At 44.4% G+C, this 240,195-nt stretch overlaps 4 protein-coding genes across 6 annotated transcripts; 1 reads left to right on the forward strand and 3 right to left on the reverse strand.

Moving 5' to 3' along the window:
- The first annotated feature begins 15,149 nt into the window (after nt 1–15,149).
- Nucleotides 15,150–58,625, forward strand: ALX4 (ALX homeobox 4). 2 transcript variants are annotated; one of them, XM_062577235.1, is made up of 4 exons: nt 15,150–15,543; nt 47,947–48,257; nt 55,961–56,089; nt 58,000–58,625. In XM_062577235.1, the coding sequence occupies exons 1-4, from the start codon at nt 15,150–15,152 to the stop codon at nt 58,321–58,323; spliced, it is 1,158 nt and encodes a 385-aa protein (XP_062433219.1). In that variant the 3' UTR covers nt 58,324–58,625. The 2 variants fall into 2 exon arrangements, with proteins under 2 accessions (XP_062433219.1, XP_062433220.1); XM_062577236.1 differs by lacking the exon at nt 15,150–15,543 and adding an exon at nt 20,144–20,161.
- Nucleotides 58,626–67,538: 8,913 nt separating this feature from the next.
- On the reverse strand, nt 67,539–150,703 carry EXT2 (exostosin glycosyltransferase 2). Its single transcript, XM_062577237.1, has 14 exons — nt 150,633–150,703; nt 148,115–148,674; nt 147,857–147,946; nt 141,788–141,904; nt 138,139–138,334; nt 134,582–134,721; nt 133,630–133,723; nt 112,734–112,865; nt 101,008–101,197; nt 86,543–86,709; nt 78,854–78,997; nt 77,955–78,083; nt 76,657–76,739; nt 67,539–70,521 (listed from the first exon to the last, which is right to left on the reverse strand). Exons 2-14 carry the CDS (start codon nt 148,648–148,650, stop codon nt 70,383–70,385), a joined length of 2,157 nt encoding a protein of 718 aa, XP_062433221.1. The 5' UTR covers nt 148,651–148,674; nt 150,633–150,703; the 3' UTR covers nt 67,539–70,382.
- A 6,495-nt stretch (nt 150,704–157,198) lies between these two features.
- LOC134141365 (1-aminocyclopropane-1-carboxylate synthase-like protein 1) lies at nt 157,199–223,702 on the reverse strand. 2 transcript variants are annotated; one of them, XM_062577563.1, is made up of 15 exons: nt 223,494–223,702; nt 170,702–171,327; nt 169,197–169,256; nt 166,423–166,493; nt 165,801–165,870; nt 164,563–164,629; nt 163,591–163,688; nt 162,922–162,999; nt 161,740–161,840; nt 160,931–161,020; nt 159,894–159,939; nt 159,606–159,747; nt 158,875–159,017; nt 158,345–158,498; nt 157,199–158,126 (listed from the first exon to the last, which is right to left on the reverse strand). In XM_062577563.1, the coding sequence occupies exons 2-15, from the start codon at nt 171,308–171,310 to the stop codon at nt 157,828–157,830; spliced, it is 2,028 nt and encodes a 675-aa protein (XP_062433547.1). In that variant the 5' UTR covers nt 171,311–171,327; nt 223,494–223,702; the 3' UTR covers nt 157,199–157,827. The 2 variants fall into 2 exon arrangements, with proteins under 2 accessions (XP_062433547.1, XP_062433546.1); XM_062577562.1 differs by lacking the exon at nt 223,494–223,702 and adding an exon at nt 172,464–172,957.
- A 9,851-nt stretch (nt 223,703–233,553) lies between these two features.
- On the reverse strand, nt 233,554–234,533 carry C5H11orf96 (chromosome 5 C11orf96 homolog). The gene has a single exon (XM_062576958.1). It carries the CDS (start codon nt 234,294–234,296, stop codon nt 233,934–233,936), a length of 363 nt encoding a protein of 120 aa, XP_062432942.1. The 5' UTR covers nt 234,297–234,533; the 3' UTR covers nt 233,554–233,933.
- Between the last annotated feature and the right edge of the window lie 5,662 nt (nt 234,534–240,195).

Below are 240,195 nucleotides of genomic sequence, written 5' to 3' on the forward strand. Positions count from 1 at the left end.
GGTGTCACACTAGTAGTATCAGCACCAAAGACCACCAACCAATCCACCACTTTTAATGTAAAGTGTTCCATCTTAGCTCCACACAATATAAATTTTTAATCTGGCAGTTAGAGTATTAAAATAAGGATATTCAAGAAAAATATAATTAGCCAAATTTAGTATATGTTGACTTTATCAGATAGGCCTGTATTCTTGCTAGAGAAAGACAAGCAGTTTCTCTTGCAAGATCAATCTCTATGAAGCCATGCTCTGGCATTAGATCTTCGTCCATGCAGTCTGCCATAACTATTGCACTGTTTAACCCATGACTGATACCAGACTACCCTGGTAGTCTACAGCTCCCTGAATCTTCTCTATTGGTCTTACCTTATATCGTTTATTCTTGGAGTCTCACGGATTTATCCTAGATTTACCTCTTTGTAACTGAGAGCCTGGTCTGGGCAACTGTGAGCAGTCCTGTGTAACTGTACATGCTGGAGAAGGGACATAGCAAACATACTTTTACAGTAATATTTTGCAACAATCCAAACCCACAAGAAATTCCTGGGCCTATAGGTCTATTACTTTATTACAGAAAATTAGGTTTTCCTGTCATACTCCTTCATTTTTTTACAAGAGTATTTGTATCAAAGATTTGGGGAGTTCAGATACATTCAGACTCAGGGTCTGGCTGCGATGATTTCCCATGAAGGGAAGTGAGGAAGCTATTAAGAGCCAAGAAGCGATCATTAGACAGTTTGTCTTCCATTCCCAGCAGCACTGGGGTAATTCGATTGCCCCAGCAGGACATAGTGTCCTCACAGTGATTTATGGAGCTCTTGGCAGTGTTGGTCTTCGCCCATGCAGTTCAGAAACGCCACTCACATGACTCCCATTACCAAGCTGCTTTTCAGCCCTTCCCTTCCAAAGAGGCACAGAGAGGATGTTCATTTCCCAACTGGGTAGCAGCACAGAGGGGACAGTGTAACTGTCTGTTTACAAATACTCCGGGCACCAAGAATACACTCTTGGTCTAAAATAGTCTTTGGGTTTACATGCATTGACTAAACAAATCATAAAGCTTTTAACCCCACTTCAGATCTGAATCTCATGAGGATTTCTAATCAGAGAGGGAGAAAGGTACCCTTATGTGTTGGGGAAAGACATTATTTGTTTCTTAGCTATGCAACTAAGTTTTTTGTTTTTACTTCATTTTCTTTTGGTCATTTATGGTTGAATGAGCTCAGATTTTAATATCTGCATGTTTATTCTACTAGCCACTGCTCTTGCTGCTTCTGAAGAATAGAGGATATTGGTTTATGGCCCATATGAGATACAGGGAGAGAGGAAAGAAAGATAGTTGGAACTTTAGACTATTCAATACCCATTTTTCTTAGAACAACTCATGGGCATATTCTTGCCCTTAGCTCTCTTAAAGGGTTTAAATATTATTTGAGGGGCTTAAGATGTAAAAATATCTTTAAGGGGCCTTTTACAGAGCTGAAATACATAATAACTTCACAGAGTTATTCTAATCTGGGAAAGTAGGCATTTGTGTGAAGAACTGTAAGCTTTGAACACAACTCTTAATGTGCTTAAGTGTTCAATGTATAGTCTTTCAAATAAAAGAAATGATCATGTCTCCCTCTCCTCTTGCCTCTCCTATCATCAGTTGACAATAATGGTTTTAAACCTCAGCAGAAAAACTAAATCGCAGATAAAAAAAAATGTATACATGTAAAAGGAAAGCCTAATCCTGCTGCCAATGAGTTGAACAGCAAAACTTTTGCTGACTTTTCAGTGCAAATAAGTCTGGGCTTATATACACAAACTCTGGGACAAGTCGTTATCCATATTCTGTGAGCCAATATCATGTTTTGTTAGGAGTATAGGGAGAATATTTCCCTTGAGAAACAAGTCCACCCAACTGTTTAAACTGTTGGAGTTTCATATGACTAAAGGAAGGACAAAATTCCCCAAATTCAACATTTCTCACAGACCTGGAAATATGTTTCCTGGACAGCTCCAATAAAATATATATATTTCTATTTAACAGGTAGAAAAACAAGTTTTAAGATCCATTTGCTTGTGCTAGTTGCATGTATGTGTTTGTGCACTTTTTGATAGGGAAATGAGTTTTTTGAAACCTTGTACTGAACTGTTGCGTATTCTTGAACCTTTCAGCTCAGATTTCTTTTACAGTTCACTAATCTAATAGCATGAGCAGCCTCTGTGTAGAGAGACCACGCTGCTGTACGTGGTCTTTTACACTCTTGGACCTTTCAAAAGTTTTAAAAATCAATAGAGGGACCTTGAACTATAGTTCCAAGTAGCCAAGTCTATAACGAGGCAACACAGAGAGCTGAACACTAGAGACATATCCTCAAGGGATCTGAATAGCCACACTGCTGCATTTAGCTTTACTGGAGGTTTTTTTGCATCGGATTATTTTCATTTCCAGATAAACTGAGTTACAGTAAACCAAACTAAAAATCACAAGTGTGGAGCTCCTCGAGACCATATTCGCAACTGAAAGGTTGGGGAGGCAATCTTGCAGCCTTAGCCAAAATATATATATATATATTCTTTTCCTTTTACTACTGTAATTATGTAGGGATTTCCAAGGAAGACAGCCTAAGAGCTTAATGAGCTCAGGCTAGCTTCTGTTAACAAAACACAGGGCCACGTAAATGCGATGCACTGATTCTCGCAGTGTCCTGTGCTACCTCAAGCGGTTTTACAGAATTACAGCTTCCGTGCTCATAGGGCCCAGCTTGCCTGTTTTCGGAACGAGCACGTGCCCAGCAGGCAGGCGGGCAGTGGGGACGGGTCCAGCAGCTCTAGCGGCACAGTAGCCTATGGCATCCAGATGAGAAATTTAGGCCAGGGCCAGTGACCAGGAGGACACCGTCAAATTGTTCCCACTGCTTCTGGCAGCGGGTTTCCTTGGCCTTTCTCAAATCCAGGCAGTGACGCAGCATGGCAAGTTTGCAGCCCCAGGTAACACAGAATTGGTGCCCCTGGGGAGGGAGGAGCTGGATGCAAGGCAAAGGATAGAGTTTCAGTTCATCCTCGATCTTGGAAGTAACCAAACTCTTGTTTCTGTGATATCTGTGAAGTCTCTGTTCATCCACGCAGTTCAGTGATCTCATCCTCGCTGTTTGTCCTGAAGTAAAATAAATTTATGGATTTAAGGCAACTGAAAGTTTTTAAAACAAATTTCCTCTTGTCTCTCAAGAAATCTAAGAAAAAAAACATATTTCAGGTTTCTGTTTTGTTTAAATGGCATCACACAATTCCATTGCCCTCCCGGAAATATCATGCAGGAGGTGCTTTGAATATGAGCTGGAAGAGTGCTGATGCAGTAGAAGTAAATCACTCCAGTCATCCACAGTGGACTGTTATTCCCATTCTCCTTATAAAAAGAATATTAACCTAGTAAAAAAAATAATAATAATAATACAGAATAAAATGCTGAGTTTCTTGGAACTGACTATCAGTCCACTGGGTCAATTTAAGGTTCTTAGAGAATATATTTCCTTCATGCTGTTTGAGGCCTTGAAGAGGAATTTCTAAACTTCTTCCAAAATTTTGCGGTGCCTTGTGCTGTATATATATATAAAAAAAATCAGATGGACACATCCCTGAACTCCCTCCCCTTTTCTAGGCTGTCTGGGAGTCTTGCTGATTGTGAATATTGGAACAGGATCAACCTAAACCCATGAAGCCCTGCTTCTGAACAGCATTATCCATTTTAAGCATCATTAGATTTCTTCCTTTTTGAATTGAGACAAATACTGTGGAGTCAAATGCCTTGTATAAATCTCCATGATATCATCCATCTAATTCATAGTATGTTAAAAAACAGCCTGGGTATTCAATATACTAAGTCAGCTGTAGAGAATTCTACTGGGAAGGAAGATGAGAATATATGTAACAGGTAAAAAGATGTGATTTAACCCTTTTAGAAACAGTGGGTTCACATATCAAACCCATGGGATCCTAGGCTGATGCATTTCTTAAAATGAGCCAAAAAGTCCCAAATTCTATTCACTGAGCAGATGTTCCCAGTTAATAACAAAGACATATTTGATTAACACTTTTTTGCCAGTATGTTTAACAGCCCTGCCCTGTAGAGTTATTGTCTGCTCAGTTAAAGTTTCTGTTTAAGAGAAGAGTGAAAAGGAAGTGAAGGACCAGGTTCTTAGTGTAAAACTAGCGCTGAAACTACTCAGCAGCAATGAAGTCAATAGAGCAAACACATCTTGCAGTCAAGAAAAGCCTGATCCATTTTTTAGCCCTTCTCCTCTGGCTGAAAATACAGTTTTGACAATTATTGGCAAGGAGCTATGAGATTTTCCCATTCCTGTGAGCAGAGAGCTCGCTGTTGCACTCACCGTTGCCACGAGCATATGGCTTCCCGTAAAGTGGGCATGAATTCTGCGCACCTGATGTACACCTCCTGTGACACGAATTAACCGGGGTTAATTCAGACAGAAATAATCGCATTAACTCTGAAAGGGAGATCAGAAAGCAATACTGACCCTTACTGGCAGCCACATCTTCACTCTCCTCAGCGCACTTGGGACCAAGTGCTTGTTGCTTGTTTCCTGCTACTACAAAGAAAAGAGGCTTACTGGAAGGCACCACAAGCATAAGTGATATATTTCGGCCTTCTACAATCTGTTTTTTGCTTTTGGTTGCTTGATGTGACTGGATGCAATGCAGAAGTCCATTCAGATGGCATGGAAATTTCAGAGAATCACAGACAACATAACATCCCTTTTAGCAGAAGCAGGCCTCATTCTTAGTAAAGTGCTGTGAACACCTGCTCACAAATATGTCATTTATGTCAAAATTACTACAAGAATTAATACAAGCTGATAGATCTCTCTACTGATGGAAGTCATGACCATAATACCTAATCTGGAAAATCCAGATCTATGTCCAGAAGGCAAGACGTAGACGTACCAACATGGTACTAGATGGAGAACACAAGTATGCCTAGCAGAGAGGACAGTTCAAAAGCTCCTGTAGCATCTGCTTACTCCTTAAGCCCATTAGCTTCTCCTGGTCAGCTGCACAGAAATGAGTTTCACCAGGCCTGGGTACAAAGCTCTCCAGCCCCACTCCAGGTACTCTTTACATGCACTCTGACTGTAAGCCAGCCATCTCTCACTAGCTGGTTACCTGGGCTTGCTGCTGCACTCTACAGTTTTTGGTTTTTTTAACCACATCTGAATCCAGACAAATTCAAGGATTGCTACTTCTGGGTAAGTAATCAAAACTTTAAATCCCATCTGGGTAAATATTCACTATTCTATGAAGGCTTAAGCTACTCTCACCAGAGTAAAGAGTCATCACTTGGAGCATGCATTTGGTTAGAAAATACTATGACTTGTTTTGGTGTATCACAGGAGGGTCTGTCTGCCCGTTTTTTTTTTTTTTTTTTTTTTTTGTTGTTGTTGTTGTTGTTGTTGGTTGGTTGGTTGGTTGGTTGGGTTTTTTTTCCTTTTTCAGTAGCAAGTGTGAATTTAGTGCTGGTGAAGATGAAGAACTGGTGGCTTCATAGATAAGCAGGTGCTCTGAAAGCTTTAAGCAGCCCTACCACATACCTCAAACCTGAAGGCTGTGTCCCTAGTATTCTGGCCCCACACTATTTCACCAAGAAACCTCAATCCTTAATTTTCAGGCTTTGCTATTTCAGCCTCAGGCTCCATATGTCTCAGTCCTTCCCTATAGTGACGGAGCATCCCATCCTTGAGCCTTCCTTAAGACAGGTACAGCTGCCTGGGGTGCTGTTCAAATATGCCAAAGAAGGAGGACATAATGAGAACCCATGGCAGGACATTTGTAATTTAAGCCAGGATTTGAACACAAGCCTTGGCAGATTTCAAGGAGAATTTTGCCCAAGTGCTCTTGTTTTCCTCCTTTCTTTTTCCAAGTGTTTGTTTCCCAGTTTGCACTAACTTTTATTGAAAACATCAGGCTAATAGCAATAGGGAGGGCAATTGAGTAGATTTTGCCTCTTTTTCCCTTTTCTTTCTGGAATGCAGCCATCAAAATAAACATTAAATACAAAATTCTGGGGCTTGAGTTATTACTTGTGAGGGCGCTTGGAGGGAAATTTATAGCAACATTACTGTGTTTTGCTAGAAATCTCTTAATGCACCAAAGTGGAGAGGTGTGTGTGTTTTTTATTAAAATGTTACACTCTATAAATCTGAGCAGCAGGGAGGACACAGGTGGCCCCGGGGCTCAGCTGATTGGACTGTCATTTCTAACTGGGAGAAGGTCTGTCTGACTGTCCTCTCACCCTGTCCCAGCACCAGTGCAGCCACAAGCTGTCTCCATCTCAGACTGCAGTGGCTGTGGAGGGTCTATATTCATTTTGATCGCGTTATTGCTGTAGCCATTGTTTTTGCTGCCTCTCTTTTGTCCTTCTGATCTCTAAGCCACCAAAGATAACAATTCATAACGCATCATTGCTCCTGGCTTGATGGTAGGTTTCTTAATGCTGTTGGGCAGACTCTCCCCCTGTCCAGGCTTTCGTGGTGGCGTTCTCTCATGTCACTCCAGCTGACCTAGAGGTTGTGAAACCTGTTGAGAAGGTTTCATGAGTGGGTGACTCCTTACAAGCTAAGGATGGCTGCTGGGCAGAGGTCTCACTGCAACCAAGTAAGATCATTGGCCATGCAATTTTGCAATCTGGATGCCCAACATCAGTTACTAAATCAGTAGTCTAAATTGGGGGGAGGGCAGATGTTTTGTCTGAGCTGCTGCAGCTTTTACTGGCTACAGGAGAAGCTGAAGAAGCTCAGAACTGGTGGAAATTCCGGTCATTTCTCTCTGTGTTCCTCTCAGTGGATATGGGACTTCTGACTGAAGCTCAGGGGCCCAATGCATGGCTGGCCATGGAGGATGGTGGGGCTGCTGAACTACTCACTAGCAGAGAGAGGTAGAGACCTGCAGGACTCCTAGGCTCTTTCTCCAGCTCTCAATAGATAGTAGATTTTGTGACTTGATGTGATTTTTGAGAAACCACTTCCTCGAGATTCAATTTCACTGTCTTAAAACAAGGGTGCTCCCTTGGGTGTGAGACTACAATAAATGTCATCCACATGGATGTACAGCTAGGCTATCCCTCAGCCTGCTCCACTGCTTGCAAACGTCCCTTGGTGCTTTCTGTGTGAAAGAACAACTCTGGACCCTTCTGCAGACCCCTGAATCCGGATCCCCCTTAATTCAGCATGGCTCTGATACAATTAGGCTTGATCTGATTCTTTTGTGGGGGCTCGAAAAATAAAAATACGGAAGAGCTGCGTTCCTGGAAAGCTTAAAAAAATAAACAAGCAAACGAGTAACAGAAAAGAAAAGGTCACAGCAACGGTCTAGAAGACTCAAAGAGCAGCATTAAGCCCCTGCTAGGAATCACATCTGCTCGGAGATCTAGCGGCAGCGGCCGCGGAGCGCGCTGCCGCCGCGAGGTGCAGCGCGGCGAGGCGCTCCGGCGGGGCCGGGCAGGCTGCGGCCGCGGCGCTGCGCGCCCGCGGAGCGGCGGCGCGGCCCTCCCGGCCCCTCTCGTGACGGGCCGGAGGAGGGGGCGGCCGCCAAGCTGCTGCGTGTGCGGAGCGAAGCCGTGAGAAGAAGCCGAGCACTTTTTTTTGCGAATCCCCCTTGCCCCATGCGTCTCTTTTTCAGGGCATTTCCAGAAGAGGCTTTTGGGCGGCTTGCCTGACATGCCTCCCCACACGTGGAGGCCGGGGGGGTGCCCGGGGCCGGCTCCCAGACACGCGTGGGAGCGCAGCCCGAGCGCTTCCCCGCGCCGTGGCGCGCATAGCGCCGCGCACGCGGCAGCCGTTGCACAGCTGCGGGTGCCTTATTCGGGTGGGTTCATCTGCACAAATCACACGGAAAATAACCTTGCGGACTGTGCAGCGGCCGCCTAGGATGTTGATGTGATTTCTGTGATTTGGAACATAATTATAATCAGAAAAAATAATAACGGTTATTATTGTTAGCGGTGGACCGGGATTGCTTTATTTGGGAGGTCGGTTCTTGTGTGTTTTAGGGATGGTTTGGGAGAGCCGCTTGGAGATTAGAACGGGAAAGCTGGCTTATTTGCTAACGACCCCGTGGAAAAAATCTCTCTCTGAGTGGAAGGCAAGGAGAGAAACAAACGAAATTCAGCAGCCGGGCTCGCCTCCCCCGCGGCGCGCAGCAGGGCGCGCCGAGCCGGCTCGGCCGCGCGCGGCTCGGGGTCGTCCTGCCCGAAGAGCCTCACGCGGGCAATTAAAAATATCCACGCTTCTCTGGGAGGATTTTTTATCCGCTCCCTGCAGCAGGCACCAGCTGCTCTTCGTCGGGGGATGCTGGAGGTGCCTCGCTGGGCCAGGTGGGCCGGGGCTCCCGGGCGGCTCTCGGCGCTGCCCGGGTTGTCCCATCCCTCCGCTGCCTCTTTCCGTCCGTCCCCCCCCCCCCCCCCCCCCCCGCTGCCCCACTGTGTCCTCCCTCGCCGCCCCGGGCTCTCCCGGCTCTGCCCTGCTCGGAAAGGTCGGGGGGAGCCGCTCACGCCGCCGTGACAGGTGCACCAAAAGCCACCGGCTGCCCCGGGCCCCGTCGCCTGCTGCCCGACCTCGCCGTGCGGCGCGCAGGGCGAAGAGGACATTCCCCGGCCGACACTCCCCGCGGGGAAATGCCTCCCCATCGGCCCCGAGAGGGGGCTGCCCTTGCCCTGCCCTCCGGGGCGAGGAGCCCCTCGCTGGGGCTGTTTGGGGCGGTGGGTGCCCGCGGGGAAACGCGCACAGCCGCGCAGAGCTCGCGGCCGGGAGCGGCCGGCCACGCCGAGGTGGTACCCGGGCGGCGGCGCTGCCCGAAGCCGCATCCCTGGCTCCCCCCTCCCTGCGAGGGGCAGCTCGCCTGGCTCGTCCCGCGGTTTTGTGGTGTCCCCGCCAGAGGAGCCGCCGGCAGGCGAGGGGCAGCGCGGCGGCGGGGGGAGGAGGATCCCCGACCCCCGGGGGGGAGGGTGGCGAGACCTTCCCTCCCTCCAGCCCTCCCGCCCTGCGGAGCTGGGAGCAGCTCTGCCCTCCCTTTACTGGGGCTTCTGATTCAGGCAAAAAATAGCCCCTGACTTAAGAGTGAGGTCTGGCAAGGTCACACGCAAATGGAAAGTATCGAGGAAATTAATAGCAAGTGGATTTTTCCCTGCAGGAAGGAATTTATAGATAGCCACTAAAAATTTCAATCGTGTGATGGCATATTAAATATAGACCCCCTCCTAGATCATGTTCAGGGATACTTGGAAGAGGGATGGAGCGTGCGGCAGAGTTTTAAAACCCGCCTGGCCCCGGGAAGGGCCGAGGCCGCCAGCCCGAGCTGCCTCCTGCCCGCGCCGCCGCTGCCGCCGGCGCCTCGCGGGGTCCCGGGGTCCAGGCCGGGGGCGGCTGGGCCTCACCTACTCCACCTCCCCGTTGGCCTGGCATTAACGACGTCACCGGGGCCCCGGGATGAGCTAATTTTCAGTTCCATAATTTTCTGGGGACAATGTGGGCGAGAGGGGAAGTTTTCCCGGGGTGGTTGCTGCAGGCTGCCGGGCTCCGCCGAGGGGGCGGCTCGGGGGTGCTGCATAAGACGAGGCGAGGATGAGTGCCGCGCCGCCACTTGCGTCTTGGAACGAGCGCGCTTGCCTTGGCTACACAGCCTTAAAAATATATATATATATATATATATAAAGAGGTTTGCTAGAATCTCTGAAACGAGCGCAGGCCGCCGTGCAGAGCGGTCTGCCGAGCCTGACTGGCGACAGGGCGCTGGGGTCCCCGTCGGGCTCCACTAGCACAGCAGAGCAGAGCAGGTCGTGTCCGCTCCGGCCCCCTCCTGCCTCCCCGCGCAGAGCGGGAGGAGCGGGTCCCTCCGCGCCGCCTCCTCCCGGCGCGCTGCGCCCGCGCGGAGGCCTCGGCCGCTCTCAGCGCCCGCCGGCAGAGCCGGCCGCTTCCCGGCCCGGAGCCCCGGGCGGCGCAGGATCCGCGGGGCGGCGCGGAGGACAGCGCGGGGCCGGGGCTTGGCCCCACGAGCTCCACAGGCACCAGGCAGGTGCCCGGTTTGGGAGAAAACGCACAAACGCAGAGACACGCAGATCCGCGGACACAGGGCGCTGCAAAGCCGCGTACGCGCACGGCTGTGCGGAGCTGTGTGCCAGCGCGGGGCGAGGCGGGGGGGCGCGCCGGGCCGGGGGCGCCGCGGCCTGCAGGGCGAGAGCAGGGGGCCTGGCTGCCCCCCGGAGCTCGCCGGATTTTATGCCTGGTTGAAGGGACGGTAAAAGGCAGCTGAGAGACTTCAGAGCGAGGGGGGCGAGGGAGCTTGCCTGCATAAGCCCAAAAAAGGGGCTGGGGCCAGCCTGTCCCGACCCAGAGCCTCCTTTTGTGCTTTCCCTGGGGAGGGGGGAGTGGATCAGGTCCGCTTCTCTGTAAGCTCTTTCATGACAGGAGGAATGTGTTTTAATAACAATAGACATTGCATATATGTATATATATATGTATGTATGTATATATATCTCGAAGGAAAGGCCCCGAGGGCAGGAGAGCAAAGCGCCCTCCCTCCCCCCTCCTCGCCATCCCGGCCGGCCCAGCTCCGTCCTCAGCCGCGGGGTGTGCGGGCCGTCGGCAAGAGCCAGAGTGCAAGGCAGAAGGTACCAACGAGACTGTTGCTAGGCAAACTCCATTCCCGAAATAAAGATGCAGCCTTCATCCCGCTGGAAAGGAAAAAAAGAATGTTGGGGGAGCTTAGCACAAATACTTTTTTCCTCCCCCTCTCCCCCAGCAGCGCTGTTATAAATAGGTCGCCTTTAGATCTCGGTCCGGTACGAAAGGAGCCTGCAGCTCTGAAGTGTCCACATTCAAAAAAAAAAAAGGGGGGGGGGGAAAGGGGGTGCAAACTGGAGATAGTTTCCAAGAGCAAGGCGCTGCCGAAGAGCCGAGGAGGGGGTGACCCGCCTCTCCCCTCAGCCTCCCTCCCCGCTGAAGTAGCCCGTGCCCTGACCCGGGGTACTTATTTTCCTCCGTCTTTCCCTGGAAGGGCCGGGGGCACCTGGACCAACGTCCCAGGAGCCCCTGCCAAGCCCGGGCCGCGGCGGCGCCGGGGGAGGCCGGGGCGGCTTGGAGGGGGCACGGGGAGGGGAGGCAGCGCCTTCCCCCGGCGCGACCCCCGCGCGAGCCCGGCGCCCCCCCGGCGCGCCCCGGCTGCGGCCGCACGGCTGTGGGCGACGACGGCCGCCGCCGCCCGCCGCCCTGGCCGCGATGAAATTTGAAATTGCACCGATTTTTTTTTTTTTTTTTTTTTTTTTTTTAAGAGCTCGAGGTATAGGATTCACCCGCTATCGCCTGCTCTGCACGCTCAGTTCTCACCCCAGGAGCTACTTTTGCCCCAGTAAAGAAAAAAGGAAACTGCTGCTGGAAAATAACCCAGGCAGGGCTGCCGTAGGCTGCTCGTTTCCCCTCGGGGCTGCCGGCCAGTGCCGGTACAGGTCGCTGGGAGAGGACACCTGGTTTGCCCGGCGATGCGGGACCCGGGTGATTCCCCCAGCAGTGACGGGCTTAGTGGGAGCTGTCGCCCCTAAATGCAGGACCAGTTTGCTCTCACTCGGGCTTCCCAGACCTTGAAGCCCTGTGTAGGAAGGGACTTTTGGGGGTGACTCTAACAACAACAACAAACAGCGAATGAACCTGAAAACAGTTTCGATTTAAAGTATATATACATACATATTTCTCAACTGGTTTTCTGGTTTTCTACAGAGTGCAGACACATCGGTCACTTTTTCGCTATTCCCTTTTGGATGTATTTGTGGCAAAGACAGGCCAAATTTGGGGTCACTCGGAGGAAAAACGGTGGTTCAAGTTTCAAGTGAATCGTGTCCCTTTTTTGTCCCTGCTCTGCCGCTCCTTGCTCCCGCAGGCGGGGATGCTGCCCTCGTCCCCGGGCGCCGGAGCCTTCTCGTCCCTCCTCCGAAACCTGGCCGGACAGAGAGCCCAGAAACCCCCAGCCTGGAGCGGTCTCTCTTCCCAGGAGGGGTGGGCACAACCGCCCCGGCAGCCTGGGGACGCGGAGCCCGAGCGCCGTGTTCAGCGGCGGGCGAAGAGAGCGCGACTGCAGCCTCCGCGTCTGCTTTTATGTTTACGAAACTCCGCTCCCACGGAGCACACAGGGGCTGGGGGAGTCCCCCGCCAAATTTGATGAAAGGATCTCAGACCAAACCCAACCCAATCAAACGAAAACCGTCAAGAAAAGCGATTCCTCAGCTAGTTTCCCTCCGCCAGATTGCCAGGTATTTGCAAGGACCCTTTCACTCGGTAACGATTCCCGAATTAACCTCTCGCTTCCATTGACACAAATTGGCCATTAGAGAGAGGTTTTTATTGCTATCCTTTCCGCGGGGTTGCGGATTAGCCCTGATTGGGAACTAATCGACTTTTCGTTAAAGTTTAATGCAAGGAGGGACTGGCAGAGGGCTCCGGCCGAGAGAGACCGTGGGCAGCCCCCTCTCGGCACGGCCAGGAGGGACTGCCTCTGTGAGCCCCAGCGGCGCTGTGCTTATGGAAAAAAAAATCATCTTCTGCCCGATCCTGCCATTTTTTCCTCTCTTTTTCTGTCGCTTTTATTTTAGTGGCAAATTTGCCGCATATGATGAGGCCGAGTATAATGTCACAGTCGCTTATCCTAAGCACTTAGAAATACCTGAATATCGTTGCTCTCAGGCTGGTTGTTGGTTCACCAATTTAATTGCGGTGGAAGCTACTGATTAGAAACTTTGTATTTCAGGCGCTCACGCACCGCGTACGCGCACGCCGATACTCTCTGCAAGTCCGCGGGCTGGGGCCGGGGCTGCCCGGGGCCGGGGTCGTCCCGGGCTGGGGCTGCCCGCAGCCGGGTACTCACGCTGCCGGGACCCGGGCAGCGTCCCCGGCTCCCCTGGCTGAGCTTTCTCTGAGGATTCCCCACTGGCAGTGCGGGAATGGTTTTTAGAGAGACTTGAGCGCGTTGAGTTGGTTTGCTTTTTATTAAGTCGCAGAGAGAGAGCGAGAGAGGGCTGTAGTGGTGGTGGGGAACTGGTGGGGGGGGAGAAAAAGAGGGAAAAAAAAGAGGAAAGAATTAAGCAGGTAATAAAGAGAATAAGAAAGGAAAATCCACTGAAAGCTTTCTTGGATCAGAAACCTGAACAAGCCCAGCGCTGCCGCACTGCTCTGGGGGGAGATTTGCAAACGGTTTGAAACCTAGTAAATGAATCCGTCTTTGGCTGTTTTAAAGCCGACCTCGCTAAAAATCCTTCGGCATCTGCGGGGGGAGCGGAGGTGGGGGGAAGCGCGGTGTTGCCAGCGAAGTGCAGCAGGGCAGCTCCGCGCTGCGCGCAGCTCGGGCCCCCGCGGGTGCTGTTCTTGCCCCCGCAGTCCCGGCCGCGCGGTGCAAAGCCCGTGCGAGCGGCGGCGCCCCCCGCACCGCACCTCCCCGCCCCCCCTCCCCGCTCCCCTTCGCCGGCGCCTGCTGCCCCACGCACCCGCGGACACTCGCAATAAGTGACAGCGGCGAGTGTCCCCTGCAGCGGGGCGGCGGCGAGGGGAGCCGGGCCGACGCCGCGGCAAACCCGCCCGCCCGCAGCCCCGGCGGCAGCCCCGGCCCCGGCGGCCCGGCCCGGCCCGCTGCCCGCGCAGGCGGCGCAGAAGGGGTTAAGGGCCTTCTTTTCTTCTCTTCCCTTTCCTTCCTTTCCTTTTCCTTTCTTCCTTTTTTTTTTTTTTTTTTTTTTTATTTTTTTGACTGAAGAACTGTGGATGTAGTTTGCGTAATATCTTTATTACTGAAAACTTCAAGGTAAGCGAGCAATAGAAACCAGATGTGGGGTTGGGAGGAAGGCAGGGTAAGAGTAAGTGTAAGGGGTAGCAGGAGTTAAATGGGGGAGGAGGGGAATCAGGTTGAATGGCGGAGGGGGGGTGACGGAAGGCGAATATTGATTTATTTTTAAGCCCCTTTTGGGTTGCAGCTGACCCTTCAAAATAATAAAATAAATAAATAAATAAAATAATAATAATAAAGAGGCTCTTTCCAGCCCTTATCCCTTTGCAAGTTCACCTCTGATAGCCCCAGAAGCAGGGCTAACTTTGTGTGCCTGGCGAGCCTGCTAAAACAACTCCCTGCTGCCCTCCTGCTTTAGATCCAGTTGTTTCATACCTGGAGAGGAGAAAACACTTCTTTTTTTTTTTGGAGGTAAATAAATGTTGTTGATGATAAACGTGTGCCGAGACGCCAAGCAGAGCTTGCCTAGGGCTGTGTTGGGTGACTGCTGCACTGAAGTGCGAGAGGGCACAGAGAGCTCACAGCAGCCCTGGGAGAGGCTCCCCGAAGAGCTGCCAGCCGTGCGGACGTCCGAAGCAGGGACCGGGTTAATGCTGAGGAGGGGGCTTAAAGGCATATTGCTGCGGGGAAAATCCATATTGCCTTTAAAAGAGAACTTAATAGAGGAGGGGGCTATGGAGTCTGGGGTCTCTGCAGCTGCGCTGCGAAGTGAACGGCGAAGAGGGCCAGAACGAATCGGGTGTGTCATAACCATTAAATTGTTCCTTGTGCTTCCGCCCTGCACAGTTCTCCACACTCATTCCCTAATTACATTAATGTCATATGTTTGATTTTCTATTTTTTAATCACAAAAAAGTTTTTTTTTTTCTAAATGTAAAAGATACGACCTCCACTTCCCTCTGCTTCCACACATCCCGGTACACGTACACACACACACACACACACACACACACACCCCTTCCTGGGCCCCCTCCCCTCCACTGTCATCATCTACATATTAATTGGGGGAGAGGTCTCTTTTTTTCCTATGTGTGTGGGGGGGGAAGTACTGAGAAGAGCCTCTTCAGACTCTAGATAGTTTGGAGGGAGAGACGGAGAGTAAGTGAGTGTGTGTGAGAGAGAGCGGGAGAGGGAGGGAAAGAAAAAGACCCCTTTTACTGTGCGAGATCTTAAGGGGGTTTGGAGATCTGGTCAGCTTTCAAGAACATCTGAATCCTCTTAGAGCTCCCTGGCCCAGCTGTGAGTGTGTGTATGTGAGAGGGAGAGAGAAAGAGAGGTTCCTGGTGCCCCTCCAAGCGCATTAAGGACACTCGGGCCTTTTAATTTTAGGAATGAATGCTGATACTTGTGTTTCTTATTGTGATCCGGCTGCCATGGATTCCTACTACAACGCAGCCTCCCAGGGCACAGAAGGCTCCTCGCCTTTTAGGGCATTTCAAGCAAGTGACAAGTTCAGCCCTACTTTCCTGGCCAGCAAAGGACAAGGCTTTGGTGACAGCAGCGCTAAGTGCCGGAGCCGCTACAGCCAGCAGGAATGTCAGTCGCTGGACGGCAGCGTGCAGGCGCCCAGCTCCGCCGGGGCTCCAGCCTCCTTTAGCAAATACCCACCGCAGCAGCAGCAGCACCTCTACATGCAGCGAGGCCCCTGCAAAACCCCCCCGGAGAGCAACCTCAAGCTGCAGGAGAGCAGCGGCCACAACGGCGCCCTGCAGGTCCCCTGTTACGGTGAGTGCCCGGCGTGCGGCTCGGGCCGCCCGCGGCGCGGGGCTCGGCGCAGAGCCGCGGGCGCGGACACCCGCGCGGCAGCGGGCCGCGGCCGCCGGACCGCGCTCGGCGCGGGGCTGCCTGCGCGCACGCAGCGTCCCCGGCCGCGGCCGCGCACCGCCACCGCCGGCCGCGCTCCGGGGGTCTCTGCCCCCCCACCCCTTGCCCCGCTTCGCGGTGATTTCGTTGTAATTTCTATCCGGAGCCGATGCGCTCCCGAAAAGTGTTAGCCCATTTTTTACAATTCAGGAAAATCTGTAGTGAGGAGCGAAAGAAACAGAAAGAGAAAGAAAGAGCCGATCGCTGGTTTGCGCAAAATATCCTCTAAGGGGACCGTCTTTTTAAAGGAGAATTCCTGGGAATTTTCACCGAAATCATCACTTTCCGTTGTAATGGTCTCTCCCACTTTCCTGTCTCTCACTTTTCCTCCCCCTTAATTGCCACTCCCCTAATTGATTTCTGCCTGGCAGTTGAGCCGTTGCAGATAACCCGCACGCATCCTCTCCTCGAGTCATTAGCGGCAATTAAGACATTTCCTTTTGCTGGCGCTTCGCAGGATAGCGTTTAACGGAGCCTCTTCTCATTTCGTTTCCGAGCATGTGTTTGAAAGGCGAACTTCTTTGGGAAGTTTCCGTCACTCTAGGCCATTAGGGGGGAGGGGGATCTATTTTTCTGGAGAAAGGAAAGTGGAAATAAAATCTCTTCCTTTCACCGTCGGTGATTTCTGCGCACGGAAGCGGGGCTGGCTCTAGCCTGAACTCCGCGCCCGCCTCTAGCGTGGGGGGCGATTCCCGGCATGTGCCCCGGCCACCGCGGCCCGGGCAGGACACGACCGGGACCGGGGTAGCCGGCTGCGCCCTCCAGGCGGGCGGGACACGGCGGGGGACCGGAGAGGCCCAGCTCGGGCAGGTCCGCCCGGCGTCCCCCCTCCCGCAGCCCGGTCTCTCGCCGTCATTCTGGGCATTTACCCGCTATTTTATTGCTCTCTTTTATTCCCCACTTTCTCCCGTTTCTAGACTTAAGCGAGGCAGAGGAAGCTGCCCTCGCGGCGCGGACCCCGGCGTGCTCGGGCCTCGCTGCGGCGCCGGGCCCCCTCCCGCTGTGCCCGGCCGGGGAGTCCGCGCCCCCGCCCCATCGCCGGGCCGGTGCCTGCGCCCCCGCAGGTGCCTCCAGCCCCCGGGAACGGTGACTGACTCCTTCTCCCGGCACCCGAGCCCGGTTCCCCGGCGGCGGCGAACAGCTTCCCTCCCGTCCCCCGTCCCCCGCCCGCACCCGGCGGGCACAGCTCCCCACCGGCGGGATCTTCCGGCCGGGCCGCGGGGACGGGGGCTGCGGAGTGACACGGACGGGTCCGGTTGGACGCTTGTTTTTTTCGCGCGTTGTGGACTGGATTTAGGGTGAGTTTTTTTCCTTTCCTCCTCCCTCTGTCTTTTTCCCCGTGATTGTTCCTGCTAGGTGGAAAACTACACGCCGTGGGCGCACAAGCCGGGGGGAGCCCGCGCGGAGGCCCGCTCCGCACTCGCGGAGGCCCGGGGATCCGCCGGGGCAGGGGCGCAGTGCGGCCTGGCAGCCCCGCGGGACGGCGCGGCCCCGGCCGGGGCTCGCCGTGCCCGGCCCCGCTCCCCGCTCCCGCCGGCGGCGGCTCCTGCCCGGTGCCGTCCCGGGACCCCGCGATTCTCGGCCTCCCAGTCCTGCCGCCCCGTCTCTGCTAACCGGCTCTCTTGTTTTTGTAGGTCGAAAAGCCCAGAGCACCGGCTTAGCCTGTGATGACACATTACAACCCCGGGTAGGGCCGCGCGAAATTATCGCCCGCCCTAACCCCGCTGGGGTCCCCCCGGTTTATTTGCAAGCGGGCTTGACTTCAGCTGGGAGTCCCGCGTCGGGAGTGGATGGCCCGGCCTGGCCCAGACCCCGAGCACGCTGCGAGGCCTGTGTGATGTGGCTAGGGGTGCTGGGGCTGTAATAAGAGACATACGGATGAGTGAATAATTAATAGCAATAATAATAATAATAAGGGCTAATGATTAAAGAGAGAGCTTCACTAATAGTAGCCAGATTCTGGTTTAGGATAGCGACTGCGGCGAAGGCAGCTGTGTGGACGCCTCCGCCTTCTTCCAGACGGCTGGGGCGTCGGGCTAAACCCGGCTAAATGCACCGGGCCGGGCTGAGAGCGAGGGAGGCGAGAGCCATCCTTCGCCTCCGCGGCGGGCACCAGCCCGGGGGCCGCGGGGCCCCCGACTTTCGCTGCCGGGGCGGCAGCGGGGCTGCGCCCGAGCCAAGGCGCTCACGGGCCCCTTGTTCTCGCTGTCGGGGCCACTCAGCAGCCCCGGCCCCCGGCGGGGCTCCGCGGCCGGAGGTGGGAGACAGCGTACGCGGGCGCCCGTCTGCTTTACTCCAAGTCCCTCTATTTAACGCAGAAAACCAAATCAAAAACCATGAAAACCCGAGGCCTCAAAAAAAAAAAAAAAAAAAAAAAAAAAAGGAAAAAAAAAAAGGAAGAAAAAAAGAAAAGAAAGAAAAAGAAAAGCCTTTCCTGCCCGGCTGTGCTTCAGCGGCCTGCTCCTCTCCCTGCACCCAGGGCCGTGCACCCTTTGCTGCGGACCAAATGCCTGTGCAGGTCCCCGTCCCTGCCCGGGTCCCTCCCGCCCCGGCGGCCTCCTTGCACTTTTCCCTTCCTCTCCTCTCCCGTCCCCCAGCTCCGCGAAAGGAGCTGGTGCCCCGCGGCCCGGCCACCTCCGCCGCCAACAGCCCCTCGAGCTCGGCCCTTGGCCGGCCGCGTTTCGCCCTCTCTCATCCTGAGCGGGTCGGGCAGCGTGTGGCGAGGCCTGAGCTGAACGGAGGCTGCCGGGCATGCCATAAGCCAGCAGGCGGGAGCTCTTTTTATTTCATTTTATTATATATATATATATAATTAAAATATTAAACAAGTCGTTTCGAGTTATAAAAAGCCCATGCCTGCTATCTATTGCTCCCGGCTTCTATTTCTAGATCTAAGCTCTTCCATTGCATTGTACAGATAAATATAGGCCAGGGAGGGCTGCGGTTGTAAATATAAGAAGGAAACGATGGGGGATCACTGAAGTGCTTCCAGACCGGTTGCTGGCGGGACCGGCGGCCGATGGCACCGGGAGCCCGGCCGTCCCCGCTCCCCTCGGAGGCGGCCGGCCGGCAGCCTCCCCTCCGCCGGGGCTCCCCGGCGCCCCCTCCACTCGGCCCCCGCTCCTTCTCTGCGGTAAAACTGTGGCTGGCGGATTATCCCGCAAACTAGAACCCTCAATTAAAGTAGAAATCTTAAACAAACCCCCTCAGAACAGGTTGTATATCTTCACTTAGGAGGGGGGAAACCTTCGAGTGATTTATGTGCTGAAGTAATCTGACTTTCTATTTCTTCTGAGTGTAGCTGAAGTTATATTTCTTAAAGCATATGTAGGTGTATACATATGTACACACAAAACATATACATATACTGTTGTCTAAAAATAAAGGAGGAAAAATTCATTTGAGAAGTGAACGCGAATGTGGTGGGGATGTTTGCTCAAGGGGGACAGGAGAAAGGAAACGGGCTTTTTCTTGCAAAGGAAATTCTTTAAGTGCCGGCTTATACAAATAATGACCATTTCTTTTATTTAGTGAGCAGATATAAAGTGCAGTCTACAGTGCGTTATTAGTAAGAGTGCAGAAAGCAAGCACTGTAAGAATTAGAGGATCGTTGCGAGTTTTTTTTTTTTTTTTTTTTTTTTTTTTTCTTTACGCTGACACTTTTAATGCATTTCTCCTCCTTCCCCTAATGAAACTTAAACTGCAGGCACGGCCGGAGCGAGCCGCTGGGGTCGCCCGCTCGCTCCCCGCTGCGGCGCGCAGGGACCCCGCGGGCTCCCGCGGGCTTTGCAAGCAGCGGGGGCGCGGGGAGCCCACGGCGGGGGCTGCGCCCGGGAGGGGACCCGCCGCTCTTCGCACTCTCTTTGCTAGGACTTCTCCGCGTGGGGCGGTGTGGGGTGGGGAAAGGGCTGTCGGGGGGCGACCTGGGGCCGGCGGCGGAGGGGAAACGCTGCCCGGGAGCTGCGGGGAGCAGCGTGGGAGTGTAAAGTGCGCGGGAGGGAGGCAGGGCTCGGCATGCGTGGGGACGCGGGGGCAGGAGAAGGGAAAGCGAGCCCCCCACGGCCAGGAGGGAGAAGGAAAGGGCGAGAAGATCCACCAGGGAAGGAAAAGAGAGACGGAGGGGAGCGGGAAGGGCTGAGAGAAGGGCAGCCATGCAGGGCGAGCGCCGCCGGCTCCTTGGAGAAACTGCCTCTTCCCAAGTTTTATAACGCTGACTTCCTTGCGATCCTCTGCCAGGACCGGCTGCGGGCTCCCCAGGGTGCTGCTGACGCTGCTTTGGCAATTGCCTTCTCTTTTTTACAATAGGGCCACCAGATCTGCCATTCAAGGGCTCCGGCACCCTCCCAGGGAGGGGAGGGAGCTCTCGCCAGGAGTTTGGCTAAGCCTCTGTTTGCACAGACACTTGGAGGTGCGGGATCTCCTCCACAGAAACCTGTGGGATTTCCTCAGGGAGCTAAGCGGAGCAGAGCAGGACGCGAAGGTAGGGCGCACGCTTGTTACCGTGTCTTCACAGGAAAATTTATTTGTGGCTCTTTCCAAAGATGTTTTTCGCTTCTCTTGACTTGGACGGTAGATTTGGCTGGAGACTTTTATAGGATTCCTGACCTGAGCTGTTTATAACACTCATGTGTCAAAGGACCAGGAGACTCCCTCCCCCTGTATGTGCGCCGGTCCCTCCTCGCAGGAAGATTTCTTTTCACACTAGAACTGTTTATTTTCAGTTTGTCCGCTGCTGATTGGGATTAACTCCGCTTTAGCCCTTAATTTCTGCAGCGCACGCTGTAGTCCCAGCAGGACGTTACCAGCAACAAGAAGGAGGTAGAACGAGAGAATAAAAAAGATCTTAAACTCTTACTAGTCGTAATTGTTTTGAAAGGAACACAGTGCGAACCGAACGAGAAATATACTGATGGGGAGAGAGATTTGGAGATGCTTACTGAGTGCGTCTTTTCCTAAGGGTTTGATGTAGGAGTGCTATTAACAATATATACTGATGCCAGATAGCGCAAATGAGCTGTGTGTGTGTTATCTGGAGCTGCAGGCTGTTTATTTTGTGCTCCCTTTTGAGTGCACATTCAGTGTGGTTGCATGACTAACTGGCTGGAGTGATTCACTGGCTGCTTTATGGGTGACTGCTCAAAACAAGTTGTGAATCAAAAGAGATTTCTTTGGCTGTGGTTTCTAACCTCCCAAGTTAAATGCACTCAGGGTTTAAGGGGAGCTAATGTGCAGACTTCAGTCCCTCAGATCTTGAAGATTTATTCCCTTTCCAAGTCCTGCATTCAAAGCCATGATGAGTTTCCCTTGTAAGAGGGAGGTGGTGTCTGGGAGGCTCATAGCCAAGGTCTGCTGCTAAAGGACATCTCCAGGCACATCTCAGTCCGTTTAGTCGCCCCGCTTTCCGACTCTTTAACCAGTTTTCCCTCGGAGTCTTTAAAGCCGGTTTATTGCCCTGTTCATGGTATTTGGGTAGCCGTGGCAATTCTCAGCTCAGTGTGATGTATCCTGTGGTAGTTTCCTTCCCTTTTTTGCTGTTGGAAAAACTGAGACTCAGAGACTGAAAGCAGCTTGTGCAAGGTCAAGCTGTTACTCAAGCTGTGCTCCTCCAAGGGCCGCAGCTCTTTCGGGACATTATCAGCAGGCTGGAGGCAGGAGGCAGAGGAGGAGAGTGCTTCGCAGAGGCAGGGAACTTACTGTGGAGAACATTCTCTGTTTCATTTTGGAGGGGGTTAAACTTAGGTTTCCTTATTCAGCTCAAGAAGCTGTAGCAATTGCTGTGTCCTGTGTACCCAGGTATCCTAGCATATAAAATTGGCTTAATCTGCCAAGACACATTAATGGTCTCAGTTTTGGAAAGCAGCTCATTTGCCTAGAAACTCATACTGGCCAAACTGAGAGATCAGTTGGTTACTGCTTTTGAGAAAATGCTGAGAAATCCCTACCCTCAGAGTCATACTTTTCTGAATTATCCTTCCCACACATTTGGAGGAAAATCCCATCCCTATTGTCCATCAGTTTGGAAAGCAAAGATCCAATATGTTCATATAGACACATTTTTAAAAGGAAAAGAAATAAAAGGAAAAGCCTGAGCAGTTACACAGCTAACAGGAATCCTGTGATCTGAGAATCATTTGCTCAGAGGTCCATCGGAATATTTCATATTAATAATGTGTTACAGTAATTTGCAACGGTTACTTGTCTCTCAGCTGCCCCAGCTTGTAAGCAGAGCTACGTAAGTAAATTTACATATATTAAATAAATGATGCTCTGTTTAAGTTCAGATGAATCAGTGTTTTTAGGCATACTGGTCATTCTGCCTGGCCATGTTTGCCTTTATATTCACAGTCTACCATATTTGGGCTATCACATAAGCAGGCAGGATGTGAAAGAGCAGTTCTAATCACCATGATATTTCTAGGGCCATTTTTCCATCCCAAAAGATTTTCTGTGAGGAATAGGGGAGGAAGATGGAGAGAGGAGGGAACAGAGATGAAAGATAGGAGACAGGGAAGAAGAAGAGGAGAAACCTGGAAGAGTGATGAGCAGTAGCAGGCTGACTACTATTAATGAAGGTGGTCTGCAGCTGATTTTACGGATGGTCTAAGTTTGAATTCACAAGCATTAGACTCCTCATGTCTTTCTCCATTGGGAATTGCTGTGATTCAACATTTAGCAGCTCCTGTCTTCAGGTCCCAGCAGGATTTAGCCATGATAGGTTGATATGTCATGAATGATCATCCATTCTTGTCTGTACCGGTCAATGACTATTGCATTGCCTAACTCAGCAGTTAAATGCTTATTTAAGTCTGAAAAACCATATTGAAGATGCAGTTTAAGGTTTACTCTGTTGCAATTAATTTGTCTGCTGGAAGCAGATGGTTGAATAAGTATTATTTCAAAGTATTTTCTCTATTAGCAAGGACTCTGTACATTAGTTGTGGCAAGTGAATTTTTAGGATGTGACAGAGCTTGAAAGGCAAGCTGTTAGATGCTCAGTGACAGATAGATGCACTGTACACTGAGGCCAGGTGAAAAAAAATCTATGTGGTTTATAAAGAGAGTGACTTCCTTGATTCAGTAAAAATCTGAAAAGTGAGGAAGCAGCCATGGGAATTCAAGAGACAGAACATTTGGAGCTGCTGTGCTGAGCACAGGCCACTGGCAATGCTGTCCAGTCCCAGTGCTATTTAGGTGCAACAGTTTAACTGGAAACTCAATGCAAATCCTTCACACGCTTCTAGTAGAAATAGTGTACGTGTGCCTGTGTGGCAGGAAACATAACCAAAAACAGTGCAAAATCAAAGTCAACGTAGTCACAGCCTGTCAGAGAAGCACTATCAGTGGGAAATGAGGAACCTGAGGAAAAGAAAGAATGAATATTTGGGCCAGATTTCTGCCTGGGAGAAATAAAAGGAGCTTATCATATTGACTACAGAAATGGCTTTTTTTAGGGAGACAGTCTTTCGTATGCAAACACCAGCACATAAAAGAAATACTGCAGAACTCATTGGTTCCTCCCTGTAGTGGAAATATTACCTCCTCAGGATTTCAGATATTGAGTAGGTGCCTCAGCCGGGAGAGTTAACCCTGGTATTGGGCTAGGATTCAGTTTCCAAAGAGGGAAACAGTGAGCTGTATATTCTTTTGATGCAAGAGGTATTAGATAACAAAGGTGCTTACAGAAATCTAAGCTAATAAGAAACAATAAAAAGTGAAAGGAATTCACACAAGAATAAAATCAAAACAAAACAAAGTTGTGAACTTTGCGGAGAGAGTTAGGACAATATTGGGAATTTTCCCAGAGTGGTCAAAAACAAGCTGAAAATGAGTCTTTACTGGGACAGTGTCCAGAGAGATCTGAAGGCCCAGCTGCAAACCCCCAAGTCTGTGACGTGCTTGGGGACGTGCATGCCACAGGCCAGAAAAATTTTCACAAAACAGGGGAAACAGGAAAGTGTTGTTCAGGCTGAAACCTAATAGGAAGCCTGAGCTGCAGCAAGGAATTCTAAAAGAATAGAAAATCGTCTTGAAAAGGAAACCAGAGGATCGCTGGGGTGCCAGCCTGCTGGGCATGCAGTTGGTCTAGCGCTGTCCAGTCTGTCATGCAGGGCTTGAGACACCCACAGGACTGGCCGTTTTCAGCAAGTGTGCTCCGTAACACAGGGGGGCTCACAGCACCAGGTTTTCCAGCTCCCGCAATACCACCAGGGGAAGGAGCGGGTGGGAGGCCAATGCTTGTGCCCTGCCGCTGCGCGGCTGGGGGGAAGGATGGGTCGGAGGGAGCCTGGCTCTGCAGCGCTGCTGCATGGACCAGAGCCCGAGGCTGAACGCAGAGCAGGGGTGCGCTCTGTTGCCTGTGCCCCAGCCTCTCACCGCAGGGCTGGAAGCCCGTCTGGCCCCACCGCGGTTCCCTCCCAGCCTCCACGCCTGAGCTGCCCCCCTGGGCTAGTGCATGCCCAGGCCTCCTCCTGGGGTGCAGTCAGCAGCACGGCTGTGGCAAGGACCCATACCTGAGAGCTGAGCAGCCCGGTGTTGTAGACACAGCATGATTTATCAAGATTTGGTCTAAACCGTCATAAGCAGATTGGAGCCAGATATCAGTCTGAGCTAGCCAGGACAGAGCTAAATGCTAGGAGGCAAGGGAAAGAAGAGACCCACCTAAACTGGCAGACGACCTGAAGACATTTTGTGTTCCTCACATCTCCAGATGCCAGTGAGGATTTCCAAGATAAATAGCCGATGGACCAATTGCTAGACGCTTAGGCAGATTGTGGAGTAAAAGGAGGCCAGAAACACTCCACGAAATTGTGGGATTTATGGCAGAGCTTAAATATTGCATTTCAGCCCTTTAGCAGGAGTAGAAAAAGCTGCTACTGGAAGAGGGAATCTGGTTGCTTTAAGTCTCATAAGATCAGCTCCTATGGTAGAGAGCAGAGAATTTTCATCCAGTTCATACCACTTCAAGCTGTTAGTAAAAGGGACTTATGCAGGATAGGAAAGCAGTGGGGGATTGGCTGCAACATCAAACATGACTGCAGCAGCTCAGTTAAGTGCTGCTCTGGTGGGGAGGGGAAACACCCACAAAAGGGGTTGTTATAAATATATGGCTAGTCAGGACAGAGCCTCATAAAAATCTACTGAAAGCCCCAAAGTGAATTCAGGGAATAGGAGGATGTGAAGCTGCGCATGCCAAGCTTGGAGATACTGTTTTTAAGTTAGAGTTGAGGCTGTAGCCGTGCCTTGTGGGTGCCCAGGGCCGGATATTAAGTTGGTGTTTAAAGCACTCCCCCTCTTCCCTGTAACCTTCAACTAATTTGCTTTTGGGAAGGTTACTTTTATGACTGGTTGTACTGAAAATTCTCTATTCCTTGGCCTTGATGGCAAAAAAATGGAGTTTTTGGTTAAACAATCTACGTGTCTCCACTTGGCAACGCTCCACTTTAGAGAGAGGCCCATGGGGGAAGGCTAACTGCTATAGCCAGAGCTAGGTTATTGCGTGTGTAATTTATAGTCATTGCAGATGCTCAGCCATACACTGCAGTTGCTAACTGAAACTAGATGGAGAGAGAAGAGGTTGGGGAAATCCACAGTGGAGCCACCTCATGGATGCGAAGGAAGGCAGAGACTGGAGAAAGTGCTCTTTCTGGGGAGAAAAGCACGCAGGAGACTGGACCTCCAGGATCTGGGAAAGAGCTCAGCGTAGCCAAGGCAGGAGATGAGCCAATGCTAGGCATGCAGCTCAGGGCAATTGGTACCTGGCAGATAAGCACCAGGGCCTATCAAGCAGCAGTGGTTTCCTTTGGAGATACGGCACAAGTGAAACAAAGAGGTCTGGGCAATCCCTTTGCAGTGCCTACCTCCAGAAATATGTATCTTTGAGCTTTAAGCCAACTCTTGGACCTCATCAATTTTCCTGGTTAGAAAAAAAGGTAAGTAATAGGTTTACTGGGAATATGGGAAATTACGTTAATCAAAGAATGCTTGCCCCTTACCATTAATTGATGATATCTGGGATGTGCTATACTAAGTTCATTTTGGTTTCCACAGTGGATCAGTAGATATGTGGAAGTAAAAATGGCTTTCATGTTAGAACAAGTCCATAGCAATCTGTAGCACTGGTCTCCCATTGCTTGTGTAAGGTGGCCCATGCTTGAGATTAGTATTGAGGTATTGTAGGGCTGGCCACTCAGCCCCTCTGTTATATCTGAGGATATCCTGGCATACTGTAAACCCTTTAAATAGGAACTGATACATTTTTATAAACAGGCTGTCATAAACTTGAGGCTGCCAATCTGAAACTGAACCCAAAGCACGATGAACCGTTTAAGAGGTGTAATGCTTACCCCGTGCAAATGCTCAGCCAAGGGCATTTGGGGCAGAGTTTCCACCGACATGAGGAAAGCGAGGCTGGATGGCCCAGGTCAGCACTTCCAGCCTTCACGGGTTTTGCAGGGTGCTGATCCTACTGCTGAGGGGTTATTTGTGGATTTGCCAGGACTGCAAAAGCACCTTACACTTCTTGTGAGAAGGGAAAATTACCTCAGTGGCCAGAGCAGAGCAGCTGTGCATTTTAAGAGTTGAAACAGTTTCAGTTGAACAGAGGTGGGAGTGTGTGTGGAATGGGAACAGTATTGACATGAAACCAAATTGAGCTTGAATGGATGGTGACTAAATACTGCAAAAAATGCCAGAGTGACATTAGCACACCAAGCATATAGATCCTGTAGTGATTAAATCCCTAGGTTTTTTCACCCAGCTATTCTGTCTGGAAATTTGTGATCCTGACATAGCATGCAAATGTGTAATAGCTCCCTACATTCAGCAATCCTGAGGGACAACTTGCGTTGGGACTTGAAATTTGCAGTGATCAGCAGATATCCATAGGCGTGGGCATCAGACTCACTCTGATAATGTCTTGCTCAGATACTTTCTTTTTTTGGGCAGACACTTCCCTCAGCAGGACAATAAGGAAATGCATACTAAAAGGATTGAGACTGCATCCTTTTTTTTTCTCTCTTTTCTTTCAGAGTCTGTAGAAATGAAAATATTTCTGCTTCATTCAGTGGAACAGCAGATGTGGGTTTGTAAGAGCAGAGGTCAAGGAGCTAAGCATCCCCCCAAAAGGCTCTTGGTATCAAGAGAGCATGACTGAAAACTCATTTTGCAACTGTGTCTGCTTTGGAATACAGACTCTTTTTAGAATAGCCAAGTAACGGCTTTCTGGTCATAATAGGAAGACTTGGAATTTAAAGACAAAATGTTGTATAGGAGATGGGGAAATAAAACAATGCGTGATGAGTATTCATGAGTTGCCAGAAACCCTGAAAAAGGAGGTTCAAAGAAGGTTGTTAAGATGTTAAAATCATTGGACATCTTGAAGTTGTAAAATTCTTTGTCATGCCAAGATAGAACTGGTTTTGAGGAAAATGTAGACAAGCTTTGGAAAATTCCTACAGGAAATGTGATGTATTTCTTGCATGTCTTGTATTGTAAAAGTGGATCCCCAAAGATGCGGAGAAACCCTATTGAATAGTGTCTCATGGGGACATTACTGGGATCCGTTGCTGTTGATGTTGTTGGGCCTTTGCCTGAGATGGAATCTGCCAGACAATATTTGTTGGTAGCCATGGATTTCTTTAGAAAAATGACCTGAAGCTTACCCAAAAAGGAACGAAGAGACTGTGATTGCAACCAAGGTTCTAACAGATGATTTTTTCACCATATTTGGGGGCCTAGGCATAAAGAACATGCGGCAAGGAAGAGATTTAAGGGCAAAGTATTTCAGCAGGTTTGTTAGATTCTAACAAACTAAATAGGAGCTACCCAGTGTTCTTCTGCTGGCAGAGTGGGCAAGACCTGGCTGGTGAAGGTAGGAGGGATTGAGCTGGCTGAATAACGGAGGGGTTTCATGCTGGCATAGATGCCCTGATTTTCACTGCCTGGTCTCCCAGTGCTGCTCCTAAAGGTCTTTGTATCATCCTGCCCCATGTGGGCATCTGAGATACCTTAGGGCATTTTTGATGGCACTAAAAACCTGTAGGTGGGCAACTGAATCACACTTTGGATACTTTGTGGAAGAGCAACAGAAGAACTAATCCAGTTCTTAGTCTACCCTGTTAATTTTAATGACTTACAGAGAAGTAGGAAGGAAGAGTGCAGTTTGACCCTATGTCTCCTCCTTGAACATTAGCCAAGAAGTGTAGCAAACTTCATGCAAGGAGTTCCTGAATTTGGGCTATTTGGTATGCACCAGTGTGTCATATCTGAACTTTGCAAAAATCTCGAAGTGGAAAAGCTTTGACTTTTTTTCTAGAGAAAAATAAATTTCAGTACAGCCTCAGGCAAAATGATTTAGACACATATGTGGAAACCAAGGTGATTTCACATCCCATGGAGAAAGAGAGATTAGGAGCCCAAAGCGGATAAGTCATGATGTGTAGCAGTGACTTCATACATGCATTAACACGTAAGAGTCAAGTGGGCCCTTGTCCAGGATGAATTGTGAGGGGAATTGAGTAGGCCTCAAAGACTGAGAATGCAAGTGGAGATGTTGAGTCTGATGAAAATTAGTTCCCTATTAGAGAAAAATATGTAACGACCTGGTTTAGCCCATAGATTTCATTGAAACTATAAACTTTGCTCTCAGGGAGTCATAAGGAAGCTGAGCAGCGAGAGATAGCCTACAGTGACATCTCAATGGAAGTTGTGTCCCTCTGAACCGTCTCTGTGAAAATGTCCTGACAATAGTATCTAAATAACTAAATATGTTCCCTTTGTAATCTTCCTCATTTTTTGAGGATGAAACAGGTGACGAGACTCCATCCTTTTGCACCTTGCTATCAGCAGGTTAGGAAGAGGTAGGTTCTGAGGGGATTGCTTGGTGGTGGTGAGGAAAGATACCATCTTTCAGTCAGCACCATGCCAGAAGTAGTGACACAGTGGCTGTCGACCCAACGAAATCAGCAGAAGAAGGCACCAAAAAGCTGATGGCAGCTCAAACAGCACTTCTTAGGTAGGTATGTCCTGAGCAATTGGGCAGATGGGGTGGGGGGAGAGTAAGGGGCCCGGTGGTGCAGTAATGATAGTGAGATAGCACCCCAGGTTAGCTCAACAGCTCCTGCTGTGTCCCATGCGAGGATGCTTCACAAGCAGGCCACCCCACCCCACGTGGGCAGCTCCGCTCTGCAGCCACCTGGCCCTCTTCTGGCAAAGTTTTCTCCTGGGGGCAAAACTCATTAAATAAATACATGACACATTGGCTTCCAAACCATCACCAACTGACAATAACGTGTAGAGATTCTTACTGTATTATAAATATCATGGCCCCAGGTTACTGCTGGGAGATGGAAGCACTAAGATTTTCTTTCCTGTTTAGCTCAGATCATGTTCTTTACAAAGATATACACACAAAATCTCTCTCAACTGGGACTTACTTTACAAAGGTCTTATTTACAGGGGAAGTTTATTTAGACCAGTATGCATTTTCACTAAATTGGATTGTATAGCAAGCCTGCTATTCCTCTTTATAAGCCCTGGCTTCATCTGTTGTAGGAGGTGTCTATGAGGAATAATGGTTTTATTGAAGTGATTCAGGAAGTTGAATTTTCACTTTGGAATACACAGGACATTAACTGAGAATATTCACATTGCTCCTACTTCCAGATAAGCCCTTCTGTATAGGCAGGCCCAGGTCTGGGGCTGTCTGCCCCCTTCTTTATGATGGAGAACCTCCACAGTTTCTTGAAGTACTAAAAACTTGGCTCTAAAATTCTGGCTTGTTCCAATCTACAGCCTTATAACTGTTTCACTGAAGGATTTTTGCAGTTAGGAGAATCATTATTTGCATCTGACTGTATAGCTTTTCCTGAGAGTCTCATGAACAAAATGAATTGCATCAGAAATCACATGTTCCCATGCGGGCATGTTTGTCTCTTGTGAATTCTGCAGAATTATGGCCCAAATGTTCAATGCGCTAGTAAATCTGAGAAGACATTGGTGTGGGAATCCTAGTTTGAAATGAGAAGGAAGGAAAAGGCAGCCCGCTGCAGCCCCCGACAGCTTTCCTTGCAGACATTCCTTGTGGAGCCGAAGAGCTGGGGACGGTTCAGGAAGCGAAGGCCCAGCCAATGCCTAGTGGCCTCCTCCTATTCCCTGTGGTGAATGCCAGGAGTCCTCAGACATTGGAAACTGAAGTGTTTATCCATTCTTCTTCCCAAATTTCATTCTTTCCAGACCCCTGCGGATATGCCTATTTCTAAAGAATTGAGGAAGAGGACATGGGTAAAAGTGCCTCTTGCTTACTCTCAGCTGGGAAACTGTGAAACAGTTAGTACCTTTTGGACTAGCGCTTTCAACACATATTAGTTTCAGCCTATAATTTTTGATTGTGTATTTTACTCATCCCCTCTAGGCCAAACAAACAAGCATCCTGCTTGCAGTCACTCTTTCTATGTACCATTAATGCCTTTCAGTTGCTTCCCACTCTGCTAGAGAAGGCAACATATACACCCTGAAGTGTTGGCTGGGAAGTTGGGATGGATTATTCTCCAGGCAGAGCCCTCGTGAGCGTGGGGAGTCTGCGTTAGCACAAAGTTACTCATATGTAAATCAGAAATCTGCAAAATCAAGGACTCCTCTAAGGGATTATGTTGGAGGAAAGAGGGGCAGGAGGAAAGTACTAAACTCGTGCTGTGTTTGCAGATCACCTGTGAGCAAGACGCGATTTTTCAAGGTCTGCCTGTGATCCAAGATTATTGTCATAATGATGTTTGTGAGCAATCTTTAATCAGAGTGTGTGTGTGTGTGTGTGAATTGGTCTAAGAATTATGCAGCCAAGAGGTGATCGGCACTGGTGGGTTGGGAGTAGGTACATGGTGGATATATGAGGTAAAATCTCATGGAGTCATCTCTATTCCATGATTGGATGGGCATTACTGGCAAAATTAGGTTTCTAGGGCAAATATTCCTTTTCACAAGTTCCTAAAAGTGATTTTTGTGAGTATTTATTAATGTTTATTTGACATTTGCTGTCACTCGTGTCAATATGATCCTACCCTGGAATGTTAACTGAAAACAAACACAAAAGCAAGCATGAGCACAGCTGATGTGAACACAGTTTTTAATACAAGCTGATTTTCATGGTCATGATCTTTCAAATAATCATCCACTTCTGCTGAGAATTAGTGGTGTTCCAGGAGCTTTGCTGTTTGCAAGATCCACAATTTTTGTTTTCCTTTAGGAGACGCATTACTACAGTCAGTGCTGTTTGCATCTACCGTCTGGCACTTCCCACCAAACTCCTGTCTCTCGTTGCTTCTAACTTCCTCAGAGTTAATGATTTGGGCTAAAACATCTCACAGCAGTTGTTTGCCTCTGGCTTTTTATAATATTTTTCATCTAAAGCAATTACAGCTGTTTCCAATAATGTAGCTAAAACTAATTATATTTTTGTTTTCTCCGTGTTAGAAAAATCAGACCATGTCTTTTTTCAGAATTTCTGATGCACTGTGCTTTGGAACAAGAATGTCAAACTCACAGTGAAACTGGGTTTTGGGTGGGAAATGTATTTCTTTCCTTTCCTCTGAAAAATTGTTCAAGAACAAGCCTTAAGAAGTTACAGTTCTCACTTGCTCAGTAAAGACAGCTTTGATTTTCACGCCACAGATTTCACATGTTCTCAGCACATTTCCATCCAGGTCTGAACTCACTCAAATTGCTGTGGCTTGTTACTCCAAGGGATGGACTCAGGCTTCCTCAGACCCAGGCAATGTAGGCAGCATGATGATTTAAATACAGACGCAAGAAAAAACATATCTAAGGAAGAAATAAAAGGCCGAGATAAGAAATCTGGATATGGCAGAAGCTCGGTCTAAAACAAGAAGGGAAAACTGAGGCCACGTTAAAGAGGAGATTGGGACTGGGTAACAAAGATTCGAAGGTCCTAGGAGGTTACTGGGTGGTCCAGGGCATCTGGGCAGCATTGAAGCTAAGCACCTTGAGACAGTGAGAGTCTCCCAGGGTCACCTGCACACACCTGAGTGCCTCTTGGTCTGGTGGTCCCTGTTGTTGGCATGGTCTGTTGGGCCTATGGTAGGGCGCTCACTGCAACAGAGGTAGGCCTTGCTCAGGCAGGCTGTGCAATCACTTTCGTCCCTGGTTGGGCTTGTCCTTGGTGGTCACCAGCTCTGTGGTCTTCAATCTGAGGGTGCCTGTGCAGCTCTTTCTAGCTCGCAGAGCTTTGGAGCATTCACAGCATAGCTGAGGCCACTAGGGCCTTCATCTCCAACATGTAAAACTATTAGGTAATGCCAGGTATCTCAGACTGGTTGCTCTGTTCCTGGTGGCTCCCTGCCTCAGTTTGCCATCTGCACATCATGAGCAATATCAGGGCCTCCTCTCACCAGGGTCGCTGTGACAAGAAGAACAGGCATCTTCTTGGGATGCTCAGATGCAGCTCAGGTCAATGCTATGGGGAGCCAGGGGACACTGCTGGCATAGCGTGCAGGTGCTGCACAGTGAATAAGGCTCATGCTCACACTGAAGAAAGAGGAGAAACACAAAGCTGTTGACTAGGTAGAGTTTCTCCTCCGATTAGTTTACTTTTATCAGTTCCTGCCCAAAGTTTTAGCACTGTGGCCTGGTTAGTGGTGGATCCGCAATCGCTGTGCCATGTCCTCTGGCTTTTCCCATAAAAAGGAAGAGCCCCATGGTCATGCATGTATGCCCACCATCCCTTGTCTGGGCTGTCTTGTGACAGCCTTGCTTCACACACAGACACAGCCTGCCCAAGCCCCCTAATTGGGGCCCTATCAAACACCCCCTATGGCTATGCACCCCGTGAGCACTTCTGCACACCCGGGGAGCTGGGCAGGAGAACGTGAGCCATCAGCAGGATAACTGCATTAGTTCCTATTTCTTGTGCCGCCTGCACCACATTGCTGGCACCATTAGTGCCACCATGTATTTCCAGCTCCTCAGCCCCCCACTTCACATGCCAGGAGCCAAAAGGATGCCGTGGCACTGCCGCACACCGGCCAGAGCCAGATGCCTCTGCTCGGCAGCACGGTGGCTCAGCCTAGCTGCCTGTGGCTTTTTGTCCTCCTTGCCAGCTGTACCCAAGGGAGCCACAGCAAGGGGGCCATGGGTGCAAAACAGGGCTCACTCGCGGCCAAGCATCTGTGCAGCCTTCCTGGTATATGAGCTGAAGACCTAGGAAACAAGGAGCATATTAGGGAAGAAAAAGAGTAAAGGCACAAAAGCTCCTTAGAGACTGTGCTATTGCTGCTTACTGTCTTGTGTCCTGCAGACCTGTCTGGTCCGTGAGTTAAGTGCAGCCTGGGTGCCAGGCCATGAGGGTGTAATCTCAGTCGACAGTGATGGCTGTGGTCCGTCAGCAGTGGTGGAGCCGTCCCACCCCAGGTACAGCTGCCCTGCAAGCCGTAGCTGTACAAGGTGCAAACACTGTCTCTGAGGCAGCTTTTCCCCAGAAAAATTGAGTTTCAGAGTGGCTTTTTAAAGGAATTCAGTGCTGCATGTGCTGGTGAGAGATCTGCTCCTGGCCTGATTTGGCCACCCCACAGGTGGTGGCCACACTCCCAGGGCTTTGGCAGCACAGCTGAGCCACCAGAGAACAAGCGCAGTACGAGTGGGAGGCTGTGGGAATCCAGCTTACACGAGGATGGGGAATTTGAGGGGAGATTTAAGCCAAAGAAGTGGAGAGGAAAATAAAACTCAAACTCCTGGCTCATGCAAGATTTTTTTTTTTTTTTCCTTTTCCTGGAGACAATTAAGCATGTTGCAAGCTGAAGTAGTTAGTCTTCAAGTGGAATAAAATCTCCCTTTTCAGGCCTTGGAGGGCATGGCACTCCAAATCATTTGACATGAACCATTTACCTTTGGAGCAATTCGCTGCTCCTCTTTCACAAATAAGAGCACACTTTTGTTGACTTTTTCCTTGTTCAGTGTTACCTTTTTCTGTTTGTTTCTTGATAACTGTCATTCACTCTGTATCTTGCTATTCACTACTTAAAATGAAAAGCATAAGTTGTGTCAGCTGTGAATACTATTTATTATTTATTTACCAAAGGAATTTCAGGCACATTCATCCCATTTCCTCTGAGTGCCTCATTATCAATAAACCTTTGCCTCACTGCTTCTATAAATCATTTTCATCCCTTTTCTTTGTGAACCATGTGCTTGGACTCCTGCACAAATGTCTCGTGAGAGTAATTGGCCAAGTCACGTGGTATCGTTTCTACTCCTGGATCAACTGGCAAAACTTTATTAAGAGGAGGAGATTATTGAACAGCACATATATACTTTTTGGACCAAAAAAATTTTGCTTTTAAATTTTGAAGCCAGCAGGATTTCCTTTTTTTTTTCCTTTTTTTTTTTTTTTTTTTTTTTTTTGAATACAGTGATTTACATCACTGGTTGGTATCATTCGAAAGAGGGGGAGGCTGCCCCTGACTCCCTGAGGGAACATGCACGCTCTCCTGCTGTGGAACGAAGGTTGTGGAGCTAATCCTTCATAGATAAAAGCATACTAAGCTGGTGATTAGACTCTGGGGCAGAAGAAAAACAGGGGAGAGCTTCAAAGATCCTTCCCCTCCTCCTCAGGACCCCAACAGAAAAAAATGAAAGGTGTGAGATTGTAGCAGCCACTTAGGGTGGTGATTTATTGAGCACGCTCAGGTGCTCTGCCGCCGTGATCAGAGCAGCCAGAGCCCCAGAGCAGCGCTAATGAGCCCCCCGTCTTGGTGGCCGCTGCTCACGGCGAATGCCGACGTCGCACGCGGGTCCCAGAGCAAGGCTGGGGCGGGGGAGCACCGGCTGGGGGGGGCGGGAGGGATCCGACAGAGGCCAAGAGTTTATTAAACTTCAATTTAACTGGAGGTGAAATATGTTGCTCTAACTCAGGGCAGCAGAGGTTAATGGAGTCCTTTTTGTAGATGTTTTATGACACTCTTCTGGGATACATATAAAAAGACTGGGGCATTCTGAGTAATTTAAATAAATATTTGTTTAGACTGTGTAAGGGGCAATTGGAGTTTCCAAGCACGTCAGTTGCAGACGGATTTTTCTTTATTTCCTTCTTTCTCCCTGGCTAAACGCACACGTTCTGCGGGTCACACTAAGGACGTGCTTTGCGGATAGACATTCAGCACGATACCATCCGGGGAGCAGGGCGGGTAGAGGGAGCGTGGGGCAGCTGGGCACGGGCACGGGGCGCCCTGGCCGCCGCCGCTGCCGGGGAGCTCGTTGGCGAGAGGTGACCTGAGCAGCAGAGGGAGGAGGGATCCAGGGAGACAGCCTGCCGCGGCCAAATCTGCCCTTCGCTATTTTGTCTTCATTCTTGGTTGGCAAGTTCCGATTTTGCTTATGTTGCTTTTTGCTTCAGTTTGTTTGTGCTGCCTCTTTCTATCTGCTGCTAAAACCTACCGCCTGTCTGTCTCCCAGCCCCAGTGAGTGTGAATTGGCAGCTTTGGTAGCCAGAGTCCTAATTTCTTTCTGGAGTGCTTATAAAAGCCTAGTGCTCGTAGGAACATTAGCAATTCCCAGACCTGGCTGGCCTCGAGTTTTGCAATGTGCAGTCAGAATGGAAAGAAGCTTTTTAGCTGTACTTCCAAGAACAGGCATGTTTGGTAAAAGCTGAATGTTTTTCTTCCCTCATCTGTGCCTTTCTTTACTAATCAGCTATATAAAACTGAAGAGCAGCAGAACTATTTGGTTAAAGAGCATGGGCCAAACTTTGGCCCAACACTCAGACTCAAGCTTTTCTGTGGTTCAGCAAAGTTCAGCCAACTCTGGGTGTTTTCTGTTTTTATTTCATTTTCCCATCACTCATGCTTTCCAGTTTCCAAGTGAAACCAGTAGCACCCAAATTCCCCTGAGATGTGTTGTTCTGGACAAGAAATGGGGCTGACTCAGCATCTCACCCAAACTTAGCATCCCCAACTCCTCCCTGCTGGGGTGCCTGCGGGCCTGAATCGGCAGTTGCTACAGTTAGCGTAGGAGCTGTGTTGGGAGGATTTGGGGGGCTTGTCTGACTGCCAGTCTGCAGCACATAAGCCTTTGCCTGACTTTAAGCGTAAGAGTGGTCCAGCATTGCACACATGCTGAAGTGCTCTGCTGGATGAGGGCTGTAGCATGGCCAGGCTGCAGCCAGGCGTACCCCGTTTTGATGCCTCTCTGGACAGCATCTGCAAGGCTTTTGATGCTCATCTGTCACTAATTTGAACCAGGACTCCCTAATGCTAAGGCAGCCGAGCTCTTGCCCAGCTCATGACAAATGTCTCTCACCTCCTTCCCTCTGCCCATTTGCTTTGCCTGCTAGTTTAGGTTACAGCTTCAGCCGTGTTATTAGCAGCATAAAACAAGCAACTTAAAGCCACCTCTGGGAGGCAGCTGAACTTCAGTAATGCACTCCCACCACCGCTGTGTAGCAGCTCCCCGGGTAAAGCAGACAGACAGAGGGATATAGAGAGACAGACAGACAGACCAACTGCACAGACACTGTCCAGGCAGGCACAGGCACATGCAATAGGGTGAATCACTCTCAAAGCTGGCAGCAAGGAATTAAACTGGACTGTAATCAGACATCAGAGCAAGGCTCAAATCCCCTGAGGTGGTTGTGCCTTACCAGCCTGGCACCCCAGCTGGGAAGGAGCGTGGCCCATCTCTCTGCAACCAGATGGCTGATTTATATCCACTGTCAAAAGCAAGGGCTGCCGTTGCCTTGTGGAGTTAGCGTGGCAGGCAATACGCAGTGGGACCTGCATTCAGGTTATGCGCCCCCACCTCTCCCTGGCAGAGCAGACCTGCGGCTTGCCCAGTGCGGAGCAGAGAAATGGCCCGGGAAGACAGAGGTGCTCACTGCTCCCAGGGCAAAGCTCTGGAGGAGCTGGCAGCTTGCAGGAAAGAGCCAACTTTCTGCCTTATAGTGCTCAGGCAAGAGATCCTTCCAGCTCCTTGCAGAGGCCAAAGGGGGAGGCTAAGACAAATGTGTAAATCTGCATCTGATGGGGAGGCTTGTGCTTTTCCTTCAGAGTCAGAGTTTAGCCCTGTGTCCTGCATCACCCTCGCGTACCACTGACCCCTGAAAAATTCAGTGTTTCTGCACATGCTGAACACGTGGCTGCCATCAGCCTGGCTGCCCCCGTGCACTAGCTAAGTGCAACATTTTGCTGTGGCAGATACAGATCCCAATTTTTATAAAGCCTTGGAGCAGGGAGGGCAGTTGAATCCTGGCTACCTTAAAAACTATCCTCATGTAACTCTACTAGAGATAACTTCCAGATAAGAGAAAAGTAACCTTGCTGTATCGAGATTTTCTAAAGGAAACACTACCCTAAGGGAACTGAAATGAGACAGAAAACCGGATAGGGTAGGTGCTCCCCTGGATGCTGATGGCCAGTTGGTGACACTCAGCTCTGAGAGGAACGGAACAGAGGCCTCACGTTGGTTCATGGCATTGGGGCGTGCAAAATGACAAGCTGCTGTCTGTGTAGGAAAAAATGCATCAGCAAGCAGCACGGGGATCTGTCAGTTCTGTGTTTCATGTAATCAAGATGGGATCTGTGGGCATTTTTGGACTTAACTTCCAGTAAATGGCTACAGGCAGCTGTGTAGGCACAAGTCTATGATCCCATTCAACATTTCATTCTATATTAATGATGTTCATTTTTTTATGAGCTTCCATATTTTGTCTTATTCAGTACTTGCTCAGGTGTTCACAGGTATTCAGGTGCTCAACTCCCATCTCAGTCAAGAGCAATTAGGTGTTCACACTACACCACCATGAGGAGCTGTTTCTGAGGGACCTGAGACAAGCTGAAACCCTCAGACAGACATGGTCATGGAAAGGCTACACCTGATTGCTTTGGAAGGGGCAATCTGCTTATTCAAAAGGTAGCAAATTCAGAGCCAAAAGGAAACTGAAAGTCCTTTCAAGACCCCTGCAGATCCTTGCCTGGCTCATCCACATCCATCTTCCTTGGCAGACAAGCGCTGATGGTACATCAGTGCAAAGGTGCTAGGTGGCTTTTGGTGCACTAACATAACTTTAGGCAAACAAAGTGGGACATAGCACAAAAGCCACGTGTATTTCCCAGCTGTTTGTAGTACAGTGGAAAATGAAAGTGTCATTTTAAAACGCAGCAGCTAACCCATCTTAAATATCATATTTTTGAGCAGGATTTTGCACATAATCCAGAAGGGGCAGAGTGCACTGCAAACCAGTTAGCTGGCCACCATGGCTAAGCGTGGGGTGGTGTGTGGATCTGCGAGGGTCTGGCTGCCACTCTGCCACGCAGGGGTGACTGTCACCTACGTCGACTGTCACTTAAAATGCCATCTCGTAGCCGATGCTGGCGTGCCAGAGCACAGCTCCGAGGCACTGTGTCGTCAGCTGCTGCCACTAAAGACCTTCAGGTGTGAGAGAGGAAAAATAACAGGTCACTGAGAAACTCTTGGGTTCACCTGGGACAGCCAAGATCCCCAGCTCCATCATATTTGGGTTAAACCATGGTTTCCTTTCATCTTCAGTAGTGAAGAGGCCACGACACACAACAGAGCAGTCCTGTTTTCTCCCGGTGGAGACAACAGCACTATATTTTCTCACTCTGTCTTGCTCATTCTCTTTTTCTGATACTGCATTCTGGGAGGCAGGAGGTGAGTCTCAATTACAGTTTTTATGCTTTCAAAATTTGCTAGCCAGCACTTTCTTGTTGCTCCAATGAACATGCCACATGAAGAAGAATTTGGACATAAACTGTGCCCTTTCACTCCCTTCACAGCTTCTCCTCAGAGCTTCCAGAATTGATTTATTTATATAAAAGTGAGTTATATTAGTGTCCTTTAAGTATCATGAAGGAGGAGCAAGCAATACATGTAGTATTTATACAGAGGATGCTGAGCTTTCCCCAAGTAGCCACAGGGTGTGTGAATTCAGATACTCAGGAAATAAACTAGTATGTACCCTGGAAAGCAGTTGTCTGTATAAGAAAAAAGATCAGGAAAAAAAGCAAGAAAAACACAAACTTCCACGAAGAACTAATGCACACACATGCATGACGCGCACGTGCATATGCCAACTCCCCCAATGGTTGCTGTGCTGCAGACTCCTCAGCAGCACTAGTAACCTTTATCAGCTGCCCTATTCTGAAACCCAGTGATTATTTGCAGTGATTATTTAAGCAAAACACAACCAGTTGGGCAGCAGAGAGCCCGCGAGTAGCCAGGACTAAGGCAGTTTTGACTCCCCAGGAAGCATCCAGTTTTAATCACATACTTGCAATCTGCTAGTCAGTGCCTCAAGTTAGTAGTCGGTTAAAACTATCCTGGAGCTCTCACCGAGGGTGCTCCAGTCCTGTACGGTGCGACCCCTCTTATCTAGTCCTGTGGGTTTTTTATTCCTTTTTTATTTGTGGGCCCCTAATAATTTTCTACAGGTACATACCCTTATACAGCAAAATGGCCTTGCTTTTCTTGGCAAGGTGGTGAACCTCTTAGAGGCGTTTAAAGACGCCATTGGTCACAAACTGAAAAGTGGCATCCTTAATGGATCCATTGCTCTTCTACTGACCTCCAGGCTAAACCCCTCACTGCTATCCCCAGCTGCCACGCTGGCAAAGGAGTCATCCAACTCCTGGGCAGTGTGCCCAGCTGTGAGACAGGCAAGGACAGGAGCCGTTTTATGTCCTTGTCTTTCAGGAACCTGACTGTCTCCAAGGTGATGCACCAAACTGCCTCCCATGATTTGTTTCCTCCTCTAGCCCCTTGGCTCGCATTGGTTTCTCCTGCATGGATGAAGCTAACCAAAAGCAAATATGAGGCACAGGCCACCTCCTCTTCTGACTACGTGTAGGGGATCATTTTCACGTGTGGCAAATTGAAGGTGACACGTCTGTCACCTAGTGATTAAAGCCAGAAGGTGGGAGAGCAGCACCAAGTTCTGGGTCATTCTCAAGGTGTTCTCATTTCCTAGAGAGCTTGAGACCCCAGTACATCTCCTGCAGAAGTACCAGCCCAAAGCAGCAGTGCCCCGTGGCAGTGCTGGACTCTTCTGCAGGCAACAGGCCTAATGTCTGACTGCAGCTCTGCACTCAGCCAGTCCCCTCATGTAGTTTCAGATGGTCACTGTAGTCTTCCCGCTTATGACAGAGTGGTGCACTTAAACACCCTAGGGATGGCTGCATTTTAGAAAAGAATGCTGTTCAATGTCATGGGCCCAAGAGGGAAGATCTGATTAAATATCCTATCATCACTAGTAAAGTTGGCAATGCCAAATTCAGCTCTGAAATTCTGGGTCCTCTCTCTATCTTTAAATTCTTCTTTACATCTGCAGACTACAAGGATGCTCACTCCCTGAACAGGAATAAACTGAAGGATTTGGGCCTTTGTATGCCTAAAATCCAGCTGCTCCATTTTATTCCATATAACCCAAAATGTGGTTTGGCTTTTAAATGATAGCCGTGTGTTGACTTCTTGACAATGACAGATGGGAGGCAGAAGGCTGAAGCAGATAATCTGGGGAAAAATATAATAGCTTCAACATGTTTTAGGGCAGGATCACAAGGACTGGATAAGGTTACTAAAACTGGCCAGGTCTTGGAGGTGTGCTGGCTGGGCTAGTAGTGCAGCCCTTCATTGGTAAGAAATCCAGAATACATGGCCCAAACCATATCTTGGGAAAATTTAGCACTTAAATTTAAGCAGCAGTTGAGAGAATGGCATTAAGAGCCAGGACTGGATTTAAGAAGTTGTCTTAAATATCTGTAACAGAGAGTTAAAAAAAAAAAGAAAAGAAAAAAACCCACAAAACCCAGCATTGTTACTATGAAAAGTAAGAGTTAGCGCATGGCTGAGCAGGCGAGGAGAGGCACTGTGAAATGACGAAGTACCAGGCCAGAGAGATCAAGGCACGGACGGGGAGAGAATCGCTGGGTCGGTACCTGGCAGGACAGGAAGGCAGACGGCCACCGCACCGTTTCGTAAGGGAGCAGGGAAGCAGCCCGGAGCGGCCGGGGCTCCCGGTCCGCCCGCAGCCGCACGCACTTCCAAAGCAAATCAGCCGGCCTCGCGCTGGCAGGGGACACCGCTTCAGACTGCCTCCAGCATTGCTTCCTGCGTGTGAAATGTTCCACTCTCCCCGGCCACGTGGATGCGCCAAGCAGAATTCACTCTGAGTTAAATTTGATAGATGAGACAATTCATAGAGAAGATTTTGCTTCTTCACCCTCCCACAATCGTCACTGGTGGGTACAAAGTAGATATGAGCTGTCAATGCAAGCCTTGTGATAAGAAAGTTATAACGCCTGGTGCCCACAGGAGCGGAGTCAGCAGAGCAGTGTGCTGCACGTCCATGGCCAGGGCTGGCCCCAGGGCTGCAGGGGCACCTAAAGGCAAAGTGTGGTCTGCATGGGCTTCACTCCACCCCTCCGTCAGTGGGATCCGCAGGACAAATGTGGGTAGGTTCAGACAGGCTTCTCCTGTCCCAGTGACCAGCTAGGGATCCTCATAAGCCATTCGCTGGAGCACCAGGCATCCTCTGCTAGAGGATGGAAATATTCCTAGTACATATCCTAATGGCTGAGAAACTCTCCTTGGTGGAGCAGCTGCTCACAGGGGAGAAGGCAGCAGTTGCAATGCTGAGCCTCTTGTGCGCACCATGAGAGGAGGAGAAGCCCTCTGTGAAACCTGCTTGCCCATAGGCCACCCAGCAGACCAGCACAATGATGTTTGGGACCTGTGTGCCCAACTATCGTGGGCTGCCCCTACCCACTTGTGATTCCTACCAGGTGACTCGGGGAAGGTCTTGGCAGTGCCTATGATCCAGCCCCATCGATATCTGAGGCACTGGGAGAGCAGGGTGTAAGCTTGGGAAGCCTTTAAATATCCCCCCTTTACTTCCACTCTGGGCAAGGAAGCAGTTCTAAAGAATGAAGGAGCACCAAACAGTCCCATGGGGCTTGTAAGGCTGTAATGATGCTCACATTGCCTCCTTGTCATGGAGATCTTCAGAAAATGTATCTCAATGTCTCTCTAGGTTTGATTAGAAGCAGACACCCCAAACTTTATGTTGAAACTTTGAGGCCATCTCTTGTTACAGGAAGTCTGGGCATATCTGTATGCAGATGTATGCAATTTGCTTCACTCCAATATTTAGCATGACTATTTTGAGGTCAGGAGATCCGGTTCCTGGGGAATGCGGAGTTACCTATCTTGATGTTTTGTTGAGAGTAGATGCACCCCATCCCCTCTATACACCACTGTCCGTACTCAGTGTGTCCAGCCCTTCATTCATTCCTAAGCGCTGCAGATAGCTTTGCTGGAGTAACTATCCACTGCTCCTGCACCCGTTCCCCTTTTGTGGAGACAACTAATCTCTGCTGGTACATACAGAAGCTGGAGTAAAGGAGATTATGCCTCTTGTAGCATGGCCCCACTGGTAGCAGTGCAGTGCCTTTGGATTGCAGGGGCCAGTTGCTTTTACCTCTCTTCATGCTTATCCTCCTTGATTTTGTTTCTGTACTCTACACATCTGAAACACACGCAGGAGAAGACAGAGGTAGTACTCACTGCCTTTCTAATGGGGACTGCTGCCAAGGCATGCCATAGGGCTCAGCCGAGCCCTGGTCCCGGGAGTCACCTTCCCCAGCACAGGGAGGCAGCACATCCACACACCCCCCTCAGAGCATGCACACCCTCCCACTCGGTGCAGAGCAGCTTTGGGGGCTTGCTCCACTGCCCCGTTTCAGGTGCCTGAGCCCCCAAGCCCCAGTCAGGGGACTGCTTGCATGGGATAGGGCTGGGCAGGGGGACTACGTGCCCTCCCCAATATTTCGGTGCCTCAGAAAGCAGTAGGGCCCGCTTCAGCACATTGTGTTGGGTCCCAGAGGCTCTACAGCTGTTCTGATGCAGGGACCCGCTCACCGGCTAATGGAGTTGTGAGAGTCCATCTACAGGTGAGGGAAGTGTGGCAAAGGCATGCAGCTGGTGGGATGCTCTGGCAGAGCTGGGAATGCAAAGGGAGTGGCAGGCTTAGCTCTCAGTGTCCTCCTGTGAGCACTACCGTGGCTTTAATCTGTACTTTAATCATCTAATCCCACTCTCCGTGCTGCTTCTGCCCCAGGAGGGGCATGCGAGAGGATGCAATGAGTCTGGCCTCTGGCTATCTATAGAAAGCATATTGCAGCCTCTGCCAGTTTTCCTGAGCTACGATTGTCCTCAGTGGCCTGTGGATGTCTCCCTGTAGGCCTGGGGGATGCCTTTGGGATTAGCCAGCCCAAATCTTTGGCTGATACTTTGCAGGAATGGTCAGGCTTTGCTGGCTACCAAGCACCCTGGGATGTGCTTCAAGAAGGTGGTGGGCAGTGAGGAGGCAGGGCTCTCCTGAGTTGAGCTCGTGACTTTCCAAATATCCTGATCCCTGCCCATGCCTCACCATTCCCACATCTAAAACTGCAGCTGGCAGCACCGACCCATCTCACGTGTCACGAGGTGAGAATTGTCACACTGAAAATAGCGCCTGTCCTTCTGGCCAGGCCTGGCAAAGAAAAGCGAGATGCTAAAACAGGAACATTAGCAAAATGAAGAGGAAAAACAGTTAGGGGAGCAGAGACCTCCCTGGACAAATCCTATGAGCCCCTCAAGCGATTTCTCAGTTGTCAGCCTCCAGCCAGGCAAGAAAAGTAGGACTCGCAGATAAGGGAGAGCAGGACCTGCACAGGAACCCCCCCACCTAGTACAAGAGAACGCAGTGCTTCAAGTCTGGAAAGATAAATTTCTTTTTAAAAAAGACAGCTAATAAAGAGCTGGAGCACGGGGACATAAAAGCGAGCGTGGATGATCTGGCAAAGAGGACTCTGGACTGACATCAGCGAGGCAGCATGTCCCCTGCGAGGGACGCCCTGCGCACTGCCCACACCCACGGCTTGCCTGAGGGAGCTGTTTGTTACTCGGCGCTGGTTGCTCGCAGCAGAGATAAATGTCTTTTTGCTGAAAACCCTGGGCCCAGCTCCCAGCTGCAGTTTATGTTATGCCGCCAATGAAATTGGATGGGACCCAGAGCTCGTCTGCGTGCATGCATCTGTGTGCGTGCAGGTGTGTTTCTCCAGCCCTGCCGTAGCCACTGCGAGGACTGAGCTGCTGCCTGCCTGCCTGGTGCCCTAGGAGAGGAGAGGAGCTGTGGGACAGACAAGGGCTGGTGGACACCACTGGCAGCTCTTCCATCGCTCTGATGCACATGCTGGAGATGAGCCCTCCTCTTAGGACTGATTGCTGGCAACTGAGGCAGCATGTTAAATGTGCATCACAGTGTCCCCTTCATCAGGGCTGTCTGGACACTTTGTCTCACCCCTCTACCAACACAAGGGCTGCCCCATGGAGACCTTGTATCGTCTCCACAGTAGTGACCAGAGGGGAACTCTGCCTGGTGCTCCCACAGTCTGGGGCCTCACAGGGGGTGCTATGCACCCACCATGCATGGCCTTGGCTGGAAGAGGAAGCCCAGGGGCCACCACACTGCTGGCCTGGTCAGTGCTTCACCCTTGCAGCCCAGAGCCTTTGCTTTTTCAGTTTATGTGCATTGAGAATACCTGGTGTTCTGTCAAGGCAGTGGAGATGCTGAAGGACCTCAAGCCCAAGGGTGATCACCCTCTTGGGGAACACAAGGGGTCCTGACTGAAGGTGGTATTAAAACCACAGTTAATAGGGAGCTCTGGTCACCTTAAAGCCCTAATGCCAAGGTCTCTGGGAATGCCACATCAGATGCAGTGCTCAGGGTAGGACGAGACAGTACCAGTCCAGGACATGAGTTAATCTCCAATCACCTTATGAATTGAGTGGCCTCCCACAGCCCATATGCATCAGTGCAGGCACTTCCCTTGTGTATGTCTTTTTTTTCCATAGACTTTTCCTCTTTTTGGAGATGATTTCCCTTCTGTGAACAGGATTTACCATAAGCAGTAAAAACCAGATGCACCTCACAACATGACACAAGGTTGTGTTTGAACCCAAATCATTTCCCGCAGGTAGATGAGCCACATGGGTAGCTAAGGAGCAGCAGAGGAGCTCCTGAGGAAAGGCTTCAGATTTTGTGCTTTCTGCTGCTGGAATCACAGGAAGCCTGGGTGTTAGGGAACTAGCTGCCAAGACATGGGAGAGAGCTGCCTGACCTCCCTGACAGAAAGAAAGAAAGAAAGTGAGAAAGAGAGAAAAAGAGAAAGAGAGAAAGAAGGAAGAAAATTATTGGAATACATTTATTTTTTTATTTATTTATTGCTCTGTCTCTACTGAGACATTTGCAGTAATCAATTTGTGTAGATTTTCTGGAACTATTATGATTCCTGTTGAAAATAATAAATATCATGTCATAGCATACAATTTACCCAGCTTGTGGCATTGAGCCCCATTTGAGTAGGCACTGTCCAAGCACATTTAAGAAGGCTAGTTCCTCAAAAGGCTTAGGTCCCCCATGGAGAACCTGCAGACAGGTCAGTGCAGACTAAGAAAGGAGAAAGGATATTAGTCAAAGTCCTGGACATTGGTCCCAACCCCTTGGGAGCAAAAATCTTGGGAAAATGTTCCTAAGGATCTAAACAAAGACAGTCTTGAGGCAGAGCTTTACAGGAATCTTTTTCTGGTACGCTTTTTCTGGTAATACCGTCGGGTGGTGGTGGAGGCTAGAATTGGGGGGATGGACCCCCTGACACAAACGAGGTGTAATGGGAAGGCTTTGCCTGGGCATGTGGCAGGATATGCTGCACGGCCTGCATCCTCCTCTGCAGGGGATGGTTTCCCAGCTTTGGTCACCATCTCTGTTGCTCCCATGTCAGGAGAGATGGAGAAAATTAGAAAGATGATCTCAGAAGGGTCTAGGGAAATCCTACCAACAGATAGCTCCTCCGTCTCCAACATCTTAATCCTGGTCCTACCTTTCACTCGTCTGTGCTAGTTAGGCATTTTTTTTTCTCAATTCCTTTTTTATAACTCATCCCCCTGCACTCAAATATGGGTCTTCCTGCTCTCATAGCTAAGAGTAACAGCTACATTTCATTCTTCTATTTTCATCTGAATTATTTGACTTAGTTTTTGAGCTGTGAGAATGAGAAAAGGAAGAGGATATGTATGCCTTGTCACAGATCTACTCATACACTTTTGACTGTGAAGTTGTCACAGAGCCATCCACAGAAGAGCTAAGATATAATAAATGAGAAATCAAGTGCAACAATGTTAGTGTAACAAGGAATGAGTGCTGGAAAGTATGGGGATTTCCAAAGACAGAGGCTAAGATGCCTGAGCTAGCACTGATGAGCTTGGAAATGATGCTGTGGAAGATTCCTGAGGGAAATCTCCCAACAGAGATTCCTTGTTTCCCAGGAAGTCTGGTTCCTGAACTGAGAACATTTAAAAATAAGTTATTAAAATAAAATTTAAAAAAAGAGACTGGCCAATTGACATGATCTTGGGTCAGATAGGAGACCAAAGATGGAAAGCACTACTGCACTCTTTCCTTCTTGAACGTTTAGGAGCTGAGCACAGAGGCTCAGAGATAAACTCTGCAATAGGGCTACCATGGTTTTTGTCCAAAAATCCAGGCAGAAATGTGACCACATGTGCTGCACAGCTGCATAGCACATGGCCGGGCAGGCTGTGTGCATGCTGGTCATTGCAGCCTCCAGCCCAGGTGTTGGGCTGGCTCGGCCAGCTGCCACCCAGCCACAGCTCCCATGCAGATCCCTGCTGCCGACTGGGAAAGAGTGGGAAAGCCCACTGCATGCATCAGCTGTGATGGTGAGCAGGGAGAAGCCGTAGCCCCCTTGTCCTTGAAACGCCAGCGCGCCACCAGACTTGCTCACCAGTGCAGGAGCCGTCCCTCCCGCAGGGCACCCACCTGGAGCTGAGCACCTGCCCGCAGCTGTTCACCCTGCCAGACTTGTCACTTGCTTAATTATTAATTACTCAGAGCAGTCTGCTGGGAAGCAGCCTCTGAGACTGGTGATTAAACTCCCTCCCTTTCACTCTACCTCACACTCAGGCTTGGGGTTTTCTCATATTAACCTTTTCTTTGGCAATTAGCCTCATTCATAGCCTGCTTCCTGAAAGCAGTTGAAGTCCTAAAAAGAGGTTGTGGGAGTGACTGTCCTCTGAGATACACAAGTGTAAATCAGGAGTAACTTTGCTGATATGCTGCTGCAACATGGCAGCGCATGACGAAAAGTCAGATCCCACTGAGTGTGTCACATTCCTGCTGTTTGCCCTTGTTTTTCCTAGATGTTCATGTTACTCAGCAAGAGAATACAGGTGGCTGGATAGTTGGGGACTGTCTTCTGGGGCTTGGGTTTGGTCCTCTGCATACTTATGGACCCCTCCTGTGACCAGGATCAAGAATCGCAGTCTTCTGTGTGATTCAGCCCTGTCTGTGGAAAATGGGGTACTGAAGAAGGGAGCAGAGGGTGCTGTCAGGACATGCACATACGAGCATGCCAGGTGTTCGGACACCCCACTCCCAAGAGCCACGTCAGGACCGCAGTGATGTTTGTATCAGCTGACTGGCTCCTAAAGCGGAGACCGAAGGGGAGCATCCTGCGCTGGTCCTTCCCTTCCCTGGAGCACAGCCTGGCTGGGCAGGTGTAATGGTACTGGTATGGCTTTTGTCAGCCTACCCTGAAAAAGAGTCATCTCCTCTCTTAAATAAAGTATAGCCTAAAACATAAACAAACCCTGAAGCTCAACTCCCGGCACTCTCTGACTCTGGGAACTTTCCATCCTGGAGCCGACCTCTGTTTGCAGTCAATCCAGGAGGGATCAGCCAAGCCTGGGCTGGTTCAGCACTTGAACTGCCCAACTCTTGGCATATTCCCACTGCCAGCAGCTGCAGGAGCCCAGCTCTGCGCCTCTCCTCCAGACAGCCCTGAGAGCCCTAACCGAGCACAGCAGGAGCCGCACTATGGTTCTCCCCTGCCTTGCGCTGGGCTGGTGATGCTCATTCCTCGCCTTTGCCTTTCCAGGCACTGAAGGCTGCCAAGCAGCCCCAGATACTAGGAGCTTCTGCTGCCTCAGGGTGGCATCAGTAGTCCCTCATTTTCCCCATCCCTGCTCACCGTCACCATCTCGCTCTGTTAAAATATTTTCTTTTCCTGTTGTTGATGGTCCTGCTGAAACCGATTTACATTCATTTCCTTCTCTCTCTCTCTCCCTCTCCATCCTTGTTTCCTCAAATCTTCTCCCTGCCCTCCTCTCTCCTCTCTCCCACCCTAATAGGTAAAGAGAGCAGTTTGGGAGAGGCTGACTTGCAGTCAAGCTCCGACCCTTCGGGAATGGACAGCAGCTACCTCAGTGTGAAGGAGGCCGGGGTGAAAGTCCCTCAGGACAGGGCCAGCACTGACCTCCCTAGCCCCATGGACAAGGCTGACTCAGAGAGCAACAAGGGCAAAAAGCGGAGGAACCGCACCACTTTCACTAGTTACCAGCTGGAGGAACTGGAGAAGGTCTTCCAGAAGACCCACTACCCAGATGTCTATGCCAGGGAGCAGCTAGCCATGAGGACAGACCTCACTGAGGCTCGAGTACAGGTAAGGGGGAAGCGTTGGGGTTGGGCATGAGAGTGGGTCATTCTGCAAATGAATCAATGCTTTCCAGGTCTCTGGGAACAAACTTATGACCCTGCAAATTCATTGTCCCTTGCTCTGTCTGAGGTTGCCTGTAAGTTCCCCACAGTCTGCAGGCAACTGACTTGTACCCAGAACCCATGCCACAGGCCAGCATGCCTCTTCTCTGCCGAGGGCATTAACACATCAAGGTGCAGGGGCAGAATGAGGACATACATATATCTTTGTCTGAAACTAGTGCCAGCTCCTTTATTTGGGGCTGGTGCCCCAAGCTTCAAGCTTCATGGAGATAGCTCTTGTCCTTAAGCTAATGGGCCAGTGTGGGAGGTAAGCCTCACTGTCACCCTAAACAAAGCTATCACAAAATGACTTGTCTTCAGAAGAATAGGCAGGGGACTCTCATTCATTAGGTGAGATACAGGTTTTGCTGCCTGGTTGGATAAGGAGGCACTGAGACAATGCATGAACCCTACTGCTCTGGAGCAAAAAGGTACATCCCCTACCCTGAAAGGAGCAGGAGAGTTAGACAGCCACACTACCTTGACCCACAAAGCTGCCAGTTCTCATACACCAGGAAAGTGAGATCTGGGCTTTGGCAAAGACAAGCTCCACAGGAGGTAACTAGGAAGATTCTCTGAGTGGTGCTCTGAGTCAAGATGAAACCAAAGACCTAGCAGAGCTCAGAGGCATTTTCAAATAATAAAAAAAACCATTCTTTCTTGGAGCGGACCTCTGTATCTCATGCTTTTATAGTCATCAGAGGTCCCTCTGAACTTTAGGATCTAATTTTCCAGTTATCTAATCCTGTGACCTCCATATTCTGGCATTCATCAGATCATCACCTCTGGGATTTGTTTTAGGATCAAGGATAGCTGGAGTATGGAGGCATCTGACTGTATCTCTTACACTAGGGAGACACCCAGGTTACAGACAACCAAGCTTTTCCTCTGCTCTAAGCCTTGCAGCACAGTTTTTTGCAAACAGCCATGAAGATCAGGCCAGCATACGTGCATAAGTCCTTTTTAATCTGCACATTTACTTCCAGTTTCAACTGACTACAGGATTTTTCTCGTCCGCTTGCCTAAAGTGTTTTGCAGGGCAGCTGTGTGCTTCCCCACAGCTGTTTCTCTTCATGCCGGACATGGCTGCATTTCAGCAGAAATTCCCACTGGTCCAGTGCCTAGCGTGCTGAGCACTGGGGGATGAGCATCTCTGCAAATATCAGCTATTTACTTCTGCCGCTCAACGCAGCTCTTGATTTCCCAGGGACACATCACAAGTGCTAATGGGGTCTCCTGGGATGCCAGACAGAGCATCGAGTTACCAGCTTCACAATGCATGAAATTCCTGTTGCTGAGGAATGAGAATGAGGTGCTGGAGGGTAGCGAGCTCTTCCTGCTCGCCTCCAAGCCAGGATATGCAGCTAGCATGTCTCAGCTAGAGTGTGGGACTGTCTAGCAGAGCCAGGTCAGGGGAGGCAGATGTGATCCACAAATTCATTACATATGACCTGTGGTCTCAGGGATTTTTCCCCCTATGTTACCACTGGATAAAACTAGGGGGAAATGATTGCTTACATTCAGCGTGGAGGGTTCTGGGAACTATCTGCTGTTGCTCAAACCTTTTGGTTCCCATTTACTCTCTTGCAAAACGAGTGGCAGCACTGTAAGCACAGCAGTAGGAGTAATGTGCAGAGCTGCACCGGAGCTCCACTGCCTGCCAGACTGAGCCCAGCCTGATAGCACATTAAAAGGCCACTCCTGGCAAGGCTCTCCTTCGAGTCGAGCAAAAGGAGATGGATATTTAAGCTGAAGGGCCATGGCTCCACTCTTGTCACCAGGGATATGGGGAGGTGCAGGTGACTTGCAGGTCCACAGCCTGGGGATTTCACCCAGCCCTGGAATAAGGGCCCAGTGGAAACCATCACCAACAGCTCAGAGCAGCTTCGCTGCTGTCACTTGTCCAGGTCATTCCAGGAGGGCAGACAACTTGCTCACACATCTCACTTGAGATGGTGATGACAGTGGTTGTATAACAGAGTAGCTGAACTACTTGCGTAAGTAGCCTGGTTGTTCAAGTATTTACCCAAAGGTGATAGATCTGATTACACTGCTATTGGGATTTATACTCACACCCCAGCTAGAAAAGACCCCCATGCATCAGGCTGTGGGCTAGAAACCTAGCCACCATCCTCTCATGAAGGCCTGTCACACTAGTGCCAGAAATAGAGACTTGACATCACTAGAAAGCAGTAACTAGTGGACTCAGGTCTGCTGCAGGTCCATGTTCCCACATGGCTATGTCTTAAATAAAACACATACATACATAGACAGCTCTAGGACCAGAATCCACTTTCTTTCCATTTCTTGGCTGTACAACAACTGCAGGGCAGGGACCTAGGCTGTGCTCCTTGGTTAAGCTCAGGCCAAGGAGGAAATACACAGACAACAGCCTTCACCAGTGGAAATGCTCCAGACAGGGCTGCACTCAGGTCAGGGGAGGAGGTGAAGCAGCAGCACAACCTCAGCTGTGTGCCCAGCGTGGGTGGTCACAGCTGCTGCGCTCTGCACCCACCCCGAGCTGTCGTGCCTGTTCAGCAAGCCCAAGGAGCACCTGCCAGATGGGGGGGAGCCAAGGGCTAGGGATTGCATGGGGCTATGCTCTCCACGGGGAAGTCTTTCAGGTTCAGAGCCTTCACAAACAATCCTAGCTCCTGTCTCCAGCTCTAGGTTGTGTTACAGCCAGTTTATGTATGTTTTGCTCTGGCCTCCCACCTCCCTGGCCAGCTTTGCTTTGTGGAGGCCTCTCCATGCCAGAACTGCTTCAGGGAAAGGTGGACCAGAGAGTACCAGTTCATAGCCAACCCGCAGGCAGGGAGCAGCAGGCAAGCCACTAAGGAGATGATTGGCTAAGCAAAACACATACTGCAAGAACCAAGGTACAAACCAGAGTCAAAGCAGAGAGCAGAAATCACAGCAGAAAATACATGCACTGCAAGCCCCTTCATTTCTTTTCTTCTACAAGCTAAATCATAGCTCTGTATTCAGGCAAGCTCCACCAACCTGGTAAGGGCTATAGCTGATGTTTGGGGGCATACACTGTAGCGCCATGGGCTTTGAGGAGACCTCTAGGAGCACCAGGGAAGGTGCAGGCCTCTAATGTGTGAGTGGTGTCATGGGATAAGATAATGGATGAACTTAGCGTGATCTTAGCAAAGCAGAGTTGTGGGAAGGAGATGCACCGAGCAGGTTTGAGATGTGATGCTCCCTCCTGCAGCCAAGCTAACCTTGGGCTGAACTCTCTGGCCAACTTTGTCACCCCAAGGAGTGCAGCCAGCCTGCACCCTGCAAGTAGGGTCTGGCAGGGAGACAGACAGACACAGGGCAGCTCTGGTGGTTCCTTCCCTCCCTAAACTTGCACTTCACTAGTGAACTAGCTGCTGCCGAGCCCAGTGCCTGGAGAAGCATTCACCCTAGTCGCAGGCAGAGCACAGGCCATGCTAAGGGCACTGTGGTGGAGCACCTGGAGATGGCATCCCATAGCCTGGCCCCTCTCCAGCTGCAGGAGAGAACATTTCTCTGCCTGCTTTGGTTTCCAACCATCATTGCTGGAGTCTGAAACATTAAGGCTAATTCCCACTGCAATGCACAGGGTCCCCTGCCTGCACCTGCAACCTGGCCCCTTCTTGCAAAGTACCTGCTAAGCCGAGGCACGTCCCAGTTTTCAGAAGCGCAAGCTGTCAGTAAGTCCTGTGCAGAGGCAGAGTAGGTCCTATGTCAGTGACATATTTTATTCCTTATTCCTCCTCTTCATCACATTGGGCTGCAGAGGCCCTCCACAGACCCAGAAAGGGCTGCTGCAGGGCTGGAGCAAATGCCTGAGCCTCTGCTGAGCTTTGGAGGGCAGCAGCAGCTTTCCAGGGAGGGTGTAGAGCCAGGGCAGGCCATCAGGGAAGAAGAAGGTGGCAGGCAGATGGTAGCTCCTGGCAGGCTTTCCTCCATGCCCAGCCTTTCTCCTCGCTGCCGAGGAGCAGCGGCAGCAGCTCTGCTCTGCCCCAGGCAACATCACTGTGGCGCAGCCATGGGAAACCAGCCGGACTCACCAAGCCGGCACAGCCCAGCTGCTGGCTCTGCCTCCAGGGCTGGTGCCCGGCCCCACGCCCCCACCATGCCCTCCTGGGCCTCCTCAACTCAGACGTCTCAGGGGGTGTCCCCCGGGGACAGCTGTCCGCTGGTCCCTGCAGACCACCCTCGCCCCCGGCAGCAGGGTGTGCTCGGCGATGGGCGGCACTTCTGCACGTGGCACTGCAGATGCAGGCTGGGCTGCGCACATGCGTGTGTATTTGCCCAAACAACTCCTTCCGCTGCATGCACACATGTCCCCAAGCCTGTGCCATCCTGTCCTTGGGCCTTCAGGAGCTCTGCCTCACCTCCGGGCAGGGGCAGAGAAGGATGGGGTGGAAGGAGGCTTTGCATCCAGGCGATATAACCCCTCCAACCAGGGCCCTCCAGTGCCCACCATACGACTGCTTGAGCTGTTAATGAAAAACTTTTCACCAATGACCCTGTGATGCAGCAGGGGCTTGAAAGTAAGAGGGAAATGTCAAACTCTGCTGCAGCAAAATTGCTGCCTTAGAAAGAAAGGAGGGGGGGAAAACAAAAGCAAAGCAAAGCAAAGCAAGAAGTAATATATCTTGATCCCTTTTCCCCCATAAAACCCTGGGAGGCTGGTGGAAGGAGCGGAAAGACTGAGCTAAGCCTGCAGGAAATTAAACATGAAATGAAAACAAGCTCAAGTTATTCAATTCTCTCATCCCAGGCTCCAATTTCCCATTCCAGGCCACTGATAAAATGGTGTCCAGTTTCAGTGCTTGAGGATGAATTCTGGCTCTGTTCTTGCAGGCTGGAGAGTGAAGGGCCTGTGGCCATCTCCAGAAGAAGGGGAGACAGCCTGGTCTTTAACAGGGGGATGGGATCTCGGAGACAGACAGACGGGCTGGGGCAGCAGGAGGCAGCAGTGGGGCTGGCGGGAGCAGTGGGGCACTGGGTTGAGCGGAGCAGCTCCCGCCACAGCAGGACAGAGCCCCACGGCCAGCCCCCACACCGCTTTTGGCCAAGACCGAAGTGTCCCGGGTGAGGCCCGGCTCAGACCCGCTGGAGCCGGGGCGGGGGTCTTCGGGGGGAGGCCAGCAGCAGCGGGGCAGGCAGCCGCGGGGGCGGCGCGGGAGGCTCCCCCTTTCTTTGCGTCAGCCTCTCCACCCGCCGCGGCATGTCAGATGTGCGTGCATGTGGATTTGGGTCCCAGCACGTGGCTGTGTGCTTGTGGAGCCACGAAACATTATCTGTTCTGTAGATTTTTATAGGCCTGGTTAGGTACATCAGGCCTTATCAAACCACTGTCTGCAGGAGTCAAATGCATGCTGCTAGCCTACACTCCCACTCCAGCTGGTAACACTGACACGCAGCCCGTAAGGACTGCTTATTCCTGCATGAAACACTCCATCCCGACCCCAGAGGACCGGGCTGCAGTCTCTCCTGTCACATTGTCCTCCCATGGCAGCATCCCTCCACTAAAGGCAGCTTGCAAAGAAAAGAAAATGGGCTTTTGTTATATTTGCTTTCTAAAAGCAGTGTCTTCTAAGGTTCAGGAAGCCAACAGAGACATAAAATTGCTTGGTTTTCTGCTGGCATCCTTGCATTATCACTGTCCCGCCTGCCACTGGAGAACCCCTGCCGTAGGACACCAAGCAGCCCAAAGGAGCTTGGGCCAGCAGAGAAACGATAATTTGAAAAAAGCGGTCCAAATCTTGTTGCAAGTGTTTTGGATCAGCAGACCACTGCCAGCCCCCAGAGCTTCTTGAGTGCCCCAGGCATCAGTCTTTTGACAGCAGACACTTTTCATTTCCAGCCTGACACGGTACTGTGGCTGATTTGCCACAGGCAAATCCCTACCAATACCGTGGGGATTGCAATTTGGGAACCACCGGTTTAAAGCATTTTGCTTTTGCTAGCAGCAGTTGAATTCAATGCCTGCACAAATGGCAGAGGAGAAAACCCCACCTGGGGTGGGGGGTGTCCCACCGCACGAGCCCCGCTTTGGTGCCTTTGGCGGTGACGCCCGCCGGGCCAGGCGCTGCTGCCGGAGCCTGCGTTTTCGCCCCGGCCGCCGCGCCGGCGGGGGGGCTGCATATGCCTGGCACATGTTGGCCCAGCCCCGCGCGTGGCCGGCGCCGCGCTCCCTACCTGCTCCCCACCCCTCCGCACACAGCGGGCCCCCGCGCCGCACAGGAACCGGGTCACCACCGCTAGCTTTGAGCCTGCAGATCAAAGCGGCGCGAGCCCCGGGACTGGCCTGCAGCTGGGCTGCTACGGCCGTGCCAAGAGGAGGGAGAAGAAACGCAGACAGCCGCCTGGGGCATCGGACCTGCTCCAGCAGGACGCGCTTCATGTGCCGCGCGCCCTCGGCAGCAGTAGCGCTGGGGCCCTTCTGCGGCTTTCAGTGCCCCGTCTGCAAATCCCCCCCCCCCCCCCGGATCATTGATATTTTAGCCATGGAGGCAGTGTCAGGCTGCTGCTCTGGATCTGGCCGTCTCGGGACCCCCAACCCACAAATCCCCGAGCTCCTCGCTGCCCTGGCGCATGCTGCAAATGCCACCCCTCTCCTGTCCCCGAAGCCTGGCTGCCGCCCTCCCTGGGCCGAGCGACCCTCTCGCCCTGCGTATCCTCCCCAGACGGCCGGAGCGGTGTCTGGTTTCGGCAGCTGCCCGCGAGGAGCGGAGCTGCCCCTCCGGCCCCGCCAGGCGCTGCCCAGCCGAGCCGTCAGTTAGCGGTGCCCCCCTTCCTCCCCGAGTCACCGTGCAAAACTCAAAGCAGAAACGAGAGGCTCTTGGGCTGCTTCTTTCATGCACTGGCGTGACCTGCACAACCCAGCCCCTGGTGATCGCATGCATCTCTCCAGGCCTTCAAAGCAGCTCTTGATTGATGTGTTTCCCTGACTCACAAGGTTCAAGAGGCTTTGAAGACACTGGGCCAGGCTCTGATCTCTCTTATGCTGATGCAAATCAGGAGCAATGGTGCTGACAACAGTGCAATAATCCACACTGATGTCAAGCCAGTAAAAATAAGAGCAGAACCAGAGTTTTGGTCTTTCCTCTGCCTTGAGGGGATCTGGACAAATGAGTGTGAAGCAGAGAGCTACAAACTCTGCAAAGAAAACTGGGTGGAAAATAAAAGTGTGCAGCTCGGTAGAAGCACTTGCCATTTCCTGGGTCTAAGAAGGGAACTGTTGTCCTACTTTTTTTTTCTTTTCATAGTTAAGAAAAACAAGACAGAGTCCAGTGATAAGGTCCCAGCTGATGGCATTGTCATAACCAGAGTTCAAGCCCCAGGAATTTGCAGCTGAAAACGAGGAAAAACTATTTTACTGTGAGGGAGGTTGAGCACTGGAGCAGGTTGCCCAGGGAGGTTGTGAATATCTCCATCCTTGGAGATGTTCAAAGTCGTCTGCACACGGTCCCAGACAACCTGCTATAGGTGGCCCTGCTTCAGCAGGAGGTTTGGACCAGATGCCCAGCGAGGTCTGCGAGGTGCATGGGTACCAGCGGGCTGCCCGGGGCCACTGGGACCCCACTTGCCCTCCTCACGGCCCCCTGTCACCCTCTCCCCCAGGTCTGGTTCCAGAACCGGCGAGCCAAGTGGCGCAAGCGGGAGCGGTTTGGCCAGATGCAGCAGGTCCGCACCCACTTCTCCACCGCCTACGAGCTGCCCCTGCTCACCCGTGCCGAGAACTACGCCCAGGTGAGCACCTCCCCCCCGGCACGTCCCGCATCCCGTGTCCGTCCAGCACGTGCTGCTGTGCTGTCCATCTCCCCTCCCATGGGCCATGGCCCTGTAACCTTCCAGCTGCAGAAAGGATATTTAATGCCTTAAACCTAGCAGTTCCCAGGTGGCCTTCATTTTGTCAGGCTGAGCAGAAGCTGTTTTCTCCCAGCAGACGGGCAGGGCATCTTCGCAGGCCCACTGCCCCGAGCTGGCGGCGCCGCGGGCGCCCTCCTGCTCCTGCCCTCCGGCGTGCTGCTAAGCTCCCTGGCCAGCGCCGCGCCAAGCTCCCCGCAGCCCTGCCGCCGGCGTCTGAACAGGGCACGGTCAGCGACGGCTGCGCACGGTGCCCTGCACGGTCAGCCAGACACGGGGCAGCGAGGCTGGCTCGGCGCGAGCCGTGGTGGAAGCGCAGCAGCACCAGGCTGAGCCACTGCCTGCCTGCTGGAGCTGCGCACGCTCCCCAGCGAGGCTGCCGGGGGCCTGCCGAGCTGCTGCGCTTCCTTCCACACAGTCTAGCACAGAGCCTGAGGAGCAGGTTGGCCTCAGAAAGGCCTTTGGACTGACCAAAGTGAACACAGTGCTCTAGAAAAACTCCTTTGCCTAATCTGCCCTGGATTTGGGACAATGAAGAAGCCTGTCTGAGATGACCCCTGCACTGGGGAAGGAGCAGGAGCATTGGTTTGGGCAGGCTCCAGCTGTGCCTATGCACTGCACCCTCCCTCTGGACCCTCCGCAGGACAGCACAGTCCCACGAGATGCTGCAGTGCCGTGGGATGGTGCAGCCTCAGGGGATGGTGCAGTCTCATGGGAGGGTGCATCCCCAGCGGAGGGTGCATCCCCAGGGGATGGTGCAGCCCCCACCCCCACCCCCAGCACACAAGGACTAGCTCCCTCCTGGTCAGCCTGCACTGGGCTCCATGCTTCCCACGTACCTGAGAGCCGGGGCAGCCAGCAGCCAGCTCAGGTCGACAGCCATGCTTGCAGAGCTTCTCCAGGCACTCATGAGGCCAGAGGGACCATAACCAGCAGTGCTGGAGCCAGGCCAGACAAGGGCAAGCAGGAGGCCCTGGGTGTTGCTGGATCAGAGATGCAAAATGAGAGTCTCTCCCTCGGTCACTGGCCTGCTTCGTGCCTGCGCAGGGAAGGTGCTCTCCTCCAGCTCGGGGCCTCATCAGCAAAGAGCGGAGCAGATGCCGGCAGTGAGGAAGGGCTGGAGAAGCACCACCACCCTGCACTTGAGGTGGGAGCACACATGGCCGGATCGCTGCTATCGACCTTCCAGCAGCAACCTCGCATGCTCTTCTGCCTTTTGCCCCACACAGCAAGCTCAAGCAGCTCCCCTGCTCCTTCCCCATCTACTCTGCCCTCGTGAGATTGGAAAGACAAGTGCCTCCAACCCCATTCCTCACCTCCTCTTTCTCCTTCAGTATAAACTGCTCTTTGGATCCCCTCTCCTTTGGTCTCTAGACTGGTTTACAACAGACTTTCTTATCTCCACTCCAGACTAGATAAAAAGACCATATTCTCTCCCACTGCCCTTGGTCCATCACCTCCAGAACTTGCAGCCCCCTGTCTGAAGGCAGGAAGACCCCGCGCCAGCCTCTGAGCCCCTGTCCTGCTGTGGGTGGGAACACTCTGCATCCCTCCCATGGGACGTGTGGCTGCCCCTCAGCACCACATCCTGCATGGGCACCTCGGCCCGGGGTTGTGCCCGGGGCGCCATGTCCCGCAGCGGCAGCAGCCGGGCTGACCCGGAGCTGGGAGCGAGCGGGGCGTCCCACCAAGGCTGCTGCCCGCCTCGTGCGTGCGTGGCTGTGGCGGGGCTCGCCCTCGCCGGGCCCATCCTGCCACGGGTGGCCCTGACGCTTCTTCTCCACCTCCCCCAGATCCAGAATCCCTCCTGGATCGGCAACAACGGCGCCGCCTCCCCCGTGCCTGCCTGCGTGGTCCCCTGCGACACGGTGCCCTCCTGCATGTCCCCCCACGCTCACCCCCACGCGGCCGGCGGCGTCTCCGACTTCCTCAGCGTCTCCGGCCCCGGCAGCCACGTGGGACAGACTCACATGGGCAGCCTCTTCGGCACGGCCGGCATCAGCCCCGGCCTCAACGGCTACGAGCTGAACAGCGAGCCGGACCGCAAGACCTCCAGCATCGCCGCCCTGCGGATGAAGGCGAAGGAGCACAGCGCCGCTATCTCCTGGGCGACATGACAGGGTTGTGACCCAGCGCCCTCGAGACGGCAAGCGAGCAAACGAGGACAGCCGAAAAAATCCATCCGCTTGGACTCCAGACAGCCATTTCCTCCTTGGGGATCTGGATGCAGCACTTTTAGCTACCCTAGGAATACAAAGTACATATGTTAACGTAAGCGGAGTGTTTCCAGAATGAACACGGGGAACGTGCAGCTTCCTGGGAGCAGGCAGGGAAAGGGAAGATGTGGAGCAGCAGCTCTTCCAGCGAGGCTTGGTTCGGGATGTGTCCTCCGTCACCATCACCATCACCATCCCAGTGACCCGGGCACTTTTTCTCCCTGCTCCTTTTTCTGACACCAGACCTGCCTTTCCAAGCAGCAAAAGCCAGCCGGTGTTTCCAGCGGGTTCCCGCGCGGCGCCCGCCACGGGCACGCGCGCGCACACGCACACACGCACATCTCCCCCTCCCAGCCCGCCCGCAGCGTTGCCCGGCTCGGCTCTGCCCCGGGCAGGGGACGGGGTGGGGACTCTGGCACCAGCAAAGAGACACGGCCCCGGCTGCTCCCATCCGCTTGGCGGGAGGCTCGGCTTCCCGCGGCTGAGCGGGACACGGCTGGGGCGATGCCCGCGGCTGGGAAGAAGGCGACGTTGCTCTCGTCTCCTTCTGCCCTGCCTCCCCTCCACCTCGCAGTGGAGCCTTAGTTAGGTGAAGCAAGAAGCTGCAGAGGCCCTGAGGATGCAAAGGGGAGGCCGCTTTCCCAACCACGCGTGGTGCCACCATAGCGTGACTCTGTCATCTCTCTGGTGCCCCAGTCTGAGCTGAGAGATGGCCCTGGGAGGTGACAACTTCCCAGCCTGCTTTCAGGTGACACCGCAGTGAGCACCTCAGGTTTGCTTTGCTCAGGCCACCAGCAGCATGTGGTGGGGCAGGGAAACACTCCCTCGGGCTTTTACCGGGTCAGGAATTACTATCCCCGTTTAGAGCCAGCCCCCGTGGGAGGCCAGCAGCTGCGCAGGTCCCCAGAGGGGCAGGAGCCCCCTCTAAGGAGCAGCTCACAGCTGGGCTTGCACGAGGCCACCAAATCCCTCATGCACCTTGTCCTGGGGTCCAGGTATCTGCAACCTGCCCTTCCCCGCAGCAAACGACGCCGTGCCCCTGCAGGCACTGCTGCGCAGGGGAGCGGCAGGGCAGGGACCCACGGCTGCAAAGACAGTGGCGTTGTCCCACCTCCTGCCACCTCGGATCCTCCTCCCCCTGCGCAGGAGCGCAGGAAACCCAAGAACTGGCTTGCCTGAGCCCACATCCCTCCCTGAACACCCCCCCCAAAGTCTCTCACCTGTCCAGTACTAACGGCTGGGTGAGATATCCTTTGCAAGGCTAATTATTTTCCAGGCTTTCCAGTAATCTCGTAGTGCCAGGATAACTTTGGGATTTCTTTTTACTCCACTGAACTATCACTAAGGACAGGCTGAAGGTCATTTGAGCACCAAGACCCACACAGCCTAGAAAGGGAATGACAAGACTTTGCTCCCATACAAAAATGTATGTCACCTTGCCCTCCCTCCTTAAGCTCAGTATTAGGGGACCTTGGGGACCTTGGACTCCAAGGAGTATTTAGTGGCCTTGGAAAAGGCTCCAAATAAGCTACAACCAAATAGCAGGTTTCAAGTTACTGTATACAGCATAAAAGTATTTCTATAGTGCCTAGACATTGCCGTGCGCTAGATAAATGATACATCATTGCTAGATCAAATGTAATATATATATTTATTGGCGTAAGCAAAGACCAGTAGTACTGTCTCTTTTGTCTCCCCAGAAATGCCAGGAGGTGCCTTGCTTGGCACTCACAGGGAACCCGCGTGCATTTAACCATGCGTAGGAACAGGGCTGCTCCCACCAGGAGCTGCTGGGACTTACGCCCAACCTAAGCACTCAGCTGAGTGACTGGGCAGGGTGTTTTTGGTGCTGAAAATGATGCTGATCACTGTTTCAGACAGCACCACTGTCTAAACCTATGGTTCTTTTGCATGCAGTGACAGCAGTGTAACAGTCTAAATTGCATTTAAACACCAACTCGTTCCTTACCTCCATAAACACCCCAAACTCCTTTCTGCTGGAAAAAGCCCTTTTCGGTGAGCTGAAGGGGAAGGCGTTGTACAGCCCGGTGCTTGTCCCCCGGGGCGAGCAGCCAGGAGCCCGCGGAGGCTCCGCTGTCACGCCACGCGCACGACCACGGCGGCGGCTGCTCCCCGCGCCGGCGGCAGGCGCGAGCCGCCCTCGCCAGGCGCTGCGGGCACAGGCGCGCCGGCACCGAGCCGCCGTCGCGCGGGAAGCCGAGCGCTGCGACGGGAGCGTGTCTGCAGCCACGCGGCGGAGGGGGCTGCTCTGCGGACAGCCCGGCAGCACGGGTGATGCATTCGCTGCTGGAGTTGAGGGGTGTTTTTTTTCCTCGCTGGCTCCATCAGGCCAGGATCTTGCCCAAGCTCTTTAACGGCTCACAGGATTAAGTCCTGTATCCCTTGTCTTGTTAGAGGGAGAGGAGACTTTCCAGGCAGTCGAACGAGCTTTAACAGGGAGGTTTGGCCCCTATTTTCACTTACCTTAAGACCCACGTGCAAAGCACGTGCTGGACTCGCTCAACCTACTTTAAACGCCGGCACGTGCTCAGCCCTGAGCCAGCCCGAGTGCATCACGGGGCGAGCGGGGCCTCCTGTTTGCGAGACCCCCGCCGCGGGGGTCCTGCCGCCAGCAGCACGCCCGGCCTCGTCCCCTGTCCCCAGGGCCGCTGCCGTCCCCCCACGGCTCCCCGGGCACCCGCGCCGTGGGGCTTGCTGGAAGCCTCGGAGAGCAGCTAGCCAGGCAGCTTTTACCTGTGTGCGTCTGTATTTACACCCCCTTCTTTCTTTTGAATTAATTAAAATGTTTTTAAAAATAGCCATTAAATTAACAAGACAAACTCTATAAATATATATATATAAATATAAATATATATATATCAATCTTAATCCAGCCAGCCTGTGGTTACTGCATTTCTCAAGGGTCACAGGGTCAGTGCCGTTCTTGCAATCTCGAGTCACCACAGTGATGCTTTTTTAATTATTATTATTATTTTAATACCTTTCATCTCTATTTATGACTTGTTTTTTTTTTTTTTTTTTTTTTGGCTATTTATTTCTTAGTTAGTATTTCACTCCCGTCCACGCACGGACTCGCGATTCCCTGGCTTAGCCTCCCCCTGGAAGCCGCGAGCTTCCCCGCGGCCCGCGCGGCGGCGGGCGCCTGCCGAGCCCCGGGCGCCCTCCTGGGAGGCGGCGCGGGCCCGAGGGGCGCCCCCGAGGAGCAGCCCCGGCGCGGACCCCATCCCGCGCCCTGCCGGCTCCCAGAGCGGCGGCCCCTCGGCAAACACTCCGCAAACCGCCGCGGCCGAAAAGGCAGCTTCCCGGGAGGGGCGCAGAACGATCCGGCGGACGCACAGCCCCGCGTTTCTTTTGCCGCTCTGACCGACGCAGCAAAAAGCAAACAGCCTGAACTAGAAATCAAACCCAAACGGGAACGGGGAGGGGGGCAGACCCAGACTGAAAGTCCTTGAGCCCGTGGAGCGGTACTAGTGGTGCTGCAGGAGGCGGCAGAGCCCCCCTGCACCCTGTTAACTCTTTGCTGGTAACACGACCACCCACTCCCCCCGCATAGCTAGGTAGGTAGGTAGAGCTAGGACTTTTATACTACTGATTTTGAAGGACAGTTTTCAATGTATAATAATATATCAGTTTAGGTGTGCAGTGTTTGGAAGAGAGACTGGGAGAAAGACAGAAAACGAACCTCAATCGACACTATTGTTTCTGTTGTAAAATATTGTAACCTTGTATAAACGCAACTTTTTTTTTTTTTTTTTTCCTTTAGCTTAATGGCCTGGGGTAGAACATATTAAAAAGAAAAAAGAAGTTTTAAAAAGTTCAGGAAAAAAAGAATTAAAAAATATTAAAAATGTTGTCATGTGAGGTTTGTGCCATGCAATGTTAATGCCTATGCAGCCATGTATTACCAGCTCATTACAGTGGAATATTAAAGAAGAACAAACAGCCTTGCAGCTTGTTTTTTTATTTTTGTTTTTGGTTTTGTTTTTTTTTTGTTTGGGTATTTTTTTTTTTACATTTTTTGAAGTAAATTATTGCACTTGCAGCTTTTTTTTCCTTGCTTTTGGGGGGAAGAGGGAGGGGCTGGCATTTCTGGGCACCAATTCTTTTTTTTTTTTTTTTTTTTTTTCGTTTTCTTAAAGGAGTGAAATTGCTGGGAAGGAACCTGCTTCCAGGCTGCCCTGGCTGAGGAGACACAAACACTGTTGTTGTTGCTTTGGTTTGCAATAAACTCCTTCTCTTCTCCCCTCTCAACCGGGATCCGTCTGGTTTGTTCCTGACTCATGACAGATGAAACGTGATCAGAGGGGCCTCCAAAATCTCACGTTAATTGAAGTTGGCAAAAAATACTAACAGTGCCCTTTTGAACTGCTGACACAGTGCAGAATGGATTAGCCAGGGGTAGATTAACAACAGGTGGCAGCTCACAGGCCGCTGCCTCTCCCGGCACAAAGAGGTTGTCAGCAGCCAGCAGCCGGGCGCGGGAAGGTCCTGCGAGCCGGCGTCAGGCTGCGAGAGCGTCGCAGCATCGCCACCGCAAGCAAAAGGGGCAGCGGGGCCGCAGGGAGACCTGCCGTCTGCAGGGACCTACCTGCCTCTTTTTTTTCCCACCAATAACCCTCAGCTGTGACATCCTTTCCCTCGGGCTTCACCAACCCGCCAGCGCTGGCACTAGTAGCTTGGGTAAGGGCCCAAGTCCCTGCACCCTGACACTGGGGGATCCAGTTTGAGCCCAGGCAGAGCTGCGAAGGTGCCCAGTGACCCGCTAGGGCCAGCAGAGCCCCTCTTGCCTTTCTCTCGGTCGACCAGGAGCATCAGCCTGGCTCAGATAGAGCAGGCTGTTTTCCATCTCCCAAGAAGCGGATAACACAGGTGCTGTTGCAAGCTTATCCATTCCTCTCACTTGCAGAAGAAAAATTCCTTCCCTCCCTGAGCACTCAAAGCCAGATTCTCCAGATGTTAGCAAAGCTCTGACTATTAACAGCCTAAAGCCAGTTTCATCCTGGTTGTGTGGGTTTACATCAGAAATCGCTCCTGATCGGGAAGCTGCCAGGAAAGGATGCAACTCTTGGATGAACAGCTTTACCCATACTACAGTCAATGATCTTGCACTTACCGGTATTTAACCTAAGGTGTATCATTTGCAGAGGCAAAACATATTTCTTCTATATCCATATGAGTGAAGAAGACACCAAAGTTAGCTGAAAAGTCTCTCTATAACCTCTAGAGAGTGTCCGGACCCAGATTAAAATTCTGCACTCTTCTGCCAAAGCTACACTTTCCTACCGGGATTACAGAAGTTTAAAAAGCATTAAGGGATTTCTCACTGGGATACGTGGCCACAGTGCCTCTGTTAACATGTTCCTTCTCTGCCGGAGAACACAACTTTGAGGCAGGGCAAAGTTTGGGCAGTTTTAACAAAAAACAATTTTTTTTGTTCCTGTAAACTAAACAGATCTGCCTTTTTTTTTCTTATTTTTAAAAGCAGGTTACCAGCCTTTAAGCGGATGGATGTACAATCATCTTCCCATCGGCAAGAAGGTAAAAGTCATACAAGGTGCATCTATTTCTGGCCAGATGGAGCCCACATGTAAAGGTGTTGCATTTAATCTGAGACAAACAAGTGTTTATTATTTGTGAAAGGATCTTCCACTTTCTCTTGCTTCTCAGTTCATAACTTACTCACAAGGCAAACCAGATGCTCCGAGTTAGCGATCTGCTCCTTTCGCCGCAGCCCTGAATTCCTGGATCTCATTTTACGGTGCTTTCTGCGCGCAGCCTTTCCCCTGTAGTCCTTCTCTGTATGAAGTGTGGCAAATGGGGCATCGCTCCCTGTCAGTCCTCAGCTGCAGGCGCCCAGTGCTAGCTGCAGCTAGACACAGCTGAGATCCGGCCTTCCCCTTTAAAGATTTTACAGAACAGTGACTGGTAAGTTTTTGAGTGAGAAAGGTGAGAAACAACATTTTCCAAGAGTGAACAGAGCTATATGAACAGGAGGCAAGAACTGTGCATAAAGCCTTTGTAGTAGTAGAAGTACCTTTGTAGAAGTACCTTTCTAAAGGACTCTGGGCATCCCCTAGAGGAGCAGTACAAGTGGGATGTTCCCGCTGGGCTCGCAGGCAGGTGGGCATCCACGAGGGGCACTTTTCAGCCAGCCTCAAGTTTTGGCTTTTAGTTTTACAGGTTCTCATTGCTGCACTGAGCAGGGAGCTGAGCAAGCTTCGTCCTTAAAAGCGCAGGGTGCAACAGCAAGCACGTCTCCTAATCACACACTGGAACAACTCCTTGTGTATCCCAAGCTCTTCATGTCTTTATTGGTCAAATGGTCCATCCTTCAATTCTTTCCAATCACCCAACTAAAATTTAGGCTAAAAATCCAGTCAAATGACTTAATAATTAATCCAGTATTTTCTTTTTCTTACAATGCTGTAGGAATAGTAACAACGTGGGTTATTTCTCTTTCTAGCTACTGGTTCTCCCCTTGCTCATCTCATCTGTTGCTTCTCATCCCCCATAGAGTCTAACCAGTGCTACAGCACTGATCTACATCCACAGAGGCACCAAAACCATGTCCAGGTTCCACTGATTTCAGTCCACACAAGTAACTGCAGAGTTGTCATTCCTGCCTGCAACATGAACAGTTCCTATTTATGCAAGTAAACAGGCATTTGAAGTGAATAAAGGACATTCGAAGTATTATTACTGGATCCTTCTCCAGACAAATGAAGACAGTAAACAGGCAACCTTGCAGGGAATACCTTTGAGCCATACTGCCTGTTTCGAGTTGGAAAACTCCCGGCGTGCTGCTCGCTCTGTGCCACTCCACTTAATTGCCTCAATTGTTGCTGCTATCCTTTAATGGGAAACATAACTCGCTTTCAAAGCAACCACAAGAAGCTGCAGACAGGGGAATCCTGAAGATCAGCAGAGGTGGGACTGCATTACAGCCATTTACATCAGACTGAAATTATACAGAGTGCACCAGGAATGTCTCCAAATGGCTTCAAGCCAAGGCAGGCTGAAGCATGCTGACACTAAAAGTCAAGGCTAGCAGTCCTCTAGCTTGGTATTGAACTACCCAGAACTCCAAACAAACAGCATTTAAGACAAAGCATGGTCACATTGCTAAAACACAGGCCTAGGATTCTGGTCATATCCTGTTTCACCCACACAGCTCCTGTAGCCTGGGGTAAATCACAGCTTCTCTCTAATTGTCTACTGCAATAACAGGTAAGACACTGGTTTTACTCAAGCAGAAGGAATATGAAGCTATATTTATTGTTGTGCTCAGATACAACAGTAGCAAGCATCATAAAAAGAACTCAAACAGACCTACATACCGCTCACAACAGCATGAGATACAGCTAAGAGATCCACGACTCAAATGTAGAGCAAGTGTTCTAGATGATTTTTCTGTTAAGCAAATGTCATCTGTCTACGTACCAATGCTTGCAATTTGGTTTCTGAGGAAAGAGGTTTGAGGTTGACAACCTGCTTATGGGAAAACTTTCAGATCTTACACAAAAATGCAAAAAAACCTGTGTATTTAGAGTTTTCTGGAAGTTATTGCCAGAAATGAATATGGGGAGGGGAGTCCCTAAATTTCAAAAAACAAAAACTCAGTACAGGTGGAACACCTGCCTCTTATTTGCTCTGCTCATCTCAACTCGTCAGGAATAGACTGAAGTTAGCAAATGGAACCAGCTCATTTTGTAGCTCATATTTAATCTAACAAGACTGTGCAGAGTATTTCTTGCTTTAAGTTCATGGAAGAGTCTATACATGATTTCAAGGACTATCTGTACAGCAGAAATAGAGTCATATTTTAGTTCATGAAAGAATGTGCTTTGCAGAAGTCCTAGTAAAATTTAAACATGTAAGTCTTAAAGTAGAACGATATAAAAAAATACATACTCACTCTGTCTTACCTCTGGCTCAGGTATGTAAAATCCATTTTCTTGTCAGCACTACCAATTTCAGTTTTTCTTTCCTGTGTTGTGCTGTAGTGTCGTAACAACAGTGGTTTTCATTTACCTCTTCCTGGTTCACCCCACACCCATTTCTGTGAAAGGGCTGTTATTCCTCCGGGGACCGCAGAAGTATGCAGTACTGATTAACCATTTTCAGATTCTTCCTAATAAAAAGGTGTTCTATATATAACAATTACCCAGGGTATCAAACACTGATTATAGATGGCACTCATGACTGATCCTGAGGGTTATTAATTTTAACAGGAAAATTGCCCACCTAAATGGATTTTCATGTCTCTTAGTGTACCGTTTTTCCAGAGTGCTCAACACTCACCAATACAACCTAAAAGCAAAATGAGTGAGAAGTGCTAAGGACCTCTTAAATCCCAGCTCACTATTATGTTGGTATCTCTTACATGGAGTTAGTTCTTAAAATTAAGGTCCCAGAGTTTAAAAGGCCCTTGAATTCAGTTTTCAACATACGGTTAATTAGTTGCTGCAATAAAGTATATTTGAACTGTACCAGTAAAAAGAAAGCATGATGGGCAGCAGGAAGTTCAAGAGCAGGACCTGGAGACAGCAGGAGTGCAGTAATTCAGAACATTAGGGCTTGCACTGGCACGTCCTGTAATTAGATAGTGGAGCTGTGGGGAAGGGAAGAGTCAACACATTGTAGGGAGAGTTGGTAATGCTAAAAACGTATCCTTAAGACTGGCAGGACAAGCAGGGCAAGCATTCCAGCACAGCGTGCCTCGCGCTATGCCCAAGTAGCAAGGTGTGCTGCTAACAGCCCCTTCTGCAGCATGCTCTGTAGGGGACACGCCACAGCGCCTCTGAGCAGGACGGCAACACGGCGCTGCCACCACGCTCCACCCCACCATTACCACGACTTGGCCAGAAGCCCTTCCCCCAAAAGCACGATTCTTCAACGTTTGCTCTCTCTTCACAAAAAAAAGAAAGGGTCTGTTCCCTATTTCTCCACGATAAATAGTACTGTCAAATCTTGGCAGACAATTAGAGTTACAACTACTCTCTCCAAAAACGTGACTGGGATAAATTTGTGCAGAGAAAACTTTTCTTTCAAATGCAACCACCCCACTCTAGTTACAGGAAGACAAAATGCCAATAGATCTTTCTGTTTCTTTCTGTTTTAGATCATTCTAAAGTACATTATGGATATTCAGCTTTAACATAGATTCATCCAGCAAAACATCCTGTTATCGCAATTCTCCAATCTAAATGCATCTACAGTTCCTTACATACACCAGTGCAGCTCCAAAAGTGAAATACAACAAATGCTCTTTGGATTTACTTTTTAATATAACAATATTAGCCTTTTTTGATAAAATATATACAACAAAAAGTTAACAACAATCTTAATTTAATGACTGAGAACAGTATCATTCCAAATCAGACTTACAGGTATGTCTTATTTTTACAGATTTTGCATCAAAACCAACACAATTATAGACATGGTGGGGAAGCAGGGCATTTTACAGATTTGTCAGTTGTCCAATTTTCTCCATGACACAAAGCAGATAAACATTACAATTTAAATGAGACTGCCATACAAAAGCAGCTGTAAAATGCTACAGGATGAAACATGTCAGATGCTGGTCACTGGGCATTTTGAGGAAGGAGAATTAGCCCAGAAATTTTGGGACACAGACAGAAGGAGCTGTTGCCTTTTACTAACTTGTGACTAGAGACCAAATCAGCAGGGTTTGTTAGGCTAGTCTCACCTAAAAATATTCCAGCAATCATTTGAAAACCTCTGTGTCTTTTAAGACTCTGTGTAAAATGTGTAATCTTGGCCACCACAGAAAGAACCAAGAAACTGCAGCAGCTTCATGGCTTTGTGTAAGGTTACAATGCTGTTACACTGGCTAAGGCCTGCCAACCTCAGATCAGCCCCAAAAGCAAAGTTAAAATTCAACAGATTACTACATTATCACAGCTTCCCCTTTAAAGCAAACTTCGCAGGAGATACAAACTGGCATCTCTTGATGCTTAAGCATCAGGACATAAACCAGCAGACAGGTTTAGAAAGAAAGTTCATGTAAATGAACATGAAGGACTGCAAAGGAGAAACACAACAAATAATTCTTCTATCTTGAGATACCCACTGTGCAGACAGCAGTTGTCACTGCAAAACCTGTCCTCCTACCTTCCTAATACCCTCTCCCACCACAGGTCAGGAATGAAACAGAGACTGCAGTGAAAAACCACCCCAGAATTTACTAGTAATTAAACGTTTCCAGAGAATCGGATGATGCAGTTTACAGGCACATCCCAGGGGAGTTAGGAAGTGAAGCATCTCCTCAGAGCTATTGTTCTGATGTGATTTTCATTCACAGCACATCTACTGCATTGGGCAATAAGATAAGTCTTAGTGGGGGTGAGACAAATAGGAGCAGATGTTTCCTGTTTCTAGCCTGACTTTCATTTGGTTTCTGTCATTGCTGTCGATCCAGTTTAGGAGAGGGGGTGAACTGTGATGCCTAACACTTGTCCCATTGTTTGGGGTTTTGGCAAAATCTGAGGAATAAGGTTGCTCATAGTGTAACAGAAAAACAGCCCATCGAGAAGGCCTATTCCCTCTGTAACTGGCAGCAGGAGAGATTTCAAAAGAAGGTGTATTCACCCTTATCTGGTAACAGACGTTTTACCAGTGAAGCCTGAAGAAAGATTTCTTTCTCAGCCCAACTTGGGATCATCTCTAACATCAAAAGACAACAGGTTCTGCAGTCTAGGCAATTTTATTCTAATTTTGCTGCATCTAATTTTAAAATCAGGTTAATTTCAGTTTTGAGAAACCATTCCAATTTTCATTTGAAATTTAAAGTCTCTCTACGCTGTATGCTTCAGTGGCAGCCTGTGGCCATGAGTTCTTTACTTAAATTGCAAGCTAAGACCTAGTAGTTTTTCCAATAGTAGTAATTTACAGGTGTTTAACCTATAAGTGTACACTATTAGTGTCCTGCACTTACACATATCCCTGCACATCAAAGCTGGAACTGGGAATTTCTGTAAATTGAAATGTTTTACAAATCAGTAATGCAATACGCTTAATGCTGAAGAAGACTCAGATGTTCAAGCGTCAGTTCATAGCTCTTGTTCCAACGTATGGTTATGATGTAAAAATATAACCTGACTGCTCTGTTTTGATAATGAAAAATATAGTCAGAGTGATCTTTTTCTTACAATATGACCAATTTTGAAACGTCTCATTCTCTTGAATGGACACAGCAGAAAACCTGAGATTTATGCAGAAAGAAGAGGTGCAGCAATTGGAGTTCTATCCTGTAGGTCTTGGTGCTTTAATGGAGACCATCCTTCTAGCTACTGTGTGTCCCAACTTGCATTCAAATAATTTTCAAGTAATATAAAATACTTTGTTCTTTAAGCCAGGTGACAAAACACAGATCTTTGCTGCTGCTGTTGTAAAAAATAAACATTTGTCTCACTATGCAGAAAAGCCATTTGTTACACAGTTACTTAAACCAACAATTAAGCTCAAGAGACAGAGGCCCACCAATCCCATAGGAAATAAGCTCCTCCCAAAAGACAGCAGCAGACAGTTGCTTCAAATAGATGGATGCTTACAGATCAAAGAGGACTCCAGCAAATTCAAAAGCAGAGGTCAGTCATGCCAGTCAGACCACAGAGTGAGATTCTGTTTTATTCTTGCAGGTGCACAGCCTCCTTTGGAGAAAAAGTGTTTGTTTTGACATTTCTGGTAGGACCCATGAATAGATTCAATCCTCTGTATGCAACAGAGAGGCAGTTGTTCAGCTTTCCATTACACATACGTGCAATATGAAGGGGACTGATATACCAGAATACAACATTAATTCCTATCTCCCTCAGATGCAACTCCTTTTATTGCATTATTTTCTTCAGGGCCTCATATTCCTCTTAGCACCTTTTCAGCCTTGATTTTCAGCACACAGCTTTGTCTCACAGCTGCCTTTACAAGCTGCCGATATTGGGAAAGCTCTTCAGTTTCTCGGGAAAGTCATCTTTGTACAAGACAGGGTCAGCCCGGTGCTCCACCACTTTTAGAGGCATAGTCCCGAAGACAGAGGCAAATTTATTGATGCATTCAGATCTGGTAGAAAGGCAAAGCAATGTAATTAAGAACCCCAACAACTGGGCTGTTTCTCAGCTCCCACACCAAAATAACTAACAGAAAAACAGCTCAGTAACCTTCCCTCCTGTTCTTGGAAATACTTCAGCCACGCTGGCTTCTAGTAAATAAAAAGAGAGCCTCACTGCAGAGAGAACTGAAAAGAGGCTGGTGTTCTTTGATTTATCCATTTAATCACAGAGAAGAGCAAAGGGATGCTGGCAGCAGCATATGTGCACATGGAGGTCAAAGCTTCCCTTCTCCCTCCCCCTAGAATTCCAGTCATTCTTAAAGCAATGTACATGCTGTAAACCAGAACAGATTAACTGCCAACATGTCTCTTAAAGGGCCACTGTTGGGTCAATTTGGCTCATAGTAAAGGTTTTGCAAAAAGCAAGCATTTGAGAGAATGGAGTTTCACATAAATGTTTCCTTTTTTTTTTTTTTTTCCTCAGACTTCTTTGGAATCTCTATTTTTTCCCACAAAAATAAACATACCTCAATGTGTAGGAAGCACTAACTGTACCATAACTTAAAAGTGAAGCTGAAAAAGAACTATAAAATGGAACCAACTGGCTTATTTTCCTTGTCTAAATTAAAAAAAAATAAGCAGTAGGGCATCACATCAGCACAAAACACATCAAACCACGGACAATTCTTTCAGTTTTAATAACCTCAGGTGTCAGTAATGCCGTGGAAGGGAGCAGTGATGTGCTTCAGAAAAAACAGCAAACAGATGTTTAACCTTACACTGCTGCTTTACCTTTTTCACTGAAAGGCAGGGTACCTGTCGCAGCAAGGCACTGAAAAAGGGACTAAACTCACCTCAGCCAGTGCTCAGCTAACGTTAACAAGGAATTTTATAAAACAGCTTTTAAAGCTTCAGATACTGAGAAGCATGGCAACACACTGAGTCCACAAGACATCAATGTGATAGACAGCTACAAGAAAATAGGTCACAATTCTGCTGTTCACAAATGAAGGGATTAGATAAAAAAAAAAAGCAGCGAGTACTTCGACTCAGTGACAGAAGCTCCTGTGCTGCAGGCAGTCCCTGAGCAGGTCTCTTGCTTCCCAACCACTGGGCTCTCTCCCAACCCCTTCTAACATTAGGAGGTCACTACAGCTCCAGGATAGTTTTCCTGAACAGACCTGGTCAATCATACCAACTGAGTGTGACAGTTCTGTGATGAGGACTGCTCAGGACTGCCCCAAATACTCTTTTGAAGTATATGGGACAGTATACGGATTTCAAAATTAATTCCTCAGCCTCTTGTAGCTCCCTCGGAATTGAAGGACTGAAAAACCCAAAGCCCAGGTTGTTAAAGTGCTACATCTCTGTGTAGCTGTTTTCAAGCTACAATGGTCATATTTCAGTTATTTTTTTCCTCGGTCTGAAAAAGCAGCAAGAAAATGACTTCACTGCCGGTATTTATATGTCAAGATGATCTCAGGCCAGCTAATGCAGACACCTCATTTTCTGCTGCCTTCTCATCCCCCCCATATTTCTTCCTACCTTGACTCCAGCTTCAAATCTTTGCACTAGGAAACAAATAAAAAGGAATTTGGAGCTTAAAAGGGAAGAAACTGTATGCACTGGGAAACAATCTCCAGAACTGGCACAAATACTGTTTGCTCAGAGGAAGCACAGATCTATAAAGGAACCATCAGTCAGGACTGTAACGTACACAAGTAGTGGTTCAGAATCTGCAAAAACAAGATGAACCATCAGAAGGGTAAGTCTTGGGCCCCTGGCACAGAAGTGCTGTCCTGGAGAACAGCACTGGAGCACTTTGCCCAGGAATATTAAGTTGTTTCTGTTGCTCCATTAGATGTCCAACATCAGATACCTTAAAGCCATCTGATTTTCAGATAAAGTCAGACTCTGAAATCATCAGTTGTTTTTCAGAAACATGGCTAACTATAACACAAGTTGTGTGCGCTGGAGAAGGCTTGTGGCAGGAAAAGCACAAAGTTGGTAGGCTAAGAGGTCTGGGAGATCTGGACGTGAGAAGTTTGCACAGCTGCTGTCCCTCACCAGTTTCTGGTATATAAGGCTTCTGGTCTACTGGTTCAAATCCTGCTTGCGCCAATAATGACTGAAAGACATTGTAATGTAACAGCTGTTCGGTGCCCCGTGTGAAATGAATTGGTTTTCTCAGCCTTCTGCCTGGCGGGCAGGTGTCCACATCATAGCAGACACTGTCACAACCAGAACTAAGTGGCACCCCCAGAGCAAAAGACAGAGCTAAATGGATAATGGAGACAAAATTGACCTCTTCTCTCCAGAGGTTATACTTGTAAATCAAAGATGAGGTCTTATGAGAAAATAGCTAGACGGAATCCTTCTGTAGCTGAACTTATTCTGGTGATAAGACCGCTCAAGCATACTAGTACAATACCTTTAACCAACAAGCAACCACTTCATTGCTACAGAAATGATAACATGAAAAATGGAAAAGTAAGTATGTTCTAATCATCTGGCTGAGTTAGAGAACTTACTCCTCAGGAAATACCAAATTCAAGAATCAGGAAGAGCTTTTTCTGATGAAAAAAGTGTCACATACAAGCCACACAATGTGTTTGAAGGCAAGTTGCCTTCTTCCAAGAATCTCTTCCCCTGCACTGAGCTAAATGACTTGAATTCCAAAGCATCTGTCACTTTAGAGCAATATAAAACAGTAAAGACATCTAGCACATTAAACATTCAAAGCTAGGAAGCCAAAAAAACATAGCATGTCATCTTATATGGAGGGTAGGTGTTTTTCTTGGCTGTGTTCACAATTCTGCAAATTCATACTAACAGAGGCATCTTTGCTTCCAAGAATTATTCATTTTTTCCTTGCTCTCCCGACAACATGCAGTTGTGTTCAACAAGGAATTAAATTAGTGTGAACTGAGAAATTGAAAGCCCTGTTGCCCCTGGCACACTGGATCAGCTTTGTGGCCAATCTAGTAGGTTAGAGTCTCTCTTAATCAGCTTTCTATCCCTTCTAACTGAAATATTTTTTGGCAGAGTAACTCTGCACCTGCAGCCTTTGGCCACAGCCTACCAGGTCAGTTTGCTTGTTAAGGGAACGTCTCCCTGTTTTGACTCCAATAAATACTTATTTGCCCCAAAGAAGGCACTGCTGTTGACGTTGCTGCAGAAGCAGCTCAGCACTTGGTTAAAATTACTATACGGACAGTTGCTCTCTAAGCTGCATTTTACGGAGTTCTCCATTTTGAGAGCTAGATGTAAAGATGCTAAAGGCAGAAAACTTGTTGCTATTTAAACACTCGCTGTAAATACATGCATTATGAGAGCCTTCTACAACTTCTCCTCTGACCCAACACAAAGGCCTAACCTAAGGCAAGAAGGGATTCTTAGTTCAAAATTTTATTTGGTTAATGTATTTTAATGATCTACTTCAACAGCTTTGGAGGCTGACATTTTATTTATTTATCTTGGAGAAGATAGCAAGAAGAACAGCAATGCTTGCTTTCCCATGATTCTCTGTAAATATCCTTCAGTATTGGTTGAAAAAAATAAAATAAAGGCATCCCTTAGGAAAGAGACAGAGTTTGACTGTACCGTGACTCCTTCGTCACTCCTGAGAGTGTCAAACGGACCAACAAAAATGGTTTGTTACACATCTTTCCAGGACAGATCTCAACAACCAAGATCCTAAACTCTTTTCACTTACAAATAATCATCAGTGGGTTGCCATGCATCTTCGTGCTATTTCTGAACCAGAAACCTAGCACTGAATAGTTATGCATGATCATGACAACCCTGATAAACTATTTGTTTCATAACCAGTAGGTTGATCCCTGGATATCTGGGTCTGTAACTAGCTCAAACTGCCACAATTTCTGAATGCTAAAAAACAAGGAATTGGGCGCTTTGGGAAATTGCGAGTGCACCCACCACTATACAGTTACCTGTATAATTATTCTTTTATGATATGCTAAGGATCACATACTTTTTCCATTCAGATACTCTTCAGGCCCAACAAAAGTTAGCTAGTACGTACATACAAGATGTAAGAGCCTTACTCACTGTTAAGTAAGGAAAATTTGCCCTAGAATTTTCTGTCATTTATGATCTACTTAAAATGAATAGCTAGCTTACAACATTTGGAAAAAGAAACCCTGTTAGATTTTCAACTAAATCCCATAAGCTGAAGGTAGATAGTAAGAGCAACATGGTGTGATCTTGAAAATGAAACCGGAATACACCCAAAAGTATATCCTTACAGTTTTTCTCCTGCACCCAGCTTCTCTCCCAGCACTTACTCCTTTTGCTGGGAAAATAAAAGGAGGTGGATCTGCAGTCAACCTAACACTTCACACACCTATCTCCACTGTTAGAAAATATATGGGAGAAGCAAAGCAACAGTTAAAATATGTTCTCAATAAATTGTAAATGACACTTTACTTTGAGTATACAAAAATTGTTATAGACATGGAAACATGACCTTTGCCCAGCATCACAGGGCACTCTGGAGCAAATACCGCTTTTTCATCTTCTCTCTTTATAGTGTCTACCTTAATGAGAACCCAGTTTATGACTGAAATTCCTATATATGGTCATAATAAAACTAGTATAATCATAAGAAAACTCAGCTGGGTTCAGGTAGTCCATCCTATAAGCCAGTGCAGAACTGCAAGATATAGTATGCCCTCTTGTACTTCCTTCAGCTAACATTTAAGATCTCCAAAGCTTCCTAGTTTTCCCTTAAGAGGCTTTTCTGTAGAGTATTTTTTCCCATCTTATGGAGTACTTTTTATATTTGGCTTACATTTTCCTCCTCCTTCTTTTTTTTTTTTTCTTCCCCTCAGTCCTGACTCTTATACACATGGTCTAAATAATTGGTCACCTAATCATGCCAGTTATATTCTACAAGGCCTGGTGTGACACTTGGTTAACAATTAATCAGCCAAACTGCATGTTTGTGTGTGTACATACATACAGACATACATAAATAACACCCCTACCTACTTACCAATTTTGCATTCATTCATGGAATACATTTCAATATATAATATCATTTAAGTGGCAAAATACTCATCAATTAATACAGTATTTTAACATTGTATGATGCATGCCTATTTTGTTTTCTACTGTTATGCCTTCTGCTGGTGTCTTCCAGCACTATGGTTATCCTTGCTTACACATCCCATCAATTCTGTGATTACAAATTATTTTTCCCAAAGCCTGCAAGGAGGATGCAACAGCTTGAGAAGCCTACAGAGAAATGCCTTTGTCAGTCCTAGGTCTTGTGTAAATGCCGTTTAATGACTTACATATACATTTGTTCTCAAATAGCCCCTTTTCAAACAAGGGTCTCAAGCAGCTTTGTAAAAGCGAACAAATTTTCCCTTATGTTATTTATTCAGAAACTATGGCAGGGGGAAGTTAAGTGTCTTGGTCAAGGTTAGGAAGCTATTTTACTGTAAAACAGGGAACAGAACTCATATGCTTACAACTTTCAGTATTTCACTCTAAACACTCACTGCCTTTCCAAATACATACTTCATTCCCAAATTAAATTCTCAAAAAAAAAAAAAAAAAGATACCACTGTTAAAAATGTCATATTAAATTGTGCAGGCAAATGCACTTCATTAGCAGAAGTAATGTGCTTCAGAATCTTTGGAGGAAAGACAATGTACAAATTCAGTAACATTATCAGTAATTTATATCCATGTTAGTCAAACATACTTTGGTAAGCTAGGAACTCTGTGGAATAAAAAAAAAAAATACTATTTGTTACATTTGAGATTTCACGATAAAATGGAAATGTTGTGGTACTGAAAGTACTACTAACATCCTGAATTTCATTTGTTGGTTCTATGTGCTTTATAGTAAAGCCGGTAAAAATAGTACCCTTCAAAGTCCTTCCTTTTAGCAGTACACTTTTCAGTGTCATCCCTTTTAGCGGTCTACTTTTCAGTGTCGTATCACCCTCTGAGAGAATGATTTAGGCTGATCAATTCCATGAGATATTCTTTCAAAATTAGTATTTTACAGAAATATAACTAGTGAGCATTTTTGGTCCTAATTTAATGAGATACAGGATAAGATTCCAGTGATTAGAACAAGGCAATCAGTGGAATAAAGGGTAGTCACTCACCTTTCCACCATGTGTGTCTGGTCCAGTGATAACCCATCGATTGCTGTGCATTCTGGACATTTGAACTTCTTCCGTGGGGTCACCTGCACAAAGGCACGCCAGATATCGTCAAATATCAACAGAAGGGACATTAATCTCCTTGCACAGAGAGCAGCGCAATACCTCTGAACATGCCTGTAGTGTAAGCTGAGCTCTCTCAAAGGGGGGGAGGGGGGGGGGTAAAAAAAAAAAAAAAAAAAAAAAAGAAAGCCACTCCATTCCTCCATTCAGTTCCATCTGGCCTGGCTGACTGCAAATTCACAAGGGCCCAATAAAAACGGCTTGGAGGGGTTTTGCCTTCTGTAACTGAAAAGAAGTGGCGATGACAAGCTCCTTAATTCCTGTTTAATGACTGTTTTCTCACTGCCAAGGTCCCTGTATAAACACCATTTGTTCTTGCAGACATAACAGCGATGAAATATAGCTTCCCATACTTCACCGTAACGTTAATCCAACAGACGCTCTTTTGCTCACTCTAGTTAATAGCTGACTGGCAAACTCTGCAAGACTCTCCCAATCACATGGAGGTGCCAAATTATTCTGCCATGCCTTGTACAGCTCAGAAACTTTTTCAGCAAAAACACACACTTCATCTTCTAAAGATTTTTCTAGGAAATGTAGCCACCAGTCCCAGTAAATGATGATGGACAGATGGGAAAGCGGACCCCGCTAATTGTAGTAATGCCTGGTGGCCTCTAAATCTCATTCCAAGTTGACACACTTGGAAATGAATGTACAGAGTGAATGTCCAGACCTGAAAATGTGTCGAAACATGTCAGGAAATTAATTTGGGGATAAAAAGTTCATTTAAAGCTGATCTTGCAATTAACATTCTTGCAATTAACATTCCTATAAATCAGCTGTTGCCAGTCCATGACAGAGAGAGTTGTGGACAGTTGGCAATTTCTTTCCTCGAGTGATCTCACATACTTAAAATATATGTATGTGTTGGTGTACCTATATATATATACATATATATATGCACACATATCTATTCTTCTTCATACTTCATCTAGCTCGTTACAATAAACACTAGAAACATGGGGGGAAGAAAAAGAAACAGTTCTGTGTTCTCATTTGGCATAAAAGTTTTATTAAACTAGGCTTTCCTACTGTGGAAAGAGAATGAGATATCATTCCAGGACTAAATGAGAGAAAAAAGACAACAAAGTAGTATATTCAAATCTACTAAATAAGTTTATATGATGTGTACATCATGTTTTTAAACTTTAGAAAGCTAAACTACAGAAAAGCCCTACCTTAATGACTGATTTGCCAGTGACATTTGCCACCAGAAAATTCATGGCAATATCTTCACAGTTCATATGAGCATCCACCCAGTTCTTGATGTCTCCAGGCATTTTATAGGTGTAAAGGTAGTTAAAATACTGCAGGATAGATGGAAAGAGAGCAAACATAATTTTAAATATAGATGAAGTAACTATAAGACTCCGAATATTTCAGTCACTGAACAGCAGGCAGGTAAGGATGGGCAAACTGTAATCTTACCTTCAGCCATGGATGACTAGCAGACAGGGAGACATTTTTGGGTGCTGAAGGGTGTAACTACTTTCCTGATCAGCAAACAAATTTCTTTTCAATTGATTGTCATCTTTTAAACCTTTAGCTACTAAGCTATACTCATTGCAAAAGCAAAAAGCAATCAATTATACATCCTGCAAATTGACAAAAAATTTTTTGAAGTTTTATGAATGTAACATTTCTTTTATAGGCAGAGACAAATCAGTTGTTTCCACAGCAACAGAAAGAGAAGGAGGCTTAGGCAGCCTGCAATTGATTCTTGGATTGTTGTAGGAAACTTAATCATGGTGTCACAGTATACTCACTAAGCAATGATAGAATCATACAGCTCCTTAGAAAAGGTTCATGCTGTGTATTAGTAGAGGTTCTTCTGCAGTTCAAGGTGAACTGCGTTCTCTCTGGATGACTGAACCATCTCACTTTCTAAGAATTAAACAAATGACGCTTTGTGCCACCACAGCCTTTTCAGGTGAAACACAAATGCTGTCCAATAAAAGAAATATTTGAATTCTCAAATGAAAACTGATCAGAGATCATAGTGTGACATAAAAGAAAATTGTATCATTCAATAGCAAGATACACTGAACCTTCCCTTTATTTATGATATTACAGTTACCTTGTGATAAAACGCTGCCCCAGTCAGCACCATCGAGACTTCATTGGTCCATTCTGATTCATACTTCCATTTATTCATTTCATGGTCCCAAAGATGGAGGCGACCCGGATATCCAACCAACCTGTCAGGAAACTCGCGCCAAACCTGAAGGGAATGAAACATGACACTGTGCTGACCAGGCCCTCACAGCAAACAAATGCAATTGCGTAGACACAAAAGATCTACATACGAAAGGCAGAAGTACAGTGGTCCAGACTGCAATTCTCACAAGCTCCAATTCTCGAAATCGGATGATGTCTGGAACAAGTATGAAAAAGCCCGAGTTTGCTTTGAAAGGACCCTGCAACTCAGGGAAGCCATACTCCAGAGCAAATAGCCAGTAAAGCAATAGTAACTTTCTTGTTGCAGAGGAATTCAACTGATTACTCAACAAGAATTTAACACTACCTAAAACCAGCATGATTAAAATGGAATTTCTGATGTTAACGTCAGTAGATATGGCTACAGCCTAATTACTTTCACAGCTGGGTTTGGATCTAACCAACCTGTTTACTTTGATAGGAAGGGGCTTAACACAAGCTTATATTTTAATATTTCTGGCATTCTTTATTGGGTGCTTGGATCAATCTACTGCTACATGGCAAACCTCTTTGCCCCTGTCTTGTTCCAGACAGCTGGATACAATCAAGATACCATCCTTGCCACTCTATACGTTACTTTGCAGCTGACGACAGGATCAAACACAGTAGACAAGAACAAGGAGAAGGGCATCATTAACACAACCCCAGTTCTCCACACTGCTAGCCACATTAAATAATGGTCAATTTTCTGCAGGAGTTAAAAGGGAGAAAAGGTTATAATTGTTTAGAAGGTTCTAAATGCTGTATACTAACTAAACACATAGTATTTGTTATTACTGATCAACAACAAAGTTTTATTTATCCACATTATTCACACAGACTAATTACTCATTTTTTTTTCCTTTTTTTAATCCCAGTATCTGTTATATTTATTGGAAGCACATGAGTCTTGACTCTCAAACACATTATGTTAGTAACAAGTGTTTTTGCTTCAAGTTGGTAGTGTATACATAAATTGAAACAGTTACTTATGACCAAATTCCATTGTGCATACAAGGTCAATGATGAAAAATCTTATAACTCCGTAAGGGCTACTTCACAAGCAAAACTTTTTTTCTCTGTACAGAAGGCAAAGAAATCCTAGAGCAAAGACCAGATTAAGCCATAGTACAGTATTATACAGAATTCTATGACACTGAAAACCTCACTTTGTCCATACTTTCCTTAGAGTACTTCCCATGTGCCAGTAAATTTCAATTAAGAGACCCAGACTATAAGGACTCTGTGCAAGTATTTGGTCGAAGTAAGCATGATAAAACAATAAGCATTAATTTACCACTTCTGTATCTACAGTTCTATGATTTTGCATTACTGTATATCTTTTCATCTACAGATCTCAACACATTTTATTGCTGTCAGTTAATATAGTTTCAGAATCCCATGATGAGAGTCATTATTATTTCAAACGTACAGATGAGGAAAATCTCATCTGCCAAAAAATCATACAGGAAACAAGAATGAGAACCAGATCTTCTGACTCTCAGATTTACACTTTATCCAGAAATCAATCTTTCTAGACAGTTTCAGCACAGTAATGCTTGGATAGTATTTAAATAGGGCAACTGTCTAACAGAGGGCTCCTGAAAGCAGAGATGATTTGGAACTTAAGAAGTAGAATTCAAAGGATGCTGTCACAAATTGATGCCATCAGCTAATTAAATATACATTTCTGTAAAACCAGTGAAGGCATGGGATAACTGGTTCAATTTTGACACGATGTCATAAATATTAATAAAGAACAAAAGGACAAACAAACCTGTTCCAAAATTTTTTTCCTCATCTCCTAGGACTTAAAAAATGAGTAATTAAATTGCAATTTTTTAAACTTGACTATTAAAATATCCATCTCCCAGCTGCTGCAACACACTGCAACATAAGCTACAGAGGCTCAACAAAAGATATGATAGAACGTGGCAACCTGCAACGTACCGAGCTAAGAATTCTTGCAGCAGGAATGACACACATATTGAAGGCAGCTGAAGGAGAGATTAAACTCAGCTAACTGCTTCCCAAGGGAGCTCAGGGTCCTCGTAACACAGAAAGGTCGATTCATTCTTTCTAGTTTTCATTCTCAATGAGATCTTCCAAAAGTCCAAATGACACAAAATAGAAGCCAATTGTAATGTATGTTAACAATACAGATTTCTTTGTATCACTGAAAGGATCAGCACTACTATGCTTCTGGCCTGTCAGTCTGATGCATCTAAAACATAGTGTTTTTAAAAAAATTCCTTTTAAAAGGAATGATAACAAAGTCAATGAAAACCTTAGTTTCCTCTTAATGTTCATCACTACCTCATTCAATGGTAATTCCTGGCAAGTCTCCAAAGAGCTGCCTCTAGCTCACTGCCATACAAATATTTTGTGCCAAAATTAATATATACAGCTACTGTTTATAGAGAAGCATTCAGAATAGCAGCTGTGGTAATGCTCCCTATACTACTCTCCATTTTGCACTACAGCTCATTCACTTATTTGAGGGTTGCCTACAATTTATTAGTCTGCTAGGAATATGTTCTGGCTTAGTCAGTGATCTTATTAGCTTTTTCAGACTAAAAAAGGACAGCTTGAGTTAATACTGGTAAGGGACACATCCAAGGAAAAACGTATTGCCAAGTCTGTAGGGGGTATATTCCTTTGACTCTGCAAGATACACTGAAGATAAATATTTTTGAATCAACCACTCCTCACATGAAAAGTCTAACAAAAGAAGTTCTGACTTGGTAGCTCTTGTGAAAGACATTAAGAGAAAAAGATTATCTTTGTTTCCAAGTCTAAGGGAAGCCTAAGAGATTTTGTAAGGCTCTGAGTGCCTTTTTTAGAAGAATTCTTACATATTAATTCCAACTGTTAAAAATGTATTTTTGACAATCCTTTAAGGAGGAATAATATAACTATTTGCTTACAAAAGAAGACTTCTCCATGGGTAACTGCTTGCCACAGTCAAAGCTCATTCTTCAAATCAAAAAGCTACCTTGCAAATTACGTGCACGTAAAGCATTGCTTATTTTTGTGGTCTTTGTCCTTACGTTTTGCTTTGTTTTTTAATAATAATACAAGACATCCCTTGGAGGACCAGGGGAGAATTAAGCGTGGCTGTGACTGTGGGAAGAGAGAAAATGTAGTAATTGACTGCGTTTTCTTTAATTCATAGGGGACAGCCAAAGTGTTTCATTTTTACAACACTGCCATGGTCGTTTTGGTAACACTGATTATTTTTCTGCTTATGAAAATTTCAAATTGTCTATGATTAGACAGTTCCTGAAGCTGCAGTGTAATTACTGATACAGTCTAGTACATTTCATGCATAAATTTTGGAAGAAATGGTGGAAAAAGAAGTGCTTCTCCATGCTTTCAGCTACATGGAGAACAGGCTATAGTAGCTTGTTTGACAGCACAGAGAAATAGAACATAACAGTTCAGGCTAGGAAGTAAAGAGAACTGCAGACAAACAAGACTTGAGGGTATTTCAGGTAGGCTGTGTGTTTCAGTATATCACTTAAGAAGAAAAAGAGCTTTGAATGTGGCCAGCAGTTACCCATGGAGAAATCTTCTTTTGGTAAGAAACAGCTATATTTTTCCTCCTTAAAAGAAAGTCAAAAGTACATTTTTACCAGTCAGAATTAATATACAAGAATTCTTCTAAAGAAGGCACTCAGAGTCTTGCAATGATTTTAGCCTAGTGGAATAAATATGCAATTCATCAGAGAGGGGATGTTTTTTACTCTTAAGGAATGTCAGAGAAATGAAGCACTGAAAACTGAGCTTTGAGAAAGAATAAGAACCATCTATTATAAGCAGGCAAAATGTTTCCAATAGAAAAAGCACAAACTTAGCAAGGCACTCTATTTTTTTCTATGAACACAGAACACGCAGTGTGAAAGATTTCAGAGGCAACAATTCTAATTTAAATTATTTTTATTATTGTTGTAATAAAAATAATTTATCATTGTACATAATAATAAGTCTTCATTAAATTCATGTTTGGAAACCATTATCTCCGTTTTTCAGATTGATAGAAATGCAAAGCAATCTGGCCTGAGGCCAGCTGAAACTCAGAGGTGGGAAGACTGGAATGTATGCTCCAGTCTCTTTTTGAAATACCAAACACTTCCTGAACAGCCAATGGTTCTGCTTTAATTTGTTAACATTATAATAATCCAAGTATGTGCTCCTTCTCTTGAATGTCTCTCATATTGTGAACAGCAAAGATTGTTAAGTGGGGAAAAGGTGTCTTGCCTTAAAAGTTTCATTTATTATTGTCCATAGTGCCTCAATTCACCTCTGTGATTTCGTCATGTAACTTACAGAAATCCTCTTTTTCAAAAGTCATAATGTCATGATTATTCTTATGCTACCTTAATACAGCAGCACACAGGGACTATTTTTCTGCTTGCTCCAATAGATTTATGCTATGTAATAAATCACTGTACCATAATAGTTCACTCTTAACAAGTAAAAAATGTCTGACACTTTGAGTGTTACTATAATTTTTTATGGCTGAAAGTGTACAGAGATCAAAGTTTCCTGGTTTTTTTAGGCTTGATCTATACATTCAGACAAGACTGTGACGGAGGGGGTTTTGGCACATGTTTAAAAATAAAGGCTCAAGCATGTCAGGAGAAGAAAAGAAAATCACTGAATGTCACGTTTCCAACCCTTCTTATTACTGAAGCAGAAGCTGACATACTTTTAAAAGAAGACTTTCTAGTAACATTATACGCTGCTACTGTTCCCTCTGGGTTCCCCTGCAAACGAGTCAAGAGCTTGAGAGATACCCTTTTCTGGTAACAGACACAAACAGATAAATAAATTATCACAGGCTGAGGACAATTTAAACATCTGGGAGCCAGCTCAGGCCTGTCAAGCAAGTCACAGACACTCAGGGACAGGAAAGATCAATCTTCAGCCTTGATTTCTGTGCCAGAGAGTAGAATTATATTACCCACCCTTCATAGGAGAAAAGCTGTATATTTATAAAATAACTTGCTATGCCGATGTATTTAAAGACATTTCTATTCATTTATTTTACAGAATCAAGTTTTCTCAAAACATAAAGATTCAAAGTAGCCTTGGTTTGGTCTCAGCTATCTGCTCAATAAAGCAGATAAATAATTTTCCATCTATGTGGCTGTGTACTAAGTGGGATTCACAGGATTAAAATAGAATTAGATTTATAATAAAATGAGAGAACAGCAAAAGTAATGGTTTTTAGTCTGCCAGACTAAACAATCTTGGGTCCAAACACTTACATTTACACACAGAATGTAAAGACTGTTACTCAGGTAATCCTTGCAATCAAAGCATATGGTCCACAGAAGGCCAATAAATTAGACAGCACAGTCCAACAGTTAGTCCTGGAGATGAAGAGTTGCAGTCCCAACTGTCACCTAATCACACTGCCTACAGGGGAATTCACTTAAACTTTTCCTTGTCTCAGCTTTCTTCAAGAGGGTAACACTTTCCTGCCTAAGTGACAAGACTCAATATATGTGAAGTCAGATATATTCTCAACAGTGGAGTTTTAAATTAATGCTTTGGACATATGAGCTTCACAGTTCTGTTTCTCATGACTCCTGGCTGACATACAACTGAAATTCATCTGCAGCGCTGCATACGAATCTTGCTTTGAAGCCCTCCGAATCTGCTTTGTCGAAACAGATTCACTTGGAACTACTTAGACAATCATATAGGTTTTTACAAAACTTATTTATATTTACTTTGAAAAGAGCGCTATGAAAATCAAACTCGAAATGGAGCCAGAATTTACATAGCATGCTCATTATAGATTTGTTATTTTTCTTTCCATCAGTTCACCCGTGGAACTCATAGTTAGAAGCACCAACACATAAAAAAGTAAGTTGGCTTGCAGAACTGCCAACATTTCATTGCTTTGCTGTTGCAACACAGTGCTTAAAACACTCAGTGTAGACAATGCAGTATAGAAAAGGCATATGTGGCCATAAAAACCCTTTTTTCAGTTGTCTTCTCTTCATTCATCTTTCACACTTCATGTACTAACCCATCACTCTTAAACTGGCAAAGGAAGTATTTTCTTTCTGGAGACACACGTGATAGATTAAACCTCTGTCTCCACTACTTATCTTCTTTGTTATTACATTAGCATACCTACATTAGCACAAGTTACTTCTTGAGTCCAAAAACTCATTGCTTGTTAAAGGTCTCTTGCATTTGAGAGGGAGAAAGAACCATATTTTATCACATACATATTTTTAGACTTATTTCCAACACACTTCTCTCTAAAAAATCTTCTTGTATTAACCACTGCACTTAAGATTATTAAAAATGAGGCAATTATTTAATTTGCCTTCAACCCTTGAGAACAATAGTTTTCATATTTCACTCAATTTAGCTAAAAAAATAAATAGTTTCATGGTTTTTTGTTCATAATACTGTAGGTACAGGTATGAGTAAATTACTCAAACCTTTCTTAAAATATGCTACTACCTTTTTTAAAGTTTCTGATTTATTTGTAAGTATGGCACATTTGTCTTAAATGCACAGGTGCATCAGTAACATCAGATTATGAACTGTGTCATAAACGGAAGATAGAATTAACTCATTCAGACTGAAGTTTTGGAAGGAAGACAACAATGTTGCCTTAAATAAGTGCACTTTTTGACAAACAACTCGAATATGACTATGAAAACTTTCACTTCTTTGTACGGGCATGTGTAACTCATTTGGACAAACTTTGTTTTTATTGATACTCCTCAGTACAACAGCAGCTGTTGAAGCTTTGCCATTTGAAGCATATGACACATGCATCCCCTCCTTGACATTCTTCAGTTCCCCTTCTCATTGCACTCCACCCAACTTTGGCATGTCTTCAAGGAGCCTCCTCTGTTCTCAACACTTAATCTCCAAAGCTTCTCTTGTCCCTCAAATCATACAGGAAGAATCTGACAGCAATGTACCTCCAGGACCAGAGAAAATGCTGTTTATGAGACTAGTAAAAAAATGTTCTATTTATTTTTATTTTAAAGTGCAAAAGTGGCTACCAGATTAATGGGACAACTAAACAACTAATTCTGCTTGAAGACAGCACATCATAGCAGCCAGTCCTTTCAGGTGAAAGATGAGCAAAGATACAGAATGGCAAACCTTGTAATTCTTGCTTAATACAAAGCTCTTGAAATACCTGAAACATTGATGTCAACACCACTTCTGATTTGTCATGTCTAAAAAGTTTTTGAAACTAATAAGATGAATCCTATTCACAGTCTGCTTCCATTACATAAATTAAACAATATTTTCTGCAGTATCTTGGCATAACCATGCCAGTTACCAAAAAATTTCTGTTGGCTATCAGTTTTTCTATAAAATAATTACTATCTGAATATCGTAACCCCCTGAGCTCCTAAATCCAGTTCCTCAGCATATTTCAATCAGCACTGAACTGCCATAGTGTGTAATGAGATAAAATTATCTGAACAAGCAGACTGTGCCACGATTTCTCCACTTTATACACACATGCAATGCTTAAGTAGACAGAGTAAGTGACAGGAAAAAAAAACAATTCTCCTACCTCATATCCAAACTGGAGTTCATCTGAGGTGAGCATAATGATATCGTCATCAATAGCCAACACTGCTTCTGTTTCAATCTCATCATAGGGGAAGAAGCGGTTACTAAGTTTGTTTTCTGCAGTTCTAACAACTTTCAGTGGAACACGAATCTTTGGCCATAGGGAATCTGGAGGGAAATATTAAAAGAAATATAATTCAATATTACAATTTAATTCAGAACAAGACTACACTTCTGCCTCAAGGATCTCTTCAGTCCTTTCAGTCCTCTTCTTTACATCCTTTAAAAAAAAAAAAAAGCTTTTGATACTCAATTTATATCTGACTTTCAGTTAGGCAAAAGTATAAATAATATACAAAGGAAAGAGACAGAAAGGAGCTCAGTTACATCTTCTACCTTTGTTCTTTGCTAAGGGCTTCACAGATAGCTGTTTTGGGGGATAACTTGCCCACCACAACAGTCTGGGATAAAATCACATAACAACAGTGATACTACACATTGGCTTAGGCAGGAAGCAGAAAAAAATATTTTACCCACGTAATTGCTCAAAGAATCTAAAGATTCTTTAGATTCCAGGGTCATAAAGAATTTAAACAAGAAAGTGAGTTTTGTTAAGTGCTGACAAAATAAATTTAACAATTAAAAATCTAGATATACCTAAAAATATTAATTGCTATTAGCACCTAAGGATTAGATTCTGTATGAGAATATTTAAGTAGGTAATTTCTTTCATCTTTAAATTCCTAAATGACAGTGATAAACTAAGCTAGATAAGTGTGAAAGGATTCTATTTGTGCTCTACAGCACCTTTAAAAGCGGAATAGCGCACTGCAGTACGGAACAATGAAAATCACTGTGTCAAACAATGCTTCAACTAGCAACAAAAATTGGATACAAAATGGTATCCAATTCATTTTACAGTCAGAGCCTTAGATTTGCACTTCTTATGTTTAAAAAGTAGCACCTTAACTGGCACATTAACAGTTTCTGCAGTTTTCTACAAATACTTGGAATTTTCAAAATCATATTCTATTCCTACAAAAGCATAACTGGAGGCATAAATAACGATCTTAAGCTAACATCAAGACAATAAAACCAAGGACTGAATATTAAATTTTGTTTCTAAATGTGCACATTTAACCATTCACATCTTCTAGCACAAAACTGTTAAGAATAGTCATTATTACACAATTTGATATCTCTCAAAAAGCACCAAATTATCAAAAAGTAGTACAGTAAATAGCTGAACTTGCATCAAGTACATAGTAAACATTATGTAAGTTCACAATAAACATTAATTTTAATGAAATTTTCAGGAAAAAGCACTGTAAAATGAGTCTAGCAAACTATGAAAGATATTACTGTGGACCGTAGATAGATGGGCACTTAAGCTTCTGAGACTGGTGAAACGGAGGAGATGACAAAATGGCATGTGATAAAAAGGAAAATAAGAGAGAATACGTTCAAATAACTATGAAGTGACTACTGAGAGGTTTGGAAGTTGCTCTGTGTCAAATAGAAATGTATATAGATAGAGTCTATAAGAAAGTCCATAAGCAGCCTGCAGCTACTGACATTTTCATCAGTGATTTGGAAGTAAATAAATTGCCAATACAATTTAAAAGTGATATGAAACCTGGAGATGTGCAAAATAATGAGGACAAAAAGGTTGTATAGAGTTGTCTGAGCCACTTGGTAAGCTAGATCCATTTGAACAGACTGTAAGGAACTCAACACAACATTATTCACTAGGAACAAGGAAGCTTTTCACTTAAAGGTAGTTGCTGAAAAGGATTCAGGGGTCAAAGTGGACATTAGTTCTCAGCATGTTGCTAGGGTAAAATGGATTAATATGATTCTTGCTTATGTCAACAGGCAAGTAGCAGGAATTAAGGAGGGAAAAGCTATTTTCTCTGTATACCGACCGAGACAGAAAGATGCTAAAATACTTTTGATTCTGGTGTTTGTATTTTTCAAAGCATGTTAAAACATCAGAAATGGTGCAGTAGGGAACCACAGAAGTTATCTGACTGCAGGAGAATATGCCTCATGGTGGAACTTGGAGATCAATCTGTTTAGATTATTAAAAGAAGGACCAAAAGGTGGATCTGATCAACATATACAAGTATCTACACAGGAAGAAAAATTCCAGATATTTTTAACTAAGTAGAGAAAGACCTAACAAATAATAATAACTGGAATCTAAAGTCTGAAATATTCAAAGTATATGTAAGGTAGGTACTTTAACAGTGGTTAACCTCTGGAGGAGTTTACCAAGGACAGCAACTGATTCTGATGGAGCTACTGGAGAGCTGGAGCTACTGGAGAGAGTTCAACACAGGGCTATGAAGATGATTAGAGGACTGCAGCATCTGCCCTATGAGGAACAGCTGTGAGAGAGAGCCTGGAGAAGAGAAGACTGAGGGAGGATCTTACCAATGAGTGTAAGTATCTGAAGGGAGAATGTCAAGGGGATGGGGCTAAACTCTTTTCAGTTGTCCCATGCGAAAGGACTAGAGGCAATGGGCACAAACTGAACCACAGGAAGTTCCACCTGAATATGAGGAGGAATTTCTTTCCTGTGAGAGTGACAGAGCACTGGACCAGGTTTCCCAGAGAGGTTGTGGAGTCTCCTTCTCTGGAGATATTCAAAACCCAGCTGCATGCAACCCTGTCTAATATGCTTGAGCAGGGAGGTTGGAGTAGATGATCTCCAGAGGTCCCTTCCAATCTTAATGATTCTGTGATTCTGCATATCTCATCTTAGGAACAAGTCTAGATACTACTATACCAACAGGTGCTCAAGTTACTGGGTCGAAAAGTAAGGTGCCTTGTGAGTTACAAGTCAACCCAGATGATCTTACCATCCCTTCTGCCTCAACAATCTGTGAATCTATGAATAGGGAGCTTGTGTGTCATGAAGAAGAGAGCTGGAAGGGCTGAATGTAAGCCACCACAACATGGGGAGCTAATACAGATATTCAGAAACTGGCATGAGGAAATGCAATCTTTGCTTCTGTGTTTTGAGAATAAAAGGAGGAAGGGAACGTGGGTCTCAAGGACAATGGCACTGTAAAGGCTGAGGTAAGAGAATCCCTAATCCCAGACAGCAGCTTCAGTTTGTGAACAAAATTCTATAATCAAATTTGGTAAATGCTCTTAGCAGAAAAATCTGAAGAATGGTGGGGTACAGACAATACCAAAAATAAATGAGTTACATAGTGATGCAATTATGCATGCATATATATTTCCAATTCCGTAATAATCCAGAATCCATGCCTGCTTCCAAGATAGCTTTGCCCTTTTTCCACTGACAAACCTTAGATTTAACAACTCACGCAATGCTCCCAAAAACACAGAGCTAAAAATGCTTAGACACCAGTATCCAAACACTACTTCTTTGGGAAAACAAAACCCTCTTTCCAAATCATGCCAAGAGACTTCAAAAGTCAGTTTTTCTTGGAGCTCTATTTTGGAAAGAAGGATTGGCATGCATGGGTGGCCAAAAGAAAGGAGAATAAATACAGAGAGATATTTACTGGCAATGTCCTTATTCAGTTTCCTACTCTACGGCTGTTCTTTTGAGACTGAAAAAGTGCCTACATATAATCTACCTTTATCAGGGTTGCCTTGTGATCATGGCTTGTATTTTGCACATTGCGAAGGCTTTGGTCCAGTTCTATTCACCTCTTTTCTTTCTAATAGAAGGCATGAGCATCACTCCACATACTGATGCCTACTTGAATACCTTACAATATTGATTAGTAGCCGTTCTCAAGGATTAAACCCTGCTACTACTAATAGGCTCTAACAGAAGTCACCATCAGACAGTAGCCAGAGAGATACAGCAAGCAATTTGAGACCAGAACAAAAAATGTTAAGAAATATGGATTCAAACTATAGCACAATGAGCTCATTTTATTCTCAATATTGCTAATCAAATATAAAGAAAACATCTTGGATGATTTCTGGCTGAATCATCACCGAAAATGGCGATTCCAGGAGTACACCATTTCAATTCCAAGATTTTAAATGTACTAGTCAGAAGGCAGTAAGATAGTGACGAGTTTACTGCAAAGTAGGACTTCAAGTCTACTCACTACTTTCTTACTGATTTACTGTACAAAATGCAAGTACGTACATTGGTAAGACACAACATCTACCTTACAAATGCATGCATCATAACCTCACAGAGATAGTGGACTGTTTAACATCTGTCAGCTACTTAAAGACCTTAGACTAATTGCCTTTACTCCCAATGAAACTTTACTATCCAATTATAATCTGATATTGATATAAAAGAATTTTAAGCAGTCTGTCAGGCCTCCAAAAGAATCAGTGTCACATGTGTTTCAGGAGCAACCAGAATTGCCATAAGTAAGTAGGTATTTGTAAATCTGTATTTATAAATTTCCACAAAGATTATGTTTTATACATGATCAATGTATTTTTTATTTGGACTTTTTTCATGTCTGCTATACCCATATGAAAAATCCACAACAAAAAAACAACAAAGATGGTATTCCAGTACAGGAATACAGTGAAACAGACTGAAACTGAAAAGCCCCTAGGAATGAGAAATAACTCAGAAAAGCAAGGAAGGAAGAAAGGATGCTTTAAACTTCTAGCTCTTTGGGAAACCACCTGCTCAACAGCTTACTGTGAGACTGGCTACTTAGATAAAAATATTAGAACAGAAGAAAAAGTAACAACAGGTGTATGAAAAATGAAAGTGTAACCTAATTATAACCTGCACACAGCCCAGATGTCAACAGATCCTGTTAAATTCACATTACTTATTAAGATCTTGTAATTCCCTCAAAGTCACCAAGTCTCAAAGAGGTATGTCACCATAAAATATCTGTGCTTTGAGAAACAAACTAAAAAGTTTCTGATCTGGATTTAAGGATCTGAACAGAAAATATCAGCATTTTCAGAAAGTTCAAATAACATATTAGAGTATCAGTTACTATGCAGTAGCAAAATGAAAGAAAACTTTAGATTACTTAATGCCTATCGCTGACCTAATGCTAAAATTCGCTGCATCTATGAAGACAGAAGCACATGGGAGATATAACAACACAACCTAACTTGGGCAGATACTATATTGACTATTCGAGAAAAAAAAAATCTATCACAAAGGAGAGCAGATTCCTTTCTGAGATGGATTTGATTGCGAGAAACAATCTCACAATCCAAAGACTTTCTGGTCTAAAATCAGCCCTGCTACTGAAGTTCCAACAGAAGTATAGAGTCAACAAAAAAAGACAACAGCTACTTCAGAAGCCAAAGTTTTAGAACCTACAGGAAGGTTAAAACTGTCTGTAATTACTTTGGAAGATCATAAAAGAAAAGTATTTATACTGTCACTTTTGCAATATCACAATCTGAATTTTCGGCTATTGCTTGGAAAGGTAAAATTCTGAGAAACTTGAGCAGCAGTAAAACAGATACAGGGGAAATCCCCATTTTAGATGTTTTTTTTTTTTTTTAATAACCAAGGTAAAAGTACTTGCCTTTTTCGTATAATAAAGAGGCTTTGTATTATTTAATGGAGTAAGACAAAGATAAAAGAAGCCCAATACAAAAAGTAACGGATAAGGCAGATGAGGTCTTTCAAGATTGCTGCAGAGGTTTTAACTATACAGAAGTAAAAAATGTATCTTTGGAGTGGGAATTATTCCCTACCACCTTTAAATTTAATGAGGGCTTTCTGAGATGCAGCTAAAATTTTAACAATACAGATCTGTGGAGCACAGAAGAGTCTATCTATAAAACAAGTCTGAAGGGAGGTAACAAGCATCTCCTCTCGCATGTCATATCAAAAAGACTACAAAAGACTAGTGTTTGAATAATGCATACACTTGCTATTTGGCAACAAGACTCAGGACATTCTTGGCACTTAGTGCTATTTGGGACTACCGACGCACTGACCGCAGGGGCTACCCACAGAGAAAGCCTTGTGGTCTTCTAAAAACAGGTATAGCATCTGTCAAACTGCCTGGGAAAGACTTGAGAGATCAGCAGCTTCCAAACTTCTAATGGCTTACAATCCCAAATAACCACATACATGACTGCATTTCTGGCCAGCCCACAATCCCACCATAAGCCCTGCAACTCTGAATCACACAGCAAATTTTTCCAGCATGATTTCAAGATGATTTCCACAAACTGCAAGACCAAATCGGTGCTGACTTCACATACCCCAAGAAAAAGTGTCATAATTACATTCCCATTTAAAACACTTAATTTCAAAATTTTAAAATTTATAACACAATATTAACAGATATGAGCAATAGCAAAATGCATCCTCTAAATATGCATTTCTCAACTAAAACTCCCAGATGAATTACATGAAAGATGTAAAGAAGAGTATACAATCATGAGACAAAGGCAATTTCACTGCAATCTGAAAGAGAAAAAAAATACTTTCACTTTCCACACCTTCTCCCTAGACTTGCCATCAGATTTGAAAGAAAAATATAAGTAACATAAGCCTGCAAAATCCTTATCTATAATAAAGAATGACTGCTCTGAAACCTACCCCTGTTTCTCAGCTATAAATGACATGAGAAGGATCATTAAATAATGGAAACTATTATTTCCATGCAGTATATTATCTCTTTTAAAAGAGAAATGGAATGAGCCATGTTGTTAAAAAACATCATTTACTATATCCTTACTTCTGAGATATTGAGAAATTAATAGCATCTGAAGGACTATTTTAGTAGTAGATGCATTACTATCTATCTGGTCACTAGGCAGAAGTGTATTTGCATAGAAAATTATTTGCTTTAACTATATAGCTTCAATTCCTAGTTTCTACCTTCATTCTAGGGAAAGGAGAACATGTACAGCTGCTGCACAGAGCTAAACAATATTCTTGGTCACCCATTCAAAGTAGTATCAAGTTCAAAAATACAAAATTGTATTTGGATGCGGATGGTTTTCAGCACTTACAGTTTGATAGTATAAACTGAATCCTTTCCAGTACTAACAGCAACATGACAACTTAAAATTAAAGATCCAGTTGTTGGCTAAAATAATGGCATTTTGACGACTGGACGTACATACAAGCATTGTTTTTCTACTTTACTTCTTCAGTGAGAACAGCTAAGAGTTTCTGAAGGCTTTTGATTAAGTGGCACGAAAGCGTTAATTCATAACAAGCTCAGATTTCCCACAACTTATACGAAGCCCACTTTCAACTGTAAAACAGAAAATCCTTTCCAGGAGTTGTGTGAGTTAGAGCATGATCAATAAAAACTGGCAGAAAATATCCTTAAACATGCTCCCTTTGTATACCCCCAACTGCACAGAATTAGAAATACCGCCCTCAACCCTCATGTGCTCCCTCTGATCTTTTACCAGATCTCTCATCTGATGCTCATTCTAATTGCTCTGTAATAGTCTGAATGAATTCAACTAATTGAATATGGATGATAGAAGCCTTACAAGCACTATTTCCAGTCTGGAAGACTGAACAACAGAACATAACTGAAATACAAAGTTTCAAGAATTTGTCAGAAATAACATCAAACACACCACATCTGTGTATTACCAAGATTTCTACAAATGGCTTAGTGTAGAATTCTGTCCATGGATTTTACAAGCTCAGACACATAACTGAATCTCTAAACAAAGGTATTTTCTACCCACATTACCATTTTTATATTAGTCTACCACAATCCAAAGAATTCCTACTACATACAAGGAAACAGAATATTGGTTTCCAGCATGCTATGTAAAGCGTAGATAGTTTTCCTAAACTAAATTTGTAGAGCAACTTTATTGGAAAATAACATGGCAAAATGATCATTACATAGACAATAATGTAATTTTCACATGAAAATGGAAGGTTTTGTAAAATAAGATAATTCATGGAAGACTGAAAGTCATCAAATAGTTCATCTAATTATGAACTGGCATCAAGTACGTTGTGAAGAAGACATACTAACTCAAACCCTAAACATAAGTTCAACAAAGCAAACAAACTCTTTCTTAAGTTAGAGTAATCCATAGGCTAGGTTTCTTATTCCTAGCATTTTATATCAGTGTTGCCCATTAGTATTACCAAACTGAAATAGAGAGTATAGTAATATCAATAAGCCTCACAGTCTGTATCTTATTATGAGTTTATCAGCAACTTAGCTCCAGGACATAACTGACACAACTGGTGCAACTACACAAAAGTACACACTCTTTACAATATACTTTTGATTTTTACAAAACTGAATCTAAAAAAGGAGTCAAACTACCACACCACTACACACTTGACTTGTAGCTTGTTGTGTATTTACAAATAGTGATGCATTTGTATCTTTTACATATGTCCTTTTTGTGCTAGGTAAGTTTGTGTATGAAAAGCTAGTGGAAATTTGTATCACAAACCATTTTCTTGAATTTCAGAACTAGTAATTAAGACTTAAATTCAAAAGAAAGAGCAAAAGTATCTGGCTGAATAAAGGGGTAAAAAAATCCTGTCTATGCAAATATTTCCAGGAGTAGACGCTTGGATCACAATATTTATTTTAATGGATGCAGAATGAGTTAGAAAAAAATCATTTCCTCCTAATTTGAAAGCTTTCAACCATTTTTTTAATTAATACTTATATGAAGTCATGAGTCTGCCGACACTACTGTTATGTTCACAGGATTCTTACATACAGTTATCACTGTATGACTGAGTATATATGCAGTACTCAGTGAAAAATAGAGATCAGAGATCACAAGCCCTAAATCCAGAGAGCACTTAAAATAAGCAAAATGATTCTAAAAAGTGCTCAGGTGCCACATTAGAATCATCATCATATCTTACAGTTCCTCTCTCGTTTAACATAAAATCCAACATTTTGATCATGAGAAACACTCAAAATTTCAAAAGGTCTGCACAAGACTTCTGTGTTGATCATACATTCCTTGGCTGTAGTAGTTGTATCTTTTTCCTAAGACACTGGTATTACTCTGACTTCAAAAGCAGCAGATTAGGTCCTTGGCTTCAAAACTCATCCAAAGCACAATGTTCCTACTTTAGCACACAGAATCCGCAATAACCTTAAAATACACAATATATCTTCCACCATGTATCTCTCAAATAAAAAGTATGAGAAGAAAGTGTATTCAACCAAGCAAAATAAAGACCAAAGTACAAGATCTTCTTGAATCTATTCCACGTTCTGAAGCTGACTTACTGAGTGATCTTGACAACTTCATCTCTATGGAACTCAGTTTCTGAAACTGTAAAACAGGATTAACCGCTCAATCTATAAAAATGTGGGCAGGGCATAGAAATATTTGTAAATGTATTGAAATAGAATGAAATTTTCTATACTTTATACTTATGAAAGCAGTTTCCTATATTTTTTTACTTTTAATTTGATTTTAAAGAACATACTTTAACTTTCCAATTAGAAAATCAGCACCTACCTTATAACAGCGCCATGAAGGTCTTGCATAACAATTTAAACTATAGCTCTCAAAGCATTTTACCTAAGACAATATAATTATATTAATTTTATATATGTGGCAACTGAAGCACAGTAATAAATGAGCTGCTCCCATTCAGTGGGCAGAAGTTGTAGGCCAGGTCACTGTTGCAGGCCTAAAAACAATCCGCCTAAGAAAATTAACTGGAACACTCTTTGTTCAGTTTTTGGGGGGAGGGAGGCAGGCGGTTGTGCCTACTACTTTGTGTCTCTTTCTCAAGAACGTTGCGAGAGAGCCGCTGTGTCCCTTGGCCGTGCTCAGGTGACTGGCACGGCAAGTGGCACGTCTGCCAATACGGCAGACAGCGGCATCAAGTTCAGGTTTTGAAGCTTGCGCTAGTCACCTTTCATTTCCTTCATAGGTAGCGGAGGGAAAAAAAATAGATCCTTCTAAGGGGATGATTACAATAAATATCTAAGTAGGCTAGATGGCGGTGATTATTTCTTTCCCCTGATTCTAAAGGAAACAGAGCGATGAGCTCAGGCTCGCACATGTAACTCTTTAACACCTTAAGCTGCAAGAGTCATCCTCGTCGACTTCATACAAGCAAAAGAAAAATGTTTTTTTAATTTGCTGCTGGTTTCTACCTTCACATACGTGGCCATCTTTTCTACAGCTTTACAATTTTGTATGTTATTTGGATGAAACTTTTCCAATTAGGTATTCAATTAATCAACTGCCTATTAAGGAAGCTTTGAACTCGGGTAATACCCTTTTAATGATTTTCATAGCTGCTCAAAGTCGCTTCTGTGACTAGCCACATTAAACCAACAATTACAAATCAATTCCAAACACATTGAAAAGCTGTTACAAAGGTCTTCTACACAGAAGTACCAATTCAAGACCAGAGAATTTGGGGCAGAAAAAGTAATCTTACCAGTCGTAATGCCATTCAATCACAGAACAAACAGAAGCTTACTAGGACCAAAACGCAACTCAAAGTCACTCACATGATCGGCAGCCAACACGAAAAGAAATTCAGATTCATCAGTGAGACCAGAGCTGCATCTGACCCTGACACAAACAGATTTGCAAAGTTTGTTCTCCATATATCTGAAGCACTCCCTACACCTATTACTATTCCACAGAGCAGCAACTGAGATCAGCTACAGAGTCTTACATCAACAGACACTCAGCAATACTGATGGCAAGAATGACCAGAACTCAGTTCCATCATTGCTCTGAAAAAATCAGTATTAGTTCATTTTCGGGTCATGCTGACAAATGTATCTTTTCACTCAAGCTGTGATTCTGTAAACGCTGAGGCCAAGTAAGAAGAATTTTAATCTTTACAGAATGCAGCATCTTTTTTCTTATACTTTGTACAACATTTATTTATTCATATTATTATATGAATATTTAATATTATATTTAAATATAACATTTATATATTATTTATTTATTTGTTTTCTTCTGTAGAGTTTGCTGAGTTTCACTACACAAAGGTATTAACAGCGTATAAGCATTCATTAAGAAAGAACAACAACAACAAAAAACCAAAACAGGATTCATTTTAGAATTTGCATGTACTTGCATGTATTTCAACCTTTCCTTTCCCAGGGACATATCCTCTCTGAATATTTCCAGTACATGCAGCTCTGATGACAATGTCATGAGTATTCAGTGTCATTTTCCATTATAACATTATTCTAGTGTTGGTGAGAGAAAGAAAGGAGCAACCACATGTCATATTTGTGTAGCATGACACCAGCTACATCTCAGGAGATCCAAATCCAGGTCTCAGTTTACTAGACATCATCATGAAGGAAAATACCTTTGATGTCCTTCACCCAGTCCTCCCACTTACACATATAAAACAAAATAAAAACATGAAAGATTGCAATGACGAAAGCCAAGATTTATTTCCATACTGAAATACGTCCCTTATATGGAAATGACCAGGAAATATAGCACTTGATTCTCTAGGAGGTTAAGCATCTCAGCTTTACTATACCCAATTAAAAGAGAATAGCCATAAAAGTGCAGATACTACTGTAGGGTAATAAACTAGCCCTTATCGGTGACAGTGGTGCACATTACGAACTTCAAACTCATTCCTTGCCCTAATCCATCAGAAACTTCCTGGCTTTAACAGGCTATAAATGGCAGAAGCTTTGAAGTCCAAGGATTAGGCTCACTAATAGACTGAATGAGAGACTGGCTGAAGAGACAAGTGGAACGCCCTGCATGGATCTGAAATAAAGCAAATTAATTTAATCAAACTGACCTCTCTTTGGCCACAGCCCAAGAGATTACAATGGTTATAACAGCAATAAAGATACAAGGGACATTAGCAACAAATAGTTATTTACTGCAACACAATGCTCAGTCTAACGTAAGGGCAAAATTGCCTGAGTTCTCAACCAGAAACAAATCCATGATCTTAAGATATATAGGCAAAGGATTTTTTTTTTTTTTTGAGATGGGTTCACTAGTACTACTCAAAGCAGAAAAAAAAATTACTTACTTTAATTTTCAAGAATTTCTAAATGTAAGATTAATTAAATGGTTTAATATAAAAATATTATTCTCATAATCTATTTGCTTCAACTCTCCTTTACCTCAGGCTCAGTCAAAGGAAAACATGGAAACAATCCTTTTGCTTGGATTGATTGGAAACAAATCTATTTGCATTCAGTGGACACAACAGAATTAATATAACATCAAGCATGTTTGTTTTCAGGAAAAAAACTTCCTGCAAAAATTTCAGTATCATCAATCTTACACAAAACTTCTTATTTCAAAGAACTGCAGAACACTTAATAAACCACTAAATTTGAGGTGCTTATCACAGCAATACTAAAGAACAGTGTGAAGCAAAAAACAAATCTACTCCAGTTTAAACTGGAGCAACTGGTCAATATGGAAAATGAGTCAAGTCAATGGTAGCAATACCTTGACTTTTCAGGAGCTGTCAGCAGTTCCTAAATTGAAACAAGCAGTCAGGAATTAACTTTTACAATGTTTCTTACGCTATGCAGAGCAGCTGATTTCCAAGAGTGTAAAAAGCAGCAGCCAAAGCTTCTGAAAGGGAATTACAAAGCAAGAAACTCTAAAGGCATGCTTCATTTAAGACAGATGAATTCACACAGTGCTTTATCACCAGATTTAGCATTCTTTAAACATTGATTCTTAGAATGAAATACTTCTTTTCCCACAAACACATCACCTACATATTCAGAAAAGAAGGCCCAATTCATACGTATCACATATGGGAAGCAAATGCATTCACAACTACTCTATCTAGAGTATTTAATCAAAAATGTGAAGATCTGTTAATTTCCCAAAACAACGCTCAGGATTTTAGCATAAGTGTCCATAACTTGAAAGAAGCTCATCCCACACAGCAGTAAGCACACAAATGAAATGCGCAGCTTTGGCACTGCCATCTCACGCTGGAGACAAGTACCACAGGTCAACCCTAACAGCCTCTCATTTGGGCAATGGCTCCTGGCTCCCCTGTTCACTCCACAGTGAGTGTGTGAAGGAGCTCACCAGTGTCAGGCCCCATACTTCCAGCTGCAGCTGTGGGAGAAGAGCAGTGGCTGAATCGGTTCATAATGCAAAAAGCACAGGGCTGGGAAAAATGGAGGCTGATGGGAGACAGCAAAGTATGCAGTGTGCAGTGGTATTACATGGAAAGGGACGGAGAGACTTAGGATTAGGGTCTTGGTTTGGAAAAGTAGGTAGTTAACTGCAAGACTGAGGTCCTGGCAAGAGGGGTAAATACATGATAGGAAAGTATCTCAAGGACCACAGAATTGGGGTGATGAGGCTATTTGGTAAGAGAGCAGAAGTGATAGGGGCTTTGGGGTTTTTGTCCTTATTTGAAGGAAACATAGCAAATAAAGTAGAATATCTGAGCTAAGAAGGCCTAAGGGAAGGCTATGTGTTTAACCCCTCTGCTCTTGTCTACTACAGAAGTTTTGACAGTTGTTGATTGCCAGTATTGGTGCAGGTGGAACTGATCAACACAGCTATGACAGTAAGAGCTTAGGAAAATTACACTTCTACATGCAGATCATTGTGCAGAAGAGGTTGTAATGGCAGTTTTGCTATTTGAAGTTACATCCGGACTAAAAATAATCTGCTGACACAGTACGGCAGCATGCCCTGCCAGCAGATGCCCATGCCAGCAAAGTACAATCTTAAATACTGCAAATTAAAAATTGAATTCAGAATCTTACATCACTGAGTTCACATCTGGGTCTTTAACATACTTCTGAAATCAAGTTTTCTCCTAAGAATCTACAGATTTCAAATATTTGGGAAAAACTCAGGTGAATGTGTCCTCATTTTACAATAACCATCAATTCAAAAGTTTAAAATATTCTGCAGGCTTCACCATATTAATTCATAAGGGATATAACATGGTATCATACGTTCAGGAAACAAACATTTACATAAAAGCCCATACATCTTGTCTTTTCTTACTGGGCAAGCCTTAGCATTTTCACAAGATATACTGTTAGTCTGGGAATTTCTTTTCAGAAATGTGAAATGTCTCCAATTTTTATTTCATCCGTCAAACATTCACTTATTTTATAGCTCCAAACATTCAAAACACTTTGCTGCTTTGAATCAAATTTTCTCTAGAAAACATTCTAGCCAGCTAAGTATTCACTGCGATGAGAAGTGTCTGCAGGGAATTAAAAGTAAGCACTGACAAATAAGTCTCTCCTCTTGCTAAAATAAAGTTAACAACAATGCTTCTATTACTATTGCATCTGTTACCTTTGATTCAGAAATTAGCAGTAAAACCACTGGCATGCTTTTTTCTTTTAATCTATTTTGGCCTTTCCCATTTCACTTCCAAAAACATTAACACCAAAAATCCACACTTATTATTTTGAAAGTAACTATGAAATAGTTTTAGAAGATACATTAATAAAGTAGAAGAGAGATCATTTTGTAACAGATGCAATTGGCAGGCTACTCTCAGTTTCACCCTCATTCACCACACACACCATAAGGTCTTACCTTCTGGTGGATTCTTATTCTGGTTGTTCCAGACAACTAATAATTTGGATAGACTAGGCACCTTAGACACTTCAGTGATGACTCGGAAAAGGCTCTCCACCCGGTCGTAGGTCAGAACTATAGCTGTGAAACCTTGGGACTGTGGTGGGATCAGTGGAAGGAAGAGCGGGTTACTCACACTGCCCCATTTCTGTGAAGGAAAACAGGAAAATGATTCAATTAAAGCAAATTACTGCAGTAGGGAGGAATTCACATAGCTAGATTCTAATTGTCAGAGTTGGAATTTGTTCGAATTAGAAATGCTGATTCACCAGTTCTGGCAAGAGTGTGCTTCAACAATTTTGCAACTTCCTTCTAACTTCTTTCCTAATTCAATTTTCACTTTTGCATAACTGATACAAAAGGGGTTTTAGGAAAAAAAGGTTAAGTAGAAGGGGCAGACAGATTAGCGAGAAAGGAAAACTAAGGTGAATTTTCAGCCCAGCTCGCATGGCTCAATTAAGTAATCACTACTTCAAGATACTCTTTTTAATGTCAAGACTCAGTAAACAAACAGAGACTTAATCACCACAATTTCAGAAGGGAAAACAGTTTAAAACAATAAAACCAAAGCAGCAAAAACATAACCCTGACATAAAATGGGCACACAAGTGAAAAAGGCAAAAGTAGACACTAAGAGGAATAATGTACCAACTTCCACAAAACTGGGTTTGTTCAGTGAGGTGAAAAAACCCTACTGCATTTTATAAAAAGGGGCATGATACGCAAAGAGCAATTTCAGAGAGTTATTTACTCCTCCTGAATTTTAACTAGGGCATGCCTTTTAAGACTTTAAAGCTCAACTGGCAAGAGACAAGACACAATTAAATTTGCACTGAATGTACCAACTGCTTTTGGAACTGATGTTGGCAGGGAAGAAGTAGGGAAGGAAGTATTTGGTAGGAATGAAAGAGCAGGAGCAGGCATTGCAGCCTCAACTTTTCTGCTCCAGTTTACGTTCCACGCACGATATCAAGGGCAGGACAGAGTAGTAAAGGAAAAAACAAGACCTTTCGGGAAGAGGTGAAAAGAGGAGCTGGGAAAGCAGAAACTGATGCTCTTTTTCACAGGGAAATATTGAATTCCAGCCCATAAAAACTATGAACACTCATAACAGGTTAGTAACTGCTAACAGTTTCCAGAAACACTGCGAGAATCTTCAGTCAAACTCATACTGCAGGTCTGCTTGCATCAGGAGGAACGTAAGGTTTTACAGACTCAAAGTTATCAGCTCATATTTGCAGGAAATCAATTTTACAATTTTAAATCTCCTTACTTTGGGTTATTTTTCCTAATACACCTAACAACCACCCTCCTCATTCGCGATTGATGACACCTCTAACTAGAGTATTCTTCATAACCACAGGGACAAAGGGAATATAGAACTTATACTTAAAGAGATCACAACACTACGTCCATTTTAGCATAAGAGAACAATTTATGATGTGAGTAGGATTTCCTTCTAAAAACACATGAAGAATGAAGGAGAAGGATAAATATGTGAGGCAGAAAAGAGCCACCTAAATTTAAGCACAGGGTGAGCACACAATTCTATCCATGATGGCCTAAGGATGAGTTCCAGGCAAGGATTTGTCAAGAGAAGAAATACTTTGTATTAGGGATATAGCTGGGAAAAAATAGACTATTTTTCAGACATACATGTTCTTTTTCATGTCTAGTACAAGTAGCAATTGATATCAACTGTGTCTAACACTCCTAATGGAAGGCATGAAATTCTAGTTTTTCCCCAACAGGAATAATAGGATAGTGTATAAATAGTAATAAAATAAAATGGAGCTTTGGTTTATGAAAGGGACATGGCAACCTGTGATAGTAGGGTACTACATCAATAATTCAGAAAATATGTATCAATTACTTTAGGAACTGATAATGTGCAGAGACAAATCTTTTAGATTGTAAGATTTTCTAAAATTTTACAAATATTTTTGCTAATTTTATTAGAAGACAGGCAGACAGGGACAACCCCTTGATTTTACTCCAGCTCCAGTAATTTTTGTATCAAATCATAATCTAAATGTTACCAGAGCACAACCGTCCCATTAATGCTTTACAGACTCATTTCCACACACTCCTTATCTGCAAGGCTGCTATTCCCCAAATGCTCCTTGCAACATTGAGAAGCTTTTTAAACAACATTAAGAAACTTCTTTTTATTAATATATTAATACTTGTAGCAGAGGTTGAATGCCATACTCAGCAGAGTGCCAATAAGATCTTGAGTTTTTGCCCTACAAGCAGAAATAACTGGTAAAGTAATCTTATGGACAGTGTTCTTTTGATTACATACAGGTGAGTACTGCCATCTAAATTAATTGCTCTCATGTGAAGTTGACTTTATTTAGCAACTTTTTCTCTGGATACAGCACATGCTATGATATTATTTGCTGTAACATCCTCGGAAAAGTGTTATTCTCTTTCTATCATCTAAGACTTCTTAGGTACTTACAGAAAAAATAAAGAAGTATGTGTGCAAGTATGTGCATACGTGCATATAAAAATGATCAAGCTTTATCTTAAAACTATAGTATTACGTACATTACTTAAATTTAAAAACTTTTACTTTCATAAAACATGAAAATTATCCCCTGCTGTTTATAACTTAGGAAAAATAAGACAACTTCTCAGGTGTTTTTGCCTATTTTATTAACAAGTGGTGGTCGAGGAAAAAGTCCATAGATTCTAATAGATGGGAGAACCAAGCCTCTGATTTGAGAAAAACATTTCAAAAAGGCAATTAAGCATCTCTGAAGTGCCATTAAGAGCCAACCCCCTGCTGCCTGCCTGAAGAGTGTGTCTACAGTCTGAGACCTATTGACCCCACTTTCTGCAGGAAATCAGGCAAATTCAAGCCTTCATAATTTACTCAAGTCTTCCAGACTTCTGCTTGGGAAAAGCAAATCGTACAGGCAATTAATTCAACAGCAACCTTATTAAATCTCCATTATGGCAGCAAAGGGATGACATAGGAATGAGTTCACCCAATCACTGCTCAAGAAACCAAGCAGTGAAGGATCATTTGATCCAGTCCTATCTTTTTAACACTCAATGATGGAAATCTATCGGAACTTTCACTTTCAGAAAGAAGAGTAAGAAGCAGAAGCAGACTGATGATCCATCACTCTTCTTTGACAAAGTGCTGACCTTCAACTATGTATAAGACCATCCTTTACTTTTGCCCTCTCAGCTAATATACATTACAGGAGCCAGGATAATTAATCTAAAATTGATAGGTTGTTTACTGTGAATCATTTTTATGGGCAAAAAGGATCAAGCTTAAAATGCCAGCTTCCTAAGAGTAATCTCACGCCACTTCATCTTGCAGTCTCTGTTGTTTGACAGCTCTTTTGCAGATGACATGAAAAGCCAAAGCAGAGGGACCTAGAATGACAGAGAGCTTAGAGATAGCCTAAAGCTGGAGAGAAGGGAGAATTCAGAGAACGGATATGCTCACAGGAAAGGATTCAAATTACTGCAGCCAACTCTGTACATGCTTTGCACAAATGCGCCTGTGTATGCACACACAGAGGCACAGGTTCCCCTTAGTAATAAGACACTGTCCTTTACTACATTAAATATCATTCTCCCTCTTGGTCATTAAAAACAACCTGATTCTGTTCTTGGAGAAGCTAGGGCAAGATATAAAGGCAGCTGAATTCTTGTTATGTGAGATGCTTAAGGCTGGACTTGATAGGAAGCCTTCAGGTTAGAATTAACAGAGAACATTCAAACAGATCATTCTTAGCAGGGTGCAAAGTGAAATAGATACTAGTTCCCAGATGTCAACTGACACAACTGGACTTAGAACCAGCCAATCATTATAAATGCTACAGAACCTCTAACATATTGAGAAAATATCAGACATAACTAAGACAAGACTCTGCCCCAAAATTTACTCTTTGAGTGTACACTGAGACCACATAAAGTGACTTAAAGAAAGACACAGCAGACGTAATGGACTGCATTACAGAATGATCCCTAGAATCATCCCTAGAAACACAAGGCTGTAAGAAGATGCTCCATCTTATGGAACAGACGCCAGAACTTCCCAGCTACCATTTAGTGGGAAAATGTGGCAACAGCATTTTCAAAGAATAAAATGCCACTGCTCCCATGAACAAGAGAGTAGGTTTTCCTGCCTATGTATTTTCAGCAACCATCAGATTTAGTGCTTGTTATAATCAACATAGTAGTGAAACCACACAGTTTGAATGAGAACTCACTGTCATTTAAAAGCCTAGAGGTGAGGACTAGAGAGCATTGAACCGTACAGTAGCTAAGCAGTTCTTCCATACATCCAAGCAAAGCAAAGCTATATCCTGTATTTTTGTGGGTATGGCTTTTTCAGCTGTGTTATTCTGAATATCAAATCCTAACCTCAATGTGGTTTCAATTATGAATTACCAGATGAAAAAAGCCTTGATTTATTCTATTTTGCTCCAATTATTCATGATATGTTTCTATTGAATGCTTTGAGCAAGTATTTCATCATGCTTCCCATCCTCAAGTGGTCAAAGGGCAAAACCAAAGGAATTAACCCTCTCTGCTTCTCCAGAGCCAATCACAGTGCTTATACACTGCAGAACTACAATTCAGCACCAGACTTCCCAGACTGGACAAGACCTTTACCTACAGATAACCTCATCCTGCCTCTAGCAGTGACCAGCATTCCACGCTTTTGATGGCAATTATAAACGTCCTCAAAAACACGTCAGCTCTAAGGCATAGAGGAGTTCCTATCTACTCCTCCTCGAGTGCAGAAATCTGATACTGTTCTGAATCATGAATTTTGATTGCCAAAATACATTACATAACTACAGCAGTAAACAATTCAGCTCTTTTTTTTTGTTTATCCAGTCAAATTTAATCAACTGACTGTGCCCTTCCAACATACACTCAATTGGCTGAATATATTTCTTGACATAAAAACTCAGGTTCATCTCTTCAACTCATTATTCCAATAACGTGCCCAAGGATCGATCTGCAGTGGAAGAAGAGAACTATTGAGAACAGAGTTCATATTTATGATTTTCATAATACTTACTGTCTTTGGAAAGCTTCTATTAATTTTATTGACATTTAGTTGTAACCCTTTATAAGAATATTCAAACACTTTAGGAGAAAAACAGAAAAATGATTAATGTTTTGGGTGTTTTTTTGGGGGGCGGGGCGGGGGGGGGCGCCGGTCTAAGAAAAAGTAGTACTTCCTGATCCTAAAAAACTCCCAATGATTTTCTGCCATGCTGTGGCATAATCTGAGTTAGGAAAATGAAGCTTAACATACCTTCCATGCTCTCAAGTCCAGAAAAGACTGGAAGTACTGAAAAGATGACTTTTGGAACACAAAGCAACAGTTAACAACCCCCATTACTTAAAATAAAGCTGCACAGTTATCAAGTCACAAGAGGCACCAGGTAGTGAAATAAAAAAAAGATACAGACAGCAATGAAGACAGCCTCACCTTTGTCCAGCAAAACTTTACAGTTTATTTAGTGCATCTCAGAACTAACCTTGCTACGATTAAAAACACGCATCTTACTTGTATGTGTATGTGTCTGCTTCTAAAATAAGTTAAAGAAAAAGCAAAAAGTTCTTAGATAAAATAGAACCCAGTAGTATTAAATGGTTATGTGCAGGTTTAAGGATTAAAATTTCATTGAAGTAGAACTTGAAATCCAGGTTCTGACTCTATGAACCAAATCCAGAAGACTGTTTTCATGCCTCAAAGAATATCATACACAGCTGAAATAAAATGCACATGAAATATCACCCACATAACATAGGATAAATCTAAGGTTATTTTTCACTGTAGAAGAGAAGAATCCTAATCTCTGGACAGATAAGTTAAGCAATCAACCATCAAATCATGTTTCACAAAGAAAATCAGTATTTTTATAGCTGAATAACTACACATGTGATATACATAACTTCTCCATAATATCAATACTGCAAAAGTATATTAATAAACCAAAATATATTTACTCAAATGAAGCATATGCATCGTCTAATATGGCAAATAAAGAAAAATTACATGCAGCTGATTCAATCCATCACACAAGGAAGCTGGAAATACCATAGGCATAGAAATCTAGTATCGTGTGTGCGTGTGTGTGTGTGTGTGTGTGCATATTTTTCAATGGGAATAAAAATGCAGATATGCATTGCCAAGAAAGGTACTGGGTTATTCTCATTTGCAATTAAACATATATATTAATATTTGCTTAATATTTTAAAGATGAGAAGCGGTACTGAGATGGAAGCAAAAATAAAACATTGGTATCATCTTGGGATCATAAGCTGTTAAATACTATCCAAAGAACTCAGAAATAGTTTAATCACTTAATAAGTGTGTCTATTACAGTCAAATTAAAAATTTCTGTCTGGTAATTGGCTGAAGCCCAGAAGCTATTCGCAAAATTAACATCCAGCTCAGTCTTTGCTAACTGAATGGCATTTTTTGCTCAAAGTTAATTTGGCTATTTGTTTTAGTTTAATCTAAATGATGGTGCTGTTTCTTGCCTCACTGGGAGAAGCTAAGTCTGGTAAAATGCATGTTTATTGTTCAGCATAGCGATATTCTCAATTGATTATTATGATACAGTCTATATCATCTAAAGTCAAAACTCAAAAGTAGCCACTGGCACACAAGACCTAATGTTTTATAGGTCTATGTTATAAAGAGGCTTGAAAGAGTTTTATCAAGAACAACTAAAGAAAAACTGCAAAAAAAACTTAGCCTTTTTTCTAACAACTAATATATGTTAGGGAGGTAGAAGACAAAGAAATGTGAGAATTCAAATAATCTCAAAAAAATTACACAAGAGAAACTGATTTACTTTTATTACAGCGAAAAAAAAAGTGCTTAATTGAAGATACCATATCAAGTCTCAAGTCTAGGTTATTACTTCTAAATCCAGTGCAAACTGGTAATAATCAGAAAGCATATTATATAAGCTGTCATTATCTGCCTTACTGAAGCGTAGCTGATTGCCCCAGTGGATAATGGCTGGACCAATAAATACAAAGGCATTAAAACCAGCACACTCGCAGCAAGACTAGCAGAGATATCAAGGACTCAAGTAGCCCAGGTACTGAATTTCAGACTGCAAAATGTCATTTACCCCTCTTCATTAAAAAGAGGAAATGTCTTGTAGTGCATTTTTGTTGAATATTCTATTCCAAAACATATTAGGAATAAAGTCAGTATATTGTTATATGCTACTAGCCTTCCACTTCCTGACCAGGATAGTCCTATGAGTAGGAAAATAATACATATTATATTGTCTTTTTTTTCCTTTTAGAAAACGCCAACAATCTTCAGCAAAGTCACATGAACATGTAAAACTGCTTGGATCACTTCCTCCATATAATGTACAAAGTATGGAATTAACTGCATATGCATTTATCTTCTGTGTACCTTACATCCCCTTCTGCTGGAAAAACGCCCTTACACACTGCTGCTGTAAGCCACACCGTGGTGAAGACACTCAGGCAATGGTCTCACTAGTATTTTGAGCCAATATAAGCCAAACTATCTGCCAAAAGCAGTAGTCTCCTAGCCACCTGCTCCTCTCCTTTGCCCCTTTCTCCTCTTTTTTCTTTCTTTTATTGGGTAAGTTTCAAATAAGGAAACTGATTTGGGTTAATTCACCACAAGTCTATAGAAATGCACAGGGCAGCCCAAGAGGAGGTAGCACATAGAAAAAGAAATCTTCATCCGAATGTAGAAGGGAACAGGATCCCTTCTTTAGGCAACAGTGCCTGCTTACGGCAGTTTAAAGTGTTTGGAAAACTATAGTCCCAACACAAAGTGAGCTAGAATTTTTTTGTGTTGAGACTGATCTGGAGGGAACAGGAATAAAGCTTATCTATACACAGATCTAGCCATGAGTGTGCCTCATTGATATTAAATGTGTAAGTATTGCTTTCATTTTCACTGTCCAAGGCAACAGCAATCCTTTCAGGTATAGGCATTAATGTCCTTCTGAAAAGAGTACCTAATCATTATTACATTTGCAGATATGTCCTAATTCCCAGAGGAATCAGAGTTCAAGTAAAAAGCAAAAAGAAAAGCTTTAGAAAATAGCCAGGAGTCTTTAACAATTTTACTTTCCAAATGATGACAAACTTGAGGTAACATTTTGTGGAAGACGCAGCTTCCTCTTCAATCATGGTGTTGTTACAAACTTCCCTAAGTGAACATCTGAGGCCCTTAAAAACCTCTTCTATCTAGCATACCTATAGACCTTAATCAGCAAAATGTTAACTCAAAATAGGTTTGGTTCTCCTGTCTTTTAGTTAAAATAATAAAACAGCAATACTACATCAAAGCATAGGAAACAGATTAAAATTAGATCACAAATCTTAAACGTAAGGCATATTCCTGGGGATTGCAATAGCTCAACAAAATGAAGAGCAAAATTCACACCTTGGAGAGTTATGTTCAAAAGAGAGAATTATTGTCAAAACAGAAAAAACGCATTTACTGCTTTATCTTACATCTGGAACACTTAAAACAATTGAGCACCAAAATATTTTTAACAAGTAAGAGATGTTATTAAGCTCTATTTTTCTTTTACTTCTCAGGCTCCTAGTGGCATGCTAAGCAAATTTAATCCCTTAACAGTACACAAAGAAAAAGAAACATTTCACCAAAGAGACGGGCAGGTGAGAAACCAAGGACAACAATTCTCACTATGTAAGGATTTTCCTCTGCATGATGGTCTTACACAGAGAACAAGCTCTTCTTTTGGTTAGAAAGGTATCCTTTTCCCAGCAAGCAAGCTAATAAACCAATTAAAGCTGGCCTTTTCTGTATTGTTATTCCACAGGCAAATCCATGTTCCCATTTTCAAGGCCTTATTACTCAGAGCACAAGGATCTGAGCTTTTAAGGAAGAATCTTGTACTAATGAGGCAAATCTCTTACTAACTGCAGTAAGTTCCTTGCCTTAAAATGGTGATCGCACCCTCCGCATTTTCTGTTAATCAGCTTATAGCTTTCACTTACTTTCTCAGCAACTCTGTAATTCTATCTAAATTGCGTAACAGGAGCAAGAGAGTATGGAAGAGCAGAGCATTTAATAGTTACTAAACACAACATCACTAGGAACAAGGAGAGAACGAGCAATCGGATGCTGAGCCGGTCATATCTACAGGCAGAACATAAATGACAAGTTCTGGGGGTTCAGTTCTGGCCAAGCCACTTGCACGTTCCACTGCAGTATTAATGTGAACTTACAGGTGCTTTACTCTAACAGTTACCCACAGCTTGGCCCTGAGACCAACCTGAAACAATTTTCTGTAAATGCTTCAGTCTTGGAGTTTATCTAGAGAAAAATAAGGTAACTTGCCTGTAAATGAGGAACATATTCAAGTCATCTTTAATTATTTTTTCTTACTGGAGTTAAGAGTATAAAGTTGCCATCTTTTGCTACCCTAAAGGTACCTAAGTGCCTGCTCTCCAAATACGATTTCTCATCTAACTAACTAGAGATTGTAACAGTGCTGTGAGTGGACATTAGGCATGAACACAAATGAGAAACATACTTACGCTCAACTGGAACATTATTCCCACTAAAAAGCACAGACAAACTGTGCAATTTTGACAACTGAATAGTGCAATTATTTTAAAATATTTATTTTAAGAACTAAGCGACTTATTAAATTTACTAGTAGATACTGTATATATCACCACCTTCTGAATTATCTAAAGTTAGGAAGGAAAATATGTCCCCCAGTAGACTGCAATTGTAGTATGCTCTCATCTTAAAGACATAAAATATATTCAAAATCAAAAAAAAAAAAAAACCAACAACAACAACAATCACAGATAAATTGCAGAAGGCTCCAGTTATATGCTTCTAATGAAAGAACCAGGGTCATAACCCGACAGCCTTAGCTAGTTAAGAAAAAAAAACTAACACATGGAAATTTTTATTCATTCTCAAAGTAGCTATCAAAATCCACAGTTATGGACATCACAGGACTGTGCACTTCTGTTCTACAAATTTAATTGCTCTTGAACAATTCCCGATCTGAATTCTGTTTTCTTTCACTGACCCTCTGAGAAAGGGTCACAAGCACTCTGTGTTGCTGGCTAATACAGAGCTTACGCAGCCCATAAAGGAACTTTTTATGACATTTCTGTTCCACACTGAAGTAAAAAGTGAATTCATGCACATATTAAGCAATGTTCATAGACTAGGATAAACATCAAATTCTTTCAACTGAGAAATAAAACCACCAAGGAACTGACCATTTGTGGCATGAGACGGTCATGATATGAGGTGTTAACTCCAATGTCCTGGACCAATTCCAACCTGGCTAATTGCAGTCAGCCTTCTAAATTTTCTCACCAACTATACATTGATGGAATATTCCTGTTTATTCCTTACACTGCCCTGGCATGGTATTGCTGTTATATGTTCATCCACAGTTTCAGAGTGCTGTTCTATATGTTGCTGTGTCTGTGGTAATAAACCTTCTGCTAAAAAACCTCTGAGTTGAAGACTAATATAAATATTTTTCCAAGTATGTATTAAAAACAAACAAACAAACAAAAAAGCCTGGTTGTTGCACAGAGTAAGAATGGCTTCCAGAGAAATCAATGGGTTTCCAATAACAGAGAGAACCAAGGAAAAGACATTTTTGTATCCCCTTTTAACCCTGACTAATCCTAAAGCCCTTTTTTCCTTTTCACAAGGAGTTTCAGGGTGCTTGTTTTGCTAGCATAATCTAAAGGTGTTAAGATGTTCTTATCCCTTTCTCATAGAGTAACTACTTACCTCTTTTGCAGCTTAATTTGTTCCTCAAATATTGATGAGTGCTATGTTCACTCTCTAGTCAACAACAACAGTGGATTAAGACAGGCAACACAAAATCCTCTTCTGAAACAGCAATGAGCTACTACCTCTTTTTCAGCAATTATTTACTCTCTATCAATCTGAACAGTTTAAAGTAAAACATAGGCTACTCCCGAGCTTTCAGAGAAACTCCCTATGTCATCATAGGGTGAGACCATTAACAAGTTTGTTTTTATTAGTAAAACAAAACTATTTTTTACATTTTTGACACAGAGAAAATTAACTGATTACGAGCGAAAATCATCTGCAGGCTTTTATATACTAGAAATCAGAACCAGCTGCTTGGTGCAGAAAGTTAATTAATACTCCAGTGTTTCTTCTTGACCAAGCTGGGTTCAGCCACTGAAACTTACTTTTTCAAGGGTAAAAAACAACACTCCAGCAAAATTTTGATAATCAGTTTCTGTACAAGAGAAATTATGTAGAAAGAACAAGGAGTAAATTGCAGGAATCGGAAAAATCAGGTATTTCAGTAGAATTATGTGAAAAAGCTTTGCAGTTTAACATCTTCAGTATTTCTACTGCAGTTATTCATTTTTAAGAGAATTAAAACCACATTGAATTTAACAGAAACAATCAAGCAATTTGGAGTGTGCAAGAACAAAAGTTAAAAATTCACATTTCACAGCCAGGACACAAAAAGAACTACTACTGATTTTTGCCAGTTTTCATAAAATACATTGAATTAATCTGTGCAAGTTACAATATACATGCAAAAAATTATTACCAAGTTTCACAGCGCGTATCTCTTGTACAAGGGAAAAAAGCAACTTGTTTTATGAGTGAATCAAACTAGTTTACTTACCACAGCTGGGGGATCATTCCATTCTTCATAAGAAATGGCAGCATATGGGTAAATTCTGTCATTGATAATCTGAAGAGTAGCAAGAGCAATTGCTTTCATTGATCGAAAATATGCTTCCCAGAACCATCTTGCCTGTAAGGAGAATAAAACTCACTTTCACACTCCACAGATCGGGCTTTAGTTTGCCATACACAATCTGTTTAATGCAGTCTACCAGACAGGTGGAAATGAAATTAGGAGGCACGTTTATTGTTACTAGGATGTTTCCACAAAGCCTGAAGATTTCAAATTCCAAAAAAATGAGACTTACAGCCAATAAAAAGAGGAAGCAGCATTACTTTTGCAAGTGATTAAGCACAATGAGAATCCACGTAAATACCTGAAGGAATCAGTTTTCCTCCTCAAAATGCCAAAAGCAGTTTAACCGCAGAGCAGAAGTTGTTCCTGTTACACTTAGATTTTCCAAAGCAAAGGAATCCAAAGTGCAACTAAATAGCCAAACAAAGGAATGGAACCGAAAAGGGGCACCTTTTAACAGTAATATTAGAAATAGGTAATCAACTAGAGAGTTATATTACTCCTGAATTCTACCTAGCAAATACCTTTCTAGTCTTCCATAAACCAAATATTATTTGGTAATATTAAGACTTTTACATGAAAGTATATGTACATGGTAATTTGTTAGAATCATTAATCTGGGCTAGTTTACAATACAGGGAAAATATAAAACTGCATGTGATTTTGTTACACACAAACACTTTGATTTTCACAGATGAGTCAATTCCAAGCTAAAGCCCAGTAAGGTAAGTTTTAATCTTGTTCCAGTTTCTACGTAAGACAGAAATGCTGGAAGAAAAACAAGGTTTGGAAAACGAAAATGCTGACAGATCTGGTTCTTTAATAGAGATGTACATTAACTTTTTAAATGCCTGCAACCATCAAATGATCCTGTAGGACGATATCCCCCCACAGGTTAACATTCTTTCCCCAAAAAATATAGTTCGAGTCTTTTGGCCCAGAGACGTAAATTTTCTCAACCTAATTTTTCTTCAGGAATCCTCTAGCACCTTGAAGAGTCCAGAAGGTAACTTAATTTACTATCTCCCTATGATTCAGCATCAGCTGTAAGAGTATGCATTTGTATCTGGGTAGTAGAAGAGTTAAAAGATATTTTCAGATGATTGGAAGCTTAAATAGCTTTCACAGCCGAATACAACACAACGCACAAAGTTGGGCTAGCGTTATTTTATTCTTTTTGTTGAGTTTTAAAAACATCTAAAGACTCTATAGAACAGCCAGTTTTAATCACGTCCTATGAGAATATTACATAACATTCATAATATTTAGAAATATTAACTTACTGAAGTAATACAAAGCTTTTGGAGTTAGAGACTTCAATACGAACCAAAATTATCTGTTGTTTAGTTGTAATGATGACTGGAAGTGTGCTTCACTCTGCAGGTAACTACTTTTCAGTAGACAAAGATCTCAACATGTGCACTTCGTGCAGTACTATGGCATTCTTCAGATAAAGAACAGTGTAGAGGAGAGATTACAAGTGAGGAAAAATGCAAATTCAGAAGTAAACTTACACATACACGAGTATGTCATCCTCCTGAGCATAAGCTATGGGATCGAGAAGTAAACATCTGTTGTCAAAACACTGGCTTCAAAACCCTACTCTGTAGGTAGTTTGTAAAGCAAGTTCTTCAGGATAGTTTTGTTAGGAGGAAAAATCCACATTCCTATTATGAAAGCAAACACAGAAACAGACAAAGTGTTCTCTGGAGCACTACTTTTATTTTATTGTGAGAAAACATGAGCAACCACAAGCCTTACCGCTTCAGAATATTTCAAGATTTTATTCGGGAGATACATGAGTACATCCAAAAAGCTCCTTTGGAGCTTTTAATCCAAAGAAAGTGAAAAGGAATCTGAATCTAGAACTGAATCCCTTCTGTCTCTGTATTTCTCCCCCGGGAGAACTCAACAGGCCAAAAGATTATTATCAAGAACTTGATAAAAATGAATGTTATACCCAACTATAAAAGCAGAAAAATTTTATTAAAAAAGAATAAACAATATTCAGCTTCCTAAAATACCACAAGAACACTAAATAAAGCAAACACATTCTAAGCAAAGACCAAAATATTCCTTTCTCTCATCTCTCTTCTTAAGAAACGTGCATTATCTGAAACTAAGTAGCAGATGACTTAGAAAACCAGAAGCAGATCAAGAATTAACATTGCCTAGAATAGCAAACTAAACAACTTCTCCATTCAGGTATCCTTATTAAACAGGAGTGAAAATACAGATTTCAAATTTCACATTAACCAATAGTTTGAATAAACTATTGCTATTAGAAGAAAACTAACTACGAAGAAGAAATAATTTTATGTAGCCTTCTAACATACACTTTATACAGTAAATGAGTAGCACAGGATTGTGTATTCCATTGTCACTAAATGACAGCATTCCTATTCTGTCCTAATTCTTACCATTTTAATTAATACTGTATTGCTTATGATTATCTGAATTCACATTATAAACGCACTTTCCTTCTTTGGAAAGATCTGATCATTTGGAATGGATTTGATCTAGCTTCTCTTTGCTGAAATAATGTTTGCAATGTCAGGCAAGATTACACCTTTATACCTGAAGCAAAACTGGAGAGGAGGGCAGAGGGAATTTACTTTTTACAGACTAATATTTATGTAATTAATGTTTTGTAAAGAGCTGGAATATGTTCCCACAGTTGGCTGTATTTTTTTGGAGTTGTGTTTCTTTAACACAGAACTCAAAACCTTCTAAGGGGATTCTAAGTCTCCAAACAGATGTTTCAAGGTCTCAATACTTCCTCCCCACCTTGTTTGCTTTTATAAAGCAGAACTGATTAACATGGCTTGCTAATCTCTGCTATTCAGCATGTTAAGTTACTAAACATTTTGGGAAAGCTTTCTACTAGGAAGATGTGTGTCTACTCCATTTGAAACGAATTTTCTGCTTTACTTGGTGTGCTTGAGAAGCTGATGTTATAACGTAACAAACACCTAGGGGAATAAAATCACATGAATGCATTTTGGAATATAGGTCTCAGAAGTAAGAAAGAACAAGCTCCGTTCTTACCTCCAGTGCCAACTTTCTTAGTAACCTTACACAATTCTTCTGAGCTGTCCACCTCTGTTTTCCCAGTTCATGAATGCAGGAGACCAATGGTTACATACTTGAGAGTGGCTTTACTACACTGGGTAATGTTTCTGAGGTATTGTGAATATAACATACTAATTAGGGCTGTTTGAAAGACTTACGGAACCTCGAAATTAATGGTCCACACTTTACATCTTATTTTCCACACAGCATTGATTATTCAGTGTCGACAACTATGATGTTGTCTGGCTGTCACTCCTTTAGCTTGAACTGAAATTAACTTCTAACACTCTAGTAGTCTGCTTGATTAGGACTTAAAATTTTGTTACGAAATATAATATGTGGGTCATGGATTTGTACAGAATATTAACTTCGTAAAATTGCTTAAGTCATAGGCAATTTCAACTGTAAAATGAGATCAAGTAAAACCACCAATATGGCACAGATGGCTACATGCTAACTTATTAAGATATCATTCAAGGATTATAGTTTACCTAGAACTGCAAACAGGTATCTAAGAAGCATAGCTTCTCTTCTCTGTCTAAATTTCTAGATAAATAGAGAATCTAAGATAGATCCACAATGGAAGATAGAAGAGAATGTATTTTTATAAGAGTTTTATCAACATGTGGAAGAGTCAAATGCAGGGTACTGAATGATGCGACTGAGAATGAGAAATACAACATGACATCTTTGGATTGCCCAATGGGTCAGTAATCACTGGAATCTCTTATAATACAATAGATTCCACATGAAACTAATTCAATTGAATTTAATTTCTGCAGAACATTTTACAAAGCCAAGACAGCCTCAGTAAGAAAGCCAAAGGCTGAAGGAATCAGAGATTCAGCTCCCTCTCTCCCTCTCTCCAAGAGGTGAGCCCTGCAGGCCAAAACTACAAACATGGGAATGACAGCAAGAGGTGTTTCTAGGAATTGGGTTTTTTCTTTCAACTCTTGCACACTACTAAGATTGCCCATGAATCCCCACCATGTCCTGTCAAAGCTTAACGTAACATAAAGGTATTAATATATCCCCACAAATACATATGCACACTCATAAGAAGCACTAGCAATATTTGTAAGAAGTGTCTAGAAACTTATTTTAGTTTTCTCTCTCAGAACTGTAGAGGGCATGGAAAATTTGGTCAAGCAAGTAAAGGTCCAAACCAGCAGCTCAATTCCACTCTTCACCACTTTTAGGATTTTGTTCAGGTGGCCTCCAAAGAAACTAAGCTGATAACATCCAGCACATACTGGTACAGGCAAGAGCCTGGGAGAGAAGCATTTGCAGTTATTTTCAAAGAAGACAACAGAAAGCAGCTTGCTGCAAGAGGGTAGCCTACTCACAGAAAGTAACATTTATTTAGGTAAGGTGTTATTTTCCTTAGAAATAAACACACTTGGGGGCCTAGCATCTCTTTATAAGCTCTTTACAAGCCAGCATAGGATCAGGTTACAGAGTCTATTCATATAATGTTTATAAGTTCTAGTGTTAATGCCACTAATGGTGCTCTGGTGTAGAGTGCAAGACAGATCAATGTAAATCTTTTGATTAGTTTGTGAAAAGAAAAACACTGGGCATGAGGCAAGGAAAGGAATACTTTCTGTAACATTTAGATCAAGGGAAAAAATATTCCACAAAGGGGACTTTCTAGCCTTCCGTCCTCGCACAGCCCAGATTTGGTTGCAGTTGGTAAAGTTAGCAAAGGGGAAAAAAACAAGATTTGCAAGAAAGCAGTAAAAGTTAACTGCCCATAAACCACCACTTCCTCAGCTTCTAAGTCAGGCGCCATGATGCTGTAAGATTTTGCCCCACTGCAGGAGTTCTGTGTTTCCAAAATGCCTTGAAAAAGTTTATGAGGCCTTGAAATATTACCATTTTCACACTGGCTAAGGTCACTCTTAATGTTTTCCCTTCTACAGCTCTTACTTAGTGTTTCTGGTTTTTACTCCCTATCCATTGGGTCAGGGAAGTCTGGCAGAGAAAAAGAGTGTAGTCTAGCTGCTACAGTACTGGCCTGGAAACTACATTATCTTAATTTTTAGTTCTGTTTTTGCACTGACAAATGTCTGACATTCACTTGATCTCTTGCTTCTACTCCAATCTCTCAGCAGCACATGTAATTTCCACCTCATGGAGATACTGTAAGATTAACTTACTGTTGTAAATTTAGACGAGGATAAACCCACAGAATAGTCCTAATTATTTGTAAAAAGAAATTTTAAAGTAATAAAATTCATGTTCAGCCACCCAATACTACCAGGGCAACTAACTGCAGCAATCCTTTGTTAAAACAGGTACTCTCAGCAGAGACATAAAGGATATTACAAGAAGTATCTAGAGCTCTTAGCTCTAGCCAATAAGTTTCTCCATTAACCTTCAAGCTCTGAAGTTATATGGGACACTATAATATAATCAAATGTTTAAGTTACTGAGACCTAACAAGCTATTCCCCTTAAGTAAGCTACTCTAACTGTTCGAATGCACCCCACAGCCCTTTTCCATTGTGTGGTGAGCTTAATTAGCCAATTGAGGTTCAAGATAAACTGAATTATCATACGTTTGCCACCAGCTAAAGATGCATATGAGGATAGCCGTACAATAATTAGATAGCAAGCTTGAGCTTTCGAGCTCCCTTACGGCAAAATGGGACTCAGAAAGAGTGTAAGTTCCACTTCTGGAGGAACAAGCATCTCATACAGAGCTTTCTACAACAAACTCTGGGGTTCATATTGAGGATCTCATAACCCTAAATTCCCCCATAATTCTGTCTTTGAATCACAATCTGCCAGTCCCACTTTCTGGACTGCCTTACTGTTCCTACAGCTGGTTCCCTGTTCCAACAACTTCTTCAATGATCACATGCATCACTTTCTCAGTATGCAATTCCTCAGACGATACCAGCTGCATCAGCTAAAACCAGTGCCATCCTAGTTTCTTTAGACAGGCTTACACAGAAACTCTCAGAAGACTCTATGCAATTAAGATGGTAACTTGTTGTTTCTATATGGTAATAATAACTCGGGATTTTAAAAAGTGCTTATATAGTTTAGGACGCTTAGGAGTAACATCATACCACCCAACTCTACATGTCTGAAGTTGGCTGGCTTGATCTTCTCTCTGTAATCAGTGGAAAGTAATGGGGTCCTTCAGAGAGAAGCTTAAGAGCTCTGGAGCTTTGACATACCTCCTGCACAATTTGTCTTCCTCTGTCTCCTCCTATTATAAAGGGAATCTGAGTAGACAGACTACTTGACTGAGCTTAGGGCCACAATCTGTCTTCTTCATCAAATTCCTATTTTCAAAAATGATCTGAGGACACACTCTTTTTCACAAAGATCTGGAATAGAAGTGTAACATAGGCTACATTTGTTAAAACAATTACCATTTCTCAGGCAAGCTCCATAATATTGGCCCTCTTTAGGGCTGTCAGTATAGTTACTCCAAACTGGAGAAAATCTCTTTAAAAAATTCAGTCTGAAAGTGAAAATTTTATGCCTCTCTCCATACACATATTATTATCTAGGAATTTTAAGAGTGAACCCATTAATTCAACGTAATGCTGCACACACACACGCTAATTTGCCTGACAATTAAAAACTTTCTAAAATATTTTCATGATTGATTAGTTTAGATTAGATTAGCATAAAAATTAACTAAATGCATCTTTCAAATTTGAGCTAAGTCAATTGTGTTGTGACTATTTGCCAACAAAGACCTATTCATAAAAAAACAGTAGCGCTGGCATTGTATAAAGAATGTTCTTAATATCAACTTGCCTTTTTAAGGCTAAAGAAAGGGGTGTGGGGAAAATTAGAACTACACTTTTTTTTTTTTTTTGGTGTCTAATCACTTCAGATAAAGACTAATGCATAATTTGGCACCGGGTTTTTCCAAAGCTCAAACTAAAAGGATCTCCAGAAAGCAAAAATAAAAAGAGGAACAAGCCATAGAACAATGGAGAGCACATGGAATTGTTTCTAGTTTAATTAAGGTTTGCTTCTACTACAACACAACAATGTTATTTCAATATTATTCCTGAATATTCATTTCATCTTTCAATCCTGTTTTCCTAACTACGCATGATGCCCAAGTAAAGTCCCCCAAAATATTCATTCCATCTTTTTATTTTTTTGTAACCAATAAGAGAGGCCTATAGAAAAATACTCCTTTAATAAAGTACACTTTTTTCAGGCTAAGCATAAGGAAAAAAAAAGTAAGCAAACAGTAATTTGTATCATTACAGTCCTATTTACCTGTCCTTGATTATGTCACAGATGCATTCACATAGCTTATTCCTGGGATATTAGCTCAGACAATAAATGCCACGGGCACAGAAAATGCTTTGGATAGTCCACAGTCTTTCAATTTTGCCAAATTTGATCCAAGAAAACATCCATCCCGTGTGTTGCCACTACTCAACAGAATTAGGTGAAGACCACTGACATTCTGAACAAAGAATTTTAGAAAGAGACTCAAGACAGACATTTCGTCATGCTGTTTTTTATTGTAATTCAATTTCAAAAACTCTCTCTTCAAAAGTAAAATGTTGGATGGACTTAATCATCTGACTTGCAGTAATTTCACTCATGAAACAAGCATATTTGCCCTCTTCAAATACTCAACAAGAAGTAGAAACTAAATCTTTCCATTACCCAAATTTCTCTTTTTTTTTCTTTTTCTTTTTGAAGCTGCCAATTCATAGGGGACACAGAGGTCACAGTTCAAAATGCTAGTCTTACCCTCCAGATACCAGCCACTTGGGAGTAACTTGCTTCTACCGTCTCTGAGTTTTATTGCTGTAAACTACTTGACAAATGCTGACTCATAAGAGCTAAGGGTAAAGGAAGGTGTTAGTGAAAGCTCAGCTATTAAGTTTAACGTTTTGCTTTGCATTTTTCCTCACAGTGTCCTCTTTGGTGCTTTGAAAAGAATTACAGTAATCCATACGTACAATATACTACACATATATGAAAACAGTTTAAGAAAGCGTATCTGTTAAAGTTAACACAGTAAGTCTTGCTTCCATACTTTCAGACAATTTGGGGGTTTCTTTTTTAAAGTTGTCATCTTCTGTTCTGAACTGAACAATAGCCTTGCTCTGCCTAAAATCCAGCTGCAACCATACAACACAGAAAAGGCTATCTCTTGAATAGAAAAATAGTTCTCATTTTCTCTTATGAAACAGTAACATTTTTATACCTAGATTTTGATCTAGGCATAAAAAGCCTAGATTATCTTGATCCCTCAAATACTTATTACCACTATTTCTGGTCCTGGAGACACTGACTTTGTTTTAAAAATAGCAAAAAGGACACAAGATTTGAATAGATAAAAGTATCACTTAATCCTGGTATTCTCCCCTCCCTTCCAAGATTTCTCCATGTCCAGCTTGTTTCTCTGCATAATAAACTGGTCAATTTTGCAACTGTGTTGCAGAAGGCAAAAGTTACACTATTCACAACTCAGGAAAACTGACTTACTGCCCTGACACCACACAAATCAAAAATTCATTTCAGCTATGGAGCCAAAAAGGGGTAACAACACTATGAGCCGCATGAAACCCTGAGGCTGGGAACACTGTTCCAAAGCATGAAGACAAAGACAGCAAAGAAAGGAGCAAGACAAGAGAAAGAGCTAAGTTTCAAAATGCACTTAGTTTTAAAACAGTATAATGTAAAACTGACCTCCATTTCCTGAATACCCTTGCTCCCAAGGAGCTTTCAATTCTATCTTCCTGTTCTACAGGCAAGTGACTTGAGTTGACACCAGAGATGTAACACAGCTATAAGACATCAATGCAAATTCAGCTTTCCTTCAGATGATATCTGCATAATCATTACTGATAACAATGCAAATACACCAATATCAGCACTTGTCTTCCTCCAGCTGCCAGGAGTTTGTGAGGATCCCCAACTGCTCCAATTTCATCGGACAGCCACTGTGAGGGGCAAGGCACCCAACTTGAGGAGCAGTCAGAGCAGCGTTACTCAGATCTGTATCCTTTCACAATTGTTCTTTGCACACTCTGTTAACTGCACAATACCAATCTTACAGCAAGCTAGACTTCTACTCTTGCTGCTTCAAAAGGGGTCCAGAGCAGAAAATAATTATGTGTAGGTAACTGTAGGGAATGTTCAACTATTACATGCCTGAAGTTGAGGGGGGGAGGAGAGTTTTTAGCCACATTTCTTGACAAATGATGGACAGCTCCTGAAACAGAAAGCAATAGGTTTCAGGTCTCAGGGGTATTGCCTTCAAATATGTCTGTGTTCTCAGAGTAGATCAGTTTTCCCTGCTGCAGGCATCCTGCTGAGAGGTGAGGTCCCAAGCAAAACACAGGAATCGGACTGTGAGCCTTTGAGGTGGCAGGAGCCAAGGGGGGTTCAAAGGCAAGGCTGGCTGGTGGGCAGCACCTCTGAGTATTGCAGAGGTTAGAGGTTAGTAAAGCAGGAGCCACTGGCCAATAAAACAGTGTTTGGAGAGCCCACTCTACAGATAAATTGGGGATCTGTTTACACCTTTCCCAGCTTTCTGAGTTACACACACTGATGTTTCCCACTGTGATCTTGTCCTATGTCCACTAACATCTTCCCTTCCCAGCAGCTGCTCTGCTCTCTGCTGGTTGGCTTTATAACATGGCTAAAGGATGCTTGGAAACTTTTAATCAGCATCCAGCATCAAAAATAAATAAATAAAAGTACAACTGCTTTTATTTGTGTCAACTGCTGCAATAAGATCTGTCTTGTTTGAGATTTCCCATGACTGCTGTACTAATACTGGGAGAATAGAAGCTTAAATTCCCTTGATTAGAGAAGTTAAACACAAAGCAAACCCAGTGCCAATCACAAACATGAAAGGATAGCTTTTTGTAATAAGAAAAAAAAAATCTAGGTAGGGTTACCACTATGTTATAGCTTTCAAAAATCAGCACGTACCTCAATTTCAGAGCTTAAGCCCTATACCAGGAAGAACTTGTTCTTTTGATGAAGACATGTTGTGCCCAGTTTCCTGTAAGTTATATAGTTCTATTTTATATAAACATAAGCATATGCACATACACACAGTTTTGAGCACTGGACAGTTTTAACCACAGACGTTACCGCCAATATTGCTTGAATACATACATATCTTATTGAATTCCATATGGATAAAAGCTGAAAGAGTGACAACAACACTCAATTTTTTTTCTCCTCATATACAAGACAAATTTAAGACATGGGCATAGTGTTGCATTCCTCCTCCATACTTTAAAAATAAGTGAGTTTAGCCTAAGTGATGTAAAATTACCTTACCCTCCATGATCCAAGCTGTGCATAGTTGTATGGCTGTATGCTGAAATAAGTAAGGTCAAAAACAATTGCTGGTGGTGATAACATTATGTCATGGTCACATTCAGTAGAAATAGGATTGAAAATAATTTTAGATGGGCAAAATAACTGATAGACATCAACAAGGGTTATATATTTCTTCTTGGAAAACATCTGAAATAGCATCCTGAAAAGGAAATGTTCTTTATTATATGAAGCCAAGTTATGACAAAAAAAAGACAGCACTTATCACAAAGAAAAACATTAAAGCCTTAGAAGGTAAAAAAAAAATACATCACTGACCAGCATTTGCATATTTATTCTGTGTTAATCTTTTGCTTCAGCTGATCAGTTAAAAAGGTCAGAAAGGAATTTTTCCTCTCCCCTTACTACACAACAACTTCCAGAAGAGATGGAACTCCAGTTTCAAGGGACTCCCTGAGGCACTGGAGACTAAAGACAGGTAGCAATGGATCAGAAGCAAAAGAGGTGATGAGAGGAAAAGAGAAGGGACTGTGCATCAATGCTATTAGCTTACTGAAGTATTTCAGACAGGTGGTTAGTGGGTTTTGCATGCATACTCAGGCTTAACCTAATCACCATTCAGGATTAGAAAAGCATTTTGCACAACACCTTAACAGACAGCACTGACATTTTTTGCATTTGTTTGCTTTAATGTGTTGAGAAGCATTTTACGGTAGACTGCTGTTTAAAGGAACAGAGATAAAGTGTTCTAGAGACAGTCTTGGACTAGAATTCAACCATCCCGCTGAGTTAGTTGCAGGAAAGTTTATTTCATGATCTTAATGGTCATATAACAGCTTCTATCTGAAGTTCCCTATTCTACTATTAAAATCATGGAACATGCAAGTCCTCTATAACCCACCTCTCTAAAATCTCTGTACAGATTTAGGTCATCAAAATAGAATACATGTTCAAAGACAAGTAAAGACAAATGCCACTTTCATTTCTAAAGAACATTTAAAATCATTAGCTAATGGGGAAAAATGAGGGTTGCAGGAAAGAACTAATCCTTAGATACACGTTGTGCTGCTTACAAGTCAAAGGGCATAACAGTGTATTCCTAGCACAGCTACCTTTTCCATTCCTAACAGAGACATGTAGTCTTCTTACATATGGGCATCTAAAAAACTAGGACAACATACAGTCAGAGGAACATTAAAGGAAAAGGTGTCTAAAGACTATCTGGCAGCAGACTGTTTCTAAGGAACATGCAAAGTCTTTGTAACAAAGCCAAACTTTCCTACTGCTTTGCAAGATATGGGTGATCTAGTGATTAAAACAAAGAAAGAGGATCCAGGACTTCTAAATCCCATTATTACCATAACAATTTGACCTTGGACAAGTCATTCACATCTCTCTTCATTCATCAGTAAAATGGGTACAAGACCAAGATATACTTAGTACTCATAAAGCACTTTTATTATCCTCAAATGCAAATTACTACACAAATACAGTTTATTTATATGGTATAGATAAATGCTTCATTATTGAAAATGTTATAATAATAGAGGTGAGTGGAACAAGTGAACTTGGTAAAGAAATGCGATATGGAACAGACTAAGCTGCAGTAGAGGGAGACAACAGAGCAAAGAATGAGTGGAACATTAGGAGAGATCTTTAAACATTCACTTAATCTGCAGCAAAGTGCTTCAAGTGCAGGGCGCAAAACATTTTCAAATATTCTTTTAAAAGAACCACATTTTGATGCAAATTTAGATCATCTGGATTTATCTGCAGCACATCCAACCTGTCTACGGCAATTTGCAAAGGGTAAGTGCCAAAAGTCCACTTTACAACAGCATACACATTAGTTTAAAAAGAAATATTGTCTTAAAATAGCATAATTTCTCTCTTGCAGTTCAAGTCTAACCTTCTCTTATTTAGAAGCTGCAAATCTAGATATTAAGGCAGCTCAACTCCATTCTAGAGAGACTACTCAATGGAGTGGTGACTACTCTTAGATTTCTGAGCTATTTCTCAGTGATACCATGAAGACTGCTCTGCAGTAAAAACATGAAAATAATTTTCTTCGTTCAGGAAAGCAATAGCAATAGGGGAGAGGGAGCAATGAAAGTCTCCTATATAAATGCCAAGGATTCTACAACTCCCCTGGTGATCCTGGCAATAAGCCAGGCAAAAATTTTCTCTTTCCTTTGCTGTTTGCAGTAACAAATCTTTCCTGGGGGGAGGGGGCTGCAACTAACTTCACTGCATCTGATAAGATGGCAAATTGTCCAGGCCTGACATTTATGGGGGACCCCGAGCTCCATAGAAGCACTCTGGGAGGATTAAAGCAGGGTTAGCCTCTCTGATCACACTCCCTAAAACGCTGCAAATGGCAGACAGATGAAAGTTCTTTTAAATTCGATAATGATGAGTCTAAAGAAGTCCGAGACAGAAGCTGTCCCTTGTCAGAGAAAAAACTGCAGCTGGAAGTTGAGTATTCTCATTAAAAGACTTGTAAAATCTAACTATGCTCAAAGAGCTTCCAGCATCTAGATAATGAAGTTCTGTTTAATTGACTAACCTGAACTAAATCCCATCTCCTATATGTGAGCCATACCACCCACAAAAAATTCCATACCATCCATTTGCTTTAACTCTATCCAGGAGTGTTTCGCTGTAAGAATGGGAAGTTTCACACGCCTGCACGCATTGCCTGGAGCCAGCAGAAAGGCTCATATAGCTGTCAGCAAGCTGATAAGGGTTGAAATTACTCTGCAGAGCCCTCTTTAAAGAAGAGCCAAAGAAGCACATTAAATGAAAGGGAGGAGGGGTCAGAAAAAGCCAGCCACTCATGTTGTTTTAACGTGGCACTAAAACAAGTCATTGATTTATGCACGTGTCTTCAGGTCTGTTTGACCTGGAGTCTGAACTTTTCTTCAGGTCAGGGCTAAGGCACAGGGGATGTGCATTAAAAATAATAATAGTTTGTCCAGGTATTGCCACTGTGGGAACAAACAGGGCAAATTGTGTTTTCTATACACTCTTTGAAAGTTATCTACTTTTTAAACCAAATGTGTATTTCTTTTTAGTTTTTAACTGTCCATATAGACTGAAAAGAGAAGTAGCCATGTGGCCACTAGGTGGGTTTGTTTGTTTGAGTCAACATCTAGTGGGGCTTTAGGAGACTGAATTAAGGATACATACAGAAGACAAAACAATGCATCTTAATTAAGAATCTCTCATTATAGTGTTTGTCAGTCACTGAGGTTTAGAGGTATTTAAAATATACTGATAATGAGAACAAGTTATTCCACAAGACATGAAGTATTAAAATTCCTGCAAGTCTGAGTCCTGAAGGTGCACCACTACAACCACACCAGGTTTTAGTCAGTGGCCCTCTTGCCCTGTATTCTGTCTCTGCCAATGGTCTGCAGCAAGTTCTTTAGAGACTCCCACAGGCAGATGCAGGAAGCATATTGCAGTGCTTTCCCAGAGTACTGCCCACCTTCCAGGAGCTTGCAACTCTGGAACTTCTAAAGTAAGAGGGTGCATCTTTGCATTTGTGTCTGACTGATTTTCCTTCCCTGGATTTCTTCAGTCACTCTCTGAGCCAATAAAAACCCTTTACATACACAAAATCCTGAAGCAATGAGTCCCACATTTCAACTATAAGGTCTAGGAAAAGATTGTCATGTTGTTTTTGTTTTGTTTTGTTTTTTAAACAGAATACCAATATTGCAAGAGCTAGGGAACAAATGAAATTGGATCAAACAGTGCATAGTGATTCCTATCCACTTGCTTCATGACATTCTTATTTTATAGATCTGCATTACACTCTACCCCCTCAGCTTACCCCCATCATTCATTTCTGAGATGAGACTTTGGCCATTCAACCAGTCCTCACATGGAAGTTTTGATCACTCTTGTTCTACTACACTCTTTTTGAGATAGAAGAACTGTAACTGTGTATTCAGGGAGGAAATATACAACATATTTATGCAGTAGCATAGTATCTTCCATATTGTTCTCTATACCTTTTCTAAAAATTCTTTACATCACTTACTTTTTTTGATGATGACTGACAATGGAACTCGTATTTTCACACTACTTACTATAGCTCCAATGCACTTTTCCAAGCAATTTCAGCTGCTTGAGAGATCACCACTGCATATGAGAAAGGGCGTTTTCCCTTCCATGTACATTTCTTTATCTACACTGAACTTCACTTGCCACTTACAGTCTTGCATTCTGTATGTGCATTTCTCCTGCCTAAGACAGCGTCAATTCCAGCTAGAACCTTTCCTAAAGCAGAATCATAGAGGTGTCCCAAAGGGGCTTTTGTACCACTGTCAGCTTGAGCTGAAGTTTTTCTCTTAAAAGTAATGCCATTTTGGAGTATTAATCTTCTACCTAGCTACCTAATTTCACGAAATTTCTTATATTCAAGATCTCCACCTCTCTGTAAGTTGGGCTGAAATTGGGCAATAACATAAAAATTAGAGGGACATGCACATTCTGTGTGCATGATGTGCATGCAAAATGAGCATGAATGTGATCATACTCATTTTCTTGGGAAACCAGGATGAAAACAATTCCTGCATTCAATCACTATACCTCTTCTTTCTTGTACCACTGGAATACAGTAAATTGTTTGTTTTTTCAGAATAGATATTAATTCCAAAATTTTATTGTTGGGAGGCAGGCAGTGTTAAAAAGTCAAAAAAGGAACAAGTACATACAATAGGGTCTTTCAAAAAGAACATCCTTACCTAAAATCTCTACTGTGAGAAAGAATGCCTAAATACACAAATGAATAAGTCATCTTCTATTCCCATTGTAGGCTACTTTCATGTTCTGATACTATGCCTTAATGAGCCTGTGTTAAAAGACTTCTGAATATGTTGATATTTAGTGCAGAAAATATTTTAAAATGTCTTCATATTCAGAGAGAGAGTCATCTCACAAAACGAAGGCACAGAGACTGGAATTTAAGTTGTGGGAAACTTTCAGACTAGTTAAGACATTTACATATGAAGTACAACAGTGTTCAATGCTCCCAGTGTTTTAGTATTAACAGTCTTTTAAAGCAAAACACTAGAAAAACTTAGCTAGGACGAAAACTATACAAGGCATGGGATATACAGGCACCCACAAGGTCTTATTTTGCCCTTTTTTCCCCACCTCCTATTTCACTCTTCCTCTTCAGCAGTTGTTGATTTCGAATCTCATTCTGTATCATAAATGTCTATTACATTTAACCCTATTTCTTAGCTCTCCACTCCCTGAACTTTGCCATAACCTAGCTGCCTGTTTGTGGTGCAGAAGAAAAGAAAGCATAAGCATGCAGCAGCCAGTCTGCTGGGTCGGTAGCTATGCAGCTGAGCTGCTTATCGACATGCCTCTGGGCACTTCTGCCAGTGTTTCATACTCCATATGGAACTATTTGTGAGAGGGGGATGGTTCAAGGAAGCTTCAAAGAAAATGAGAATGACAACATTACTGTATAAAGCAGACAAGATAGCAATTCCAGAGATGCATAAGTTTTATCCAGACTGTTATTAATTTCAGCAGCTCAAATAGCAGAGGCTCTTTTTGATGGTCAATGTGTTAGAGTTTGTAAGAACCAGCATATGCTAGGCTCCAGTTTTCATGGACTCCAGTCAGTACATGTAGTTTGGAGAACAGGTAACTTTTTTTACAACAGTACAGGCAGTATAGTAGGACCACAGGGGAGGAAAACTATTACACTTTGAGAGAGTGATTGAGGGCAAAATGTCTGCAAGCAAGAACAATGAAAGCATACCTTAATATGGTATTTGCTAAAGATCTGAACATAATCAATTATAGTGCAGGGCAGTAGAAGTTAGTTCAGGTTTCCCACATCCCAGCACTGCTCAAACCAATACATACTACTGCTTCTTTTTCCTGATTTATACCACAAACTATCTGACCAAGTAGTTGTGCAAAATAAAGTTGTATTATGGGAAATCACAGCCCAGGACATACTATCAGTAGATCCTAGCCGAAGAACACTCCAAGGCTAAAGCATCTGTATTTTATCCTCTATGCTAGTAGTGGTGTAGATGTTCATAATCAGCATAAAAACTAAAGGAAAGTCTTTTCAAATACATGTTCTTTTATATTATAAATTTAACAACTTTCCTTTAAAAGCTTTCTTGATTTTGCCAGCAGATATATGGCTAAAAGTACTTCCAGAAACAAACAAAAAAATTAAGCACAGAAAAAGATTACTTGTTAAAAGCAGACAATCTCTTTCAAATTGAAAAAATATATATATATATTTTAACCTTGACATATCATCTTCAGATAATGAAATGCAATAAAATACTGCAAATGGAGCAGCTAATCAACAAAGAATATTGGCAAACTGTAAAACTGACAATAAAATTTAAGTTTAGTTGTGAGGTTTTCCAAATAAGGATAAAAGTTATTTTGTAATCAAGACAGCCGCTCAATCCAAAATAGCTGAATAGTGAAGCTACCCCAGAAGATTAACAGATCCAGAAAGTCTGATATATACAACAGAAGCTTGGCTCATCCTACTAAAAACCCTGAGAAATTTAGAGCAAGAGTTGGTTCTGTTTGGCTAAAAAGAGGACAGACTCAACCACATTTGTGTCAGAACAGGTCAGCTGGTTTCTTAACTTACTGAAAAAGTGCATTAATTGGCAGTTGCAGGTAAAGCATGTTACACAAGTCCTTATCAAAACCATTGCTTCCCTCACCGGGATTTTATGTGATATAGATGATCAAAAAAAAAAAAAAGTCTTCAAAATAAAACCTAAACATATCCCACCTCCTGCTAAGAAAATAATGACGTGTTACAGAACAGTAACAACTTTTGTATCAATTTTAATCAAAGCTCTTTATGAAGATTTTCTCCTCATTTTCTCCTAATTTCAACATTGTATATGGTCTAATCTTTTTTCAACCATTAAGTCAAACTCCAAGTAATGTAAAAGCAAGACAGAACATAATCATTGCGATTTGATTATCTTTGTTTCCATCTAGATTCAAATAGCTCTTTGTAAAAATGAGAATGGATGGGAAAACAAACCTAACACAAGGCCCGTGTCAGTCAGTCTTCTTTTACTTGACAAAAAACAAGCATCAAAATACTGTATCTAAAGGGCTCTCAGTCCTCCAACTCGAAGAAACAAAAGAAAATAGTTTAAATGTTACTGAGAAATATGGTTTATTTGCGAAAACAGAGTATTTTGAAGCTTCTGTTGACTACCATAGCTTGACAGAGTAAATAATAGTAATGACTACTGTAGCTCACATCTGAAAAAAAGTTGTTCTATAAACATGTGTTAGTTGAGTTTTGCTTTAGTATTTCCTTTTCTGAGGACAACATAGAAAGGTTATCACAAATTGGCTTTGCTTCTGATCTACTGCTACTAGCAGCCACATCAATAGATTCTTTCCAATTCAGAATCATTTCTCCTCCTGGTAACATTTGGGCTCTGTAGTGTGAACTTGTATTCATTAATTCCTGTATAACGTCACTGAAGTGAAGTCAGAACACTGAAAAATGGACACTTTGGCTAGATGAAGAGTTCCACTATATTTCCCAGAACAATTTCAATCAGAAGAAGGTAATTATAAAGTGTGCAATTGCTCCCCACTGTGAAACTAATGAGGAAAAAGGAAACCAAAAGTGACAGCACAGATGGAATATTATGGTATATTCATTAACAAAGAAAAGCAATTGAGTTGTTGATAGTCAATTATGTACTATCTATCAGTAAGTACTTTCTTCCATCCTATAAGATTTCCAGGATACAGAACCATGTGTCAGCAACAGGATTTCACAGATGCTTATTCTGGGACTCCACCTTGTAAATAAGGCTGACAATACATCAAATATATAGAAAACACATTCAAGCATCCTCAGTATGCAGATCAAATTAAATTCAGGGAGACAAGAAAAACAGACAGATCTTGTAATTTCCTACTGATATTCTCAGCACCAAAACACAACCATATTCTCAGAAGCATCATGACATGAGAGGAAGCTTTACTAAAAGATACTTCTCACCTTCAGTCAACAGAATCGCAGTACTAATATATTCGGTGATGCTTTAGAACCAATGACAATGATTAGCACAAACCCTCTATAACCCAACAAAATGCACTCTGGATGCCAGCTAAAACTGCATTCTGGGTATAAAAGCACCTTCTACTTTAACTTAGTTTTATAGAGTTAGACATAATACAGATAAATTACAGATCACCTGAATTAAGACTTTTGGCTGGTTTGTCTCAAAGTGTCTAAGAATTGTCAATGATAAAGAAAAAGCAAGGCAGAAAACCTAGACTATCGTGGATTCCTGATTTCACATTCCAAAAAATCGTAGTTTAAGCTATATATAATGTAAAGCACGTTCTCTGCAGAAGAAGTACTCCCTGTGCTGAGGCAGTGTTTTAGACTACTACTAAAATGGACAACAACAAAACTATTGCATATTGTAACAGACTGTTAATGCTTGTTCTGAAGCTTTATTATGCCAAACAATCTTGTGTTAGATTTCCTAGATTCAGGGGAGAAAAAATATCAAGCCAATATCTGTATCAAGCCAAATCATGTTTCCAGCAGCTGTAACTGTGAAGCTGCTTTCTCCCTTGCCATCCCTGGTGGTGGCTCAGTAGATGCTGCCTGTGTACCCCACCAAAATTTGTGTGAAGGGACAAAGGAGAAAGGAGACCCCTGACGGCTGCTGTGAAATTTGCAGACTTCCCCTGTATAGAGAATAAAGTGAAGCTGGCAACAGAATTTAGACATGGAAGACACTTGCCACTAAATTTGACAGTCCATCTCCTCCACACACGTATCCAGCATGAATACACACAATGAAGCCTTTAGCACTGTCTGCTTAGAAATAACTATACTAGAGTGTTGTAAATTACAACGTGAAAAAACATCCCTTGGGCCACTTTTTACAAAGATGACATAAGACGGCTTTGTCACTGAAGCTGTGCAAAGTTATTTGGAACTTGTGAAGGCAAGTTTCTCAGAAATCTCACTACGGAAATCTTAAGACACCTTTGCACATCATCTAAGATCAGACAGTTTATTTTTTCCTTACATATCAAGCCTTACGGTCTCAGTACCTCATCAGTAAAACTGTGATAACAGTATCTTTCTACTTTATAATGATATGTTCATGTATTATACAGCGATGATGCATAAAGATCCTAGAAATCAGTTTACAAGATATGTTAGCATCTTCTTTCACCGCAAGCCCCAAAATGTAATCTACCTATTCAAACCACCAAAAGAACAATGTGTTTCTTGCCGTATTTAAAATTTGACAACTAAACGCTTCACATTTTAAGAGAATCCTTACACGTTTAACAGTGCTGATCTATACAGCCTGCACTGTATGCATGAACTCTTGAATTAAAGCAACTGATGATGATAGTGTCCACAACAGCAAAGCTTTAAGAGCCACAAATAAGCAACAGCATCAACTGGAATTAACTGCAGGATGTTTCTTGTATATCCAACACAGACACTTTATTTGTGAGTTTTAACAACTCGGGACCTCAGCTTTTCCAGTCACAAAATAATTAAAGTCTTCCCTCATAGGCATCATCACCTTAGTTTAAAGCACTTCATGCTTAACCACTCCCTCACACTTAACAGCTTAAAGCATATCTATAAATCAAAGCTTTTCTAGGGATAAAGGAATCTTAAACTTTTTCTTTCAGACAATTTAGATACCATGCAGAAAAAAAAACAAATAAATCCTGTGATTTCATCAGAAAAATGTCAGTAAATAAAAGTAGGTGGTAAATCTACATTCAAGAGCTTCCATTCTAGTACGCATTAAGAAAGCAGACTGGACACAAGAAAATGAAGTGAAGTTAACAAAAGTAGAATTTGACTAGATTGTTGGGAACCAGCAGGCTTCATTCCCATGGCAAATACCATATGATCTTTACATGAAGAAGCAAGTGTTCAAAACCTCAATTTCACATTTCAGGAGGTCTGCTGCAGCCCAGGATGGTGAGGCTTTGATCACTGTGGATGCTAAAGATCCTATAATATATTTCACAACAGTATGTACATTAACATAGTAGTTTGGAACAATTCCAGTCCTGAGCAACTGAAGTCTGCCTACTCAAGCGTTCTTCTGCAATTGCAATCATATGCAGTATTCTTAACTTCCTGACCTAAGGGGTAATGCAGTACTGCTCAGCAGCTGCTGTTTAACAGATTTAGCTGCAGCACTGATGGGTACAGACAAAATATTGAAAAGTAATGCTGAATGCATATGTTTAGCATAAAGAAGAGGGCTGAATAATCATAATATTAACATGAGACTATAATGGATGCTGCTGCATTTCACCAGGATTTCACATTAGGCAGACATATAAACCCACATCCTATATGTGGATAAAGGAAAAGGAAAAACATTTAAATACATATTTTATTTTACCTGTCTTTGCATCTCTTCAATCTGTCGCTGAGGAACACTTTGCAAAATGCTGTACATTTCAGGCATCTTTTCTTCTGGGATGACAACAGAGGCCCTACAAGTGGAGAAAAAAAAGTAAGATGAGTAGTAGGAAGTTCTGCATTAAAAGGTTACAATGGCCCTTCTAAACCAGATTCTTGTCCTACTCTATTAAGACGAATCCAGAAGATCTTAGAAGAAAGAAGCTATCTCCCCTCTGTGCAATATTCTGTTGCAGTGGAATTCTTCTACGACCCCAGCCAGTCTGCCTATGGGTAATCCACAGCTCTGTGGACTGATCTATAAGGATAATAAATATGGAACAAACAGACACAGAACTTCTGAATTCTAATCCCAGGACTGCCACTGAGTTGCTATGACCTTAAGTCTTTTGGAGTGGACAAAAAGTAAAAGTGTATGCAATGCTATGCATAAAAACTTATTTATATATATATTATTCTAAGATCACATACAGACTGGGCATTGTGTATGCATGCAAAAATAACCTAAACCCTAACACAGTACATTTATCTACAAAATAGTTATATTTCTCCATCTCAAAATGTATGACATCACAATACAATATAGCGCATTTAGCATTAAAGTGAAGCAATATTTGGCATATACCTTTCTTAGAGGAGCCTGGATGCAGATCGTTCATCACCGAACGCAAGCATAATGCAAAGAAGCACGTCTGTTTTATAGAAATTATTATAGGCTACAGGGCTACCAAAAGTTCAGTCATCTTTGCCTCCTTTGATTTCTTTTCTTATTTTTGATGAATAAATAAAGCCCAGAGTGCTTGAATCCTAGTCTATTCTACTCACTGCAACCCCCAGTACACTTGACTCATCACACAGATTTCATTCAAATCACTAAATGAAACAGAAGTTTCTTATGCACATATTGGATGTACAACAGCTAGGATACAGACCTCTTCCAGTCCAGAACTTCAGAGAAAGGTAAAATATAGGAATCGGCAATGATGACTGGGACACAGCCAGCCTGAAGAACATCACTTAACACAGCTTGTCCCAGACGGGCTCCACGCAGTACAACACAGAACGTGGCTTCCTGTCAACAAATGGTATCCAACACACAGAAGGCAAAAGAAGAAAACGTAAAATTTGTAGCATTATGTATTGCTGCTTTCTTCTCATAAAAATCAGGCCAAAGGTAAATAGGCTTTTCTTCCATGCTACCAAAGTATTCTAAGTTATCAGCAAATTCAAATTAACAACACATCTTCATCTTCTACTGATTCATAAGCATCACAAGTGGAAAGATAAGAAATCAGCTAAAGGGACAATTCTATGCCTTATTTTAATGACTTGACTTCAGAATTCTAATTGAGAAAAAAAATATTTTGAAATTTCAGCATAATAAGGTAAGCAACAATCATCATGAACTTACCAAAAAACAAACCATATTAAGCCAATCAATTTTTTTTCCATTATAGGACAATCAGGCTCTATGGATAACAGGGAAGTAACAGATTTCATATCTCAACTTTAAAAGGCCTTTGACATCAACTCAGATAACATTCTCACAAGCAAATTAAGAAATCATGGGCTAGATAAAACCCTCATGGGGAGAATCATAAGTTATAATTACAGAACTCTAAATATAAAGCAGTTAGCAGTGACTCACAGGCAAAATTAAGTGATGGATCAAACAGAGTTCCAAAGAATCTTTCCTAGATACAATATTATTCAGTGTGTCCCCTGATTAACTGTGCAGCAAAATTAAGACTGTACTTATTAAATTTGATGGTATCAACAATTTTGGAGGATGATTAGTGAGCATAATGGGCAACAGGATTAGAATTTGAAATTATAAGGAGACTGACTAAAAATACAGATATATACAGTTCAATACTTAGATAAAAATAACCATCTGCACAAATACAAAATATGAAACAACGACTCCATTTTTGCAGGAAAGAACATTTTGCAGAAAAGGACAGAAAAAGAACAAAAAAAGAATATTCATGTGTTAACAGCACTGTCCTGTTGAAAAGAAAACAAAACACCCCATTCAAAGATTGTGTTAGAATGCAAAAGGAAAGCACAAACAAGAAAATTCAAACTCTTGAAGTTATCATTCATTCAAATGAAAAATGGTAAGACCTTAGACAGAGCAGCATGTCTAGTCTTGGGCAATGTACTTCAAGAAGAAAGCAAGCATAGAAATAAAGACTCAAAAATAACCCCCAAAAACACACTCCATGGGTGATTATATATCTTGAAAGTATTATCTACAAGGAAAGTTTGAGTGCATCAAGAATATTTACTCTGAAGGAGCAAAGGAAAGATTCCTAAAGGGACCTTCAAATACATTAAAAGTTGCTGCAGACAGGAAGAATATAATGCTTATTCATGTTCACAACACAAGACAAAAAGTCCTGAGTTTATACTGTAGCAAAGAAAGACTTGTTGACTGTGCTGCACTCACACTGTATATAGGGACTTCAATTTTCACTGTCAATGGGGAACCTTGCTACGGATTCAAAATGACAAAATAAATGCTTATAGAGTTCAGTTAAACAAACAAAAAATCCAAGTCAATATTTTTCCTAAGCCTAAGAAAAAAAATTTTTGAAGTTGATATGGTGGCTCCCGCAGACTAAAAAAACATCTTTCCAGCTTGCATTCTGCAGTCAGAGGAAAAAGAGACACCTGGCACAGGAGGGCAACACAACATCAAAACTAGGAAATACAAGGGGGTTTGCTGGCTGTGTTTCCTAATGAAATTGTGAAACCTATGTTCATATCTGTAGAGCACTAAAGAGTTAGAAAAATCTCATCCAACACAGGACTGCAAATGGGAAGCATTAGCAACCCAGAAGCCCAAGAGTGTATCTAGTAGGAAGTCTATAAAGGATAAACTGTGATCACAGTCCTTGGGCTTCCCCCCTTCCCTGATTTGCGAAGGGGAAGAGGAGGAAAAAAACAGCAGAGGAATGGAGGGAGAAGAGAGAATCAACACACATTTTAACCATTCACTCAGTGGATCACAGGGCAGCAGGTGGAAGGGACCTTGATAAGGTCTGTGAGAGGAAAAAAGCAGCCCAGATGTGGACACACATGCTCATCTGCCCAGATAACCATTTTTCCTGTCTAGACAAAGGTTACTATAAATACATCTCCTCACATCACTACTGTTATCAGCCAGACATTCCAAAGGGAGATGCAGGGCTCTGCAAAGGAAAGTATTTTAACAATCTCGGCATGCACCAGCTCTTTTCTGAGTTAAAAAATAATATATAGTAAGATAGAGATATAGATACCTTTACTTGCTATCCTTGAGTGATACAGTCTGCATTTAAAGAAAGAAAGCAAGCTTCTTTTTTTTTTTTTTCCTTTTTGGCTGAAAGTTTAGGACTGAGGATGACCCCTTCCTCCCTCTCCCTCTCCTGCACATGGAATTTTAAACATATTTCCTCCAAAAAAAAAAGGAGGGGTGGAAACTTTGCCTTTCCTTGGTATGTTTGTTATTTTATCATCATTTGTTGAAGTTCAAAGACAGATTATGTGCTGGTGGCCACAGACAGAGCACAGTGGCCTATGGCGTAACTTACTTCACCACACTGTATGCCAAAGCACCTCTCTGTTCATGAATTGCAAAGAGACACAGGGGTCTGAGAACACTATCTAGTTTTATCTTCACTGACACATCAAAAGGCCTCTGGAAGTTGGGCCAAGGCCATCAAACACATTTCACCTAGATGTTTTCATAGCTGCATGCTGACAAGTCTTCTAGTTCAGTCTGTCGTATCTATACAGGGGATTCTGTAGGCTTTCTGAACAAGAAAGCTGCATGCAAAAATATAACCTGACCATCTCTCATTAAATATAGGATTCTTTTTCCTCAAGCAAGTCTACACAAAAGCTCTTTCAAGTTCATTTTAATCTCCCCTCCAATTTACAAAGCAACCCTCTGTTCTAAGTTCAATCTAATGAGGCCTGGATTGCCATAAATAAGAAATCAATTTCAAATTCACACCTGTTGAAGATCAATTTGCCAGTTATTCTGGAAGGTATAGATTCCAATGTTCTTGCACAATTTTAAAGCGAGTAAGTTCATCTGGCCACCAGAAGTTCCTCCTCCCATTTCAACTAGATTTGGTGGCATGCTCATGTTATCATCTAAGTTTACATGATGCTGTCAGTGTTCCTAGAAAACCATCATGACCAGCCTCATGAAGTTGCTATACGTAAGCAGTAATTTCAAATGGCAGTGTAATCCACATATTTGATTCCATTGTTCTCAGCCCACTTAAAAATAAGAGCAAAGTGAGCATATAATATCCAAGCTAACATAATAAACTATGTGTTTAAAAAACAGAGCTAGCAAGTTAAATGAAATACAAGGAAGTGCCTTTGTATTTGGGTACAAAATGTACTCAGCATTAATGTGCTAAACAAGAACAGCACCATAGTTAAGATAGTCACCAAGCGGAAGACAAGCTTGCAGGAGAGGCAGCCTTACCTGAAGTACTTGGGGGTAATCAAAGACTTCATTCTTGTGACAGCGTTTGCGAACAGTAGAGATCCCATCTGATAGATTGGTACATTTGTCTAGGATCAACACTGATTCCCCATTCTCAGCTTGAAGAGCTTCCAACTCAGATCGGTATTCTGGGTGTAGAGCCATTTGAGATGACAGAATAAAAAACCTGCGAGGACTGAAAAACCATGGCCATGGTTACCTGACAGCTTGCTTCCAAGAACACTCTAGAGCACATTTCCTTCCATTCTGGAAAAGCAGAATCAGATTAACCAAATGTGGAAACATTGCCAAGACCATTTTTGCAAGCAAGGCTGGAAAAGGTAACAATGCAGTATAATTAAATCATGGATACAAGTGGTTCAGCATTATTTACAACTTCTAATAAATTTATGCTTGGAAAGAGAGCTTATCTTAGAACAGGCACCTGTATTACAACCTCTTTTATAAACTAAAATAATGATCATTTGGCTACGTATTAAAATAGCTTACCACTGATGCCAGGATTGTTTGTTCTTTTATTTCATTCTTGTTTTTTATTACAAAGTAGTTAGGATACTGAATGCTGAATTCTCTTCCCATATATTTTATGATCAATTTTAATTGAGAAAAGGTGCTGAACTGACAAATTAGTTAGCATTTATTTTTTTAGAGTCTTGATACAGTGACAGTAATGGCAAGACAAGCTCCTCATTATCTGTGATTCAGTTTTGTCCCTTCAGGGCAACATAAAGGCAATGTTTCTGGGACAAAGTTGAAGGTTCATTATTCTATTTGTTCACAGTTCCTACCATGTTCCAAAAATATGAACATTAAAAATTGTACCTTAATACTGAAGTTTTTCAAAATGCTAATTAACTTCAGAGGTAAAATACACAGGGATGCAGTCTTAAATTATATGCTCACAGCTTTAAGAAGTAAGTTTTAACAACGCTGCAATACAGTATGTTACACTCATTTACTTTGGTTTTCTCTTTAAAGGAATGAGCTAAGTCAGACTTGTTCCACTGCTCCCCACGCAAGGGAACGCATAGTGAGTGCTTGTCTTCACATCGCCAAAACAACACAGGAAATATGAGGCCTTCACTTAGGATTCCAGTTCTCCTCCACGTGGTACTATTTTTAATATAAAGCTCTGAAAACACATACAAACATACAAATTATGAAGTAAGGCCTTTCCTGCTGCTCTTCTCACCTCTTTTACTTATTCTCATGCGGGTCATGTTAGTTGCTCTAATTAACAGCTGAGTTGCACAGAAATTTGCCTTTTTTTTTTTTTTTTTTTTTTACAAATAAAAAAAAATAGTTTTTTCCTAAGCTTCAAGCTGCTACTAGCTTGCTACCTGCAGCTTTATAGAATATATATTTCTAGTAGAGGTGTATCAAAACCTTTTAAACAGCCCAACTAAAAAGGACAGCAAATCAAAAAACTTCAGCTCAGCTCTGTAAGGGGAGGGGGGCAGAGGAAATTTGCCTTAAGGAAAGGAAATACTGCTGCAGATGAGTGATAATAACTGCCCGTGACCAGCTAAAAACTGTGCAGGATCGTTAATTTATATGTTTAAAATCAAATTTTGCCTTGAAACAGTCATCACCCTATGACTTCCAACCTAGTGATCAAATCTTGCTACGAAAGAAACTGCAATACAGCTACCACTAACCCTCTAGGATAGTAGAATGCAATCACTTATTCCAATTAAGTCTGAATCCTGAGTACCCTTCCCTTCCCAGGAAGTACTCTTCCTGCATCAAGCAAATGAATTTGTGAGTGTTTCAATCAGTAATGCTAAGCAGCCACTAGATGGTATTCCGGAGACTATAGTCCAATCCTCCCAGAAGACTATATGCCTGTGAGAACATGTAAACTCCAAAACATTCACTGAATATAAACTCACACACTTGGACCAGCTTCCACATAAAGGTTTCTGTATTAGGCCCAAAGCCAGCCATAGCATTAGGCTGACTACATGGACATGAACCATACGATTGCTCTCTTTTCAGATTCATGCTCCCCAGGAAAAAATAACAAAGCTCACTCTAACTTTGTGCTGCACTGTAACAATATCCAAGACTTACGAAAAATCAATTTGGATTCACCCTGATGCCCCTACACCAGTCAGGTCCAGGAATGCGACAAACAGGAACATAAAGCAGATGCAGAAAGTAAACCACTGCTGCACAAGTTTGTCCTGTAATCGATTGTGACACCCTACCTGGAGCAGCCTACAACACTGCCCTTAACAAAGATGGAGACAATTGGAGGCAAAGTACAGTAACATTTTTGGTTTGATACTGGCAGCATCCTCTCTGCTACAGTTTTCTTCTTTAATAACCCATATTTTCTACAAAACGTGGTTAGAAGAAAGGACCTAAAGCTTCTGCACTTTGAAATCTGATCTTCTGCAATAAACAAACAAGTCATTTAGTCCCTTGTCACTACCAACCCCACCCCATTGCCTCAGTTTGCTCAGCTTTTTGACAGGGTCTTACCTGTGTTGTTTTTGTCAAATGTTTTTGGCTGCTGAAGAGGTTTATGAAATATTAAGAGCAGTCTTTTGTAATTGATTAAAACATGTCTTCCAGACTTCTAACTACCCTTGTTCCGAAGACATGAATGGATTAGAGTAACAACCACTTTACAGGCTAGCTCATTTTAACAGCTAAATATACCTCTCTATTACTTCCCACTTGCCTCGCTTTACTTTCAATTACAGGGTTTACGTCTTCCTGCATTAGTCTGGAAGACAAAAAAAAATAGTATTCTGATCTCTGGATTCCAATAATCAAGTCAGCTCTCATACTTCTTTTTCACAAGCTAACCATACTAAGCTCCTTGAGATTCATTCTGCAAGACCTTCTTCCTTCAGAGTTCCATCAGTAGGCTTCTTCCTGTACCTGTTCCAAATTTCCAACATTATTTTGGAAGAACTCCAGAACCACAGAAGCACCCAAAGTGATCCAGAAAAAATGTATCCATAAAACACACAAAGGTAAAGATCACACCCTCATTCCTCCTGTTTATGCATCCAAAGGTTGTATTAGCTGGTACTATCTAAGGCAATCATGTTGTTCATCATGACTCCTTTATTCTTTTTAAAGTCACACTGGAGATATAATGTGTTTCTTTTATCATTGCAATAGTGACCTTTCGCTGTTACTTTGCTTTTAATTATCCTAAAATAAATTTTGTTTAAAGAGAACATTTTGCTTTATTGTTTTGAATTGCTGTCCTACTTTATTCATGACTTAAAAAACTCAAATTAATGATTATTTTTTACTTATTTCCAGTGAACTGCCAAGAGATACTGGATCTAGAACCAAATCTTAATTTAATTCTACTAGAAACACCGGCATGCTGTCGTGTTCCACACTCCAGTTTCTTGAGCAGGACAAGCAGAGAATCACTATGAAAAACCATCAATTCACGGATAAGTCAGCTTGACAGATTAGGCACAGCCACTAGCACTGGAAGAGTGATACATTTTAATAGCAAGCCTTAGGCACATGCACAGCAATGCTTATCAAATTGCCCATGCCTACCAACAAGTTAGCAGCTAAACTTATATTTTAACAGAATCCATATTCAACACAGTATCGAATATACTTTGCTCAGTTCAACAGAATTCTTTACCCCGGTCCTCTTTCTGGCAGATCCACTTCCCCAGACAACGGGCTGTAAACAGGAATACTGACATCATAGCCTTGCCGGTAGGTCCACGTGGAAAAGCCTCCACCAGCTAACAGAGCTCTGAAAAATACAAGAAAAGAGATTATAAATAAAGCATGATGAGCATTCAAACTCCAGGGCATGAGTTACTGATTATCATTACCAGATTATCAAAAGAATGCATGCTCCAAGAGACAGGTTATTCCTCAACTTTCCTCAGTGGTATTTTTCATGTAGTTGGTAGGTTCACTTTAGCTTTCCCAAACTCGCTTAATACCAGATGGGAGCCAGTCATCAATGGAAAACTTATGATTACATATAAGATGTTAAGGAAATGGTCATTTTTGCCTAAAATAGAGAAACAATTTGTTGCAGTCATGATTTTTTGAAAGTTTAAATGTCCCAAGCCAATTTTAATTTAAATAAATACATTTGTAATTACTTATATTAATTAACATGTTCCTCAATGTTTGCCCTAAAACACTAGATAGCATAGCTTTTGAAGTATTGGATACAAGCTTTATTTCAGGCACAAGTTCAGTAATACAGTATTTTGGCAGCTTATAGCAACTCAAGACTTCTCAAGCTGGAAAACTATAAGGAATTATTTGCTATTGTAGTTTCAAAGTGATCACACATTCTAGTGAGTTTATTTAATTTTTATGTTATAAAAAAGAATGCTATAAACGAAAAACATGACAAGAACTCCATGTGATCTGAAATTAATTTCCAAGAGTAGAGGCAGATTGGGATACTATGTGCTAGAAAGCATGGGAATAATCAAAGCTGGATAAATTAAGATACATTTCAATGTCCCAATGGGATGGCCCTGATTGTCTGTGGCTTTTCCTAGCTGGGGCAACCTTCCGCCACACCGAAAGAGCGAGCTGTAAGGAGCAGACAAAAACAACACATACAGAAGAAAACAACACATCATTCACTCTGCCAGAAGAAAAAGTTATGTTATTATCTCCTATACCAGATCAAGTGTCTTGACCAGATGGGTGTAGTCACACACTCTGCAATATGCGAGCAGAGGACATCAGCTTTTCAGTTACCATTTCACCCCCAGTGATCAGGTGGTACAACGAACACACCATCCTATTCCCCAGAAGAAGCTCAGATCCAGCTTCTTTCAGTGAGCCTTCTTGAACAGCTCACTAAACTTTCTGTCCTTTGCCACAGAACAACAGGGTGTGCTATACTTGAAGCTGCCCTAGGGATACTGGGTCTGCTAAAGTTACCATATAAAGTAATTTGCAGAAAAATATTTTTCCAAATCCAGATTCTCTCATTCTTGAGGGACAAAAGCAGAACACAAACATACCATTGCACCAGGCACTACAGAAAGGATCCTGAGGAGCTGTACTCATTGCAGCACCTGTGATTACAGCTAGAAGCCTTATTTCCTTAAGCTTGTACAGTTCACAGCTGAGCAGACACTTGTTTCATCAGTAATCATAATAGATATATCAAAAGAAAACTAAAGTGAGACTGAAAGAGGCACTGACAATCCATTAGGTGATATTCTTGTTTTCAGTTATCCTGAACTAAATGCTTAGTATAGTATTTGAAGAAGTAGTTTTTCCATAGCTGTTGTACAATCAGTTACCTATGTTATCATCCAAGATCCTGCCTATCATTTTTTTCCCTTCAGAACAAGACATTCTGCTTGAACACCAGTATGTTCTGCCTGTTCTAATTCCCTTCAGAGGTTCCACAAGATACTTCATTTCCCGCTCTAAACTGTAGCACTGAGTTGATTAGCATCCCGATATCACGATCACGCTTCGCGGTACGTGTGACTACTCCCAGCTGGTCAAGCAAGCAGTACTAAAAGTCATTTAAGAAGCTCTTTGAAAATCCTACAGTCAGGATTAGAGGTGTAGCTTGGTTTGATGAAAATTACAAAAAATCAAAACAATTTGCCTGCCTTATTGTACTCTTCACTCACAAACCAAATCACTTGAAGTAGCAGAAATGTCTTGAGAATAGGATGATAAAAATTCTCACTCAGCACTTACTTGATTTAATCTTCCAAAGCAAGTGGCTAGTTGGGATTCCTTTCCACTGCCTCCTCTTTAGTGACATGTATGTGTCAGATGTACAATGGTGCTATGACCAGATTTTGCCCTCCAAGCTCCACATTTGATGTCACACTCACAGAAACTCAGTTACAAGCAAGGAATAAAAGTTGGCTTGGGCATTGCTGTTCTTGCACTTTACAACTCCCTCTTCTTTTTTTAACCCCTTAATTTGGAAACTACAACCAGATTGTTTTAATTGAATCTGGTGTAAACATGACAGCACCTCATCAGTCTTGAGAAAGCAGGTGTGTGTCATACAGACTTTTACCTAAAGAAACCCACAGGGAACCAACACCAGTTAACTAACTCCACTCAGATTATCATTGTTTGGTGCAGTGAGGAAATAGAGGTATTAACTCCCAAAGTACTCAGGACAAATAATCTTTAAAATGGATTGATCACAGAGAAGGAGGGCTGTTCCCAACTTTTCACCACTTTCCAGATATTGATCCTTCTTTCTCTCGAGAAAGACCCCAACTGGTCTGTGCTCTACATGTTCCTGCCCAGCCGCCATCATCACCAGTTTCAAAATCTCTCAAGTTAGTGGAGCTTGATTTTATTGACCAGAGAAGTTGAAGCAGGAAGACAAATCTTGGACCGTATGTTCAATTCTATGGCTACAGAATTGGTTAGCCAAAGAAATTCTTCCATCCTCAGTATTTTACTAACTAGAATAGCATCTATTAAGAAATATTAAAGAGCTTATTTTCAAAGTTTTCTGACAGGAGTTACGTGTATTGTGGCAGTTAACATCAGCAACACAGCCTTCAAGCCAGCAAGGCAAACTTCCATCTTCAAAATCATGGAATAAGGTGCTTTTACACTGTCTTCTGGAAATTAGTTTTAAAGATTTAATAAACAAACAACCACTTAGTGAGACGACCTAGCTAAAGACTTTTGCAGGTACAAAATTACTATGCAATTGAATTCCATTTTTTGCATAAGGTCTTAATTTACCTGGATTAACATTCTGCAGTAAATGAATACAACATGATTCCATCATATCCCATAACCTTATAGCATACTGCTGTTCAACTATGTATGGTATCTCATATGTGCTGAATAAAGAAGGTAGGCTACACTCCCTGTGCAAACTTCTATCACCTGTGCTTTCCACTGGTGATCCACAAAACCCCACATATCCAGTCATTCTGGAGTTGTATTAGCACAATTCAGTCCTGTCCTTCAAAATCCAGCAGGCTCTGTCAGTGTACCTTTATTTTGGCCTGCCACCTCTCACTCCTTTGTGCTACAAGCAGTTATCCTTCACACTTAGCCAACTACCCACTCTGTAACATGTGTGCCCGTTCTCAAATTAAGACAATACACTCGGTTCACTTGTCCTGTTAGATATGAACTAAGATCTCCAGAGGTCTCCAGAAGGATACTACAACCAGATATTGCAGGTCCTTCCAGGACAGATCCATGCCACAGACTTCTTCACAGATCATTTCTCTTCACACCTGTGACCAGGTTTTACATCACACACAAACCAATCTAACCATCTGTTCCCTACAAAAAGGAGTTCCCACACTTTCTGGGCTCCAAACGTCGCTGCTGCCTTCCTTGCATCAGCACTGCATGTTCCCTGACATACAGTTGCAGGGCAAGTCAGATCAACAACTGGATTTCACAAAAATCTCTTACCTCTGATCTCCAAAATAATTAGTTTTTCATTGGACTGGTGACCTAATCTAACTTTACATACGACTGCAGAGTCTGTAGACCCCATTTGAGGGAGGGGAAAAGAACATGTGGCCAAAGGAAAAGCAGAACTACTCTTTTCACCATCAGCCTGCTGTTTTTATATATACACTAGTGTAAAATGAAACTGTAACCTCACATAGCTGAAATAGATGATGACTCCAACACAGACAGTCATATTAGCAAAACTGTACTTTTACTAGTATATCTCATTTGGCTGAAGGGGTGGTTTTTATCATCCAGCTATGAAACACTATCACCAGTAAAAGTATTTTTACACTAATGGAACTTCTCCAATAACAGAAATACAGTAGTGCCAACAAAGCACCTTTAAGATACCTGATTGGCAAAAAGCTGTTGTCAAAGCACCTAAAAAGGTTTCAGTTTTGATTTGAATTACTCAATTTTGCCCAGTAGAATGACAAGCACTTAGAACAAATATCTACTGATGTTTCCTGCACAGTAAGCCAAAATACATAAGGCCAAATATAAACGGATATTAACACCAAAAATAAAAGATAAAGGATGGAGAAAAAAGGTTGTGCGGTACAAGAAATCTACTGCATTCAATTAACAAATCCTCTTCTTCCATACACACATGTATGTGTGTAAAAGAACAAACACACAATCCCAGAACAGCACATCCTATTAAAACAAAACACTATCAAGTGAAAAATCATCTCAAGAAATATAAAATTTGAAATAAATACAGGTATGTACTAACAGATAAATAGGTTTGGTTTCCTAAGAACGATGCTTGACTGCCCTCTTCAGGCTAACCTGCATCACATGCATAAAACATACTTCATACAGTAAGGTCAAAACCTTAAGCAGTACTTCACAGCGAGTGATGTAATTATAAAAGGTAAACTTACTCTTTGAACATATCCAGAAAAAATGAGTTCTGTTTTAGCACTGAAGGACAATGCTTTACACAATCTATGGTGCAAAGAAATTAAAATATACTCCATATACCACCATCTTGGCAAAGATCTCATATCTTAGTCAAGATTTTGTTGACAAAACATTTGGCAGAAGAAAGTTAACCTTGATATTCAGAAGAGGGACTGGTTACATAGGACCTCACTCAGCAGAACTTCGTACGTATGTGTTAGTCTAGCAGAAATGTATTTAGTAAAACTTTCGAATCTAAAATTTAAAGTTTCTCTTATTCTTATTCCAGCTTTCTTTGTTATAACCTACTTTCCTCTTCCAAAAGCAAACTATTCTGGAAGTGAAAATTAACCTCAGGATTCACAAACCTTTTATGTTCCTGACAAATATTTTCAAAACACACTTGCCAGAGAAGAACTAAGAACAATTGTCAGATTATTAGTACAGTGCAATTCTTAAAATAACATAAATTCACCAGAATGACAACTGCCTTTAAAAGACCTTGAAGCATTCTTCAAATTTATATCAGAAAATTACAGCTAGGATTCATCTTCGGACTTCTAATTTGCATTAACTGGGACATTCTGTAAAACCTTCAGATTTGGTAACACAAAATGCAGATCTACTTGAAATTCTCCATCCTTACAGCAAGCCTAACAGCAGATCACACCCCTTCCAAAATTAAGGATGAGGCCAATCTGTCAAATTTCAGGAATAAATGCTTGTCCTGAAGGAAAGAGGAACTTACTATTTCCTTCTTCTTAAAAAAGTTGTGCTCATAGAATCACAAAATACTTAGGGTTGGAAAGGACCTCTGGAGACCCTCTGGTCCAATCCCCCTGCTCAAACAGGGTCATCCAGAGCACATTGCCCAGGACTGGGTCCAGCTGGGTTTTGAATTTTTGAATATCTCCAAGGATGGAGACCCCAAAACCTCTCTGGATAACATGTTCCAGTGTTCCACCACCATTCCACCACCAATAAAGAAGTATTTTCTTATGTTCAAGTGAAATTTCCTGTGTTTCAGTTTGTGCTCATTGCCTCTCATCATGTCACTGGGCACCTCTGAGAAGACTCCAGCCCCATTTTCTTGGCTCGCTCCCATCAGCATTTTATATACACTGAAAAGAAGAGAAGGCTCAGGGGAGATCTGGAGGCTAAGCAGTCCCAGCTCTCTCAGCCTCTGCTCATGAGAGATGATCTAACCCCTTAATCATCTTTGTGGGCTTTCAAGCTTTGTAAAGTTAAAGAGTGTGGTCTTTGTTATCAGCTACACTTCCGAGCTTGCTGCTTCTTTAGTGGCATTTAAACCCAGACCTATTACATTCAAACATGGCAAAATGCATACCTATCTCTAGGAACATCCAGTGCAGTGTTATAATCCGGTGGCCCGCCAGGCAGCATATTGAAGAGCAAGTGATTTGTGCCTCGATCCCACCTAAGGGAAAAGAAGGAACAGATGACAATTAGAAAGGTATGCTCATATGGATGATACTCTCTCTCAAAGTCTAGCTCTGGCACTGACTTACAGCATACTCCTCTCCAGCATTAAGCTGAACTTCTTTACTTGAGTCCTTCATATACACATACTGATGTGTGTAAGTACCTGGATAACTGTGCCAAAGCCTGAGCCGTCTCCTTGATGCGCAGGGTGTTCTGATTGAGAACATCTATGGATGGCACAAAAAGACAGGCCCGGTTGACATCATCAGTGTAGAATTCACTGTCAGATATGGCAGTTAGTAGCTCATTGTATTCCCTGGAAATAGTATTGCTGACGGACGTCCCATATTCATCCACATACTTCTTCAGTGAGTAGATGTATACCTTAATTTTGTTTTTGGGATTGAAGCCACATCGGTAGACATCGAAACAGGTGTGCATCCTGCAGCTGAGGTCACCTCGCTCAGGAATGGGACTATCAGCAGGAAGCTTGACCAAAGGCACATCATGGACACTGCGTTTTTCAACAGTCCAGTCACTGGATGACTCAATGGAGTGAGGCCAGAACTGGAACATTCCTGTAGCAATTAGGCCAAGTAGAACTATGGAGAAGAGAGTGATGTAGTAGATGCGATGTTTGGTTTTCATTCTTGGGATGAGGGCTGGACCCCGGGTGTTGTATTTGGCTGACGCACACATAATGGAATCAATTATCTCTTGTTTCTACAAAATATAAAGAAATAGGTTTAAGGATGAATTCTAGAAGAGATATATAGCTATCACACGAGCTACAGAAACATTCGGCTAACCCATTCAAGGCAGGCTCTTTGCCTCAGCAGATTACAGTAAAATTTCTTCAGATGCCTATATGCGCCACTGGAACAAAAGATACCAACTGATCTACATAGTGAAAACGTCACTTTGAAAGAACAACATGAAGCTTATCTGCTAGGCATCCTGGGCATCATGGAATGATGTTGCTGGCCAGTTAACAACCACAAATCAGAACAGCATATGGCTTGGGGATGGCGGGAACTGGGGAACCTCAAACACTAGAGAATTAAGAAGTCTTCATAGGTTCCACTCTACCTATGTCTAAGTATATTCACTGTAAATAAAAAGGAGGCAAACAATCAGCTGTGACTGAAGAGAAACAACCTGGATACCCCATAAAGGGTTTACGAAGGGGCATCATACACAATATGAGACCATGCTACTACCTCTCTCTCACGTAAAGCAGCTTTCAAATCAAGTTTTACAGAAGCCTCACCATATCTGAATAAAATGATGCAAGTTCTTCTGGCAAAGACTGGGAATTAACTTACGGTCTTTGTCACTATACCATTTGGGGCAAAAAAGTGCTCTTTGAGTTGCCACTGCAGACACATACGAAAAGTATTTAAAGTAATAGTTCAGTATAGCCTGAAAAACAATTTAGAGTGAAAAGCACAATGTAATATAAAGTATCATAAACCCAGAGCCAGAACTGCTATCACCTTTGACTTTCGTTATAAATTTTTGGAGGGAAAAATGTAGTTCCAGTATGGGGTATTTTTTTTTTAATCAATCACAGTTTGAATGATTAGCTGCTAGTTACATGCATGAAGCTGCTTAGGTCTGCAACTCAAGGTTTCATACTACATAAAGAACTGTAACTCCAACCTGTATTCTCCTCAGTGAGAGCTGTTCAAAAGTCATGTTTTTTCCCCAAAGAAGAATGTGGATGATGTAATTACATGGTCATCCTTTTTTTCCTCTTGGAAAAAGATAGGATGTTTTCTTGATTCAAGAGGAAGAAAGAAAGTCTCTGCCAACTGTATGCTAGAGAGCTAATATAAATAAAGTAACTATCATTAAGACATCAATCTTAATAACAAGTCACATGACATTTATTTGGCAGTTCCTAACCAACAGCTATTAGGATGTGGCTGCTAACGCATGAAGTGACTGCACTTACACTGTACAGCACAAAAACAGTTTCAGAGACTGTTCAATATGTACTCCACCTTTAGCATCCTCTCATCCATTTAGGTTCACATTTGGATTCTGGAGACAGTTTTTAAAGCCTGCTGCATGAGACAACACTTGCACATTGTTAGGAAGACAGAAGCCAGAATGCTACGTAACTATCAGCACTATAATGAACGATTTCCCATACACTTCTGACTGTTAGTCATGTTATTCCTCCCTCCGCATCTGGTGCCAGAATCACTTTCGTTATCGCTGAGAGTACGTATCAGTGGCAAGTTTTTGAGTCACTCGGCAAGGCTGCCTAGACCTACATCTGAGGGGAAAAAAATGAGATATAACTATCCACTCACGGAACCGCTTAATCACTCCTACATCCAAACGGGGGAACTTGCAGGCACGAAGCACAGGACAAGGCCTAACAGCATTTACAGCACTAGGAGGAACATGAAACAGAGCTCGCAGCTGAAGACGAGGCAAAAGATGACGGGGTGCTCTTCTGCCCCCGAGCACCCGCGACGAGGCGGCGAGAGGGGCTGCAGCCTCCCACGGCGCCACGCAGCCCCGCCGCGCCTCCCCGCGCGGGGACGTGCCGGCGGCCCAGCGCGCGGCCGCCCTCCCGCCGCTGCTCGCCGCTCCCTGACGGCGGCCGCCGCCTCCCCGTGGGCGCCCGGCCCGGCCCGGCCCGCCCCGGCACCCCCCGCCACCCTCACCTTCGCACGCAGTCGCTCGGGCCCCAGCGCCCGCGCCGCCAGCTCGCCGGCGGCCCCGCGCACCGGAGCGGGACGCGCCGGGGACGACGTCGAAGAGGAGCCGCCGCCGCCGCCGCCCCGGCCCAGCCGCCGCCGCCGCCAGCGGCGTGCGCATGCGCACAGGCAGCGGAGGAGCGGCGCGCCCCGGCCTCTCGGCGCCGCCGCGAGGGCGCCCCGCCGCGGCGGGAGGCCGTCACTGCGCTCTCCCCGCCCCCGCCCCCTCCCCTTCCCCCTCCCCGTCCGTCGCGCGGCGGCGGCGGCGGCCATGCCGCGGCCGTTAACGGTCGCCGGGAGCGGCGCCTGCGGCCTCTCGGCGCCGCGGGCAGTGTCCGCCCTCCCTCGTCCGCCCTTTAGCGCCGTGCTGAATTTACACGCCGTTTTAGCCTCCGCAGTAAGCGCCGCAGCCCGTGAAGCGCTGCCGAGGCCATGGCTCTGGCGGCAGCAGCAGCAGCAGCAGCGGGGCCGAGGGCTGCTGCTCCCTGGGAGGGCGCTTTGCTTCCCCGGGGTCGGCTTCTCGCACTCATGGAAAAGCCACTCAAAGGAAAACGAGTGTTCTCTGATAAACGCAATGATCAAGTGTGTACCAAAGAGCTGCCTCCACCCTCCTTTTCCACACGCTTGCGGTCGCTGCTCACGCGCAGTTGTTTCGTGCACCTTTTGCAGTGTTATTTTGTGCTTTCTCACGCAATGCATCGCTTCCCAAGCTGTTAGATCACACTGCTTCCACGGAAGAAGGAAACTCCAAACCACTCTCCAGAGCAGCTTGGACCAGCCCCTCTCTTGACAGACAATTGACCTAATGTAAATGGATGGGTAAATTTCCAGCCATGCCAGAATAACAGACACTAGTTTTGTTCCAGAATGGTACTGGGAGGTGACTTGTTCTGCAGGTGAACTGATCCTTAGCAAAAAAATAACATAAGACACTGCAGCCTGACTGCAGTATGCCTAACTCGCACACCACGAACACAGAGTGGATACTTTACTATCACCTGTATCTCACAGTGCCAACGTGCTCACCTGAAATGTTTCTTTCTCTCTTTGGTGTTTTAATACTGATTTTCATTTACTCTGATTTTACATACAATGTTGAGGCAATGGTGTGCTACCCTGTGGTACATATTTGTGAAAGGATGGGGTTTTTTGCTCTAAACCACTTCTCTCTCTCTCTCTTTTGCACAGCATAGTGTCCTGAAGCAATCCTGGCTGTTAGCAATGGGTTAGCTCTCTTTTACTTCAACTGCCCCTGGGAAAACTGCTCTCTGCAAAGCTCTCCACATGCACGCACAGAGACATCTCAGTGCTTCCACGTGAGAGGAGAAATGGTATCACTAAAGTGTTTCCTGTAGTTACTCTCAACTTCCTCTCACGCACATTACATAGTGGTGAATCTGAGAATATTACAGCACCTGCTAAATTCTTCATCTTGTTGGCAACATTCAAAGCCAACAACAAAAAGGATTCACAGATCTTAAAATGAAGCACACTTTGTCCCTTTTGAGCATTGATGAGCTGTTGCTGGCTTTCTCCTCATCCCTAACTCAAGTTATCAGGGTTTATTAGAGCATGTAAAGTTTTTGCTTTTAGCCTATCAGCTTGAAATTGCTACCAGTTGCCTCATTCATAAATCAGAAGCAAGAATCCTCCTTCTGAAGTTTCATTAAGGAAGTTCTGCCTGACCGTGAGGGGGAATTTCTTCACTGCGAGAGTGACAGAGCACTGGAACACGTTGCCCAGAGAGGCTGTGGAGTCTCCTTCCATTAAGGTATTCAAAACCCATCTGGATGCAACTCTGTCTAACACGCTCTAGGTGACCCTGCTGAGCAGGGAGGTTGGACTAGGTGATCTCCAGAGGTCCCTTCCAACCTTACTGATTCTATGATTAATAATTTGGAGCAAACCATGTTCATTGTGAATTGACCGTTGCCACTTTTATGAATCGAGAGGGTCCGAGCCATTCATGTGCTCGGGCTGCTGGGAAGAGCGCCTCGATCTCTGCGGAAAGGGGACTCGTCTCTGTGAATGGTGCCTGCATACGACTGAGCTGGGGAAGGGCGGGAGCAGGGACGGGGACACCACAGCAGCGTCGTATCGTGTCGTGTGACAAGGACACTGGCTAGTCCACGTGCGGCTGGGGGGGCCAGGGGCTGCTGAGCGCAGCGTGCTGCAGCCCGTGCAGCGCCCACAGGCGCTTCCTCTGCCTCCCTGCTCTTCCAGGGAGAATCAAGTGCATCAAATCAATTGGAGCTTCATCCCTGTAGGAAAATTTGGGGAAGGATGCAATTTTAGTAAGATCTTAGAATGAAAGAAATGCAAGCAGCCTCAGCTATTTTATTTCAAAATAGTAAGAAAAACATAGAATATAGTCTGTTTTGATAGAGATTTCCCTGAAACCACATCAGTGAGTCTTTATTCTAGTGCTGTAGCTAAGCCAGACAAGTCTGCAGCGCAGCATCTATTTTTAGACTCCAGGTTGCCATTTATAGCTTGTGAAAATATTCATTAGCATCTGGAAAACAGACTATCAATTTTTATAAATGTACATGAGATCAGATATTTTACTTCTCTCTCTGCTTTGCCTTTTTATGTCCTGCCTCCCATTTGGCAGATGACCCATTTGGAGTAATCTGGGAATTACTTCATTTTTAAGCTCTTTAACATCATGCCATATACTTGCTTGCTGCCACATACAGAGTCACATATTTTTGCTATGGTGATCAGGATACAGAACAGAAATCAGCAATCACAGAGCCTTCTGTGTCTCCCTGCACATAGAGCAGTTGCGTGTGCGACTATGGGGCACCTTATGCAGTCAGTGCAGGAGGCAGCCCCTTCTGAAAATGCCATCTATAATAAGAGGAGACAATTGTAAAAGGTGCATAGGAAGGGGAATAGCAAGGGCTTGGAGACATCTTCCCCATCCCCCATTTTTACTGTATGACATAGTATAACTAAAAATCATAGCTCATATTTATCTTCAGAAATATTTGATACTAGCTACTACCAGGTAACAGACTAAGTGAAACAATTTGGATCTGATGTAAGGCAGGATATTGTAACAGCTAGATCACCTTGCCTCACTATTTCAGTTTATGTCTTAGAGCTAAATCCTTATTTATATCAGCTGGGCTTATAATTAGCCTGATAATAAACTGTATCTAGCAGCCAATTGCAGTTTCAGTCTCTGGAGCTGGTCCATAACACCTCCACAGCATGTTTTGTACCACACACCTCCACTGCCACTGTTCTGTGACTGATGGCGCAGAACAACAAAGTTGAATCTGCTTCATGTCAGTAACTCTAGGTCCTCTACTGCCTTCTCAAGTTGAAAGGAAACAGAAATGCAATATACTGCTGCTATAGCTCCCACTGAAGGATGTGAGGCATGAGGAGATTCAGTTAGGCAAGCATTACCTTCAAAGAAACTGCAATGTGACAGAAACACACAGACACACTCTATCAGTGTACTTTCCCCCATCCCTAAAGTCTTAGATGTCACATTTTGAAGATGAATTAATCTTTAATCAATTGAGTTGATTTTCTGCACTGAGGAATTCAGGGACAGAGCAGGTCATGACAAGCATCTGCCTAGAATAAATAAGCACTTGTGCACGAGTTGTGCAATCAGACCTTGCTGGATAGCAGCAGGGAATAGACAGAGCAGCTAAAAATAGCATTTCCTTGCAGTGTTTTTCCAGACTATTTTTGATTCTTGATTCTGATAAGGTCGACTGGCTATTTACTAAAAATAGCTAATCCTGGCAAAGGGAGGACAAAATAAAAAAAAAAATTAAAATATTTATAACCATGTCAGACTAAAGTACATTTGTTGGCTGCAGATAATCTAGGACCTTATCTTTGGTTAACTGCCAATGTTTTATATAAGTTCGTAATAAATAAAGCATTAATTGGAATGAAGAATGAGCATCTCTATCTTGCCACTCTGATTTTTCTCAAATGAGATGCACATATTTTGTCATTTATCAGTTTACAGTATTTGTGCTGTTCTTCATGATGTGATCTGAATTGCTTCAGGAATAACTAAAACAATCGTCTTAGGTGAGCCAATCTCACAAAAATAGCTGCATAGGCAATTAAAAGTGCAAAAATGGTTTTACTATTTTGCATTCCTGATATTTCAGATGCATAAATGTTTGGGGCATGATTCATGTATCTTCCTCCATGAAGAAGGTATTTTATCCAGTTCTTAAATGCAACCATATCTCTGATAAAAAGTAATCACTATTCTGCCAACAGCAGAAGTGACCAAGAATTCCATAAGCAAGTAACTGAAGGAGAACTACAGAAAAAATGTTCAATATTACAAATGATAATTTGGCCCCAAGAGTGGTTGTAACAAGCTGGGTTGGAGGACACACGCCCCAATTACAGCTCAGCAGAAGGCTCCACTGTATGCACTCTAATAATGGAAGAGCATATTTTAAGGTACCAGAAGTTATTTTGAAAAAAATATACTGCATATTTGAGCAGCTACCCTTCTTCAGTTAAGGTTGAGAATTATTAAGTTTTTACTGAATAGTTTCTCTTACTGATATCTTGCTTGGAATCTATTCAATTTCTGCAAGAAAAAACTCACCTTCACAGATCTGTTCCTTAAGCACACATGATCTTTCAGAAATATTTAGCTAGACCAAACCTAGAGTAGATCTGAAGTACAGAATAGAGAAGTCTCTGAAAGTTGAGAGTCACAGAAAGTTGTGCTATACAGAAAATTACCACTTCCAACCTGAAAAGCCTTAACATTTTTCTGAGAGAGAAAGGGAGATAGAGTAGAATTAGTTTCTGGCAAGGACAAATAATTTCATTGGTACAGTTTAGGATCTAGGACTGTGAAACCATCTAGGATCCTTTCTGTGCTCAAAGGAGTGCTAACCTGAAAACAACGATTCTATGCAAAGTGGTTTTATCACCTACTTACTTAATTACAGTGAGCATAAGCAATAAGGCACAGTGTTAACAGCATTTCCTATTTTAGATGACACACACAATTTTTTAAAAAAATACAGACCTGACCAGTTTCAGCATTTCAGATACTATTTGCCTATTGCTTGACAAACTGGAAAAATAAAGAAATGCAAGGGGGACACAGTCCTCGATCTTATCTTCTCTATCTTTTCTGTCATTTGTTTTACAGAGATTTGACACACAACCAGAAAGAACATTAATAATAATGATGAGAACTAGTGAGCATCGAGAACATCTGACATGGCAGTAGTAAAGGAAATGAAAAATTTTTACAGGCAGAGCACTGGGGAGGATAATACTCCCAGGAAACACCCTGGACAGACAACCCCTGCATGGATTCCACTGAATAGAAGCTATTTTTATGTCAGGTATTCTTCCAGCAAATAACAATTATTTCAGCTCCCCAAAAGATACATTCAGAATTTTCCAGTTGCTTACTTCAACCAATAACAGCCATTTTCTGAATGTTGTCTATTGCAGAGTCAAAACAAACCATGTCTATTCCAATAGCAGACTCATCCCACTGAACCAAATGTTCATTGAACCAAACGTTCAGCCAAATGTTGATTGAACCAAACAATTATTTATATTTTCTATTGACTCTCTCTATTGCCCTTCACCTAATGATCTACAGACAGAAGAAATCCAAGCAGGTGCATGCATCTCACAGGACTGAGGACTTTTTTGCCTGCCTTTCATGTTGGAAATTTGATCAGAAAAGTAGAAGATAGCTCTTCACTTGTGACCAGCAAACTCCAACCTTTTTGATAGTGTATAGTTTAATCTGAGTTTTATCATCTCCCTAACTCATTATTTAAACATGTTCCATAGATGCAACCAAGATGAGACACAACTTGATTACTACTAGAAGTATTGCCAGCAACATACAAGAGGAGAAAGGTACGCTTACATTCACCTCCCATGATCAATTTCCTTGACCTCTGCATTAATATGCATGCAGAAAAAAATGTAACTTCCTTTAAAATACGCAAAATTTCAATGTGCCAGAAATTAAACAACTTTATATCAGTGAAAGATGCTTTGTGATTAAAATATTTTATCACTATCATACAGGAAATAAGCAATCCTTGAAAATGTAAGAAAAGAAGAAAAAGAAGAAAAAAAAAGAGAAGAAATGAAACTGAGGAATTTTGCTTAATCAAAAAAATTACCCTGCAAATTGGCAAATGTGGTAGACCAGGTAAACGTTTGCTTTTATCATGCTGAATATGGTGAAAGCTGCCATCTTGGAAGCTGTAAAAACCACATACATCTAGCACTGTGGTAGAAGAAGCATTTGCTGCACTGTCCTACCAATATACTTCACTGCTAACCAGAAGGAGCAATTTTTTCTTTTTTTTAAAAAAAGAGAAGGCTGTAAAAAGCATTTCTGCTTTCAGTCACCCCTCTGTTCTTAGCTCTTTTGTGTACACAGCAGTTCAAGAAGCTAACAGTTGCTGTTTATTTATATGAATACAAAAGAAAGGTCAGAAACAATTATGAGCATTTTACCAATGAAGGGTGTTAGATACTACCCGATCTGAGATCAGAACAGAAACCAGTGATCTCAATATGAAAAGCTTTATAGAACTCAGATAAAACAATCAGACTTCTAGGAGTCTCACCCATACATTTGAATATGTATACATGCTTATTTACCTTTAGCTGGGGCTAAGCCAGTGCTGACACTGGATTTTAGCTATCAAAAACATCTCTATGGGAAAGCAGTCATGTCATTTCTGGCACTGAAATAATAAATTACTTTTGCTCATCATTCAGGAAAAGAAAACCATAAAACATTTTAACAGTCTCAAGTGTCTCTTTCTGGGAAGAGTGAAATTAAGAAGCAGCATAAAAAAATGACACCACAGGACCTTATAAGAGAGTTAAGAGCATATTCATTAGAAATGAAATACAAAATACAATGATGCAGCAAGACAGGGGGTAGCAGGCAAAAAAGACCCCCACCATTCCATACCCTCAGCCCAATCCAAGGAAAGCATCTATATAATACAAATTAGAGATCTCAAACAGAGGCTAGAGGATGGGTTTTACAAAGTAATTTTCTTGCTATACAGAAAATGTATTATTTGCTGGAAGTCAATGCTGAGCTGTTAAGGGCTCAGGGTCAGTCACTGCTCAGCAAATCCGTTCGAAGGGCCACTGATCCCTACTGTTTCTCCACCAGTTTGCTGAATACATCATAGATCTCTGGCTTTTCCTGTGCAAATTGCTCTGCTGTATTTTTCTGTAGCCAGTCAGATGAACGCATTTGTTGCTGCAGGAGACCAATAAGGTCACCAAGGTTGGAGCTACCAGCACAGGTAGGCTCCTGGTGGCGGGATACAAAAATGACTTCATCTGTGCTATCTGCTTTGCCATCCTGATCTGATTGACAAGGTTGTTCCTTTGCCTCAGCCAAGATTTCCTGCTCCTGCTCTTCCAAAACTTTGCGGATTCGCTGCATACCTGCATGGTATAAAGAGAAGAAACACTAATGAATTAGATTAAGCCACAAGGGTCTCCATATCTGTCAAATCCAGAAAAACTTGAAGGAGCAGAGGTAAAGAAAGAAGAAAAGAGAAGAAAAGAAGATAACAGTAATACAACAGCTTAAGGTTAACGAGAAGAGGAAACAGTATTTTAGATATTCTGGCAGGAGGAAAAAGAGAAGAAATATTACTCACCTAACTGTAGTCGATGTGTTTTGTCAGCAAAGATAATGCGGAACCAGCCAGGTTCACTGCATTCAAAGGCTTTACCACAGGATAGCAGGACCTTGTTATCAAGAAAACGCCTCCAGAGTAGCATCTCCTCCTCAAACGTTCCTGTCCTAAGGTACTAGGAGAGTTAGCAGAAGTGCCAAAGGTTAGTAACATACATGCCAACTCACTGAGATCCTCATGAATCTGTGATTCCCATGAGGTCTGCAAAGGCCTGGGGAGACACCTTTTACCTCTGAAGTACAGCAGTTGTGATACAAAGGAAGAAATAGGAAGGAAAGTGGCTTGAGTGCGGTAAGATTCCTGCAAGGAGGGAAATGCGCAGACAGACTAAAGGAAGAGCACACACAGAAATGCTAGTCAGCCTTTCCCTCTACTCATCAAGACAACTGATGAGGCTTTAACAAGATGTTTATCACTCTGTTCCTCTAGGCTCATTTGCACCAGTGTCATCCCTCATCCCAGGAGAAGCCTCCTTTCTTAAGGCTACCAACCTTTCGGAAATCAATCCAGACAAAGAAGCCTGCACTGCGGTTGAGAAAAGGGACCCCAAGTGTCTTCAGCTCATCTGTTACATACGTATGGGCAGCTTTTAGGCGGGCATGGTTGGCCCTCAGGTACACCTGGTTGATCCAGTCTAACCAGAGGGAGAAGACAGAGAAAAAAAAATGCAACTGTATAAGAATTCAGATGTGTACTAGTTCCCAGAACACTCACAATGCCTTTTTCCATTTCACCTTCCTTTGTTTTCTGCTGCTTCAAAAAAAAGGAGAGGAAAGAACTATTTAGTAGCTTCATGTCAGTGCAAAATAACATTCTCTTCATTTTTCTGGGGAAGTTTCCCTATATTCAGTGCTCTTAGTTGCTGTGGATTGTTAGCACTCCAACCAAGGCAAAACCAGAAATCCAATTCTGTTTCTTTCTTCCCACAAGCTTGTGTTCTTTGTTTCTGCTCAGCTGGTTCTATGCAGCACTAGCTATTTATGAAAAACTATCAAATTTCTTCAAAGCTCTCCTCCAATTCTGTTCATGAGGAGCTCTGCAGAAATGTTCCTTTTCTGTAGAAATGTCAGCCATGTGTTACGTGGGCAGCTTCAGGATTATGGAAGACTGTAAATTAAGCTGTACAAACAAGAGACAGTTTGGGAAAGTAAGGGGACAGGATCTCCTGAGGTAGTGAGATACACAGAACAGCAGAGGATCATCTGTCAAGCTACTGACTCACCTCTGTCTCTAAGCAGCTGTGCAACCTTGTGCTGGACAGGTCCACAAACCCCATGAAAATAACACAAAGAAGCCACTGCATTAGCAACATCTTGGTTCTCTGTATATAAAGTACCAAAGCGAATCCCAGAGACAGCAAAATCCTGCAGAAAACACAGACTACTTTATTACACAGGAAGGCTGGGATCCTACTACTACTGCCTTGGTTTTTTTTAGCACAAGGGAGTTGAGGACACAAGGCCACCTATACCTGTCAGGAAGCCCCAGCATGGTGGCAACCAACACTCACCTTGGTTATTCCCCACATCACATGAGTCCTCTGTGGATCAGGCAATCTGTATGTAGAAGGATGCAGATGGGCAGTTAGTGTCATAGGTGCTGAAGCTTTTGGATCACCAGTGCAGCATTGCAAAAACAGAGAGGCAGCATTACACAATGAGAGACAGTGCAACAGGGAACATCAGTCAAGTAGGGAAAACTCAAATATTACCTAATTTTAAAAGCTAGAAACTCTGAGAACTGATTTTAGATACAACTTTTAAATATTTCAAATCTATAGATGCCTGCATCAAGCACTATATTTCATATATAAATCTTCTGTGTGATTTTAAAGACTGCAAGTACAAAATTTGTACTGAAGTGCTAAAAAATCAGTGCCTCATCAATACACTTTCCAAGAATTAAAATGAACCTTCCTTCTTGCAAACACTGATATTTTGAAGAAGTTCTTCCTCAACATTACTGAGCTAACAGTTAACCAAATATATTTTTATGTCCTTGCAAATGAACACACACAAAAAAAATCACACCATTGGCAAAAAAATAGAAAGAAAAGAAGATAAAGCATATTTTTAAAAGGTGAGATCTGCAAAACTTTTCATCTCATTAAATCAATACCTAATTAAACATATTCTAAAATCTTTAGTAACACTGTGATGCCATGACTACTGTAAGAAAAAATAAAGTAAGCAGGAACAGAAACTCTTTATATCAACTGAACATGGGAAAGAGGTAACAATATTTAGGTAGCAAAGAAAAGCATCACTTACAAGAAATGAAACATCTATTTCCAGGTTTTTGGAACGGTCAGAAGCATTAGAGAAGCACACATTGAAAAATTTATCACAACAAAATACTAACTATCTTTCTTCCTTACTAGATTGCACATGATAAAATGTATTTGCCATTCAGAAACTACAAAAAGTCTATGTAACGCAGATTCAGAATTTGCTTGCTCATGACTTAACTTCCAGTCACAAGTTCTCAGCAAGGCATCATGTTGAATTGTCACTGGAAGATGGCCAGGGAAGTAGGAGCTGATTTTACCTGTCCATGCCTAGGACACTGTGAAATGTGGCTGATTCGTCAAATACTGACAGCATGTAGATCTCATCTACTATCACATGCAATTCATGTCTGCAAAAGGACAAAATGGAAATTATGAAAGAATACTGCTTCTGGCCTAGAAGCAAAGACAAATTCAGGACTCTGGAAAGACTTGCTTTATACTAAGAACAGGGACACAAAATTTTGTAGAACTGATGCTTATAGAAGCAACTTTCCATAACTCAGAAGGTCTGTTACATGTATACTGAATTGATGTGCGATATATCCAGCTAATTGTCACTCACTGCAACCATATACTAAGTTTCATCTGTTTCCAATGTACCTGACAAAATTAACTCCCTATGTGTTACATATCTAGAGTAAGTTGTACCATCATCTACTCAGATGGACAAAACTTCAGAAAGCATCAGTGACCCACAATGAAGCTGGGAACCCATATTCATATATTTCTTTTCTCATGCACATGCAGAAAAAACTGCTGGAAAAGGAACTCTGTTTTCTACTAAAGAAGCACAGCACCACAGTGATTGCTAGGACTCCTAAAAAATAAATATAACTTGTACCACCTGGTTCAATTTGTTTTGCCACTCCAGATGACTACATGGTCCATGATCCCTTATCTCTTTCTCTCCCCTCTCCTCTCTTAAGCCTGCTGTTGTGTGTAAAGAACAAGACTGTTTGCCTGGCTTAAAAGATATCCACAGAAAAATTAATGGATAGTGAATAGTCCAGCAGAGTCTGAATGCTGCATCTGACTCAGGATATCTCAACCTTCCAAACTGACATACCTTTTAGCAAATTCCAGGTAATCCTGTAGCTCTGACAGGGAGTAGATGTCCCCTAGGGGATTTTGGGGATTCAGAAGAATTAAAGCCCTTACAGTGACACCCTGTAGAACATGAGATGTGCAATATTAAGAGAAGATTCATCATAGGATAAAGTTTTAACCTACTAGAGCAGTTAGTGAGATACAAGACTGTCATTAAGCTCACAGTAACTCAGGCTCCCACCATGACGTCTCACTTCAAAGGTTAGACTTTTATGAGAAAACTGACAAAAAAAATTATGAGAAAATTTTTAGCTACAGATTAAGTCTTTTTTGGCAAAATGCAGTGAAGTGAGGGATATACTGTAGAATTAACCTATGGTATTAAAGAGAGGGAGTCTGCTACGATCATTGTAAATAGAGAAATCTATTTACGAGAAAGATGCTCTCCAACTTCCTCAGCCTAGAACAGAAGTTCCTGTGAGCTGTATCAGTAGTTGGGAAGTAACAGACTAGTGAATGTTGCCCATGAATGAGGCAAGAAAGACAGGCAATTGAGCTACCTGGATGCAAACTGTTCACATCCAAAGTGCACGTTCGGCTGGGAGATATCAGAGCCAGTAATGAGCTAAAGATGCAGCAAAACTTACACAGGGTTTCAGGATAATGTCAAAACTTAGACTAAATATTCATAAAGTGATTCTCATCTGCATTTAACTTCCAGATTTGCATCTCACTCCCCCCTGTAAACATTCATACTGGTCTTACTGAATTCATCTACACTACTGTGTAGCAGCAGTCAGTTCTGGGGTAACTCAGCTTGGCCTTCATGAAGGAGAAACACTAGCTAGTCCCTACTATTTACAGCATGCCCAAATACACGTTTTTGCAATATCAATGGGTCCCAGTACTCTGTGAATAGCCTAGCACTCCCAGGCTATCTTTTCTGCTGTTGCAGTGATGTCGTGTGACCAAAATTAGACATATATGACACTATAGAATTCCTCTTAGAACTGCCTCTAAGTAGTATGCCACAAGTACAAATGGGATTTGCAGGGAGCTTGATCTCAGTTTGTCTATATGGACTATGAGAATTTCACATGCTATGTTTTGAAAATGTTTTTGGCTTCAGGCCACTTCTAGGACCAGTCAACTCAAGTATATCGTAGACTTAGTTGGTAATATGAAGCTCAGTTGCACTCACCTCTGCCCGGGCATCCTGTAAGGCCTTTTCCAGTTTGTCCACTGTAAGTTGAAAGGGCCGAGTGCTTGTTCCAGTGATCTGAAAGACAACATAAAGAAAAGAAAAAGACTAATTTATTTCATCAGAGTCTGCCATGAAGCCATTCCCCTGAGAAATGTTTCCCAAAACAAAATAAAATTCAGTAAAAATGACCAAACTTCCACCCTCTTATCCTTTTATACTACAGAGAGATTAAATAAATAAATAAAATCAAAGAGTTGCTTATAGCAGACCGGCCACACACACAGAACTCTGGTTATCCCTGAATAACTAAAACAATGTAGGATCTTCACATGCTCTTCCACTCCTGGGACTGTTCTTAGTAGGACGTTACATAGTTCTGTCTCCAAGGCTCATTCTGGCCTTCCTTGCCTCCACCAAGGGCCATTATTACATGTTTATTGGGAGTAAGATACAAGACAGGGCCAAGACTGGAATCCAGATTTATGGTCTTGAATAGGTTTCTTGAAAATCATATGCCTCAATTTCCTAACAGTAATTTGTGCAAACATTGACAAGCTACTGTTTAGCCTTGTTCTGGAGAGTGTTTCAGGTTCCCACAGCTTGGCACCTTCCAGTATCAATTACTTTTAGGTGCAAAGGTCCATATTCCTTTCCTTCAGTTCTTACCTTACTGTCTAAATAGGCATACACCAGTTTGACGTTGCCATATAGAAACACACTCTGGGTAATACCACCGTAAAAAGGAGTGGCAATCAGAACAGCTTCTGAAATCAAGAAAACAAAGCTAGTTATCAACAGGTCACAGTCTGTCTGTCTCTTCTAGAGCACTTTTAAGGCTGTGAGAGCTGGGCCTATTTAGCTTGGAGAAAAGAAGACTGAGAGGGGATCTTATCAATGTCTATAAATACCTTAAGGGAGGGTGTCAAGGGGATAGGACCGAACTCTTTTCAGTAGCACCATTCAACAGGACAAGAGGCAACGGCCACAAACTGAAACACAGGAAGTTCCACCTGAATATGAGGAAGAACCTCTTTACCATGAGAGTGACAGAGCACTGGAACAGGTTACCCAGAGAGGTTGTGGAGTCTCCTTCTATTAAGATATTCAAAACCTATCTGGATGCAATTCTGTCTAACATGCTCTAGGTGACCTTGCTTGAGCAGGGAGGCTGGACGAGATGATCTCCAGAGGTCCCTTCCAACCTCAACCATTCTATGATTCTGTGATTCAGCTAAACACGAAAGCTCTTCTTTACAGTAATGCCCCTTGAAGTATTTTAATGATACCCTTTTTTGACCACTTTCATTTTACATCATTTTTAAAATATTCTGCAGACACTGGGACACTGAACATGCATTCTCAATATCCCAGCAAATGTGTGTATAGCCCAGAGTTTATTTAACAAAAAGAAACACAGCACCACCAAAACAGCAAAGAGAGACAAGGTAAGACACAAAGTACGAGATCTGTAGACTGGGGAGATGATGAATTTTGTAATACAACATTGCAGAAAACAAGAGCTTCACAGTAGGCCATGCCAATTCCACTATTTTATTTTCATCATACAATATTTAAACTGAGTAACATTATTTCCCAACAAAATTAAATTTTAAAAACATCTCCCAATCATTCACTTACCCCCTGGATCACACAGGACTGTAGCTAACGCAGAAAACAGAGAGCCACAACCATTCAACACAATCACCTTTAGAGGAAAGAGAGAGACTAGTGATAAATCTGTCCATAGAAAGAGACACTACAAAAATAATTTCTGACAATGTCCCTGAAATATGTTCCTCCTTAATCCTCTAGCACAAAGGTTTCCAATCTCTTCCTGTTGAAATTTCACTTCTACCAGAGATAGCTTTGACACTGTATTCTGCTTCAGAGACGCTTCATCCCTGTGCCTTTCTTGTTTCTAATAAGTAACACAGTGTTTAGTGAACGAGTAGATTTTAAGTAGCAAAAACGTTTGCAGAGCAGTTTTGAACTGTTAGAAAAGTAAAGTATTTTTCATCAGCTAATTTGTGGTATATTCTCTCTGTGGTAACAGCAGTGCCTATGCCTACCCCCTGCTGAATTTGTGCAGAAGTGGAAATTGCTGTCTCGTACAGGAGCAGGTTTGACACCTGCTTCTAGAAGAGAGATGCTCACAGATCTCATGAGTTTCAATCCAAGTATCAGGTAAAATCTGCTACCTTGGAGAGGTAATCTCAGCAAACCGATCAGTGACAACTTCAGTTTATATGAAGTACAGGCTTCTGCTGAGTTATTGCAATGAGAAAAACAACTGCTGCGCCCACTCCTGCTGCCTTTAGAATTCAGCAAAAAGTAGGAGTCCCTTATCATGCACATACCCCAGAGCCCAACTTGCATCTCTCTCAAGTCAGCAAATCCTGCAAAGACTCAGGACTTGATGGCTTCCTGATAACCCTGTCACAAAGTCTGAAAGCATCTGTTTTACAGACTAAAACTACTCTTAGCTCAATTACTGACTTTGTCCTGAGGTGCAACAGCAGAACAATGCCAAATTAAACTAGGGTAGAACAACGGGCACTCTTAGTCAAGACTGAGGGATACAGGCACAGCAGGTCCCAGTGCTCAAAAAGGAGATACAAACATAAAGCCCTATTGAGATGCATTGTATAAGGAGTTCAGACACGGGAATAATAATATGGCAAATATGAAGTAAAACTGAAGTATGTTATCTGAAGTATGCATCAAAAGCTACTCAAATGGCTATGATTCAACTTATTATGCACGATAAAAGCCTATTATTTTACAATTAATCATTTGTTTAAAAAAATATGATGAAACTATTTGACAATAAATGGCAATACATTAGAAGAGACACCAATGAAAAGTGGGTTACCCACATTTTCTGCCTTAAGAGGTGCAGGGGCCTTGCAGTAATAGGTCAAAAATCGAGCCACTTCCTCCCGTAAACTGAGAAAGACACAAAAGCAAATATCGATTCAGCTTATTCTCCAAGAGGCTGGACCGCCTCAGGTCCACATTTCAGGAAAATAAAGCTAGGGCGCAGTAAAGACTGACAAATATAGCTAGAAAACAGGATAGCTGAGGCTCATTCCACAGACGTGACTTTTACACGTGGCAAAGGTGTCACTGATAATGTCTGCAACCGTATATGCATTTTTGAAGAGTTTTAATCAAGACATAGAACAAAAGGATTAAAGTCCCTACGTGCTCACTGTATTTCAGAGAGCTGTTTCAAGTTGCCTAACTTGTTAACGTATACAGTGCTTCTAAAATTGTGTTTGCTTTAGAAAATTAGCATATTCTCTCACATATGAGGATTTTTAACTGGATGAACTAGTAGGGTAGTTTTGGAATTTACAGTTTTGGAAAGAAAAATATAATTGAATGACTTAGGAAAGTTATAACTAATCACTGTAGCAGAAGTGTTTTGTATTTATCCATTCTGTTTGTCAGACAAGTACTCAAAGAGAGAAGCACTAGGAAAATGAGAAGACTTACAACATATGTCCCTTCCAATCAGGATACTGAAGCAGTGGCGGCTCCATGAGATTCATATCAGTCTGTGTCAGCTGTGAGCAACAAGAAGAAACATTAAAAAGCACAATCACCAATATCAGGAACATGGAAATAGATAGAATCCATGGACAGGCACACACCTGCTTGGACACATACACAAACACACAGACTTTAACAGCCTTAAAACTGGATTTTGAAAGCCACTGAACATCGAAATTAAGGCAGTAAAACTTTGCCACACAGAAATTTATAAGAAGGATGCAAAATAGGCAATATAAAGGATGCCCATTAAAAAGACGCCTGCTAAAGACTTTGTGAACCAAATGAAACAACCTGAAGATTCCCAAGGATCATCTCACCCAAGTTTGGAAAACAACAGCTTTCAGCTGAGAATTAAGTCTCAATCATGAAAGCTCTAGCATCATGAAAGCTCAGATATAAATTGTCAGAGAGAGAAATTTTTGAATTAGTCAGATACATATTTTCTTTTTACAAACTTTTGATAGATTTTTAAAATAAATTTTAGCTTTAATTTATATTTCTGTTCCAAGTTACTGCAGTTCCTTCAGATCTGTAATTCTGACTAGCTTGGTAATTTTTAAAATATAACAGAAGCTTTCACAAGATAAGATAAATACACAATTATCTTCTTGAATATCTTCCCCAGGGCAGATACTTTGTTCCTTATTAGGAGCTCATTTTGGTCTCAAAGACAGGTTCAGCTGAACTGTGGGCAAGTGGAGCCCATATTATGTTTATATTTAGATAAATCATACACACTTTTATCAAAATATTTTAAAGGTAGTAAATATGAGGTTTTCATATAATCCAGTTCTATGAAAGCACAGTGATGATCAGGGCAGAGAAAAGAGGATGCTTTACATAAGCAAAACAGGAATAAATAAATTTCATGTACAATGAACCTTCCAAATATTTGACGACAACCAAACACATGAGTTGATATTAAAAAGGGGAAGTAGGGAAGTGAGTAGGTGATAGCCAGAAAGGAGGTGGGAATTTTAACATGCAGTGTGAAAGCTTATCACATAATAACAAAAACACAGCATTCTGTAATCGTGTTTGGATAACTTGTGCCAAGCTCTGGAATTTAATGACACTGTCCTCATCCCATGCAGAATTACAACCTGCTATTGTAGGATTAAAGTTCCTTTATTCATCTGTAGATGCCTCTTGAAGCCTATGTAGCACAGAACTGTGCCTCCTTAGTTTTCTCTCCTAAACTTGTCTAGAGAATGCAACACAAAACACATCAGCAGACTTGGCCAAAAATTACTATGCAATAATAAAGATGAGAATCCTTAAAGATAATGCTGCAAGGGCTAAGAAAACCAGACAGGCCAACCAAACTGAAGAGTATCAGAAATCTCATGCCAGAGAATATTCTATAATTTAAGGGTCATCATTTAAAAATAGAAATCTGGTACTCTATTCAGTGGAAACAGTAAGTATTTACTGTCCCACACAGCAAGAACTTAGAGTTCTCTGGAATCCCAGGCAGCACTGCATTCAGTAAATCCATGTTGTAACTCCAGACTGTGGTGATTAAGAAGCTGGAAACAGTATCTTTATTCATCTTGTTGCCATAAGCATGATGGTTTATCTAACTATTGCTGATAAATTTTTAACTCTTTTTCATAATAAGGCTAATTAAGATGCAACTGACTGTCCCCGCCACACTCTTATTTACTGCAGACTTTATGTTAGTTTGAAGGGGAAAAGACAGAGTGAATGAAGGAAGGTAAAACCTACACACCCTAGAAGGCACCTTTTTTGTGCACAGCTACCAGGCAGCAGTTCTGCCTTACCTGTTCTGTTAGCTGGAAGGCGAGTAGTGGGGTAGCGTCCCCCCGAGGCAGAGGCGTGGCAAGCAGAAATAAAATAAGGAAAATTTTGAGGATGGGAATTGGTGGAATGGGAGTAACAGTGAACTTCAAACCATAGAGACTGACTGCTAGAAACTGAGTCCCCTTCCCTCCCCACAGACAACTGTAGGTAGGAAAAAATGTAGTATTCCCACCTACGGGTCTGAATCTGGGCAATAGTTTTAATGCAAATCAAGAAACTCTAAGGCACAGTGCTTTTGTTTTCTTTTTCTTTTCTTTTCTTTTTCTTTCTTTTTTTTTTTTTTTTTTTTTTTTTTTTTTTTTTTTTGAGTTATGCCATTTGCATTATGCCTTTCCCTGGTGCAACTGAACAAAGTGACCAACTAGCAGCTGACCCAGTTTAATGGATTCCAAGAGAACTCAAGCGATGTCACAGTTCACTGTTGCCATCCTCTCAAATTTTGGATAAGCTCAGAACTGGACGTCCAAACTGCGTAACTTTATAACGGAGTTGACGGAGTCAACTGTCTCTGCCCCAAGATCTGAAGATCTTTGAAATTAAAGAGAGATTAAAGAGTTCAAAAATAATTTTGAAACCTCTGTATTAAATGAACTACTGTCAGCAGGAGAAAATAAAAAATGCATCTGATTTTCATTTAGTTCTGTGGGTCTAGAATATCCCCAAAGGCAAACCCACAATGAAGAGAAAAACAACCTCTATTCCTATCCTTCTGGAAAAATAACATAAAGAAATGTACAAATGGCTGGACTGAGAAGTGACCTCCAACAAATAAAGAATGAGAAAAAACTTTACAAGAGACATCTGAGCAACAGCAATAACTCAAGGAAAGTATAAACACTGAAGAAGAATTACACAGCATATTCTACATTTCTTTTTGGAATTTGACTTACCCGTTTAGACATCAGGTCAAAGCAGAGTTTATTCTCACTGGTGCCAAAATTAATTATACCCTAGAAAAAGAAATAATGTATTGTTTATAGACGTAAAAAACATGCACATACTTCACCTTAGTTATCACTTCACTAAGCTGCCTCAGAAAAGGTTACCAATGAAAACTCAAAACACAGTTCATATAAACCTCATCATACAGAACTAGAGCTGTATACATATGTGTGGGCATGCGTGTGCACCTACAAACATCTGTCTCAGGTGCTCAGCTTTTTAGTCAAACTCTCTGCAAATGAGGACACACTAATGGTTTATACTTCTTTACAGAATATGTTTAATTTAATCCTGCGTTCACTCATTGGTATACATCTGATTATAAAAAAAAAATTACACAATTCTGAAAAACCTGAAGTTTACATTTCTGCAGCAGTTTTAAGCACTGTTTTCCACTCTGGTGATTCATTGAAAAATCACATAAACATATAGTCAAGAAGAGCTATTAAGACACTAAATTTTTCCCTCTGGAGAGGTGATCCTGCAGTTCCAGGCTTAAGATTTGCCCAGCTTACATAACAGCACATTAAATCTTGAAGAGTTCAAATCTATTAACGTATTTTTATTACAGGAAGACACTGGGCAAAAAATACGTAAGCTAGACTGAACAACTGCACATTTATGATGTTACCAAAGTGCACTTCCAATTTCAGATATTTGTTTAAAAATCTAGTTCCTATATATACACCAATTAGTAGAAGAGGCAGTTTACACCTCACAATGCACTTTTATTATTGAAAATCTTGCGGTTTTTTTTATCTTAAAATTCTAGTTTTCACCTCCCAACACATTGTGTCTAAAGTAAGGGCTAATAATAAAACTTTTTAAAGTGTCCAGTAGTTTGATATCTGAATGCAAGATCTATTTAAAAATAATCCACAGAGAAATCATTTACATTTACTATACTTATTCAATAACAACTTACTCTAAATAATGAACACTCACGTTTGTACCACCAGGGGGTGTGTGACAAGCTACTTACAAGTGAACAGCAAAACGGAAACAGGCAGGAAAATGTCTTAATGTTAGCTTAGAAAAAAATACATTTTTTCTAAATGTCTGCTACTTGGTTGTTCTGTTTCTTGCACCATCACCAGTAATAATCTGATAATCAGGCTTCAGTGGACAGCAAAAGTGATGAGGTAAAAGGAAGAACAGGAGTTCTGCATATTCCTGCAGATTTCTTTCACTTTTGAAGGCGTGCTACTGCTACTAGGTTCTGACAGGAAAATCAGAACATGCAAACCTTTGCTGAACAGAATGTTCATCTTCAATAAATGATCTGCACAGCTATTTTTCATTCCTTTTACTTAAACAAAAAGATTCACCCAACACGTATTTGAGAGATTAAAAAAAAAAAAAGAAATTTTTAGCAGATCTGTCAGCAAATCTCTAAGAAAGAGTTTCTTTCCTAGCAAGAAAGCCACATAAACACTGTAAGAATCTCACTCACATTGGGGTTCTTGTCTTCATCATACTTATCAGCATGATAAGCTTTGTATCCTTCCTCTGTGGAGCCCCGAAAAACATTGGCAACATTGCCTCGAGCAGAGAGGTAGGGGCTCCTCTGGAACTCGCCGGGGCTGCAGAAACCGCGCAAGTCAATCCTCCTCTCAGCAAGGGGCCGACCTGGCTGCACGGCTCTAGCCTCTTGTAGGTCGCCACCTACTCCTGCCATGCCGGCAATTTCAGACAGTATTTGGTTGAAGTCCAAACCCCGAGGCATTGCAAGGGAAGAGGAAGAGCCGTTGTGGCTCTGCTTTAAGATGCTGAGCATCTGAGCGAAAACACTGAACATGCGAAACTCATGCTCCCGCTCCAGCTCAAAACGTCGCTGCTCCAGCTGCATCCGGCGCTCCTCCGCGTCCAAATCTCGCTGAAACCGTCGTTCTTCCATCTGCAAAAAGCGCTCTTCCATGGCCCGCTGAGATGTCAGGGTCTTCAGCAAGAGATCATCAAGCGGGTCTTTCACTCGCTGGCCTTTCCGCTTTTTCCTCAGACGATGCAAGGCGGAGAAGCCAGGCCGAGGCACCACATTCTGGATCCGCGATGAGTTTGCCATGTTGGGCTCACTGAAACCTGTGAAAATTCAAAGCAAGAAGAAAAATTAAATGTGCAGCAAGTAAACTAGTGTGAACATGCTTGCTGTCTTCCTTTACCCTTCATAGGAAAGCAGGGTAGACTAGACTAGTCTACAGTACAATTTTATAGGAAAACTGAGGCAGGGTCTGTCAGCCACATCTCGAAATTTGCGAGAATTTTTTTTTTTTCATCTTCACATATGGGGCTCCCCATTAAGCTGCTGACCACTAAACTAGTTCAGTATTCAGCCTCTGAATTTAAAGATTGTCAGTTCCCTTTCTCGGCCCTGGACATGGCTAACTGCACAACCATCACGGGGAAGATGACATAGAATTTCTTCCCAATCTCCGAAATGAACCTCACATTGATTATCATCTCTCTTCTTTACAATCATGCTGTGTTCTTCCATCAACATGTCCTAAACTGGTTTGAAATCCCTATGCTTTCCAGATTCTATGTTTTCTTGGAAGCCAAATAATCTGTGAATTACAATTTCAATAAAAAGAGGAAAGGCTCTTTTCCTTTAAACAGGTAAGTCGTCACAGCAACTTTCAAAGATGTCTTCTTTCCAAGCACTGATTAATGGACTGGAAAGCTAGGCAATGATTACTCTCAAGCATTCTTCATTGTTGAGCGTCCTAAGCAATTAGATCCAAAACATATTTAACAAAGAAAGTTTCACCTGCAGGTTTACACTGTAGTCATGAAAGAAGAGGGTCTCCTGATACAATTCAGCATGAGGACAGCAGACAGCCCTGGTAATGTTCAAACAATACCAAAAAGCATGCAATTTTTACTTCAATATGGTAAGTGCTCTCAGCATTATATGCAGAAATCTAGCACAAATGCCTATCCCAGCTTATAGCAGATGTGACAATCCTTAGGATTTCACGTATTTAGCCCAGTGCAATAATTTCAGACTTCGTTTACCTACAGCAAGATACAATTCAGGAATTGCCAAAAGACTACTAATGCAGATACCATGCTCCTACTTAAAAACTTTTTGGGACGTGGAAAACGAGGCTCCAAACATCAATACAAAAACCAGGTGTCTGTCTCTACACCAGAAATAATCTCTCTTTCTGGGAAAGAAGGCAGAAACCTTTTGCTGGAATGTAAAAGGCTCTCCCTACCTGAAGGTGAAACACTGGTTTCAATGGGAATCTCCACCCTGGAGATGGGAGAGTCGTTCTGGGCCCTCTCCAAGAAGGCTCTCTCCATCTCATGTTCTTCAGGGGTGCCCTGCTGGTAAGACATAGATGCTGGGGGCTCTGGGGTCAAGCAGCGCTCAGAGTTCACCTCCTCACATTTGATTTCCATCAGTTCAGGGTGCTGGGAGTGTCCGAAGGGCAGGGCGGACGAGGCGAACTGGTGATAGCCGTCCACCATGCCGCCCTGCAGCACCTGCTGGGCCATCACGCTGCTGCTCAGGGGGCCGTAGGGCAGGGCCGGGCGGCTGTTCAGCACCCGGTCCATCACCTCATAAAACTTCCACGTCCGCCCCCCCCGGGGCGCCTTGCTGTTGTCTTTGATCCGGCGGTACTCCAGCTTCATCTTCTTGATCTTCTCCCGGCACTGGTCCCCGGTGCGGTGGATGCCCTTCTCCCTCAACACCTCCGCGATGCGGTTGAAAACGTGCTGGTTGCGCAAGCAGCTCTCCAGCTCCATCTGCACCGACTCGTCGGCCCACAGCTGCAGGAGCTCCACCACCTCGGGGTCCGACCAGTTACTGCCGCGCTCGTACTTCTTCCCCCGAAAATCCATGGCCCCCGGCCCCCCAGCCCAGGCTGCCGGGCGCCGGGGCCGTGCCGGGCGGGCGGCAGGGCGAGGCGTGACAGCGCCGCGCTGCAGGTGCCGCCGGGCCCAGGCCTTGGCCCGGGCGGCACCCAGCCCTCCGGGGCCAGGGGGCGCCGGGGGGGCCCCGTCGGGGCGGGTGCTGCCCCCCGCTTGGCACGGCAGGCCCGGCACGGGGCGCCCCTGTCCCCAGGGCCCGTCCCCGCCGGGAGCCTCTCGCACCTCGTCCCTCACGGGCGCCCCTGTGCCTCTGCCCTCCCCCCACCCCCGCCACGGGCCCTGGGGCCGCTGGCGTGCTTGGCACGGCTTGGCACGGCTCGGCACGGCTCGGCACGGCTTAGCCCATCCGCTACAGCCGGGCGGAGCGAGCTAGCGGGGAGCCGGGCCGGCATGTTCACATCCGGGGTGACAGCACATGCGTGCAGCCCTTATTCCGGGATAACTTTAGCCCGTGCCAGTCACTCGCCTCGCTGCCGCGGCCGCGCGGGGCTGAGCGGCGCGGCGCAGCGCGGCGCCCCTCCCCCACCCCGCGCGGCCCCGCCCCCGCCCGCCTCAGGCCCCGCCCCCGCCCAGGCCCCGCCCCCGGCGGTGCCGGGCGCGGCCCGAGCGGCGCGCGGCGGCCGAGGGCGGGAACCTGCCGCGAGAGCGGCGCGTGCGCGCTGCGGCGCGCGGGGCCCGCGGCGGGCCGCGAGGCGGCGGGTCGCCCGGTGATCCCGCCGTCAGGGCCGGAGCGCCCGCTGCCTGCACGCAAGATATTTTTTTTCTTTTTCCTTCCTTTTTTATTATTTGTGGCCCGTCTGATTCCGTTTCTCGTCTGTGAAAGGGAAATCTAAAAATCGTGGTTTTCGTTATAATGTGTGAAACGCTTTGCAAGCTGCCTCTGTGGAAAAGATGAAGCAAGAATTAGCTTTAAATATGGTACTACCTGTGTGTCCTAATAACTGCTATTAAAATCGTGCTTTAGATATTTTTTTTCCAGGGGTCTGCTAGACTAGAATTTGGATTTCCACAATTCTGCATAGCTCTCTCAGAAACATGTTATTTTACTTCCCTGTGATTTTTTTCATGATCAAGTGTAACAGCTACCAAGTAATAGTAAATGAAGAACGCGAAGGACATTCCTACGAGCATAGCTTTCATTAAGCACGGGCACTTAATAGCTGTTTTTTCTCAAGGACAGGAAAAATCCTGTATTAAAAGGTAATACCACAAATAAAAGCTATCTCAATTTTATTAGTAAAGGATAAGGATGTGTGCCATCTCCTTTGGATCTATAGTTTGTAAAAAAATGGTATTATTTGCGTATCGTAACTCACCTGCACTTTGTTCAGTCATTTATACTAAAGCAAAGTAATGATAAACATTATCAGTTTAATGTCATTTGCCATTGACTGCAGGTTGGAGTACACAAGGAACAGGGCAACAGTGAGTAAAGCCATTGGTGATGTAAATTGAACAGTAAATATAAATAAAGGCAGCGTGGAATGGTCTTTTCTAAACAAGCTTTTAAAAGAAGCAGGAGAGCCCCGCTGAAGCCTATTACACCCGAGGGATATAACGTAACCAGACAGCCGAGGAGCATTCTCAGAAGTAGCTCCAGGTATCCCCTGACTTTATGAAAAGGCAGTATTTCAAAATGTATCTATGGAAAAAAAATGAAGCTTTAAACTGTGCTATTAAGCCATAACAACAAATGTTGAATAACTTCCTCTTTCATGGTTCACCTGATTTCACCTTACAAAGCCACATAAAGTGGAAATTTTATTTTTTAAATGAAATTATAAGCTTCCCATGGAATCACATAAGTCAGGCATCTATGGCATTCAGAACAAAAATACTATGTATTATTTTATTTCCGAAATAATTGCCAGCACCAGGTAGCTAAATGCTTCAATTCAGACAGAAAAGAGGACTATTAAAGGCTGTATTCCCAAAATACCAGATGTGGTGATGTTGAAATGTGCCCAGTACAAATCACTGAGAATTACAAAACCAAACAGAAATGCCGTTATTTGCTGAAATGGTTTGTGCATTCATTTAGGTGACAAAGCTTAGGTGCCATCCAATTTGACAAAAAGCCCTCTCTCTCTTTCCTTTTCACTCTTAAATGCAAACCAAATGCTGTCAAATGGTACAAATCCTCATTTTCAAAGAATTTCATGCCTCAGTTTTCATCAAATAATATCCGAGTGCTGTACTTACAGAAAGGGCAATTCTTTCCTGTACAAACTGTATACCACAACTCATTTTCTAACCAGCCATGATATGTGATCAGGAATAATTAAACATATAAAAATGAACTCTGTAATTACTTTCATTTTGCAAATTGGCAAAATTAAACTCTCCTTGTACCTCACTTTTATCCTGTTCTGTCTGGTCCTGAGAATATCCCCTCTAAAAACGGTGTGAAATTTCACTAATCTCTTTAGTCTATAACAGGTCCGCAGGTCATTAATGCAAATTATCTACGATGAGCTAAATCTGAGACAGTAGCGTTTACCTTGCCCCTTCCAGAGCATCCGAGCCATGGGGCTGTGCTCTCCTGCCAGGCCTTGTAAGCAGAGATATTCAGAATACATTTTTGTTAAAGCTAGCATCTAAGTTAAAGATAATGTTGACAGCTGGTACCAAAAGGAAAGCCCTGGAAGCAGAAATTTCTGTTCATCTACTGGGCTGTAGTAACCCATCGAGTTTGAGGCTTTCCACCGGGAAAAGTGCCAACCATCAGTGGTTTTAGTGAGGAAAAACCTCTTCCACAAAAGCAAGCGGAGGCCACGTAACTCAGTTTAATGTCAGATGGTAACACTATGAAAATCTTCTGTTGTAACTACAGCAGCTTTCTTCTTTTCTTGCTTTAATAAATATGATGGAGTTCCTAGCTTTTTTACGGTGAGAGAGGCCCTCACGCTGCAAGGAGGATGGCAAATAACAAGCAGCAATTCGGGCTAGCTCTCCCACAAGTGCTTTGCTTGCTGCCCCTCTCCCAGAAGGGGTTGTTCGTGTCCCCACGCTCTCGAGGGGACCCTCGCCAGCAGTGGCAAGAAAGGTGTCCCTAGAGCTGGACACCAGCTGCTGGCAGATCCCGAGCTGCAGCTCTGCAAAGGACAACCCCTCCAGCATGTCGGTCCAGCCAGGTCTCGATTTGGACCGGGGACATCTCGCCGCACGAAGGCGTCTGGAGCCAGCTCTCCAGGCAGGGTGCGGAGGAGCAGCGAGGGAAGGAAGGTCCCTGCAGAGGGTGCTCCAGCCCTAGCTACGTTCCTCAGGGCTAGCTGAAGGCCACGCTCAGCCTGCAACCTAATCCTGGTTTTCGTGGAAATCCACTGGGTGGAAAGCAACCCCGGGGTGAGCACAGACAAGCACGGAGGCCTTGGCAGGCCAGGAAAAACATGAGGAAGAGATTTAAACACGCTGTTAATTGCCCAGCAGGCCTGTTTTCCAGAAGGTTAGGACTGCAGAACCTCTCCAAGGTTCAATATAACAGGAAATTTCTGCTGCAGCAGTTGTTGAGTAAAACACCACTCTTTTCAACACTCTCTTCCATGAAAAGGGATGGTAATTGGCTTTTACAATGTTGTAGATCAGAGAAAGATGGGCTGCGTAGGGGCTGCAGTCAGGGCTTTACTTAAAGCCCAGCAGCCCAGTGACTGAAAGCACAACCAGCTGATGCCTGATTCTGTGCTAAGGTGAAGTGGAATAAGTTTGGTGGATCCAGGTCTAGTTCTCAAGAGAGCATGCTGATTATTGCTAAATTTTCCCTCTGATAACTGCGGCTTAGAAATTAAAATCTGAATAGACTACTGAGACAAAAGCATTCTTATTTCCCCGTCAGTTTGATAGATACACATAAATACAAGATCTTGCTGTATTATTGACTAAACCACTACATATTGAAACTCCTACTTCTGATAGGCACCCTGGGTCTGAGCCAGCGCACTGACAGGAGATGGTATGGAAGACGACTGCCCCTGCATCCCATTCCCCAGATAGCCCATGAGCACTGAACAGCTGGAGCCATCAAGCAGCATTAATTTTTACAGTCTTTAAAATCTGACCATTGTAGGGAAGTGCTGAAAATAATCCTTCCTGCTTCACAAAGGATTTTTAATGTATAAACCTTACTAATAATATTGTAATTTATTGCGATTAATATAATTAGTAATGTTAGTAATTATGTCTGTAACCCCCTGTGAAAACCCTCAACCAAGCCCCTGACAACCACAAAACCACCACTGCAATAAAGCACCTAAACAAAGACTAAGGCAGGAACCCTTATGTGCCTCTTTCCTATCTTGGTAATAAAACTTCCATCTCTGTCTGTTTCTTGGAAGATGGGTTTGTATCTCACTGGCTTGCAGAACAAGTGAACCCCAACAGCCATTATAGACACCCTTCTTGTAGGCCTCTTATTGCTTTGGCAGCTAGAGTAGGGGTACAGTTTGCCTTGTTAAAATCAGGTCATGCCTTTAATAAGTAGCTTCAGCACATGGGGGCAGGAGAGAAGAGCAGCAAAAGTTTCATAGGGACTCATCCTCTGAGCCCAAAGGGTTATTTAAGGTGAAGCCCACAGAGGGCAGTAGGACAGTCTTCAGGAAACATGTAGAGCAGAGGTGGACAAGGAAAGAAAGAGGAAAGAAGCACTGGGCTATTAAGCATCTAGATATTTTTGTGTGTGTGCCAGTTTTTAACTGATTTAATAGCTTGTTGCTGTTTCTGTGAAAGCCTGAGCAGGAAGCAGGACCATGAGACCCATCCAACTGTGGGTAGAGGGAGCTTTTAGAAGTGATGAGCATTTCTCACCCTTACTTACACTCAATGCATCACCCACACATAGAAGAGAGAAACTTTTTTCCTACTTTCTATGTGAATTACTTTGATAAAAGTCAGACCTGTTTACTCAAGCCATGTAGCCAGTTAATAGAATTCCATGGGACAGGAAATGATGATTAATTTAGGGGTATATTTTAAGTACTGGATAACCCTGACTAATAAACAGAGATAAAGCAAAACGAAGTATCTTAATTCATGTGATAGAGGGAATGAGGAAAGGCAATAGTTTCAGACTCCTATGGCAAGCCTACTTTTGCAATTGCAGTTCTGGATAGGACTAAAATGAAGAAAGTCCAATTGTCTTCTTTGGAGACACCTAAAATCCTGAAGATTCAGCTGCCATAATGAAATTTCTGTCAATAGTGACTGAATAAGCATCTATCTACAAATGAAATAGTGAACAAATTTCAGAGCAGGAGCGGACTGCACTTGCCCGAAACTGATGAGCACGTGAGGGTTAACTAGGGAGCGACAGGGTCCATGTGTTCTTCTTACAAGTGAAATAGTAGTGGCTCATGCCCTGGGCAAGAGATCAAACCACTCATCATTTGCACACCCGCAAGTACATTTTATTTCCTTGCAGGCCTGGTTAAAGCCTTCTCTCTCTGCACCCCATACACAAAATGCTTTGCATTGCCCTACCCAAGCAAAGAAGCCCTAGGAGGTCCCACTTTGACTGACATGCTGTGCTGCAGGAGACAACGTGGCTGCTTCAACTTTCCTGTGGTCACCAGTACTGGAGGGGGGACTGAGGGGAGAAGCTACGATGGAGAATGAGAGGAAAGAAGATATCAGCTCTAACTGGAAGATGAGCACTCAGAGTTGCTTCTCTCTTGACATGCTGTTTATATTAGCCAGTTACGCATTTTTATTTGTTTGGTTTGTTTCCTTTTTGGCCACTGCATCTCCTCAGACTGGCTGTGCTGCACGTTCTTTGCAAGAGGACATGCTTTTCTCCTTCGCTGCTGCCAGAAACAGACATGGGTCAATTCAGGAGAACCCACAGACCTGAAGCCAAGAACCCCTCAGCTAACCATAAACCTCAACATCCACATCCACAAACCACAAAAAACTCCAGCTTGATAAAATAAGGTTACTGTTTTTAATCACAGAAACTCATGCTTTTGGTCAGAGTTATCCCTTATTCTGAAAAAGACACATTAAAATAGTACTAATATCTCTGGGAACACAAAGGCAACCTCCAGGGACATACTCGTTGCTATATTGCTCTACAAAAGTCAGGACATGACATGTTAAGCCCAAAATTGCATCATCAACATAAACACAAGAGATAAAATTCTGCAGGTGATGACATGACAATGCCACGTATCAGCCCGTATCAGCCCATCGCTCTCATTTTGGCTGGCCAGACTGTTCCCATCAGTTGCATTAGGACTTTTATCCCTCTAGCTTTAAGTAATGCATATTCAGGATCAGCCATTACCTGACTTACAAGAGAAAAGCCAAAGGCAAGACAAGGAGCTAACTAATTGACCCTTATCCGATACTAAAGAAAGATAGATACAGACACTTCATGAGTGGCCTGCTACAGAAAAGAGTTAAACAGCTAGATAAAATCATGGGTAAGATTCCAATTGTATTTTCACTTATAAGAGTGAGTAGTTTGAACAGCCCTTGCCTGAAATAACTACATGAGCTGAATTTGGGATCTTACTTCCCTTAACATGACTAAATGCCAAGCAGGCTACTCCTAATGTGCCCTCAGCAAAAGCTGCTCATTCACGCAGAGCCTTTTCTAACCAGGGGGTCGTAAGACTCAGCAGGGTAGTTCTTTTGCAATTGGAGGAGAAATCAGGTGTTTACATACAGCAGGAAACTGAGCACATAAAGAAGACTTTCCCACATTGCTTTAATCCTGGCCTGCAGCACCCGTGGCTATGGGTGTCCTTGCTTTACATGCAGCTCTGCCAGTGCAACTCAATCCGAACTTGCAGGAGCCCTGCAGCTACTCTGCCGCAGCCTCACTGCACGGACAGCAGGTCACCGCTCGCACCCTGACCTTTTTCTGTGCTCTGCCAGGCCTGAAAACAGCAAGTGATGGTAAAGTGGTGGCTTTATGTCCAAGGCTGAGGCCATGAAACTATATCACTGCTTGCCTTGAACAACAACAGCTATAAAGGCAGCATCAGCCTATGCATCCCTGCTCAGCTGCCCTAAGCATCTATGCACCTGAACCAAGTGCAATCCATAAAAGGGAGGATTCTCCTCATATTTGGTCAGTGCTATGTGCCCTTTCTTGATGACTGCCAATAAACAATAAGTCTTTTTTTTGGCTTCTCTCTGCAGCAGGACATGGGAGCTGGACAGCTTCCTATTTTCCTCCCCAGATTTTCCTCTGGGGAAGATAAGAAATTTCTATGTCAAATTCTATGATAAGAAATTTCTATGTCAACTTCTCAGGAAGAGAAATACTATTTCGATGTCAGCTTCCTGAGAACAGGTTGGGAAATCATTGCTGTTTGGCTGTACATGGCAGTGAATGATGGAGTTTTTTGCACTGCCTGGAATAGGTTTCTAAACAAAGAAGTTTTCTGCTATCATTTAACTTCAGATAACCACATTGGCCCTCTGGAAAGGAGACATAACCAGAAGTCAGAATATCACAACCAGCTGATACTGTTAAGTGGATATTTGGCAATGCTGCTAAGAGTCTGTATTCCCTTCAGAGTAGTGTATAGATGGGAAAAAAATGGGTTAGGGAAAGAGACATAGAACTGGCTGGGATAAAAGTCAGCTCTGCCAAGTCTCCAAATCCTTCTAGTTTCCCCCAGGGGCACAAAAACTGACTCTGAAATCCCTTTAAAGACCATGGCCATAGACACTTAAATTGTAGCAGGAGAGGAGATCCTCTTACAGTTACAGGTATACAACCTGTCCTTACTGTTTGGAAAAATGAAATAAGGCACACATAGTCAACAACAGTTTGCTTTTGCTACCTTTGTATCTGAAAGTGCTGCTAAGTACCTCTTTTCCTCTTCTTATTGAAGATTTCCTCCTCACTCCTCTGCTATTTCCAGGGACAGACTGGAGGTGACAGTGCTTGGACCAAACCAAAGCCCAATTACCCATGGCTTGAGCCTGAGAGAGGAAAGAGGAGCTTATGTGCTCCATGATTTTCCTGCAGCTCTATTAGCTGGGTGTCTGCTGTTTTCTTTTGTTATTTATATCTGTAGCTGTGGCAGCACTGCTATGCCATGTCTCCTGAAAGATACTCATTTAATTAAGTCTTTAAAATCTCCAGAAGAGACTCCACAACTGCCCGAAGCAACCTATTCCATTTGGTTCTTCACTGTATGTGCCATGACAAGGGTCTCCAAAGGTCTAACCTCTATCTCTCCTGCCACAATACAAGTTGTGAGGAAGATTTCTTGTCCTATCTACCAAGGCTTGCAGTGTTGCCAGTCATTCCCTACCTTGTATTTGCACAGTTGATTGTTCGTTCCTAGTTTGTGCTTGTCCTACTTGAACATTTTTCCATCCGTTCCTCCCATTTGTGAAGACTATTTTGAACTCTGATCCTGTGCTTGTCACCTCTCCAGCATGATCCCATCATCAGAATAAATAAACCCCATTGCTTGCTGTGTATCCTACAAGTGTTGTGTGCATGGGGACCCAAGCAGTGCTGCGCAAAGTGAACTCTGATCTGTCAGGGGTCTGTTATCTCCAGCACTGTTCCTGAGTCAAGCTGCTCCTCAAAGCAGGACCACCATGTTCATGCAACACACAGTCCGACCTCATTATCTCTGCCAGACCCCACTGTTTCTTCTTGCTCCCACCTCACCCCAGCTTCGCCTGAGCAGCAAAGTGTGCCAGTGGTGCCAGTCCACCCAACTGGTTGGTACCAAACTAATTAGATTTGAGCTTAATTAGTCTTGAGCTGGTGCAGTACAGCGGGTGGCTGCTCATCACAATGTCCAAGGTATCCTCCCCTACCAGCCAGATAACAGTGAGTTGACTAACATTCATTCCATTATGCTTTCCAGCTCCAAAAAAAAGTTAATTGGGGAAAAAATTGCTCTTAAAAGTAGCTTTTGGCCATCTCAACCTTATTTCTGCTCTATAACAGGCAAGTGCCTTACAAGTATTCATAACTGTAACTTTGCAGCACAACCATATAGTTTGCTCCCCGTTTACAGCTAAGAAAGGGAAACACAGAGAGATTCACTGGCTTGCCAAAAAGAACACGTGCAGAGAGGTGCCAGCAAACGACTCTGGCTCTCTTCTCCAAGTTCAGAGCTCCAACTACAACAGCATTGTTCATACAGATCTACTATCCGAGAAATTAGCTAGATCTGTTGCCTAAAACAACTACAAACACACAAATATTTTCCCACAGCTTACCATTGAAGCAAAAAGTGGTCAGAGTAAGATATGAAGATTTTGCTCTTACCTGTAGACTTCACTAGCAGAAATAGAAATGGGCTGGTGGATAGTCAGTAAGATTTTGCCTTAGGATCCTAGGCACAGCTCCTGTTATAACTCTGGCAAAAAAAAGCTGAGGAAGTGTTCTTTTTCATATTTGTTTACTTTGTCAGGTGTGTTCACTAGACTGAGATAGCATCAAGGAGCTCCCAGAAAACCCTATGTGAGAATCACACACCCTTGCAGGCTTTTCCCAGTCAGGGGACCTGTCCTGCCCTTGGCTAAGGTCACGTGCCTTGCAGTATTTAAAGAGCAGCATGTGTAGTGGTTATCAATTGTCAGGTATGATTCTTCTGAGGTGTAGGAGAATGCTCAGAAATCATAGCTATAGCTAGAAACTTCTGAAAATCTGATTCCTCATAAGCTGACGGAGTTGGTATTTCCTTAAGTAAAAATACAGCTTTTTTTGGTGCAGTTTTTGGCAAAACCTTTCCTTAATAACTCAATCTCTGTTCAAACTGTACTGTGTTCAGTAATTTTAACTGTTTGCTGAGTTGTTATTAAATAATGATTAATTCTAAAAAACATCATAAAAGGTTCCAAAAACATTTAAGAAAATCTTTTTAGACTTTCAAGTGAAAGGCTGTTCCCCTGCTCTCTGGTCCAAGTGTCAATAATATTCAGATGTCAGCACCTTGAATAATTCCAATGCTGACTAAGTTTGCCATCCCTTAAACTCAGTTTTGCAAAGCCTAGAGGGTTTCTACAGTGATTGCCTCCTAATATTTGACTATCACAGGCAAATTCTCATTTCAGAGTTTGAGGAACTACTTGAGAACCCTCTTCCCAGTGCTAGTGCTCGGGCAAGCTGAGGCCCAGCATCCCTTGAAAGTCTGCCAAAAGCCAGTCTGCCAAAAGCCAGTCTCCAGCGCTGACGTGTTAACATCATTTCCCAATTGTGGCAGATAGTGGCAGAAAAAGAACCTGTTCTGTTTTTGTAATACATAAATAGTAAGTAAATGGAGTGCCAGTAAACTGGGTCAGAGTACTAATGTCCCTGAATACATCCAGAAGAGGTATGTCATGCTCTGTTGCAAGTGGAAACTTTCCCTATGCTCTCCTGCCACTGTCACACAGCTTCGAATGTGCCCCAGCAAAAGCTGCTCATTCACACAGAGCCTTTTCTAACCAGGGAGTAGTAAGACTCAGCGGGGTAGTTCTTTTGCAATTGGAGGAGAAATCAGGTGTTTACATACAGCAGGAAACTGAGCACATAAAGAAGACTTTCCCACATTGCTTTAATCCTGGCCTGCAGCACCCATGGCTACGGGTGTCCTTGCTTTACATGCAGCTCTGCCAGTGCAACTCAATCCGAACTTGCAGGAGCCCTGCAGCTACTCTGCCGCAGCCTCACTGCACGGACAGCAGGTCACCGCTCGCACCCTGACCTTTTTCTGTGCTCTGCCAGGCCTGAAAACAGCAAGTGATGGTAAAGTGGTGGCTTTATGTCCAAGGCTGAGGCCATGAAACTATGTCACTGCTAGCCTTGAACAACAACAGCTATAAAGGCAGCATCAGCCTATGCTCTCCGATAAGAAACTCCACAACTGCCCTAAGCAACCTATTCCATTTGGTTCTTCACTGTATGTGCCATGACAAGGGTCTCCAAAGGTCTAACCTCTATCCCTCCTGCCACAGTACAAGTTGTGAGGAAGATTTCTTGTCCTATCTACCAAGGCTTGCAGTGTTGCCAGTCATTCCCTACCTTGTATTTGCACAGTTGATTGTTCGTTCCTAGTTTGTGCTTGTCCTACTTGAACATTTTTCCATCCGTTCCTCCCATTTGTGAAGACCATTTTGAACTCTGATCCTGTGCTTGTCACCTCTCCAGCATGATCCCATCATCAGATTTGATAATCGTCTCTATTCCACCTACAAAGTCATTAATGACAACACTGACTGACCAAGGGGAGACCCTGCATTCCCCCTTCTTGCTCTCTTCCTTGGTTTCACAGTGAGCCCTGGAGCAGCACTGTGTGCACAGGCTTTTCTAAAGCAGGGCTGTACACCCACGCTCCACTCGTTTCACCCAGGGCATATCTCCCTAGCTTGCTTATAAGAGTAGCGTGTGAAGGAGTGTTGAAAACTTTACTGAACTCAGAATACAGTCAGGGTATTAGTGTCCCTGAATACATCCATAAGAGGTATGTCATGCTCTGTGGCAAGTGGAATCTGTTGCCTTGCTATCCTGCCATCATTGCACAGCTTGAAACTGGTGGGTCACTGGTAGAGATGAAAGAATATTTTTCAGTCTCTATTTTAATCTTCAATGCATTGGGCAAGACTTCAGAAAGGGGACTGCTTTTTGTGCCATGAGAGTTGCACAGCAGAAACTGAGCAGAGACCAGCTCCACTCCAGTCTGCTGTCTGGACTCCTGAAATGTGGCCAGGATCATCTGGCACAGAAAAGGAAATGAATAGCACCAATATTAAAAACATGAGCTGCTTGGCTTGAACTTGAGGCAGGTGTCTATAACTAAGTCTGTTCTGCAGACGCCATCCTTTGTAAATCAAGGACAGGTGTGAGAGAGAGAACAAGATCTGACTTGGAGTGCTATCAAAGACTTGCAAACAAAAGCCTTCACATCACATTCCCAATTTCTCAGCCTTTCAGTCTCTCTTGTCGTCATCTGACTTTATGCTCCAGGAGTCCTTTTCCCATCCTTAAGAGACCTTGCTTTAACTTAACATAAGTTTGAGTCTACCCTTAAAATGATATCTTACTGGCTAAACTCAATTCATGTCCCTTCACCCATTCTCCCCCAGATTTTGGACACATTGCAACAGACTGAGTAGAGTAATCACCAAATACTACACACATAACCCTCCCATTTGCAATGTGTGTGTTATCACCATCTTTCTTTTCTCTGTTTTCCTAGGTTTCAGTTTGACTGAAACGCAAAATTGCTTTGGTTCAGAAGTGACCATAGTTATGGTAACTTTTATGAAGAAATTTATTTATATTTTAAAACAGTTATTTAGGAATGATGACTACCTCACAGAAAAAGTAGTTCTTGGTCTCTGGGCCAGCAAGTGAAACAGGTCCACAAGGAAAACTTTCCCTCCCAACTAGGAGCAAGGAGTATCTTGGCAAGGAGAGGCAGCGTACATGGAAGTATGGTTTGCCTGTGTCCAGGCTGCTTTAGTCTGATGGATGAGATTTTATTCACTCTATCTCAATGAATTCCTTAAACTTCACTAAATTAAAACATGCAGAAAGAGAGAAATCAGAGCAATAATTATGTTCAGAGAGACTGCACTGAGATTTCCAAACCAGCTTTCCTGATTAGCACTCTGTGAACCCCAGTGTCTATAGGCAGAAAGATACCTCTTTCAGAAAGCACCAGAGTCTAAGCTAGTATTGATCTCTTTTAAATATTAGTAGCCAATTTTAAACCACTTTAGATCTCATTTGCACCCCAAAGCTTTGAGGTAGGAGTTCTGCTAAAGGGCAGTGGTTCCCTGGTACCCAGGAGGCATATTGTCCATCACTTACGTATTCTCCAGGAGAAGAAGGCACCCGCGTGGAGCACCTCCTGGGCCAAAGCAGGAGTCACCTCTTCGCCATGTTGTACTGTGCTCCAAACCTTTAGAGAAGAGAGATCGCTGCTCTCTCCCTCCCAAGCCCAAGTACAAACCACGTGCCTGTCCCACATGGAGAACGCACCAGATGCTCCCAAAATGATGCTGGGGAAAAAGCACAGGTGAACTAGGGATTAAATAGTCAAGGTCTAATACCTAGTCTGAAAACAACCGTATTTATTTACAGAACAATTTGCAAGAAGGATGAAAGGAAACAAGTTTTACTAGCAGGTTTTATAGATGCTGCTCGGGTCCTTATTCTCATTTAGTAACATAGGCAACGTAAAGTTCCCATCTGCTTTTCAGTTAAGTGGAATATGTGTATATTAATACACACAAAAATGTCATTCTCTGAGAACCTTATATCTCCCATTCTAATTAATAAAATTAGAAGTTAAAACCATCATCTGTTTTCCACCAAAGGTTTTATTTTCAGGATAATGAGTATCAAACATTCAAAAATAGCCATCCTGATTTCCTCACAGTTAGGAGACTTGCTTTAAAGCTCCAGTCTTTTAGAAATAATAATAAACTTGGTATTTTTTAAGATTGTTAGTGAATTTAGACTCTATGTCTTCTAGTTTTACACTGTAATCACAAGGACTAGAAATGCATTATTTAAAAATAAATAAATAAACACTGATATTTCCATAGAGCTGGAGTGTTAAGAAAAGTAAAAATGATCACAAGGTTGATATAGAAATCCAGACTTTGGCAACCCAGAGCTGATTTGCTTTCCTTCCCATTTACCTTCAGCCAAGCTGCTGGTTTAACTTTCACTCTCTCACTTTCTCTCCCTCACATCCAGTGGGAATATTTATTCGTGTATGAACAGGTTTCAGAAGTTTCACCTAAGTTTGGCAAGCAAAAGAGTAAAATACTGTGCCTGTGCTGGTGCAAAGATATTCCATGCCTGTGTAACTGGTTGCCTTATGTAATCTAGAAACAAATAGAGAGGGGGTGTTTGGTTTTAGTGAGTGTGTGCCTTGGGCCGAGGGTGGAAGCAGGTGTGCAGTGTTTGTCCTCTGTTCTCCCAAAGCATTTCAAGGTCTTCTGCCAGCTAACGGGCAACTGATCAAATATCATGTTACCCTTCTTCAATCAGAGAAGCTTTCAAAGGCAGGAGGCAACTGGAAGACTTAATAGGCTCTAGTCACTACCAGGTAAGGCAAGTGTATGCAAGCAACCAGTGTTTGTCTTGTCTCGCCGATGTGGACATCAAGCAGTTTCCATGAGATCAGTGGAATTATTCCAGCATCACTGAGGATAATTTGGCCTCTTTCTCCAGAATCCAGTTTGCTTTCAGTTCCCTCATTGCCATCAAGTCCAGGGCATATGGCAGTGGAGAAGAAAGCTGTTTTCATGGATACATTTGGAGCTTGATTCTTACAAGTTCCAATGTCCAGAAGCTATTTCAAACCTCTGGTACCTTTTCCAGACATTGCATTCTGGTTCACAAACTCTGGCAAAGTCAGCTGCAATGATGTAATGTTACTGCTTGTAGATGTCTGTCTGAGGAAGATTTTACAGGTTGTTACAAAGTGGTAACCGCTAGCTTCCAAGAGAGAACTTCCAAGAGCGATTAGAAACATCTGAAAACTTTGCAAAGTCCCTGGTGCCAGATTCAGAACTCATAGTAGTAGGTCAAATTTTCCTCAACAAAGATGACCAATACAGGGCTTGTACACCAAGTGAAGCATGCTTTGCCATAATTTCCATCCTTATTCATAGAACGTGCTTAAAGATTATATGAGGCAGATGCTGCGCTTCAGTGAAAAAAAGTTGATCTGTGCTGGACAAAGAAGGGTCCAGAACCCTTCTAGTTTGAGAAATCTTCATCACAGTGTGATGGTTTGGTGGACTGGGGCTGGAAGTGACTTGAGTAGGGTGGTACTTTAACTCTGATATGAGACTTAGCTGAGATAATACGTTAATCTCAATGGATATAGTTGAAGTATACTTGTGGAAAAGAAAGATATTTCTAGTTTACTCCAAGAGTTTTCATAGAAAGGGCACAATACATCTTTTGCTGCACCTTCTAAATAATCTCATATTGTTCTGAGAGATATTCAGAGCTTTCTTGTGACCTGGCTTCATTGCTTTCTTCTAAATATTTAGCTGTGCAAGCTCATGCTGTTTAGCTCTGGAATGTCTCAAGATAGAAGAGGGAAATGAGACTGCCTGGAGCTGGGCCCAGCATTTCTCTGGCAAATGTACATGAAATAAAACAAAACATTTACAGACATAAATAAGCAATGAGAGATCAGAGGGGAGGAATAGTGGGGAAGGCAAATATTTCTCCTGCTGTGTCCAGCTTTAGCTCAAACACAAATATTAGAGATGGGTGCGAGGGAAGTGGAGAAAACAATACACATAAAAGAATGAGAAAAAGCTGTATATTCTAGCACAGTCTCAAACCTGCCAACAAGACAAATGGTAATAAGCAGGTAACAGTCTGTTGCCTTTTATAGGAAATCTTCTAGTTGCATTTGGCTCCATTCATAGGAATTCTCCTAATTTCTGCATGACTGTGTCTCACTAGACTTTTCCCCAACATTGGTTGATGCAGGATTCAAAGATTCGGTCAACAGTTAACCACAGCAAATGATTTTTGGAAAAGTCCATTTGCATCTCACAAAAAACATGGTAATTGGAGGAAAAACTTAGGCAGCCTACCAAAGGAGAACGCTGAGCTAATGGGCTTACTTTAATAATAAAATTATACGTTTTACTTAAACCAGTGTGTTTAAGGTAAGAGGGAGAGGATCCAACCCTTCATCTATAGATCAGAAGGGAATTAACTCCATGTCTCCTTCCACCTTCACTATTTTTTCTGATATAGTCAACAAGATGGCAGCTGTGACAGTGGTTTCTGGGCTGAAAAGAACTGCCACCTACAACCAAGATTAAAATTTGCCACTGAGCAACATCAGGTGAGAACTTGATCACTACTGCCTCAAGCAAGAGTCAAGGAGATGTCAGAAGCAAAAGGATCTGTTTTCATTTCAAAGGTCTCCAAAGCCAACAGCACTTTTGTAGACTTTGAGTCAATACGTGATGCACTCTGGGGGAATTGTAAATTTAATTGTTATTTTCTATGAAAATAAGACATCACTGTAGCCATATTCCTTCTAGAAAACAGGGATGTAAATGAATTGCTGCAGGGGTAGCTGTCAGAGATGTATAAATTGGAGCTGATATTTTTTTCAATTTCCTCACAGTTAAGTTATATTGTGATAGGAATGTTGATCCAGAGAAAATCAGAATACCCACTTCAGCAAATAACTGCATATGGAAGTCTGCCATTAGCAGTCATTTTCTGCCTGGAAACTAAGGTTGGCATTATTTTGCCCTGACACAGAGAAAAGACAACTCTAAGAGCCACAGTGTCCTAACCTGAAGAGAGAACTGAGCAATGGGAGCCTTTAAATCACCTTTATTGGTGATTTAAAAACAAAGTTAAACTGCTTGCAAACAATTCAGTAACAGTATTGTCTCAACTTTCAGCAGTGGTCAATCAAAAACAATCAATCTCAAGGCACACTGATAAAGGTAATACTAAAAATATAATGCAACTACTGAAACATTAGTGGTCAATCCTCTGAAATAACTGTTTTCAATTTTGTTTTTAAAAAGAGAAAGGCCAAATAAAGATAGAAGAAGACCAGAGAAGGAGCCAGAAGCTTGGAAAACTGTCCATATAAAAACACATAGAGAAGGATCCAAAGAAATGGTTCTTTTAGAAGAGGAAAGCAAGCAATGAGCATGGATCCGAGAAGGCAGACATGAATATATAACTACTTCCTTTAAAAGTTAAGAAACAGAGAGCAGCCAGTTCAGTCAAAGTGCTCCAGGTGTAACACTTATCAAGGAACTGCTCCATGCATCCACAGAGCATGCTGCTCTCTAGTGAAAAAGATACAGCTGAGGCAAAGTACTAGGATTTATTACTTTCCATGAAGCACTGAGATGCACAAATGACTCCCCAGGAACTGGAAAGACATGGCTCTTGTCTCTGAGAGCTTTCTTGAGACAAAGTGCTCACAGCAACGCAAAAAAAGTCAAATGGAAATTTAAACAAACAGCAGAAGAAAGCTCCACGGTTAAAAATAGTTATTATCATGATGTTATCGGATGACCATTTTAATTGCATTGTATGCTATTCTCCGAAGCAACAGATGCTAGACACAGTGATGAGCCATTGTTCTGAGCAAGCACAGCAATTTCTGTGTTTGATTCCTCCCAGGCTGACAACGCATTGAGAAAGCGTGGTACATTGCAGTAGGTATTTCATTTTCTAAACCACTTCTTTAAAGAGAAATCTGTCTTTCCTTTCTAAGTCCCAGTAATTCTGATTTTCATTCATCCTTCGTACTGGAAAATCTCCCAACAACTTAGCAGTGTTTTGCTTAGGACGTTATCCACAAATGGTACCTGCTGCAGGGCTGGAAAACGGCACAGCCTCCCGCTGGACTTCCCTGAAGCTTACTGAGGGCAGATGAATTTCTGCTGTTGCAGCCTCACATTTCCAGGAGAGACAACCTCACATGCCAGATTCAGAGCGGCTGCTACTATTCACTGTTGAATTTGAGCTAACAAAAGGCTTTTTCTATTCATCCTTATTCAACGACTTTGGAATTTTCAAGAATAGAACAAATTATAATGACCAAATTTCTGCATTCACAGTAAACTAGCACCAATGAAGGGGATAATTAGTCAGATGAATTAGTCTGGGAAGAGGGAGCCAATCTGGGAAGCGTGTGTTTACCAGCACAATCACGGTGCTCTGGAGAGGGGCTTGAGGGTAGATTTTCCAGGGAAGAGGGGACTTATTGAAACCACCAGACCAGCAAACAGCTGCAGTAACAAAAGCACAAACCAGATGCTGGGCCATATGAGTTCAGGAGAAAATACAAATGAGGATCCAAGGCTAAACAAGCCACAGAGAGCTGACGTCAATAAAGTTGCACCAGGAATGTATTTGGCCCCTCTACAAACCCAGTTCCATATAAATTACATTTCCAAAGTCCTTGCAACTGCCATCTAAATTCCCCATCATTTGGAGACACTGGATCCCTTTAACATTTGTCTGCTGAGAGTGTGAGGGGTAAAAGCCTGTTTTCCACTTAGGACAGCGTACCATGTCTGTAGCAATTGAAAATAACCACATTTGACTGTTTTTAACACAACAATTGAGTGAAGCGGAGCCTGGAACCAACTGAAGCTCAGCTGGTTTGGGGTTTGGTTACACACTGAAACGATGGCTGGGTCTGCTAAAGTTCACAAATGCTTTGTCAAAGCTGGGTCATGTTTTGATCAAGTCTGATTGTTTTAAGACGAGAGAAAAAAAGTGCAGATTGGAGAGATGTGGAGTTGAATTTTGCTCAGAGGACTTTGTGGGGATTCAGTAAATATCCATGCAACTGAGGCATCCAGAAGTGCTGGGAATTTCTCTCCCATTTCCATGGGTGGGCTGGATCACAAGGAAGTCGCTGACCTGGAATTTCAGATCACAACTCAGGCAGGCCCCCAAAAATCTCGATCCTGATCTGAATGGATGAGTGGGGGAGCTGCCTAAAGCCCACTTCCAGACAGAAGTGTATCAGAGCTGTAACAAAGCCAAATCAAGCCTTGGCTGGGGGTTTGGATTTAGCAAGCTCAGAGCCATCTCTGCTTGGATCCCGTTTGGCCCAGGGTGCTCGCTCTGTGAGGGGAGCCTTGCCTCGAAGCCCATTTGCTTTCTGTAGTCAGGTAAATATTGCAGAAGCTGGTGTACAGTACATCACGTACAGTTTCACAGCCCTCTGTCACATCCCTGCAGACACCAGGACACTGAGAGGAACAAACATTTTTTAAGCTTGTGGCAACAACAAAACCCTGACCTCAGCTTTGTGCATTTTCAGAGGAGGCTTGAGCAAGCTCAAGCTATGGCCTGGGGGTGCAGCTTTAAGTGGGTGCTGTGGCATGGGGGTGCACGGCTATTAAGGATGTGTCCAGACAACGCACCAAGTCACAAGGGACGCTTGCTCTGCAGAGGCACGTTGCACGCAGCGCCCTGCTGAGCCTATCACAGTACAAACACAGAGCAGATGGAGCCCAGCTAAGCCATGAGACTTCTCCAGCTGGGAGTCTGCAGGGAGCCAAGCAGGAAGCAGGGACAGCTGCTGTCCCCAGGGGGGTGCCCGCAAATCCCTGGGTGCCCACTGTGCTGCCTATCAGCCTGGGGAAGGGGAGCACCGCCTCCCTGTGCTCCACCCTCTTCACCCCTCATTCCTAAACAGGGTGGGCAAAGTTTTCCTTTTTCCAGTCTAGTCGTCGTGAGCCGGCCTCTCCCACGTTCAACTTCGCTCTCCTTCCCTTCTCCTCTGATCTGGATTTTAGCTGAGTGTTGCTACTGCCTCATGGAAAGTATTTTATTCAAAAGCTAGAGACCGTAAGCTCAAATTGCAAAGCCATCACCAAGGCAATGCAACAGTTCCTGCCCCAAGGAACTTAAAAACAAAACAAAACAAAAACAACGGGACATGTGACAACATTTTTAGGGTGGAATCTCCCTGCTGCCCCTGACTCATGGCTCAGTTCTGGCCAAATATCTGAACAAAGCTCAATCTCCCCATTTCTAAATCAGGAGCAAGCTACTTCACAAGAAGCTATAGAGCCAAATCGACCGGTACTTGTAAGTAGCTGAGACGACACGCAGGGGAAGTTCTTATGTTGTATCACGCATAAGTCTCAGCATAACAACCAAAACTCATTCAATTTGAGATGCCAGCTTTATGCTCAATAATTTTTTCTGCAAATAACAATCTGACAGCTTCTGGGCGTTGCAACAGGCTGCACAGCCAGGATATTCATACAGATTATGCAGTTAGGTAAAACTAGTGCTTTTGAAAGAGCAAAGCTCAGGTCTTCCAGATAAACCAGTTTCAAGGGATTCATACTTACTCCCAAAGGATTAGCTATTATGAAGATTAAAAGCAATGTAAATAGAACATAAGGAAAGGGGAAAAAGTGGAACAGAAAAAGTCTTGACCTACTCTGGTGTCTAATTGCTTTGAAAATTAGAACTCTAAAGTCTCTGGTAATCATCTGAGAATTTTTTTATATGCTATCTCAAAATATTTATATATATACTGCTTTCCACTCATACCTTCATGGGATACAGGGAAAGAAAGGTCTCCTTATAGACAGTGATATCAGAGCCAGCATGGGAAAAATTCGCTGCAGCATGGGAAGATTGAGCTGAATTACAATAATAATAATAAAAAAAAAAATACTGCCTCGAGGAAAAGGGACTGAACTGCTTTTGCCATGAGAGAAGGAGTAGAGAAAAAGGGATAAAGGAAGGAACGGAAGTAGGACAGAGCTCACTGGGGAACACAGTAGCCAACCTGACTTTCCTGTGCTTTGGCACAATTGTAGTAGGGGTCCAGGACTCAATTTGCTGTCCCCAGGGGTCTCTTGCACTAGATATGGCAAGCTTAAAGCCTTCCCTGGCTACTCCTGAAAAAGTCAAATACACATGTTAGGGGCAGGAGGGAGATGCTACTTTGCAAATGAATTTTTGACAGAATCCAACAAAATGCATTATGTCCTAAAGGAAAGAGCGGATAATCCTTCTAGTTAAGATCTGTGGATGATATCATCTGGGCTGCTATTGCTCTGTTGTGGGTAGCGCATTACCAGTAAAATGTTGTCAAAGTGGGAACTCAGAGAAGAAGAAAAAAAAAAAAACTCCGAGGGAGGACCAAGCTAGAGAGACTGTCAGAGCTCAGCTGTTGCTGCCATTTGGCTAAGAAACAAAACAGATAGAAAATATAGCAAAAATGAGGAGAAAAGGAGTTGCTTTATGCACATGAAGAGGACTAACTGGGAAGAAATTAAGAAAAAGTTGACCAAAGAAAAATCATGTAATTCAGCAGTTCTAGGAGCTTCATTACAAGAGTACTTTTCAAATCCAACTGGCCAAGATGCTAAGAAATCCTGTGGAGGGACTGGGTTTGCTTTCGCAGAAAGGACAGGAGGAAGAAGGAATGGTTTGTGATTCTGGGAAATATCAGAGATCTGTTTTGTGGTGCATGAGGAAAGGGTGCCAGGTGCTGAGGTAGTTTCGAAGATCGTAAGACCTTTTCTGGAGTGTTCAGTTCTCATGGTCTTGGGAAGTTATTCCATTTCCTGAGTTGGGGTTTACCGAGAAAGAGAAACTAAAGAACAACATTGTATCTGACTCCCTCCTCTCCAAAAACTTGTGTGTTTCCGTAAACAGAAGTGGAATTGCTCGGCTGCCCAGCGAATTCCAGCTCTCTGCACCCTCCATGCCCGTCTGCTTTTTCCACCTTGGAGCTCTGAGAAGTCACTAACCTGCTGAAGTGCTTAAGTATCATAAAAGTACACATCACAGAGGAAAGGTTGCATGAAGACATCTTTATCATCAGCTCTATTTACCTGCTCAGTACTTCTTCCTGTACTTCACTCCCATAATTGAATCCTGACCTACAATAACCAGTGCTTTTTTAAAGTCTTCTAACTGAACAACACAAGCAATCCTGCTGATATCAGCGTACAGGAAGAAACCACTCAATGTAAGTAACAATAATGAAAGCAGGCCCTGAAAGGTTAGATTAAACTGTGTAAAATCGCACTAGTGTCTCATTCTGCCTGGTGACTCCTAATTCAGGACACTCTGAGGAATACAGCACTGCTTGGAGAAGGTCTTTGTGTGTGAACGTGTTAAAAGAAAGAAGGTACGATACCATCTCTCGGGGAAGAGCAGACAAAACCTGCAATGCACTTCAGCGTGACGAGGTGGTGAAATGCATCAGATGCAACTTATTTACAGGGCCTAGATTTTAATCTCTGGCAAAATTGCTGAGTTTTAACTCATACCAGGTTATAACATCCAGAAAACAGCATGTACGCCTATGCAAACAACTGAGCAGCAGTCAAGCCCGTATGCTCAAAGTTTAGCACTTCAGAGTGCCCCAACAACAAAGCATTAGGTGGAAGAGAGGGAAATCTGGGAAGGGCATACAGCATGGGGCCTTCAGTAGGAATATTTTAAATCACAGAAACAAAAAGAAGATATGGGGAGGGAGGAGGAAGGGATGCGGGAAGGTCTGGACAGCCCCAAGAAGCAAACAAACATAATTAAGCCTTTGCCACATGCTTTGTGCCCTGGATAAACCCACAGGTTTCCCAGAAGCAGGGTCCTGCCCAGAACAGTGTCTCATAGCAGGGCTGGGAAAGCAAGAGCCGCGTCATCGAAGGGAGGCAGGAAGCAGGTCACCCAGCCCCACTGGGGCAGCTGGGGACAGGGAGAGCGATGACAGTTGCTTGGCAGATGGGGAGGGAGTGCATGAACACCATGAAGCAGTGGGGGTGGGAGATGGGAACAAGCAAAGAGCTTTGCCAGCTTCCACAAGAAGGGAATAAAAATGACAAAATAAGAGCCTTAATTGCAGAGTGGAGACGTATCATTGCCTCCACTCTCCACCCCTGTAAGGATGTGCATGCAGCACAGATGTCTCTGACTGGGGCTTCTGCCAGCACGGCTCTGCAGAGGCATTATCTTTTGATGGGGACTGTACACGGGCAAAGAAATTATGTCATTTATGTGCTTGGTAACTGCAATTGCGGCTGCAGCTTTATGTTCCTTGGTTGTTAAGAGAAGACAGTTTGTTCCTTCTTCCCCCTCCTCAGCCCTTTGTAGGGAGGAGAGGAGAGTTATCACAGGTCAAATGACAGATGAGGAGAGGAGACGAGAGGAAAGCCTGATGAAGAAGAGCACAGATTTCCTGTTCCAAGCAGAGGTGAGAGCCTCCCAGGGCAGCTACCAAGCACGGCAGCGGAGGGGGGTGCTGGGAGACGGGAGCGCGAGAGGCAGCGGCTGCAGGAGAAGAGGAGTGACTGTAAGGCCACAGTTGCACCATGTCCTTCCTTGGACACTTTCTTTGGAGTCTGGAGGAAGGTTACTATCATGACAGCAGGAACTGAAATCCTCAATATTGTTCAAGTGAGGCAGATAACCTGCAAGAAACAGTATCTGAAGCAGTCCCAAGGAACAGGAACCGAGGCGTTCAGCTGTCATGTGTTTCAGCAGGAAGGTGCTCAAAGGACGAATAAGATTGTGAAACTTACGCTTTTTGTAAGGGGACAGTCCTAAACCTATGAACATCTTCACCCGTGTTCTGCAAGGACACAGTTTTTCATGGGGAAGTAAACAGCCAAGGGCGATTCACCCTCTGAAACACGAGCCGCCCGGCAGCCGTCCCTACCGCTCGGGGTCACTGGATGCCCTGTATCCCAGCCCTGCAGCCGAGGTGGTTCCCACAGACCGAGCGTGTTTTACACAGCTCTCCGAGCCGAGAAAGTGAGAGCACGCAGCAGTATTCTACTTACCTTGTCTTTAGTGTGAAGGGAGGAGGGCTGATCTGTAATTAATCTTTTTCTTTCTTTCTCTCTCTCTCTCTCTCTTTTTTTTTTTTTTTTTTTTTTTTTTTTTTTTGACTCAGTCATGGAACAGAAAATGATACAAATGTTGTTCTGGGTCCCCTGAACTGACATATTTTGGAATTTATGGCAAATTGAAAACATTTGGCTTCAGATCAAGTGAAATGTTCGGTTTGTTGTAAAACTGTTTCTTTGGGGGCCATTTTTTACAAAAGCCAAAGGGATCAGAAGAAAAGGCTGGATTCCTCAGGGAACAGACACTCTTCCTGGGGCTGCAGAAGAGGAAATAGCCCTCCAGGGACTACACTACTAAGCAGCAGGCTATAGAGCCACATTTTCTCTGACCTGAAGAGTTATTTGAAGCAAAGGAGACCAGCTTCAGCAGGAGAAGTTCAGAGGGTCCTATAACAGAGTGCCCTGGAGCCCAGTTACTGGCTTTTTGCCATGGATGGGAGACTCCCAGGTTCAAATCTCACATATATGAGCCAGTAAATGTACTTTTATCTGCTTATGTTGCTGCCACCCTTCCCAATAGAGCGTCCCAAACACCAGACTGTTGGATATGTTGCATGTGTCTCTCAGTCTTCTTTTTTTGAGGCCATCCCACCAGTTATGTAGAGAAACATAGTGGAGAGAGCCTAGCACACCAGCCTGATGACTGAACCACCCAGATGTCAGTCTGGACAGAGGGAGACTTGGGCACAGGTCTCGCTCACACGCTTCTGCCTAGCAAGTGGACAGGAAACCCCAACATTGGCTGGCAGCCAATTCCTTTTAGGATCCTAGCCTGAACAGTCTGAAACATTTTGTTACATAAACATCAAAAAATACTTCCATATACATCTTGTAGATGGCTGAAACAATATGCTTATTCTTACCTAAACAAGCAAACAGACTCTGCAATTCTTGGCAGATAGATAATTCTCAAAATAAAACAAAATACACTAAGGTGGAGCTGGAAAGGAACATGCACATATTTCCCATTTTCTCTCTCTCACGTCTTTGCACTAGTTATTCTTTCCCTTGGTAAGTGTTATGTGTGCACGCAGGCTTTGTTGGCCGGATGCAGCTTTGTCTATAACCTTCCCCCACAGTCTTTGAACATGGCAAACCACCTGTGCAGTGGACCCACAAGTCGTGCGCTACCAGGCAGAGGCGCAGCGTTCCCCGAGAGAGCAAGAGACAGGAGCAAAGCCAGGAATCAACAAGGGTGCTGTAAATACTAGAGGGAAGGCCAACGAGGTCTTGCGCAAACGGCATCAAGGTCCTTTCGTGTCAGCAGCCAGCACCTCAGAAAGTTACCTCACAACAAGGTTTTCAAGGAGAGAAGAGTTCTGCATAGCTTACTCGCTTCCTTGACGTAAATGCTTGCAAAACACTTACTGAACGTGCTCTCCTTCAGGGCTAATTTGTGCTTGCTTTAATATTCTTTCCAAAATATCTTTCTGGGGTCATGGGAAGTGCTATTCAGCCAAGTCAAGTGACAAGCATCAGCATGTTGTCAGTATATGAAAGCAAAACAAAACCTTTTAAAGGGAATTAGAGAGTCTAACAACTGAGCTAATCTGATTCTCCTCTAGAGGAAACTGCAGCTAATAAGGGAGAGAAACAAGGGAATCTTGGCTCCCATCATTTCTCTAGGCAGAACCCTTCGGCACCCCAGAGGCAAAGCCCAGCACAGCAGAGACAACAGGATACATAAAGCATCATCCGCTATCAAAACGTGTTATTCCCACGCTAGTCCAACTAGGCCACCATTTATCACACAGCCTCAGACAAAGCTAACTCCCAATGTTGCCTTTGTCATCTAGTAGAATTAGGAAAAAGAAGTAGATTTATTGTACTTCCAAAACAATAACAACCAAGTGCCTCACAAGCTAAACTGTGTTTATTCTCACTCCTGTGAAATAAAAAGGCACTACCATCCCCGCTTTGAAAACGAGGAACCGCAAAGGGGTGAGATAGATAAAGCAGTTTGCCCAAATTGGCATGGAAACTCAAATGGCAGAGCAGCTCACTCAAACACAGTTGGCCTGTCCCCCGGCCAGGATTTTAATCCTTAACACTCTTCTCTCAGCTTGACCTGTGGGCAAGTTTTGCGTGCATCTTGCAGGACCACAGTTCTTGGCATTTACCTCATGAAGATCTCAGTCTCTGCTTATTTACAGGCAGCAAAATTGCATCACAGAGAAACTAAACATCACACAACCGGTATAATTTCAATATCCTCAGAAACTACTTGGAAATGAAGGTGGTAGGCATGCCATGGCTTTACAGTTACAATATTTCAGCTTCGATCTCAGTCTGTAATAGGATAACTGCAAGGAACTGGGTCATAGGATTTCTTCAGTCAAATTTCCCTAGAGGTTTGGGGGCTTGGAGAGGGGAGCTGTTTTTGGCAGAGGGGCATAAAATATACCTGTGACCAAATTCCCAAGGAAGTAACATCTTCTGGATGTTGAAAACACTAACATTTTTGTTGCTGTTGAGCTTCAAATTCATTTTATAGAAAGAGAACACAGCAGTATCTTATCAGAGCCTGTAAAACTATTTTCTTCCTTGCAAAGACTTTTAGAAATGGCCAAACACATTTTGGGCTTAGTCTCTACTGAAAGAGCACCCAGAGCCTGCGCTGACAGTAAGTAGGTCCTCGGCATATGTTGTCATTTACACTACAATAAGAGCAACTGCTATCTAGGGATATGGTGCTTGCCACAATGTTTCCAGCCACATCCACACAAAACCTCAGTAACAACAGGGTGGAATTCAGTTCTCAGGCTAGCTGAATAGTAGGATTTCCCTTACAAAGAAATTTCCAATAGCTTGAACTATAATTTCAAATAATCATAAAAAGGTTTTCAAGTCTCCTATGAATCAGAAATTTTGTAAGATTTAGTCTCAAAAGCACGGATAGAGGGTGCCTTCAAAGTATAAGATGCAGTCCAGTACTTAGTAGCTATTGAGTAAAATTACCATAGTTCTTTTCAATACCATTGCTGCTCGGCACTGAATGAGGGCAGCAATTTGGCAAGTCACATCAACTTCAGTGAAGAGCTAAGTGAAGCATAAGGGAAGTCCTGTCCTGGCCAGCCAGAGGGTGCCAGAACTATAATTACAGGACAGTAATTCAGGGACTAACCTTGGAAGTCAGGCTTCTGCGCAGCACCTAAGTCAAAGGTATGATAAAACAGACAAGCTACCCAACAGAAACCTGCCAGGATTCGATTAGTTTGTCAAACCACATATATTTTCATGAAACATTTCCGCTTCAACACATAAACATTCTCTAGCCACGTCATCTTTTGCTGGAAGATTTCTAACAAGCTCTATTCAGATCTGCTTGCTCCAGAAATTACTATTTCTCTTCATATAGGCTACATAAGAATTGTCATTAAGCCATTATCAGTGAATATCTTTGCGCATGCAAATGGACAGTCTAATTCGGTCAACAGTAGCATCAGCTGTAGCAAATCATACACACATGCTTGCTTAACCAGTTTGTTATGGTATTTAGAAACATAGTGGGCCACGCTAAACAGTTGGCCAAGTTTGTAACTCTTCATTAATTTCCATGGAGTCATGACCTAGCCCAGATAGGGACTTTTCAGAGGGTAGTCACAGAGATCAGCTTTGTTATGGAAACAGGCACCTGTACAGTCCATAAAAGCATAAGACAGCCAAGAAAGGAAAATGTATCTAATTAACTACTAAAAACTTACTTTCCTTTCTCCTTGAACAGATCGTGCTGAAAAAAAAACAGACCCAAAGCCTGGAGTAGTTGAACAAAAATACAAACCAGTGCATCAAGATGTTACAAAAGGAAGTATGCATAAGAAATCTGATTTCTGTGTCCTTTGAACAGTACCATCAAGGAATGCATAGCGCTTGGTACAGCCACAGTGTCAGGGCTGTCAAGCTCGCACACTGCAGTAGCCACCTAAGAGGCATAAGATGCTCTACAAATGACCCAAATTTCTATTCACTTACAACAGAATAAGCAGTCCCTAGGTTCCCCCAGTCAGAGTTATGTCAGTGCATGATGACAGTCAGGCCCCACGGTTGCAATAGTCATTGCCAAGGGTAGCTGGCAACGAGGTGTGCCAATCCCCAGAGTAAAGGCAGCAACAACAGGAGGGCCTCCCACACAACATGGCTACATCTTTCCATGGTAAATAGCTATAGGCACAGCCTGCTCCACAACCCGTGCCCTCAGTACAGCCCCAGCCTGACAGGTTAGTCTACCAAACTTGCTCAGGCACGTGACACCCCAGAGGTGGGCTTCAGGCACACTTTGAGGTCCCTTCAGCATGCTCATGAAAGAATACCCCAGATGCAGTGGCACTTGCACCTTCTCAATGCCCTTTTGGGCCAGGGTTGTTTCTTGCTACTGGTTTGTTGAGGCTTGAAGTTTCTGGATGTTACTGTAAAAGCTCATGGGGCTGGAGGGCCCAGGTTAGCTTTACTAGATGCAGTAAGCTGCATGGGTAAATGCATTGAAGAGATTACCATGGCCCATTGCTGAGCAGGGCACAGCGGGCTGTGCCTGCAGTCATTGGTACAATCCCTGTAGCAGGCACACTTCATCTAGCAGAAGAGAACTGCTGCAAGAGATTTTCTTTTCCATAAGTTCCAACTTAGAAGAGTTAAAACAAAAAGGCGGCCTCTGCCCCAGCTGCATAAATAAGAATATTTCCATGTAGAACAGCACTGAAATGGAGGTTAGATAAGCAAGGCCTTGGCAGCAGGAAAAACAAACAAAGCCCATGCTCGCTACGCCCACCAAGCAGCAGCTTGTTTTACCAACAGCGGTTTGTCACATACAGCCTAAGACCTGCAAAAACTCGCAGACTGGCAAACCAACTCAACAAGGCTCCATACGCCCAGCCAGGAGGAGAAATGGCTGCTGGTTACCTCAGCCTGGATATTCCCAGTGTGGTGAGAGGAAGGCCAAACCCACAAAAGCCAGTTCAAATGCCCCAGCAGCACACGAGCAGGGAGCAGTTCCCAGTCCCGTCCCCAGGGAGAAGGCTCACCTGAAGGCCATCCCAACGCTCGTGTCAGTGTTAGATACACACAACATCTGCGGTTCAGAACAGGGAGCTAAATTAGTCAGACTGTGCAAGTTCACGGCGAACTTTGCTTCCCTCAAAGAGCTTTCACCTCGCTTTCCTCTAGTGACTTGGCCTCAGGTGGTGGTGGGAAGCTTGGGGTCTTCCGCTGAGATCTCCACGCTAAGCTGAAACCAAGTCTAGGACCTAGGCAGATGTCAGAGCGCTTATGTCCCCTTTTGTTTAACACACACCTTATCTAAGGGAGCCAGGGAGTCTAGGATGGAGGTCCTTGGCTCTCCCTTGCCCAGTAAGTGCTCTCAGGGAAATGACACGCTGCTCACGGCCACACTCGAGAAAGCTGCAAGCCGGCAGCCTCACGGTGCTGGGAGCGGCAGCGTGGATGCGTCGAGCCCAGCTGTACCAGAAGGCTGCCGTTCCCCTCTCAGACACCTTGGCCTTTTTGCACTACAGCGAGGTTGGTCTGATGAATAGCCTCTTGACTGACGGGATGATTCAGACACAGCTCTGGTGAATGGAAACTCTCATGCTCTGAAAGCTGCTCAGAACACAGTGTCTCTGTTTGTAACTTCAGTCTCCCCCACCGCCTTCGGTTCTCTCCCTCTAATATTTTTCCCAGAGCCCGAAGACTGCTTTTAACAAAGCGAGTTGAGTCATTTCCCAGCCCTGATGTGCTGTCTTCCAAATGCCTCAGATGACTGATGTCTTAAGAAAGAATCCAGCCTGTTCCCTCACTGCACTTCTTAGAGCAGCTGAAACGGAGCAATTATACCTGACTTCTGCGACAAAGACCAAGAAGTCCTGTCATTATCACTGCTTCCGCTCAGAAAGGCTGTGGGTGAGAGGAAGACATTCATGAGCAGCGTCACAACAGTAACAGGCTAATGCAAGCCACAGCCACGGCCACAGCAAAGGGCTGCGAGTTCGTAACAGGAAGGTGTTTCTTCACACGTGGAAAGATGGAGCCCTGATAAATTCACCTGGGTCTTGCATGAAGGCACCACTCTCTGATGATAGGCCCAAAGTGCTGGGGGTGACCCTTTAAAGTCCCCTGCCAGATATCTGCTGGTACGCACTGGGTCCAGCTCTGGACCTTCTGTTCACAGCCTCAGCAGGAATGGTACACACGACACACTTGATCCCCATGCCATGCTGACAGGGTGCAGCAGTGCATGGCACATCCAGGACTGCCAGAACAGGCAAGATGGCTCCATGGGAGGGTGCTTAATAGACCGTTACTCTCACTCTAGAGTTTCAGTCGCATACCTGCCTCCACAGGGAAAAAATGCTGTCAGAAAGATGCCAGATAACCTTTGTATGAGATTGCAGGGCATTTCTCAGTGGCTTTATGTCATCCCATGAAAATACCTATGCTTTGGGCTTTAATTCTCCCTCATATACAGTCCCATAAGAGATGCCAAAGGTCAGCAGAGGAACAGTCATGCCTATGATTCCTGGGCAACACTAGCATCTGTTGTGGATGTTGGCAAAGTAGTGTAGGGATCACATTGCTGAGCACTTCCACAAGCCACCTCAAGCCACCAAGGATCACCCCGTGCAGTCCTTCTTCCTCCCAGTCCCTGATACCCATCTCTACCAATACCACCCTTTCTCAGTCCCAGGCTGAGTTTCTCATGCACATAACCAGTATGCTGCTGCCTGGCACAGGAGGCTGTCTGGCATGCTCTGGTGTGTCTGTGTTCCCACATGGCTCACTGTAATACTGGACCCTTTTATGGGAATAAGAAGGGGAGGCAGCTAGCAAAGCTGCTGCCAGTACCGCAGCTCTTCACTCTTTTTTGCTCCTGCTCCATCATATGGTGCTTCTGGCCATGCAAATCAATCTGGAGGGGAATGTAGACCCTCGAACTCTCCTCGCTCTGAGAAGGCAACAGCTTCATCAGTACCTCTGACAGGTACTTGGTAGTTTTATGATAAGAAGAGAAAAATATTGACATCAGTGATCGTGCGGTGGGACTTGTGTGCAGCATGGAAATCTCTGGTTTTGTAAGCCATTGTGTGAGCCTGGCACACAAAGAAAAGTCAAATAAAGGAGACAAGTACGAGGGCAAGGAAGAGCTCTCAAACTTGAGCTTCCTTTCTTGTGCCCATGTGCTTGAATGCACTGCAAACATTTGAAAGAACCTGGATATTGTCAAAAGTTTCAGCATGCGACATGAGGAACCTTTCACTGCTCTGACCTCCCTCTTCCTTTGGAGGGGTCTGTACCACTCCAGCCAGAGCTGTTCTTCCCTTCCTGTTTTCTCGCCCCATTTTCCTTGCCCTCATCGTCTGTTGCTGCCCACTCTCCTGCTCTCTCCTCATGGCCTGTATCTCTGCTAATTCCCCACACTGACTTTTGAAATGTCAGCTCTGCTTACATCTCCATCAAGTGCTCTTCATCTCGTGGCTAACACTCTCCCTGCTGCAGGCCATCACCGGCGCATTACACACCACCACAACCAAAACGCACAGCGTGCTGGGTGCGGCTGAGCCCTCCGAGCACAGCGGGATGCATGGACTCCCAGCAAAAAAAAGACACTCGGCTCACAGCTGGAGACCCATTTTTAAACTAAAGAGAACATAACATAACCATACAAGTCATAGACAGACCTTCCTGCTCCCCTCTCGTTAGCTGTTGTGATTTGTTAAGGCCTGATCCTGAAAGGCCAAGGACAGATAGGTGTCTGGGCTCCCGACAGTCCGACTGCACTGGGCGTTCAAAACTGCTGATTAGGTCCAAATGAGATACAGGTGAGCAACCAGGCGCGTGAGCCTGCTCTCTTACTGCTGCAACACTTCACAGTACTGAAATAAGAGTGCAAATGAGAGCAGAATAAAGGTACAGACCTACTTACGTGTCTGGAAAGCTATATGCTATTTATACTGTTGGCAGACAACTGACTTTAAACGAGCCAGCACGTGCTCGTGTTTATGGGTTTTGAGTGCAGCCTATAGCTCTTGGATAAAACCCACACACACCTTCTCAGCCACAAAGGACAGTCTCGGAGAGCTGCTAGTGCAATCAATTTTCCTTTCAGCAACAAGAATACCCTTGAATAAAAATTCCCAGCTCTCTGTGGTAGGGTCACTGATCCAGCTTTGCTAAAACCACAGCAAAATTTTCTTTAAAGATGAGCACTTCTTTCCCCAAGCAGCTCCCTGCCTCAAACACCAGCGGTTGTCAGCTCATTTCTCTGCTGTCATCCTAAAGAAAGAAAAACAACTGAAAACCACAAACCAGGGTGGCCTGAGAAAATTCTGACAGTCTGACAAAGGAAAGCAGAGGAAATATCTACTTGTTTATATGTTTTCAGACCCTAGAAAAAAGATTTCCCTAGAAAAACATCGTGACTTCCTCTAACCAGACCAACAAAAGAAGATGTCAGCTTGTATCTCATCAATTTTTCTAGTGTAAAAGTTAAAGCAGATATTTAGATGGATGATGCAACTCAGTGAAAATAACGCCCCTTTTGTGAAGCATAACCCGCATTTAAATACATAGACTGAGCTAAACCTACCAAGAAAACAGAGCGTACAGAAATCTCTAAACCACCCACTCAACCTCACAGATGCAAAACAACTGAATCCATGGCAAGGAAAATGAACGGGAATGCAGCTGTAGCGCAAGGCCTGCAAAGAGGAAACCACAGCTCTAACGTGGAGGTAGCCAGAGGACGGCACAAACCCCGCCTGGGGAGTGCCGTCGTGTGGCCACCCTGGGAAGACCCTTTGGAAGGTTGCAGGGGTCGTGTTTGACACCAGCAGCAATGCACTGCACCTGCATGGCCCCTGGAGGCCACCTCTGCACCAAAAGCATGGCAGGGGCTGCCGCCTGCCTCCGCCGTGCCTCTCATTTCTGGAGCACCATAACGTGTTTCTCACCAGCCACCGCACTTACAGCATCGCAGTGCCTCCAAGCTCCCCTGATTTCAGTGAGCACATGCTTGACCTCTGTAAATCTAAGTGCTCAAGGAAGGACAGCAAGACTGCTCTGGGAAATGGAAAGAAAATCTTGGAATGGATTGGACAGGAGATCTAAATAAAGGATACAGCAAAAGGATTAGATGCAACTGATACAAGATACTGCAAGGGAAATTTCCATCAGATATGAAGGAAAAAGAAAAAGAAGAAGCACAGTGAGGGTGTCAAGCACTGCAACAGGTGCCCAGAGAAGCTGTGGAATCCCCATTCATGGAGATGTTCAGAAATTGACTGGACATGGCCCAGGACAATCTAATATGACTTTGAAAGGGAGGGATAGACCAGATGATATTCAACCTAAATTATGCTGTGATTCTACAGCTGTATTTGATTATAATTTACCAGATATTTACTATAATTAGGAAAAGTTCCACCTTTGGGAGACAAACTCAGCCCTAGAAGCCAGACTTGCTCCATGGACCTGCAGGAGCCCAGGCAAAGGCTCCAATTACCTTCATTTTGCCAAACTCCAAGAGAGAGGCCCCAGTAAATCCCTGCAGCCACCCTAATGCCAGCTGCACCTGCCAAGAGACATGCCAATGACAGATCCAGTGGTAGACGCCTTCAGTAACACTGTCAGCCCATAGGAGAGAGCGAAATGCTCTGCAAACATGCTTGTTACATATTTGACACAAGCAGGATTATCTGATAATGAAGTGCTTCCTATTTTATCTGTAAATATACAGTTTTTTAACCAGATGTTGGAATACAATATCTAAATCTGCAGGACCTGTTCTGGTTAACCTGTTATTGGAGCAGGGTAAATGCAGAAAGGAGGCAACGGAGCACAATGACAAGCGTTAAAACCAGCAACCTAATTAGTCATAAAATCATATAGAATAATTAGGGCTGGAAGGGACTTCTGGAAGTCATCTCACCCAGCCTCCTGCTTAAAGCAGGTCTGATTGGATCAGGTTACTCAAAACTCAATTGGGCAAGTCCCCAAGCATCTTGAGAGACAGAGATTCTGCCTCCTCTCTGGTCAATCTGCATGGTTTGCTAATGGGAACCAGGTCTTATTAAAACATAGTTGATCTTATATTTGGTGAGATCGCTAGCTTATTTAATGAAGGTAACTATATCAATATGCTTATGCTGTGAGGCATTTTACAGCCTCACTTGACGTTCTTATATAAAAACAGCATCCTGCAAACTTAATATTACCCACAGAAAATAGGTATTATTTAAAAAATTATATAAAATGGTGGTATTGGAAAGACAATGAGAATTCTCAGCTATCCAAACTGTTCCAGAAGTCTATCCAGACTGACAAATTCATTTGTGTCATATGATTGCTAATACCTCCAAATCCGAATTTGGATCCTCCATGCAGTAACGGAGGATGGTGGTGGTTACACATAGACAGTGGAAAACAGTATCTTGCAGAGCAGCAGCTCTGAAAAGGATGATGACAAGTGAGACTCTAGCACAGGGTTGTGGTGCACAGTCAGTTAAACACGATCCTTTACTGCAATATTGTCGCTAGGAAAAATGTGATTCTTGGACACACAAGCAAGGGAATATCCAGAGAGATGGTATTACCTCAGCATACTATTGAGAGAGTAACACCAGGAATATGTAGCTGTATGTCAGTGTTCACAAGCTAAAAACAACACAGACAATTTGTAAAGGGTTCAGAAAAGAGCTACAAGAAAGATTCAGCATCTGGAAAGCATATTTCTAGCAAGAAACTTAAGAAGGTCAATCCAAGTTTATCCAACAGAAGGTCAAAAGATTATTTGAGCATTGTCTATAATTACAGACAGAAGAAAAAAATATTAATATTAGGACTCTTTAATCGGGCAGAAGGGAAAACAAAAGGAAATAATTTGATACAGTGGTTGGAAACAGAAGCCAAGCAAATTCAGAGGAAATATAAGGTGCACTATTTAACAAAAGGAATTAACCATTAAAACTAATTACCTTTCCACCATCTGAAGACTTGAACTAAGGACTAAACTACCTTTTTTAAAACTACATTGTATCTCAAGCAATGTTGAAGCAGAAATTATTGGACGAGATTCATTGTCAGAACAAATAATCATAAAGTCTCCTCTGGTCTTAAAAATATGAAAAAAAAAGCCCAGGGAGAATGGTGGAGATCTATGAAAGCACTGAAACACATCAGAGCAAATACTGCTGTGTTACAAAAGAGACTTTAACAACTTTAAGTTGTTGCAAGAGAAAGTAGAATCTTATTTTTAAAGGCCACAGTTTCTTTAATATGGGAAAGATTAAAAATCTAGTAAGAAAATCCTTCATGTAGCTGTCAACAACTGAAGGAGGGAAAAAGGGTACAAAAGGCAACTAAAGTAAGGACATAGAGCCATATTTATTCTCTGCGTATCTTGGTCATAAATCCAAAATAACGTAAATCCAGATTTATTTTGGTGTAACCAAGAGCAATGTCTGGCTGCTCCTTTTAAGTGAAAAAGGCACAACTTTGTATTCTCACAAAATCAAGCACAGAAAACAAAAAGAACGGTGTAAAAATCCCAGCCTCAAGGTTGCTAAGTGCCTTTGGGTATGTTTTGCCCTGCTTTTGAGCCCTGGCCTTGTGGCTCGTGTTGTCACCCTTGCTGAGGCTCTGTGGGTGCAGCAGACCACCCAAGCAGCCCCCAGCTGCCCCCAGCTGCCGGTGCCAGTGAGACTCTGAAGTTGAAGGCAAGGGAGAGGTGAGTGGGCTGGCACCAAAATCACCAAGGAGTGGGCTATTTTGATGTGAATCCAGATGGTTTTTTCGATGGTGTTTTGCTTTGCAATATTTGGGTTCATTCACATCTAGAAAGCTCAGGAGGAGGCAAACCGTAAGCAGATGAAATCAAACCCAACAAATAAATGAGAAGCCTGCACCAGCTGCCCTGCACGCAGTCCGGGGAGGAGCAGCCACCCGCGCCTTCCCGCGGGAGCCGCGGCGGCACCCCGAGCGGAGGAGCCGCGCCGTGCGCGGGAGCACAGACAGCGGGAGGTTTGCAAATCCAGCTCCTCAGACAGATGGGAAAGGAAACAGGAACTCACAACAGAATAATGCTTTGCAGAAGATGCTTTTTTCTAACATAAATCCCAAACAACCACCAGCTGGTTCTCATTTCAGCCTGCAGATGAATAAATTTCTAACAGAAGAGCAGCGGCAGATGCCTTGATGTTGTCCTGCAGGAAGCAGAGAGGCAAGGGTGGACCTCATCTGCAGCATTTGCAATGGGAGCAGACCATCTCAAAGCAAGCTGCCTGTCGGGGCAAAGGGCTTGCACCCACTGGTGGCACAGTGCCACTTCCATCCCAACCTGGGGAAGCATCCCTCTGGGGTGGCATGCGGCAAGGCTGGGCTGCGGAGGTGGAAGAAAACACTGTCCCTTCCTTTCCCAACCTCAGAGCTGTGCATTGCACCTGGCACAGCCAGAGAGGAGGCACTGGAGGAGAGGTTGGATGGAGAGGGGGGAGCAAGATCAAGGCAGCCACAGGAGCACCATCCTCTGCAGTGGCAGAGGCCTGGGAGCTGAGGCTGCTCCTTTCTGGCTTTGCAAGAGCATTTCCTGGAGCTACCCTTTCTGCCATCAGCTCTCATGCATCAGCTCACTGAAAGGGAGTTTGCTGTCTTCAGGGAGACTGTGCTCCTCTGGGAGGTCAGTCAGTCGGGGCCACCCAATACCATTAGCAAAAGCACTGTTGGGGCGCTGCCCTGTGCCCAGCACCCTCCCCCCACTTAGGTGCTGCTGCCAGTGGTTCAGCAAACCCCCCTGCTCACACAGCTCTTAGCCAGGCTTCTCTAGATACCTGTAGGACATCCAGCCCCACTGAATCACCCCTTCACTGCCCCAATACCAGAAACAAGACTGTTGCTGTGGGAAAGGAATGGCAGCACATCCTTCTGCTGGGGGAAGGACATGCTCCCACTTGCTGCCGGTTCCCAGCAAGATCTGCCACGGCCCAGCTTGTCACATGTGTCAGCCAGGATGGGCACCTCCAACTCCCCAAAGCCCCGAGGGATCCCACACAAGAGAAAAGAGGACTAGGGCACAGGGACCGTGCAGCAATGCTGTGGGCAGCTGGGCTGAGCAGGCCAAGAGGCAAAAGGCCTCTTACCGCCATACTCACAGGGGATGTCCCATCCAGCCAGCCAGCCCCCACTGGGGACGTGTGTTTACAGAGATAACCTCTGTCTCGCTGAAGTGCTGCCTGTCGCTCCTGTTTCACAGGACTCTTCCTAGGCCAGCTGTTCTAGCGGTGCTGCAGGGTTATTTGACACCTGCTGGAGCTAGGGACAGGTGAGGAAAGGCAACACAGGTAGGAGTTAGCACGGCAGGTTCACGGCAATCACCACCTCTCAGGAAGGCAGGCACTGGTGGTGGGCTTCCCAGCTACTCCCACCAATGCTGAGCTCTGTGTCCCTTAGTGCTGAGCTTAGATCTTAAGCTTCCTGGGACAGATGCCTCGTGACTTTGTATATAAACCAGAGAGAGAGCGACACATGGTTTATATAAACAGATATCAGAGTGGGGAACTCTAGCGCTGTCAACACATCCGTAGTTTAACTAGAGTGACTGTTATGATTGCAAATGGTTTCTCAAGCACAGCTCTTCACGTCAACATATTTTAAATCTCTCTAAAGTATCATGCACAAATACATCACTATATAAACAGTACATACACCCCCTCATGCTTGTGTGTTAAACGGCTACTTTTACCTCATGCTCTCTCTCGGTCAACAGTCTTCTCAAAGCCTGCACACTTCTCAGCCATCCTACGCATGTTCAGGGAGCGGCCTGGATTTCCTAGTTAATGGTGCATTAGTTTGCTATGAAAAATCAAGAGGGTTGTTTAGCTTTTTATGATTCTGAAAAACCAGACTGTGGGATTTTGAGACTAAATAGTCTCACTCCTCTGACCAGTTCTGCCATCAGCCACCTAGCACAGAAAGCTGACAACATCCTGAGGGAGAAAGTCACTGAGGAAACCAAGAGACCTAGACAGTAATTCTTGCACTTGTTCTAAATTGGTCTAAAAATAGAGGTTCTTGAACCTGTTTCTCTAGTAGAAAGACAGTGTAATTCAGACAAGTTTTACAAGTAAATTGCAACTATAAAGCAAAAGCCCACAGCCTTAAAAGGTTTCTTGAAGTCCATCCAAAAAAGTGTTCCTCCAAGCACCCGTCATCAGATGGAGGAGCAGAAGGGGACAGGAAAGCAAATGCTGAAGGCAGTTCTGGCCTGACAGGAAGAGAGCAAATGTTGCCCTCAGATCTGAGCTGTTCCTACTGCTGGGACAGCATGTTCAGGACTGCTGGGCTCAGGGCAAAAGGGAGTCCTTGCCTTCCTCATTTCAGTACTCGCACTCTGAGTACATACGCATACACGCAGATCATGAGATTGCCTTCTCCCAGGGGGATTTCAGGCAATAATGAGGACTCTCCTCTTTCCAGACTGCAGTGCAAACCGTTCCAGAGAAGTTCTGCCTCCAGTTATATTCAAATATCCAAAAACAAAACCAAATCTTAAATGCATTTGTCAAAAAACAAATACAACACCCCAGAGAAACAGATGTCACTCCTGTGGGTGCTCAGACAAGACTGCACTTGCTTTTTCCAGGCCGGCAGGTGTAAGTTAGCATCCGTTCTCCATCAACTCCTTCCTTCAAGCCTCATTTCTGGTTTTCTCTCCCTTCAGCCCTCTGTTTGTTTTCTCCATCCTTCTCACAACCTCTACTGAGCATTTCCTCAGCACAGTGGCAAAGGCAATGGCCTCTTGCTGCAAACGCTGTATTCAAGGGCGAACTCTGGCAAAGCTCCTCCCCTCCCTGTTTGGCCTATACAGTGCCTCCCCATATGTATTTGGTTTTCATTTATCACCTACCAGTGTTAGATGTACAGAGATAAATTTCCTGTAACTCCAAACGTTTTACGCTCTACGTAAACTCAATGTCTTAAATCACAGAGTGGTAAGGTTGGAAGGGACCTCTGGAGGTCATCTAGTCCAACCTTCAGCATAGCCCGTACAGGGATTGAACCCATGACTTTGGCATTAGCAGCACCCTGCTCTAACCAGCTTAGCTAAACCTGCCCCCCATCCATCACAGGGTGGAGAAGAGCACCTACCCCTGAAGATGCAGGAGAGGGAATACAGCTGAGCTGAGATGAAAAGTGCTGTCAAAAGCACTGTGGCAGCTTCAGCAGTCATGAGGGTGCCCAGGCTTTGATACATAGCACACATATCGAAACAGACCTCCACAGCAAATCTTCCCGGGAGCAAGTCAGCCTCTGTAGCGAGGAGGAAGAGCTGTGACACCGCAGCAGGTATTTTTGCCTGTGAATTCAGGGAGTACAAGAGCAGAAAAGTGCCTCTGTAGTTCAAACCTGTTGCTAAGACCATTAAATTGCCCTTCTAGCTTTCCCTGAAGCCATGTGAAGCTGCTTGCTGGCACTTTTGGCACCATCCCTACCTGAGACGGAGACACTTTCATCTCCATTCGCGCTAGGGATATTTTCTGCACGAATAAATCAACAGTGGCTCCCGCAGGACTCCAGCGGGCAGACCAGGCAGTGCACCCCGGTGGGAGGCAGCCGAGGAAGCAGGGCGCTAGGCCAGGAGTGGGCTGCCCTTCGGTGAGATTGCAGGCACCAGCCCCATGACTTTGGTTGTCCTCAGCCTGGGAGCGCTGCCACGGTGCAGCGCCTGAGGGAAAACGCTGCTGGGATTTCCCAGGGGGGCCGGCAGGAGAGTCGCAGAGCTGGGTGCGTTTACAGCATGCAGCTCAGATTTTTCCATCAAAGATCCATCTAGAAATAATGGGGGGAAGCCCAGGCGTGGTGACATTTAGAGAAACAAAACTCTCCCGGCTTCATGATAAATGAATTTGTCTCGAGAGTGAGCAGTACCACCCTAGCTCCATGCAGCAGTGTGAGTCAGCCTATGTTCTCCCCTCAGCGAAGTTTAAAGACTTCCCAGTCGACAGTGAAACGTGGCTGTGGAGCCAGAAAACAAAACACAATTGAAAGGAGCTGGTACATAAGGTCTGTGGTTTGTTTTTTTGCTGTGACCTTTACACAAACAAGTTAAAGGCACTGTATTTCACTGGAGAAGTGAGCTGGCCAACTGGAGTTGAGAAGATGTCACACAACTGGTAAATCACTTTTATTAGCATTTTTTCAGGCAAAATGCACAGGTTAAAATGCCCTGACAACGCACTCATGGAGGTCAGCAAAAGGCATACGGACAGGCTAATCCACCTTCAAACATGCAGTAATCAGAAACGTGTTCCCTGCTCACCTCAGCCACGCCTCCTTTTCTATCTTAAAGGCAGTGAAAATACAGAGAATGAGATTGTCTGGTATTCCTGGAGGGTTTGTTTCCACCTACATTTTAACATAGCTAATCAGTTCTGTTACTACCAGGCCTCACCCATTTAAATCATAAAGAAACCAGAACTAAGTAGCATGAGGCCATTTCCCATATTGTCCTGAAAAATTTATCATGACTGACAAAAAACACAAATTTTGCACATTGGAAAATAGGGAATCGGATCTCAGGTAGCAAATGAGATTGATAAATGAACGAGTACCACTGTATTTTTGGTGGAGTACAACTTCTCTCAGCACAGCAAAGAAGTCTATGAAGCCAATGTTTGGCCAGGATCATCTCTCCAAACCTGCCTCAATTACAACATACTCAACAGGCCTTTTACTTAGTACTTGCTTGTGAACCCCTTATGATTGGCATTTCAGTTGCCTGTTTTTGAATGCACGGATGTCAGCAGATCAAGACCAGATCAAATGGTCTTCAGAGTCACTCTGACAAATGCTGGAGGACAGCAACACATCAAGAATGCAGCAATATTTTCTTAAAATTCTCCTATGTCGACCTCTATCAGGCCCTAAAATCTTTTGTGCTATATCTATCTCTCTGTAAGTTTTTTCTCCCTTGCCTGTCAACCCTTGTCAAGGGAAATCAGGCAGTAGGCCACAACACACATTGTTCTTAGGATATTTTAAAGCTGATTTAGTACTGGTGAAAGATGACAGCTCAGAGCCCAAGATAGAGCACTATGATAGAGCAGTAGGGCAAGCTGCCCAGATACTGCCTGTTATCAAAATGCCTTCAGAGAAATTGGGAATTTAATCTTCATGGCCTGCCCTATGTTTTGCTTCCCTGGGAATGCCAATTGGTATTCAATATGGCTTTTTTTTTTTTTAATATAGCTTTGAACACTTTATGAACTCAGCAAAGATGGTGATCTCGCCAGAGATCAGCAACTGGCCACGAGATGATTGTTAGCAAGGTTTTTGGACACAAGTAACCTGGGTCACATCCTAGCCAGTGACCCAGATATGAGTGGCTCTGTAATCTTTTTCCCACCCCTGCATCTTGCCTCCTAATGGTTGCTAAATTGAATCCAAAAACATCAACACTGGTGACAGGAACAAGCGCTCTGATTCCTGGGAACAAGTGTTGATGATAGGGGAATCACTGGTTTTGAGCAAACAGCAGTGGTTCCTGGGCTCTGCTCCATCAGACGAATGTTTCCTTATTATGTCCCCAAAGTCCCCTGGGCAGCAGAACACGCCACAGAAGCACAGCCAGTTATTTTTCAGAGACTTTCCCCTCTGGGCTGTCAAAGATCTGAGGGAGCTGGCAACCAGCCCACACTTATTCTGATAAATGCTATTTGCAACTAAAAATGGATTAAAATAACCTCTGAAAGCTCATCTGAAGGGGAACAAGCAGTCTTGTTCAGAGATGCCATTAGCAGTAAGAGGCGGAGAGAACTATTCTGAGAGCTGCTTATTTTTGGGTTTCACCCCACTTTGTCATTTGCCCTGACCACAGCAGAACAACGAAGCTATAATTAGCACTTGGGGCACTGCCAATGGGAGCAGCAAATAGGGCCTGGCCAAAATTCAAACCCAAGGTCCCTCTGGCTCTTCATCCATTCCCCTCACCGTTATACAGACCCAGGGAACCAGCCTCTCTGATCACAGCATTCGCTAAAGAGAGCGGTTTCTCCACTAATTACAAAAGGCACTGCTTTGGGAACGAAGCACCGACTGCCGGTTTTGCCCTGATGCTCCTGCCCCTGCTCTCCGTCCTTTGCAAGCCAAGCTCTTCCCTTCCCAGCTAGCTGGCGGTGAGGGGGTACCAGAGTTTTAAGGGCTAATAGGGGGAAAAACACTGATTTCTTGCTACCATTTGTAATCACTATTTAGCAGCCTGCAATTAGACTGGTCTCACTTGGAGGGAAAGGTTAGCTGAGGCTGTGACAAGCTGCTAGGAGGCAAGTGCAGAGCAAACGAACATCAGAGCCTGGGGTCTTCGAAGACAAGTTGGGTGTCAACAGTAGGGCAGGATGTTCAAAATCTCATCACACTGCTATAGCACAGCACTCAGCAACAGCAGTAGGAGTTTTGCCACACAAGTGACCAGGAGCAGAACGAGTCTCTGTCATTCTGCCTCGGAGCAAATGGCCCTTATGGCACGGACTGTGGCCACCATCTCTCAGCAGAATATGTAAAAAAAAACTAAATACATCTTTGTTTCCCTATTTGGACTCCCTTTCCCTCCCTAGCTCCATTTGCTTCAAGTGGTAGGGCAAGTTTGGGGGCAGAGGTTAGTTGTGCAGGAGTCAGGCATCACTTACTGAGGACACTTGTGACTTGAATGATCCCAGAAAGAGGGAAATTCTGTCCTCACGTAGCCTGTTCTGGTGCAGTCCTACAGCCTCTGTGGAGCTTGTCAGCATGTGAGCAGTCCCACGCACCTCCCCGCACTAGAGGCAGGGCGGCAGGCGCTCTGGTTGAGAGTCCGTAGTAGGATTTCACACCCGTCCTGCTCAGCCCACCACTGCGGCTGCAGGGAAGGCCCCGCTCACCCACTGCAGTCACACAGTTACCGTAAGGAACTTGTAATGAATTAGATTTTCATTTCAAGCATCATCCTGATCTTCACCTTGCTCCTCCAAATTTTCACTGTAACGATCCTGTGCACAGCCCTCCTTTTGATATAGACTGCAGCCTGTGGATCTCTCTGCACTGGCATTCACACTTTTTTGCTCCGTAGGCTGATCTATCAGGATCCTTCCAAGCAGGCTTTCTGAATTTAGATCTCCCTTTTTTAAAAAAAAAAAAAAAAAAAAAAAAAAAGGATGGACAAAGGCAGGTGAGCAGCTAAATGATAACATATTGTTTGTGCGTAGTAAGCTGGCAAGTAGTGTTCATAGTCATGCTTTCACCCAAAGTCCGGGGGATTATCGCACAGACGAAGTGCAGATGTAGCATCCGCTCTCCCTGATTAGAAATCCATGCTAACTCATATATAAGGAATAAGAAATACAAAATGCTCTTAGGTTACCACAGTCTTTCAGGTAACTGGAATTCATACAATGTGTAGATACAAATGGTTGTTTCAAAACCGGCCTGGCACCTGTTGTCATAAACATGGATTTGCTGAGGTGTATCTTCCAAAGGGCTGTAATCAGAAGCGTTTCTTCTGACAAAAGGTATCTCCTGCCTCAGATCTCTTAAATCCCTGGAGCCTGCTTTGGTGCTGACCTGGAGATTTCTCCCTGGTCACTGTCATTGCTGTCATGCTCTTTTTTCACTCTAGCAGCCACAGTTCTTCTGTTCGCGAACAAGCTGTAACGTCAAATCTGTGCTACATCATCCTCACTGACATTTTTGTCACTTCTAGAGATGGCACATAACTGTGGATCTGGGCAGCTGCAAATGTGTGTTCTCAAGGGAGGATGGTGTGGCCACAGGATCTGCTGGGGTTGTGTGATTTCCACTTGCATTCCCTGCCCTTCGGGAAAGCCCTTGCTCCTGCTCCTCCTTACTGTTTAGCTCCAAAGACTTGAAATGGTGATTTAACATCAGCATTAGTAAACTTTGTGTGTTGCAAATGGCATTAAAAAAAGCTGAAATAATGTATATACAAGCAGTAGCAGCAGACAGACAAACTAAACTGATGTTGCGGCACCTGATTTTCAGGAAGAAGGCTCTAGGAAAAGCTTCTCAAGGGCAAGCTTATCATACTTTAAAAGAAAAACAACAAATAACATCCCCCAACCCAACTAACATATACAGATAAAACTGACCTAAATTTTGCTAACTCACATGACATTATTTACACCTCCAGCCCTCAGACTATCGGCCATCATTATCAAAAAAAGCTGTGGTATTTCTCTTTCACCAAGGCCCCTATGTTCCCAAATCAACTCTCTCCAAGATAAGGATGTTAGAAAGCCATTGTTTTGGGTTTGGGGCTTTTTTTTTTTTTTTTTATAGATGATTTCATAGATGATGCACTTCCCCTCTCTTTTCCCAGCCTATAGAGAATACTAGAATTCCATTTCCATGCTTTTTTTCCCCCTAGCCAGGAAGGATGGAAAGTGTTATAAAAGCAAAAGCAGGTTCTTGCCAGATCAGAGGCTTCTAGGAGCCAAGGTAGCGAGAGAGAAAAAAAAATAGTACAAGATTTACAGTCAAATTGCAAAAGTTAGGACTCGGGGTTGAGTTACTGTGGCACAAGTGACCGTGAGTCAGCGGAGCTGCGGTAACAATCCACACGCACATCGCTAGCCAGGGCTGTTGCAGGGCAAAGGAAATGAAATTCAGCCTGTGATGAGAGGCTTCAGGATGATCAGCTTTCCCTTGTCACGGGCTGAGGCACGCACGCACAGACAGCTGCAGCAGCTCAGCAGATGCACTGTAACTTGCAACGCCGCGGCGAATCGCCGGCGCGAGGGAGCCCGCTGCGAGCTTCCCGCAACCCCTGCTAGCGCAGAGACAGCAAAGCACAACCTTAGGGAAGGCAAAATATTTCTGGCACCGGTGTGCCAGCTGAGCACCCTGTAACACGGGAGAGGTCCACGGTAGTGGGCCAAGTGTCCTGAGGTGCCAGATTCATCCTGACGCTCCCTGCCCACATCTGCGGCTGGCTCCGATACAGGCGATTTTAAAGGGTTTTGCATTTTAAAGGGCGGTTAACTCCGAATGGTCAAAGTTATCCTGGAAACTTTCTCACCTGAAATGTCAGAGGGCCATTTTAGCAGACCTGCCCACCAAAGCCGGAGGTCCTAGCAGGGCCTGGTGCTGAGGAAGAGTGCAAGTGCCAATGTTTTCACCTTTGGTATGCCAGCTCTGATTCCCATGCTGACAGCTTTGACCTCAAGGGGCTTTTTGCAGCAAGGATACAGGATTAGAAATCAGTGTCAGGAAATGCACAGCAAGGGAAATATTTTGAGATAGGCTAAAAATAGATTTCTGACCCTGCTTGTTTTATATTTAGAGAGGTCTATACGTGTACTCACCGGCAGCCAATCTACACGGGGCAAAGACGTCTCTGAAACATTCACAAAGAGGGGAAAGCTGAAAGAGCAAATTTCCCCAATGCAGCTGCCAGGGTTTCCCAAAACAACTGTTCCCGAAGGGCAGTGAGTACATCAGGCAAGGCCATGTTACGGTGCACGAGGGAAAAAAATCCACAATATGGGGGGACCGGCGATAGCTCACAGCTGCGGCTGGAGGTCTCCTTTGACACAGGACTTACTTGCATAATGTCCTCGGGGGATCCAGCGAGAGCAGACACAGAGGGGAAAAAAGGCATGGTGCTCTGCAGCAAAAATGTGGAAAGTATCCGCCTTGCAACAGGAGAGCAGGCTCCAAGGGCAAGATTTCTGGTTTATAGCTAACAGCTGGGTGTTGCAGGAGGAAACCCTTTCCTTTCCCCCACTGCCTCAAAACACTCACACTCCAGCCTGTGGCTTCATCCAGCTCCCTGTTGCTTGGGATTTTATCGTAATATCTCAACTCATATTTAGCACCACTTTTAAATCTCAGTCTTTGGTTTTGCACAAAAGTCTGTTTCCATGCAGAAAAGAAAATACACTTCCAGTCGTCCTGATTACAGAGAAGTGCTGGAGACTATTGACCCAGTGGCAGCCAGCAGGATTCAGGCTGAATCCGGAGACAAGGAAAAGAAACTAAACTGCATTTTTTGTTCAGTCTCAAAACATGTTTTTGCACGTTATTCATGTTTTCCACAACCTGTAGTCACAGTTGAACCATGGGGTAGGTTTCCTCAAAGCTCCCTGTTTAAAAGTGAACCAGGCATCTGATCTTGTGGGCCCTCCATGTGCCATACTATTAGTGACATCAGAAGAGTTGCTTTTAAAATCAACAGGATTTTACATCTCAAAGACCTGTATCTTTCCCCAAAATCACACTGACTGTGAGGTGCACACCACAGACCTCACCGGCTGAGGCCAAACCTTCTCAGCCAGGTGCCACAAGCACCTCCTGAGATGCTCCAAGGTTTGGCACTTGCTTTTACAGCCGTCTCCTCTCTGCTGGGATGCTCTGAGCAGCCCTGATGGCCCACACTAGCATAAATAAATGTGTGCTGTGCTGCCTCATCGCAGGCTCCCCGGGGGCTGCTTGCTGTGGCTGCAGCTAGCAAGCAAGGCTACATTCACAACGCGCTGCTCATACCGCAGCACCCGGCTCCCATGGAGAGGCACTGGCCTGAAGTAGGTTTGTAAGGTTGCGGCAAAGTAAGCTGCAAGTCCCCTAAACTGGCTAGTAGGAGCTGTCGGGGAGAAGGGCTTAGGTGGCAGCCTCCAGGCAGAGTGCAGCCCCGGAGGACCAGCAAGCCAGAGACCCTGCCTAGGGTCACCAAACAGGCACCCGCGGGCAGGCAGGGCCTTCTCCGGCCCTCCAATGGTTAATGCTCTCTCTGCCCGACTGGTGGACAAAATAGCGCTCAGAGATTCCACTGTTTGCTGTCCCTTTTCTGAAGCCCATTTTAGGAGGCTTGCTCTGAAGATAGTTGGGAGATCAGCCCGTTCCTCGGGAACTGAGCCAGCGCCAGCTCTTCCGTGGGTTTGGGCAGACAGCCAGAAACTGGGTTGCCACAGATAGCGGCAGAGCATCTATAGGCTCAGGCAGGAGCTGACTGGAACCCTTGAATGTTAGGTACGGACATCTAAAGACATAAAAGGTCCCTTTCTGGGTTCGGGCCTTCAAGACCAGGCAGCGCTGACTTTGAAGTTAATGTTCAGTCTTAGCTTTGCCCTCTGAGCACTGCAGCACAACACGCTCAGCATCCTGCATTCACACGACTAACTCTATACCCCATGGTAAGGGAGGGTGTGAGCGTAAAACAAATAACAAAATAAAAAATAAAGCAAAAATGAGAATGCATAAAAATACTTACATAAATAAAATTGATACAAGGGTATAAATAAAACCAGTATCTCCACCCATGCGGCGGGGATAGTCCCTATAGGCAGCGGCTAGCGGAGGCAGCCCTGGCGCTCGCGTGGGCCATGGGGACGGCTCAGGGGGAGCGGGCATAGGCCTAGGTCGGTGCCCACCGCCCAACTCCAGCACTTGGCTCTGCCCTGAACGAGCTGCCCAGTGGGCACCAGGCTTTTGGAGAAGCGAGCACGTCCTGGCAGGCGGAGAGGACAACTGCGCTTCTCGCTCATAGAAAACCCACTGCAGCGCCTCAGGCAGAAGCAAGGGAAAAGGCATTAATGCCCTCCCTCGCCTCATCCCAAAGTCGTCGCTGCTGATCCCTCCCGAGAGCAGGGGAGGCAGGCGCACCGCCCCAGCTGCTTGCTCAGGGCAGGCAAAAGCATTTGGTTTCCTATACAGTCCCCTGGCCCCACTTTGTACCTTACAAGCTAATATTTGGGTCTATTGCTAGAGTTGCCAAGATATGTGAGTTCTCGCCGCGCAAGGAGCATTTTGTTCTTTGCACCAATCAATAAGTATGAATCCCCTGTCTAAAAGCCTTTTTGGATGCCCTCCTGCTGGAAGCAGCTCTGCAAGGCACCACGGGGCTTCACAGTCTTGGGGGAGCAGTGCATGGAGGGAGCACTGCTCACCGTTAAGGAGCAAAGCCGGGTCTCAGGGGCGCACAGAAAGGGGTAACAGGCACCATTTATCTTTTTTTGGGGGGGAGTGGGAGGGAGTTGCCATCCTCTCATCACCTGATTGCAGAAGAAGCTCAGACCAGACCTCAGACCAGACACAGCCCCACGGCAGGGCTGTGCCCGGGGAGGCACAGGGACATGGCGCAACGGGATGCTTGAGACAGGCTCACCAGGACAAGTGAGGATGAAACAGATAACGGAGGATATTTTCTTATTTATTACCATGCTGCCCATGCTCACAACAAAGACTCCTAGATCCCAATCTCACTGGTCCTAATTCTTCTGCAGTCTGATGCTGTCAGGCATCACCTTTTTGCAATATGTCCCCTGTGAGCTTTCCCAGGATCCAGGGCCTGCACAGCACCAGCTACCACAGCCCTTCACAGGCTCGGCACTGCTGGCTACCAAGGGTCAGTCGAGATCCCAGCTCCAACCAAGGCTTTGTAACACTAGCCCAAGCTTTGCACTGATTTCGTATCATGCTTTGTGTCTCCCTTAGCCTTTCTGATGGAGGAAAGAAAGGGAAAAGCCTAAATACCTTCAGGTGCTCTCCAGCAAGAATCCTTCCCAAAACACTCAAGCTTCTTGGAAACAAAAAGCAGCTTCCTCACCTGGCCCTCTCAACGTAAAACATTTGAGCACCAACAGTCAGTTCCCCAAAACAGTACAAGATAATTTTGTTATGATTTTGCTCCTAGGGAGAGGATCAAAGCAGTAAAGGGTCATTTTGCTAAGAACAACGTGTCTGAGGTTCCTGCTTTTTACCTTCCAGCTCGAAAGCCCAAAGCCCCCCTTTTTTTCCTCCCGCATCTTAAGCTTCCCTCCAAGAACTGGAAGGGTTTCTAACAGCCCAGCTGCGCTCAGCTTGGCCCTGGAAACGCTTGTCATCTCACTGCTCCAGCACTTACACGAAGCATGAGATGCTGGAGCGAAACCTTGGCTCATGAAAGCATTATCACAGCAGCTCTGCAAGCGAGAAGATGTCACAGCCTCCTGCCCACAACTCTTTGGGCCTCAGTGCTATAAAAACCAGCCTGGGAGGGCTCCAGCTCACTCAGGCCTTGGTGAACCTTGCTCCTGTGCAACAGCTCGTGACATGGTCGCTCCAACCTCTTGGGAAAGAAAAGAGCCCCGGAAACTTCCTCTTTCCCAACCCTTCAGAGAATATTAAGTCAAAGCCTTAAAACGAGCCCTCCTGAAACTGCAGGCTGAAACACAGTGAGCTCATTCCAAGAAGTACCATTTTGCCATCAAAACAAGCAGTTGTAATTTGAGGGCTGTTTGTGCTTTTCTTGCGGCTTTCAGTTTTTAAGGCAACAAACACTTGCTTTGTGTGTTTATTCATAGGCCTCTTCTCAGCAAGCCAAGGGCTGTTTTTGACTTGCCAGAAGCGCCTCTCTGTGCCACTGCCCTTAATGGCAGTCATTTTTTTCCCTTCTTGATGTTTGTCAGTTAAGGCTGCTCCCACTGCTGGCCAGCTAATATCCCTGCAGAGCCAAGTGCTACTTCTCATGCAATAGGTAGATGTGGACAGAGCATTTAGATGCTGAGAAGCCTGAGGCTGTTTTCCACAGGCTTATTAGCTATTTGAGCTCGTTAAAGTCCCACCTCTAAAATCCTGGTGACATTTCTGCATGAGGTCTGGCTTCCCTGCATCACAAGTAGCCAACCCTAAGAGCCTTGCCCGTTCCTCAGCTTCAGCTAGTGCCAGAAACTGTGGCTTTCTGCATGCAGAGAGTTTCTCAAACAAGGTATGTGCAGGCACATTGGTGTGTGTGAGGCAAGTCTAAGTTTGCATATAGCTTTGTGTATGCTGCATAGAGCATACATGTTCTTACAGATTTATCTACAGAAACATAGGGAAATCCGTGCACAGAAGTACATGGTAAGTTAACACGTTTCTAGATGGCATGTTGAAGCAAGCATGTGGTTCGGGTAAATATTGATGCAACAGTTTTCTCTGCAGTTTGGTCTGGCCACGGGAGCTCCCGACTGCAAGGAGCCTTTCTGCTGGGCTGGCTGCGCTCGCCGCGGTGCGCGCCAGCTGATTCAGCTCCAGCTGCAGAGCCACCCTGCAGCGAACCCGGCTCCCGCGCTCTGGGTCCGGGATGGAGGGAGCTCGGAGGCTTCGGCTCTTCCCTGGCGGCACTGCTTGTCCAGCTAGCGTCTGACTGCTCACGCAGCGAAGTCATGTTCTTTGAAAGGCAAACCCTGCGCCGCGAGGACACGTTTCGCCTTCGGCGTACACGCACAGTGCCGGGGTAACCAGAGCTGTGCAGGAACACGGTGCACTGGAGCGCGGCTGTGCTGTGAGCAGGGGGCCATGTGATGGGCTGGGCTTGTATTTAGCATGTGCATCTGTAAATTATATGGATAACGTGAGACTAGTTTGTGTTACCATGAGGATGTTTTATCCCGTGTTTTACAAGGTGTTTGTTTGTGTGGGTGTTTGAGTGTATCTGCAGGTGGCTGGATGATCTCCAAGGAGCTATAACATGGTGAGAGCAGCTGGGACTGGGACTGTATTAATCATGCTAGATGAGCAACACAAAAAGGTCAGAGCTCTTCCTGAGCTATAAGCAGGTTAAAGCATCCCCAAAGGCAAGCAGGGCTGAGGCATACCGGGGTTAGACATTTGCGCTGGAGCACTTTGCCAGGGGACACAGCTCCCCGGCTCAGAAGCGAGCCATGTGCACTGCAGGAGAGCAGAGGGCTCTGCTGCTGGTGGGCCTGAGCAGCAGCGGGTTGCTACGAGGGCTAAAACACAGAGTTTCAGTCGAGAGGCCATGTCCCCCTTCCTTTTGCCAATGACAAGGGAACCCTAACATTTCTTATTACAGCTATTAAAAAATACCTTAACAGTATCTAGGAAAAAAAAGTCAAAGGCTGATGGAGGAGCTTGAAGAGTTTTTACAGGAGCAATTTAAAAGGTTACCTCAGCCAGCCGCCCCTGCCGCTGCTCTGATCTGCAGCAGCAGCGCACACCTGCGTGCATCCCTCCGCCTTCACACCCAGCGGTGTCAGCACATGCCGAAACCAACGGCAGCTTTCAGAGCTAGACAGAAAACCAGGGGAAAAAATCCTCACCTCTAAAATGACCATCTCGCTGGTGAAAGAAACAAAAGCAGAGGTCTTGGAAAACTTGGCTTGAACAGCTCACTTGCTGGGAGTTGTCCTTCGGGTGTCTCACGCTCCCACTCTGCAAGAAGCGGCTGAGTCCTTCGGACGGGTCGATCACCCTCTGGTCGCAGCAGGAGCTCGGGGCTTGTGCAGGGGGGGAGATGTCATCTGGCAGGGGGAGCTCACCCCATCTGTGGGAACGGAATCACGAGACCACCGAGCTTCACCTCCCACCAGGCATCGTTGCAGGAGAGGCAAAAACAGATTTTTTCCAGTTTTAATCAAAAGCAGGTATTTAAGTTGGGCAAAAAAAATTAACATAGCAGAAACATAAACAAGTGATTTCCTAGCAAAAAATATTGTCAGGAAATACTTACTTGTTAATATCTTTAATTAATTCTTCTATGCACTCTGGCCCTCAGAGATAGGAGGAGAGATCCCTGTAATGCATTAATCATGATGCAGAGGCTTTCCCAGGCACACACGAGGCACAGCTTGCAGAAGGCCTGGATCCTTGTTGAGACGGTGCAACAGAAAACCCTGAAATAAGGCTCGGAAGGGAGGAGAAGCTTTACCTCTCTTTAGCGCTCAGGCGTCTCTGACCCCAACAAGGCTATATGTGATACTCCTGCATCATTAGATATTATGGAAGCTGCCAGATGAGATGTGTTATGATTAGGACACAGTGGTGAGATCTGCTTTCACATCAGTTTCACCAAGAAGCAGAGGAAGAGAATAAAAATAACACTTGCTTTGAAAAGTGTGATGTCCTTTATAAGCTGCTGAGAAGGAGGCCAAATCCGACACTCTCCCACTCAAGCATACATCTGGCCAAACAAGAGATAGTAAAATGGAAAATGTGAATCTGCTGGAATTACAGAGGCAGGCCATCTCTGGATCATAAATCAGAGCTGAGAGCACATGGAAGACCGGGGAGAAGGCCGGCAGTGCAAACATTAGGTAGAGTTATGGCTTTCGGTGAAGTTTGTTCACTTCTGGCTGATGGCAAGAAACAGCAGAACATAGTGTGATGGATGGCACGCGCTGCAGGGGGGAGAGGCACTCTGCTCTGCGTGCGTAGCTTTGTTTCCTTGGGGCAGGTTTCATTCGGCTGTGAACACTAACAAAACGAAGGTTCACAAAACAAAATGTACTTGGAGAAGGCTGAGCTAAACTTTGCGTCAACTCCATTTATCTCTTGAGGAACACCACCGGGAGAAGTGGCTTCTCGCTGGCCAGCTGGTATATCCTCCGTTAGTGACCCGGCACTGCTAGGTGGCAGGCGCGTGACTGCCATGCGTGCAAAACAATAGTCCCTGAGGTGCAAGCCTGAGTCTTCTTTTTCCACACAGTCCTGCCAAAGCACCAAAGCCAGGCCGGGCTCGCTGCACAGCTCCCATGTGCTCCTCTCCTGAGCAGGGACATCTTCCCATGTCCACTAGAACATGGCCACCAATCCTCTTCTCAGCTGTTGACGGGAAAGGCGGCAAGCGACCCGCAGGGCTGGCCTGCTGCTGGCTCAAGTATGAGCAGCATCATCAGAGGCTTCAGTCTGATGTGTCCAGAGCTGACCTGGTGCCGTGACAGGGCACGTGTTGATGGTGGAAGTTCCCCTGCAATCCTGTACAGCTTAAATACTTCAAGTGTCAAGTCTTCCAAGCTCCTCTAGTACTTGGGACTTTTAGGGATGTTTAATTGGTGAGGATAACTGGACAAAAATAGCTTGTAGAAGATGGGCTGCAAGGAGAAAAGGAGAAAGAGAGTTCTTGCAAGAGCCATGTAAAAGGTGACCCCAGCCAGCGTCACATCAGAGAGATGTTGCTCCAGAGAGGGTTGTCACGGGCCAGCGGCCATTCACCCCTTCCGTCTGCAGAGATGCACTGGTCAGCAGGGGGGTCCAGCTGCTGCACAGGCCGCGGGTCCCCGCTAGAGCAGCAGGAGGGAGCTGCGACGGCGCCCTGGCGGAGAGGGGTCGAAGACAGAGCTAACGCCACGCTCAGCAGCGCCCTCGGCAAAGTCGCGCCGGCCAAGTCAAACCCAGCAGATAAGTGGCGGGAGCCGTGTCAAGCTAAGCTACGAGGCCCGTCCAGGATCTTCCATGCATACGTTGGTTTATTTGAGTGGCAAGTAGGGGTATCACACCGTGACGGGAGCTTTCAGCCCATCGTACATGAGCTAGAAACATACTGCACAGAAATAGGCACTGCACATCTGGCAACAGTGGGGAGAAGCACAACCTCGGCTTTTCACCCGCAGTCCCAGTCTACCTGTTATTATTGTCTGCGCTCCAGCGTAGATGCCAGAGCCAAGTTCTGCAGTGATTTATTCTTGCTCAGCACAAGTCCATTAACTGAGTGGAGTTACTTAGTCACTGCAAAATTCGGCCCAAGTCTTCTTATTTGGACATTTATTTTATTTTTCTAACCATGCCCGCTGAAAAATTAACCCTACAGCCTATAAATAACCATTTTCTCTAGCAGGAGCAATATAGGATTTGGAAAGGAACCGTATGCCAGCAGCTGCATGTGTTTAGACATTTTCCGGAGGTGGTGGTGATAGCCAGTTTAACGTCAATCCCGAAATGCTTATGCAGAAATTGAGCGCAAGGTAGAAAATAAAGCATACGTTCACAGAGACATGGACATGGGAGGAAGAGGCCAGAAATCATTGCTTTGTGCTTACAGAGCTGAACTTCTGATTAGTTAAAAGCAAACCAACCAGCCAGCACCCACACAAAAGGCTGAACTCAAAGCAGTTGAAGATGAAGCTCGAGGTCCCAGCTTGGACGTTCAGAAATGCTTGTGGACTTTGGTCCTTTCGCTGTGTGAAGGCTGGGCTTGATGTCCAGCTGTGAACTGCCTGAGGGTCCTTTGCTCCCCCTTACAGTTGGGAGTTCCCAGCACTTGTGAGAAGCAAAGTCTTTTAGGCCTTAAAACCCAATAATTCTTATTGGATTTTAATGGCTGCTGAGTAGCAAGCTGATAAAAGACTCTCCACAAGGACTACGACATCTCTTCCGCTATCAATAACTGCTAATGTAAAGTACTTTGTAGCTGCATATATAAGCAATACACATAGTTTACAGCATTGCAGAGAATACACTTAGCTTTTGAGATACCGCCTTTATCTGCCGTGAGTGCTCGGTACAGTTCCCATTTACCCACTGGAGCCAAAGCCTGTCTCACAAGTTTGCTTCTCTCAATACGTGCAAAAAAGTTTATAGAAGAAATTTTTAGCCCTTTACAAGCCATTCTTCAAAATCTTTTTTTAAGCATATCTTCTTATGGTTCCTCATTTAACATCCCAGCATTTACGATCCTTTTGGTTTTCCCCTTTTGGACATGATTTTTATGCTTTTTTAGGATATCTTTTTACTTCTAATAATATTCTTTAATCTACTATTTAACTATGCTAGCTATTTTTGTTCTTTCTGAAAGGTCTTTCTGGTAGTTCAATTTATCATGGGCTCCTAATATTCGGATTCTAGATATCTGCAAGCCTTTTAACTCTTTTGCCTGCTCTTTTTAATTTTCTTCTTTGAAGCTAAGATTTTACTGTAGGGGGTATTTGGGAGGGGTTCACCCTACAGAGTCTTGAGATTTGAATTTCTGATCCTCTGTGTTACAGTGCCTCCCTATTGCACCTGCATATTCCTCCAGGCAAATCAAGTGTTCCCCAAGACTTGGGGGGTTTCGGGCTTGTTGCTCCAGCAAGTACCGCTATATATGACCAAATGTCATATCAGCATCAAGCCCTTTTGTAATATTTACGCAGTCTGCATGGGGTTTTCTCCTTACTCTTTTATTTCCTACCCTCATACGTTCTCTCTTTCCCTTGGAGTATCCCTCTGGCTGTTCACTGTTGCAGCCCTAACAACACAGTCTTCATATGCAGGCAGGACACCTCCATCCATAAGGTCTCTGTGGTGCTTGTCAGGACCATTTACTTATTTACCTTAACTCAGGTTTTCATTCACATAAAACATTGCTCCTTTCCTGGTACGAGCTACCCAGCCACCACGTTTAGCCAGGTACTTCGATGTCGCCTGCTCAGCTCCCTTGCACCGAAGCTGCCACCTCTCAGCTCAGACACGACGTTTGACTGGAGCAGCACCGAGAAGCTGAGCATGTGCCGGTACACCAGATGCGGATGGAGAATGCAGGTTGGCAGAAACCCCACGAGATGGCTGGGGACGAGGAGTTAAGTCGCATCACTGCGTCGATGCAGCTGTGCAGACCAGACGCTTGCAGAGTTTCTCGTAAGCCAGCTCAGAGGGCTGCGCTCGGCACTGTCACCCAAAGCCCTCCTTCCCCCTGTCTGACTTGCGTTTGTGCTAAAAAATAAGCTGTTTCCCAAGGTGGAAATGCCACTGGCTCCCTGGCCAGTGGAGGGAGGAGAGCCACCAGGCTTGGGGCCCTGAGCACAGGCGAGGACCCCCAAGAAGGCCACGAGAGAGCCCAGCAGAGCCTAAATACCCTTCAGCAGCTTTCTCCCCTGCTCTAAACCCCAGACCACGTTCACATCTAGAGCTAAGCAGAAATCCCGGCAATCCTGCTGCCTCCCCTGATCTGCCCATGTGCCTGCTTCATCTTTATGATGAAAATATAGAGGTACACTTTACCCAGCAGTAAACACGCACATAGACATATACGTAAAATTAATAACTAAATACCTAAAGCTAATGGACTGGTTGTTTTGGGTTGATTTTCTGGGAACAGAAGGAGTTAGTTGATGACTAACATTTATTTGGGGAAACAAAGCCAAACGTCACATAAAAAAGTCAATATACTTCATAACTGGAATAAGCAGTTAACCTTTCATCTCCTTTCACTGGATCCCAAAGGTGCCTAAACTCAAGCGTCCTGCTAATAGAAGTTGATTAAAAACAGGCTCTCGTTTGCCTTCTTAGGTAGACGGGCCACATCCAATTTCCCTCTGAGGCTGGGTATTTTGGTCTTTTTTTCTCTCTTTCCTTCCTGCCTCTCCCCACACCCCTTGGTTCTGCTCCAGCAGCTCCATTCCCAGACAACGCTGGTTTCGCTGCCTCTGCGGAGTGACAGAGCTATATCTTTCCAGTTTCAGCCCTTTGGGATTTTTCCACTCCTTCAAAAAAATGACTGTCCAGCCTGCCTTAAATTGCAGAGTATCTTGAAGCTGTATAGCTCGCCGTGATATAACACTGGTGTCTCAGAGCAAACTCCTGCGGGCGTTACCGGCACGCACGCGCTGCCGACATGCCATTGCCACGCCACCAGCTCCAGGCTGGAGCGCAGCAAGGGCTGAGCAGCAGGCAGGAGCGATGCTGCTTTACTTCTGTTCACTTTTACTTGAGGAAAGGTGAAGAAATCGTGTTCCCAGCTGACTTTCCCCCAGGAGATTCAAGTCAGCAGAGTGTAAGCACCCTCAGACGTTCGAGGCTGTGGTGAAAAGAGCAAGGAATGGATCTTTAACGATTACAGTCAGGACTTCTAAATATTTTTCAAAGGGAAATCTCTAACTTGCCAGAACCCAAGATGAAAAATAACAAGCGCATAAACATCCTTCACATGCTTTCGTATTAGCCAAGAGCCGTTTCACAAGCAAGCTGTGTTCTCTCCCTCCCTCTCTCCCTTTTCACCAGTCCCCTTCCCTCTTGCCCAAGAAAGGTCATTTTCTTCACAGAAAAAAAAAAAAATCTTCCACAACAACAGGGGTTTAAATCAAGACAAGGAAGAAAACTTCCCTTTCACCAGTTCCTAATAAATAACTTCAGCCTCCTCAATGCAAATATTTCAAAACAAAGAATCTCTGTTCAAGGCAGAATCATAAATTATTGTGGTGGATCTCATTCTGTGTGAAGCTGGACCCAAGCAGACAGCGTTTCAGTTTCAAAGGAAGAAAGAAAGTCTTCTGCAGTCTCATATCCACATGAACTCATGAGGAGCTGAAGGAAATTCCCCATCGCTCTCGTCCCAGCTCCCCACCCTTTCCCGTCGCCGACGGCTCCTGCTCCATCCCGAGCAGGGGACAGGTGCCACCAGCCTGGTGGCTGCCCAGGCATACACATTGCATCCAGCCAGAGCGGTTTCAGCCTCTGTGAGGCTGTACTAAGCCTAAGAGGATCATGAGCACTATAAAACAGGGAAGCAATAACTTGGATGTGTCAAGTCAGTTCAGAAATGTGCTTAGTAAACACCAGAGAATAATATGAATTTTCAAGGGGCAAATCTAAATTAACTCCAGGAGTATAGCTGGACCAAATCCAGTCTGACACCAGTGCAGCCAAAATCAGGATCTGACCCTATACTATTTATAATATGCCACCACATTTGCAAACACAGTAGGCATAAGTTTACAGTAGTTATAAGTGCACAATTACCAAGTTCACGTGTTTAATAGCCTTAAAGCTGATGCTCTGATGCAAGAAACAATTACACGGTTATGATTATTTCATGTACGGTAATTGGTTATGCAGCAGTAACAAGGACAGCATCAGTCAGACTAACTGCACTGTCGGCTGAATTAGCTGGAGGTGCTCTGATCTGCAGTGAAGAGCTGGGCTACTCAGCCAGCAGCGCTCGCTCTTGACTGGGCAGGCCGGGCACGGGGCGGGGGGTCACACGTGCCGAAATGCTATTCGGGAATTAACTCGTGCTGCGTCCAGGCCGCTGCTACAGTGGACGTGAAAGACCCCACGCTACTTTTTTGATAAAGCCCTCCGAAGCAGGTGGTAACTTCACTGTACTGTGCAAGAACCTCCTGCTTCAGCAAGGTGTCCCCGACGTGTCCCCACGCGCAGCACTCTGCTGGGGAGCTGCAACCCCTCGGAGAGCAGCCAGCAAACCGCCGGCAGCGGTGAGGTTTGAAAAACCACCGGCAAGCGGGTCTGCTAGCGCTCATCGGCCTGCCGCCGCTGCACGGTGGTTTGATCCCCGCCACCTCAGCAGCTAAAGAGGTGCCACAGCTTGCGCCCTGCCCTGCAGCTCCGTTGCTCCCACTGAGGTTAGACAACTCCTGTCATGGGACATTTCCCGCCCGGGGCAGCAGCACGGGACCCGCAGCACCAGGAAACACATCCTCCCTAAGCCGACTCCTGAAGCCAGCTCCCCGGTCGGGATCCCAGCGCTGAAACCCGCAGGAGGTACGGGCGCTTCTCCCTGCGGTCCCCTCCCCGCTCCTGACCGCGGCTCCCCTCTCCTGCGGCCCTGGGGAGCCGTCGGGAACCGGAGATGGGAAAAGGCGTCACACAGCAGAAGTGGCGTACGCAGCTGGGAGAGGGAGAGGGGACCGTCCTGCGTCCCTTGGGGTAGAAATTCAATAGCAACCAGAAATCCTCTGCGAATTTATGGAGTCAAACTTAACTAAGCGTGTTTTGGAAAAAAAAAAAAAAAAAAAAAAAAAAAAAAAACACGAACAGGAAAAGCCAGAGGCGCAGAGGGGCTTGTTTTCTCACGGCACCGTTGCAGCGGGGACGCTGCGCCGTTCGGACCCCTGCAGCCCCGTGGGGCCAGCGCGAGGCGCTGCGGCCCCGGCCCGCCGCAGCAACCCGGGGAGCTCCACGCTGCTGCAGCCTTGCGCCGCGCGGCGGGGAAGGGCTGAGAAGCCCGAGGGGGCCGGGACCCAAAGCGAGAAGAGAATAAACGGGTTGAGCTGGCTGGAGAGGACAGCACGAGTTCCGGGGAAAGCATTAGGAGAGCAAAACGCAGGTCACGTTGGAGACAAAACTGCTATGAGGTTTCCTCCGATGCGGAGCAACGGGCCTGGAGATCAAGGGTCTGGTCTGCTCAGCACCCCCAACCCCCCCCCCGAGCGTCCCCTCCCAGGCCGGTCCCTTGCATGGTCCCCCGCACGGTCCCCACCACCTGCAGAAGCATCCGGCAGGGGCCACGTCGGCTACGACGGGGCACGTACGGCGCCCGCGTCGCGCCTGGGTGGCGGGCAGCAGGCCGACAGCCCTCGGGTCGAGCCATCGCCCTCAGGGGAGCGCGTTTAACAGGTCTCTCCACAGGATGGATATCTGTGATGCTAAAAACTGTCACGGAGAAACCTTCGGACTCGGAGGCAGGCGGGAAGGGACGTTTGCTTCTCCCTCCGCGCTCGCTGGGGCCTCTCCGGGACGGAGCCAGCGCTCCCCGGCCTTTCGCTCCTCCGGCCGAGGCCAAAACCGCGCAGAAGACGCACGATAGCCCTGGCACCTCCCACCTGCGTGTTACTCGCTTTGTTAACATTTCTCTTTGCAGAGAAACGCTAACAAATAACACCCAGAGAGACACTTATTTATTCAGCCCAACCACTGAAATACGGGTTTTTCTCAGCTATTAACTCTTTTCTTGACTAACATGCTACAACAGATTCTCAAACCCCCTTTATTCTCTGTACTGACCTCCACCGCGTCTTGGAGGCGACTTGAAGCTGAGCAGCGAACAGGGACGGGTACCTTCCCCCTTCCGGGAGCTCGTGCCTGAGGGGCAGCGCAGCCGCCGGCGCCGCTGCACGCGGGAGCGGGGGCGCGAGGGGCCCGCCGGTCGGCGAGGACGAGCCGGGAAGGGGCCCGGTGCAGGCGGCTGCGAGCCGCTCTGGAGGTAAAAGCGAGCTGCTCTGCTTTGCACGCGCTGTGCCTGCCCAGAAAGCAGCCGTCGGGCTCTGCCAGCGAAGGAGAGCGGCTCTGCACCAGCTGCCCCGCCAGGCTGCGCGCAGGCAGGTAGAGCGGGGCGCTTAAAACACTTTTTTGTGGGGAAGCCAAGCCAGAGCCCAGGCTTGTTTCCGTGCCCGTTCAACCGCGTGCTCGAGCCTCCCCTGCTGCGGGAGGGCAGCCGGTTCCCACACGCAAAATGATTTTTTAAAAATTCTTCCAGTACTTAACGAAAACTGCAGAAGGCCCTGCCCGAAATCAAGCTCTTGTCTCCCTGCTGATTCTCCGCTGCTTTAGGCTACCGCATCTCCTGTCGCTCACCAGAGCCACCGGCGCGCTCCGGTCGCGCGATGTCCCGCAGCCGGCACGGGCACGTCCGCGGCCGCCAGCTCTACCCCGGCACCTCGCTCCCCGTTTGCGTGGCGTCCCTCTGCCCAGCCCTCACCTTCCCCGATAAGCTGGCAGTGTGCTATTTCCCTCTCCTTAGCAGCAAGATCCCGCTTCGAGCCGGGTCGGGAGGGATGAGGAAAACTGCAACTGTCCAGCTTAAGAAAAAAAAAAAAAAAAAAAAGAAATCTTCCCCAGAAATTTTAGCTGGGAGACTACAACTCATTATCAGATAACACCTGCTGGGAAGCTGAGCCTGCCCGAGGCTTGCCTGGAAGGCGTGATGAGATGGAGCTCATGTCCCCGGGGGAGCAGGCTATTAGCACAGGAATATTAGCTAAAGAGAGCAGAGAAAACCCAGGAAAGAGTCCCAGACTGCGGATTTGCTTTCTCTTCTGCAGAGACTCTCAGATGCTCCTGGGTACAAATACCGTGGATGGAGAGTCTAGAAAATCTCTCATCCCTCCTCACAGTTTTACTCCTATCCCAGAGTCAAAAGACTTCTGCTTTTCAACCCCAAGAGAAGCACATCTACAGAGGGCCCGCAGCTGCTCCGTAAAATCAGTAAATTGGACTGCGCTATATCTGCCCAGCACGCACCTCTGCAGCACCAAACAGGTTACCTGTCAGAAGGGGGTGGGAGGAAGAGGAAAAACACATCTCTGATCAGCATGGACAGAATATATACATTTCTGTGAACGAATCGGACTTGCCCAGGTTTATTACAGTTTCTGGACACAGCCAGTTAAAAACCCTCCTTAGACCTCTATTCAGTTTAATACCAGCCTATCCAAAAAAAAAAAAAACAAATAAAGTTGTCTAAAACCACCCTAACACGGCTCTTGCCTCAGTAGCGCGCACCTGAGAACATTCCGGGGGCATCGATACCTCTCCAAGGAGCACCTCCAAGAAGAGCTTTACCACCTCTGCACTAGCTATCGACAGCCTTTAAATCCCTTCGGCCCTGGGAGGGGTAAGGAAAGCCGAAAGAGGACGGTCAGATCCCCGAAACATGGATGGTCCGGGATGTACTGTGCAAATATATCAGATTTTATTTCTCTTTTATGGAAATAACAACAGACATTCAGGTAGAAACATATTAAATTAATGCAGTCAACAGTTTAAATGCAAAAATAAATATAAAGTCCAGCAGCTCAATGCATCTAAAACAGCTCGTTTCTTCTAACGATTAGAAAAGTTTTTTGTTGTTTTTTTTTTTTTTTTCTTTTTTTGTCTTTCATACCGAGAGTTTCATACGCTCGAATAGGAACGAAGGTACAAGCGCTTTCTCAGAAAACATCCTGACCTGGCTGGCGGCGGCGCCGGCTCCCTCGGGGCCGGGGCGGCTCCGCGCAGCCGAGTCCATGTCCGTCGGTCGGTCGGTCGGTCCGCCCGCCCGGGGGCCGCGCTCAGAGCGCCGAGTCCGAGTCGCTGGAGTCGAGGCTGTGCCGGAGGCGGCAGCTGCCGAGGCGGCCGCGCTGCAGCGCCAGGTTCTGGGTGCTGCGGCGCAGGCACTCGAGGGACTGCAGGAAGGAGCGCCGCGCCTTCTCCTCCTCCGTCGGGGAGGCGCCTTCCTCCTCCACCTCCTGGATCTCGTCGAAAGTCACCGGCTGCGTCTTGAAGCGCGACTGCCGCGGCCGCCGCGCCTTGCCGCGGGGCGCCCGCGCGGGCCGCGCCGGCGGCGGGAACTCCTCGGCGGCGCACACGAAGGGCGGCATCACCGCCTGGTAGCTGGAGCAGACGCCCAGCAGCTCGCCCGGCTTGGCGGCCATCCCGCCGCCCGCCGGGGCCGGGGCTGGGGCCGGGGCTGGGGCCGGGGCTGCGGGCCGCGCTGCCGCCGCCGTGCCGGGCGCCGAGCCTCCGCCGGGCGGAGCGGGGCGCAGCGGAGCCGAGTGCCGGGAGCGGGGCGCAGCGGAGCCGGGAGCGCGGTGCAGGCAGGCAGGCAGGCAGGCAGGCAGGCGTCCGTCCGTCCGTCCGCCCCGGTGCCGGCGCTGCCGCTGCCGGCGGCGCCGCCGCCCCGTTATATCGGCGCGCAGCGGGGGCGGTGCCGCTCCGGGCCCGCCCCCCCCCCTCCCGTCCCGTCCCCCCCGTCCTGTCCCCGCCGCCGCCGCCCCCGGAGCCCCGCGGCTGCGGAGCCGCCGGCCGCCGCCGCGCCGTCCCGGGGCTGCCCCGCGCCTCCGCTGCGCTGCGCTGCGCTGCTCCTAGCGGCATCCCGCAATACTCCCCCGCGCCGCGGAGGTCTCCAGCGCTTCCCCGGGGCGATGCTCTCCCCGCGCCCCGGGCGAACAGCGCCGTAAGGAGCGTGAGCGAGCTGCAGCCAAAGCTGGGAGGTCGGGACCAAGCTACAAAGCTGCACGTGCTGAGGAGCATCAGCTGCGGGAAAACCACTGGTTTAAGAAAAACATATGACTGGAATAGGGAAGGAGCTGGAAGGAAGCTGGGTAGAAAAGCACGAGGGAGGAAGAGTCTGAAATGGTTAGTCTGTCCCCGCGCTGGGGCTGATGTCAGACAACTCCCATACAGACATATTCCCCAGCAGTGTCACCCACGCGGAGGATATTTTTGATGCTTTGATAGGAGCCGTGAAGGAAGCAGAGTCTTAGCGCCAGCAATACTCATCCGTGCCGGCGAGGGGGCAGGGTCAGCGTGCGGCCCGCGGCGAGCGCCGCCAGCCCCGGCACGCTCGCAGGTCCTCGAGGACCCCCGCGCTGCCTTTCCGTCGCAGAGCACGTCCTTCGCGCCGAGGCGGGCGAGCGCTTCCCGAGACCAGCGGCAGCTTACGCGCAGCACGAAAGCCCCGTGCCGGAGCCCGGCCCGCAGCACCGCAGCGCAGCCGCGCGCGCGGTCACCGCGCGCAGGTCCCAGCTCTGCCTTTGGGCTCGGCCCTAACCCCTCCTCGCCTCCAGCTCCCCCGGCCGCGGCGACGCCTCGCGCTCGCGCGGGCCAGGCCGACGGCCACCCAGGGCAAGCGCTTGTAATTACAGCCCCTTTCTCAAACCGGGTAAAACAAAACAAGAATACAAGTCTGGGAGAAAGATGACCGGAGGCGCTTGTTAGCACGTTTCCAGAAGGTTGGCTGCTTTGCCTGTTGCCAGCATAAAAGAAACACTAAAAGCTTTGGCTTTACAACACGTCTGGCTGCAGTCTCCCTGCTCCTTGGCTCCCCAAAGCAGCTTTAGGGCCAGCTTCAGCCTGAAGCCTTTTTATTGGGAGAGACAATTAACTTAATATGGGAACAGTTTTCTGTTTGGTCAAACTGAATCATTCCCGTTTGGAGAAGTCTGTGTGTTTTTAATGTTGATTTTGAGCATCTAAATTTAGCCTCCAGAGCCCTTACTGCATTGTAACAACTCTCTCTCCAAGACACCCATTTGCAACGTGGTTTTTATTCCTGACAACTCGAGTCTGCAGTGCAGCAAGAACCAGACTGTGTTTCCTCAGCAAACCCCTTCAAGAGCACAAGACCGCAGAAATATTTGGAGGATTCCTGGGGCCAAGCTTGCCAGTGCTGCGGAAACAAACTGGGGCTTGACGCGGCAGAGTTGTTCTGGCAGCAGAGGAAAGCAGCTCACCATCATGTAAAGCAAGGTAAATTTAATCTGCTCCAGCAGCTCAGCCTTAATGTAAGAGGATCTAAGGCTCTGCAGAGAAAAGGCCAAAAAACTTAGTATCTGGAATGCAATACGCATCCCCAGTCCCAACTGACAATCTAGTTTCATAAAGCAAGTTCAGGACGAGAACAAACTGGTTTTACTTCAAAATGAACATTTAATTCCCTCACAATTACGATTATAAAAGTGTCTAGGAAATTTCACTGCTGAGCTGGAGCAACATCACCATGGTAATGACTAGGAGGCCTTAAGATTTTATTTGAGACAATTCAGAAAAAAATAACCCGTGACATAATCCTCCAAGTTAGGTCTGCAATGCGCTAATGTAAAAACTATATTTATTCCAGTGGCTTAAATCACGGCTTTAATCTCGGTTGCTCCCAGTATTTGAAATGTGACCTCATCGTATAGATTACAGAAACTCTCTGCCATGTGGATCATAAGAGTGGATTTCTCTTCCGCATAGTACAGAGCTGAAGTCACATTGCACACCAGGGTGCCGTGCAAGGAAGAGGGACCAGAGCAGGCCCTCACCCACAGCCATGAACATTTCAAATGCTCTATTTTTTATATGTAATACCCATTCCTGTAGGTATACCCACTCCTGTCCCACAAGACTCCTGTAGGGTCTTGGAAAGTCAAAATCCCAGTTTCATAGAAGAGGCAACTGCTAACATTGATGAGACACATGTCCAGCCTTTCAGCCATTCCTCCTGCTGGCTACTAAACTGGGTGCTGCAGAGGGAAAGGAGTCGGAGAGGGAGAAGGAGAAATCTACCTCTTTCAGTAGCGAAAAAACAAACAAACAAACAAACAAACAAAAAACTTTCAAAGGCCAAAACCTCCTTAAGATCACTTGCTGTTGGGTGATCCCAGTTTGGCAGTTTGGATACCCTGGATACTATGGGTTGTACCACACAACTGAGCAATGCTGTAATCACGTTGTAAGAGTTCATGGGGCCTCTCTCATGAGTCATCCCAATCTGCTTCAGAGCAGGATGGATTCAGCCCATCCCTAGCAGATGTCTTTCGTATTTCCACTCAAAGTGCTGGACAGTAAAATCTGCCTCTTGCTGTCCTGCCAGACAGCATTTTTAGTTATTTTTTTTTATTCTGTAAGCCACACACAGTGACTTACTGTGCACATGGCTCAGAATGTTGCTCCTTGAGTTAACTGACTTGAGAAAAGAGAAAGGAGTTTCTTTTCTCTTTTCTAATATAGTTCACATACCAAAACAACCGTTTTTAGAATAATACCAAAAACATTCAACTGTTGCAACCTAACAGTCACTGGCTTTCAAGCAGGAAAATACAAAGTGAATACACAGCTATCCTCTTTTCAGTGGTGCCCAGCGACAGGACAAGAGGCAACAGGCACAAACTGAACCACAGGAAGTTCCACCTGAATATGAGGAAGAACTTCTTTACCATGAGAGTGATAGAAGTGCTCCACACTCAGTTTCAGGATGAAATGCTTGAAAAATATTTTTCCTTACAAATTTTCAAAAAAAAAGTTTGGAGAAAAAATAAAACCTCATTTACGTGCAACCTTTGTGTGTGCAGCAGAGAGCTGCCTCCATGTACTCTGGGGGGGGGTCGTCTCGGCCCCCCGGCTCTTGGCCTGGATGCCCAGGAGCTGGGGACCGGCCAGCTTGTCTCCAAGGCAAAGCGTCAGGCTGCCCAAATCGAGGCAGAAATGTTATTGGCAGATGATTGAGGAGAGGGGCATTTCCCGGCTTCTCAGCAGGGAGACCCAGCACAACAGAGAGCTGTGGCTAGCGCGTGACACTCATTTTGGTTTCTCTTTCGTACCCAATGCTGATTTTTTCGAGAACCGAAGGAGTGACTTATTTCTGTCAAATTTGGTCAAAACTGACCAATAACCTCAAAACTAGCAAGACAGATCAGCAAAGAGCATGAAAGAAGCTCAGGCTTCTTTCAAAGTCGCACAAAACAGAAACCTTTCCCACGCAAATCGTGATTTAAAATCTTAGTAAGATGTAAATAGGATGCTAACACTTCTGAAGTATTTCATCCTCTACTTTCTTCAGTGGCTAAGAGCAATGCAGAGCAGCCGGATACTTCAACAGAACACATTTACTTTTTTTTCCTCCCCTTTTAAGCCTGTTTTTAAATGATCAGGAAAGTAATTTACTGTAGTCTCGAGGTAAAACTAAAGAAAAGTTTCTTGACGATGAAATATCAGACTGAGACATCGTGTCTCACAACCGTTGTTTACTCAGTCTCTGAAGCCTTTTACATTTTTAAGGGGTGTTAAACAAGAAATACTGAAAACAAATACATAGCCGAATGATAACGGTGCCAGCAGCCAAAGTCCTACCTCAGGGGGAGGATCCAATGCAACATTAATGCTGGCAAATAGAGAGGAAAAAAAATAATCACTCTATCCCCGTTAGATTAGAGCCCACTGTACTCAAAACCGTGGAGTGAGCTTCACAACATCAGAAGGAAGTTTTACTAAGACGAAGTAGAGCCATTTTGATCTAAGCAAGGGAGGTCGAGCCAGCAGTTAAACAGTGAGATCAGAGGAAAGACAAATACTGACCAGTGCAAAATACAGAGCTTTTACGGAGAAGCCACCAACTCTCAGGCCATTTCATTCTACCTGCAGCACCAAAACGCACTGCCCCTGCACAGGGCAGGCGCAGTCGGGCTTCACAGCTCCCCTCGCACCCAGCCCGGCGGGATTTCTTCGCCCCGGCTTGTCAGCCCGTCCCGGTGAAGCAGTCTATCGTCGCGCTGCAAACGCTTCGTCACCGCTGGGGAAACGCAGACGTTGGCAAACCGCGTCTTACGCAGTTTGTCAGACGCCTTCCTACTTGCACGCTCGCCTCCTCGCCCTCCGCTGCGCGCTGCTGCGGGGGCGGCTAGCACCGCTCGGGCCGCCTAACGCGGGGAGCCTGCGTCCGCCCGCAAACCGCCACCGGGCAGCTCTCAACCCCACTTCCACGGCTCCCCGCTTGCTTCTCCCGAATGACCCAGGAGCCTGCCTTTTGGGCTCCCTCCTTTCCGAGGGCCCCGGCCGCTTCACGTCGACGGCGGCCGGTCAGGTAAGCTGCCTCCTTCCTCGGCACAGCGTAGAAACCCAGCACAGATCTGCCCCGAGGATGCAAACACGGCGAGGGGAATGCTACAAACGTGTGGACTGAAGGTTGCATTTCTAGGCTAGTAGAGCCCCAGGCCCCAGAGCCCCGTGTCTTTGTACGTTCAAGTTTCATCTTTTGCTCTCTGCATCATAAGCTCTACAGAGCAAAAACTCATCCTACCGCACGCAATAGGGCCCAGTGGCCAGTAACTAGCCACAGCCACGATTCCCCCATCCCATGCAACGCAGGTGCTCTTCTAGCCTGGGATTTCTGTCAAGTGATCTGTTTTCTGCTATTTTTTCTGCTTTTTATTTATTTATTTATTTTTATTTTAGGGATCATTCTCAGCCAGCTTAACTCCTTGGGTCAGTCTCTGCTCTGCAGGTTCGCAGGACAGCCTACCTTGGAGCAGGGGAACGGCTGGAAACACGTCCAGGGACAGAGGGCTGCCGGAGGTCACTTGTAGCTCTACGGTCAATCTGCTCTTCATTGTGGGTTCATACTGCATCTTCACTACGGGACTGAGGAGACAGAACATCCTTGTGAAAACGGCAAAGCAGTTGCGCATAGCAGCTACAGGCAGAAATCTTTTCAGCTGAAAAGATCAAGTGAATACAGTCCACCCGGACAAGCCCTGGGGACTTCAACACAGATGCTAGTCTTGCTCAGCCACCAAAACCTTCTGTGCTTTTTGTGATGGAGAACCTAGATCAAGTGACAGGGACTGTGCAAGAGATCTCCTTGATTCTTAGCCCGATTAAAATTCTTCAGTATAATCCCCATTTCCTTCATTTAAAGCAAGGCCTTCTAGCTATCCTGAGACATATCTTCATAGTGTGAGTGGCCAAAGACCTGCTATCCGACCCAACTCTAAACAGTGCTTGCAACAACTACCCAAAGTTGCACTGAACGTTACACAGGAAAAAATAGTGAGGTAAATCATACAGGTCACC

This window comes from Rhea pennata, chromosome 5 (genome assembly GCF_028389875.1).
Source record: "Rhea pennata isolate bPtePen1 chromosome 5, bPtePen1.pri, whole genome shotgun sequence".
In the NCBI taxonomy this organism is placed as follows: domain Eukaryota; kingdom Metazoa; phylum Chordata; class Aves; order Rheiformes; family Rheidae; genus Rhea; species Rhea pennata.

What these genes read in the sequence shown, in the direction of transcription:
- LOC134141365 (XM_062577562.1), bottom strand. Translation starts at nt 172,884, where the DNA reads ATGAAGCTGGAGTACCGCCGGATCAAAGACAACAGCAAGGCGCCCCGG. An exon ending in GATTGGAAGGGACATATGTT is followed by an intron (nt 165,871 to 166,422) that starts GTAAGTCTTCTC and finishes TGTCTTTCTCAG; the next exon opens with TTTACGGGAGGAAGTGGCTC. An exon ending in TACAGGATGCCCGGGCAGAG is followed by an intron (nt 161,841 to 162,921) that starts GTGAGTGCAACT and finishes CATGTTCTACAG; the next exon opens with GGTGTCACTGTAAGGGCTTT.
- EXT2 (XM_062577237.1), bottom strand. Translation starts at nt 148,650, where the DNA reads ATGTGTGCGTCAGCCAAATACAACACCCGGGGTCCAGCCCTCATCCCA. An exon ending in GGGCAGCGTTTTATCACAAG is followed by an intron (nt 78,084 to 78,853) that starts GTAACTGTAATA and finishes TCTATCCTGCAG; the next exon opens with TATTTTAACTACCTTTACAC. An exon ending in CAGACACACATGGTGGAAAG is followed by an intron (nt 70,522 to 76,656) that starts GTGAGTGACTAC and finishes CCTTTCTACCAG; the next exon opens with ATCTGAATGCATCAATAAAT.
- C5H11orf96 (XM_062576958.1), bottom strand. Translation starts at nt 234,296, where the DNA reads ATGGCCGCCAAGCCGGGCGAGCTGCTGGGCGTCTGCTCCAGCTACCAG.
- ALX4 (XM_062577235.1), top strand. Translation starts at nt 15,150, where the DNA reads ATGAATGCTGATACTTGTGTTTCTTATTGTGATCCGGCTGCCATGGAT. An exon ending in TCACTGAGGCTCGAGTACAG is followed by an intron (nt 48,258 to 55,960) that starts GTAAGGGGGAAG and finishes CCTCTCCCCCAG; the next exon opens with GTCTGGTTCCAGAACCGGCG. An exon ending in GTGCCGAGAACTACGCCCAG is followed by an intron (nt 56,090 to 57,999) that starts GTGAGCACCTCC and finishes CACCTCCCCCAG; the next exon opens with ATCCAGAATCCCTCCTGGAT.